This window comes from Ammospiza nelsoni, chromosome 18, assembly GCF_027579445.1.
Source record: "Ammospiza nelsoni isolate bAmmNel1 chromosome 18, bAmmNel1.pri, whole genome shotgun sequence".
Taxonomy (NCBI): domain Eukaryota; kingdom Metazoa; phylum Chordata; class Aves; order Passeriformes; family Passerellidae; genus Ammospiza; species Ammospiza nelsoni.
The window spans coordinates 11,163,851-11,446,526 of NC_080650.1; the positions used below are offsets into that span (position 1 = coordinate 11,163,851).

Below are 282,676 nucleotides of genomic sequence, written 5' to 3' on the forward strand. Positions count from 1 at the left end.
ATTTATAGAGTTATTTATTAAACATATAGATTTTATAATGATTTAGCTCATAATCTGTTTTCCATATAGGTCAGCCAAAGCCTGTTATGTGTTAAAAGCTGAGGAAACAAGTGCAGGAAAAGCAGTTAAAGCCAGGAAACAAAACCAAGAGGGATGAACTATGCAAAAGTGAATATATGAGTAGCCATTTGTGATATAGCTGAAAGTAGCCCAAAATATTTTCATTGGCATATAAAAAAGCATGGAGAGGAAAAGTGTTTAATGGATTTTGAAACAGCACATATCTCAAAGGTAAGAGAGCTATTCCTGTGGACTTGTACTTTTCATTCCTATGGGATTTTATTAGTTCCTATTAGAGCTATATCCCACTCTTTTTTCTAGCAACATGTACCAGAAAAATATGCTTCACCACAAACATGAAAGAAACAGTTTTATGGGGGATATGAGGGGTACATGTTGTCTTTGCTGGTCCTCCAAACAGGAAAGATGGAGCTTTGGTTCCTTTTTACCCTTTTTTCAGAGGCTGAATTAGTACCTGAAAAGGACACATGCTGTAAGCAAGGTAAAGAAAGAAGTGTGATGGTGTGATTTCAGAAGGAAAATAATACCCAGCAGCCAGAATTCTCTTTAAATCATTTGCCACCCTTCACCCGGAGGTGAAATGTGGGACTGAGTTACTGGGGCTAAATAATATACAGGACAAAAGTGAGAGTAATGCCCAAACAAAGCAGCCTTTATTGTCAGTATTGGAGTTATTTTGGAGTAGCAGTTGCCCACCTCAGAAATCCAGCTTATAATTCATTAGCAAGGAAGGTGGGATTGAGGGACTGACAAGCCTGCTACTACCCAGCACTTCCATGAGTGGGGGAAAACGTGACCTTTGAAGGTGAGCTGCATCAATGCCTGGGGGGAGAGCCTTGCTATGAACACAAGAGAGAGGACGGGGACGTGCTGCTGTTTATACATAATATACGAGGGCATGGCTGTATGGACGGGAATGGATACCTGCCTATGCACACAGGGCCGTGTGCTTGGCATGTTCCTAACTAGTCTTAGCTATGCTCATGTCTGTACGGTGTGAGGATGCCCAGGCTGCAAGGGCGAGCGGCCGGCACCGCTCAGGACTTTGCCTTTGTCTCAGGGGCAGCCGTGAGGAAGGCGCTGCGGCCCCCCCCACCCCCGCGGCTCCCCCGGCCCCGCTGCCCCTTTAAGAGGCCCCAGCGCCGTGTCAGTGCCTGCGCCGGGTCCTTCCCTCCCCTCCCCTTCCGCAGCGCCGCCGGAGCCGGGCCGCGATGGGCCGCCCTGGGCAGCGGGGGCTGCGCCGCTGGGGGGGCTCCCGCGGGGCCGCGGCGCGCTCGGGCACCGCCGGGTAGCGGCGGAGCTCGGCCGGGACGCGCCGCCCGCATCGCGCGGGGACCGAGTGCGCCCCGAGCGCAGCACAATAGCCGGGAGGAGGAGACAGGGAAAGGGGCAGGGGGAGAGGAGGAGAGAGAAAGAGAAAGCACAACACGGGGGCTGCCGAGGCAGCGCGGAGCGGAGGGCTCCGGAGCGTGGCCGCGCTGAGGACCGTGCCCAGGACGGCGGCGACAGGAGGTGGGTGGGGGGCGATATTTACCTTCCCTCCCCCGCCCCGAGCCCGCTCCTTTGTCCACGCGCTTTGAAGTGCTCGGGGATCGCCGGGGTGGGAGCATTGTTGTTCGCCAGCGAACGATCGGTCATGCCGGGGAGAGGGTAGCGAGTGTACGCGGGGCTGGGGCCGGCAGAAGCAGGAGACGGGGAGGAGAGACGATTGCGAGAGAGGATCGCTGCCTGCCTCCCGCTGCCCTGCATGGACCGCGAAAGAGACGCGCTGAGTTGACCCTGCCCGAGCTGTTTCTGCTTCTACATGTGAGATCCGGTTGGTTTTTTCTTTCCACCTCTTTCTCTCCAGCCTCCTTCTCGTATTCTCCACTTACTCCCGTATGCAAAATGGTGGACCCTGTGGGGTTTGTAGAGGCTTGGAAAGCACAATTTGCAGACTCTGAGCCTCCTAAAATGGAGCTGAAATCTGTGGGAGACATTGAACAGGAACTGGAGATGTGCAAAGCATCTATCCGGAGACTGGAGATGGAGGTTAATAAGGAGAGGTTCCGCATGATTTACCTGCAGACTCTTCTGGCAAAGGAGAAAAAAAGCTACGATAGACAGAGATGGGGTTTTAAACGTGTTTCTCAGTTGCCTGAAGGGGGTGCAGAGCAGCAGATCCAGGACCTGCATCATCACCAGTCTGCTGACCAGGACGAATATGAAAAAAGCAAGTCACATCACGGGGAGGAAAAGTTCAAACCCAGGATACCCTCTATGAGGAAGCTGTCTACCCAGAGCGATGGGTCAGACCTGTCACCTTTGGACAGCCCCCACCACGGGGAAGGAGAGCAGGACAGGTGTAAGTACTATGGTGAAGAGAAACTGAAGAGAGTGGTAGAAGACATGGAGAATCGCTGTGATACAGATGGATCTCCTTCAAAACACAGATCGGCTTCCACTCGCAGGCTGGTGGGATCTGCTGAGAAGGAGGGATCATTTGAACCTAAGGAGAGAGGGAACAGCACCAGCGTGGCAGCCCTAAGGTCCAATTTTGAGAGAATGAAAAAGGTTAATTCTCACTCTTCTGGCGATAACAAGGATGTTGTTGAAAAGCCCTTTTATGTGAACATGGAGTATCATCATGAGAAGGGTCTAGTAAAGGTCAACGATAAAGATGTTTCTGATAAAATAAGCTCCCTTGGTAGCCAAGCCATGCAAATGGAACGCAAAAAGTCTTTGCACTCCCTCCCTTCTAACATGGTACCCAGCTTCAGCGAGTTCCAGAGGCCTGCCTACAGGGGAAGGTCCTCAGAGAGCAGCTTTGGCTATGATGGAGAATATGAGGATGCTGAACTGAACCCCAAGTTTCTTAAAGATAACCTGATTAATGCTAATGGCAGCAACCGCTCACCTTGGCAGCCCATGGACTTTCAGCCCTATCAGAGTATCTACGTTGGTGGCATGATGGGGGAAGAAGGAAAAGGACCTATTCTGCGAAACCAGGGCCCACCCGACCAGGAAAAACATCTCACGTGGCCCAGGAGATCTTATTCCCCCAGGAGTTTTGAAGATATTGGAGGAGGATACACTCCTGATTGTAGCTCTAATGAGAACCTTACCTCCAGTGAGGAAGACTTCTCCTCAGGACAGTCCAGCCATGTCTCGCCCAGCCCCACCACGTACCGCATGTATCGGGATAAAAGCCGCTCCCCCTCGCAGAACTCCCAGCAGTCCTTTGACAGCAGCAGCCCACCGACCCCCCAGTCCCAGAAACGGCACCGGCAGCAGCAGGTCATCGTGTCTGAGGCCACCATTGTGGGGGTACGGAAAACAGGACAGATCTGGCCTAGTGATGGAGATTTGCCCTCTGCGAGGTGTCACCAGGACAGCTGTTTCCACGGGGACACAGGTGTGTACCAGCTTTTTGCTTAGTCTTTTGCATGTATCCAGTAGGGAATGGCGTCCTGGAAATGGATGGGAGAACCTCTGTGAATCACTGTGAGGGGAACACTGTTTCATGTGAGGATTCTGTGTTTAATTTGTAGTTTTGCTGTTTTAGGGAGATCCTACAGAGGTATATGTGACACTGCATTTTAGGAATTCAGTCTGGATTCCCAGAAGGGTTGATTCAGACTTCTTTTGAGAGGATCAATGGAGTCCTATATTAATAATTTCTTCAAGTTTCAGTCTGAATACTGAGCTAAAAGGGGCCAGAAGTTCACCAGGTATTCACCATTTGTGGTGAATTCACCACCAGTTTATTCCCTCCCTCATATTTGTGCCCTATGGAGTAGTTAAACTCTACCTCACAGGTGGTAGTGTGCCAACAAGCCACAACCTGAGGGTTTTGCCAGAGCTTTACTGATAATGATGCTGCTCCCACAGTCTTGTTTTTTCCTGTCTGTATTAATTGCAGCGGTAGTTTCTCGTCTGCCTCGTGTCAGCCTTCAATTAAAGCTGATTGGAGGTGATGATTGTGCAGCTCTGTTCTTGGAGCTTTCTGCTATCGCTGAGTGAAGAAAGAACTTGGAATATCAGGAAGCCCTGAGGGAGAAATGTTAACTACATTTCAGCAGAATAAAACTTTTCATTTGGGGAAGGATGGGCAATGCTTGAATCCGTTTTTGTGTAACTCATTCAGGCATGCAGGTGTGTCTGTGGAACACAGTAAGTTTATAGGTGGAAGAGGCATACAAGAATTGTATTAATTCAGATGCAGTTTTTGAATGTCTGTGTATGCCTGAACCTATTTGGCAAGGCATGTAATCTAAATAGTATCTTGTGCTAACACCTATAGTCTCCTATGCAGTAAATGAAAATCAAATCCAGGAATGAAGAAAATAGGAATGTTTGTTTTGACAGATTTCTTTAATTATAAATCTGTGAGTTCTCTCATGGGTTTTTCTTTGTCTCTTTGAATCTCTCAGTTTAATAAGGGATTAACATGTTATTTGTCAATGGGACCAAATTCCTGTAGTATTGGGTGATTTCAGAGGCCTGTCAGAGATGTCCTTTTCTCAGGTTGTGAGAATTTTCTCTGTTACTTCTCAGAAGAGAAACTGCTTGAAGGAGATGCCTGGCTTTACTTTCCCTGCTGATTGTTTTTGTCAGGAATACTTTTGGGAGCCACAATGGAGAGAGAACTCTTCTGTGCTCTGCTGCCATCCTCTTGCCCTGTTGTGTTATTGAAAGGCTGGACAGTTGTAGTGGATGTTCAATGTCCATGGATGCTCTGCACCTCCTCACGGTGACTTCTCCCTTATCAGATTGGGTGGACATCCCTGTTTTCTCTCTGGGACTGCTGCATTCTTGCTGGCTTTTAGGGGAGAGGCTGAGTCTTGTGCTCATTTGAACTGAGCTCAGCCATCTGTCTCTGCTCTTGTTTACTGATGCTCTTTAGATGACTGGGGAGCCTCCTGGCAATTTCAGCTTTTGCAGAAGGAAACAAAGGGGTAAAAATAACAAAGGTTGATAAAGCTTGAGGATAAATTCAGCTTTTAAAAAGGCAGTAGGTAATTTTTATTTTAAATAATTTAGCTGGGATAAAAAAAAATAAGGCAGCTGAAAAGTCAGAACACTTACAATTCCTGGATGCACTGGAAAGCTTTGTGTCTTGTTCCTAAGGATGACCACACATTGCAGGCAAGGACAGAATGTAACTGATCCACCTTCTGCTTTCCTCAGCACAGGGGGTGACATGGCAAGCTTAGCAGGAACTTTCACCAGATGGCTAATCAGCACTGTCTTGCACATTAGCTGGTGGCAACTTTTTACTTAACCAAAAAGGCTCATGCCTTCAGGAGGGCTGTGCTTCTGATTAATTTCTACTGAGCATCATTTTTATAGGAGTTTTCTTTCCTTCCCAACTGGGATGAATTTTGATCTGGAACCAGTTGGCATCACCGCCTTTTCCTAAAACAAACAAAAGGCCTGAGAGAGCAGTGTGTGATGATCTGGCTGGCTCCCATTCCCAGCTACCCTGCTCTGATCCGGGCTGTTCTCCATGCCCACGTGGTACCAAAGCCATTCACACATCCAGACACATTTTCCAGCACCTGTGGTTCACTCACTGCTTCTGCCAGGCTTCCCTAAAGTTTTGCTTGAGCAGAGTGCAAGTTTCAATCACAGTAGGTTCTGGCCAGCCTTCATGTTAATTAGCATCAAGTGGGGTTTATTCAACAGTACTTGACTTCCCTGTGTATTCAGATTGTTTTTTGTTTTCTGGCTTTGCCTTTGATCACTCTTCCCGTAGTAAAGCTGAGTGTGCTGGGGACAGGTGCAGTGTGAAATTTCCATCTGGATCTGTCCCAGTGCACCTTGAGCTTGGCCAGCAGACGCATGCTGTTCTGGCCAAATTATTTCATGACTTCACAGTTAAGTGTTTTCCTGATTTTGTATTACAAAAAAAGGATGTAACTCTCAAGTGGATGGGGTCTGTGCCAAAATTTGAATCTGGGTTTTTGGAAGTGGATTATCAAAAATATTAAAGCAGACCAAGGTATAGTAGGCTCTCAGTTTTTTCCAAGGAGCAGCATGAGAGCTTTAGGGTTGAGATTTGGTAATAGCTGTACTTTCTATTAAAAGTACTTAATGAAGCCTGGGCAAAGATATTGATATTAGGATTAATTATGTATCACTAATTTCCTGTAGTGGGAATAGAAAAAAAAATCACATCTTAACTTTGCATTAAGCTTGAATATCTTTACTATGATTGTGAAGAAAGAACAAGATTTTTAAAATTCTGCCTTCTGTTAAACGTTAGTTGCAGAAGTAGATGTGAGAAAAGGCACCCATTGTACATTTCTGCTTATGGTCAAGGGGAAAGTTGCACAGTTCTGTTATGGAGCAGTGAGATCCAGCAATGGCCTCAGCTGGGACAGTTTCTAACAGCACTTTGTTAATGAAGAGCACACTGGAACTGTTGCTTGGCTTTGGAGCTTGCTGCATAAAATCAGTGTTGTCACTCTGTGTGAAATGTGTGAAATGATTTTATCTGTCTGCATAATAACATGGAAACTTTCTGGAGTCCACGTAAATAACATTTACCTGCACAGCTGCCTGCCTCAAGGTGCCCCAGCACTAACTCTGTTCACGTGAGAGGACCTGGTGGTGCTCTGAGAGAGCCGTGCCGGGCTCTGTCTCCAGACAGACACCAACCACCACAGGGCTCAATATGAGGTCACTTTGGGCATATGTGTCCTTTAATTCCATTGGAGTGAGCTTTTACTTATTTTAGCCTCTACTAAATGTAGGAGTTCTGAATGTCCCTTTCTGGAGAGCATGGAACGTTCCCTGTTTTTAGTGAGTTTATTGTAGGGAAGGGAAAGAGCAGTGGAATTTATGCGTGTGAACTGCAAACCTCACAGATCCTGTTATGTCAACAGAAGGCCATTTTAAAACTCCTGCTTACCTAGAGCTGAAGGTTCTTCAGTTTTTGTGTGCCTTGAATGCCTGACCAGATAGGCAGGCATCTGAAATTCCTGCTTTTAAGGCAAACTTGACACTACTTACTTGTTAAGCCCCAAGAAATCATGTGGTGTCTCATCATGGGAGGACCTTAGTCTGTACCAGTGTCTGCAGGGGTTTGCTTAGGGTTTGCTTCCTGAGTTATTTGCATCTTCTGAGATTGTAGACAAGTTTCTTAACTCTGCACTTCTTCCACCCAGTATTGCATTCTGTGAATTTTAGTTTTGAGATGGAGTTTGAAAAGTTCTTTGTGGGATTTTGCGGACTCCTGAGGCAACATGTCAGTGATGTCGCTGTCGTTCAGAAGCACAACTTCCCTTTGAGCAGCTGAGGCAGAACTTCAGCCCATTCTGTAGAGATTCTTCCTTCTGCGGAGCTGAAATGTAGGAACTTCTACAATGTGCAGATTGCTTGTTAATTTTAAGGCCTGCTGGCCATAGGTCCTGCTTTCCATCTGTGACTTACACTGGATCAATAATGCAATTTAAATTTTCCTGACGCTTGTTTAGTTCATTTTGCTGTTACTTCTTAAACGTGTTTTAATTCTTTCCTGTGATGATCAGTGATTTTCTTGATGGCAAGATGCTGTTTAAATGCAAGCCCCCACCCTGCCTTGCTTTTCAGCATTTCAGTGGCTTTTGAGATTTCAGAGATTATCAGGATGCTTGCACTACCACTCCCCTCTTCTTAGTCTGGGGGAGTGAAGAGCTCCCTCTCTTTCTCCTCCAGATTTCCTTTCCCTACAGCAGAGTTTAATGGAATCCACAGAGGTGCTTTATGTCCCCAGTGACTGTAGTGGACTCTGAAGTGTTTGTTTTGTTCCTTCTTCCCCAGAGAGTTGCTGATGTTTACCTCAGGCCTACCAGAAGTAATAGCATGTAGACAGATTTTATTTTTTTCTTTCTTATGTTCACCCTAGATCAGGTATTTTTGCAGTCACAAAGCACCTGCCTTTGAAGTGGGATTGTAAACCAATCCACAAAGGAGTTGTCTGGTACTGGGGAGCCCTGGAGACTGCTGGTGTCCCCTCATCTGGACAGACTTCCAGGGTGCAAAACTGGAACTCTATATTCTTAATTCTTATAGTTATGCTATCTTGTGCTGATGCTGAAAGGAAGAAGGCTAAGAGCTTGCTATTTTGTGGAACTAATTGCTCTACCATTTTTCTTAAATGTTTCCATTTGTGTAAGATCTCTGGTTTGGATATTTGGATAAAATGCTAAGTACTCTGTTCAGTCACTCCTTCATAGACAGCTTGCTTTTCACTGCCACCAGAAAGTTTCACTGAGACCTGAGCAAAAGTAATAAAATGAGTTCACTGGAATGGCAAGGAAGCATTCTGAGTAAGAGATTTGGGATGAAACAAAAATAAGGTTTAATTAGAAAATTTGCTTTTGCTAAATCTTCAAGTGTGGATTAGGACATGCTTATTTTTGACTGCTGGGCAGCATACTAGAGTTATATACTGACTCTTCAAAGAAGTGTTGGGGGTGGGGAGTGTGATTTGTAATCCAGATTTGGCTTTGAAGGGTACCTCAAAGAAGGGCCAACAAAGGAGGCCTAAGCCTGTGAAGGTTTGAGCCCCAATAACAGGCTGGAAGCAATTCTTCTTCCAGTTCTAGCATGTTTAGCAGTTTGCTCTCTAATGCCCTTCCCTGTGCCCCAACCTCTTAGGGGTAAGCAGCCATCATGCAGAGGCAAGGGGGACCTGCATTTCAGCTTCAAGGAATTTTGGAGGTCAGTCCATAAAGGTTAATGAGGTGAGACTTGGCAAGCTGTTTGAGAATTGCTCCATTTCAATTACCACGGGGAAGCATATTGCTGCTCATGGAAATCAGAGTGTTGATTGGAGGCACAGCTTATCTGGAGCTTGCTTTTCCCCAGAGAAACCAAGACCAGCAGTTCGGGGTTTTTTTTTACTGTCTCCTCTTTGATTTGTTCTGCTCAGTCAGATAAGCATGGAAAGAATAATAAGGGTCTGATCTTGTTCTTCCCCTGGTGAAATATAAGTAATCTTTTGCTGGCACATGTAGGAAAAGCAATGGTGTTCCAGTCCAGGTTGAATGGCACATGGATGGAGGGGCAGGCTGCAAGTGACTGAGAAACGCTGGCATGGGTTAGTTTGGGTGAGAGCATATGAATGAAGGACTTCCAAAACACCGATTTGAGTGTCTTGGGTTACAAAGCAGGTTTTGGCCAGCTCACTGATGACAAAGTGATTGCTTTCCTGATCATATCTTTAAATTACAAGTGATATGAAAGTAACCATAAGCTGTAAGTAAATACTTGAATGTTGATCTGTCCTTCTACTGAGACATTTTTACAGATCCATAACTTCTCTATTTCGTTTTTTTCAAATTGTACTGTATGTGCTTTAAACAGTCAAAGTGTCCTGTGTAGGACAGCGTTGTATTTCAGTCACAAAATCTGGCTCAATTTGCAGATTGGTCAGTTACTAAAACAACAAAGCATGTCTCCCTCTCCCTGCCTTCTTCCTAAGTGCCAAAATGGTATCTCTTAGACCTTTCTTAACCAGGTAATGGCTCATGTAGTAATCAGATTATTGCAAATGTAATTGGAGGCTCTGCCCAAATGTGGCAGCTGGAGTCAAGTTAGTTGCTCATGGCTACACAGATGCTGGAGGAGTATTTGTGTGAGGAGTGCCCTGTAGGAAGTGTGAATTGCTGACGTTCAGTGTGTTAGTTTGTACTACTGAATTGTGCCTGTTGGTATTACAGGCCTTTTGCATAGTTGTTAACTTTTGTTATTTTGTTATTTTCAGTCATTTCAGCAATCTCTGTTACTACTGGGTGGGGTGGTATTTTTAAAAAAAACATTATTTATTTTATCTTGTGGAGGAGAAACATTATTTTTAGAAGAAAGAAGGTTGTGGTGGATCTACTCTTCTGGAAAATAATTATTTTTTTAAACCCTCAAAACCACCCCATCTTCTTCAGGAGCTTCTGCACAACTTCTGAAGTATCTAAAATCCACAAATTACTTGCAGATTGGTCTATGACAACAGCACAGTAGCAGCTATGGCAGGCTGCTGTGGATTGCATGGTTTATCTGAAATCTAAGCAGGCAGCCCTGGTAGGAGTTAAATAGTGAGTAACTTGTGTGCTTGGACTCCTCTCCTTGAGGTGTGGAGAAGTGCACCTTGGCTCATTGTGTGTGTTTACTTCTTAAGAACTCCAGAACATTCTAGACTCCACACTGCAATGCAGCTCCTTCTCTGCTGGGGTATTTATCAGCTCTTCTGTTATCAGCAATTACATGCTCCCTTGGCTGCAGAGCTAAGGAAGCAGTGCCCATTTTGAACCCACAAGATGGGTGAGGCTGGAGCAGGCTGTTGTTAGATCAGTTTTAAGAAACCCAACACACAAAAAGCCACCAAAAAGCAACAAATCCCTCAGTTGCCTACAGCCACATCTGTGTGTTCCTTTGAAATGGGCCAGCAGCTTCCTCAGGTAATCTGTTCTGAAGGAAAATACCTTGTTCCCTGGAGCATCAGGCTCCAAATGCGTTTGAGCTGCTAAAAAGGGATTGTAATTGGTGTGTTGTCAGCAGGGAGGTGTCACACACAAGCACAGCACTGATTTGCTGCAGTGCAGTTCCATGGCAGGGTAGGACTGCCCAGCAAGCAGCCCCTGCCTGGGCTCAGGGTGTCCCAGAGGAGTCAGATTCTGGTGCTTGCAGTGAGCCAGGGCACACAACACTTGTTTCTGTGCCTGCTGGTCCAGGTGCCTCAGCTCATAATTCACTGCCTCAGTTTCAGTTCTGCTTCCTGCTAACCCAGAGCTGCTCCGGAAATTTTTGTATAGTGGCCTGAAGTGACATTATGACATGAAGTTCTAGAAAATACTAATCTCAGAACAGTAGATCACTGTTGGAAGACTTGGATGCCTTGGATTCCCTGTCTTTGCCTGTCACTTCTATAAACTGTCCCCTTTGTTTGAATCCTTTTAGGTAGAACAAATATGGAAGTCCCTTCCCTGGGTAGGACAATTTTGCTTTACACTCTCCTGAGGTGGTTATTGGACCTTGTCAGTCTGACAGGGATGAAACCACTGACGTTGTTCTGAGAAAACACAATAATGCCTCAACTGGCTTTGAGGAAATCATGGTATTTGGATGAATAAATCTGTCTTTGCCAGCTGTATCAATAACTTATTTGGATTTCTAGATTAGTCAGCAGAGAATACCCAGTTGCAAAATTGTCTTGCAGTTCTCCCACCTAAGCCTAAGTGTGGTGGATACCAAAGCCAGTGCTTAGGTGGGATTGAAGGTGTCTTGTACAGGTGATGGGCATCCTACCCCACGTCAGTGGCTGCAGTGAGGAGAGCACATCTCACAGTCCATTCCTTGTTTTTCTTTTCTTGGTTTTCTTAGAAAGCTGATGAGTGAAATCTGAATTGCAAGGAGGAAGAAGAATCTGACAAGCTGTCAGATGAAAATAGTCGCTTTAGCCTGGGGACATAAACCACTTCTCTAGTCCTAGTATTGATCATCTGTGGCTCCTGGTCTGGGGTAAATGGGCATCAGGAGGAGAATGTTTTAGTCAGATCCAGAGTATTGTCTCAAGGGCTCCCTAAGCTGGAACAAGCACCTCTCAGCTCACAAAAGCAAGATCCTCAGGGGTCCTCAAGAGCTGCTTCTGACTCTGACAGAAAGCTGGTGCACTTAATGTGAGCAATTCATTGGGCTTAAAAGTCACCTGAATAATTGTTTGGGTGAATCTTTTGTTCAGCCTTTTCTCCATTGGCATCTTTCCCGAGGAACTTACTCAGGGGAATGAAGAATACTGAATAACTCATTTGTGTTGCCCATTGTCTGCTCTTGCCCTCTTTCCCTTGGAACCTGTGACTGTAATGGGCCCAGAGGCAGATGCTGCTCTAACAGAACTCATGATAAGCATGTGTGTGATCAGGTGAGGGGCTGGTGTGTGACAAGCAGGATTGTGTTTAGTCCTTGAGTATATCCAGAAGAGCCAGTGTGTGCTCAGCTCTACAGGGAACCCAGAAACCATTTGCTGTCTCACACTTATTCAACAGTTCAGTTTTTTGCTGGCAGAAGGGCCATTGGCAGACCTGGCTGATGGTCCCCATCCTCTTTTCAGAGGATAGGGACCAAGGAAGTTCCCTGGTTTTCCTTTGGTGTTTCAGGGGGTGTACTGAGCTACAGGCCTGACTGCCTTCTTGAATTGATCTGTACTGCCTGACAGGGATGAGAGACTGATTGCAATTTTGAGATGGTTTGCATGGTCTGGTGCTCTTGCCATTCAGATGAGGGCTGGGTTCTGCTTCATGTGAAAGCAGAAGGTCTCTCATATCTTATGAATTTATATGAGGCCACAGTGCAGACAATTATTTTTCACTTCCCTGTATTCTTGAGTGATGTTTTCACTCACAATGCAGAGAATGCAGACCTGTCACTGCACCCGTTCAGGCTTTGGAGGGGCACTTGCTCTGTTTGACTTGCTGAATTTCTTGAAGTTCCTCCTGAGCACAGCTGAGCAGTCCCACAAACCCATAAACCTTTTCTTTTGCATTGCTGAGAAGCCACACTGCTTTATATAGAAATATTTACATAGGATTTAAACATCACTTTGACCCTTCCTAATCCAAATTGATTTTGCATCTTCTGTATGCACTGAGTGAAATGTGCAGTCACAGAGCTGAAGTCAGCCTGCTATTACCAGTTTCTCTGTATTGCTAAAAGTCTCAGTGTTCTCAGGAGGAAAAAATATTAGGAAAGAAGGTATGCATTTGGAATAAATAACAAGGAAGCAGCAAGAGAGCTTAACAAATTTTGTTTTGTTTTGTTTTTTTTTTTTTCCTTGGATTATTGCTTTTGGTTTATTTAATAGTTGAAAACACCAGTGGCTGCTCTTGAGACTTCTAACAGATTTTTGGGAAAGCCTTGATTGAGGTCTTGCTGATGCCAGGAGAATTCTGGTGATAGTTTTGCTGTGAGTGAAGCTCCACAGCAGTAGCTGTTTGTTTCTATGTAACTACCTGAACCAGAATTTCCAAGATACTTTGATTTTGAAGTTTGAACTTGAGCTCTGACTTCAAAAGCACTGATAGTGTCTTCACAGGCTTAGATTATAAATGTTTTAGAACTGACATGCGTGCAGGTTGTGCTGTTTCAGTAGCAGTACTGATGTGGCTGAGCTGTGCTGGGCAGGCAGTTCAAAACTGTAATTTTGTTTTGAAATTTCTTGTACCTCTTGGAGAGCTGTGTAAGCTGGCCATATGTATGTATCTGCCATGCCTCCTGGTTAGGTGCTATGGAAACACTAATGTAATTTGGACAGCATTTTTATTTTATTTAATAATTCTTTTAGCCATCCTGCATCTGCCATCCTAAAGGGGAAAGTGGCCTGACAGAGTGAGAAAATGGTATTTACATCAAAATAAAAAATATGTTCTTTCCAGTTTGCCCAATCCTCTGAGCTAGGACTCTCAGAGTGAGTTTTGGTTAGGTAGGGCTTTTTCAGTGTTCATGGAGAGAAAAATGTGTGTGTAGAGTATGTGAGACACCAGAAGGTGCATTGCCCTCCACTGGGCCATTGTCTGCAGGGGCTGGGGCTGTGTCACACCCACCCTGCTGGGATGGGGCTGTTCAGTGGCACTGACCTGTCCTGTGTGCTCAGCAAACCTGCCCTAGGCCTGACCTTGGCTACCCCAAATTCACTCAGCCTCGAGCACTGACCTAGACATAATTTGTTGTGGTCTCTGCTCAGACTGACACAGGGACTAATGTGATCTAAGCTCTGCTTTGTTCTGTGCTGATAGGTAAACATAATAAAATTTCTGCTGCAGATAAAGGGTTACACATCTTCCTGCAGTTAGTGTCCTCCATTCCTGAGCATGTTAGAAGTCTCAGCATCTCCACTTAAAGCAAAGAAGGAGACCTGATTATCTGTTACATAAATGTGTTCTGAATATTTATGTGCACAAGAAGAATCTGAAGAGGAAGAATTTTTAACTTGAATATTTTATTCTCTGTATAGGTGTTTCAGACTGGTTTCAATGTATATGCAAATATACACTGATGCAAAGATACAAGCAAATTTACAGAGTTCTACCTAAACTTTATAAGGAGCTTTTTCTTGTAATTAGACTAACATCTGGTTAAGGAAGTATTCTGATGCTAAAACTGCTTTTCCCATTAATAGACACTTGCCATGTAGGGCTGATGCACATTGAAACAGGCTTGTTTAATAGTCCTTAATAATTGGTTGCTTTGTGGTTGTGTTTTTTAGCTTGTAAGGAAACGAGTCATTTGCAAGTTTTTTTCCAAACACATTTAAAGAATGAAAAGGGAACTTAAGAAGAAAAACAGCCTTAGGTTTATAGCAAGCTTTTATCTTAATATAGTGATTTGCATAAATAAATTTCCAAGTGTGTTAATGAGGAAATATGCAGCTCAGTCTTTTGAGTTGTTGAAACTCAGGGTTTTAGCTGAATTTGGTGAGCTCTAGTGTACTGGAATCAAATTTGGTGCATTTCTCCTGGATCATGCTTTAGTTAGTAAATTGATTAACTTCCTCTCTAGGTATGTGTTTAGAAATTGTTTTGTATCCATGTTTAACTTTTAAAGGAAAATACTGTCAAAGAAAAAAAAAAACCAAAAAAAAACCAAAATGCAGTGGAAAAAACCAAAAAAAACCTGAGTTCTGTTGCTGGAGGGCTTGCCCTTTTACTGATTTCTACAATTCATATGCTTGCTTCCACTATTTCTTTTTTTTTCTACTTAATTCTGTGTTTCCTTTCCAAGTAAATAAGCTCAGAATCTGGGGGTTTTGCCTCTGGCTGTGGTTGCTCCTTATGTGTTAATTCTCTGGGTTTTCTACTTCTTCCTTCTTTTGGTTTATTTGCTTAAAATTTGAAGCACGAGCTGCCTTGTTTTACAACATGTATCTGTGTATGTCTTCCAGTATTTTCTTATTATGCCCCTTGAGGCTAAATCTTGATTTAAATTGTCTCTGGTGCTAAAGCCTCATGCTGTGACCTGCTGCCCTGTCAGCCGTGCCAACAACTGCTCATTTCTGGCTGCACGCTGGGAGCTGGATCAGGGAATTTATCTGAGGCATTTTGGGGGGTTTTGTTTGGTTTTTTTCTGAGCCAAAATCAATCAAACAAAAATCACAAAACTCACCCAAGCAAAGCACAAACCCCCTCTAAGCATGGATCATAATCTGTGCTCCTGCAGATGTTGCTGGAGGAGCAGTAACTGATGGGGTGGTGGTGGGGCAGAGTGTGATGCCATGAAAGACAATTTCCACTTAAAGCCCCAGTCCCCTGTGGCTGTTAATTCAAATAACAATGGGACATTAATGCTGAGAAGTCTTGTTTAACTTCAGCAGTTTCACTTATGACTCTCCAGCTGCTTTGGGGTCTCACAAAGAGGTTTGGGGTGTCCTTTGAGCAGAGTACCTCTTCCCCAGGAAGATGCCTTGTTTCTGCTGCTGGCAGAGTGTGAATGAGTAAAAGCTGCTTGAGAGCTTGCAGATATTTCAAATTGCTTTGTAGAATAAATCCAAGTGGAATGCTGGGACTGAAAATGGGAGTATTTGCAGTAAGACAGACCTGATGACATCCTGGTGACATGGTGCCTGAAATTGTAGCTCTGTGACTGCATATGCCTATGACATCCATTTTCTGTATGAGTGACTCCCCTTCCAGCTGCCTACATAAGTACTTTGTGGTTTCAATTATTACATCAGCAAATACTTTGACTGGTTATGACCAGGAGAAAATGGAAGAAAAGATACAATTACTCGTTTTTACTAAGACTTAAAAAGGTGACCAGCTTCTGTCAAAATGATGTTTAGGTCATGCATCATCTGAAAGGAGCACAGGAGGGGTGCCAGGTCAGCACAGCTTTTAGAGGTGAGTGGATCTCCTTCAGCAACTTGTGTTTGCTTTCTCTGTGTGTGTGAGTGTTCATGGGCTAAGATTTAAAGTAATTTTTTAGGATGTAATTACTGTGATGAGACATCTGTAGAATTACATCTTACAGCTATGTGAATATTTTCCCTTGGTGAGTGTTTTTGAGAAAGTGGAGTTTTAGAGGTCATTCGTAGGCCTTTTTACATTGGTTTGCTTTGAAATATAAAATGTCATGTCCTGGCCTAATAGTGGAACTAAGATTTCTGTCAGATGGTGTGATTTGCTTAAAAAGCTCAGTGTTGAACAAGGAGAGGCCAAGAGTCACCACCAGGAGAAAATACATGTAGCTTCCAACATTGAAACATCTTTACAGTTTCTCTGTTCAGTTTAATTTTGAATTCTTACGTGACTCCCAGATAAGACTTCTATTTTTACCTGTGACTGCTGGCTCTGCAGAGATTTGTGAACTCTTCTGCCTTAACTCTGCTGAATTCCTGCCTGTGCACCAGCCAGGTGCTACATTTCTGGCCTCCAGCTTCTTTTGCTTTTTCTGTTCCTGTTCAGTCCACAAACATGGGAAAAAACTGCCCCACCCTGCTGACTCACTGAGCCCAGAGCAGTCCCTGTATTCCCGAAATAGGATTACTATCTGAGGCACTTTGAGCAACTCAGCAGAGCTGGGTCTGCTTCTCTTCTCTAGAACCTTTTAAAATAGCTGATTTCTTGTTCTTGGCTGCTGCTCTGCCTCAGCCCCAAGGTGGTTTCCTCAGCTCGTATTCATTTAAAGGGCTTTTACAACAAATGCAACTGTTGTAGAAATCAACTCTTATGTAGAATAATCCTTTTAACAGGTTTATTCTGATACTGTGTTGGGTGTTTAAGTGGATTTGACTGCATTGTTTTAGTATGTCCTTGAAGATGGCTCCAAAGGAAACCTGTCAGAGTGTGTCCTGTCTGTGTGTGCATTCCAAGTGTGCCTGGGAGATGTCAGCCAGTGCCGTAGGCAGTGGGGAGGAGTTGCTATTTGTAGGGGAAAACTGGGGGTAGCAAACCATTGCTGCTTTTAACACTGTGCTGTCTACAGCTCAGTCTCTCAGGCAGTGCTGAGAAAGTCTCCTTGCTCTGCCAGGGCTCAGCACCTTGTTACAAGGGCAAACTCATGTTATTTTACCTGTTCTTCTCTTCTCCTCCTTGCACAGCCTGCAGGTGTCCAGTGGCTCACCCCAGGGGCTGCTGTACCGCTGAATGTATCCCTTTAGCTTCATTTGCTTTGGGAGCAAAGGACTGTGTGAAGGCAAATATCAATTATTAATTCTTGGTTTTAAAAATACACAAAGTGACACACTTTTTGTCTTTGAGGTAAACAGCAGTCTACTTTCTGTCAGCAATGCTGTGCAACCCTGTTGAAATAGCTCAAGTTTTGAATTCTTGCAGAAAAGTACATCCTGGAAAGGGCTGTGTTTGGCAGTGAAACAGTCAGCAAAATGCCTGGAAAAGAACATTACAACCTTGAGCACAGCCCTTTGGAATGTAGCAGGTTCCTGATAAGGCAAAAATTGGGTGGGTGAATGTTTTTCAGAGAAGCAGGCCTGGAGAAAGGAGGAGTGTTAAGGATGGTAGAAGTCCTGTGCCTAGGGAGTCCTGGGGTTTGTTCTAAGTATATTGAAATACAGTTTTAATAGTATGAAAGTCTGTGTGAGACTTGTGATTAGGGTCAATTATTTCCTTTTAAAAGGATAATTTGTCATTTTATGTTGCAACGTGCGGAATTGGAGATTGGCTTAAAAAATGCACAAAGGGATCCTGTACCTGACATGGGAATGGGAAACGGAAAACTCAGTCTGAAATTTTCTGCATGAAAGAGGAAGGATGCACACTGTTAAAACTGGGGATTTCTTTCCATCTATTCTCTTGCACTGCTGTAATGATATGGGTTTGTTCTTGGGATCTGCAGGTGTTTCAGAAATGTGGGTACATCCCTGTCCATCCAGGGAAGCTGAGGGGTTTGTTTGTCCTGGATCATCTGCAGATGATAGTCTGGGATCCTACCCTGGACTTCAGTTTTGGTTCTAGAGCTTACTGCCTACATCCCATCCATGATGTGAGGTGGTATCATCAATGCTGAATTACCTTTGGCCCCTCTCCTTTTGCCTGTGGTGCTTAGATCAGTGTGTTTTCACCTTTCTGTTCACTGTTCCTGGTAGAGCACTGCAGTGGATGTGCCCTATTTACTGTGCTCTGCTGCCTTTTTGTTGGCCTTTGCTGCAGTATTTGGGTGATAAAGAACCACACTGGTGACCACATCATCTTCTATGTAACCAACCAAATATTTTTTAATTACTAATGCACGTAAATGAACTGAAGCTATAAAGTAGTTTGTGTCTCATTACCAGGCTCCTTACTGGGAAACTCTTCTGTCTTTCTTTTTTTCTCCCAACATTTCTGTGGTTCTTGACATGGTGGAATCCAGGAGTCTGACTTTTGTTTTCCTACTACAGTGCAAGAGACACTTCTTTTGACCATCACTTGTTAATTGAATGGTACTTGGCAATACAGAAATTTTGTGGCAGGAGAATATTTCAGGGAAGTCCAGTCTGTTCTCCCACTGAGTTTGCTTAAGAAATCAACCAAGCCTTTAGCTGGCAACAATAAAGGAGTCAGGAATTGAAAAAATTCCATTTTTCCTGTGCTACAGGATTGACTGCTAGACTAACCGGCTTTTCTTATTTGCAGTTCTCCAAAGGCAGATCTGGATGTTGGGGTTTTTTGGGTTGATGTTTGGTTTGGGGTTTTTGTTTGTTTGCTTTGGACTTTTTGTTTGGTTTTTTGTTTGTGTTTTAATTGCTTAGAAAGGTGCATTTACAGTAGAGGTAATTTGTGTTTCAGAATGACTTACTAACCAGTAAGTCCCTGCCAGAACAGTACTCTCCTAAATTTTAAAGCCTTCCAGGTAGGTCTCATTAACATTCTCTTGCAAGATCAGTGAGAGAAGCTGGCGTTCTCAGCCAGGAATGCAACTGTCTTGTGATCTGTGGTGTATTACCAAGCCCAGAAACTTTCAGTATCTTCCTTGTAGCAGCTTTGCCCAGGTTTTCACTGTGTGGTTGCTTATTTGTACTCTTTGTACCTATTATTTTTTTCAATCCTCCATTATTGTGTGCTCTGCTTGTTCTGCCTCTTAGGGAGAGCTTTAAAATCTGAAGTTGCTGATGCTCTGAATCAGCAGCTCCCTAAACCAGTTCCTGTGGTAAGCCTGTTTACAGTAGCATCAAGAAATAAGGTGGCACTGTTCAAAGGAAAGAGGAATACCCAGCCCTCAGGGAGTGAGTGGTTTGAGAGGAGCAGTACCCACACAGCTCTCCTGACTCTGCTGGGAGCAGCCCTGCTGAGCTGAGCCCTCCTGATGTGTTGGCTCCCCAGCATGGCCCTTCAGCAGCTCAGTGTACACTGTGCTGGACAGGATTACACCCTTCTGTAGCTGGTGTTGGGAGAGTCTCTGCCTTTCCTAATGCAGTGAAAGGGACAGCTTGATTTACACATTGGGAAATTGCTTTTGTCTTAAGTGTTATTGTTCCTTCTGCCCAGCTGTGTGGTCTGAGCTGTCAGATACTGAGCTTAGGATCTCCTGATGCTTTGCCATGATTTTAGTTGGGTTTTTCTTCTCCGCTGAAGTATGTTCATTTTGCAGTCCCATGAAGTGAAGATTGCTTCTGCCTGGGAGCAGAAATGTATCTCCTCCAGAAGTGGCTGTGGCCATCTCAGGTGCTGATTTCTCTCCTTGTTGACAATTTTTGGTTGTGGTGTTTTTCTTCTGTCTCAATAGTCTTTCCTATTCTGGTATCCCTGGTGTCTGTGTGCCATGCATGATTCAGTTTCATATGTAATTAGTTTCCTCTTTGGTGTTGATTTGTCTATCCTGAGCCTAATTAAACCTTAATTGCTCTCTGATACCTGTGTAAGGATTCTTTCTGTGTATGATTTGCTGCTGCACAAACCCACACTCCCTCATTAGTCTAGCTCAGCCATACCCTGAGCTGGCTTAAAACCAACTTTTATTTCAGAGTCTTTGTGTTCCTGTCTCAGCACTTTGCTTTTTATCTTTCATTTCCTTCATCCTTCGGCCATCATCTGCTTCTACTGCAATGCACTGTCACCTTTGGGGCAGCCCTGCAGTGTGACTGGGAGAGAGGAGGGTGGGAAGGTTGCAATTACAGCAGCAGCCTTGAGGAACCCTAGAATCATATGAACAGGAGCATGTGAATCCTTGGAGGGGGCTAATGGACTTGGCAGAGATGCTTCTGACTCTGCTTCTGCTAGAGCAGTTATTCCTTATCCTCCATAGAGAGCATGTGTGTTTGAGTATCAGGTGGTGGATGAGAGTCAGGCTGTAGTAAAGAATGTATAAACAGACAGCAAAGAGCTTTGAGATATCTGAAAAGGTGTTAAAACACTAAAACTGCCCTTTATCTACTCAAAGCCTGTTGTTCTGTTACCCTTAACCTTTGGTAGCTTTGTATTTATTGTCCTCAGGGGTCACCATACACCTCCAAGTTGCAGAAGAGCTGTGCTGAGGAGCAGTGGAGTTACAGGAATACCCTGCACCTGAGTTACTCAGCACAACCTTCATCAAGAGGGTTTGTGAGACTGCTGCCAGCACATTTGTAAGCAAAGGCTTAAGGAAAGGGCAGTAGTTCTGTGGATTGCATCCTTCCAAGTTGTTGCCAGACCCTTTGGATTTTCTTAGTTTTGTTTTTTCTCTCACTACCATTTCCCTGGAAATCACACATCCATACTGAGGTGGTAGGGAGGCAATGTCTGCAAATCAACAGCATAACAAGAAAGAGTATCTGAGTTCTGTTGTTCTGCTTTTGTCTCTAAAAAATACTGTGGCACCACTTCCAGCCCCAGCCTACAGGGAGGGGTTTTCCAGAACAAGCTGTTGGTGATCCAGAATGGAGCAGCCAGAGTAAGTAGCTGTCACAAACCAGGATGAATGAATTGCTGATCTGATCCATCCTGAAATGTTCAAGCTGTCACAGGTGTCAGAATCTGGGTATATTCTGGGGGATAAGCTATTTATGTAATGTTTTGGAGGGTGTGCAAGAGAGAGGTGAGGCTGAGGGAGGAAGAGGTGACATTGGTGACATTTAATCCCTTGCTTGCTGAACCCTAAAGGTTTGCTTTGTGTTGGTCTCTCCCCTGCACTTCCCTCCTACTTTAATGGCAGTGTTGAATGACAAATGGAGGCAAAGCAGTGAAAACAGGAAACATAATCCCTTAAAAATAACTGGTGGGAAAGGAGGAAAGAAACTGTAAATAAAGGAACCCCTGCTTTCATGGGGCAGCTCCACTGTATATGGAGACTATAGAACAGCTATAACAACAGCTACTTGCATGCCAACAAGAAGGAGCTGATATACTCTCTGAGGTCACCAGAGAGTCCTTTTTATCTCCTGGAAGGGTGAGGAAGGCCTAAAAGCAGGGGAGCTGTGGTCTGCTCTCTGTTGTTTTTGTTATTTGTTTTGATTTTTAAACAGATTTGTTTGGTTATTTGTTTTAGTTTCTTTTTTAAAAGAAGGTGTAGAACCACTTGTCTTGACTAGTGTGAGGTTTGGCTGGGATGTGATTTATATTCTCACATTGTTGCAGGCTGCTGAGGCCCTCAGATTTCTATGGCTGTGAGAGGCCAGCCTTGCTTCTGTATTGTCCTGTGGTCACTGGGAGCAGGGGGATGGAGGAGAGCTGGATGTGCACAGGGAGGGAGCACTCAGAGCAGTGGGGAGCTGCTCAGAGGGGTGGGAGTGTCACAGCTTTATTGCACACCCAGCAGAGTCACTGTTTAGGGGTGGACAGAAAGAGTTCTGGTGGGCACAAGAAAAATCTCTGTCAATGGAGCATTTTAGGAGGCACCATGTTATCTCCTTGGCAAGGTTGGAGGCTTAAGATTTCCACAAAACTTGATTAAAGATGGCAGATGGAGACATCCTACCTATCATGTGGTTTATCTTAGAGGACTTTTGATGCCATAGCTTTGGGGGTGTTGGATGGAGTGCCTTCAGTGGGAAATTACTGAGGTTGAATAAAAGTGAAGAAAGCAGAAAGGGGAATCTCTAGTCCAGTCTTACACCCTCTGTGAACAGCAGGTGCTGAGTAACTTGTGGAGAAGCTCCTGACCTAAACTGGTGAACAAGGGTTCTGCTGGAGCCCAACCTTCCCAGCTCCTGTATCCTGACACCTGACTGGGGATGGTAAAAGGCACTTTGCCTTCTGACTGTGCTGATTCCTGTTCAGGAAAGGAAAGAAAGCCTGAAGGGAGCCAGAATCCCTTTGGTGTGGCACAGGACAGCAAAAGAAAGTGGGACTGTGGAGGGGGATGGACTTTACCTCTGCATCTCTATCATCTTTTTGTGGAACATGAAGATTTTCTTTGTAAATTGTAAATTTCTTTGCTTTGAATGTCACTTAACTGCAAAAGGAGACCAAATCCATGGCAGAACTGCCTGTGGATGTGTCTGCAATGCACCCTTGCAAGGCAAGTCCCTTCATTAGGAACAGCCCATGGCACTGCCAGGCTTTGGCTGTGTTCAATGTTCCAGTTAACTTTGCTTTGGACACCTTTCCTGAGGGAAGCTGGGCACAGCTTTCCTTTTTTCCCCCTAAATCTGTGAGCGTGAGGGGGCTTGAGCAGCTCTGTAATATCTGATCTGAAATAGCTAGAGCAAGAAAATGAGGACATGGATCAGTACCTGAGTACATCAGTACTTTGAGCCTTTTCTTTCCAGGTGGAGCCCATGTTAATGGAAAAATGGTTCCAAAGCTGTGCCAGGTGAGGACTGGCAGCCACAGCTGCCTGGAATGTGGCAGCAGCTTGGATGCTGCAGTCTGGGCTCAATAAAAGGATACCAGAAAGGCAGGTGGAAAAGTTGGATGATTCATCTGTTTATTTCTTGTTTTCTTAGGACTTCTGTTAGTGGGGTGTGGATCTATAGTAGTGTTAATTTAGCTGTAATTAAGTCAGTGTTAGAGAAATTTGCCTGTGCATATTTTGAGGTAGTTTCAGCCACTGCTTGTATGTTTGTATGTGTTTAAAGAGTTTGAGAAATCCTGTTTGTGTGGCTCTTGCACTCCAGCCTCTCTGCAGCCATGATTCCATTCTGGACTTCTCAGAGTGCTGCTGCTTATGCATTTGCCTCATCTAACCCCTGTTAATCCAAGAATTTCGTGCTCAAACTTCTGCTGCCTGGCCTGCCCCTTAAGTTTGCAAGAGTACATGTAGAAAACAGCTGGTGCATTGAAAACCAGAAGGTGCTGTCAGAGCTGAGCTGATGTTTGTTACCTGAGCTGTGCTGAGTGAAACTCCTGCTTAGCTTGGAAATTGCAGGATAGGCCTGAGGGGAATGTGATCAGTATCTACATTTGAGTATCACTGCTTACCTGAGTTTAGAGGAGTAGCAATTCTTCATCTGAGGGAACACTGAGGACCAGAGGAAGGCACAGAAGAATTTTTGAAAGGGAACACACATTTCATGTGGTAAATGTTACCCAGGCATGTTGCATTGGTTCTCCATTGTCCCTCCTATGGTTACTCTGCCAATTTTGCTTTTTTATCTGATGTTTTATGGCCTGAACTTGGAGGACTTGGCACCAGGGAAAGCTGCAGCTTTTCCTGCTCCTTAGATTCCCTTTCTGTGACCACCACCCTCCAAACTCACTGCCCTGGGTTCCAGCTGGGCTCTGCTGAGAGCTGTCACCTGTTCAGCTGCTGCTTCCCTGCTGTGGCTTTGTCACTTGCCACTTGTTGTGAGCCAGCTGCTGCCTGTGGAATGGGAGCTGTCACACACCCTGGGGTGGCATCTGCTGCTGGCTCTGGGCAGGACTGGGGCCCTGCAGCCACATGCCAGTGCTCAGGGCTCTTGGAAGGTTGCAGTTTATTGCAGCCCTGAGACACGTGAACAGTCTCTGTTTTGGCTCACACGTTCAAAAGGAGTTGGAGCTCTTCAGTTCTTGGTCTCAGAGTTGTTTATTGTTTCTTATCTATAAAGATTTTTCTCCTGCCCTGCCGAGGTCCGTCCAGCAGGACAGTTCCAGGCACTCTGCCTGCCCCCAGGGCAGTGTTATGTCTTTATACTAAAAACTACATGTACAATGTTTGCAATAACTTCCCAATACCCATCACCCATGTTAGACAGTGAGCTTCTACTCTAAACCAGTCTGTGAGTGCCAACATCACAGCAGAAGATGGAGGTAGAGAAGAAGAAGAAGAAGAAGAAGAAAGGCTGGACACACACAAGTCCCTCCAGCTTGTCCCCAAAACCCCCATTCTAAAAACCCCAAAATCTACTTTTTCACCTAGTGATAATTTTATTATTGCACTGCTTAAACTTCTGTGGCTTTCAGGTCTTCATACAAAGCTGGTAATTTGCACCACGGGTCATAATCAAACCCACAGCTGTTCTGGGCTGTGTGCCAGGGTCTCTGAGGAGCAATTCTGGACACCCAGAGGAATGTTCTGAGTTCCAACACAGGGCCACTTGGGCTTGTTCTGGTCCTTTGTCCCCTGCATGTCCCTGGAGCCTGGCTGGTGGGAGCTCTGGGTGAGTAAGGTGCTGTGGCAGACAGCCTTCCCTGCATTCCTTTTCCCAGAAAGGCTGCAGGCAGGTGAGATTGTACTGTGATTCACATTGTCTTTATAAATTCTCCAGCCTTAGGTGGACTTGGGATTTCCCCAGCATTAAACATTAGCCCTCAGAATAAATCACTGCAAGCTGGAAGGAAGGGGAGGGTGCCAACACCTGGCATCTGTGTGCTTGCTCTGTTTCCCCATTTTCCTTTTTTGTCCTTTGCTGATGCTGTCCCCTGGGTGGGCTGGGGAGAGCTCCCAGCCCCCAGGGCTCTCCCTGCAGCTGCCAGGGGGGAGGCACAAAAGCTGCCAGTGCTGCTTTGGGAGACAGCTGCTGGCTCAGCCCTGCTGCAGGAACTTCTGCTGGGCCCAGGGGCTGGGCAGGGACCAGCCCTGCTGCTGTTTGCTGCGGGAATGGTGGGAATTCCGGAATTCTTATCTGCTGCAGTGGGGAGTGACACAAAGGGATCCTCCACACCCTCTGAAGGATCTCCAGCCTTTTCCTGCCCAGTGCAGCAAGATGGGATTTCCTCTGCCAATACACAGATTAGTTTGTTAAAGAGCTGTGGATTGGTTTGGGAGCACAAGTGCCTTTGTCAAGGTTGTTGTGCAGGTCTGGAACAAGGGTTATTTCTCTCTTAAGGGGAGGAATTTGCAGCCAAAATTTGCATTTTGAAAGTTCTCTGCATTGTCTCAGTGTATCCTGTCACTTGTAAATATTCATCACCTTCAAAGAGATGAGTGAGGGTAGTTCTGAGCCTTTCCTGAGACACCTATCCTAAAAATGTATGTATTTGTTCAGCTCTGATGAGCAGCCATTTGGATCAGTGTGGAATCTGTTGTAAATTAAAGTGTACAGGCAGAACTTGTCCTTCCATATTTGTTTCTGTGGGGAAGGTGGAGGATGTGAGAAGTGGAGAGGAGTATGGAAGACAATACTATTTTTGATTGGGATAGCGATGCAAAGAATTCCATTGTGTAAAGTTGAGGTGAAGGAGTTATCTTTGATAATAAATAAATAAAGGACTAAATAGCCCTTTTCTCTGCAGACTTTGTGTTTAGGTGCTGCTGACAGTGTGCCATCTCCAGATACAAAGGAGTGACTTCAGGACAGTGTAAAGTGTGACAGAGAATTTGCTGCATGTGTTTTAAATAGAAAACTATCACCTTATTACAGGAATATAGTTGGATTTAAAAAGCTTGAGAAAATTACTGCTTGGATAGACAGTCACCAAAAGTTGTGAAGATGAAACACAACTGAAATTGTGTTTTCTTATGTTTGTTTTCACTGATCTTCTGGCAAGAAATTAATGCTCAACAGGAACAGAATGTCTGGCTCTCCTGAGGTGCAGTCACTCCTGTGACTTTTGCACTGCTGAGGCAGTGACACTCAAAATGACACTTAGTATCTGTCACCACAGTTTCTGGTTCAATTTAGCCTTGTTTCTATTTCCCTGGCAAAGCAGGAGCTGGTTCTTGCATCGGCTTGTTTCTTTCTTTCAACTCGGTGGTAACCACACCCAGAGTTCAAGTCCCAGCACACTTCACATTCCTGATTCTTTAACTGCTGAAATACTGCTCAGAAAGTGCCAATAAATTTGTTTGGGGACGTATTCATTGCTGCCTGAGTCTGGAGTATCTGGGAATGTCCTGTAACCTTAAAGATGTAAATGTGTCACGTACACCTGTGAAATCCTGATAAACAAAGTTCCTCAAAGCTCTGCCTGGCACATTTGAAGCATTATCTGAGTGAAACTGTGATTTAGGAAGGCCTTGGAGTAGCAGCTCTGAAATTCTGTTCACTGTCTCATGTTGATTTGTCCATGTGAGCATCTCAGAAACTTTTCTTGCTCAAAATACATTGGTCTACAGAGTATGACATCATATATTGAAGTCTGATTCCAGAATGTCTTAATGCTAAATGGTTACAGCTGAATCAGTATGTTCCCTTTGGATGACATTTAATTAGGGATGCACTGTGCTTGGGAGACTTTTAGCTGCAAAGCTGGACTTTAGAATGAAAATTAAAGGACCAGCTGAAAGGAAAATCTGTATCTTTTGGTTTACTTTTTTGTATAATTTCTTTGCCAGTTTGTCTTTGTCAAGGTCAGATTTTATACTGAAGCAAAAAACTGGTGTGAGAGAAGGGTAATTTCTTAAATTATTGTTACTGAGGCTTTCAAAGCAATGATTTCTCTCTGAGCAGGAGGCCAGGCTCCTGGTGCTGGTACAGCAGTGATGTTCCCACAGTGCTGTCCAGCTGGACTGGCAAGCTGTGTCCTGTGTCCCCTTCTGCCAGGAGATGCTCCTTCCTCCCTTTTGGTCTCCCCTCCTCTCTGGGGATGCAGTTTTGCTGTGATCAGAGCTGAGGTTGCAGAAATACAGAATTTCTTAATTCCCCATGTCAGAGCAGCAGCATATGAAGTTGCCTCTTTTTTCCTGTAGTGACGTTGAATTTGTGCCTGTGCATGGGCCTGGCATCCCTTCTCTTTGGTCTGTGATGCCTCTGGGGTAGCTGTTTCCAGAACCTTCTCTGCACTCCTGCTCTATTAACCAGACTCTGCCGGCTTAACCAGACTCATGGCTTGTTCATTGTCCCTTCCTTTGATGTCCTTGCTGTCACTGTAAGGTGATACAGAGGGAAAGAGGTTTTTATCCCTGCAGTAATCCTCAGACAGCTGGTTCTGCTGGTGCTGAAAAACTACTTCATACTCTCCAGGAGGCTAATGTCTGCAGAGTTTGTTGAATAACTGTGTTATGACTGCAGGCATAATGAGCTATAATTGCAGATAAATGCATGTACAGGTTGGTGAGTGACACCATTTCTGTGCATGCATAATGTCCTTATCTGTGTTCTTTTGGATGGCTGCTGCAGTCTGGTCTCACTTGCCCCACTGTGGCAAAGTGGAGAGGCTTCTTCCCTAGGAAATCTGGTTTTACAGTGTTCTGATAACAAGACAGACAGACTCCCTCACATGTGCTATCAAAGATGTGCTTCTCATGTTATGGCTTGCTGTGCACACACTATCAAATGTTCTAAAAGTCCTGTGGAGAGTGTTGATGGTTTTGTGGGGTTTTGTGGAATTGCAATGTGCAGAATATTTAATGGTTCAGCAGTAAGGCCTTTTCACATTTGTGTGGTGCATAAAATGTGAGTTCATTTGAAACTCTTGTGTCAGAAAATACACAATCTCATTCGCTGGCATACGAGGTTTGGACATCCAGTATTGTCTGTGTGCATAATGTAAATTTGTTTGTGTAGTCAGCATAAGAGCTCTGACCCTGCAAGGCTTTGGCACTATTGAACTTTTTCCTGCTTGCTGAATGTACAAGCCTTGGTTGGAGTGGTTTGGTCACCTGGAGCATCACAGCTGTGCCACAGCTGCCCATGCAAGGTGAGGGCTGTCCTTTCTCAGGGCAGTCTGTGCAGAGCTTCTCTTGCAGAGGCAGGGTAAGGAGGCAGTGGCTGCTGCAGAGCTCTGTGCAGGCCCTCATTTCCCTAAATATTTAATTGCAGGGTGTGGGTTCCCCATGGCTGTGTGTTAGTGTGGCCTCTGCTGTCGGTGTGTGCTGCACAGTGAGCTCCTCATGCAGCCCCTGAGCTCTCTGTGTGCCCTGGCAAATCCCAGCCCCTGTTCAATGCCTTGCCCCAATCATTGCCCCAGGGTTGCTCCTTTTCCTCACTGAAGGGCATAATAAAAACAAACTTTGCTGTTTGTTTTAATTATGAGTGTTTCTTCTTTCTATTTCAAATAAAATGCTGGGGTTTTTTTCCTAAATTGAGAGGCAGTCTCATAGTATACTGTTAGGAGCCATTGATTAAACAAAATATTTGGATTTGCTTATCTAACTGTTTTTTACATAAACATTTTAAAGAATTGCAGTAGGTCAAAGGATCTGCAGATCTTAGCTGTGCCTGCTTGTACTGAGAGCATCTTGCTTTGCGTTTGTGTTTCTGGTGGAGTGGTTTTGTTGTTCTAATTTGGATTATTCTGCAAATTACTTTCTTGTCCCAAGTAATATGTGTTTCAAAGCACTGGAATATTTGACTTTTTAGTGTTTCTTCTGGCCAAGTGTTCTGAGATACAGTCCCACTCAATGAAATGAATTATAAGAATCTTTTTCTGGTAACAATTTCTTTCCTGTTTCTTGGTTCTGGCCCAGAGGTATCTCAGACTCTTCAGTCTCTGAGAGCCCAGACATGTACATTTTTAATATTTACAGTAATAAATATTTCAGTGCATCATGTGTAGGGATCACTCAGGAGTTCAGTTCAGAAGTGTCTCTGAAGTGTAGACCATCTGCTGAAGATCAGGGCTGACAAGCATCCACACAGGACTTGAGTTAACAGAAGAAACCAGCCTGGAAGTGGAAGCATTGAGAAAATCTACTTAAAGTGCTGGGCAGCATTTTGATGAACACAGCACATTATTGGAGTGCAGAAACATTGTCTCAGCTGTTTGACTGAGAGTTTCCAAATGTTCGGTGGTACGGACTTGTTTTCTGCATCTCATTTCTGTGACCTTATTTCATGTTAAGTCTAAAGATGGAACTGCAGATTTGTAATGGCAATTGCCATGCTGATAGCTGTCTTCAGGAATGTGGCAACAGCTAAAAACCACTGCAGAATGCAGCACATGAGCATAAATGAGAGGCACAGTTGTTGAAATGGGTTTAGGAATTTGCTTAATCTGCTTCTGTATTTCTCCAAATGCTGTCTTCTTTTATTCCAGGGGACAAACGTTTTCTGTAAGGATGGGCAGGGTGACAGGGGCATTAAAAGTGCATCTGTTCTGTTATAGCTGGAGGTGGTGAGAAGTCCAGGCTTTACAGACCCATCATGTTTGGAGCACATTTTCTTTGCCTGTGGGCAGCAGCAAGCACAGTTAAAGGGGCACCAAATAAGTTTTCACACACCCTTCTTAAATCATACTATTGTATTTTGGGACAAAATAAAAGGCAGGACTTTGGCACTTCCTGACATTTGTTGAAGTCCTGTAACTACAGCATATTTTAAATGCCCCCCACCTCTTTTTTGCTCAGTCATCTCTTTGATGCTCTTTAAGTGCTGCTGCTACCTGGGCCTCCCTGCAAAGGATGAGATGGCCAAGCTTCCTCATCTCTTAGACTGTGATCTTCAAATTCTTTTGTGTTAAAGGGAGTTAATGTGGCAAAAGGCTGGTTAGAAAAGCTTTGCCAGTAAGTGTTGCTCTCCAAAGCATGGCTGTGCACATCAGCTATTCACCCTCACTTTTCCTAGGGAGAGAACTAATTTTCTTTCCTGCAGAGTTGTAAGACTTGGGTACTTCCTGAGTCTAGAATAATGTGTCCTGTTGCTTAAACCTTGTTAGCAAGCTCAGACTTGCTGGAGAAGCATTTGCTTTTTCTGCTCCTCAACCTGTCAGGTTTTCAGATTATCCTTGCTTGTGTCCTGCCTGTAGAGCCAGGTGGGAAATAATGAACCCCCTCTGCTTATCTGTGGTCAGCACTGGCTGAAAGGGAGAGCTTATCTCTCCTCCCCATGTGTCCTAGAGGAAGCCAGGCTGAAGCAATGAATCCCATTCCTAGCAACAGGAAAACCCAGAATTTGACTTAAAGGGGATGATTGATTGGAGAAAACAAAGAAACAGAAAAAAACCAAGTACCTGGGCTTGGTGCCAAGGGGCTGAAGCTCCTTTTGTAGCCTGCTCAGGTGTGGCAGTGCCCACTGCAAGCACAGAGCCCCCAGAGCAGCACCAGCAGTCTGGTTATGTGTGCTGGAGGTCAGGGCAGCATCCACAGATTCATTGTTATTTGTTTTTTGAAGTTTCATTCTGGAGAAGCATGTGCAGCAGCTTTCAGCTCAAGGAAGGGCAGAGCCTGCAGGTGTGAGCAGAGGGTGGTGCAGGATTTGTGCAGGAGCTGCCTCAGTCTGTGTCAGCCTTGCTCACATGTCAGAGCTGTGACAGCAGATGTGATGTTGGATTCCAGGGCATGATTTCAGGAGAGCTGCAGTTGTGTGGGAGGCATGCCCTTAGACAACGACCTTCCTACCTGTAAGCTCTCAAAATAATAATGCAGAAGTGTTCAAGAAGATGTCAAGTCAATTACTGTGTAAGCTTGTCTGAGGACCAGCTGCTGGGACTGGCATCCATCAGGGGTTGTGGAGGGGTAAAAACTGGAAACATCATGAATTTGAGACTGAGGAAGGTTTTTCTCCATGCCCTTGTAGAAGCTTTGACTAAAGAATTGGTAGTAGAGAGGTAAAAGAGGGGTAAAGTGCTGCATCCAGAAGAGCTTGACTGCAGAATAATGCCTTGAAGGGGAAAATATGCAAGATTTTGGGGGTCCTGGATTGATGTAATTCTGAAATTCTTCTGCTGGTAATGACAGTGTGTGTTGCTCGTTCCTATAGTAACTTAAAGCTGTCTAATTCCCCTTGCCTCAAAAAGCTGCTCCTGAGTGATGCTTTGGAATTTCTCTTCTTTGCAATGGAATAATTCAGAGACATTTCTGAACTGAACTTCTGAGGTGATCCCTACACATAATGCACTGTATAGGTTATCCTGATTCACTTACAAACCCTCCCTGCTATGAAAAGTGCAAGTGAGAAGCCTAAGAAGAATTAGTTTCCTGTAGGAAATTACTTTTGCCCAAAGAACTGCAAATAGCTATTTTTCTAGCTTTTACTTTACAGTTCTGAGTATAGGTAGCTATGATCTCAGTTTAAAAATGGAGAAAGTCAAGGCATTGCTGGATTCTAATCTGGCTCTTTAGGAAGAGTCCAACTCTTCACCTGCAGAACAAAAGATCTCAGCTGTTGTCTTTCTGTAACATGTCCTTAAAGCAATGAATAAAATAGTATATTCAGCACATCTATACATGTTAGGAAGTTAAAAACAATGGAAGAACTTGGGGTGTTGTTTAAAAAACAACATTTCTAAAATATCATGGCTTTTCCCTATTATGTGAAAGGAATTGCTGTCCCAGATGGTTGGACCCAAAGGGATTTGATATGGAGCAGGATTTTGTGCCAGGTATTGTCTTGGTAACCATGGTGCCACACTGTCAAACCTTGCAGAAGAGTTTCCTAGACACCTTTCCAGTGATTGCTGTGAATCACTCACTCTGGTTTTTTTTCAGTCAGCTTTGTACATCTACTAGATGCAGAGAAGTACAAGTTCATGGTGCCAGTCTCATGAAAAATGAGCTGCCCAGGTGATGCTGGAAGTAGGGATGTTTTCTGCCAGTTTCCAGAGCAGTCTAATTGCACTCAGAGAGCTGTGATGTTATAAGCAATTGAATTTAAGCTACTGGAATACTTCTAATTTCCAGCAGTCCTGGAGGCGTGGAAAGTGTCTGCCTTGGGTTTGCTGCGTGCCAGAGCTTCTCTTCTCCAGCTGTCATTCTCAGAGAATCCACCTTCTCTGTGCCATCCGGTCCTTCTGGATTGAATTCTCTGTTTGTCACAGCTCTCCTAGCCTTCCCTGTCTCCTCAGCTGAGATGTTTGTTCCTAGCCTTGCAGACAGAAGTGTACCTAAATTAGGCTTCAGTCCTCCTGATTTGCAGCTCTAGCTCAGCATAAAGCTCTTCCCCTGTAAATGAGTTTTATCCTTTGTGGTGGAATTTTGCTGTAATTCTGATGCTACCAGGATCATTTATTAACCACTGCCAGGAGAGGCATTAACTTATATGCATGTATCATCTCTTACAAAGGTGACATTGAATGTGTTCCCAGGTAAGGGAGAAAAAGGTTTCAATTTCTTTAATGGGGTAGAAATCTCTGTAGCCAGGAATTCCTGACCCTTTGAATGGAATACTGAGGAAACATTCAGAAATTACTGGGATTTGTTTCCTTGTGCAGAAGGAAGTTGTTTGATGTGTTTCCATTTGAAGCAACTGGCTTTGAATTTCTTATTTCATACTTCTTCTTCAGTCTTTCCTTCCATTTCTTCTGGACAGTACTGCAGGATGTCTGTGCTCCATTTCTTGCAGGGAATGACATCCCCAGAAATGCCACTTCTTTTTCTGTGTGTGAGCTCTTTTCACCCCTGACAGGGAGCCTTGCTGTGTAGGAGCAGGCTCCTGGGTCTGCTGGTTAGGAATGGAAGGGTTTTGGCTTTGGTTGCCATTGGTAGAATGCTCCTTGTACCTGGCATGAGAACACAGGGAGGGACTGGGAACAGAGAAACAGCTTTGACCAGACCTGTTGTTGCCATTTAAAGAAACCTGCAGAAGGGGCTTGTCCAAAGTGGTTTCCTCCTTCCCTTTTACCAAACTCAATAACCATGGACAGTGGAGAGATTTAAATTACCCAACAAATAGATAGGGAGTAACTCCTGACATCAAAGCTTCTATTCATGTCTTCTCCTCCTTGCTTCCCTTAAATAATATATATTTTATACACAGCTTTTGGGCCTATTAATTGAGCTGCTTTTGGTAGGTTCAAAATGGGAATGTGGTGTTTTGAGGCTGGGCACTGAACCACAGAGCTGAGCTCACTGAGTGGTGCCTGGAGTTTCATGGCCTTGGCCTCCCTTTGCTTGCAGGCCTCCAGATGTGGAGCACAACCCACACTGGCATTCTTAGGATTTCTGTCATGTATGGACAGCATTCAGTAGGAAAAGCAGATTATTAATAGAATTTGGAGGAGGTGGGATCTTCACTGAAATTCTCCCCTTCCAAGTTTCTTACCAAGCTGCCCAGGGGGCAACCTGCTGTGCTGGGAGCCAGCAGGCTGGGATCTGTGCAGCCACGGGGTGGAACATTCTTCCCAGCATTTTCATAAAACAAGGATAGAGAAAGAGGAATATTCACAGCCAAAAACTTTTCCGGCCTTTTCCAACCTTGTGGGCTAAGCAAGAGGAGTCCCAGCTTTTTGGAAGGCAAGAAAAAGTTTTACATTCTGTTCAGAGAGAAGCAGGTGAGGAGAGGCAAACTTGTCATCTCTAGAGGACAGATTAGAGAGAAAATATTGCTACTGGGAGAGAGGGACAGTTTAATCCTGGACTGTTCATGTGCCTGAAAGGTGAGTTTGGGTTTGAATAAGAAGTTGTACATCCAGAGGGAAGCTCATTTTGCAGTATGGTCATTCCAAGTTCTAGCTGAGGAGTGGATTTTTAAAGACTGTCTTTTGAAGGCAAAGCCTGCCTAGTGCCAGCTGGTGCCCATCTCTCCACATTCCCAGTTACAGGATGGAATTCCCTGTGCCTCCACGTGCCAGTGGTGTCTCTGCTGCTTGGTTACCACACCTGCTGAGCAGCAGCATTGATCCCTCATGCCCTGTGACACTGTGCTCGGGATGCCAAGACCTGCTGGTCTCCAGTGAGCTTGGGTTCCACCTGTGCCCTTTGCCTGCCCTGGAGTGTGGAGTGGGGCCTGAGCTCCTGTTTTAAGGGCTGCTCTGGCGGTCAGCCCCATCAGGTGCACTGTTGGTAGCTGTGGAGTTAATTCTGTCATTTGGCACTTCTGTCATTTGTCCTGCTGCAGTGACTGCCCTGCCCTCCATCCCTAGTGAGCTGGGCTGCTGTGGCTGTGTTAGCTCCTGTCTGTGCCATCCCCCCTGCCAGGACCATGGCCAGCCTCGTGTAAAGAGCCCCTCTGAGAGTGGCTGGCAGCCAGCAATCCCTTCAGAAAAGTCTGTGTGCTGTGAGTGTTGTGCTGCAGATCCCACTGTTACTAAATTTTACATTTCACCCCTGGCTTTTTGCCAGCTCCCATGGGGATGTTGGTTTCCAAGAAGCAGTTACAGAAAAGGAGTAGTGGCTGCTCTTTGCTAGGGATCTATCAGGCAGTGCTCATCCTTCCCCGGGAGGAGAGGGAGGCAGCCCTGACAGGAGGGATCACAAATCCTCCTGGCCAAGACTCCAGGGCAGCAGGGATACTTTGTGGCACTGGATTAATTCAAATAGTCCCTTGTGTGAGCACTGCGGGTCCTGAGGCTCTCACTGCCTTTGCTCCCATGACCTTTTGTTCCTCTCTGAGGCAGAGCAGTGTGTGAATGACTTCAAGGCAACTTCAGGTTTAGTCCCAGACTGAATCTCCAGGCTTGGGAAGAGGGAGCTGGCAGTGGAAGATGCTGCCATGACTAGTAGAGGACAGGGACACTGACTGGGGAGCCAAGGCCTCTGCTTGTCCAGGCCATTCAGGGCCACCCTTTGATAAGGCTCAGCTGTGCTTTTTGGTTTTGCTCTTCTTGTTCCCCTCCCATTTGTCAGCACCAGGTGCTGCTCACAGGTGCGGGAGAAGGGCCTTGAGGCAGAGTTGAGCAGAGGGTGGGTCCTTGTGCTCCTGCTGGAGAGGGATGTGGTAACCAAAGGCAAGAGGCCCCTCTGCTTGGCATCAACTGAGCATGGAGTGCTTTAGCCTTTGAGATGGAGAGCCTGGGCACGAGGGTAAGCTGGCTTTACCTGGGAAATCCTTACCTTGCTCACTGAGTTTGGCCTTCAGCTTCATGGAAACTTGTGTTTAGATTCATTAATATGCATGGATCAGCAGTGCAGGTGATTATGAAACTTTACATTTTTTTCTGAGCTGTTACGTTCAGGAGTAATATGCAAATGGAGTGAGTTATGCTTGTTTTGTTTCTCTTCTCCTCATTCCCATCTGTTAAAAACAAACCCTTAAACAAAAATGAAGTTATTCCATCGTCTTTCATCTCTACCAGGCTGCTGTTAGAAGGCAGCTTTTCCTTTATAAAGTGCTGAAGTCCAGCCCATTTTTATTTTAGGATAGAAGAGACAGAGGCTTGTTTCACTTCCTGCAGCTCCTGCTGTGTGTAGCCACTTGTGGTCCCCGAGCCCCGGGTTGCTGATGTGAAACTAACAACTTAAACGGTTGTGATTATTAACAGGAAGAAAGTGCCTGAGGATATTTGTCATCTCTCTTGTGTCAACTGTGTTTCTTCCATTACAACTTGATGTCATTCTCTGTGGCATCTTTAGCACCTGCTGCTTTTATAGTCTACACTTATTTGATTGAAAGATTCTTGGCCAAGGATCTAGGCTAAAATTTGCTCAAATAGCTTGAGCCTAAATCTTATTTTCATGAATTACTTGGGCTTGTGAGGTAGCAGTGTGGTCCCAGAAATTCCCCATTTTGACTTACATTCCCAAGATGTAATTTCTTCTTTTTATTTTTAATGTTTTTGGGTTTAGAAGGAGAAATTAATATTTGGGACAGAAAAGGAGTCCCTTGAAGGTGTTGATTATTGTTTTATGATAGTGATGTCCTGAACAGGGTTTCCATTGCCACACACAGCTTTTGTAATTAAATATGTGCCCACTGTGCTGGGTAAGTGCATTTTGTGAGCTGTATAAAATCTGGACTGGGGCATGCCCCCACTCTGAGGAAGTAAAAAAAATCCCCAGGTTAAGGTTTATTTTTGGGGACTGTCTGTCAAATCCTGTCCTTGGGGCAGGATCAAACTTTCCACTTTATGTGAGTGGATGCTGTGCTTGAAATAATTGGCTGGCTAGTCCCATATGGCAACTAAGAAGTAGTGTTTCTTCTTTCTGCTGTAGTAATATTGACAGGAATCTTGTCTAATCCTATTAATTCTTTGGTATTTCAATCCTACCAAAGTGTGTGAGTCTGTCAGACAGTGTAGTTGTTGTTTAAAATTGCTGCAGCAAATTAAAGGAAGCATTAATGCAGGAAACCTAGTGGTGTGCAGAGGTTTTGTGGCAAACAGTGGCTGTGCTGTTGAACAGTATCTGCTCTGTGCAGCTTGCAGTCTGAAACGTCACAACTTCTATTTCAGGGCTGTGGCAAATTGCTTGAAGCTTTTTAGGGCTGGACCAAGCATCAACACAACACGTCTTCCAAGTTTCTGTAACAGTCCCAGGAAAGCAGTATCTAAATATAGTGCTGATGTACAAGTGTTCCTTTCTTTTCCCCTGTTGTGTTTGACTTGCTGCTGCTTGTGCGTGTGTTCCATTTCAAGATGGTTAGGCTTTTTGCTGAAGTTTTCACTCAAAATATTTGACTGTGTGCAAACATGAGATGAAAGGCAAGAGATGAAAATAAATAAATACATTTCCTTTAAAAGGAATGAAGATTTGAGGCAGCTGTGCTGCATGGAGGAGTGCAGCCATCCTTCTGGGCGTGTGCTCCCCTACTGGCACAAGCATTAGCTGTACACTCAATTTACTCAGTTCAGAGCAAGTAGCTGGGCCTGGCTCATCTTTTTCCCTTTTAGAATGGTCCAGTCAAGGCAGAAACCATGGTCTGGATCCTCTCCCTGTGACAGGGGAGCATAACTGTGAGGATTTCTGCTGTTGACAAGTGATTGATCCCATCCCAGTAAGCAGTTTATCCCATCTAAGATTTTTGTTTGCTTCCGGCCGTGCCTCTGGACCATGTAAGGAGTTTAGGTTGACATAATTTCTAAATCAGTTCCTTGGGGGTAGGTGGGGTTAAAGTACCTTCCATGGCAGTCCAAGCTGCTGTGAATTTCTATATCCCCACCTCTGTTAATTTGAGTTGAATGAGGCCAAAGAGTCACTTAGGTCTGTATTCATTCTAAGGTGTCTGGTTAAGGTGCCAACACCATGTGTGTACCTGTAATGCATTTTAGCACCAAGTTCTCTTATCTCTTGCCTGACATAAAGGGCTTTTGGAAGCTCAGTGTCTTGAAGATTTTGGATAAAGGTTGCCCTCCATAGAGCTGCTCTTAGTGTTTCTGTGTTGGTAGAACTGTTCTCCTCTCAAAACACTGATTGCAGTGCCAGTTCATGCAGAACATGTCCCAGGCAGTGCTGTGGTGGCAGTGCCAGGCAGGCCAGCTCCCTGCAGCTCTCAGCCAAGCAAGGGCTCCCTGGCACAAGGGGAGCTGCTCCCCATCCCCAGCTGCCCTCTGGGAGCTGCCTGGGCAGGGATGGGAGTGCTCTGGGGCTTGGGAGCTCCTGACAACAGTCCCTGCTCCTGCTGCTCCCACAGACTTGCCTTTTTAATGCTCTGTTCTCTAGCAAAATGTTGCTTGTAGAGGGGGGAGGGAGGAGAGCCCAGGCTATTATCTGCTAAGTAGGTCGTAATTCTGGTAAATAATTGATTTTTTTTTTTTTTCAGACTTGAAATCAGAAGCAGGTCTTAAGTGCCAGTGTCAGACCACTGTGATTATCACTCCTTCTGGAATTTCAGTGCTTCAGCTTGAAGGATAGTAGTCTGGCTCTTTTGGGAGGGGTGTGTCACTGGAAATAAAAGGAGAAAGTCATTCCAAAGCCATACGGAGAAAGCATTTATGTTGATGTGTATTGGTTTTAAAGTTTTCTTACTTTAAACTATCTCCTGTGAAAATACTCTGCCTCTGGCTTCTGTAATGCTCTGGAATAGCTGCTTGGACTCCTCACCTGTTTGTTTATATTAAGCAGTGGAATTTGGAAATGAAAGTGTTAACAGCAGCAAGCAGCATCATTGGCTGTGTGTGCTCTGTATGGGACTGTCCATGCTGTACTGCTTAATCTTTTAAAATCTTACCCTGCTGTGCAGGCTGCTCACTAGGAGTCTGCTGTGCAGTGCTTGGGCTCAGCCTGGGTGTTGGCAGACCAAATCCTGCTCCCAGATAGCTGGGCCAGGATCATTCTTCTCCTGTGGGGTGTAAATGTAAATGTGTGTGTGTGTTTGTGTACAGACCCTCGGTGTGTGTTCTGTGGTTTTTAGCTCTGGACACAGAGCGTTTCCTTAACAAGCTTTTTCCACCTCAAGGGAAAGAGCTCTTGTGTGTGGGGTGTGAGACACACTCCCCTGAACTCTGTTTTATTTTGTGCCTTGCCTGGGGGTGAGGCTCCCTGTGGGCATCCTTGGCTCATCACCTGCACCACAGCAACAGTGCAGAGGCTGCTCTGGGGCCTGCAGTGGACAGAGCTGGTTCCACAGGTAAGTGCCTCTCCTGCTTTGCCCTCTCCTGCACCAGCCGAGCTGAATTGAAGCTTCTGGGTGCCCTTGAAGAATGTGTGTGTGTGAGGCTGTCCCAGCTGTCCAGGCAGCCAGGCTCTGATCCTGCCTGGCTCTGTGTATCCCTGCACATCCACAGCTCCCCTCCAAGTGCTGGGGAGCTGCAGGAGCTCAGTTTTTGGCCTTGGTGCAGAGTTACTGAGTGAGAGTGCTTTGGGACTGGCTGGGCATGAGAACACTCAGCCTGCTTTGGGAGCTGCTGTCTGAGCAGAGCTCTGCTTGGTGGGTACGGTCTGGGTACAGAACAGAGCTCTTGGGGGACACCATCCTCTGCACAGGTTTTGTCCTGGTTGGGACTGATGTGGCCCTGTTTTCCTTTGGCTGGAATTCGTTGGCATTTTAGTGCTTCCCCTTGGCATGTCTTCAAAATCCCTTGTTGGCTCGTTCGTGCTGTGGGATGGAAGGGCTTAATGAAGTGGTGGTGTAACACATCTGTGTTACCAAAATAAGCTCCCTCTTATCCCTTGGTTTAATAAAATCTGAACAGCAATGAATCAGGCAATGATGCTGAAGTGTAAACCAGCATTGTTGGTGTCTGATGAAGTGCACCACAAGCTCAGACTGAGAGGTCTTTCCCCTCATCTGCTTTTCAGCTTCCCAGAGAACTCTGGCACCACTGTGCTGCTTGTTCTTGAATTGTGTTTTTCTAAATTTATTCTTCATAATAATTGGAGGAGGACTTCACTTCTAAAAGCAGGTTCCACACAGAAGCACACAGTTTGTGAGAAAGGTGCTGTGGTATGTCAGCTGAGAACTCCCTAACCCAGAGCAGACCTTGACCTTCCTCCTAACCCAGTGGCTTCAAGGGGAAAGGGATGGGGAGAAGATTTTGTTTATTAATGCTGCTAGGAAGCTGTGTTCCACCTTCAGCATCTTTAATTAAAAGAAGTTCCTGTAACTACCTTGCCATGATTATGAACGACACAAAAGTGTTTTTTTCCCAGCCAGATGACAGGAAGGCACTGAGCTTGGGCAGCAGCTGTGTTCAGAAGGGTTGTCAGTGGTGTAGGCAGAACCATCTGCCTAGCAAGGCATTTAGCTTGGGCTGCTTTTCTAGGCCAAGATAGTAAATCAATAGCTTATTTTTCATAGTGTTACAAGTAAGATGTCAATGGGGAGATTTACAGTATAAACAGGAAGAGGGAGCTACCTTGATTGGCTTCTTGGTGTCCCAGATGCATCAGTGAGAAAACAAAACAATATTGCACAAAAATAATGCCAAAGCAGCTCACCCTGAAAGGAGTTGAAGATCTAGAAACACAACAGTGCTCTTATCAGACATTTTACTGTTTCTTTTAAATAGACTTTAATGTCCCCCACTGCCTAGGGCTGACCCTCCCTTCCCTTGTCACAGAACTGTCAGCTCAGTTAAACTCTTGTTTGAACAGGCCCTTTCCTCTCCATATGCCAGGACTGATGGTCTGCTCTAGTTAAATACAGGAAAAGGTGGATATAGAATTGGGGAGGGGTTTTAGGAGATTGTGGGGTGGGAATTGCTCTATTTTGTTTCAAATAATTTTATAATCTACTTCTCCAGAGATTCCTGTTGCCAAATGTTTGAAGTGATTGCAAAACTCTGAGACAATTGTCAAGAGCAAAACAGTAAATCTTATGCTGGTCATGGTTGGAATTTTTTTCCATTCACCTGGCAGGTGATAGAGCCCCCTGGGTATGAGAGCAGCAGCCCTCCCAGTGCAGTCAGTACATGCAGTTTCCACTTGGCCTTTGTCACTGAGGGTTTTTCTAGAGCTGAAATGGAGGCTGTAGTGTGAGCACAGCAGTCGTGCTGACCTGAGCAGTCAGGTTTGCTGCACCCCACCTCTGTTCTGAGGCTGCTGCATTGTGTGCAGAGGAGCAGTGGAATGGAATAGGAACTGCTCTGCCTTATCAAATAACACTCTTTGCAGTTATTTTTACCTCAGCCAGCTCCTGCTGTGGTCTGCCATGGTCCCTGCAAATGTGATTTAGGGGACAGTGGGTGGTCATGGACAGGAACCTACACAGGAGAACTGCTTGAATCCTAAAACTTTACCCCTCATAATGAAAACCCTGCTTTTGTTGGGAAATACTTTTGACTTCCAGGTTCTTCTCCTTACAGCTGTGCATGGTTCATGGTTGTTTACTTGTTTGATTTTGCTCTTGGGGGTTTTTACCTTATTTTTCATGGAGACTTTTTCTCTCTTTCAGTCAGTTTGCACCTCTGACCTAGTCAATGCTAAAGCTCCTGGTGCCTTTGGCACAAAGCCACAGGTTCCTCTGAATGTAGCTGCCTGTCCATGTATCTCTGTGCTGAAAAGTCTCTACATATGAACAACCAGGACTGAAATTTATTTCTGCCTGTTAGACTTGCAGTAAATGAGGACAGCTAAACTTGGTGCACAATCCTGAGCAAGGAATGGAAAACTGCAGAGGTGTTCCAGGGTGCTTTGGGGTTTCTTTTGCCAAGGACATCCAGTGGCCTGACTGCCAACCTGAACTGAACATGGAAACCTTTCCAGCTTGCCTGAGAAAACAGAACAGGAGAGCAATCTAAAGGCATAGAAGCTGTAAGGACAGAGATTCATTTTCTGCTCTCTCTAAGGCAAAACTTGAGGTTTAATCAGTGTTATGGGGTGTGATGTTGTGCCATTATCACTCAGTGTTAAGCAGGAGGAACAGTGAAAAAAGAGAAGAGACAACAGGAGTTTCACTGCCTTGGGCCCTGCACTGTGGTGTTCAGGCTCTCTCCTTGGCTGGGTGGTACCTGTGTAATGCAGCCTTGACCAAATCTCTGTCTTTACCTGTTGGCAAGATATTTGCAGCCAGTCATGCTGGGCACATCCCCTGTTCAGGTATGTGTGTATTTGCTGTTTGGGGCTCCAAATGGGGACATTAAACCTTGTAAGTGCCTCTAAGGACGTGCAGCAGCTCCTGGGACATCCATGGGACATACAGACACTGTCAGCTGGCAGAGACAGGCTCAATCACTGCTTTCTGCAGTGGCAGTGGGTGTAACTTTGTCTCCTAATGTCAGTCACACCCCACTGCTTGTAGTATATCCTCGAATTTACAAATGCCTGTGGAGACACCCTGTATTTGAAAGGCCACATCCAAACGTGTAACCTGTTCTCCTCCTAATCACAGCTGTGGTTATCAGTGGGACTCCCCTGGCTGGTTTGTGGTGCGCTGCTTGTGCTCCCTCCCAGTATTTCAGCTGGACTGGAGCTGCTCTGAGTGTCAGATGTCTTGGAGAGATGGGAATTCTCAGCTCTGCTGCTCCTGGCCTGCTGTGCCCTAGTGCAGGCCTGGCTGGGTGTGAGCTGAGGGCGATTCCTCAGCCTGCAGCACTCCAGGGCTGCTGACTGCATTGTCAGGAGTGAAGATGAGCAGCAGGGAAGTTGTGCTGGCACCAGGGAGATCCTTGGAATTTGCATGCTGCAGAGCTGTCGTGTCTGGACCCTGCTGGATAATCAGGTTAGCTTCCTGGATTTCTCTAATGACTCTCAGGAGCTGTAGTGAGCAGCTGCCTCTGTCCTGTGGGAGGGAGGATGCCTTGGGTTTCCCTGAGGTGCAGAATGGCCTCAGTAGTCCCAGCTTTCACATAATGGGTGGATCATGGAACCTCTCTGCATGGGCATTAGATCTGCATGGATGTTTAATCTGTCCCCACAAATACACCAGTGAGAGCAAATGCAACGTGTTTTACTAACAGACTGCTGCAAACAGATCAGACCTGTCCTCTAGTCTCTGCATGAACTAACTCTTCATGGAATATATGGGCAGATTAAAGAACTCTGATCATCTTTTTTAGATGTTTAATGATCTGGGTTTGACACACCTAAAAGATTAAAAGTGGACTGCAGTTAATTCATCTCCTAAAGACTTAAAGGCGCTGTCTGCTATGGGGATAAAGCTCATCTGTGGTAGAGACAGAAGTTTCTTGGAGGCTGGTTAACATCCATGGCCTGGGATCCCCCCGGGGGAGGGAGGGAGGAGAGAACCACCAGCTGTCCTGCTGCTTCCATGTGCCAGGTACATTGCTTTCTCCTCCTTCCATCTCAGAAATGAGATGCAGTTTGCAATCTGTACATGCACATACACACTTGACTCACATGTGAGTCTCACCCTTCCTTAGCAGGTATTGAAATACTGTGTAAAATTCACAAGTGACAGGTCTTGTTCCTGCAGCCTCTCCACATGGTTGAGAGATGACTTACTGGAATGAGAGAGCAGAGGATGCAAACCTGAAATGCATGTTGATGATTGCGGGAAAATTTTGGATTAACAAACTCCTTTTTTACATCCTGCATAAGCTGCAGTTGTCATTCTAGTGTGCAGCAATGCATTTAGAACCTCCCTTCCTGGGGTGCTGTTTCCCTTTTGTTGTGTTCTGGAGAGGCTTTCACATCTCCTGCAGAGGGGACAGTGCAGCCTGGGTGAAGCTGCCTGTTCAGCTATGGCTTTGAGCTCTGCCTGTTTCCTGGGTGAGCTGGGCTGTGTTTCACATGCTCAGCTTGTTCAGCAGTGTGAGGGATCATCCCCTGGCCGTTTTCAGTGAGGGAGTACCTGGTGAGAGTCTGTCAGCACTGATAGCTGCCTTCATTTCAGGTACCTAAAGGAGAACATGGTCTGAGGCCATAGGCAGGCTTGGAGCTGACTTGGGATGCTTTTGTCTTTGATTTTACCTCGTACTGAAGAATGAGTTTACAAATTAATGGGGACTTTATCTTGCTAAATGAATTGGTTTTGTACATGAGGGGGCTCCAGGGTTCACTGAACATCCTTTCATGTGGGTGTACTGTCTTTATGTAGAGAAGAGATGGAAAGGATGAAGAAAATGGTTTGTTTTGAATCTGTTTAGCATCCTAGCAGAGCCTTTTCTTCTTCCATACCAGAAAAAAAAAAAAAAAAAGTTGTAGGGATTTGACATGGCAAACATATCTGTTCTTTTTCTTTTGAATTTGATCTTTGTGTGGTTGGGGGACAGGCTCCTGGTATAGGTAAACACCATAATTATAATTTGTGGATCTCAGTTTTGTGTGAAATTGTACATATTGAGTGTGCTGTTTCCTGGGTTTGGAGATGATGATTCAGGATATGTCAAAGAAATAAGCAAGATGTTTAGCTTTCCCTAGCTTGGTTATTATATCTTTTAGAGAATGGTGCTGTATTCCCCAGGCAACTGCATTCCCAGCCATGCACACTGATGTGCTTGTACAGGCTCAGCACTGGGCCTCAGTCCCTGATCCTGCTCCAAGTGGCCTGGCCAGCACTGAGAAATAAAGTGACATGTTTCTGTATTGTTTATCACCAAGCAAACAGTGATATGCAAAAGCTGGAGCTAAGGTTGGAAGGCACATTAGTGACTTAAAGGTTACAAAGGAAAAATAGGGTGTTGCATTCTGGTAACTTATCCCTAAAGCAGCCACGTGTAAATCCCAGGAACTGACTGAGCTGCAGCCTGAAGGAAAATGAAGCAGTGTTCTGCTAATATGTTATTCAGTTGCAGGAGAAGCTTTTAAGTGTACCAAGCCCATATTTGCTGTGTGTGTATCCTTCCAGTTTGGATTTCTGAGCCATGAACTAGATCACAGAGCTGATCCAGCTTAGAAGGGAAGCGTCAAAGATATTTTTCTTTGAGCTGGCTGAGTTCTTTATCTGGACCACAGGCATCTGTGGGGTTGCAGAACTGAGGGGATAAGAGGGGAAAGGGCAGTGAAGTGGTTTATGGCTTGGTGGGGGAAACCTAAAACCCCATTGCTGCCAGGACAATGCATTGTCAAGCTATGGCCTCACACGTTACCTGGCACAGAAACACAGGGGTGCAAACTGCCTTAGCTCTGCTCTGCAGCTGTGGGATGTTTTTGGAGTGAGTGCAGACATTACAAACTTGTGCTAGCCGTGGTACCATTCACAAAGAAGCCACAGTGATGTGGGGCTTTGGCAGGATGTGCAGCTCCCTTCCCCCTCCAGGATTCTAGGTATTTACTTAGGCAGGTCTGAGCTGCTGTGGCTTCACTGCTCTTTTAGCAGGATTAGCTGGAGCACAGCTCGCTTGGAATCTTCTCTGCATGCTGCTTAAGCCTCTCAAGCAGCCATGGATGTTTGCTGCTGTGAAAGTATGACACGTGCATTTCAACCATTGTGTGCCTCTGGATTAGATGCAGATAATCTTTCTTTTTACTTCGAAGTTAATTTCTTTTACCCTTCCTGCTTCCACATTAGGTCTATGATTTCATATTTCCAAAGAATGAATGTGGCACCCAGCAGGAAGGGTGTGGGCAACAGGGCAAGGGAGAGGTGTTGCGGTGCTCTCTCTGAGTGCCAGTGGATTTGTAACTGTAAATTTGTTAGATTCTTCCTTACTCCCAGCCAGGTGAAATTTGAAGCAGTGAGGGAGGGAAGCAGTTTAGAAGAGGGGACGCACAAGGTCACAGAGGAAAGGAATATTATATTTGAGTAAAACAAAAGAAAAAATGGGACAGATATAAAAACAAGATGAGAGGATGGAAGCAGTAACTGAGGAGGGAAATTCTAGAAGAGGTTCATATAAGCTGAACAAGGCCAGGCTGTTGCTGTCAGAAGCAAAGGTGGAAGTAGATGCTCAAGTGGGTTTTTGCAGAATGGGTGAATTAATGATGGGCCTGTGTAGCCCCAGGTGGTTCTCAGCCCGTTGTGCTGGAGCTGTGAGAGAATGTCAGAGGGCCAGGGGTACACACAGCTCCTGTTGTGTGCTGAGGGCTCAGTGCTGTAAGTCACAGCTGCTGCTCTTCTCTGTGGGACGAGATCTCTTTCAGGTTGGCCAGAGGAGGAGGAAGGGCTGTGCCTGGTGCTGAGGTGAGGAGCAGAGCACACGTGGAGCTGTGTCCTCAGCGGCTTTCAGGTGCTCTCTCAGCACTCTGTGTTGGAGCCCATCACCCTTGTTTGCCTGCCCTTTTTCTTGTCAGCAGTTATCTGTTGTTGCTGTGGTTCATCTTCCTCTGGCCTTGATGGCAAAGTTGTTGATAGTAACTCTGGGCCTGGCTGGCCCTAAAATGAGAATAGGAACCGTCTTAATGCTCACCTTGACAGAGACACTGGCTGAGAAACCAAGTGCTCTTGGTCCTGTGTGCTGCCTCCACTTGGCCCCAGAGCAGCTGAAGTGTCAGAGCAGGTGAGCTCCTGGCTCTGCTCTGGCCCTTTGCTCCCAGGTGGGGGCTGAGCAGGCTGAGCTTTGTGCTGGGCTGGGGAGATGTGAATAACCCAGTTTCCCTGGCAACAGCGGCTCTTTGATCACAGAGAGACAGGACTACCTCTGTTCCTGGGGCTCAGGCCTGTGTACTGTGTCTGGCTATGGCAGCACTTGGCTTTTCTGGGAAAAATGGCAAATAAAAGCAAGAAGGTCTTGCTGCCTTTGAGATAATTAAAATCTCCATAGGTAGGTTTCAATGCTGCATCCAGCAATAATAGAAAGAAGAAGGATTATAACTACTTCTAAGCTTTTTAATGTGTGAAGAATCCCTGGAGGATAGAGAAATAAAGTTTTAAATTCTGTGTGGGGCTTTGTGAGCAGATCTCATAGGAGTCTGACACAGATAGATTTGTGAGATGACTTATTTTCTTTTTTATGGCTAGGGAGACAAAGTGATTCAAAGTAGACTGAATCTTGTTGCAAAACTAGGAATAAATATCCCTCTGAGCTGATCCTCCACCTGGCATTTCCTCCAATTTCAGGTAAAGGTTTTCCTGTGCAGCAGGAGACAGAACACATTATGGGAGGTAGAAGCGTGGAGCTGGTTTTTAGCTGGAGAAAAGGAGTTAAGTGGAAATACTGTTATTCACTGCAAGCCTTTCTGCTAATGTATTTCAGTCTGCATTTACTCCCCCACTAACAAAAGTGGAGCAAACTATTCATTTTGAGAGTGAGCACTGGGAGTGAAAAAAATATTCCTGCCTTAATTTCCACAGAGTGACTTGGTCTTGTTACTGCAGGAGTGCAGGGAAATGGGTTTGGATACGAAGAGTTTGAAGAAACTTCTGCAGGAAATAGGAACTCTGCCTTGAGTGGGCTGGAGGCCAGCAGGAGTGCCCAGTACTGATGTTCCTCCTTGGATAACACCCAGTTGTCAGTGGTGTATCACAGATTTCTTGGGTTACAAAGTTCCTGGTTTAAGCAACTCCCATTCAAGCTGCTGCTTAGCAAATCAACTTGTGTGGTGTTTTCTGGATGGTTGTGGGCTCTGCAAACCTCTAACATCTAGACTAAAGTTCCTTCCAGAGAGCAGATACCCCTTCCCTCTTGTTGCTGTGATTGTGCACAGTTTGACAAGTTTTTTGAGGAGCTCTGAGAGCTTGAGCACAAGGTAATAACTCGAGCAGGTGGGTGACATAAAACTGACTGAGTTTGTTAAAATAACATTGCCACAGTCCTTCAGCAGCCTCAAGGCCTTGTACCAGGCTGTTACTTAGCTGGGTGGCATTTGGTACAAGCTGAGACAGAGGCTCACATCCACAGTGAGTTTATTGTTGGGTTTTCAGTATATTGTTTGTGTAAATTCCCAGACCAGCTCTCCCCCCTGAAAAAGCCACATAGATCAAGTTTTATTCTGTTCCCCATAAAGTTCACATCTTTTACTGAAATGAGTCATGCTTTAACTGAGTTTACTGTGAGGGAGGAAAGTGGGCTTTAAAATGTTACTCCTCCACCCTGCCTTAGTGATGTATAACAGGATTATTAGTATGCTTGGCAGCAGCTGCTTATTATTTTAGCAGAACCTGGATATTTGTGAAAACAAGAAATCGCTTCTACTTGTGTTCAAGTGTAACTGTTTTTCCTTTTTTGATGGCTTTGTTTTCCATAAGGCTCACTGGCTTCTGTAAAGGCAGATCTAGCTTATCTCCTTGGGGTTGTTTTTCAGTTTGGGGAGAAGGGTGGCATTCTGTGAAGAAGAGGAGGAGCACCTCTGGCATTTTGTGGGCAGTGGCCTGTGCATGGCTGTCACTGTCACACACAGGACACTGCTGGGCATTGACAGGTGAAAGTGCTTCAAATGCCCATGGAGGTCATGGTGTGGTGTCACTGTGTAGACACCAAATTTGGCTCCTCTGTGAATATTTCTTTGTGCAGAGAGATGAAAAGCTTTTTAACTTATGGCAGAAGAGCTGCTGTGTGTCCTTGTTACGGATTTTTGCAGGAGCAGTGTCTGTACACAGCAACTAAAGATACCATAAGCAGTTGTGCTACTCATTTTTCCTGCAGTTCATTGCAGTCTCATGCAGTCATGGTTAGCTTGACTCCTCATACCACCATCCTTTTCTGCTTGTGTTTTGGATGGGTTGTTTTAGGGCTTTTTGGGAGCCCTAAAAAAAAAGGGGAGATGGGATCTATAGAAGGGAACAGTGTGGTGGTTTGTTAGTTGAAGGGGTTAAGCTCAAAATAGAAGGAGGGGCAGCCAACAGAAGAGGATCTTTTAGGATCTTATTTTTGTCAGTAGGTTGGTTCACTTGACATATAGGACCTTTCTTTCTGACTCTTGTTGTTGGTGAGAGGTACGGAGAGAGTTACAGTTACAGTTCTCCCCTGAGTTAGGTATTACCTATTTTACCTAAACTGGCAGGGGCATCATCTGCTCTTGATTGGCAGAAAACCCAGAGTCTGTTACCCAGGAGCTTCCTAAACCCAGACTGGTGACTTTTATGGAGCCGGCAAAATCATTTATTTTGACGTCAATGCTTTTGAAGGAAGATGGGAGGGAATGAGCTGTAATTAAATGACAACTAATGCAAGAAAGAACTTTGCTTTTTAGGACGTAGAAAAGTGAAATGAACTTTTGGTGACAACGTGAATTCAATGATATTTGCTCTTCTCCTTGATGAGTGTTTGGTTTCGCGATGAGCGATCCCAGGGTCTGTGGGGCCGTGCCCTGGCCGTGCAGGCTGAGCAGAGCCCCGTTGTGTTTGTGTTTTGCAGATGCCCCGTTCGGGGGGACCCCGCCGGGCTACGCCTTTGACGCGGAGCGCGCGGAGGAGCAGCGGCGGCACCATGACATGATGCCCTTCATCGACGACTCGCCCTCCTCCTCGCCGCACCTCAGCTCCAAGAGCCGCGGCAGCCGTGACACGCTGTCCTCGGGCTCCCTGGAATCCACCAAATCTGTGAGTCCTTCCTGCCTCCCTGCACCATTGCTGGGGTGCTTGGGCTTAGTGGGGACAGACAGGGACTGCCAGTGCTGTGGGACATTGTCGCCTGTTGTCACCTTACTGCAAAGTTCCATGCTGTTGTCTCCTATCACAAAAGTGTCACACCTTGGTGTTTCTCATGGACATCTCCTCAGAGCACTGACTCTTCTTTACAAAGTAACCAACTGACTCCAGTTCCTTTCTTACCCAGCCACCCCACTCTGTTATAGCATCTTCTTCTCATTGCTTACAGCTGTGGCCTGGTAAAGTCAGGCTGTTCCTAATCTTTGGTAATTGGCCCAGCTGCAACTCTTTAGGGGTAAGATTACTTTCTACACTATCTTTATTTTCTTATATTATATCCCCCTACAGTCACCATGATATTTTCTGAAAATTCCTCTTTGCCCAGGATTTTCTCCTGGCAAGCTGAGAAGCCTCAGAGAGGACTGAAAACAATAATTATCTGATTGCTGCTCCTGTGTTTGCTGCTTTGGAATGTGGCTTGGACATTGATTACCAACAGGTGAATGTTTGATTGGTTCCATGTGAATTGGTTTAACTTAATGGCCAATCACAGCCAGCTGTGTCAGACTCTGAGTCAGTCATGGGTTTTTATTATTCATTCTTGTTAAGCCTTCTGATGTATCCTTTCTCTTTCTTTAGTGTAGTTTTAGTATAGCATAATATAATATAGTATAGTATAATATCATAATATATCAGCCTTCTGAGAACTTGGAGTCAGATTCTCATCTCTCACCTCATCCTGGGACCCTCACAAACACCACAGGACATCACCCAACACGATACAGCACTGCCTGGTGTTGGACATTGTACATTTTAGCTGATCTTAGGCCTAACTTCAGGGCTCAATGTTGTGTGTGGCATTTGCATTCTCTGAAAAAATCCCTTTGCCCAGGATTTTTCTCCTGGGAAGCGGAGAGGCCTCAGAGAAAAGGAAAACAATTCTTATCTCATTTGCTTCTCCTCTGTTTTGCTCGTGTGGAATGTGTTTGGAGATTGTTTACCCACAGGTGATTGTTCCATTGGATTCTGCTGTGAGTTGTTTTGTCTCTTTGGCCAATCAGGGCCAAGCTGTGTCGGGACTCTGGAAAGAGTCAGGAGTCTTCATTATTAGCTTTTTAGCATTCAGTAAGTATCCTTTCTGTATTCTTAGTATAGTATAGTATTCTTTAATATAATTTAGTATAATAAAGTAATAAATTGGCCTTCTGAGAACATGGAGTCAGATGCATCATTCCTGCCTTTGTCAGGGCTTCCCTGCAAATACAGTAGTTGTGTATATGATTTTTGAGCCCTTTGTGCATTTTAGTGGAGAGAATTGGTGACTAATTGCAGTTGAGAGGGTCTCCACATTGCAGATATTTTGGAAAGGAGGCTGTGGAATGAAGCACATTCATACACCTCTGCATGTGAGTTGTCATTGCCTTTCACGAGGAAAATAAAAGTTATTTTCAGGTAGGTTAAGGGTTTTGATCAAGCATCTGGAAGATCTATTTCCTTCACCCTGTGGAAATGGAATAAAAAGAATTAAAAGTGCCAGCTCTGAAATGGTGACTTGGTTGGGAGATGGCCACTGCTTGTACTGGTTTGATATTCACTAAATAGCTGTCTATAACATCAATTATCATTGATTAAAAATACAGCAGGGACTGCCTTGCCTGACCTGTGGCTTAGCATGGCCCTTCAGCCTACCTTGCTTTGGTTTTGTTTCAGGTTCAGTAGCATGGCTATAGCTTGGAACTTCAGCAAAATTTCTATTTTTGGTTTTACAATATTCTTGGGAGTGGGCCATCTGCATGCCTTGGTAAAGAACTCTTGGCTCTGCTGTCTTCCCAGTCCAAAATGTTTTAGTTTCAGCTTGGATTTGTCTCTTTGCCTTTCAACCTTTTGTTTCTTTTTATCCTTTTGCAATAGATTGCAGAACACTTGAGTCCAAAGTTACTTTTTTCCTGAATATTTTTGTCATTTTCAAACTTTTGGGTTCCCCAAATCATTCATAAAGATGTTCAATAGCACAAAGACAAGTCACTTCCTTCCTACAGTACTTCAAAGAAAATGTGCCAAACAATCTTGAATTCCGACATTGTAAATGACACTTTGAAATCTCTCATCCAAGTGTTTTAACTTATGTGTTGCCTTTATATTGTTCCTTCCTGTTAATTAAGATATCATGGAAGATAATTATGGCTATTTTAGAAATATCAGTGTATGTGTAAATCAACACCATCACCATTATCAGGCAGTTTTATTTATCTTGCATCAAAAGGAGAGTCTGAGAAGTGCCACCAGCCATCATTATACACATCCTCCTGCTCTCTGTTGGTTACTGTCACAGTTCTTCTTCCAGCATGAATTCTGGGCTAAGAATCCTTCCTGATACAGTGTCCTTGTTCTTATTTATAAAATTCATTGTAAGGATCTCTTAAAGCCTTATTAAGTAGATATATTGTTGGTGTTTGCTTAATTTTGACTGTAAAGTGTAGAATCTAGTTAGCTGCTTTAGTGTATTCATTTTGAGATGCTTTCTTATCTTTGAAAATGAGAATTCATGTGATATGTAAGAGACTTTTGAGTGAAGAAATTATCATTAGTAAATTCAAAAAGCTCCAAAACCATTTTAATATTGGCTTGATATTTTCAGGTTATGTTTCTCATGATGAAGGAAAAATCACTGTGTGACTACACATGGCTGAGAGTTATCTTCAAAGAACCAGTTATGACAGTGCCTGTGACTGGAGGCCTGGAGGAGACACTGCCTAAGAGTTAATCTTTTTCTTTATTTGCTTGAATATTGCCTCATAAGCATTTAACAGCAGTTAATTTAAAAATTACTTTAGTAATGCTTGAAGGCTGCTTCTTGAAAAATAATTTTTAACGTAAATTGCTGCGTTATTTTCTCTGACTATAAAAAGATGTTCCATGGCTTCCAAAAGATAGAGGTGTCCTGATACAGATTGGACTTCTAATCATGAACCTCAGCTGCTTCACTTGATCCTGTCTGTAATCAATCCACAAGTGACAGTCCCTGGGCAGTCCATGACAAGCAGAAAGAGATAAATTTATACCCAGGTATTTCCCAAGCAAGTTAAGCTTTCAGCCATCATGAGCTGTGAGATGGCTTTTGCTGAGCTGTTTTCAGCTATAGTGGAAAAGACATCAGGAACAAAGTTAAGTGTCAAACACACTGCTGAGCCCAGCACATAACATGTGTTGGACCAGGAATACCAGGACATGTCGCTTCCATTTTCTTTTGTACTAAACTTGATTAGCAGAAAACATGTTCTGTTTAGATGTGTTTGCTTTTAAAGTTGTCTTCTTGCCCTTTTACTTTTAACTGAGGTGCCTGCAGTTACTTCTGAAAATTTCAGATTATTTTTATGACCAGAGTCTGGAAGCGAAGTCCACAATGCATGCACTGCATACACCATGGCAAAACATTAAGGGTGTAAAGTTAAGAACTCTTGAATCATTATGATAACTTTGAATTACTCAATTGTCCCATCTCTCCTGTGGGCTCCTGCACTGTGCAGTGGATACAGTGAATGGCACGCACTGGATTCAATATTTCATCTCCAGAGCTGCACCTTACAGGACTGGGTACAACAGTGCTGGTTTCCATTAAGTCCAGATACAGCTGGAATGCCACCCAGGTCTTAATTGTCCTGGGAGATAAGAGGGTGGTATGTTCACTAACCACAGGGAATCAGGGCAGACAGGTTATGGGAGAAGCATCTGCTAATTTTGGGTGCTTAATGTGAGATGTGTAATGTTGTGCAAAACAGGCTTCTGACTTTTAACACAGCTTTATTCTCATTAAAGTAAAATTCCTTTCATTTCACTTTGCAACCAAGAGTTAATTGCACTTCAGTCAGACACCCAGAAAATGGAAAACGTAGCAAACTGATGTTTTAAATTTAATTTTTATAAATATAAATCTAAGTAGTTCACTTATCATCACCCAGGCATTGCAGCATTCTGCTGTGATGTTTATCTGCCTCATCCATGAGGCCTCTTGGGGACTGCCTTTTTGCTAACTGAATATTGAGGGCATTTTGCTTTGACTTATTTCATGGGCTTGCTCTGGGCTTTGTGCTTTTCTGCCAGGAGTTTGTCTGAGTTCTTGCACCTCCCTAGAGCAGCTTGGCCCATGCCTGGGTAGCACATCAGGGCTCACCTGCTCTGTCCAGCCCCCATGGGGAAAGTGCAGGGTGCCAGCAGCAGGGTCTCTTGCTGGAAGGGAATGAAGAGAAACCTCCTGGGCTGCTTGGGAGGGAGCTCCCTGCTCTTCCCTCAGTGTGTGGGGCAGCACACTCCCAGCACATTCTATTCCAAGAACTGAGGGTTGCAGCTGACTTCCAGAGCTTTGTGGTGTTTACTTTGCACCCGGGCAGGGTTTTCTACTCCCTCCTACCACCTCTGTCTCCTGAGGAGATGCTGCCTGCTCTGCCTGCAAACTGTGCCACTCCAGCCACAGCTGGGGTACCCCCATTCCCCCTGTTCCCTGGGGTACCCCCATTCCCCCTGTTCCCTGGGGTATTCCATTCCCACTCCCCCTGTTCCCTGCCCACTGCACAAACTGTTGCTGCCCAAGGCTGCTCTGGCTTTGGTTTTGTCTGTACCCAGAGAGGGACAGGCACCAGAGCTGTTTGTGGTGTGGGTCTCAGCAGCCCTTGACTTGTCATTTGTGTGGAAAGGAGGCCTTAACAAATGTTTGTAGGGTCTGACCCAACTTGCTCCATTTCTTCTGGAATCTCAGGCTGGGCTGCTGATGCATGTCCTGCCATAAAACCAGTGCTTTTGCCAAACTTTGCTCTCAAGCAAGCCAACAGGGACAATGGAAAAAGGAGAAATAGGTTCCACTAATGCTTAAGATGTTTGTTTATTTAACTTGAGATTTAATTTTCCCAAACCTTCCTTTCTGTAGCAGCTGAACTGTTATGATTGAACTTTACAGAAATTCTGGGAACCTCTCTTGGAAAATGTCAGCCCAAATGTTTGCCAAACAAGACAGTGCTGGTAGCTTCAGAAGGTGTCAGACTGTTGGTAAAAAATGGTGATAATTCACTCCCAGAAAGAGAGAATGTGTCTGTCTTTCCCATACAGTGAGGGTGAAGAGCAGAGAAAATACCTGGATAAAGTTAGAGGAGGACAGAGAGAGAGCTTAGTACAGTGTGAGGCCACAGGAAGGTGTAGGCACAGCTGGAAAATCAGTGACTGACACCCTTCAGAGGGGAAGAGTCACTGCCAGGAGCTCTGGAGGGGCAGCTGGCAGCCTGGAGGCCAGAGAAGGCTGGGAGAGGGAGAATCCTCACTCACTGTCACTGTCACCCTGGTGCTGCCCCTCACTCAGTGTCACCCTGGTGCTGCCCCTCACTCAGTGTCACCCTGGTGCTGCCCCTCACTCAGTGTCACCCTGGTGCTCCTCATGAGCAGCCTGGGAAGGACAGGAATAGGAAAGGCTTTGAGGACGCTCCCCAGCAGAGGCAGCCTCAGGGATGTGCACAGGGCTCTGTGGAGGTGGGGCAGGGCAGGCAGTGGGAAAGCAAAGCTCATTCCACTGCCCCAGGAAATGAGGAGAGTCCCTTCTCAGGAGTTTAGAAGATGAGTTTTTGACAAAACAGAGCTTTCCAATTCTTGCATATATCAAAGCAAGGGAGGCAGGAGTGCTAAAGTCCTGCCACTACTTCCTACTGTCTGTTCTGTTTGGAGGAGAAATTGCTGGTACTCACAGGCTTTCAGGTAGAATTTCTCTTTCCTTTTTGCTGTGTGTCCATGGTTGGTGCAGCGTTGGCAGCCACTGCCTGTCCTCAGATCAGATCCCTTTGTTCCTGCTGTCTGCCAGCTCAGCAAGAGCAGGGCTGTGGCGGAGCAGGTTGTGGATTTTGCTCCTAGCTTGGTCCCAGGGGGATGCAGGAAGCTGACCTCTGAAGCCACACAGTAAATGGGATTGCTGCTCCTCTTGCTGCTGCTCCTGCTAGCTTGTCCTTCCCCCTCCAACACTTCCTAATCATTCTTTCTTCCTCTCAGTATTTGAATTGGTTTGTTTGTTTTGTTTTACTGTCACTTTCCCCTCACCACCCCCAACAGATGAAGCTTTTCCTCTTTATTCTCCAATTCTTTGCTCCTTAAGGCTCTGCCTGGATGTCAGCCCTTCCTGAGGAGAGCTGGCACACCAGTACTGATGTTATAAATAATGTTGGCTACTCTCCCTGCTGCTCCCCCTCCCCACATGGAGCATGACTGGCTTGATTACAGAATTTGCCCCATTTAATATCACCAGGACAATGAGACACCTCCAGCAGAAGCTTTCAAACATATTTACACTTGAAAAATTGAACAGAATGTTTTTCTCCTTGGTAAGCTGGCAGCTCCTGTATGAGATTGTGAGCTGTCCTTATGGGAAACCTTCCTTTGAACACATTCATTGCATGGTGCATGAACAGCCTGTACCAAAGGAAGAGTTAAAGTGCCTTTTAAACACCCACTTTGAATCCCTGATTCTCTTTAAAGAGCTGTGTCAGCAGCAACCTTTTTGCAAAACCTTAGATATTGTGGTTTCTGGATTCTTAATCTGTGCTCTGCTAACATGTGCAAGAAAACAATTATTGCTGTTAATTTAAACAAGGACCAGGAAGCCCTGAGCTCTTTAACCAGAGTCAGGAAGAGCTGAATCTGTCTAAAGCTCGGAGCTGGTGAATGTCAGCCTCACAGTAATTGAACAGAGCACAGGATGCCAACCTGGTTAGTAAACTAAAGCACTTAGGCTGACAGGCTGTAAACACATCCAGCCCAGCCATGGCTTGGGGCCAGGGTGTGCTCTCTGATATCTCCACATATCAGATTTGTGCTCTCTGATATCTCCAGAGCTTCCAGCCCCTCTCCCTGGCCCTGGTTCAGGTTGCAAGATTGCACTGTGACTCAGTCTTTTGGTTTTTAAGCCTTTGGCATAGCAAAAAGCATCACCCAATTGAGAAGAGAGGAGAACAGCAGGATCTTATGGGCATAAGATACCTGTGTAATTTCCTGTAGCCTGCTTTCCACCTTCCTTATTGTTTTGGTGTTTTTTTTAATGTAGTTCATGAGGAGTGGAAGCAAAGCACTGATGGGATGGCTGTTTGTTCAGGTCTGGCTGGGTGCTTGGTCCTCACAGCTCCCACAGCAGGGAGACAGGAATGCTCTGAGTGCTGCCCTGGTCCAGTTCTGTGAGCTTTATTCTGACACATGTGGGTAGGGAGGTGGCCAAAGGATGGGAGGGCTGTGGGGAAAGGCTAGACATGGATGCTGGCATCAAAGAGGCGGGGACAGTCAGAGCATGAAATACCAGTCAGACTTGTACCAGTGGAAAACAGGCTAGCCAGGCTGGGGAGGAAGCATGGGATGGATGGACTGCTGACCACCTGGCACTCCCTGCTGAGTGGTTGGAGTTTGCCAATTCAGGCTGCTCCCACTTCCTGCTGGGAACATCCCATCTGCACTTTGGTTATAGGTGTATTTTCCCCATTTTCCTCTGTGGTCTGGTGGCTGTGGCACCAGCTCCTCCACTTGCCACAAGCAGCTCAAAGATTTCAGACTGCTGCCTTCTTGCCAGGGCAGGGGAAAGGAGTCCTCAGCCTTGGCAGGTCTCCCTGTACTGGTGGAAAGCTTGACAGCAATGCCCAGGATGTTCCCTCTCAGCTGTCCTGGCTGGAGAGCAGGAACAGAGGGGCAGTGAGGCTGTTGGAATCAGGGCTGCTCTTTGTTTCCCTTCTGTGCCAGACACAGGCAAAGCAGAAATGCCCTTGGCCCAGAGTGCAGCACAGCCTGGCTGCTGTGGGCAGGACAGTGCCCAGTCTGTGCCTGCTCACTGCTCTCCTGCTCTGGGTGAGCAGGTGAGCTGCTCCCAGCTCTGTAAGTGAGGAATGTTGCAATACCAAATCATAAACTTACTCTTCTTCCTCCTGATTTTGGCACCAAGTGAATTTCTGCATCTTGGAGTACATTTCATAACATGTGTGACTTTAAAGTACCCTGAGGGTGGAGCAGCACAGGGGCTGTTTTCCAGATGTTCCTGGTGCTCCATCAGCCCCAGCTGACACTGTGAGCAAAGGCCTCCCCCAGCAGGAGCTCTTGTCAGGACACAGCTCCCGGAGGGAGCAGGAGCAGCAGCACAATGCACAGAGCAGCTCCCTGGTGCTGCATTGATCCCTGACACAGCAGGAGCAGGGGATCATCTTTTCACTCTGGAGGAAGCTGTATGTAAATTCGAGGTACTGCACTGGAGATCTTGTAATGTGCCCTGTGATTGTTGGAACAACTCCCCTGAGGTTTCTTGAGCAATTGCTGTGCAGAGCATAAAGCAGCCAGTGCCTGCCCTGTGTCCTGTGCCTGCACTCCTGCAAGCATCACACTTGGACAAATGCCCCTGTTAACAAAGGCTTAGGACAAATCCGTGGACTTTGCACAGTGCCCTTGTGGTAATGGGCAGGAAGGAAGGCCTGCAGTGTGTCCTGGGAGATGTTTGTCTCTCTGAAAGTGCATCTCTTGAAGGAGGAAATTAACATTCTGTCAGAAAATGCCTCTCTGTCAGCTGACAGTGCCCAGCAAGGGCTGGCCTGTAAATTAAAGCTTTTTCTTGTGAAGAGAAAACTGTTCTCAGTGCTCAAAGGAAAACTGGTGTGCCACTGTGGTGATGGGGAAGTTTAAGTCATTTCAATAACTTGTCATTGTGTGCTGCTCTTTACAGATGTTACAAACATACCCAGCTGGTTTTTAAGTCCTCACCTCCTCCAAGAGAACCTGGTAAAGATAATTATAGGGCTGTGTCAATATTGACCACTTACCTCATCCTCAGCACTGCAGACTTTGGAGCACTGTTAGTTTTCCTCAATGCTTCTTTGTGTAGCTGTACTTTTTCTTTTGTGAATGTTGTACGAAATCTTTGGAAACCACGAGCAATTGTGTTTTTCTTGCACCAGGGCTGCCACATCCCTTCCTCTTTGGATGAAGGCAATCTTTGTTAACCATCTTGGGGCTGCCTGTCTTGATTATGTGTGTGTACCATGCCTTACAGAGTGGTCCATGAGCTGGGCATCCAGGCACTCCTGGCACAGAGACCCTAAGGAATGGTCACAGCCCTGTTGAACGTTTCCATGCCAGTCACAGGGCTGTCCATGGATGCAGAGTCTGGTGCAGTGTTCATTTTACCATGGAGTTTGTCACTTGTGTTCTTCTGAACTCTTTTGAACACTGACTGGTGAATTATAAATTTCTGCCTTCTTTGAGGTGCCCTTTCAAGATTTTAAAGGGCTCTGTGGTTCTTACTGAATGTCACTGAAGGGTGGGCTGCAAAGAGAAGTTCTTCTTTCCATGTAGTACCTAATGTGTGTGTAAATCTTACTCATTTCCTTAGAACAGCTTCTGTCTGACACTTTTATTTAAGAGGTGGTGGTGGCATTTGACACCTTGCAAAATTTTTATGAAGTAGTTGCTGCAAGTCTTTTAGGCTAGAATACAGCTTGTGAAATTTAATGAAACTGTTTGAAAATCAGGATAGTTATTGATGAGACAGAATCCAGAAATATCTGGGAGCGTGAGGATCTGTTTCTTTCTTTGTGTTGTGCGTGGGCTCAAAGTCACAGGATGTGATAGTTCCTCAAACTGAACCTCCTGCCCAGGTACCTCATCTGTACATCTGCAGAGGACCCTAAGTGCAGCTTTTTGGGGGGCAGCTGTAAATTCAGTGACTAGAGTGGAGTGTACTGCTCTGCTTCCTGATCCTCCCACTGTGAAATCAAAAGCTTCAGATTCCTCTGGATATTAAGAGTAGGATGGAGCCCCAAAAAACCTACCCAAATCCCTTGAAAGGCATGTACCCTTTCAGAGCCAACTTCTGACTCTATTCTTAGAGACATTTAACAACATAAAAAGGCTGCAAGAGTTTTAAAATGCTATTTCTGTGAATGACAGAAATAAAAAGAACTGGGAATAGGACTCTGTAAAAGGGGGATGTTTCTCATTATTTATAACCTTCATTGCTCGACCAATTTTTTCTGGAGTTTTTGGAAAGACTCACTTTCACTTTATCAGGTTTAACACTTTTTCAGGTAACAGTTTTGAGAGGAAGGATAATTGAAATTCAGCAGAAGGGATTTACTGCTTCTTTTAGCACTTCATGCTAGTCTTCCCCATTAGCCCTTGAATGCAGTTATGTGGGGCCTTTTCCCCCTCTCTTTCTTCAGTTGTTCTGGTTAAGAACTCCTTCATGGGATCCCAATAAGAAAATCAGCATGGGCATTCCAAGCCATGCTGATTATTCCATCCTCTCACTAGTAACAGGCACTGTGCTAGGTGGCACTGAAAAATAATTCAGGGAATAGAGGGAAGTGGGAGGAAGAGCAGCCCTGTAGAGCCAGGTCAGGCTGTGCACACCTGGGGAGGGGCACAGGAGTGATCCTGTCTGCTCACAAACACGGAGTGATCCTGTCTGCCCACAAACACAGAGTGATCCTGTCTGCCCACAAACACAGAGTGATCCTGTCTGCTCACAAACACAGAGTGATCCTGTCTGCTCACAAACACAGAGTGATCCTGTCTGCCCACAAACACGGAGTGATCCTGTCTGCCCACAAACACAGAGTGATCCTGTCTGCTCACAAACACAGAGTGATCCTGTCTGCCCACAAACACAGAGTGATCCTGTCTGCCCACAAACACAGAGTGATCCTGTCAGCTCACAAACACAGAGGAGTGATCCTGTCTGCCCACAAACACAGAGTGATCCTGTCTGCCCACAAACACAGAGGAGTGATCCTGTCTGCTCACAAACACAGAGTGATCCTGTCTGCCCACAAACACAGAGGAGTGATCCTGTCTGCCCACAAACACAGAGGAGTGATCCTGTCTGCTCACAAACACGGAGTGATCCTGTCAGCTCACAAACACAGAGGAGTGATCCTGTCTGCTCACAAACACAGAGTGATCCTGTCTGCCCACAAACACAGAGGAGTGATCCTGTCTGCTCACAAACACAGAGTGATCCTGTCTGCCCACAAACACAGAGGAGTGATCCTGTCTGCCCACAAACACAGAGGAGTGATTCTGTCTGCTCACAAACACAGAGGAGTGATCCTGTCTGCTCACAAACACAGCTTTGGAGAGCTCCCATGGAAGGAGGGAGGGCATTGCACAGAACAAGGGCCCTAACATTTGTTTAGGAGGATGAATTCTGAATTTTTAAGTTCCATGTTTTGAATTTTGTGAAGAGGTCTGGGCACCTAGTTGAGACACCACAGTTGGATGACTACAGCTGAAAACTGTAAATAATCTAAGTGGTATCAGTTGCTGGTAAATAAAAATTTCTTTAATGTTTTATGATTGCATATTTCTAGAAACAAGATGCTCATCACAAGTGGATGTTTTGGTTTTTAGTCTGAAAGTAAATTGAACAAACAAGTGTGCTCTGGTCAACTGAATGGTCTTTTACTCTTCATCCTCATTCTTGGGGTTTTTTCTTACTCTCTCTGCAACCTGCTCTTTATTTTTTTATTTTTTTTTTTTTTCTCCTAAACAACTTCTTTGTAGAGTGAGCCAGACCTGGAGAAGGGCCTGGAGATGAGAAAATGGGTCCTGTCAGGAATCCTGGCCAGTGAGGAAACCTACCTGAGCCACCTGGAGGCCCTGCTGCTGGTAAGGCTGGGGCCAGGTGCCAGTGCAAACACTGGGGCTTGAATTTTCACTGCTGCTTCTGTCCAGAGTTTCCCTGAGCTCCACATCCCATGGGTTACAAGTTGCTGGGTGCAGAAGGTACCCGCTACACCCCCAGTAGAGAGGGAGGGTTACAGCAAGGAGTGGATGTAGCAGAGTTTGGGGGTTGTTAATGTGGCAGTATCCAGGAGCTCTCTTAAGTATCTGTGCTAATTATTAAATGTTGCTGTACAGTTGGACAGAGATTAGGGAAATGGAGTGCAAAGGGGTTTTAACTGCAGCATTAATAACCAGGGAATATCCACCTACCAGGGGTGGCTGATCCTCATGAGAGACCTTGTTCATGTCTAGCTTTTAGGAGTTGTGTGAATACAGACCTCACTTTTCATTAGGATGAAGAATAACTCTATGGAGGGATGTGTTGCAGTGTGGCAAAGGTGAATCTTCATCGTTTGCATGACAATTATTTATTTCTTTCCTCATTTCAGCCTATGAAGCCTTTGAAAGCTGCTGCCACCACGTCGCAGCCCGTGCTGACCAGTCAGCAGATTGAGACAATATTCTTCAAAGTGCCTGAGCTCTATGAGATCCACAAGGAGTTCTATGATGGGCTCTTTCCCCGAGTGCAGCAGTGGAGTCACCAGCAGCGTGTTGGGGACCTCTTCCAAAAGCTGGTGAGTCAGCTGCCATCCCCAGAGGTGCTGGGACCCCTCACTCATCTCCCAGGAGCTGGGGGTTCCCTCTGGTGCCTGCAGAGACCAAAGGGATCTGTGGCTGGAGTAGATGAGAGGTTTCTCACCTCCTCACTTTGCCACTGCAGTGGAGGCCCTACAGCAAAAGTGGCTCTTTCGTTGTCTTTAATTAAAGAATGCAGCAAGCTGTGGTGGTAAAATAATTACAATTTCACATAAATGTTGAATCTACAGGGTTTCTGCAGAGTCCAAAAAGCATTTCCTTTAGCTGGAGATGGGACAGTGGCAGTATTACCAAGTGAACTTCTCAACACCAGTAGTAAAGCATTCCTCATTGCTGTGGAACTCCCCCAGTCATCCTTCCCTCCCTCTCTGGTGCTTTGCTCTGCCTGGTGCTGATTTATGGCCATCACCATTGGCTTTGCTTCTCTGCCACTGTCCTGGCCTTTCTGCTCCCCTTGCTGTTGTGCTGATGCAGTGAACCTGCAGCTGAGAATCCTCCAAGCAACCTCAACAAAATTCTATGAGTGCAGAAAAGGACAAAGACATATACAGCATATTCCTGAGGCTGAATTAAAATTGCTGAGTTTCTGAGCCAGATGACAAATTGTTTGCATTCTAGGAGGTTTTTTCAGCCCCTTTAGCCTCTCCCCTAGCATGTGCAGAGAGCAAAGGATTAAAGGAGCTGTTTTTTCCTTTTTAGAAAAGAAAAGAAGCTCTGCATTCCTGAGGTGCCTCTGGTTCTCCGGGTAGGAGTGACATTCCAGTGAGGGGTTTATTGGCTGGGGAGTGTGCTTTGCCAGGGTCCATCAATTGTTAGCAGCTGTGTAGCCCAGCATCAGCCCCATCCCCTGTGGAGCAGGGGGAGCTGGCCTGGAGGATGATGCTTCCTGTACATGCCAGCAGCTCAAGATGAAAATGCAGGAATCTGCTTTTCACTGCCAGCGTGTTTTAGCCAGGAGGGGTCAAGTTGGTGCCTTGGTGAATAGTTCATGGTATGCAATTTGAGCAGCTGGTTTGAGAGGACAAACCCAGCTGCTGCTGGGTGCTGAAGCAGACACAGAAAGCTGCTGGAAGTGGCAGCCTCACAAGCTGCCCTGGAATTGTGGTGCAGCAATGGGAACAGCACTAACTGGAGAAGACCTGAACATATTCCTTGCCAGGGCTGTCCAGCAGCCCTCTACTCACTGCACACCTACTCAGACTTTTGTTTCAGGCCATTTCGTGTTGCTGGCTGGTCTTGGGTGCAGGAGTTCAACCCTTCCTCTGCTTTTATGTTCCCCTGATTTTTCTGCATTTGTGACAGAATTAGATGATTTTGTTGGATTAGCATTGGAAACAAAGGAACAAATTGCCCTAGTGCAGGAGGCTTGGAGCTGGCATGGCAGTGTTAGTTTCGGGTGGTTTGGTACAGCAGTGGTGGGAATTGCTGGATGAGATAAAGCTAATAATTCTTGGCAGGCACTGGGAAGCAACGAGATGAGAGAGACAGCAAGAACATCAGGCTTTATAAGGCATCTCCACTGGATGTACATCAAATCTTGTGCAGCAGACTGTTTACTTGTGGTCATGTCATGCAGGCTGATGATAAATACTGAAATATCCAGATGTCCCTGGGGACATGAATTTTCTGTACTCACGCAAAAAACAGCACAGTAGATTGGAGTTACAGATAGTGGATGCAAAGAGTTTCAGAATTCTGTGTGTTCTGGCACAAAGCATGATCTATTTGCAACATCAAATTGACTGTTATTACACCTTTTCCTGTTGAGAAAAAGAAAAGATGCCAGGCGTGTGGGAGTGAAATACGCTCCTCATTTTTGGAGAATAAATTGTGCATATTTTTTTATAGCGAGAAAGGAAATGCTTTAGAGCTCTTTTTAGAAATGAAGACATATTTAGCAAACATCCTCACTGATAAGCCTCAAAAACAAAAAATGTCCAAAAGCCAATCATTTCTACCAACTCTTGTTTCATTTTCAGTGAGTTCTTTTTAATTGAAAAAAAATTAATCAGCATGAAAACGGTGTATGAGCATTATTGCTTTCATTGGAAGTTCAGTTTTTAATGAAAAAGTTGTCTTTGTGATGACACATTCAGAGGAGGAAAATGAAAGCTTAAAAAGACTGTTCAGGAGTAGCAGGAAATGAAAGAGCTGCATGGGAATGGAGAAACTTCAAAGCTCTGCCATGTTAGCTGGCATAATCCAAATCTGAATGGCATAAGCCCTCAAAATGGTCAGTAATTCTGACAGCAGCTTCTTCACAGGATGGAGCCTCAGTGGCAAAACCAGATTTCATTCTCTCCATGCTGCTGGGGTTATCCCTGGTATAAGTGAGCACAGTTTTCTTCAGCTTCAGTCATAAGTGTGTAATTTTGTGTAAGGGTTGAGATTGGTTTCTAGTCTTTCAGTAAAATGTTACCTAGGAAATAACTCACTTTTCCTCAGCCCTGTTAACTGAGTTTGTGCAGGGAATGTTGTCCTGGGAGTGGCTTTTTCTCTTCCATCACGTCTGGCACAAAGCTCCACAGAGTGGGCAGCACAGTGGTTATGGGAGAGGGAAGGAGCAGTGGGGAGGTTCCTGCTCTGCCTCTTGCACGTGTGCTGCAGCAGTGCTGGGGTGAGTGCAGCCCTGGCAGTGTCCCCTTGCTGCACCCTTGGCTGCTGCCCTCAGGCTGCCGAGGTGTGCCCAGCCCAGCCTGGCAGCTCTGCAGCACAAAGCCAGCTCTGCTCTCCAGACAAGCTTGGAGCCTGCCCAGGGATTCCCCAGGCTGGATCTTGTGTTCTCTGGCATGAATATGGCTGAAGTTCCTAAGTCAGCAAACGGGATCAGTGCTAAGACTCTGTGATAATAATGACTTATTACTGCACTCTGGGGCCTGTTCCATCCTCTTCTGGACCAATTCCATATTCCTTCTGCTGGAAAAAGTGCCATTTTCTGTAACCTAGTGCCCCAGTCACTGCCATCCAAACAGATTGTGCTCTCTTCTGCATTTCCAGCACTCTGCTGCCCTTATAATAATGCTCACTAAGGCAGATATGGGTGCTATCTGGGTTTGATTTAGTATATCCACCATGCAAAGGCCAACAAGTAGCTTACTGGGGTCACATTTGTGCTGTTGGGCTGAATCATTCCTCCCTGATTCATATGCTGTGGCAAAAAGCCAGCAGCTCCAGTTACATCAATGAGCTGCAATATTAATAGATACTAATCTGGCAGTTGAGAAGGGAAAAATAGATGTCAGAAATAAGGATGTGTCACTCTCATAGGCTTTCACATCCTTCACAAGTAAACTTGTTCAGCAGAGGGTGGAACTGGGTGCAGTGCTGGTTGGACAAAGTTGAGAGGTCAGAGATGTCCTTCTGGGCCTGCTCAGCATTCCCTGCAGTTGTTTGGTGTGAAAAAGACATGACCTGGTCACTGGATACCAACACTGACCATCCCAAACTGCCTTTTTCCCCAGCATTTATTACATTTTGTTTTGCTTCCTGCAGGCCAGCCAGCTGGGAGTGTACCGGGCCTTTGTGGATAACTATGAGGTTGCCATGGAGACAGCAGAGAAATGCTGCCAAGCCAATGCTCAGTTTGCTGAAATCTCTGAGGTAATGTCACGGTGCTCAGACACACGAGCTGTCTGCCTCTGACTAATACCCTGCCATGTCACTCCTGTCTATTCTCCAAGTACCTCTGCAGCCATGGCTTTGGAGGAGTTGTGAGCTCCCACAGACTCAGCTCGGGTCCTTACACTGAATTGTGCCCTGGGCTGGTCACAGACATAGACACAGCCTTTGTGTGCTGTCCCACCCAGGGAATCTGCTAGAAACTGGCTTTGCCTTGAACTTCTCCAGCTCTGTGCCCCCTTCATGCATTTCCAGAAGGGAAAGCTCCCTGTGAGTTTCTTAGATGTTTCTCTGCTAATGAGGATTCTGGCTGTGGTATAAAAGCCATCCTCAATGGCTTGCACAGTGGCTGTCAGTGGGATTGCAGGCTTCACTGGCATGAAGAGGAGAGGGTAATTCTCTCATGAAAAAGGCAAGTGTGTCAACCATAAATCTATAATACTATTCTTTGGCCTGCTCTGATTTCCTCCCTGACAGAGAAGTACCTGTCTCAAAGCATTTTGAATAATTTTTAGGCTTCCCAGACCATCAGCTTTCCCTGCAGTGCATGGTCTCAGTGACTCTTTATATTGCAGTGATTATTTCTTGAAGAATTCAGTTGCCAAGAAATCATGAATTTCATATAAAAACAATCAGATAAATCATCAGAGCTGAGCAGTACCAGGGGTGTTTAGTGCTCTGAGAAAACTCTTGAGTACATTCTATATCACATGTCCCTTGAGACTTGAGAAAGAGGTAAAATATGATCTCTCAGTTTTGCTGTTTCTGACAAACAATTCTGAATCATATCAGTATCTACTGTGTTTGGAGTGATGGTACTTCTGCATTTGTGTCCTGGTGAGGATTTTGGAGCTGACACATTCATGCATGGCATGGCCCATGGCAAAGAGCAGAGTCACAGACAGTGTTCCTGTGCTGCTGTGGAAGATCTGATGTGTCAAGGTCACCCAGCTGTGAGTACAGGAGTCAGAAGTGTAACCTGAGGCTATTGAATGCCAGTGCTGTACTTTATTTATTGGTGCTGGACAGTGGCTGTGTGCTTATGGATGTCTTTTTTTCTACAGGTGATTTAAAAACTCCCCCATCCCCATTGCTGTAGGTGGTTCCCTGCTTTGCTGCATGTCTATTGACAGGTGCTCCTAAGAACATTGCTTCATGTTTGAGATGTGTGGGTGCCTGTGACATGACACTGGTGGATTTACCTGGAAGGAAAGTGCATTTTTCCATCACTGACTTGAACTGTGATAGGGCTCTCCTCCTTCCACACCTAGGCCTTCCCCTGGAGGAGCAGATAGGCTGGTGTGTTCCCATGTGATATTTCAAGGTGATTGACCATCTGCTACATGGGTTTTCTTGTTCTTTCAGAATCTAAAGGCCAGAAGCACAAAGGAATCTAAAGATCAGACGACGAAAAATTCCTTGGAAAGTGAGTGATCCATGGAGAGGAGACTGGTCTGTCAGCACTGTGTGGAGGCTGTTGCCAAAACCTCCACCCTCCCTTTTTCTTTTCTAATGCTGGAGGGTTATGGGGTCTGCCAGCTCTGCCTGAGAAGTCAGTTCCCTTTTGCTAAGTAGGCTGCCTGCATGGGGAGGTGCCTCCTGGCTTCAAACCTCCTCAGTGCCTTTGTGCAAAGCCAGCCCAGCCACTGGGCTGTTGGGATTTTAAGAGAACATCTGCACAAATGCAACCCCAGCAGTGATGGGTTTATGGGGGCATTTAGAGAGCCTTGTCAAGGTCAGGTTCCACAGTGCTTGTGTTTGTGCACATGAGTAGGAGACACCCCATGCTAGAAGGAGCTTCCACACTCACTGTTCCTGACATTCCTGCTGCATTGTTTCCACAGCTCTGCTGTACAAGCCAGTGGATCGGGTGACCCGCAGCACTCTTGTCCTGCATGTAAGTATCTGAAGGGGAGTTTTCAAACTTCAGACCCCTGTCCTATTTTATTTGACCTTCACATTTTCCATGGAGCTGAAGGACTGCAAAAATAAACCTGTTGAGCTGCATAAGAGCCTTTTCCCTTTACACCAAGGAAATGGAGTCTATGGGTAGGATGCTGCTATCTTTGCAGTGATGTCACCAAGAAGTGCAGGGTGTTTTTATCTTTATCTAGAGATAAAGCCATGCTCTCATCTGCATGAAGAAGCTGGAGCATCTTGTCCTACAGCTCTGATTAGGGGTGCTCAGGCTCTCCTGCCCTCCAGTGCTGCCTGTGACTGTGTTCTGTTTGTGTTCTGTCAGGATTTGCTCAAGCACACCCCTGTGAGCCACCCTGACCATCCCCTGCTGCAGGATGCTCTGAGGATCTCACAGAACTTCCTCTCCAGCATCAACGAGGAGATCACTCCTCGCAGGCAATCCATGACTGTAAAGAAAGGGGAGGTGAGTCTTCCTGTCTTGTTATTTTCTCAGTTTCTAAATACTGGTTATGTCTTTTCTGTAGAGCCGACTAGGAAGTTATGCTCTTAAGCTGTTTGTTGCTAAGATACAGTTTATCCAATGTCCTTGTTCTCTAAAGGATGTGGTACAGCTCCCTCTGTTTTCTGTTCAGAAAACAGTTTGGAAACCAAGAGGAGAAGTGTGATCAGAGTTTTGTCCTTAGCATTGTTATAATCATTTGTTATACGTAATTCCTGTGATGCACATTGCCATGCACTAAATGGATTTGTGTTTTACCTGCAGACTGAAACCAAATGGGAAGCCTAGAAGGAGAAAAAGATGAGGGAACATCAGAAGTCATGAAAGATTAGGAAAAGCTGTTTTCCAGCATCTTAATTTTCACCATAAAATTAATTTTCTGCATCTTTATTCTAAAGGAGAGTGTTGTAAATATGAGTGGAAAGCAAAACAAATGGAATGGGTTGGGAATGCCAGAGAGATGATTGACTCCTGGGAGTGTAATATAACCCTTTTGAGCTCTGTAAGGAGCTGCACTGCACCCAGAAGGGTCTGAGATGTGCAGATCCTTCACCTGCATGCAGTGTTGTGCAGGGAGACCATGGAGCTTCTCTGTGGTGGAGTCTGCATTCCTCAGTGATTGACTCAGCTGCCTTGTAAGTCCATTAAAATGGGGTTCAGCCCCTCCTTGTAAAGAAAGGCCAGGACTGGCAGAAGGGTTGAGAGAGGGAAGGATGTAGGAGATTGGACACAGAGAGGAGCAGCTCAGATAGTAAAGGTGCAAGAAGAGCTGTGGCAGCATTCCAGACATGGGCTGATCAGCAGTGACCCAAATTACCCTGTACAAAAACATCTCTTACAAAGCCCAGGAGATTGTTAAGATACCATGAACCTTCATGATTTATTCCCAAATCCTGACATTTAAACATGCTTGCTTTTAGCTGTTAAACTGATTTTCAGCTGACAAAAGGTTTGCTGTAAGCTGCAGTTCTGGGAATTCGGTGCACTTTGTCCTGCAAGTCTTGCTCATTGTCTCATTTTGTCAACTGAGGACACTTCCAGCTGAGAGAAGAAGAGGAGGGGCTGAGCAATTGGAGGCTGAGGCAGAAGCTGAGCCATCAGTCACCAGTGCCTCAGTGAGAGGGGATGGCCTCGTTAAAGTGGCTGCTGATTGAGTCATAGCAGAAAGCACAGGCTGCAGTGCCCCTCGCAGGGGAGGGAGCAGTTTGTGTTCTCTGGTGTCTGTCAGCATCTCCGTGAGGGACGCAGCCTTTGAAAGGTGTCATGCAGAATCCTAATGAGGAGCCAGAGCCAGGCAGAGGAGGGGGCTCAGGAGGATGATCCTGCTGATGCCCTTTTGGAGCAGTATTTGTCAGATCTCAGAAAGCAGGAGGGGAGGCACGGGCTCAGCAGGCCTGGTCACACTCGCACTGTTCCCGCAGTGACTCCAGGTGTCATGTGGGGAGGGAGGGAGAGGACATACCAGAGGAGAGGGCTAAGGGAATGGGAAGCCTTTGTGCCCTTCCTTGCTGCACAAAGCTTTTCCTGAGCCCAGGGAAGAAAAGGACTTGCCTTCCACTCTGGGAATCTGACCATGAATATTTTCTTTATTCAATATCCCACTTCTATCAAAGCAGTAGTGCCCCAGCTGAACCCTTTGTGTCCTGAGAGTAGGTATGCTCACTCTCCATGTAGTAATGCAGAAACACAAATCTGCTCCCAGCTACTCTGTGTGGGTTAGTGATGGCTGTTCCTTCCTACAAGCTGCTCAGCTTGGGGTCATAACTGGGTTTTGTTTATGCCTGTAAATCTTTCCTTTTCTACTTATCCTTTCCTCCCACTCGCCTTGCTGGTGCTTCCCCCGGGGTGACAGGACAGTGTGTGGATTGCATCTTCTAATTGACTGCTCTCAATGCATAATGCATTTTTTATTTTAATGAATCACCAGCTTGCTTTGATGGCTTTTTTCATTATTTGTCTTCCTCCCATTGAAGTTTCCTTGGTGGAAAGGAAGGAGGGTAAAATAGCCTTTTCCTCTCATGTATTGCTTAGGTGCTGATCTCAGTTATCTTTTTTCACAGTCCTTGCCTTTTATGTGGAATATTTTTTCCTTTTGAGTGTATTGTGGGGAGGAATCAAATCTCCTTTGCCAGCCTCTTGCTCCAGCTCTTTTTTTCAGGATTGCTTTGAACTGGGGGAAAGCAGCCAGTTGTTAATCTCCCTAGTGACAGGCTGCTAAGGAGGGGAGTGCAGGTCAGGAGAGAGGACAGGCTCATCAGCACAGTGTTGTTGTGTTTTGCAGAGGTGATTCCCTGCTTTGGGAGCACTGACTCAGCCTGCCCTGCCTGCTGGGCTCCCTGTGTGCTGCCAGGTGTCCATCCTGCACTCCAGCCCCCCAGTTCTGCTGGGCTCCAGAGGCTTTGTTCTGATCTAGACTTATGCATAGGAACTGGGAGGTTTCTGTCCTGTGGTTTGATTTGCGGGGCTGGATGAGTGTTTCAGGTAGTGCAAAGAGATGGGAACAAAGGGAGTAAAATCCCTCCCCAGAGGGCCAGAAAGAGCTGCAGCAGGGGAGGCAAGATTGGTGCAGGGAGCCTGTGAACAGACAGTTTGGTCCTTGCTGAGTATGGCATATTTGCTGAGGGCCAGAGTACAGAGGAGCCAGCAGAGCCTCAGCCCCAGCCTGGCAACACAGGGGAGCCAGGGGGCATCTCTGGCCTTTGGGGTCTGTTTCCATTCAGCTTGATCCACCACATTCTCCCGCTCCCTTATTTTCATCCATCTTTCTACTTTCATTGTTTTACCTTTTTTAGAAGTTTTTTATGAATTATCTACAGATATCCACTTTGCTAACCCTCCAAATAACCAAGCAAATGCATGGAGGGGGAGGGAATCTAAGTGGCCCTGTGCTTTGTGCCTTGTGAGTGGTGGAGTCACCCAGCCCTCGGGGGCATGGAAGAGGCATCTTCTTGTCACTGCTGATCCTTCTGCACCACTGTTGTCTTGGTTTAAACAAGGAATGAGGTTAAGGTTCTGCTGGGGATGGTGCCTTGGGGGAGAAGGAAAGCAAATGCATTGGGATGAAGGAAGTGCCACTGTTACATGCAGAAGGAGGGCAATAATAACCTTCTCTAGTCTTATTAACAGAGCAGCTCTAGGTATTGCATGTTGGTTTTTTTCAGCTAAGCCCAGATGCAAATGACTGTAGTGCTTGTAGTGCCTGCCAGAGGTCAAGGCTGGTGTTTCCAGCTAATTCATTTGTGCAAAGCAGGAATTAATGAAACAGCAAAAAATTGCAGAGTTCGCTTGAGAGGTGGTGGTCCCTTCCCTGACTGCTGCTCCTCTCGTGCTCTTTGCAGGGTGTTGTTCCAGGGCAGTTCAGACCAGCCTGAGTATGGTGGCTGCCACTCTGCCTTGGCCATGCTCTCCCACCCTCTCTGAAGTGTTCACACTGATGTTTGTGTGATCCCACAGCAGCACAGAGGAAAGGGGCCTGGAGTTTTGGGTCACTGCTGGCTGAGTGGCTTCATGTCTGCTCTCATCAGCACTGGTCCAGACCCAGGGGAGCTGACAGCTTTTTTTGGGAACAAGCCCAGTAGATCACATCACAGATCTGCTTGTGCTACTGTACACCTTTGTCCTTGCCCTGGAGAGGAGAGGCTGCTTGGCAAGCTGCTTTGCTGTTTCTAAATCTGGTTTTAAACTGCATTTGGGGGACTGGCTAGCATTGCTGTAGGCTTCTGCTTGACTTTGAGAGGACCAAGTGTGCCAGAGAAGGGAAAGCACAAAGGACATGTGCAAGGGAGCAGAAGTGCAAACTGAAGCCCTTGAAAAGCTGGAAGTGAAGCTGAGACACAGCCATGCACAGCGTGGGGCTGGTGCCCACTGCTCCTGGGGGCCTTGGGCAGATGTTGGCAGTAAAGCACTCAGAAATTATCTTGGCAGCTTCACACTCTGTCTTACAGCTGGAGCCAGAGAGCTCCTGGTGACAGGAGCTTTGGGAAGAAGAAAGAGGCCATTAAAATGCTCAAAGAGCAGCCAGTTTTAACTCCCTAGGCAGAGCATCCCTTTTATTTTTGCAGTGCTGGTCTTGCAACACACTTAGACACACGAGGAATCATTTTCTTCCTACGCTCTGCAGAAAGCCAAACCACCTCTTCCTCACTGACATGTGCCAATACCCATCTCCTGGTTTTCCCCTCCTCCCTGTGCCTCACACACGTCCCAGCCCTTCCTGGGGCTCTCACCCACGCACGCTGCAGGCCTCTGCTGTCAGCACATGGGATGAGCTCCTTCCTCAGCACACAAGTGGGGAGATGGCCTTTTGTGCAGCTGTGGGGCTGCTTGAGTAGGTTTTTTAATTCCACTTTTTGTCATGTGCCTCAGACAAGCTGGCCACACTTCCTGGAGTTAATCAGTGTGTGACAGCAGCAGGATTTATCATATGCAAACAGCACAAAAACACTGTAGGATGAATAGATGAGCACACAGGTAGTCGTGAGCTTGCTGGCAGAGGAGGGGAAGATGCTCAGTGACAGAGGTAAGAGGAGGAGGAGGACAGCAAAAGCAATCCAAAGAGGATAACCAAGCTCTGGGAAAGGTACAGGGAGAGCTCTTTTGTTCAGAGCACTGAGGTGGGTGGGAGAAGAAGCAGATGAAAACATGCAAAGAAAAGCAGGGCCCGGAAAAGAGATGTGGAACTTGTATTGCACCAGTACAGGAGCTTTGCAAGAGCCACTGAAGTTAACAGCACAGACCTGGTGTGAGAGATTGAAGATGATCCTAATTCACTCTGTTATCAAGACTTTTCTCCCTCACTTCCTGGAACATCTTTCTGAAGCTGAGCTGAGCTCCTGTGCTGGACACCTGCCAGACCAGACCTGGGGGCTGTCTGTGGAAGAGAGGGGGTTACTTGCCACTTTCCTGCCACTGTCACCCTATCACCCTAATCTTATGTTCTCTTGGATTTTTATTTGGTGTTTCTGTAGTCAGTGCTATTTCAGAGTATTTCAGGAAATCTTTAGCACCTTTGGTTACTTTAACAGAGTAACTCTGGGTAGAGTGATGGTTTCCTACATGAGCTATTATATATCAGTACAGCAGGCTCACCATCCAAAACCCCTTGTGTCTCAGGAGACCCCATTTAACAGGAGCCACCAAAGGAATAGCTGGGTGGGAGGAGTTGACCAAAGTCTTGGTTCCAAACTGCAGAGCTGAAGTGGCACAGGCCTCTGAGTGGCACAAGGCCTGTCTGAGGGGGCTGCTGGCTCCCCCAGGCTGGGAGAGGATGGGCTGACTCATGTCAGGAGGGCCAGGAAGGTGCCCTTTGCTCCCACACTGTGGGGTTTGGATCTGGGAAGCCATTGGGAAATCCTTTTATTGTTTCCCTCTGACCTGCTGAACCTCCCACAAGATGACTCATGTGCAGCAAAGGATGTGCCCCTTTGCTGGAAGTGCCCCTCCTCAGCTCCATGGATGCTGAGCAGCCTGGGGCATGCCTGTTTTACCCAGCCCTAATGAAAGTCCTCTTTTCCAAGAAGAGCTGGTAGTGAGGAGACATTTCCTGACTTGATCCACAAATGTTTTCTCCTGTACTCTCCTCTCCAGATGCTTGGTTGCTCTTCTGGCAGTTCACCCCTGCTGCTTGCAGGAGGGACCTTCCCAACTAGCTGCCATGAGCAAGGAGATCAGAAGAATGAAGGGTTCTGGGAAGCTCCATGTTTCTCTCTGACTGACTGGAATAAATCTCTTTCACCTCTTTCCTTCTGTTCCAGCCAAGCTTAGGAAGTACAGGCTTGTCCTCTTTCACCCAGCTCTCCTTGTGGGACTTTTTGCTGCCTCAGGGTTGCACTGTGTCTATGTCAGTGATAGGATTTGGTTGCCAGGAGTGCTAACCCAAATAAACCCAGTGCCACCTCAGCCCCAGATGGCAATGAGAAGGTTGTTGGGTCATTTGGCATGGGCTGGCTGAGCTCTCTGCTGGGGTTTTGGGGAGATGTGCTCTCAGCAGGGTGCTGGGCTGGGCCCTGGCTCATCTCACACACTGCCAGTGCCTGGCAGGGGCAGCCAGAGGGTCAGGCCAGGACTGTGCCCTGTCAGTGCCAGGCAGGGAAAGGACAGTGCCACCTCCTGCTGGGGAGCAGAGATGAGTAAGCTGTGAGAACATCTTTACACCTACGAACAATGAGCAGAGGTTGAGCTGGCAGCAAGCAGCTATTCTCATTGCTCCAGAGGAGCTGAGCTGATTTGCAGTGTAATTAATATGCATCAGATCTAGAAACCTGAGATCAGGGGTTTGGCTTGCTCAGAAAATCTTTCCCTGCTTATTATTATTGCCCCCAAATGAAATTCTTTGCAGGAGTGGAGAGTGTTCTTGTGCTACTGACAACATACCTCCTCCTGTTTGTTTATTTATTTTCAAATCTCAGTGTTTCTAGTTTCCTGTCTGGTGCTTGCTCTCCCAGGCAGGAGGGGAAGGCGTGCTCAAGTGCCCATCAGCAGCAAAGGCAGGAGTGCAGGCAGGAGTTCTCTCAAAAACAGTGAGAAGAAGCCAGGATGATCACACCCACCTAAAAACAAACACTAACATATGTACAGGCCTTTGTGAGCTGAATCACTGCTGGATGCCAGATCTCCCCAGAGTCCTGCCCAGGGATGGTGCAGCAGTCTGCCAGGGAGCAGCCTTGCTTCCTGCAGCTCTGGGAGAGGTGCAGCTTTTGCTGCTGTGCTCACAGATCCCCTGGATCTTTGTTAATGGAAGGCAGCACCAAGATGAGCTGCAGACACTGCTCCATGTGCTTTTGCAGGTAGCTGTGGTGCTCTTGTAGCTGCAGACAGGAAAATGCAGCTCCTAGTCCCTATCAGGAAGTGTAGGGTGCTGTGGGACAGACTGTGCAAAAAAAAATTATGTCTGCAAGGGCATTTCTTTGTCTTGTGTTCCTTGCCATGATGCCTGCTAGGCTCAGGACTGATGTGGTTTGTTTTAATTTTGGAGAGCCAAGAGGGGAAGAATGGTAGGCAGGAGGAGAGGCAGTGTGGGGATTTGCACTCCCACACCCCTGGCAGGGAACACGTTCAGGGTTTGTTAAATCATGTAACAAACAGAGCCCAGGGGCAGCACCTGAGAAATGGAGGCACCACTTGTGGTCAGGGTGTGCTGACCTTGCCCAGGGGAGCTGCTCTCGTGGTGCCGCCCCTGGAGACCCTTCTGTGGGGGTCCTGAGCCTGGGGCTGGGCAAGACTGGCAGTGAGACAGCTGGGGAGGTGCTGGTGAGCCCTGGACAGGGTTGGCAGAACTCTCCTGTCTCCAGCCACAGCGCTGGCTAGGCAGATGTGGGATGTCTGATATGTCAGGGATGGCAGAGGAGCATCCTCTTGGCTGGAACAGCAAAGGAAGTACAGGTCAGGGCAGAGTTCCTTAGCATACCTTAGCACGTGTGGGGAAGCTGATGGTTCCTGCTTGTACTGGCTGTGAAGTGAGGCAGCACTGACAGTTATACATATTGGTGGAAACAAAACCTGCCCAGAGCTGAATGCCCTGACTTCTGCTTGAAAATCAGTGGTAGGTATCTGTTCCAGGTGTTCACTGAGTCCTGCTGATCCTGACAGCACATGGGAGGACCTGAGCACAGAGCAGGGCATGAAACTCCTGTGGTGGTCACTGGAAGGAGCACACAGCCACCTGTCTGCATGCCAGCATTCCAGCCTTTTGGGCTTTTTCCTATGGAGTCATCTGTCCCACCCCTCCCCCATAAGGGAGTTGGGAAAGCAATGTTCTGCCTACCAATGTGTGCCCCTTCTTTGGGAGGCTGTTAAACTCTGTGGAACTAGAAGCAGGATTAAAGGCATCAGAGTTGTGCAGCTTCTTTGCATCTTCTAGGTTTGGGGAAACTTTATATGATATATAAAGGAGATTCCAATAGGCATGTGGTGAGGGTACATCCAGATGGTCCTTTTAAAGCACAGGCTGATAGGGGACTCCTGAGAAGTTTGCCAGATACACGTGTCCAGGAATTATCCCTTAACAGCCCTTGTAATGAAGAAGCAGCCATGGCGTTCAGCTGTTAATGTTGACAAAGTCGATCTGTGAATGGGGGAGAAGGGACCGAGGGGAGCTTTGCTGTCCCTGCTGGGGTGGCTGAAGCTGCTGCAGAGGCTGGGAGGTGACTGAGGGAGGTGGCTGTGGGAGAAGCGGTGTGTGCTGCTCTCTGCTGGCTCGGGAGGGGACCATCCCCTGGCAGCCATTCGGGGCCTCTGGGGCTGGGCAGTGACCCACAGCAAACTGCACTTGGGCTCAGGAGCGGGTGATGGAGAGAAGCCCGAGGTCTGATCCAGCACCAGGCTGGGGGGAAGATGCATGGCTCCTTCTGCCTTTGGAGAGAGGGCTGCAGCAGGGGGCAGAGTCAACAGCAAGGAGTATTTCAGAGGCTTTTTCATTTTTCTGAATTAGACAAATGTACTGAATTTGCTCTGGTAGGAGTGGAGTTTAAGGGCTGTGTTGCCCCAGTGCCAGTTTGGAGCTGCTATTACACTGGAACATTATTTGGAGCTGGTATTGCACTGGAACATTATTTGGAGCTGGTATTGCACTGGAACATTATTTGGAGCTGGTATTGCACTGGAACATTATTTGGGGCTGGTATTGCACTGGAACATTATTTGGAGCTGGTATTGCACTGGAACATTATTTGGGGCTGGTATTGCACTGGAACATTTCTCCTGTTTTTCCCCAGCACCGGCAGCTGCTGAAGGACAGTTTCATGGTGGAGCTGGTGGAAGGGGCTCGCAAGCTACGCCATGTCTTTCTTTTCACTGACCTCTTCCTGTGTGCCAAGCTCAAGAAGCAGATTGGAGGGTGAGAGTTTCCTTTTGGACTTCATGCTTTGCACCTCGGCTGCAGCAGAGCCCTGGGCTTAGCCTGTAGTGTTAGTTGTGTATGGATACCCCAGGCCTGGGTAACCATCATGCACAAGAAGCAGTTAGATAAAAAATGATCAGCAAGATAGGAATGTTTACTGTATGAGATCCTAAGTCCTGACCCCTCAGGAAAGGTAATTCCTCCCATCCCTGCCCTGAGCCTGCCAAGGAGAGCAGGAGATGTTGCAGCTGCTGGTATTCTGGACAAATGTAAATAATTTTTCTGCTTGGCCTTTCTTTTAATAGGTGACATTCTTCACTTTTTTTTTTTTATGACTAGGGTTGTTAATTTTGGCTTTGCAGCTACAGCCTGTTAACAGTTTTACAGAAAAATGGCAAAGGTGCAGTAAGCAGACTATGTGCAAAGCCCAAAGTGCAGTTATTAAAGCAGTTTTGCTGACAATTTTCACATGTGAGGGGAGAGGAACCATTACCAATGCACTTGCCTCAAACAGGGCTTCTCTTCATTTGGTAAATGTTCTTGGGGAGATGTCTCTTATCTTCTTGCCCTCCTCAAGCAAAAAATTATGCCTGCCCTTTTCAAAGCATGTGCTTGTGAGGAATGAACCTTCAAAGGAGTGGGACATTCCCAAGAGTGGATATTCCTGACAGCACAGGTGAAGAGGGAATAAATGGCATGAAACACTTAAAAAGTGCTGCTTATCCTGGTGAAATCCCTGGAGAATGGCAGCTGTGAGCTGTAGCTTCTCTCCCCTGGTGGATTACACAGAGGTTTATATGCATTGGCTCATCTGCCCCAGCCAGGTCATGAGAGACTCAGGTTCAGATCCCAGGGGGCCACCAGGTCACAGGTGTGGCACAGCTTTAGAACTTTGCCACACCAGAGGCTTCAAAGAGAGAGCACGCAGGACCAAAATTGTCTGCAGGAGATGGATGTGGTCCTTAGGATGAAAAGAGCTAGATAACAAAATGAGTTGCCTTTTTAAAAATGTTCTGTAGCAGCTACTGGCCCTGCTAGGCTGTCTTGCTGAAGAGCAGCCTGTTGCCAGACTTTTTCCATATGGGAATCACAGTGAAGTTGGGCCAGTATCTGCATCTTCTGCACTATAGCAGGGGAGAGCTTGTGGGAAGGACTGGGTGTTGCCAAACACCAGTAGCAGTAAAAGGTTTGGACCTCCTGCCTTTCAGAAAAAGCCAACAGTATGACTGCAAGTGGTACATCCCTCTCACTGACCTCAGTTTCCAAATGGTGGATGAGTCTGAGGCAGTGCCCAACATCCCACTGGTACCTGATGAGGAGCTGGATGCCATGAAGATCAAGATATCCCAGATCAAGAATGACATCCAGCGGGAAAAGGTAAAGGAGTTGAGCACTCCAGGGCAATCAGACACAGGTCTGTGCTCAGAGGAGGTGCTGGGGCAGCTCTCTCAGGGCTACACAGGGTGGGGAGCCAGCCCTGTTCAGCAGGGGCTTTGCTCATCCCAGTGCACAGCCTGGGTGGTGCTGCCCTGTGAGGAGGCAGAGACAAAAGACCCTGTGGTTGTACCAGCAGCTCCTGTATTCCTGTGAGCATCCATGTGGAGGGCAGGGATCTTATGCTGCAGACATGAAAAGGACTGGGAGTGTTATTTGCCAGTTTCTGGCTGTTAAATTATGATCCTGCCAGTGAGTTTGGTCAGAAGCCATATACTCTTTAATTTCAGCAGGCTCAGTTATGCCTTTGAAGCTTTTTCCTACTTCCCTGATGTCAAAGCAGCAGCAAATGCATAGAAAACAGCAATTATGCTGACAGTCAGACATGGACATGGTGTCTCTGGCCCAGGCTTCTCTTTGCTTGCAAGAAATATTTTCTGAGAGCTGTTAGACCCCAAACCTTCCTGGAGCCTAAAGGAGAACTAAGAGTTTGAACACTGTTGGTATGTAAGGCAGGATGTGAATAACACTGATCATGCTGTGGGAAGGTTATTCCCCACATTTCCAAAGAACATGCTTCTGCCTCACAGCCCTGGCTGGCTTTCAAAGAGGGCTTCCTGGAAAAAATAATGTATTAGGAAGAATTGTGGAAGCTGTTTACTCAAGCTGCAGGTGTCTAAGGTTCGTGCTTTGGTGCATCAGTGCTAAACAACACACATGGCTGGTTTGGTAATGGATTTTATCCAGGAAAAACCATATTTTTAGCAGACTTCTGATGAAAATGGATCAGTGGGTGGTGAGTGGGAACGTTCTGGATGGCTTCTACAGAAGTTCCTTAGAGTCTCCTTAGTTAAGGACACTTGGAGGACCTGGCAGTGCTATGGCTGCCCAGTGACATGATGCTACTGCAGCCTCTGGAACAGAAATACCAGGTACAGCTGGGACAGTGGCCACACACCTCTGCTCTTCAGCTGGGACAGCTGGAATCAGGGAACAGTGCCCCATCCATGTGTAGAGATTGTGCAAATTACACCTTTCTGAGCAGCTGGGAGTCCTGTGGATCCTGTTGACAGCATTTCTTCTGCTCTGGGGCCATTTACCTACTCACAGGGTAGAGACTGTGGATTTCAAAATAGCAGTTTGTGTGAATGAGGGCAGATTTGAAGAATAACACATGTCCTGTGCTCCCTCTCTCCCACACCCTTCAGAGAGCCAATAAAGGCAGCAAGGTCATTGAGAGGTTGAAAAAGAAGCTGTCGGAGCAGGAATCCCTCCTCCTGCTGATGTCTCCCAACATGGCCTTCCGCGTGCACAATCGCAACGGCAAGGTGAGAGCAGCATCCCCCTCAGGGCCTGAGATCCTGGGGGCCTGTGTCTGTGACTGCCAATGCTCCTGCACATGAGGGCTCTGTGGCCTCTGCTGTGTGTCCTCAATGCAGCAGCCACCTCACCCTTGCTGTGCCAAAGGTTATGATGGCATCCTGTAAGGCTGTGATTCATTTGCATTCAAGACTGGCATTTAAGAAATAACCATAGAAATGAATCCCCTGGTGCAGCATTTCACTGCTTCATCAGTGTCTAGGCCTGTGCTGGAGGCTTTTGGCATTCCTGGTGCAGCTGAATTCCTATTGGGCCACAGCTGCCCTTGGCAGGGTGGGGCTTTGTGATCAATGACTGTCCATGTTGGTACCATGGGCACGGTGCCAGAGCCCAGCCTGTCTTGACAGAGATGTGGTGCAGGGTAAGTGGCAGCAGTGCCAGCAGAACAGTCTGTCCAGCAGTTTGCAGTGGGGGAGGGTGGAGCAGGCAGGCCCTGCCTTCAGTGGTGCATCACACTAATGCATGCCCTGTTGTCTCCTGTGTTCCTGGGCAGAGTTACACATTCCTCATTTCATCAGACTATGAAAGGGCTGAGTGGAGGGAGAATATCCGGGAACAGCAGAAGAAATGTGAGTATCCCTCAGCTGTCATTGGTACAAATACTGTGATCTTAAGAGAGCAGGGCTCCAGAGGATGAGGTGTGGGACAGGCTTCCCTGCCAAAACAGAGATCGGCATTGAAATCCACAGCACAATATGGATGTCTCCTGTCTGAGGCTGATTGGGGAATTTCTGCTGCAGCAACATGTAAGGAATGTGTAGAGAGAGCAGTTAGTAAGAAAATGTATGTAGAGATTCTCCCATTTACCCTAGAGACCAGAGCTCAATGCAATTCCAGGTAGGGGGAAGAGCTGAACCCTTTTCCCTGGCTCCATTCAAAAGAAACTAAGTTACTTTTATGGCATGGTGTTTTTGGCTTTGTAAGGAACTAAGAACCCCTCTATTTCCTGTGAACCATCCTGAGACTTGGAAGAGTAATTAAATATGCCCCAGCAGAGCTGCCTGCAGCAGCAGCAGTACTGCCCTGAGCACCTCAGTGCTGCTGCTGAGCAGTGCCCAGGGAGCTCCGTCCCTGTGTGCCTAGGATAAGGGGTCATGCATCCAGCCTCTCCTTGGAATTTTTACTTCTCCCTCTTTCAATCTTCTTGGCAGGCTTTAAAAGCTTCTCACTCACATCAGTGGAGCTCCAGATGCTGACAAACTCCTGTGTGAAGCTTCAGACAGTGCACAACATTCCCCTCACTATCAATAAGGAAGGTAAGACCTTTGGGGTTTGCTTTCACATGGTGCAGCTGCAGTGGAACTCTCCCCCTGCCTGATTTTGTGCTTTCCCCTAGAGCTGCTCTTACTGTTCCCTTTTGCTACACTTTGCAGGCATCCTCCAGTATACATTAATAACTATTAAATGGTCCTTGCATGCAGCTGTTGTGCAAGGTATTGGAGTGCCTGGTGGAATCCTAGTCTGGGACAGCTTTGAGCTGTGTCTGAGAATCCTTTGGAATAACACTAGTTGGCCAAAATTGTGTCAGGGGCCATCCTAAATTACTGCTTAATCTGCTAATGTAGACTTAGCCACTATAATTTACTTTTTCTCCTTTGAATTTCTTCCATGCTGTCTTGCTGATCCTAGAACTGTCACTGTAAAAGCCCCCCAGTGCCAGAAGGAATCACAGGTGCCAACTGTGGAACAGTCTCCTGTCTTGCTGAAGTGGTTGTTACTTGGGGACAGTTCACTCTCTGCTCATTAACCTGTGTAGTATCAGTCTCATCACTCTCACTCTTGGCTCTGTTGTGAATGTAACAAAATCCCTTGGGTCTTTTGTACAGATGATGAATCCCCAGGCCTCTATGGATTCTTGAACGTCATTGTCCACTCTGCCACGGGGTTCAAGCAAAGCTCAAGTGAGTTGCAGTTCTGGGACACACAGGAGGTACTGATAGGGGGTAGATAAACTGTGTACTGGGACAGCTGGGCATGGATTCTGTGGTGGTGGTGAGGAGGAGAGGTGTTTTGGGGAACTGGAAATTCTACTCTTAACTCCCAAAAAGATCAGCATCAAGGATCGAGCTCACAGCATTTATTGTTAGGCCTCGTCTGAGCAGTGTTTGCTGATTACCCAGCTGTTCTAGAAACAAGTCAGCCCTTATTCTCAATTCTTTCAGCTATATTTTGTTTTACAAGGAAAGAATGAAAGGTGTTCTCTGGCATCCAGAATTTTTGTTGGGAAGAAAGTGGTGTTAAAATTCAGGGGAATGACTTCACAGAAGGATCAAAAAAGATGACAGAGCTTCTAAAGGACAGCTGGGCTGATCAAGGTGGTGAGATTTGTATGGGATGGTGTTACTGGTACTAATACAGAGATGATGGAAATGAAGGCACTTTGTGCAGCTGATTAATGGAAGTTAGGAGATTCTAGATATATTTTTAAAGTTTTTGTCTCCCCTGTCTCCCCTCCTCAGATTTATACTGCACGTTAGAGGTGGATTCTTTTGGGTATTTTGTGAACAAGGCCAAGACCAGAGTTTACAGAGACACCACAGAGCCCAACTGGAACGAGGTAAGTTTGATTTTTCTTGATGTGACTCATTCCATGTGCCAAACATCAACAAATGATGGGTAGCAGACCTGCCAGTGAAGGAGGGTGCTGCATGCTCAGCACTTGTGCTGCACATGCTGCTTCTCACAAAATGCTTTTCTGCCAGGTTCATTTGGCTGTCAGGGCTTGCAGAAGATTTCCTCTTGGATTAGTGGTAATTAAACAAACAGTTTGATACAAATGTGTCTTGTCCAGTATTTCATCTTTTAAACACATTAATGCTTGACAATTTTTTTAAAGATGTAAAAATATGTTGAAGGAGATGGTTTTGTTTATTTGTTGAGAGGGGGAAGAATTAGCTGTAGACATTTTGCCTGTTTAAAGCCAACTCAGACCTGCTAGTGAGCAAAATTTCTTACATGGAAGAGCAAATTTGTGTCTTTGAATAATGCTTTGCTGAGACCTGTGAAACCTGACTAAGGAGTGAACCATCTTAGTCTCCAATTTGACCATCTTATAGAAACAAAATACAATTTCTGCTTATTTCCAGACCATTTTCAGTAGGGAGGAGGTTTTGGCCAGTCTTGAAGTGTTCTTCTGATGAGTATTAAAGAGTCTGTATTGATTATTCTGAGACTGGTGTCCTGTTGTGATGCAGCCATTGCTCTTTCCTTTCCTGGTGCCCTGCAGGAGTTTGAGATTGAGCTGGAGGGCTCCCAGACACTGCGGATTCTGTGCTATGAAAAGTGCTACAACAAAACCAAGCTCACCAAAGAGGATGGAGAGAGCACAGATCGCATCATGGGGAAAGGACAGATCCAGGTAAGACTGTGCCCATCTCATTCCTGATACCCTTACTGCAAAACATCACAGGACTTTGAATCCTGCTGCTCACCACAGAGGTTTTTTCTGCCTTCTGGTTGTCTCAGCATTGAAGGTTTTTCCCTCAGATAGTGAGGGACACAGTGTGATTCACAGGCAGGAAATCAGCAGCTTTGTCCCTCTAGCTTTGTGCCCTTTGCCTGTTCCATGGAATAGCTGCTTGTTCTCACCTCTCCTTTCCCCATTAACTTCAAAATTTCCACACCACTGTATAGGAAGTACCCTGGGCACTGGTGAGGATGCTTCATTTGTGACAGGGGGATGCAAGAATATTCTCTCTACTCTGGAAATCCTGTGCACAGAGGCTGCCAGCTGTGTGTGCTGGAAGTTGATGGATGTGTTGGCCAGGCCCTGGGACAGCCTGCCTGTCCTAGTGAGTGCCATGCCCAGAGTGTGGTGTCCATGACAGCATCTGAGGAACATTTCCACTGCTGGGAACTGGCCTGGGACACTTTGTGTGGCAGATGTGCAATACAGTGGGGGAGGTGATGATTGCAAAGGGCTGCTGCTCTTGGGGAGCTGCTGTGTGACACAGCACTAAAGCTGGATGTAGGAGAAACCAGGCCTTGTGTGGAGGAAAACATGGGGAACACATGTCCTCCATCCTGTTCCATTTTGTTGCACTGTCTGTCCACATCTTTAGGAGGTGTTTAAATGCCTGCTCTGAGGACACATTCTCTGTGTTGGAGTGGCTGTTGAACAGAACAATGACCCTGCCCAGACACCTTTTCCTTTCTGGCATGTTTAAAGATCTCACCAGCTCCCCTCCATTTGGGTCTGGCTGTTCCTATCCCTGTGGGTGTTGCTTTCCCTGGCCAGCACTGCAGTGATGGCCATGCAGGCCAAGGCCATTTGTGGGATTGCAGAAGCAGCTCAGGGTGAGGGTGGCCTGTGGGATCACATCCCACCTTTGCTCTGGCAGGGTTCATTGCCTAAGTGACTGATCAGCCTCTTCCTCCCCTCTCTCCTGGTTTCAGAGAGAGCTTTTGTCTCAGATGCATGGTGGGATGTGAAGGGAGCTGGTGTGAGATCAATAAATGCCAGCACAGGCTGCTGTGTGAGCGTCTCAGCTGACCAGAAATCCCTGTGTCCCTTCAGCTAACAAAGGCTGTTTTCCACAGAGCTGAGCAACTACAAAAGAGCAAGCCTTCAGCCCTGAAATGCCCTGGAGATTTGTGTGCTCATAACAGAGAACCCTGAAATCACTGACCTGATAAATTCTACAAATATGTTACATAGAAAGATTATAAAAAACCAAATAAAATCTTTCAAAATTTGGCCTTTTTTTCCTTCTCACAGCCATGGGCATTTTTATGCAGAGCAATTGTATATTCTGTAAATATATTTTATACTTTAGTAAATAAAAATACTCTTTGATAGCAATTAAATATTTATTGCATCCTGATTCTTTTAGAGAAACCTAGACAGTGGGAAGGTTAAAAAATCAATTAAAATGTTTGTAATCAATGTACAAATGTTGCATTCTGTTGCATCATAAAAGGCACATGGAAAAGCTCTCTTGGTTTCTGTAAATCCCCTTTGCACTTTATAAAGAAACTTGATGAATTGCCAGAATAATCCCTTAATTTTCAGTGATTTCTGTCCCATCATGGATTTCAAACACTATTGAATCAAATAGAAGTCATATGACAGTCTGGTAAAATTTTGGATTGATAAAAATTATTAAAGGTTTTGATTTTGGTTTAGTTCCATTTTTGAAGTAAACACCATTTCTCTATTAAGAAACCATAATAATACAACAACAAAATCTGATTACAGCCTGAAGGTTGGCTGTTCTCCCAGGTGCTTTTATATCAAATTTTGTTTGCCATAGAGTTTTTAGTTTATCCTGGGTTTCTGATTTGTTATTGCACTGTCATTATTCCGCCCAAGTCTGTCTGTCTAAAGGCATGGTCTGTGAGATTGGGTGAGGATTTTTGTTTCATAAATTCCTTTTAGGTAAAAACTCTGGGAACATGAAGAGACGTGTCTGCATCCTCCTTTGATAAAAGCAGAGAAGTTTTTCTGTTGGCCAAATTGCAGTGTATTGTTAAGCCATGAATTATTGTAAATATGCAACTTCCCACTACTGGGAATTGTGACTCACCAAATACTGAGCCTCAGTGATGAAGACAATCAAGGAGACTGGGACTGTTTTGGCTGTAAAAATGTTTATTAAATCTCTGCGTTACATTATGGTAGTGAAGGAAGGAAGGCTGGAAATGGGTCCATGTCACCAGTTTCCAGGAATGGGCTGCAATTTTAATAGCTCCCATTGCTCATACTTTCTTTTCCTATGGAATATTTTATTTGTCTGTCTGTACAGCCAGATGCAAGAGCTGCTTCTTTCCTGCCAGTCTGCAGGGGTTTTATCTCTGAAGCATAAACCCATGAGGTTTTAGTGTACAGAACCTCCTGTAAATGTAGGGGTGAAGTCCTCACCAGAGCTGGGCACAGCAGTGCTGGGTGTGCCCTGCTGAACTGACTGGCACACGTGGCTGGGGGCTTCTGTGCACCTCAGGCATGAGGATTACTATTCCTGAGCACACTGTGAAACTGGAATTACTGGGGAGCTGGAGGAGGACAGAATGGACATCACATGATGGGAGGAAATGTGAGGCTTAGCTCAGCTGGGGGCATGAGCCCCTCTCATTGTGAGCACGCTGGCTTTTCTTTTTGTTGTTACCTTGCAGTCCATCTCTGGCACTTGGCTGGCCCTTTGGTCCTTGAATTGTGCACTTCCTGTGGCAGACACATCCCCACGTTTAGAGTGCAGCAGCCTTTGTTTGGTGTTGAGACTGCACCACTGGGCACATTTGTCAGCAGGACCAGCCTGGCTGTGGGAGCTGTGAGTGAGTGAGGTGATTCCTCACCCTGTGATCCAGCTCCTCCCACCGGTGCCTCCCAGAAATGCCACTTCCTTGGCTGTTTTCTTTTTCTGCATGATCAGCTCAAGCTAAATATTTCCTTCTCCCTCACAGCAGTGCTGGAAAATCAGGGAGGATGTGACCTTAGATCACTCATTCTGTGGAGCAGCACCATTCCCTGCTGCCTTGCAGAACAATCACTCTTATCTTAATTATCTGGGATGTCTCATAGCAGTGCCCATGGCTATTTCAGGCATTAAGTTGTTTTCCATGTAAACCAGATTGTCCCAAGTTGTACCTCCCCAGTGTTAACTTGGAAACCTTTTACTCACTCAGGCTTGTTTAAACAGTTTGCTGAAGCAGAACATTGTCCCAGCAATGAAAACAGGGGAGAAATGAAGAAGGCAATGGGTCATGCCTAAAGGGTGATGGTGGGAAAGATTAAGCTGTCAGTGGGGAGCTGTGAGAAGAATGGGGTTATGGCAGGACTGGGAGTTCCCAGCAGCAGTGAGGCTCTGACAACATCTATGTCACATTAGTTACAGTTCAAAATTGATGGGGTGTAAAGTTGCCTGGGAAGTTTAATAAAGGGAACAAGTAGTGTGAATGTACTGTATATATAAAACACACTAACCTTAATGTTCCACAGTCCCTGCTCTTTCATTTCCACTGAGGCTTCTTTGTTTTTCCCTCCCTCTGCATGTTTTCTTTTCTCTCTGGGGAAAAAGAAATCATGATCAGACTCTCTGTGGTGGTTTCCTAGGGCAGAGCATAGACGCCCTTCCTTAGTGCCTGGCTTGCATTTGCCAGAGCAGCATTCCCAGTTTCCCTTTTTCCAGTTCTCAGCACTCTGCTGTTCACTCTCAGCCTTTCCAGACTGCTGTGCCCTGTCTCAATTCAGTGCTGAGCTGCTACAAGGGCCAGAGCCCTGCACTCAGAAACCCCTGTGGTGCTGAGCTGCTTTGTTCTCTTGTGTTTTGGGCAGGATCCAGAGAGGTATTGGCTTGATTCATTAGTGACTTTGGGGCTGTAGCTTGCCACTGCAAATACCAAAGGCCACAAGGGGACTGGAGGGAGCAGCAAACAGACAGAGTGGCTGGTTTGTATTTTCCTGTTTGGCATGAGCTTTTGGTGGGGGCTGTGCAGAGAAGCCCCAGCAATGGAGTCTGTGAGGGTTTGAGCAGGTCTGTCCTTTTTGCACAGAGCATGGAAACAACCCAGTGGCTCTGCTTCAGTGGGGATGGGGCAGGTCACTCAAACCAAGCAACTGGAGGAACAGTGTAGAGGAGCAGTAAATTCCACTGTCAATGCAGAGGCAGCAGCTGCACAGTGCCTCCCCTGCCTGAGCTGGCACAGCTTGCTCAGAGCTGCCTCCCTTTGCCATGCTGGCCGTGGATTGCATTCTTCTACCCAGTGTTCCTTCTTTCAGGTCACTGATCTCCAAATCAGGCCAGAAGACAGCATGGCCCCATTTGTCCTCTGTGCTGGAGCATCACTCTTGCTAGCTCATGTCCTCACTGTGCTCTCTCCCTGCCTGCTCCAGCTGCCCTTTCCCTCTGTGTCTCTTGCTGGCCTCAGAAGGTCAGTCATCACTTGGGACCACGACTGAAGCTTGATTGAAGTCCCAGTGACAGTTCTTGGTTTCCTGTTGACTCTGTGATGTCCTGCTGTGACTTATCAGACTGTTAGACCTGATCTTCCTGTCTCACTCAGTGTTGCTGAGAGTTTATTCAAGCTTTGCTCTTTTAATAGCTTCCATCATTTTGCTTTGTTATTTAAAAAGCACCTTGGAGGAGTTTGGGTTTTTCCCCCTTAATTACTGTTGTTATTGCCAGTGATTTATGCAGGGTTGGCAGGGTCAGCCAGCCCTGGTGCCTGCTGTCCCTGGCTGTCCCCATTCTGTACAAGGCATTTTCCAGCAGGAGTCAAACAGTAGGAGGGAGTGCAGGGGTCCTGCCAGCTCTGCAGGAGGGTTCAGAAACAAGGGAGCAAGAGGCAGCAGCAGGTACATGGAGCTTTACTTGTAGCCCTGGCTCAGCCCCAGCAGTTATCCAGCGAAGAAAAGTCTCTGTGAGCTCTCAGCTCCAGCAAGGAAAAGTCTTTGCAAGTTCTCAGCTCCAGCATTCTGCTTCTCCTTGTTCTTTGCAGCAGTGTCAAAGTTGATCTTGAGAGAAAGGAGGATGGTTTTATTTTTTAACAGCTATTTACTTGATTTTGGTTTGTGCTGTGACGGGAATTCCCTGGTCATTACTGAGACATACCCAGTAATACCTGTTAGCCTAAATAAACCATAACTGGATTCTGCTGGACTCTTCCTTTGAAGTTTTTGGTAAATATTCAAACCCTCTTTCCCCTTCAGTCTTAAACTATAAATAATATAACTCCCTGCTATAAATAATACACTCAGTAAACTCCATTCTAAAAGCATATGGAAAACTGGTTCCCAGCAAGAGGATTGGCTGTGACTGTGTTCATCAGCAGGGCCATTTTGGCAGCTTAACAAGATGACTCCTCAGAGCTGGAAATCAAGCTTTCAGGAATAGTTAGCATGGTTGCTCCTCATAGGAAACCCGACACTTCAGAAATGGTTTCCTCTTGATTCTGGGAAAGAATTCAGTTGTTGAAAGAAATCAAGCTTCCAGCACGGAAGTTGAGGGTAGAACAGCCCAGAAGCTGGCCAGCTCGTAGGGCCCTTGGCCAGCCCCACAGGCGGGGCGGATCTGCTGTGCCGGAGTTAAAAGCGATCCCCCTTGGCCAGCAGTGCTGTGTGTGGGGTCACTGAGGCACTGAAGCCAAGCACTGCTGCCCATCCTTTGCACAATCCCAAAATGTGGGAGCTGCTGGTTGCTGACAATTCCTTACAAGGGCTCTTCAGGAATTTCTGCCAGCGTTGCACCTACAGGAGCCGGTCCAGTTCGCCGTGGAAGCACGTGTGTGCTGGCAGCATCCCGCTGTGGGCTCACGGCCGTAACAGAGCGCGCAGGGATAAGGTTGGCCTCGCTGCTTCTGTGCTGCTGGGGGTCCCTGCAGAGGGAGGAACTTTGCTCTCTGCTGCTTGCCTTTCTTTGGGGAGTGGGGAAGGTTTAGGTGGGGGCTTGTGTCTGTAGCTGTCAGCAGCACTGGGCTGTTCTGTTGATGATCCGAGTGTGACCGTGTCTAAGCTCTCCCAGAAGTTCCTGCAGCTGCCATTGTTCCCTGCCAGAGCTCTCTGGCTCTGCATGGGGCTCTGTGAGAGGGGGGAGCTGTGCTGCGAAGCAGCTCTGGTTATGACAGCCTGTTTGCTGACAGCAGTAAACTCAAAACAGAGTTTGCTGCAGTTGCCTCCTCCTGCTCTTACTGTGCCTCCGTGTTCAAGAGCCAAGTGTTACAAAGCTTTCTCAGGAGACACTGAATTCTTGCTTTGGCTGGTTACAATGCCTGACCAAGCCCCCAAACAGACAACTCCTCTCTCTTGCAGTCCCCCTGGAGCTGAGTGCCACTGCTCAGGCCTTCAGATGTGTTGGGGCTCTCCAAGGCAGTAGTGGAATCGCTGGGTGACATTCTAGCACTTGAGTCAGCTGCTCCCCAGCCTCACAACTGTCCACTCAATAGATCAAGCAAAGCTGAAAATGAGAGATTGGAACTCGTGTCTGTTTAATGAGTGCTTGCAATAGCAGGTCTGGTGTTCTTCCTGCCTCTATGCTCAAATAGAAATGAAAAGGAATAGGCTGTTTGAAGGACAACTTTCCATGATTTCTCAGCAGATTCAAATATTGGTTGTGCTCCCTGAGGTTGCCTTTATTGTTGAGCAGACACTGCTCTTATGTTGCTGGGTTTTCCATGGGTATGAACCCTCATCAGCCCTCTTTAGAGAACTGCACAATATCCAAAACCTGCTTTCCCTGAAACCAGGGAAACTTTGGAGTGTTCCATAGATATTCCTATGGAAAAGAAATAAGAAGGTAAAAGTAATTGTGCTCTGCTCACTTGCAGAAGCCTCCCAAGCTAGCTGGTTTCTCTGAAATCTGTTCCTAGCTCATGGGTAACTTCTGTTTTCCAGCTGGACCCACAGGCACTGCAGGACAAAGATTGGCAGCGCACAGTCATCTCAATGAATGGGGTAAGTGTGCAAACAGAAATTAGCTCTGCTTCTGTACCTCCTGTGGGCTTTATTTCTCTGCTCTTCATTGCAGCATGAAAAAGAAAAGAAAATGTTTAAAAAGTGACAGCTGTTCTGTTTGGTTCAGGTGGAAGTGAAGCTGTCAGTGAAGTTCACCAGCCGGGAGTTCAGCCTGAAGAGGATGCCGTCCCGCAAGCAGACAGGAGTGTTTGGGGTCAAGATTGCCATTGTCACCAAGTGAGCTGATGGGTCACGTTTCTCCCCGCTGTGTTTCAGGAAGACAACTGGCCAGTGGGGGGTATTTGCCTGTGTCCCCTTGAGGGGTTTGGCAGTCCAGCCTGCTCCACTAGTGTAGGAGTGTAGATGTGGCTGCAGACTGGAGATGCTGTACAATCTCTGAGCTTCATTTTTTGCAGAGATAAAAACCAGTGTGCACACAGGCTGTTTACTGACAGCCTATCACTCCTCTGAATTCCGGAAATCCCCCTTACACTTGCCTTCTCTGTAGTTAGCTGACATGTCACAAATTTCCAGAGCCACTGAACAGTGATGTTTCCTTTCCATAATCAAAAATGTTCAAGGTCTTTGGATCCCATTGTATTATTTTAACCCCTGATCTTTTGTCATGAATCATTTGCCAGCAGAAACCTGTTTGTTCTGTTGTATGGTTTGGGAAGTGTGGTATTTCCTCCCCATGGAATTGCATCAGTTTGAAATCAACAGAGTTGCTATGTATCCAAGGGCTGTTTGGGAATCCTCTCATTACCTGGGCAGGCTCTGGGGGCACTGGGACTTGGCCAAGAGCTCAAGTGCTCGAAGCTGCAGAACAGCCAGAGCAGGGCTGACACAGAGTTTTAAAAGGAGTTTTTCAGCTCAGTCCTGACTGCCTGCTCAGACTTCCTACCACCCCATTTGCCCAGGGAAGTGTTGGGGTGCTTGGAGCCATCCTGGCTGGCTGGGGAACAGGCACAGAGGATCTGGGCTGAACTGAGCCCTTCTGTCTGGAGAACTGAACAGTGAACTGAGCCCCTCTGTGTGTCTCCCGTCAGGAGAGAGAGGTCCAAGGTGCCGTACATCGTGCGGCAGTGCGTGGAGGAGATCGAGCGGCGCGGGATGGAGGAGGTGGGGATCTACCGCGTCTCCGGAGTCGCAACCGACATCCAGGCTCTGAAAGCTGCCTTTGATGTCAGTAAGTATTTGGGTCTGATTTTTCCCTTTGCTCTCTCAGAACCTGCCTCAGCTCCCTGTCAGGTGGCTGTGCTATTTTTAATCTTATGTTGCCCAAGAAGCATTAAGAAGTAGAGCTTCTCACTCAAGGAAAATAATTTTAACCATGACTGCATATTTTATTTACTGATATAACCCAGGACATAAAACAGGATGATCCTTGTACCAAACCATGTTTTTTTTATTCTTCCCAGCAGAGATGAAATGATGGCTTTACCTGCCTTGCCAAATCTTTGTAAATGGCAGACACCTCTCTGGGGGAAAACATCAGCAATCAGCAGTCATAATTTCTTCACTGTTGTGAGGTGTCTAAATTAATAGAAGTCTTTAAAATAAAGAATGTTTTGTGAAAGCCAATGTTCCTTAGAACTAGGAGGGGTATTTATGTAACTGGGGTTGGGTGGTCAGGGCTTCTCTCCCTAACTCCATCTGGACTGATGTGCACAGGCCTAGAAAATTAGATCACTTTGAGCAACCTTTACAAAGCTCACTTTGATCTTGAGCAGAAAAAGGCTCCTTACTGGTGCTACATTTAAGAGTGGCCTGTATGTCCCAAAAGGCACCTGAGATCAGGCAGGTGAAATGCTTCTGAATTGCTGAGGTACAAAAAGTGAAATTTTTCCCCACTTCCAGCTTCTATGTGATGGTCCAAGAACTGTTCAAGCCACACTCCAACAGTCACAAGATCTGTGCCAGACACTTAAATTCACCCTCCCTGCACTTTTCCTTCAGTTTCTGGTGAAATTTCCTTCTCGTGTTTTCTTTTCAATGACCCTAAGATATTTAAAACCACTGATGAATCACTGCTAGTGCAAGTGAGGGTCTTTCACAGTTTGAAAAACAACTTTTTTCATTTCTGTGAAATGCTGGCTTACACTGCTTTATGAAACCAATGCTGATTGGTGTTTAGTTCAGGGAGAGGGGCTGGTTTTATTGTTCTTAATAGTAACAAAATGGAAATATAAGGCCTGAATTGCCTTGGCTACACTCAATAGGGAGTTAGAGAATCTCAGAATCTCTTAGTCTAAGCTGTTAGAGGCAAGGAATTGGAATAACAACTGCTGTCAGTAATAAAAGTTGAAATGCATATAAATACAGTCAAGTAGGGCTTGTTCAGATCAGGCCAGGTTTGCTGGCACAGCACAGCTAGCCCTGGGAGGGTGAGGTTCCCTGGCTTGCTGTAAAGCAATGAAGTGTTTGCAATCATTTTTACAGTGCTTCTCAGCTGGAAGGTTGCTCATTTAATCTGGAGAAATGTAAACAGGAAAACTCCCAGCTATGTGGGCAGAGACAAAAGATAAACAGAGCCAAAGGGAGGAAAAGGAGGAATGCAAGGCCAGCAGTCCCTTTACCCTTGCTGTACTGTCCCTGTTTCAGATAACAAGGATGTGTCGGTGATGATGAGCGAGATGGACGTGAACGCCATCGCGGGCACCCTCAAGCTGTACTTCCGGGAGCTGCCGGAGCCCCTGTTCACAGACGAGCTGTACCCCAACTTTGCCGAGGGCATCGGTAGGTGCAGCACGAGGAGCCCTGGGCAATGGAGGCTCTTCCATGGGAGGCTGCTCTTAAAGCATCATAGAACCCGGATTTAGAGTGTTGGGCACAAGCTGGAACAGGCTGTGAGGGGAGGGGGATGGAGCTCACAGTGACATTGCCTTCCCAGTGGTGCGGTATGGGTGCCTGCCACGCTGTGCTGCAAGCTGCAAGGCCCAGGTTTCTGAAGGACAGGGTCAGGACAGACTGCCAGCCTGCCTGCTGGGGCCCTGCACACCCACTGCCCAGGCAGCCTTCAGGGAAGACCCCTTTGGAGGGGAGGGGGATATGTACCTCATCTTATCTTGATGCAAAGAAAAACGTCAATGATTGAAAGCCTCAAAGCACTTGAACTGCTTTGAAAAAGAGACAAAAGGATTCTTAATGCGTTTGTGAAATAAAGGAATGAGATGCTGTGGGGTATTGGTGTGCAACTCTGACCTTCCAGCCTATGATGATGTGGTCACAATCCTTTTGGGACCATCCATATTGGCTGTTCTGGGACTTGGCTCAGTCAGTCAGACTTGCACTCGCTGCCTGTGGTGATGTCTTGTTCTCTGTCTTGCAGCACTTTCAGATCCTGTTGCAAAGGAGAGCTGTATGTTGAATCTGTTGCTATCACTTCCAGAACCCAACCTTGTGACATTCCTTTTCCTTCTGGACCATTTAAAAAGGTAACTGTGGTTCCTTCAGAAATGCATTTAATGTGTAAAGCATCAGCTATTTTGAAATGTGGAGCCTTTTCTTTAAATACCTGCTGAATCACAGAAATGAGGAATTATTTGCTGATCTGCTGGGATTGTTCATCAGATAACTATTGTCTCATGCTCCCTTAGTGAGGTAGTAAATCCTGAATTCCATTTCCACTCATACTGAAAAAGGATTAGGACTGGAGGAAAGGAGTAACAAAAGAGTCAGGGCTTATCTATTGCATATGCAAATTTCTGCTGCAATGTCACTGAGACTGCACCTGCACCTGGATACACAGACCAGGAAAGGTTTTTGTACAAACCATGAAGATTTACCTGTATTTAAGATCTAGGGAACCTTGTCTCAGAAAGTGTCTGAATTCCAATACGCTCTATTTTTTAAATTCCAGCACTTTACCTAACTGCATTGTCAGTTCCTTTTGTAGTCAAGTCTTTCTGATTTTGTATATGTCTTTGTAATATGGTTGTACCTGTAAAAAAGTATTGCCATGCATTTGACATTAATGCAATAAGCTGGCTTAATGCTTGTCCAGTGTGTTGATTTGCATAAGTATGTTGTACATATCAGAGACTGTCCCTGGAGACATGAAAGATCATTTTGTGATTAAGAGTCTGGATTAAAATCCAGGAAATCTGGGCTTTAGCTATGTTTCAGCTGCAGACTTTTCTGCCCTTGGGCAAATTTTTTAAACTTTGTGCCTTGGTTTCTCATTTAGAAACTCAGATATTTATGAAGGTCTGCCTTGTGCATTGTTCCTTCTCCCAGGGTTGCTGAGAGGGAAAGCGTCAACAAGATGTCCCTGCATAATCTTGCCACTGTCTTTGGACCAACACTGCTCAGACCTTCAGAGAAGGACAGCAAAATCCCTGCTAACCCAACCCAGCCCATCACCATGACTGACAGCTGGTCACTAGAAGTCATGTCCCAGGTAAAATCCTGAATGTGCCATTCCCTCATGTGAAGACACTTTCTGGGAAAGCACAGTCCAGTGGCAGGCCTGGCTCAGTGACCCCACTGGGTTTTCATGGTCATTTCTTTGGTAAACAAAACAACTTTTGCCCTCACAGAGACATTTTAGCTTGTCTATAGAACAGTGTTCCTTCAGGCAGGTCAATTTGCATCTGTACAAATATGGTTTTTCATGAAGGGATGTCTGTGTGTGTGCATCCTGTGTGTGTGCTCCTGCATGGGAAGAGTTTCTGGGGAGCTGTGTCCCAGCACCTTGCTGCTGGCCTGGGATAAAAGAATTGGCAGTGTTTCCACAATGCTCCTCAGCACTTAAACCACCTTCACTGATGCACAACAAAATTCTTTGGCCACTGCTGCCTTTGAAGGCAGAGGATTGGAGCACAGAGCCTGTGTTACTGAGTCACACTGGTTTGTATTTCTCTGTTGAATAATGGCAAATTCTAGATTGAATTTTTTCAGTGCTGGAACTTCCAGCATGATTTTTCCACCTGGAATCTAAAAAGAGTATCTCTGAAGCACATCAAGTTCTACTTTTTCTGCTGCTGTTATACAGCATATTAAATACACAGCTGCTAGATGTCCCAGAGAGAGCTGTGTCACTTGCTCTCATATAACCAGGATGAGGTGAATTTTTACAGGGCTTTAGTATTACTTTGTCATTTCTCTTTCCAGGTTCAAGTTCTTCTGTACTTCCTGCAGCTAGAGACTATCCCTACCCCAGACAGCAAGAGGCAAAGCATTCTCTTTTCTACAGAGGTGTAGGTGCCTGCGGTACCAACAGGACACAAACTGCTTTTGGCAAACTCTGTCACCCTGGGAAAAAGATGACTGGTATTTCCTCAGACTGTTCCTGGGCTGGGGAATTCTGGCCCTCAGTGCTTCTGCAGTTTGGTACCCAGAGACAAGCTGGAGAGAATGGAGAAAAACCTCCTTGTGCTGGTAGAACCAGAACTGAGCGGAGATGGAGCTGTGCGGAATCTCCACTAGAAGGAGCAATAGACACTTGGACAAATGCACCACAGAATGTGGTGGATATTCTTGTTAGGAATGTGACAGAAGGTATTCCTCATTTTATGGATTTAATTTATCATAAAGAAATGTCAAGATTTCTACTGGACCACTTGATAGGACACCCCTTTTTGGGAGAGGGGACGTTAAAGGATATATCACAACTGTGTCTTTAATAACTGCTGTTTTTCAAGTACTGTTTGAGGCCACAAAAAATATCATTGCTTCGCAAGAGGAAGGAGAAGAGAAGGGTCTGGGATCTAAAATTCTCTCCACAGAAATTCAAGTCTTGATTTGAATATGGTTCTAAAGAAATCAAAGAGTGTAATGTACAGCTAGAACTGTTGGCTGGTTGGGGGCTGGGTTTTTTATTTTGTTTGTATGATTTTTTGGCTCACCCAGCCCTTCCCATAGAAATGTTTGTACCCCCCAGGGAAAGAGATGCCCTGCTCTTGCCTATGTTGCACTTCTGATGGGTTTTGTTGGGTTGAGACAGACTCAACAAAATTAAATAAATAAATACAGTAAATGAAAGGCAGGGAGAATAACAGTTAGTGATTCTGTTGTTCATTTGCTTATAAAAGCAGGGGCCCTGTTATCCAGGAAGGATTGCTAAATTCCTTAGACCCCACCAAACTTAATGAAAATTAATTGGGAAGACTTAATACCCAACACTCCAAAGAAAACATATTATCTCTGCAAAAGTAATTGAAGAATTTGTGGATTAAAAACAAAATTAATAGCTCTCTGTTTGGCTGGCTACTTACTCCAGACATTTATCAGAACTTTTTTTTTTTGATACTTGAATTTTTGGAGGCTTTGTACATTGTTTCTACAAGAGTCTTTTTCTGATAGATACAAACACTCTGAAAAAATGCCAGAATGTACTTCATGGACAATCTAGCAAGTAGCATGCATTGTGAATTCTCCAGAAATTCCAACTCTGTTTTAATTAAGAGCAGTGGAGAAATTTCTGTGGAACTCCATCTAGCAGTACAAAAGATCTGGCCAAACACCAATTTTTTATTTCCCTCCCTAAATCAGTTGAAGCTACAGGGGTGGAAAAGGCAGCAGGATTTGTGCAGGGAATTGAAAGTGCAGGATTGAATAGCTGGTATCCAGAGGCAGCACTCTGGCTCTGAAGCAGTTGTGCCAAACATCCTGGGGGTGGGAGCAATGCCATTGTCCTAAACTATTCCAGCCCCAACTCCTACCCAGCTATGCAGCATCCATTTAGTGGCATCTGTCCATCATCATCCTGGCTGGAAGTACAGCTGGAACACAAGGGAAGGGATTGGCACAACAAGGGGAGGGAGGGACAGATGTTGAAAGATTGGTAGGGTCAGGTTGTCAACATCATTTACAGGGAAAAATGACACAGAAAGCAACTCCTCTTGTGCTGAATTGCACATTTTCTGATGGGTGATCTGCAAACTCTCAAAAAAAAAAAAATAGCAAAGGAGTGTTTCAAGCAAATAGAAAAAAAATTAAAGGGATTTTGTAGTCACTGTAATTCTGACTGCTGCAGAATATTAGAAATTATTGTACTGTGAAGTTGCAAAATCAGAGAGGAACAAATATAAATTTCAATTTTGTGAGTATATCAATATTTTGCATGCTTTGTAAGGATTCTTATAGGAATTTAATATTGCTTAGTATCCCTCCCTCCTTAGGTCTGGGAGCAAACCTCTTTGTAATGTAATGTACAACTAGAAATTCCTTCTCTCTTGTATGTATTTCCACAACATTCCAACTTCTGAACCCGCAAAAAAAAGAAAAAACTGTCTGTAGTAGGAAGTGCTTTTTGGGGGAGGGAGGGAATGAAGGCAAGGAAATTTGAAGGCTTAAGATTTTGATTTTTTAAATTTTTATATTCATTTTTTGCCTGTTTGAAGGTAAAAATTGGTCACAATCCTGCAAAACCATTGACTTGAGCCATGTTGTGCAGAGCAGTAAAGCATTCTCTGTGTTTGTTTCTCTGTATTTGTTCTCCCTTTTCCCCAGCAGCCCCACAGCAATCCCTGCACTCCTGCCTGCTCCCACCTGGGGGATGGACCTGAGGCAGGAGCACTGCTGGTGACTTCATGGAAAAGGGAGAAAAGCCAAGCTACACCTGGTGCTGGGTGCTAGCCTTTTCCTTTGGTGTTTGCAATCTGTGGCTGCTCCTTGCAGTGTTGAAACTGGAAAGTAATACCATAATGACTGTGCCAATTTACTTTTGCCCAACTTTTTAATTTTTTATTTATATAGGAAGTTAATTTTAATATTAGATTACTGATCTATAGTATGTAACCATGAGAAAATTGCTTTTGCTTTGGTTACTGTGACAGGTTGTTGCTGTCAGTCTCTCATTACAATGCTCAGTTCTAATGTAATGTTATCTAACATGCAGGCATGTGGATCAGGGAAAAAAGTTAATTTAACTTAACCCATTAATTATTTCTGTTAAGTATGAATATGTTTTCCCCAAAGCTGGTAATTTTGGGCTGGAAAAGATAGTGGATCGTATTGCTGATGATGAAATAATGGACTGATTTGAAATATGAGAATTGATTTCTTGAATTTCCTTTAATTTTGCAATTAATTTTTTTTCCAATAGTCTTATGTTTTCAGAAATTAAGTATTTCCAAAAGGCTTTTATGTTTCTTTCCCAGGGATGTTGGCTGATGTTGGCTGATGTTGGCTGGGTTTTTTTGTTTGTTTGGAGGGGTTTTTTTTGTGTTTTGGCTTTTTTTTTTTTTTTTAAATAAGCCTTATCATACTTAAACAAAAAGGGAAATGCAAAACTTGGCTTCAGAAAAGGCCTTCTGATTTTTCCTCTTATACATTCCCTTGTGAGTTGTGTCAGAAAATTGAATTCTTTAATTTTCTGTGTTAAAAGGTACAATATAAACAACACAAGAGCAAGAAGTTACCCTTTATGTGTGCACTGGGAGATTTTGCTCCTTCAGTTTCTAACGTATTGGAGAGAATTTTTTACAAATGTCCCTTTCAGGAACAGGAATCTGAAATGTTTAAATTTTCAGCTAAGGAAATTCAGGTGATTATGATAGTTTGTGTCTCTCCAGGTTAAGGAGAGGAATAAGCATCAGTTTCTTGGCATTTAGAAATTACCTTAAAATTTCTTGTGGGTTTTTTTAACACTGAATAGGTTTTTAAGTAAAATTTTAAAAAGTTAAGTAAATGAAGGGAAAAGTTGTCAAAGATGGACAAGAAATAACAGTTACTAGCTCAGAGTCAGCTTTGTGTTTGTGTATGCTTTGTACAGGAGGGAAGTGTCAAAAACCAAATTGAAATACATCCATTCAAATGCTGCTGGTGTTCATTATTCTTGCACATTTTTAACAAGTTGAGGTAGTAGCTAAGCTATTTCAGGCTGTATTTTAATGCTGCTATTTTTCAGTGTATAGCTAAGGGCAGGATGCAGCAGTGGGGTGCCCGTCCTTGCCAGTGCCCACTGCCCACCCCGGCTCCGGCCGTGGTCGCGGAATCGTCCGGCACCACGCGGCCCTCGTGGTGTGGCCATGAGCTGGTGCAACCACAGCTGGTGGATATTTATGGCAGGTGCAGGATTTTTACAGTTTATTAGTTTTACCTGTTTAAAACTGTTTTATGGTTGTTCCTGTTAGTTTTCTATGAGTTTATTTAAAGTAACGGACTGTTCCCTAAGGCAGACCTGGATCTCCAGATTAGTTTGTCACCTGTGTAACACTGGAAGACATCACAATGTGTCAATTTACCTTAATGTGCCATTCTTTCAAGTGTGTATCAAATGTAAACTGACCAATGTGGTTTTGGAAATGTTTCAAGTCTGATGGCAAACCCCCAACCTTCTCCCATTCCTCACTAGGTAATCCTTTTGTTTCAGTGCTGGTCACCTACTGGGATAATTTTACCGGATGTGGCATTCTTCTTATGTAAATTTTAGTATAAAATGGGAAATGTTTTAAGAAAAAAACTTCCCCTTTCTCTTTTTACTTAAATTCAAGATGACAGGGATTTGTAATAAGAGGAGACCAATACATTTGTGCAGGGACTTGGGGGGATTTGCTTCTGTTCCTTGAAGAAGAAAAATCTGAAAGGGCAATTCCCAGATACAATCAAATTCTCATATGATATATAAAGTCACTTGTTTATGCCCTCTTAAATTTCTGCTCCAGGGATGTTTTTCTTTGTACATTTGCTAACACTGTCCTACTGCTATTAGTGAAAAATAAACATGGTACCATTCCCTTCCTTTAACACAGGGCCTGTACAACCTGAGATACTGGAGCCTTGGACTGGTATTAGCAATGCTCCATTCTGAACTAGGATGAAATAAATGTTCATGTGTGTTCTGTGAACTTTCTAATTGAATAGAATTAAATCCATGGATTGCCCTTAAAATCAACAGAAGCTATAAAGGAAGCACTTATAGTTAATAGACTGTTCCTTAACAGTCATTAGGGAATGAAACCATCACAAATGGAAAAGGGAAGCAAAATTAGGAATTGCTCAAGGTGATGTTGCTTGGGACTAGAATGAGGCTCTCATTTTGAGTTCCAGAAGGTGGCTCATGCCCTAGATCACTGAGCAAAGGCTCTCTTGCCAGGAAATGAACATGAACATGGGAATGGCAGGAATTTAGCTACAGCAGCCTCACAGTTCTGATGTGCTGCAAGCCCTCTTTCTTGCTAGTGAGCATTCACAGTTCAGGGCTAAGAAAGCAAAGCTTATCACTTGCTCTCTACATTTCTCCCTGAGGCAGCAGCTATAGCAGCTGTTTGTCAAAGTAGGTGAAACCACCACAAGGAAGAAAAAAGCTCCTAAACTCCTAGAACCACAAAGTTGGATTATTGTTTAAGCTAGAAGTCTGGTTGTGGGCTGCAAGGATCAAATGCCACAACAGCTGTAAGGACAGAAGGGTTGGGGCAGTAGGACCAAAGCAACCCTGAGTTTGTGTTGCCTTGAGTCTCCCTTCCCTGATCATATCATTAGATTTATCTCACTTGGGTCAAGGAAATTCATAAATCCTCTTGTCCAGAATTAGAAAATGACTAAATTACCTAGTTTGCCTCCACTGTTGATTCTCTTGTGCTACCATCTTACAGTGACATTGCTGGAGACCACTGCAGAACGTGCAGCAGTTTTTACATCATTTATTTCCTGCTGCCATGTTTCCCCTCACAGTAAGACAGACCCATCCTTTCCCAACAGAACCACTTCACATCTTTCTGCTCTGTAGAAATACCACACTGAGAGGTTCAGTTTGTAGCAGAGCCCTGGAGATAATTAAAATACTTCCAGTCTTCTTTTGCAGAGTGGACCAGGTAGTGCTAAAGTTCTGGGCTCACACAGGGATGTGTTGTGAGCTAAGTAAAATTTTATCACTTACAGCTGTTCAAGCATATTTGGGAATTAATATAGTTACAGAGTGCCCAAACCTAGATGAAGTGTTTGCTCTACTGCTTTGCCTTAATCACAATCATGTTCAAATCCTCTTGTCAAAAATGGTTCACCAGAAGAGAGAAAGTTTTGTTTTGTGCTAGAGCTTTTGCTTGTGTAACTGCTGTGGTTTTTCCCCTGTGGTGGGATGTTCTGAGGAGACATTCTACAGATGAGCTGTTTCTCTAATCTGCAGGATGATTTATACCACACAGCATTTTATATGCCTGTGGATGTACAAAAGGGCAGGCTTGTGTACAAAACAGCTTCCTGCCTGCAAGGAGGCTCCAGCAGCTTCCTGGAGTGACCCCAGGCAGGGTCACAGAGCTCCAGCCCAGCAGGGCAGGGCCTGGCTGGGTGCTCCCATCTCCCCTGGGCCAGTTTGATCAGGCTCAGAAGGAAGCTGTGAGTTCCCTCTCACTGCACCCAACCAAGTGATCAGCTGCTGATCTAGAGTAGCTCAAAATTCTTCTATTTCAGTCCCATTTTGGGAGAAACAGGGGCAGTGCTAATTTGGGAATATACAAATAGCTGAAAATCAATCTGTATCTAAAACCTATTTCATATCTAGTAGATGGTAATATAGAAGCTGCTATAGCAAAAGGTCATTTCTCCACAAGAGCCTTTTCTACTCCCTGCCTTCTTTACTGCTTCTTACAGCCTAAAAGAAGTCTTGTCTTGGGTTTCACAGTCACATCCAAAACTTGCAGAACCCTGGATAAAACTTAGCTATGCAGGGACCAATGTTTCAGGAGTACTAAGAGTGATTACCAAGGTAGCAAAAAGAGGGTAAGGAATTGTTGTGTTGGGATAATGAAAAGCATCACATTGAAATGGTGAGTTTAAAATGATCTCACAGCAGGACACTGAAATGTTGTCCTTTCTGTGTCTGTCCAGCAAAAAAACCAAAACAAAACAACTCAACCTTCTCTTGCCTATGTAAGTTGTGTAGTTTGTTCTTATCTCTAGTATTATAAGTGTTTATAATCCATGAAGAATTCCAAGGAAAGGAGTTAAGACTATTTATTTAAATATAAATACAATTAAATTATATAATTAGTCCTAAATTATCAGATGTAGAAGACAAACAACTTGTTATTGTTTGGACAATTTTGGGTTTCATCAGAGCTAATACTGTTGGCATTATTTTAAACACTACCGTGTTAGGGAGTCAGTTTTTGACATTTGATCCTGCTGTTGGTAGTGCTTCAGTATCTCATAGTGCTCAGTTTGGGGGAAAGAAAACCTAATCCTAATAGTTTAATATGGAAAGGTGTTGAAACCATACTGCTAAACATCTCTCAGTTTAGGCCCAAAGAGAAGGGGACAGGGAAAAATTGTCGTTTTGGATTTTTTTTTTAACTTTCTGAGAAATGTGGTATGAAAAAGGGATCCAAGAACTGTATTTGGGGGAAAAACGTCTTAAGGCATTTGTAGCCTTTCTTTGTACACAATGTTAAATAAAATCTCCTGTATCTATGTTGTCAGGTTCTTTTGGTCTTATTTAGCTAAAAGTGGGTCTATATTACACTGAATGTGTGAATTGCACTCAGCTGAGTTTGCTGGGGGCATGGAATTCAACACTGCTGTTTCAAAATAAGGGCTGTATCTTGTTTTACAAGGTAAAAGCTATATCACCTAAAATGTAGAGGTCAGTACAGAGAACTAAACTGGAACAACTTGAATGTGTGGAAATAGTTTACATGGAAGGTAGAGAAACAGCTGAGCAACCCAGTCCCTGTTCAGATCTGTATGAATCCTTTTGTAGGAGTTCTGTTTCAAAACCTGGCCTGTCTCAGACTTTGTCAACTTTCCCCTTGTGTGCAGAGCACTTGAACTGTAGTCAGTGTTTACTGAGAAATCAGCTCTGGCCTCCAGTTCTTCAAACGCTGCATGAAATTAGTGGGATCTTGTAGGAATCAGTGTGGAAACTGAATCAGTTATTTAAATCAAGTTAACTTGGTGCTTTATTTAAACATTGTTTAAATTATTAATGTAATTAAAGTACATTTATGTTTGAATATAGTCCAAATTTAATATAATATATAAACCTTTCTACAATAAAAAGATACCTGCTTGAAAGCTCTCTAGCCCATTTCATTAAGTGTGGACCACAAAGATGACAGGGCTCCACTGCAACATTGGAAATAGATAAAATGTAATGTAATGATTGACTGCATTGTTTAAAACTACACTGAGAGTCATGCTTACCTTGAACTGGGCAAAGGAGGGGAAACTCAATGACTATTGCTAATACTTCTGACTAATACATCAGTGGTGTGATGATATAATGTAAAAATGTGGAATTCTTCTGCCAAATGGTTCTCCCTGTCCCAGAAAATGAACCCTTGAGGTGCAGCCACATGGAACAGCAGCCTCTGGATGAGCCTGGCAGGGATCATGTCCTGCACCGGGCACTCTGCACCCACAGCCAGCTCCTACCGTGTCCAGCTCTGCACTGCCAGCCTGGAGCATCCCAGCCACTCCTCCTGGATGTTCTTCCCCTGCTGAAGGCCCGGGTGAGGCTGGTGCAGCCTGAGCAACGCACCCAACACACCTTCAGCACCTGGAATGAGAGGGAGTGAACAGAACCTAAGGCTGGAGCAGGATGAGAAAGAACATGAGTATAACAAGCACGGATGTTCCGTGCAAACTGCTGCACCTGAGCAGGTGTCTCTCCATTTTCCAGACTGCCCTGGGGCAGCAGCTCCCCCGAGGCCGGCGGGATCCAGCTGTCCCTGCCCGACTCCAGGGACATTTGTCTGCTCTTTGTTAGAAGCCTGCAGTTATGGAGATTCTGTAATCCTCAGGGGCAGGCGAGCCCAGAACTAACCACCAAGAGAAAGCGTTCCTAGCAGACAGCTGAACGGCTCTCACACGCGTTACCGCACACAATGCTGCCATTTAACACGGCTTTTTCAGCGACCTTTCAAGTTCCAGAACCAAGATCCAAGGCATATGCACCGTCAGCTAGCAGCTCCTTCATTAATTCACCGAGCTGAGCGGTTGCTTCCTGCTGCAAAGCAGAAAGCTGAGCCCTTTGTGGGCTGTCGTGAGAAATACATTGTTCAGAACAAATGCAGCCACTTTCCACATCCTTCATACAGAATTATTGCCATTGAAATGCCATTTTTTAGCTGATAACTTCAAAATCAACCCGAAGGTGGAAACACGACAACATTTTGCTGAAGGTATCATGAAGCAGAAATTATAGCAGAATAACATTGGTCATAGGGTAGGAAAATAAACATCATTATTATTTAAGCATAAAGAGCATTTCACTGTCAAACGAGTGCACCTTGTCTGTGCAGGGGAATCCCCACCAGGTAGGAGCAGGCAGAGTGACAAAGAAATGGCCAAGGAAGGGCATCTCATGAAATTGACTTTGTAAGACGCACACACAGAAAAATTTTCCCACCATGTAAATCAAATGATGTTGCAATATCTGGCAGCACACATCCTGCTGGTTTTAAAGGGAATTCTGATGTAATAGAGATATCATTTACTTTGATTTATAATATTGAAAATTTAACTTCACCAAAGATAGGGGACTGTAAATCATACTTGACCTACCAGTCTGCAACGTACAAATTCTGTATTCCTGTGAATTCTAGGAAGGAATGTACCTCAAGGGAGAACACGCAACTCAGTCTTACACTGAAATGTTTCTTTTGCTAAAACAGCTGAGTTGGGAAAGCTTTAGCCTAAACAGAGGGAAACTTTTACAGGGATGTGTCAAATCAGCACATTGTCTTCATTACTGTGTTCATAGCATTTCCCAGGCAGTGTCTGTAAACACAAACTCTGCTCTACCTCCCACCAAAGAACCCACGCTGCAATTTGGGGTTATTAACTTCAGTTGCTGGCTGTTCGTGACAAGTCAAACATCCTGCACATGATAGGCGACACAGCTGAGCTCAGTTTAGTGCGTTTGAAGGGAGCTCAGACTCTAAAAGCTTGTGTGCAGGAGTTCTTGTCACCTAAGAAGGGAGAGCTATTTCCTACCACAATGTGCTGGTTTTGGCTGGGGTAGAGTTAATTTTCTTCAAGGTGGCTAGTACGGGCTATATTTTGGGTTTGTGCTGAACAGTGAAGAAAACTCTAGCCCATTTAAGGCACGACACACATTTGAACATCTACTTCTCACTCGAATGAAAAGCTACAATTACAGATCTGGACAGTAAGGTTTACAAGACCCATAGCTCCCTCACTCACACGTTTCCTGCACCGTGCACACTTGGTGCTGGAGCTTAAATATGCATGCTTATTCCCTCGCCCCAAAAAAACCCACAAAATAATTTATTTTTTCACCAGTCCCAGATGTGGGTACTGGGCTGGGGCCATTGCTGCCCTCCCACCCCTCAGCAACGGAGCTGGGGAAGGGTGTGGAGCACAAGTGTGATGAGGGAGCTGGGGGGGCTCAACCTGAAGAAAAGGAAGCTCAGGGGGGACCCTCTGTCCCTCACAGCTCCCTGACAGGAGATGAGGCCGTGAGGTGTCGGGATCTGCTCCCGGCAACGAGGGACAGGATGAGAGGAACCGGCCTCAGGCTGCGCCAGGGGAGGTTCAGGTTGGAAGCGAGGAGTAATTTCTCCACAGAAGGGTTAATCACACATCGGAACGGGCTGCTCTGGGGGGTGATGGAGTCACCGTGCCGGGAGGTGTTTGAGGACGGACTGAACGTGGCGCTCACTTCACGGCCACGTTCTAGATGACCCGATGTGTTGGGACACAGGCTGGGCTCTGCCACCTGAGAGCTTTTCCTCCCTACCTGAAGCCGCTACCCCGCGGTTCCGAGGCTCAGGTGCGGAGCGGGGCCGCCCTGAGGGCGGGGCGCGCTCACGGGCGGCGCGTGCGCGGGGCGGCCCCGCCCTTTCCCCTCACGGCCCCCGGGCTGGCGGGGGGCGCGTGCGCGGTGCCGCCAGGGGGCGGGGCGGAGGCGGGCGGAGGGGTCCCTGCCGTGCGCGCGCCCCTCCGCGCCCCCCCCCCGCTCCCGCCGGCCCGGCCCGCGCGGCGCCCCCGGAGCCGGGGCTGCGGAACAGCGGGAAGGAGGCGGCGGCTGCCCCGGTAAGCGCCGAGCGCCGGCGGGCACAGCCCGGCCCCGACCCCCGCCCGCCCGCCCGCCGGGGGGTCGCCCGCGGCCGCGCAGGCTCCGGCAGGGCCTGTGTCCCGCGCCCCGGCCGCAGCGCCTCGCGGCCGCGGGAAGCCCCGGGCGCGGCCCCTCCTCACCGCCTCCCCCGAGGGGCCGCGCTGTCACCCGCGGCGGTGACACCGCCCCGCGCCCGCTCGGGTCCCCCGCGCCCCAGGGGCCGCCCGCGGCACCCTCCGGCCGGCCTGGCGCTGTCAGCCGCGGTGCGGGGACCCGCGGGGCTGGCGGGGAGCGGCGGAGCGGCCGCCGGTGCCGGCTGGCGGGGAGGCGCAGCCTGGCCCGCGTCCGCATCCCTGGGGGAATCGTTCGCTTCACGCTGCGGGCTGGGAGAGGGATGGTGGGTGCGTGTGCAGCTCCCTGAGGAGGAACGCGGAGTGCCCGCGTTCAGCAGCGTTCCGGCTGGGTTTGGTGTGTTCGGGAGCATCTTTGTCTGTTTTCTGGTGTCATGCTTCTCTGGAGCGCGGCTTTTCTGCCTTTTTAGGGCTGAAGGAGCCTCTAAGTTCCAGTTTTGTGCCTGCTGTCTGCCATCCTGTGCCTCACTTCCAAGTCTGTCATGACCTGGTATAACTCGGGATGTAGGTAGGCAGGTTCCTATAGCAGGGCCAAATCCGGTCACCAGCCTGCTCTGAGGGTTCTGTACGCTGTGTCTTTAGAGAGAAAAACAATGCAGTGCTGTGCTGATGCTCTGCAAACTGCACCCTCCTCTCCACAACACCATCTGTGATCTGTCTGTCTGTGCTGGGATCTGAAGAACAGAGTTCTTTTGTAGCAGAAAATGTGTCATGTAAGTGGCTCTGCTGGGTGAAAAAAGCTCCAAGGAGCCGTGGGCTCTGTTGAAGGGCATAGTCTGTGCAAGCTCTGCTCACCCCAAGAGCAAACATAAACCTTCTGGAGCTGCTTCCTGCTTCATTAATGGTGTGGACTTTGGCTGCTGAAAGATAGGCAAACTAAAGCCCCTGGCTGCTTTTAACACTGGATCACAATGTAGGGCTGTAGTAGCTCAGAAGAAGAGAAGCAGTTTCTTCTCTGTCTCCAGCCTGGTTGAGTGTTGTTAGGTAGTTGCTAACAAAATGAAAAGAGAAGGTCATTGTAAATAGTCTGAGATTAAAACTGGGAAACTGAGACGGGAGTAGTCTCATGTTTCTTGTAACACTGCCACTTCACTTTCAGCTAATGGAAAAACCAGATTCCAGGCTGGTAAACTACATGAAGTAAGGAAAAAACCCCCTTGATTTCTCAGATGTTTTTGTATGGCTGAAGATACATCTCTTTTTTTTTTTATTTTTTGAATATGATACATAATTGGGAATAAAACCTCTCAGATATTTTTAACATATTTTCCTATTCCTGTCAAATAAAGGGCCATCTAATTAGATAATGCAGCCCACATTTTCCCAGTTACTTTATCTGCTCAAGCTAATTGCTGACATGTGTTTTAGTGTGATCATCAGTAAAGATCTGTCTTCTCTCTCTGATTGTTTGAGGGTTTGTTGTATTAAAGTCTGATGATGGTGGAACATCACAGTGGGAAAACCTCAGTGCGGGGATTTCCAGGTGTCATGGACTGTTACCTTCTATTGTGATTTGCAGCTCTGTGGTATTTTTCATTTCTCTTTGTGCTTTAGGCTGGTGTGATCTCTGTGGCCTTCCAGGTGTCTCCCAAAGGTATTTTCTGCATCAGGATGAACCCAGAGCTAAGATTTTCATCAATGCAGAATGTGTATGGACACAGCAAATCAAACTTGGGCATTAGGCTGAGGTCTGGTAGGTGTTTGGCCACGTCATTGTCAGCATGGGCACTGGCATGGCTTGCTTGGGCCAGCTGGAATTTTCCTGAGCTATACCTGGACATCATTTAAAGGTGGCAATTGCCAGGGCTAAAACTTCCTGAGCTTTAGAAGTTTCTGCCTTTAGCACACGTTGGGATGGATATTTTTATGTTGGGATGGATATTTTTATGCTGCAAAGATTTACTTGTACAAAATAAATCTGATATGCAATCAACATTTTATGTATTGATAGCTATGTACTTAAAAGTAACATTTTGCAGTCAGATTTGTGCCATTTTTGCTTTACTGTTGGTATGAAGGAGGAAAATAGATTCTCAGTAGGTGGAGGCTATGGAAACTCCTGAGGAGATTTTTCACTAATGTTAATTCAGAAGCTCCTTTTGGACCTTGTGGTGTTGGAGCCTGTGTTGCCAACAAGGATCCAGTCCTAGCAGTGTGTAATGCTATTAATGGGACTGAATCAGTATTGCTCATTGGGAAAACAGCATAAGAAATGTGAGGCTTGTACTTCCTGCCTTAAAAATCACCCCATTTAGTCTTATTTTTGGTCTTTCTACTGAAAAAGGGAGAAAGAGCAGTGTTGGAAGCTGATTTATGCACACAATGGTAGCCTTACATGACTAGCTACAAGGAGCCCATTACTTGTTTCTTTTGAGCTTATTCCAGCTGAAATGATCAGAGAAGGCACCATTTGGAGCACTTAGCACTAGTGCAGCCTGGAAATAATCACAGGATTCTATCTTTAAACATAAATAATTCATTAGTAGAGTTTTCACACATATGTGCATGATTTTCTTTGGGAAAGAAGACTTTACTGTCCTACACCTACAAGGCACTACAACTTTTGATCTTCATCAAACATACAGACTTTTGATCTTCATCTTCTCAGGGTGCTTCAGTTTTGCAAAGAACTGATACTGTGTTGTAAATCAGTGGCAAAGCTAGTAGCTTCCCAAATTGCAGGGAAGAATAATACAGGGATAAATTCTGAAGTTAGGTGAAAGGAGACTTTATGGAGGGTGTCAATCCACAAGGTTTCAATACAAAAAAAAATATTTAGAACAAGTTGCTTAATGCATATTAAATGTTTATAAAGCCACTAAAGCAAAATTTCAGAAGAGTAAATAACAAGTTTTTACTTGCTTCAAAACTTAGTTTGACATTTTTGAGAGCTAAATCTTGCATGAATTTTATTTTCCATCACTGTGTGCCAGAACGGAGCCAAGGTAATGACTGTCTGCAACTAACTGTTAGATATGCAGTTTTATTCAGGAAAATGAACTGAGCACCTAACATGTAGTATTTAAATAATAGTAAAAAAGAGTTAAGGTAGAGTTGAAGTACTGAGTGATGCATTTGATGACATCAGCCTGGAAGTATTTGTGTATTTTGGATGCTGAAAGCATTTCCTTGGCTTTGGTCATTTGGCCAGTGTGGGGCTCATGCTCTGCACAGGCACCTGCAGTGAGTAAAGGCTTTCTGTGGGATCTGCCTTTGGGGAGGTGGGTGGGAGGCATGGCCAGGGTGCTGCCATTCTTACTGCTCCCTGAAACTTTGTGTGTTCTTCTCAGTGCATTTCTGTGGATGTTCTCAATTAAAAGCACACAGTGGTTTTGGCAGATGGAGCCTTCGTGAAGCTTCGGCTGCAGAATTTCTTTGCTGTGGGAGGGTTGGTGCTGGAGAGTGTTCCAGCATTGAAATAATTCAATGTATTTCTCTGCTAGAATATTGGTTTTGTATGGACAAGTCTTAAGTGACGTGGGCAAGTTTATAAAAATGGTCTGCTAAAGTTTGACTTTCTCTGTTTAACTGTAGGATTTTTAATTTTTTTTCTCTTTTTCCTGAGTCGCTGGATTATACTGAGCTAAATTTTTCTTTTATTTAGCAAAACAAAAAATTTCTTTTATTGAGGGTTGATAATGGGTGTGCATTTAAAGTAGCATCTGCCGTGCAGTGTCTTTTCAGACAATGGTCTTGCATGTTTCAATTTGCTCTTCCCTAACAAGTGACCAGCACTTTAAATGGTTAATGGCAAATATTTCCTTCAAGTCCCTGAAGGAATATAGGCTATTCTGGAAGAGAAAAGGAAAACCAAAGCTACTTTTATAGGCATGATTCCTTCCACAAATCTGAGTAACTGTGTACACTTGAAGTTTTAGTTTTGTTTTTATTTCTTTCTGTGACAAAAAAACCAGAACCTTTCCTTTCAGTGACAGAATCATGCAAAGCTACTTTGTATCTGCACCTGCTTACATGAGATGGACAATTAATGTCTCTTTTGGAAATGATGAACTTCTTAAACACACACAGTTGTTTTGTCATCAAATTATTCTTGATTTAGGATTTGTAAATATGAGATGTGTCCTTGAATGTGGCAATATCATTGGATTGAACTATGCTGAGGTCATAAAGAAATGTCATGTTAATATGAAAATTTTGTGACATAAACTTTTCCCCCATTACTGTTGCTCTTCTTTCTAGTTTTATACAAAACTACAGGAGAAAGTTTCCTCAGCCTGCAGCATGGGTGTGCCTGGGACTTTGGAAAAGTTTAAAGGTGCCATCATGCTGTTCTCCAAAGGTTTTGATAGTTTGCTGGGATAGATATTGCTGTAAACAATGCAAATTCTGTTTGTGAAAACTCAGGAAAAATAGTAAAGACATTTTAAAGGGTATAGATTCAAGTGTGCAGATGAAATTTCAGTCCACTTTGTTTCATATTCAGAACTACATTTACTGTGTTAAAAATGTAAAATCATACAAATTCTTATTAGAAAAACTTATTGACAGTTTTCTCAAAATCTTTCTGATGTACACACCTGTAAGAAATAAGTAGTGTCTATCTACAGAAGAAAATTAAGTCTATCAGTTATGGACATTAGCGTTGTAATATAGAGGATATTTAAAGGAAAATATTTCAGTATAGCCTTTTTTAATAGGAAGACTGCATTTTGCTGGAGGAAAAATTATTCTGAGGTCTTCGGTCATGCATCAAAGGTTTGCCAGGAAACCTGGAGATCCAGGAGCTTTTCAAAGAAATACCTTAAAAGTGTTTCAGAGTGGAAAGTGCACTTTGCATTCCATGAGGATATCAGCAGCTACATCAGCTAGGGATGCTGTACTGGGATTTTGGTGCTTTCCCAGGCTTTGTCCCATGTAGAATCCTGCATTGCTCCTGCATTGAACCAAACTGTCCCAGGGAACGGCAGCTCCATAAACTGCCTTGGTGATTCCCCCTTTTCCAGAAGGCTCGGAATAAAATTTGGAAGAGAATTAGTCTTACCCTTTTTCCCTGGGGAAATAAAAAATTACCAGTAGATGGGAACCTCTCCATGCTGTCACAAGGACTTTTCTTCCATATGACTCAAATTTGTGTCCTTGAGCTTCCCTTAGTGACACCAGAGTGTTTAGGAAGGATTTGCATGTGGCTCTGTCTGCCAAGCCTGAAGCCTTTAAACTGTGTAATGAGTGTGCTGTTGACAGGTCTTGGAGGTGAGGAAAGATGTGGGCCACTGCACAGGATTGAAATCTGTAGCCAGCCAGGCTTCAGACCCCTCAGTGCCTGTTTAGTGACGTGGTGATAGCATAAAAATAACACAGTTCATCTGTGCCCTGGCTTGGAAAGTGTTGGTGGCTTGGTAGGGGACAGTAGGAGGTTCATTTAAAGCAGGGCTGTTGCTGAGAGGCCAATAGCCTGAAACTGAATTAAAACAAATTTGGGGCTACACCATCTCTGAAAGGATGAGACTTCCTTCTTGTTCCCAGTCCCGCTGCTTCCTTTGCATAGTATCTACCAATTACAAGGTGAGTCACATCAGTCCTGATCTGTCTGAAAGACCAACTCATCAAAAATGAGCTGTGATCTCTAGAGTGGAGAGAAGGGAGAGGACTGAGCAAGGGGTGGGACTGCCTCTTTAGGTGGCAAGGTACAATTAAGTTATTTTCATGACTAACTTAAGCAATCCTCAGCAGGCACTTCCCTCCCCCAGCCTTAGCAAGATTGACTTGTGCAGGAGCCATTCCCATTCAGGCCATTTGCTTTGTGCATCTGAGACCAGGATGGTCCTCCTGGGCTTGGGAATCCCAGAGCTGTGAGCACCTGGGGCCTGGGAAGCTCCTCAGGTCATGCATCTCTTTATTGCTTCTCTGTCCTCTGGGATTTTCTTGTTGCAATGCCTTCAAGAATGTTGTCAGACCAGGTTGGGGGTGAAGTGGACATGGTGAGCACTCAGTCACCTCCCAGCTCCAGATGTCCAGGCAATAGAAAGTCCTCAAGCTGAGAATTAATCAACTGCTGGTAAGAACAGATCTGTCACCATAACCATCCTGCTGTCAGGACTGGGAGTGTTTGGATTTTGCATGAACTGAAGATCTGGTGGAGTGTTCTGGATGAGCATGAGACCCAGTCAAAGTTATCACTTCTCTTACAGGTTTTACCTGTCACACAGTGTGCTGGGAGCCACTGGTCTGCCTCTGAAATGGCATTTTTCATGTCCCTTCTCTGTCCCCCTCCTGTGCTGGGCACAGCCTGCTGCCTGCCTTGCTCCTCCCTGGGAACTTGGTGCAGCAGAAACCTTTGCTGCAGCTGCTGCTATCTGAGTTCAGCTGACAACATTTACAGTGCACCAAAGGGAGGGAGGAGGTCACCACTGGTCCCCTGCTCAGGGCAGAGACAGAGAGAAGATGGCAGTGAAATGTTGTGTGCTGAGCCAGTGAGTTTGAAAGGGAAGGAAGCTGTAGTGTTGGTCCTGCACCTTTTGTTGTGCTGTTCTACCAACTCCCCCGGTTTTAAAATTGCCAGGGCTGGTTTTGAAAGTGCTGCCAGGCAGTGCCAGGGGAATTTCCATGTATGAGTTTGTCAGTAGGACTCATGGCTGGAGGAATCACAGCAATTAACACTGCAAGCATTCTACCAGTGGACTTTGGTTGTTGTGTGAGCAATACAGTATATGCTTAAGGTTATAGGACACTAAATACACCTTTGGAACTGGAAGGTTGTTGATTTTTGGAGTAACACTTGCTTTAGACCCTGCTTGGAATAACAGGTAAGAGCACTTCCAATTAATGGAGTTAACTGATCAAGTATCACTTTTTAGATTACTGGGGTTTATGCTTAAAGCTGGCCAGTCCTCTGGCTGGGAAAATTTGTGTGTTAATTTTTTTATTTTCCTGGAAAGCAAGTGTCACTGTAGGAGTTAGCTCTGTTTTATCAGAAAACTAACCCAAGGGTTTTACAGGGAAGGTTGACATGTCTGCTGCTTGCTCAAGCACGTAAAATCTGACATAGAAGTGCAATTACTACCCAGGAAATAGGTATGTGCTGCCTCTCTTAGTCTTTGGCTTAACATTGGGATGAAACTGTGAAATTTACCAAAAGGAGTGAAAAATGGCAGTGTAACTAAATTACCTGTATTTTCAACACCAGGGAAACAAACCCTGCTTTATAGAGATGTGGCTGGTGTTTTGATCTGCACTGTGAGCAGCTGTAGTTAATGGGCTGACATAGAATGTCTTGTAATCATTTTAATGATGGATACCAGTTAGATATGGATTTACCTGGTCTGTTATTCTGTTTCTCAAAGTTTTTTAATTAAAAAAGTCTTCTGAAGCTGCCATCAGTGTAGAATCTCTTGCTGATACCAAGTCGTGGGCAGTGTTGCCCTTCCCTGTAGAACAGTTTCTCCATGCTAGCTGATGAACAGTTGTTTTTTCTTCCCTTGGCAGTGGTTGGAAATAGCAGTTGTTTGAAATAGGAGCTTGAAAACAAGGCTACATAATTTAATTTTGTTATGAAAAGGCCTTTAGAGCACAGTTTGTGAGTTCAGGAGTTCTGTAAATGTTCCTGTCACTTGTCTGGAATGTTAAGTATTGCAACGGTTCCACATTGCTTGCAGCAGCTACAGCTCTGAAGTTTTCTCCAAAGAAGGAGTAGAGAAATTGAGGTGTGCAACAGCCAATTCTTGCCCAAAGCTCTTGTCCTTCCTCCCTTCTGTTTGAAAGAGAAGTAGCAATAGCAAACGCAGCTTAAAAACAGTGGATGGATAGCATAACTTAAATGCAGAATTCCTATTTTTTTAATTCCACAACTTGTAATGGAAAACTGGTAAAGGGTGTTCAGAATTTTTAAGACAGAAAGTAGTAGAAAAGTCTTTTCTCTCTAAAAGACTCCCTGCAGCCCTGCGTGCTCCATCTGTATTGCAGTGCAGTGCACAGTTGTGCGTTTTCCACCCAGTTGTGCGTTTTCCTCCCTGTTGTGTTTTCCCCACAGTTGTGAATTTTTCCCCACAGTTGTGCGTTTTCCTCCCCGTTGTGTATTTTCCTCCCCGTTGTGTATTTTCCTCCCAGTTGTGCGTTTTCCCCTCAGCACAGGAAGGGAGCAGGCCCTGCCCACGCTGGCACAGGGATCAGCCCACCTGGAGCTCCAGCCCACCTGCAGCTGGGGGCAGATGCCTCAGGAAAAAACCCAAACCCAAAATCTTCCCTCCTACCCTGACTGCTCTCCCAGCTTGTAATTAGTTTTGGCTCAGAGGGGTTTCTGAGCCCTTTGTGCTCAGATGTTGAACAGCCATTAGGAAATTTCTGTGCCTTGTGCATGGCTAGTCTCCCCATCTCCTCACACAACGTACATTAAACATACAGCTCACTTTTTTTTTTTTAATGTATAATCTGGCTCTAAATTAATTTGCTGGTTAGTAGTTATAGTTTTTTACTGGAAGAGATGTTTAACAGCCACTCCCAGTCCGCCTTCTTGATGCCATTCCAGATTTGATAGGCTTTTGTCGTGATCCCTGTGAGATATCTCATGGGAGCTATTATATACCTTTGATCTTATTTTTGCCTCTTGCTTGATCATTTTAAGATCTGTAAGAATTTTTTTTTTGAGGTTGAGAGAAGAACTGCACATAGCAATAAAGGGTGGGTAGATGGGCGAAAAATTGATTTGTTGAGTGTGATATTTGTGTTTTATGGTCCATTCTCTATTCCTTTCTTTAATAATTTTTGGAACTGCTTTGCTTTTTTCCTTTTCCTATTTCACACACTGCACTGATGGTTTAATGAAGCTGTGAATCAGAATGCTGGAGTTTTGCTGAGCAGTAATGATACACTGAGAGCACATTTATATTTGAAGCTGAGGTTGCTTTCCTCTGAGAGATAGATGTGTTTGTGTTTACCTCTATTTAATTTTGTTTGCTGTTTTTATTGTCCACTTAGTCTCATAAGGGTTTTTGTGATTCCATGGACTCTCTGTTATCCTTGGTATCTTAAATTACCCACTAGCATCAGCAAACTTGCAAGTCACTAAAACTGATGTCTTGATCTTAAGCAATGAAAGAAATGCACTATTTGCTCTGGGCTGCTGGAATCCAGTGGCTTATATATCATGTTTTTGGAATTATTGAGCAGGAGACATTGTTGTAGAGTGCTTGTACAGCTTGCAGACTGAAATTATAGATATGGAGACCTATGTCTCTTTCTAGATAACTTATTTCATATTCCAGATATGAAATGGTGTCTGTGCTGTCTTGTCTGCAGAGACTTGGGAAAGTTCTATGTCTGTGTTTTACAGGGGGTTGATGAGGTTGTATTTTATAATCTCTTTGCTTTTCTGCCTTTTGGGACTGTATAAGTGACCTGAAAACGTCATTCCCTAATTATTTGGGCAAAGTTGTCAGCCTGAATATATCAAAACCAAAGAATTTGCACAAATACAGAATGAAAGTGTACTGACTCTGTTGCTCTTAGATGTGAGCAATTTCTTCTGTAACTTGGGTATTTGATTTTCCAAAAGTGCTCAGTAGCCTCACATTTGAGGGATTGCTTTCTTCTTTTATTTTCTCTTAAAAGATAATTCTAAGATAATTTATAATTTTCTTAATAATTCACTATTTTTAGTAGGTAGTGTTGCTTGATGCCTCTCAAAAATACTTTTGTTGCTCAACCCTCTATTGTCTTCCAGGCACAGGAAACTATATTCTGTACTCCTGTAACTACTACTCTTTACTTTTGTGACAACAATATTAGCATAAACAAGCAGATTAAATAAAGGATGAGATTAAAATAATCACAGTGAGGAATCATCCCCTCCCTGCCCTGCTCAGGGCTGTGAAGTGTAATGCTGAGAGCATTGCATGTTGGCTGCCTGCGTGCATCATATCAGCTTACAGTCAGCAGCAGAGCCATGCTATTGGGCAGAGCAGTTGGGAATTATTATTTATGCAGTTGTGTGTGCAGCTGCTATAAAGGCCAGGCTGGTTTCACAGCAGCAGGGAGAGCCCTCCTGAGTTTGCTGTGTGCTGGACTATGTGTGCTGTGGAGAGAGAGACGCCTGGGAAGGGATACAGGTTAGAGGGAGCACTTACAGTGCACTTCAGGAATGCAGTCCTTCTATCTGATACTTTGGTTGTTTTGGCTTTTTTCCATTTTGATTAATTGATACTGTTTGTGGTATCATTAATCAAATGTTTTCCACTAACGTCTTCTGCCTGTTGATGACTATTTTCTTTAGCAGTGCCCTTTTTTCCTTTTTTTTTTGAGGAGGAAGTGTGTATAAAGGGAAAGGAAGTCTTCAGTAATTCTTTCTTTCTCCCTAGGGCAAAAGATAAAATACAGTTTTATATGCAATATTTTCTTTTTAAAACAATAGTGAAATAATATTTTTGTTCTCGTCTGAATTGTTAATGCTGTACATTACTCTTCAGAAAGCTTCCTTTGGTTGGAGAGTGTTTTATTTCTTATTTTAAAATTTATTGTTAAATTTTCTTGTTGGGCAGAGACAAGATTATTGCTGATTCTTAATACTCTTTCTTCCTAAGGAATGTGGTTGTGTTCTTCAGAAACAACTACTACAAAAGTAGTTTTATCTGCCATATCTGCCTTTTGAGGAACTGGGTGAAGCAGGGCCTTTTCTGCTTCCAGTCACACAATATTGATGTCTCCTGTATTCAGTGCTGAAACCCCATCTTCTTTTTCCTTCCTGGAGAAGGCAGGAGGGGAGAAATTGGCACAGAGAGGCCATAAATTCACTTTAGGGCTCTTAGTAAGCAGCTGCTTTTAGAACCTGTAATGCAAATTGATGTCTTGTTCTTGTTTTGTGTCACCCATTTGTATATTTTTCTCAGTTTTTAAACTCTGATGGTGTAAACTTCTTTCATTAGGAAATTAACTACTAAGGCTTTGTTTCTGTGGAGTTAAAACAGGAACAGTGGTCTCTAAGCCTTCTTGTCCTCTGTGTATCTTTAAATCTTTTATTTCTGGAAATGTGGTTCTAACTTTGAGTTTCAGTGAATCAAAAATACTGGTCTTGAGTGTCAAATTTCTGGATATTTTAAAGTAATGCTGTGATGAAACATGAGGATTTATACTTATCTGACATTGTTGAGTTTTGCTTTCTTCCATCACTGCTTTGCAGTCGCTGTTCCTGAAGCAAACACTGTGGCATGTTTTCAGGAACACTTCTCATGGATAAAAAATGCTACTTTGATTTTTTAAGATTTTTAAGCCTTCTGATGTTTGCATTTTTGCAGTAAACTTTTTCACACACACTTTCTGTAAATAATTTAGTGTTTTACATTCTTTATAGAAGAAATTTGGTAGACTCTTAAGTTGTCCAGTGTCATTGGAGAGGTGGCACTGTCACCCTCCAATCCACTGTCTCTTTTAGAAAACTCTAAATGTTAGAATCAGAAAATAAACTTCCCTTTTCTTCACCTTGAGAGCAGTGGTGTGTGTGCTCATGTTGTGTCCTATAGTGACAGTGAAACATTTGAGTTCGCAGAGTCTTGTCACTGCTGCCCCCTGAGATATCTTGATTCCAGTAGAAATGGTTTGTTCTGTAAAAGGCAATGTTAGCCTGCATCTCTTTGAGGCCGTCCACCCAGTGGGTTATGTTATTCTTCCTTGCTGTGATAAACAGATCCAACTGTGTTTACTGTGCATGCAAACTCGTGTGTGCTGTGTGTGGCTGTGCAAGGTGTGGCAGGGCTGATGACTGTGCTCTGCAGACGTGGAAATGTGCATTGCAAGCAGTGCTGGCTGTCTCCATGCCAGCCAGGGCCCCTGCTTCATCTGCATTGCCAGGCAAGGGTGGCAGGCTTTGCCCAAATGTGTCGCAGTCATGTCATTGCCAGGGACCCAACCCTCCTGGGAGCTCTGACCATCAAAAAGGGATGGTTCTGACTGACTGATTTATCACAGCTGTGTAGTTTTTCTTTGGGATAATTTTTAAAATGCAGTCAGCTTCACTAGAAACCGTGAAAATTCATTTGGTTATTCCTCAAGTGTGCAATTTATTTATGTCTGTAAAACATCAGAAATAACCACTCAATGGTAAAGATGCCAGTTCTACTAAAGAACTCTATCCTCTTTAGTATTTTTCAGTTTTAGTTTTCAGTTGAATAAGATCAAAAGCACAAGTAAGTGACTCATAAACATGAAAAAAGGCAAGAAATAGAAGTGTGGTGACTTAGATGGTAGCCAGTGTTACCATCTGCTTCTGGAATCTAGTAGGCAGTTGTGCCACTTAATATTAGTTGTGTATAACAAACATATTGCCTTCATGGGGCTTTTCTGGTTTGGGTTCTGGTTTTCTAAGGAGCCTCTCATTTCAAATTATCTCTCAGTTATTTAGTCTTCTGTGAAAGCGTTCTGATTACTTGTGGCTATATGGCAGGACTGGTGCATTTTTGACATTGCGATGATGAAACTGCAACAGCAAACAAAGTTCTCTGTGTCTGTTCATGGCAGCTTTCAGAACTAAAGGAATCTGGAGGCTATAAACAAATTTTCTCAGTGTTTTAAGATGGAGCTTCCTGTTGCTTCTGTTAACAGTGCTTAGGGATCTGAGGAGGCAAAACTCCTGCAGTTTTACTGACTTTGATCAAAGTCAGAATTGAAATGTACTTGTGTGCAGCTGAGGTGGTGCTCAGAGGAAGGAGTGTGTGTAAAGGTACAGTGTTAATTTTGTTAGCTGAAATTATTTAGTACTTCTGACCACTGTGTTATGTCAAATGTCTCATGCACACAGCCATCTGTCTGCTTTTTGTGCCTTTGAAATGCTTCAGTTTTTAAGAGAGGGAAATGACTGGACATATTTCCAATCAGCTGTGAGATACTGGGCTGACATAAACCTGATCACTCACTTCCACCTGGAATCCCTCAGACTGAAAGTGGAGTGGGGATGTTGTCCTTTTAATCTTCCATCCCATGACATCTGACTCAGGGTGATGAGGAAAACAGCTGCCAGCTCTCCCTCTTGCAGGAGGAGAAGATCCTGCTGTGTCTGGTCTTTCTGGTAGCCCCTGCTTCAGGTTCTTCCTGTGGCTGTTCTCCTGTCAGTCTGTGCTTCCTTGGAATCAGCTGCTGTTGCTGTAATACCTGCAGTTTTCTGCTGTGGCTGCTCCTGGTTTGGATAAAGCCAGCTTTGTTTTCTGGGTGTTCATCAGTGCCTGTGGGTGGAATGGCAGTGCTGGCAGTTCAGAGACAGCAGGGCCAGGCTGCAGGAGTGTCCCCACTGCAGGCCATGGAGCCCAGGGAGCTGCTTCTGGCTCCTTCCTGCAGGTAATCCTCAGAATCACACCACTCATGTTAAATTTGTAAAGTTCCATGTGTTTATTATTGTGATTTTTAATAACTGGCTGGAGGGAATCTGAATTTTTCAACTTGTTTGGATTTTTTGTACAGTAATTTTTTCTCCACGACTGCTGTTTCACTGAACTGGTAATCTTCTCTCAGATCCAGTGTTGTTGGTAGTTAAGCTGTTGCCTGAGTACTCCCACAGTGTTTTCCTTCCCACAGTCAGGAATAAAGGACATTGCTCCCTACTAAGCCTTTCTTTTGCTGGCTAACGAGTGAGCTCAGCTACATGGGTCACTTAGAAAATATCCTCAGTTCAATGCCATTTGTGGAACAAGAACTTAAAAAAAAGAAATTATTATAATTTGGAGTGGAGCTTAGTCCTTAGCCAAAATCCCCTTTAAAAAAAGGCAAAAACCATTGGTCAGTCACATGCTTTTTTTTTTGGCTCTAATTTGTGGTCTTTGCTGCTCTTCTGGATGTCTGGTCTTAAATAGAACATTATAAAAAAAGACATTGCTTTTCATCTGTATTTTATGTTTAAAGTCTCTTTCTTTCTGCTTGTAGATTTGTTTGTAAATGCATCATAAACAGACAGCCCAGAATGAAGAAAGCAAGCAGGAGTGTTGGCTCAGTGCCCAAAGTGCCTGGAGTAAATAAAGCTCAAACAAGTGAAAAAGCCAAACCAGAAAACGGCTCCTCAGTGTCTGCAGTAACAAAACTCTCCAAAACTGGGACATCAGCATCTCTTTTGAAGGTAATAACCAGTAGAACATTCTGATTATTTGTATTTTTTTAAAAATAAAGCTTTAGAAAGGGTAGAATTTCCAGGCTTGTCTTTAATGCAGCTTAGACTGGAGGTTTGCATGGGTAGCTGGAGGGAATGTGGGTGTTCCAGAGGGCTGGGCAGGGTGACAGGATCTGGTGTGTCATTCATGCTGAACTTTCATTCTGCAGCAGGAGATGGAGAGCAGAGTGCTGTGCAGCCCTTGGCTGCTGTGCAGGAGGAGCAGAGGGGAAGTTGTGCTCTGACCAATGTTATTTGTTTGCTGTTGTGCTTGGATGGTGTCAGTGACTAATAGGATTTGATAGGAGTTATTTACCAATTCTGAAAAAAGAACTAATGAAGTATCTAACATGAGAACTTCTTTATATATCAGTGATCTGAGTTGGGTCAGTGCAGCTGAGTTCTTCTGGCTGTTTTGGCCTTTGCTTTGTGTTCAAGTACTGCTTGAGCTGAATTTTCACAAGTTGATTCTTGCTCCCAGAACAAGTTCAAAGGTGGAGGTTTTCTCTTACAGTAGGAAAACAGGGCAGTGTATGGAGGAGCAAATGGCTTCCAACAAACAGTCAGACACACTGAGGAGTTTTCACCTGGGAACAGCCACATCTGGGCTGGATGGATGGAATGAGCCTGCCTGCTCCTGCTCTGCTCCTTTTCCTGGCATGGAGACGTGGCTGGATGCAGCTCCTGCTGCTCTCTGCACCCAGGGTGCAGTGCTGGAACAGAGGAACAGGGCAAGGAGCAGGGGCCTGAACCACTGTCACTGACCCACAGGGAGCCACAAAGGCCATTGGAGTAACTGGCAAATAAAGATCCAGAGTTAAAGAAGTGTAGGAATTGAGGTCTCTCTGTCAGAGCCCTGCAGGATTACAGAAGTCAGAAGCTGTGTTCCATTTCTCTTCTTCCTTTTCCTCTATGGAAGAATGGTTAATACTTTCGCTGATGAACTTGCAAGCCAAGTTTCAGGGAGGTTTTCTCCCAGTGCCCCTCCTTTCTTCCATCACCCAATGCATCTTGCAGTTTTCTTAGCTTTAAATAATCTTTTGATGCTTGTTGACACTACATACTTTGTATTTCTAGAAACCTCTCAAAGCAACTAAAGCCCTTTGTAGTTTACTTATCAAGTTTCTGATGTCATTCCTCTCAGGGAGATAAAGGAGGAGGATGATGTGACACTGAACAGATTTGACCCAGTATGCTTTCACAGTTTTACTTATATTAGTAACACTTCTGGCTATGTTTTGGTGTGGGATTGGAATTCATGACAATTTATGAGTTTAGGCACAATGAAAATTTTCTTTTGATTACTGAGGCTTATCTCAGGTTTATGTTCAACCAGGCTTACTCACACACTTGGATGTCTTTTACTTGTTATGGTGCTGTTGTGCCAGCTGTGTGACTTAATGATAGTGATGAATCTTCTTTGAGTGTTCTGTACTTATATAACAAAGTTGTTTGTGGGGCTTTTTATTTACTGGTACTGACAAATCACATAATTTCTGGCTTGAAAGAAGTATCAATAGAAGTTGCATTTTTAAAAATACGTTTTTAAATATGATTTTGTATTTGATATTGTTGATGAAACATTTGGCATATTGTTTTCCTCATAGAGGCTGTAGGATATTCTCTTAGAGTTGATGAATTGGTGTGTGTTATTAAATTAAAATTTCATATTCTTTGACAAAAATAAAAGCTGGCATTAAATAACTTTATTGCAGTGCTTACTAATTTATTCAGTCCTTTGAGGTGGATATTGAGTGAAAGGCTCCTATTAAAGATTAGAAATACAGTACTACAGCAGTCTTGGTTCAGTCAGTAATAATGTTGCAAAACAGAACATTATTTTTTAATTATAGCATCCCCTTTATGATACAACCACAGGCCAACATTCAGCTTTGGGTGGGCTTCTTTTAACTGCATTGTTCCATACATTTGTTCTTTCTTGTGGAGTTTTCAAATGTATGGACAATGAGCACAGGAAGAAACTTGGGCCCACCCTTGAGCAGAGCTGAGCCTGTCCCAGGGTCTGGTTCCCAATGCCCTTGGTCGGTTCCTTCTCTGCAGTTTTTGTCTCCCACTTTGCCCAGCACTTGGGTAAATGTTCAGCACCCCACACACTTTATTGGTACAGAAATTTAACTGCCAGCCACTTTTAATCTGTAAAAAAAAAAAAAAAAAAACTCTACAAATAATATATTCTTATTTTTAAGATCATTATTTTTTGACTTCTTCAGCTAATGAGCTTGCTACCATTCCCAGCTGTAATTAGACAGCAGCTGTACTTCAGACAAATTGCAAAATCCACTGTCCCTGAAAAGCCAGGACGTGGAGACCAATATTTGAATATTAAAAATTAGAGTGTGTTTTCAGTATTCATGTGTCTAGGCTTCTATTCTATTTGCAAAATGCAGTCACTTAATTACAGATTGTTGTGAAGTTTGATGTTTGAAAAACTCAAATGCAGCAACAACAACCATCAAAGAAAATCTTAGGCAGGAATAATTATAGATATATATAAAGGGATTTGAATGAGATGCAGTAAATGGGATATACCTGTTGAGAAACTGAGATGAAATGAATTGTATAGGTCATTATTCAAGTTTCGTTGCACTGAAAGAAAGTGGTGAGAGGAAAACAGAATATGAATTGTATAATTATAAAGTGGTTTTTTAATACAGAAAAGCAAAATAGGTCTGGATGAGCATTTCTAATTATGAGATTTTCTAATTTTTCATATTTTAATGTAGGAGTTTTTATGCTAAGCAGGATGGCACAGTTCTTAGTAAATGGGAAAAGTTGTTTAATAAATATGCAGCATTGCTTTTACTTCAATTAAAAAGATATGCTACAAAAATACTTTGATTTTAAAGGTTCTGAATGGTTGCCATTGTGGAACATTAAGGAGAGAGCTGCTGGTTTGTAATTTTTCCAAAGCTTTGCTAAATAGTTTTCTTTGCCAAGAGTATAATGTTACAGCTTTGAGAAGCTGTTTACTAATTGGCTGCAGAGGAGGCAGTGCCTTCCAACCTAGACCAGAAATAGTTTATGGGTAAGTCAGAAGAAGAATGGCTGTCTTAAATTCCTTTGTTCAGCACGGACTGCAGATGAGTAATGTCTGAACCTGTGTGTTTCACTTTGAGTTTTTTCTTCAAGCTGAGTCACATCTTGACCTATTTGGCTTTTACTTGTACTGTAAGTGTCTGAAAGTTTAATCTCATTTCCCCAGTCTTTCAGCAGGGTAAAGATGCTGACAGCTCATAGTCTGTTTGAACCATCACGTTTGCAGGAGGGTGGGCAGATCCAGCAGCAAAGCAGAAAATCAGTTCTGTGCCTTTTTGTGCTACCTGAGTTTAGGCAATAGTTGCACTGGGTTGGTTCCCTCCCCCTGTGCCACCATGCCCACAAAATGAGCTTCAATTAGATACAAAATCTAATCACAGGCAAACCAGGATTGTTGTTCATCAGTAGTTTGTGCTCAGCCCATCCTCACCCATGAGCTGGGTGGGCTTTATGGCTTTTGTAGCCCTCTGATATTTTTGCTTTCCTATTTATATTTCCATTGCCTGTGCCTGTTTGCATGGCTGTGTGACATGGCAGACCAGGGAGCTGCTCTGACTCCTGGGAGGAAGGAGCCCTTGGAAGAGCTTTGTTTGCACAGCAAACAGCAATGGCATTTCCATAGCAGAAAAGCCAGCTTTAGATGCACATCAGACTGGATCCTTTGAGTGATGTGTTTTCTTCCAGCCTTCTATAAACCTTCTCAGAAGGCTGCACCATTTCTGACATGATTTCAATAAAAACATCCTTGTCCTAGAGGATTTTACCCTTACAAATAGTTTTTCCTCTCTGTAAATTTTCTATATTTCTATCAATTCATGCAGAGTAAATATGTTCCCCTCCCAAAGCTCCCTTTTGTTTTGTAGCTGCTGTCTGTAAATGGCTCAGATCCCATCCATTTCCACAGTGCTGTGCTCAGTGTTCCTAGCTGTTCTGGAATTGGCATTTGCAAAAATAGACTCTAGAGAAGAGAGTGACATGCAACTATTTTTTAAATTAAGCAAATGTACCTTTATTCTAAATATATAGAATTTTAATGTGTGCAATATGGTTTTTAACATGGATGTGTGTGGGAGCTGGAAGTTACAAACTTGCAGACATGATGGAAAACAACTGGTTAACCCCTCAGCAGTACCTTTAGCTGGGATGTTGGAGGAGAGTTCAAATGTGTTATCCAGCTGAATAATACAGTTGCTCAAGAATGCTGCTAGCACAGCTGTTTCCTTTTAATTTTTTTTTATACTCATATAATGGGGAAAATGTTGAGCACATTTTGATTTTCACCGTTTGAAAAATTGTATTTTAAAGAGTATAAAGCCTGCCAATTAATGCTTAAGAGTTTGGTATTTCTAGACTTTGCTTTATTCTGAAAGATGTATTCTCTGTTTGGGAGGCTGGTTGATGGGAATCCTGTGCTTGCTGCCTAGTCACATTCCAGGCAGCTTTGTGGCTAACAGTAGTTTCAGGAACAATCATATGAGGTTAGACAAAAAGTCCATCAAACAGATACCCCATCTCTTAAAATTCCCTAGAAAAGAGCTTGAAAGCAAGGCAAGGATATGTGGTGAGAGTGGCTTTTCCCCTGCCTCTGTCCTAGTTTCTAGTGGTCTGTAGCTCAGTATTTCTAGCTAGAAACTGTATTTTGCTAAGGTTGGATTGATTTTTGTTCTCCTTTGATTTGAGCTTTTTGTTGTGAATTTGTCCACCAGAAAATATTTGATCATACTCAATTGAAAGATATTGTACTAACTTCCTGGTATTTGGTGGTTTCATTATCTAAGAATTGCCTTCATTCTTATGCATAAGCAATGTTCTAGACAAAATTGAGAAGTTTTACACTATGATGTTTTACTCTGCTTTAATTGCTTTTTTTTTTTTAAATTTTTCTCCTTGTTACTGAAAGATTAAGAATTTCTGGGGGAAAAGAGAAGACTCAGTTTCAATATTCACTCATATGTGAGGAGTTAAAGTTCCATTTCAGTTTACTGACTCTGCACAGTGCAGCACACTTACACTTTTCAGCATTCTTGCATAGACACATGACCTGTCAAATATGTACTTTTTTAGCTGAAGGAATCTTTAGCAGTAGAAATGTTGGCTGTGCAGAGTTCTGGGCCAGCTGTTATAAAGCTGCTTCTTCCCTTTTTTTCAGACTAAGAGTAACGATGACCTCTTAGCAGGGATGGCTGGTGGCGGTGGAGTGACCATGACCAACGGTGTCAAGGCCAAGAAGAACTCTTGTGTATCATCAACAGCACCTTCAGCTCCAGGGACAACCATGAACACTCTAGAAAACAAACCCAAAACTATTGCAGGTAAATGGATATATTGATTCTTAAAGGTGGAAGTTGGGGGCTTTTTATTTTCATTTAATGTATTGAGGATCCAGGCTGCTTACTGAAATGCTCAGTAATACCATGATCAAATAACACCTTCTAAACTATTTTCCTGTTTTTAATAATGTAATTGCTTTTTTGGAGGGTGTTCCTTTTAGTTTTTTTCAGTACTGACTATGCAACTATTATATAAGATGAAATAATATAATTAATTTAGAGAATCATAGATTTTTTCTAAAATTGTCTGTGTAAAAAATCCATGACAGAAGCACTAAATCTCTAAGATGAGTTGTTACAATGAACATTTTGGATGTTTTGTATTGCTTTACAGAAATTAAGTAGAAGAGCTTTCAGAAACTGTTGAGAAAAATGAAATCATTTAGTGTGTTATTGATATGGATTGAAATAGGTCTTGCCTTCCATTGCTGTGTTTTGGATTCAGTAATGCTTGCAAAGCTGTAAACCATCTGGAAATAAAGGAGTAATGATTTATCTTTATTTTTATGCAATAAGATGAAAATAGAGAAAACAGAAAGCGCTGAATGTTGGGTTAATGCTTACTTCCAATATTTTCTATGGAATGTATTTAACTTGTGTGCTCATAATAAATGTGTGTTTCAGAACGTCAGCCACTGTGTTGCTGATACAAAGCACACAGCCTGCTGTGACAGATACAATATTTTAAATTAATCTCCTAACTTTCAACCAACACACAGGTACAAGTTCCACAGCTAAACGTAGCGCTTCCTCTGGAAACAAAGAGTCCAGCTCCTCCAGGGAGAGGATCCGGGAGCGTTCCCGGCTGAGCCAGAGCAAGAAGCTGCCCCTGGCAGGGCAGGGCCCCGGCGACGCGGGGCTGGCCAAGCGCTCCCGCAGCCGCGCCAACCCCGACTGCGACGTCCGCATGAGCAAGTCCAAGTCAGACAATCAGATCAGCGACAGAGCTGCGCTGGAAGCAAAGGTGAACGATCTCCTGACGTTAGCAAAAACTAAAGATGTGGAGATCTTGCATCTGAGAAATGAATTGAGGGACATGCGTGCTCAGCTGGGACTCAACGAAGATCATCTTGAGGGGGATGAGAAATCCGAAGAGAAAGAAGCCATTGTTGTCCATCAGCCAACTGATGTAGAGTCTACACTGCTCCAGTTGCAGGAACAAAACACTGCCATCAGAGAAGAGCTCAACCAGCTGAAGAATGAGAATCGAATGCTAAAAGACAGACTAAATGCTTTGGGCTTTTCTTTGGAACAAAGGCTGGACAACTCTGAAAAGCTCTTTGGCTATCAGTCTTTGAGTCCAGAGATTACAGCTGGCAACCACAGCGATGGTGGGGGCACTCTGACATCTTCAGTGGAAGGGTCTGCTCCTGGATCGATGGAAGATTTGTTAAGTCAGGATGAAAACACTCTCATGGATAACCAACACAGTAATTCCATGGATAATTTAGACAGTGAGTGCAGTGAAGTTTATCAGCCACTGACATCAAGCGATGATGCCTTAGATGCTCCATCATCCTCAGAATCTGAAGGAGTACCAAGCATAGAAAGGTCTAGGAAGGGAAGCAGTGGCAATGCAAGTGAGGTGTCCGTAGCCTGTCTGACAGAACGGATACATCAGATGGAAGAGAACCAACACAGTACAGCTGAGGAGCTCCAAGCCACGCTTCAAGAGCTTGCAGATCTGCAACAAATAACACAAGAGCTGAACAGCGAGAATGAAAGACTTGGAGAGGAGAAGGTAATCCTGATGGAGTCCTTGTGCCAGCAGAGCGACAAGCTGGAGCACTTCAGCCGTCAGATCGAGTATTTCCGCTCCCTCCTGGACGAGCACCACATCTCCTACGTGATTGATGAGGACATGAAGAGCGGGCGCTACATGGAGCTGGAGCAGCGCTACATGGAGCTGGCGGAGAACGCGCGCTTCGAGCGGGAGCAGCTGCTGGGCGTTCAGCAGCACCTGAGCAACACGCTGAAGATGGCAGAGCAAGACAACAAGGAGGCCCAAGAGATGATAGGGGCGTTAAAAGAGAGGAATCACCACATGGAACGGATCATTGAGTCAGAGCAGAAAAGCAAAACGGCTCTGGCATCCACCTTGGAGGAGTACAAAGCCACAGTAGCCAGTGACCAGATTGAGATGAACAGGCTGAAAGCTCAGCTGGAGCACGAAAAGCAGAGGGTGGCCGAGCTGTATTCCATACACAACTCTGGAGATAAATCAGATATACAAGACCTGCTGGAGAGTGTCAGGCTGGATAAGGAGAAAGCAGAGAGCTTGGCCAGTGGCCTGCAGGAGGAGCTGGCACACACCCGCAACGATGCCAATCGACTGCAAGATGCCCTTGCTAAGGTAGTGCCTAAAATGCCATTGCATCCTAACATCCCATCACACAACGGCCTGTTGGCCTCTGTAGTTCTTTCAGAAGTAAAAGATTAATTATGAGCTTAATTGGATTGCAGTAGTGTTAGGACTGAGTACTTTCTCTTGACTTCTGTTATGAAAATGATGTCAGCATTTGAGAAAATTATATAGATACACTGAGCTACAGGGTGACTCTAGTGTTACTTTTTAAACTCCGCAACTTACTTCAGTGTCCAAATTTAAACAGTATTTAAGATACTCTACTAATTTAGTGCTTAAATTGCACACCTGCAAGACTTCATGTGCTGACTAGGTTTTGGATCAAAATATTTATTCCCAGTTCTGTTTTGACCCAAATATTTCTAATTTATGCAGTAGCTATGTCTAGTAAAAGTATTTACCATAATTTAATGTAAAAGCAAGAATCACACAATTATTAAATAACTTTACGTATGCATTTAAAGGTATATCTTCCTGAAGAGACAATTTATACCAAATTTAATGTATGAACTATCTATTAGCTGCAAAACAACATGTTAGTCATGCTCACAAGCCTGTTTGAATCAACCTTAATTTGAGGTGAAAAACATACTAAGATGATTTTAATAATTAAAGTTGGAGGGTGCTATTAAAATAAAAACCACTGAAGCAGATGACTTAAGGGCAGGGTATTTTGTCTGTTAAACTTGGTGCCTGCCAGCATTGCTCACCCTAAACCACAACCTATTTTCTCTTTTCTCTTGTTTTTCTGACACCCTATACATACATACATATATATATAAAGTTATATATATTTATATTTTAACCCTGTTGGGTTAATGTTCCTGTGCCACTGATCCCAGCCTGTTACTTATGTTACATTTTTGTGAGGCAGGATAAAAAAGCCTCTTCCCCTGCTCCCGAATGAGAGAAGTCAACCACTTCTTCCCTTCCCTGTTTTGGTTTTTTTTCCAATTAATTGTTTGCCAGACTCCTCTGAGAACTGCTTCAGCTCACTAAAACACCTCACACACAAATGTCACACTTGCTTAAGGACATCACTCATCACACAGGTCCAGCAAGCACTAAAACTGATGCACAAGAGACTAGGCTTTTTCTCTCTTGGCAAGAGAAAGGAAAAGTAAAGAGTTTTAACATTTCCCTTCCACCATGTCCATTTTCCATGGCAGGTGGATGTAAAATTGGATCAGCTGCTCATGAAACCTCAGCCTTGGTACAATGGTGGTCTTGCTTCACTTGCATGCAGGGCACTGCTCTGAGAGTAGCTGGGAATGCTCATTTATCCAGCCTGGGAATATAAAAAAGTTTAACTTTGGCCCAGAAAAGAGTTGCACTAGAACAATGTATAGGCAAAGGCCTAAATTTCTCCTGTATTTTTCTCTTTGCAGAAATAGATTGTAAGTGTGGTAGTTACAAAACAAAAAGTATGTTTAATATGCAACTGAGATTTATTCTTCTTTAGGTTGAAGATGAATACAGAGTGTTCCAAGAAGAAGCCAAGAAACAAATTGAGGATCTCAATGTGACTCTAGAAAAGGTTCGGACAGAGCTGGATGAAAAGGAGACTGAGAGGAGTGACATGAAAGAAACCATCTTTGAGCTGGAGGATGAAGTGGAGCAGCACCGTGCTGTGAAGCTTCATGACAATCTCATCATATCTGATTTGGAGAGTAAGTATTATGCATTTCTCTTGAGAGAAAGGATAATTTAAGGAAAGCTCAAGTAGAACACTGGAATATTGAAAATATTTTCACTTGTCTTTTGTACGTCTGAATTCAAGTCAGACTGGGTTTTGCAGAATCCTTACACACTAGGGGAAGAAAAAAATCAAGTTGGCTTAGCTTTTCCAGACCCACTTAGTATTTGGTGTGGGAATAAAACCTATGAATAGAGAACAAATGGGAAATCTACTAATACTGTTTTCAAGGTGTTCTTCAAAGTAGAAAACATGTGGTAGAAAACATGTTTACTGTGTACCTGTCTAGCTCTCTGTGCCTTATTCCCTCTCTGATCTTGGAGACCTGCTCAGACATTCCTACCACGGGCTGGAATTCTGCAATTAGTCACCATCTAATTAAGAACACGGGCAACTCTACCCTGGCAAGCTGCATTTGCACAGTGCTGCTTAGAGGATTTAAATATCTGTTAGTCTTCCATGTCATTCAAAGATGAAACAAGATAGCAAAAAAAACCAAAGCATGATTCCTTCTAACAACAAGGGAAATATTCATAGAAAGGGTTTTTAATTGCTCTGCTATCAAGAAAAGTTGGTGTCTTAAGCAAACTAAATTGTTTATTCAAGCTCAGTATCTTCAGACATGGCTGTGAGAGTTGTTTCCCTAAGCAATCCTTTTTTATCTTGAAAGGCAATCGCTCCTTCTCTTTACAAAATAGTTGTAAGTTTTTATTCTGAATTTTTTTCCCTTTCTGTGCAAAAAGATGGTCATTTTTGAGCAAAAACTCAAAAAGTTTGAACAGTTTTCTACTTGTTTTGTTTTGTCCATTGACTGAAATACACTCATGCAGGGAGCAGCACTGTAGTCAAGTAGATATTTGGGAATCTGCCTAGCAATACCTCATTACAAGGCAGCTCTGATTTTTAGATGCTTCTGCTTTGTGAGTACAAACCAGCTGTCAGATATTTAATTTCGACTGGTGAAAATTCAGGCAGGCAAACCTCTGCCAGGGGAAAAATTCTCAACAAAAATTGCAAAAATCTTTGTTATTCATTGGTCTTGGAAAATTCATGTGGACCAGCCAATGTCCTGACGTGATCCTTAGGATGAAGCAAGCTGTTGTTTTAGTTCTGTGCTGGAAGGAGAGTGGCATCTAGTGGCAGTAAGAGAGGATGGCACACGAGGAATTCTATAAACTTTAAAAAGTGCTTTTTTTCTGACTACTTGAAAACTCTGTTGATTTTGGGTGCATAGTTCAACCTCTTAGAGGAGTTTTTTCGTGAAAGTCTCTAAGTACTGACAGCAGAAAATTTCATGAAAAATCTGGGACTTAGCGGTAGTGCATGCAACATTTAAAAGATAGAATTCTAAATACAAAATGGAAAATTATAACTTAAAAATTTTGCTAAAGACGGACTTAACGCTTAGCAGAAAGGTGCCTCATAGATGAAGGAGTGAGCGTTCATTCCATTTAATGATTAATCAACACAAATAGTAATGTAGAAATGGGAAACACTCCAAGCACTTAGTGCATGCTTCACTGTGGGCTTTTCAAACACCAAGAAGAGCCACAAGGAACCTCCAATGGAACATTTTTCACATTAATCTGGGTATTGAACTGTCACATTGGAGCTGTTAATATGTCTGCCTGCAGAAAAAAGGATCTCTCTGATGTGTGCTGCAGGATGCAAGTTGCATTGATGAAAAGCACACAGGATGCTCCTGCCATGCATCCAGATGTGCTGAGAGCTGCAGTCACTGCAGCTGAGCTCTTACTGCTGGGATGAGGAGTTTTAAGCACAGTGCTTAAAGGGCCTGGAGGGGAAGCCTAGGGAGGAGCAGCTGAGGGCACCTGGTTTGTTCAGCCTGGAGGAGACTGCAGGGACACCTCACTGTGGTCTTCAGTCCCTGCTCTGTGACTGGTGACAGGACTTGAGGAAAGGGCTGCAGCTAAATCGGGGGAGGTTTGGGTAGGATAGCAGAAAGTTCTTCACCCTGAGGGTGGTTGGGCACTGGAACAGGATCCCCAGGATGACCCCAGGGCTGGCAGAGCTCAAGGAGTGTTTGGACAATGCTCTCAGGCACAGGGTGGGATTGTTGGGGTGACCTGTGCAGAGCCAGGATTGTGATTGACTCGATGATCCTGATAGAGGATATTCAAACTGAGGCTATTCTATGATTCTCTTGTATGTAAAAAATCTTAGAAATACTAAAATATTCAGTGTTTAATATCCTCCATGCTGTGCTGAGCTGAAACATCAGTGGGGAAGGCAGGAAGGACAGTGGGGAAGGCTGACACTGCACTAGATGGCGTGTTCCCTCTGGGTTTCACTCCTGACTCCCAAAAACTTGCAGCAGTCAGGTAGCCCAGCTGTCACATGAGTCATCTGCAGTAACTAAGTGGGAAACAGAAACCTGTTATTTTCCCAAGCAGTTAATAAGAGTTTTTGGGGAATTTTTTTACAGAAGAGTTTGACTCCTGATGTGCAGAAAATGTATATTTGTAGGTTAGCTTACCACTTCTCAAAGGTTTCTTCTGAAGCACAAAAATAATCATTGCTTGTTCTCTTAGCACAGGTGCACATAGGTTCTCCTAGTCTGTAACTAAAAGTCAGTAAATTTTTAGGACAAGTGTAGGTGAGCTAGAAGGTGGATATTTTTAATGTTCAATGAATAGTTCTTTTATGGAGCTGACAGTGTTAGTTTTAATTCTGCTATATTTCATTTGAAAAGGATCTTGACAGCAGTTATGAAATGAAATGTTTGCTTTACCATATTTAGGCCTTTTCTAACAAAGTGCTGGAAAAGTCAATAGGATGTTCATTTTTTGTGCCTTTTTTAACATTTTTAGTTTTGTGACTAATGGCAGACCCTTAAAAAGTCACCTTTCTTGCTGTACAGATGTATTGTCTGACATGTTGAGCTCAAAAGCAAGATTGGTCTACAAACTGCCTGAGCTTTGGTATTTGTGCCCAGTGCCTGTTCCTCACAGAAGGAAACTGTAGTTCTTACACTACTCTGTGTATTTGTGGTTGTGTTGGGATAGCCATTTCTGTGCTAAAGAACCAAAATGCTGTCCCAGTGTAAGGCATGCCTGTGAAGCCAGTACAAAAACTGTGAGAGTGTCCATTGTGGAACTGCCTGTGTCAGAATTACTTAATTTAGTGTCCCTTCCCAGGAGTTGTCATGTCATTTTTCCTGAAACTACTGCACATGAATATTGTTAATATTTTTTCCCCAGAAACGATTGAAATTATACAATTGAATGTTAGTACTCATTTTTATTTCATCGTGATAATATAACTGGCAGTTAGAATTTATAATTAGTAAAAATTGGAGATACAGAACATTGTGATACCTTTTCTCTGGTAGCCTTACAAAACTCTTCTTCCCACCCCCAGCTGTTAAGGTTTTCTTTACCATTTGTATCTGCATGTCCCATAATCTTTTTTTTTTCTGCCTCTTAGGCAGAGGCAAGGCCTTGTCAAACTGTGGCTTAAATCAATATAATTTTCTGAAATGTAGATGTAATTGGATCCTCCAGTCAAACACAAGCTTGCTGATTTGCCATTTTTAATTATCCTGTTCATTCATCAGAAGAGTCTCCTTGTTCTTCATTTACCCTAACATGTAGTTACTTTTTCTTTTATCTCAATCTTCTTTGTTGTCTGTGATCATTGAAGAATGAGACTGGATAAAGGTGGAAGTACCTGTCCTACCATACTGAAAATCCAGGCAGTGGAGGTGGAAAGGGTTTGTGTGTGTTAGAGAAGAATGTGGAGTTTGCAGGGATGCAGAAAGGAAAGGTGCCATATGGCAGCCTCTACCTGTTTTGACTACTTGAATTTTCAGGCTATTGTTGGTGGAAGAGGTGAAATCGCTTTCATTAGTCAGAATTTCTCACTGCATTTCAAATTCAGTTGCAGTTTGGTGGGGGGTATTTTTAGTCTCCTTGGTTGACTGGGGAGGAGGGAGAGGACTGTTTCCAACAACTGCTCTAAACTGCTCTGTATTATTTATGTACCTGCAGAATATCCAGACCATTGTGCTTTACTTCAAAGCATAAATACACTAAAATTTAATGGTGCGTTTCATAACTCACAGGAGCTCAGAACAATGGCACTACACAAGCTTTAACTGGGTGCATTTGTGGTTTCTGGTTTGTGGTTATTTTTAGATAGCTTGCTTTTAGTAGTACTGCAAATTTTGTTTTTAAAAACATATTTTTCTTTGAAGTGTTTTAAAAATTAAAACGAACGTCAACTTGATTTGTTCCAAAATGTATTTAAAGGAAAAGGTGGGGGGAGCAAGTTTTATAATTTGGCCTAAAGCTGGCCTCCTAGTTCTGAATTTAGCTCAAACAAGTTGTGTATCAAGAGACAAGCTAAAAATTGGAGGGCTTTGCTTAAGTATCATGGTAGCATGAGATTTGAGTGGCCCACCCTGTGTAGGCTTATCTTCAAAGCTTAAAGATCAGCTGGGTGCAGCTTAAAATGGGCAGTTTTACAAGGAGGCAATAAATACAGAAGTATCTGTCTATTTTTTATGTTCCAACTTTTCCAAGTTTGAAAGGTTATTGTGGTTTCATTTTTACAATTCTTGTAAAGAAATTAACTGTGACTTTAAAAGTCCCTGTACCTGGGGCTGTTGAGGAAGGTTTTGTGTATTGAACAGCCTAAATGTATTAGGCACCTTCAGTCATGTTGTGGAAACAGCATTGCTAATATACAGGAAAAATACTTGTTGGGATAATGAACCTGAACAAAAAAATGTATTTAGTCAGTTTCTCCATCATTTTAACAGTTTTTACAGTCACACAATGCTACAGAAATAAAACATCCTAGAATGCAAGGATCAGTGAAGTGACACACTGATTAGAAATTTATGCTGCTTCATTAGTTGTTTGGTTTTAAGAATGGAGTAATCAATCACATGGTGCTTGTGTATTGAATAAAGTCACAAATGAAGAATAATTGCAGTAGCCAGTCTGTCAGACGCCGCACTCTGCTGCTGGGCACCCTGCTGGGTGGCTGCTGACAGATTTAGGGACCCTCTCTCTCATAACACAACCTCACAGACTGTTTGGCTTTTTTGCTGTAAATATAGTTTGCTTTGACCTCAAATAGTAGCTTGATAGACAAGAATGTCAGATTCTTGGGGACACGGGCTCAGTTTTATCCCGGTGGAAGGCAGGGCTGTGAGTGTTGTGTCAGCTGCTTGGTGGCAGGAATTAAACTGTGAATCAAAAGGCTTCCTGTGGCTGCAGCTGATGTTTGAGGAGGGGAAACCCCCAGACATGCATGTTTTTAGGATCCTTTCATGTTAAATTGCCTACCTTGTTTACTTGCTCTTTGCTATTGCTTTGTCATTTTAGTATTGTGATTTGGGATTTGTATAAGAAGTGAGTTTGCTTATGCTGCTGCCCTTACCAGTCACAGAGGAGTGTGTACCTATTAACACCCTCTGGCAAATTATTCCCTCTCATACTATGTTTCTTCAGATGTCTTTGGTTATAAACATGTCTGAGTAAGTCTTCAAAAACATTTGCAGGTCTTTTCAGTTATTCATTTTCAAGTAAATAAATCCCTGACTAAGGTCTTACAGGGAATTTAACTTTTTTTCCAGATACAGTTAAAAAACTTCAGGATCAAAAGCATGACATGGAAAGAGAGATCAAGAATCTTCACAGGAGACTCCGGGTAGGTAAAAACCAAAAAAGTCAATAAATTGTCAGCTTAGAATATCTTCAGACCAGCTTATGAAATTGTGAAAAGATAATATCATTAGATACAATGCCAATAGAATAATTATTTCTGAAAGACAGGCATCACGGGAATATATTTACTAACCTACAAACACTAAATAATGTTAAAAATTTCTCAGTGTCACAAAGATATGATGTTGGGCTTAGGAGAAAATGCTCCTATGTATTTTGATGTGGAGTGTAGTATTAAATATTTTTCTCCTCCACTTTGAACATTTTGTCTCCAGAAAAGAAATTCCTGACTTCCAAAGTCTAGTTATTTCCAGCAAAACCTCTTCAATCTATCTTATGAGTTAGGTTGTGCCTGACACCGAACAAGTGCCTGTGTCGTTCCTGTAAATAATTTCCTTTAACAGCATAGGAAGACTATGAATAATAAGGATAACTTTTATTTTTAACTTCCACATTGGTGTTTGCAGGAGGAGTCGGCAGAATGGCGCCAGTTCCAGGCAGACCTGCAGACTGCAGTGGTCATTGCCAACGACATCAAGTCCGAGGCGCAGGAGGAGATCGGGGACCTGAAGCGCCGATTGCACGAGGCGCAGGAGAAGAACGAGAAACTCACCAAGGAGCTGGAGGAGATCAAGTCTCGCAAGTATGCAAATTACAACAGGGATAGGTGCTCTCTTCTGCAGGGAAAGGGCAGTTTGGAATCCAGTTTCTTATTTATTGAGGCTCCAGAAGTTTGTAAATCCTCTCACTGAGGATCTGTATTTCCGCTGCTTTATGCTGCTTTCGGTTATCATTGTATCACAGGGGTTCCACACTGTTGTCTCCTTATCACAAAAGTTTTACACCTTCTTGGTGTTTCTCGTGGGCAGCTCCTCAGAGCACAGACACTTTCTTCTTCACAAAGCAGCCAACTGACTCCAGTTCCCTTCTCACCCAGCCACCTCACTCTGTTATAGCACTCTTCTTCTCATTGCTTACAGACCTGTTAAAGTCTTTTCCTAATCTTTGATAATTGACCCAGCTGCAACTCCTTACTTTCTACACTGTCTTTATTATCTTCTATCCCCCTACAGCTTTCAGCATTTTACAACAGCAATATTTGTTTCTTTATACTGTATACTTAAGCCACCCAGGGTTTTACAAAACCAAGTTGGAGTGGAGGATTTTTCCAGTTTAACAGTTTAAAATTATTTGGCTTCCTGCAGTGTGAAAAACAAGCAGTGTTAGCTTTCCTGTACCATCATTAATATTTCTTTATTAGCAGTCAAGGCTTTTGGTGTGGTTAAAAACACAGCTGGGTTTTACCTGAGAAGAAACCTTCATCTAGTTCTGCATGTTACTTATTCTGTTTTCTTTCCACTGATAATTAGAGGTGCTTTCTATATAAAAACAAAAATAGTCCAAATTGTGGCTTGAATTAAGTGCTCCAGGTATTTAGAAGCTGAGTTATATGTCTTTCAGAAGTAATAAAGTCCTCAAATAGGAACATCTTGGACAGCACCATTTGAATCCTGACTACGTTGTCTCTAGGGGTCAGATCTGTATATGGTTTACAGTAATGATGCTTGTGATGTGGATATATAAAACAATTTTTTTCTGCATGGATGGGAATTTGGTGAGATTCACATTACATTTAGCCCAGCATCTAGGAGGATAGGAGATCCTTTCACAGGCTGTGAAACTTGGAGAAAAGCTAATGCTACCTAAAAATGTACACCAGGAACATATTCTTACCTCATTAGTATTAAATTGTATTCCGTTTATTCAGGTGGAAAAAAATTCTCCCCTCTGAGATGATTATTTTCATTTAGAATGATGAAATCCTTAAGTCTCATTTTTTTCCATCCATGTGTGTGAGTAGGAGTAGGAATTAAGCTTTATATCAAATATTGATTTGATAGACTTTTTTTTACCAGATGCTGAGCTCTGTTGCTGACAAGTAGTAAGAAATTACAGTGAAAATTTGAGTTGATAACCCATTTCTGAATTACAGTGGAAAGAAAGGCTAATGTAATGACCCATTTGGACCATAGATTTTCATTCAGCTTCAATTTGTGTCGATTTTTTTTAAGCCTTTGCATGTTAAAATGTGTTTTGAATGCCCTAAACGAGCAGCACGTTGACTCCAGGCAGGAGGAAGAGCGTGGCCGAGTGTACAATTACATGAACGCTGTAGAGAGGGATCTGGCCGCTCTGAGACAAGGCATGGGCCTGAGCCGCCGATCCTCCACCTCCTCGGAGCCCACCCCCACTGTGAAAACGCTCATCAAGTCCTTCGACAGTGCCTCCTCCCAAGGTGGGTCCCGCAGTGCCCCAGGCTGCCTCTGCTCCTCTCCTGGCTCACAGGCAACCTGCTTCACCCTGTCCTGGCTGAACCAAACCCACCCAAACTGGACTGCAGCACAGACAGTTCACTGCACTTCAGTGCAAGCATCCTTTTTTGTCTTGGCTTTATTTTTCTCTTTGCTGTCGCATTGCCAGTGACTCATATGCTGGATGCTTTGATTCAGTGCTCCTGTATATTAGAAATACATAAACACATATGACACACATAATTATAGCTGGGAGCACAGCTGATTTCAGCCTGATTATTAAAATGTGAACTTAATGTTCCAAATTAAGCATTTTAAAAGCCATGTAATAGCTAGAGCTGAGTTTATTTCTTTTAATAACTTATGTCTTATACTCAGAGCTCTGATGACAGTTAAAAGTAAGATCCAGCCAATATCACCTATTGAAAGATATAGGAGATATTTTCTAAAATGAAAGGAGTCTCACTCTTGAGGCAATGGACTTTACTATTATTCTGTTTGTGGCAGCAAGTGGTGCTCTTCTCCATAGGTGATCAGAATAAGGAGTCCAAGTAATTATTCTGAAATGAGAAACACTTGGGTTTCACCTTTAGCTGCATATGAAACCTTGTGATGATTAAAGTATTTCCCTTGCCGGGTCTTTGGGATTTGACTTTCATGTCCAACAAAGTCACCATAAGTTTAATGTAAAAATGCTTGGTCTGAAGCAGACTAAGTTAGCAGAGCCAGTCCAGTACTGTGCAAAGCAAAGCTGCTTTCCACTGCCTAGAACCAGGAAGTTTCAGATACAAAACCATCTCTGTTATTTAATAATTCTCTAAAGGCTTCCGTTTCCATGCTTGCTTGATTTCTTCACAGGTATTTACAGTTTTTTACTTTTCTACTGTTAATTTAGAGAGTTTTTTTTAATGTATTACTGGAGGAAGGTGCTTTCTTGCCCAAGTTAGTTTAGTTAAATGACAAATTCCCTGTCCCTTCTTTGGAATCTTTTATTTCAAGCTAATATCTGCCTTCTTCCTCAGCATTCCTGTCTGATCATGTTGTTAAATCATCAGATCACTGATTCACCAATTTAGAATTTTTTTGTTTTCATACATTTCTAAAAATGTTACTTGTTTAATCCCAAAATTTAAAGTATATCATAATCTAGTGCTCGTGGACTTTGATTAGAAGCTAGAAAGGAGAAGCAGGTGATAGAGTTTATCTTTCTTGTATTACCAGCAGAGGCAGGAACTGCTGCTATCTCTTTAATTGTCTGAAGATCAGAGAGCTAGTAATGCCATGATTTATATCTGCCAAGGTAATAGTATCCTGCACCTTAGCCTTGTCCACCCCCAGCCAGCTCAGGCTTTTACCAAGGATGATAGAAAGACAGCAAATGAAGGTAATTGCAGGGGAGTAAATGTGTAGGCATACTTTCAAATGACTTTTCAGTCAGTTGCTAATTGAAATTCTGAGAGTGTGATCTGGTAGAACTGGTAATGTGAAGTACAAGGTGAGGGTTGGCTTTAGCAGTCTCGTGTTGCACTGCAGAACAGTGTTGTGCTCACCATGGCTTCTTTTCCATGTTCCTCCTAGTTCCAAGCCCTGCTGCTGCCACAATTCCTCGCACTCCCCTGAGCCCAAGCCCCATGAAAACTCCCCCAGCTGCTGCTGTATCCCCCATGCAGGTGGGTGTTTCATGACTGCACTTAATCCTTCTCTGTGAAGAAGATTGTGTGAAACTACAGGTGGTGACATACAAATATTGGCTGATTTGCTGGGGAAATAAAGATAAAATGTTGCCTTAAGTAATTACCAAACTGTTCAGTCTAACAAGTGTTTCACTGAGAACCACGTTGGGAACTTGGAAGTTCTTGTTAAATATTTGCAACCATTGCTATTCCTGTGCTGTTAAAAAGCGTGAGAGGAAGACTTTATTTGCATTCCTTAGTTTTAGAGTTCAGTTTGTCAGTTCTTAGTCCTGTGCCTGGCAGGGAAACAGCAGTGATCCCTTTGGCATTGGACTGAGGACTGTGCAAAATCTGTCAGCAATCATCAGTGTAAATGTATCTTTCAATGCAGGCCTTACAGGTAGGATGGAAATAATTGCAGATTTCTGCTCTTTGTTCATTTTGCACTGGCAGAGTTTGGCCAGTGGGTGATGGTGCTGTGTGTTTTGTGCTGTCCCCTCTGAAGCTTTGTGCTTTTGCTCAGCTCTGCAGCAGCCTGGGTGCACTGAGATGGCATTGGCAGGACTCTGATGTTCAGCTTTGTAGATCTTTGCTGGCTTTATTACCTCACTTGCTGTGTGAAGTGAGATTTTGGCAGAAGCCAACAAGTTTAAGGACCAAGCAGATGGGACCAGGTTCATAAAGAAAAGTCAAAGAATGCATGTTGTTTTACTCCTTTAATATCCATAATTCTCCTGTTGCCATCAAGATATTGCTATCCCAGAGTTCCAAAACTTGATTTTCACTGTAGGTCAGTGTAATGATTTGGTAATACGTTCTCTCTGCCTGAATTGAGGACTCTGTGGCCATATCAGCTTTTAGTCCTCAAGGAACAATACCTGGAACAGACTGACTGTTCTCCTGTTCTCAGACTAGTGTAGCTTTTATTCACTTAAGAGTGAATTTCATGAAACAAATAGATAGCCTTAAAGCAAAGAGAAAGAATTAAATGGTTTCTTGGGAGAGCTTCTGCTTCTTCTTGTGGTTCAGTCACTCTTGACAGCAGTTCTCTAAATTAGTTAAATGTGATGAGTTTGCTGACAGATGTTTTGTTCCTATTGATCTGGCTTTATATTTCTGTTTATTTCTGCACTCTTGGAGAAGGAGGAAGACTTAATCTTGTGTTCCAAAGGGCTGAACCAGACCTTTGGCAGACAGAAGACTTTTTGGTGAAGCCTAAGGCTTATCTCAGTTTATTTACCTGTAAATTAACCATGAACCAAAGTAATCTCTTAGAATACTGCAAAGCTGCTCAGGTTTACAGCTCTTGTTTGATGTTCTTGATGTGCCAGAATTACTTGAATTTTGAATTCAACTTCTGGTACAGACCCAAGTCATTAACAGCTGGATGCTCATTAGTGGGAAACATTGCCTGAAAAACAAAGGGAAGGGTGTGTAAATAAAAACAGCTTCTATTGTCTTTCTGAAGATAGGTGGTTTCTTCAAGTGCTTGTAATTATCCAGAAGGCAGTTGGGTTTCATGACCTCAGTTATGTGAATATTTTCTGCTCAAGAGAGAAGGGGGTTGAGCTTTCTTTATTGTCAATTGCTGCCTCATTTTCTACTGTTGCATTCTATGTAATTTTTTTTAAACATTTTTTGTTTGTTCTCTTACAATTGAAAAGCAAGGTTTTAATAAGTAATCACTATGTGAGCTGAACTATTGGCTCCCAACTTATAGAAGTCATCTATGGTTTAAGGTCTTTGAGGAAAGGTGGATCTTTGAATGGGTGTTGCAGTGTTTATTATCATTAATTTCAGTTCCTCTTAAATGCTGTCCCAGTGGAAATATTTACATGGGCACCTGCTGAGAAACTGGCACAGTGTTGATACTTCCACAAGATGGATTGGTTGTAAAAAACATTATCCAAGTACAGAGGCATCAACTATGTGCTTTGTCTTTGGACTGTGAAATGAATTTCCTCAGTCTTGAAGAGTTTTTGTTTGCTTGGTTTGTTTTTCTTTACAGCTGTGTGTATATATAATGAGATAGATTCTTGAATATATTTTGCAACTCAAAACAAACAAACAAAACCCTTTGTGGCTTCAGGTCCAAGCCTGCAGTGGAACATAGCTGTGTTTTACTATGGCTCTTAGCAGCACTGTAAAGCAATTTAGGAAGGGAGGTATGAAGAGAATGCTCTTCAGAATGTGAAAACAGCCCTGCTGGGTTAGCCCAGAGCTTAGCTGGTCTGGAATGCCACTGGGAGTGACCAAAGCACATGCCTAGGGAGGAATATGAGGACAAGGGAGCATGTCTGCTGCTTCCCCTGGGTACTTCCATTTTCTGTTTTGTAGCTGGAGGACTCTCTGAAGCAGATGTGGTTCAGATTTACAGGTTACCATTGAATGCCCTGAAACACACATGGATTCAGATTTACAGGTTACCATTGAATGCCCTGCTTTGATTTGAGCATATGAACTTCCAGGGTCCAACCAGTTTAGTGTCAAAGCCTTCCTATATCTGAACTGGTCAATATGTGAAGAGCTGTTTGTTCTGCAATGGCCACATGCAGGTGCACTGGCATGAAGTGCAAAGTGATCAGGAGGAGGTACCTGGATAGTGGTGATGGTTGTGTTTCCTTCCATAGCTGACAACAGACACAAGGATGAGAAGTCAGAAGCCAAATATTTGAAGTGATTAGTTCATCCTGCCATAGTTCTGTTTCAAATTTAAAGCATCTCCCAGACACCTGTATACTGCTACATGGATGAAGACAGGTGAAGATAGATAAACATCACTTGGTCCATGTTCCTCTGGTTTGCAGTGCATCAGTCCCTGTGTTAGTGCTGGTAGCTGTGAGATTTGGAATTAGGAACTAAACAGTGCAAGGGAGCCCTGTCTGCTGTGCCAACAGGAACAGAGACCACCACTTTGTTTTATTGCAAAGAGACAAGAGCAATGTACAGCAAGTTGTCAGCTGAGTGATACAGCCACTTTCTGACAATTTCCATAAAGGATGTTTGGTTTTAAGGGATAAATGTATATGGTTATCCAGCTCTGTACATACCTCTGTGTCTTGGCTGAAGCTCTGCACTCCCCTGTCTCTGTAGTGCCAGTCCCAAAGCTAACCAAAATGAAATATTTTTATTTTAGCCTCATATTTCAGCTGTTTCCTGGGGTGGGGAATGCATTGAAATGGTTCACTTTGGTACAGTTCATATCCTTTAGTAAGGAAATGTTCGGAGTTTTTTTAAGTAGGTGATGCAAATGTGAAATGGCAGCTCTGAGGGGAAGCTGTTGTGGGCATTTCTGTGCAAGGCTCACAGTCACACACGTGCACATTTAAAGGTACAATCTTTGTGTGTGTGTGTGTGTGCAGGACATTGGATGTATGAAGTGATGAAATTCTTCATGCTGTATTTTGGCAGTTGTTCTCTCCATTTGGTTTCTAGCACAAAAGCAAAACTCCAGTTTGACTCTAAGTGATGAATAAGTAGCCCTGTAAAGTATATACTGTTAACTCATTTTAATCACAATTCTGCATTTGTCTGTCTTGCTTGCATAATTTGGTGTGAGAAACATCTGACCTTTAGTATTTTGTGAAGATAAGACTCATTTAACCTTGGGCCAGATGGAGACGTGAAAGAGTTTTCAGGATAAACACATTAGTGGACTGATTATGATTAAATATTGGAATCTAATAGAAAGGACAGGGTGAATAAAGAATGAACTGTAATTTGCAATAGGCTCTTTGAAATGATTAATTTGAAAGAATTGTGGGCGATCCTCCATGAGTCTTCAGCAACTGAATCTGTTTCAGTAACTCTGAGGGTAATTATTGCTTTGTACAATTCACTGTGTGAGACTAAAATGCTTATTTTAGTCCTTTTCAGTGCTTACTGAATTGTGAGTACAAGCCTGAACACAGCTGTGATCTTGTGCTTGCTAAAAGCCATATATTGCTAAATATTTATATAAAACTTGAAAACTAAATGCTCAATTCATAGCTCTTTAGAGGAGAACAAAAATTGAAGTGACTTGAGAAGGCAAAAAAATGTTGTGTATTATTACATCTTTGACAAATAATAAAATGGATTTCTCCATTTGTTCCCAGAGCATCTCAGTTAAATATGTGGGAACAAAAGCTCTTGACATTCTGAATAAACCCCATTTTTTCAGTAGTGTTTTTCTTATCAAAGAGTGCTTTGGGTCACTGTACCCACTGCACCATTCTCCCAGATTTCCAAGAAGAGGCACAAAGCTGTGAAGGCTTATGTTAATAACACAGATCATGCACTGAAACCTTGGCTTTGTATAGGGGGTTCTGTGGGTTTAAATAAACACATCACATTTAACCAGAACAGGTTTGTTCAAACAAAATAGAAATGAAGGTGAAAATTAATACACCAACTGCAGGAGCATTCACAGCCTTAATTTTTAACATTGGTCTGAGGAACAGGACTCAGCTTAAAGTAAATGTTACAGGTTCAAGGCATAGTCAGTTTGGCAAAAGTAAAGGTTTTTTAAGTAAAGAAGGAAAAAATTTCAAAGATTCCTTTATTGTTGTAGTTCTTTAAAATTAGTAATAATGTCATATCTGAATTAAAAAAGCTAATTCTGCAAATCCATATTTGTTTTTTTTTTTTACCTTCTAGTTATGTCTGACAGAAGTATTTTTCCATTTCAGAGGCATTCCATAAGTGGGCCAATCTCAGCTTCAAAACCCCTTGCTACACTGACAGACAAAAGACCAAGCTATGCAGAAATTCCTGTTCAAGGTACTGATTCAAGTTCATTTAATTTTTGGTTTTAGCATTGCTATTGATAGTTTTTTAAAAAATTTAGTATCCAAAGCATTATCATGTTAGATACTTTTTATTATCAAAATATCTTAATAGAATCATAGTCTATCTCATGTTTAAGTTCTTTGTACTTGTGCTTCATCACATGTGTGGTGAGTAACAAAGATGCTTTTTTGAATTTCCAGCAGAACCACAATTGCATGTTGATAACTTGGTACCATTCTGACAAGTTTTAGTGTGTGCATAAACTAAGATCACTTGTAAAATCAAGATAAGATAATTTCAGAGACATATCTTGCAGCTGTCCCAGTTAGTAAAAAACCCAACCTCTGGAGTTAAAGGTTTTTTAACCCCCCAAAATGCAACAAAAATGATGGTTGGCATTGTATGGCATGTGAATAATAAAATAAACTAATTAAGCATTGAACCTTCAGCAGCCAGATGAAAAATTGAATGGAATTGAGTGTTGATTTATCTATTTCCCAATATTCCCCTGTTCTGTTAACTTTGTTTTGTCTCTCAAAACACTGTTCACAATGTGCTCTTCCTGTGAGAATGAATGGCTATCATGTGTTGGGTGTAGTTCTCTGATTTATGCCTGCTTTAGGGGCTTTTTGTGTGTAGATGTTTCTCAAGATAATCCCCATATGACTCCAGGCTGAATATTTCCTCTCAATTTGGTATTCCTGAGGTCTGATGTTTTCTAAAGGGTTGGGTTTTTTTGTTTTTTTTTTTTTGTGTAGCACTTCATAAGAGTCTGTATGTGCCAGATTTCCTTCTTGCTTTTGTTGAATCCATATTGAGGCTGTTTGTACAATGCAGCTGCAGTTTTAATTTTAGAAACTTTGATATTTTTAGGAATATTGAAATGCCTTTCCAAGAAGATAATACAGGATTCTTTAATTGTTACAGAGTTCAGGGTAAGACATAAGGGTTAGACATAAGCTTAAACACAAAATGAATGGTATGTTTTACATGGCTTTTGTGGTTTTTTTCAAATCAGTGAATGCAGGAGCAGGACTGTGTTCCAGGAGTGAGGGTGCCAGACAGAATTCTTGTTTGCAGCCATACAGATACATTAAAAATATATCTTTCCAGCAATGTATGAAAATGTCACATTTTCAATTAATAAATGGGGTTCTTAATCCTTGTTTCCATGAGGTTTTATATTCAAATTACTGTCATCTAAGTGTTTCTATGTAGGAGTATGTAAACCTTTTGTTTGCAGTTTTTACTTGAAGGAATATTTCAAATAGCTTTGATTTGTTGCTATAGAAAATTAATTTTATTGTAGTTTTTTTTTTTTACTCATTGGTGTTAGTCAGAACTGATCTTGCAATATGCAAAGGCACATTTTAGACCCTACTGCATGGAGGAAGAAAGGAAAAAATGTGTAATTTTATTTAATAATAAAATGAAAAAAACCCCAAAGCCCAAAAAACGTCAATCCAACAAACCAGAGAGGAGGAAAAAATAAATCACCTAAGGGATAAAGCAAAATCTGCTTAACCATTGAACATTATGAAGGACATATTGAATATTTTTGGCCATGTGCTGAATGGGGGTTCCTTTCCCAGCCCTTTGGTGTAAGAATTGTTTGTGATCAGGGCAAGTGGATTAGCAAGAGGCTTTAGGGCAGAAGGATTCAAGTGTTCATGGTGCATTCCTGGTGCACTTCATTGGCAATGGGCAATTTCAGGGCTTTTCTGTCTCCCAGATAGAATCACCTGCCCTCCCTAAAACAGCCAGACTCAGGCACTGGTGGGCAATATTGGTGACTCAGACCTGAATGTTACATTTGGAACCTGTAGCAAGGATGACTCCCTCCTTTTCCTTTCTCCTTGTGCAGCGCATTTGCTGAGAGCATCCTCCACCATTTGCTGAGAACATCTCCTTTTTGCTTTAGGGCAGAAGGATTCAGGTGTTCATGGTGCATTCCTGGTGCACCTCATTGGCAATGGGCAACTTTAGGGCTCTTCCATCTCCCACCTGCCCTCCCTAAAACAGCCAAACTCGGGCCCTGGTGGGCAATATTGGTGACTCAGACCTGAATGTTACATTTGGAACCTTTAGTAAGGATGACTCCCTCCTTTCTCCTTGTGCAGCACATTTGCTGAGAACATCCTCCACCATTTGCTGAGAACATCTCCTTTTTGCTTTAGGGCAGAAGGATTCAGGGACTCATGGTGCATTCCTGGTGCACCTCACTGGCAATGGGCAACTTTAGGGCTCTTCCATCTCCCACCTGCCCTCCCTAAAACAGCCAAACTCGGGCACTGGTGGGCAATATTGGTGACTCAGACCTGAATGTTACATTTGGAAGCTGTAGTAAGGATGACTCCCTCCTTTCCCTTTCTCCTTGTGCAGAGCATTTGCTGAGAACATCCTCCACCAGCCGCCCGGCGTCTCTGCCCAGGGTCCCTGCCATGGAAAGTGCCAAATCCATTTCAGGTAACACCACAGCTTTCAGGTGTTCAGGAAAATGGGGAACTCTCATTTCAGTCATGTACTTACAGGTCTGCTTTGTGACTGCCATAACCCACAAATATTCTTCAGCACTGCTGGACATTTGATGTTAAGGTTGGATTTTAAAAAAGCCAGACTTGCTATAAATACAAATTTATGCAGAGTGTTAGTTTACTATCAAGCTGTAATACTGATGTCTCAGTATCAGCAGGGGCTTCTAAAACCAAATCTTTATGAATTATAGCACAAATAGTGTAATACTGTGAAAAGGATGCTCTGTAAAATCCCAGCAGAATTGATTTTAAATCAATATTTTTTAAGACCTCTATATTTGAGTAAGTGCTTACAAGTTTTAGATAGTTTTTGTTTGTATAAGAACCCAAACTTCTTGTGTCTGGTATTTATAAATTAATATACTTGCCCCCAGGTCATTAGAAAATAAGTCCCTGTTTTATGTAGAGAGTTGAATCTTTGATTTGCACAAACATGAACAATGGTGATTATTTAAGTATAAAGACAAGCCTCATACTTTTAACTGGAAACTCTTCCATGTATAGAACATGTAACAATTCCAAATTTAGTTTTACAGAGTACAATGCTTGTGCTTTCATTTGAAACAAAAAACTATTTCCTTTGATAAAATGAAGCAAGCTCTGTGGAATGTGGCTGACTGATCTCAGGTCAACACTTGATATTCTTGTTGATGATATTTAATTAATGTCCAGAGCATCACATACATGCCAATTCTTCATTAAAATTAAATGGAAATAAAACAGCTGTCATCTCTAAACTGATTTGGTTTTCTTTTTCCTTAACTACTTGAAGCTTCACAGTGTAATTATATGGACTAGAGGAAAATAAATGTTTTGATGTTAAAATTCCTTCTTATTCATTAAATCCTTCAAATGGGAGTAGTCATATTCCATTAAGATACATCCATCAAACTTTCTTTGCTTCAAAATAAAGGCTTGATCATAAATGTTTCTAGTGCAGTCTAAATCCTTCATATTCCCAGAGTGGAAAGCATCAAGAAGAATATTGACACCTACTATTAGATACAGGTTTCTGTGCTTGGTTTCTGAACAAATGCTTGTCTGAGAGCAAGTTGGGAAGTTTTTGTGTTTCCAAATGATAAATGCCTGGGCAATTCTCCCCTCAGTGTCTCGAAGAAGCAGTGAGGAAATCAAGAGGGACATCAGTGCACCTGATGGAGCATCCCCAGCATCTCTCATGGCAATGGGCACCACCTCCCCACAGCTGTCCCTCTCATCTTCTCCTACAGCATCAGTCACCCCTACAACCAGAAGCAGAATAAGGTAATTAATTAATTAACCCCTTTATTGGGTGTAATTTCACAGCTGTCTGCCTGCATACCTCTAGTATATGATATTGGTACTGAGACTGCAGACCCCACACAACAATGATCTTCAGTAATCTGTAAGAGCTTCAGAAAGGTTTTTCTACAGCTCAGTATTTGTTTTAAAAGTGAGACTAAAAGTTAAGCTTTTTAAAGCTTACAAGTTAATAGCAGACTGTATACTCTACTAGAAAAGCAAGCTAAGTCATGTCACTAAATAATAATAGCAGTTCAAAATAGCACAGAGCCAAATTCAGGAAGGGAGCTTGCAGCACATGGAGCAGATCATGCAGACTGCCTTGGACCCAGGGAGACCATGATAAACCTTAACTTCTGTAATCCCAGCTGAAGACAAAAAGCAGCATGCCCAGATCTTAATCCCAGACACTGACAGGTCTTTTTAATGACCATGAGTGAGTGGGCCTGGGTTTTTTGGTCTCACAGATGGAGTCATAGTGCAAGTCTGAGCAACAAATGGCCAGACAACCTCCTTTGATTAGTAAGAGAAAAGATAAGTCTGTGGTAAATTTAAAACTTTTCCTCTCTGGTGTGTTATCAGTCAGAGGACTTCAAAGTATTTAATCCTCACGTTATCCAAGTGAAGTATGTCCTCAGCTCTGCTTCATAGATTGGGAAATTTGCAGACAAAGGTTAAATAACTCTGTCAAGACCATTTCTCACAGAGCTTCCTGACAAAGCTTTTGTACAGCAGAAGTATTAAACTCTTAATGTTCAGAGACACTTGTAATATATATAAAATTCTAAGATATTTACAGCTGTGGGTGCTTTTGAAAGTGATTTTTCTGAAATCAACTGAGACAGGCCTCAGTGCCACCTTCCTTTTATTGTGCACAAATTAAACTGAGTTTAATTGTGGGAACTTTACTACTAGCAATTAATGTGTATGTTAGCACCTAAATTTAAACTGAGTACATCCAGTAATAAGTTTGAAACACCTGTGTATGAACTTTCAACTGGTTACATTGAGTTGTGTTGGTGTCAGTCTGCAGACTGGAGCAAGCAGTGTGGCATTCCAGGGTGAAACTGGACAGTTGTAATTATGAAATCATTACTGTGCTCCCAACCATTGCCTGCAGTGCTACAAGAGACTTAATGGGCTGTGAGCAGTGGGTGTGTGGTGATGAGTGTGGCCTTGTGGTTTGTCACATGAGCAGATTTCTCTGTTTTCCCCTACCTTTTTCTTAAAGTTATTGGAAGATAAACAGTTATTGGTGTAATTCACTAGAACAAATACCTGCAGTTCCCTGTTCTGGGTGAAACTTCATTGGCTCTTTGATTTGAAATGCAGTTGACCTAATATGTGAACATGTAAGATTTGTATGTCAAACCATTTCTCATTGTCTCCATACAACTTAATGCTAATTTATTTTCTTCAGCAGTGTTTTCATAGCTGTGAGAACCTGATATAAACCATGTGCTCTTGCTGGAATTTGAGAACAGGCTGTACAGCTCCCTCTTGGCTAAACAGTATGTTTAGCATAAAGAGAGAAGGATATTTTTATTTGAGTTCTATTGTTGCCCCAGATCTCTGTTCTTCAGTTCTCAAAGTGTTGCATAACCCTCATTATAGATTGAATATGCAATCCCATTGTTACTTGTTTCAATCACCAAAGGAAAAAATCACCAGTGTAAGTTGTTGATATTTGTACTGATTTAAGTACAGAATTTCTTGAAGCATCGTTCTGGCTGTGTGGTGCCTATGAAGTTTAAGTACAGTGACCTGTTCAGATAATTTATTTCACATTTTAAATATGCAATTATTGACTTCCTTTTCGTGTTAAATCAAGATGAGCAGTTAGGTTTGAAGGCTCAGCATCAAAGATAGCAGTTACTGTTTTGTGTTTACTGTCCTGTTGGGCATAAATTTTCATGGATATTTCAGCTGTTATCTCTAAGTAACTTGGAGATCCTGCCCATCCATATGTCAGTGAAGACTGGCCAAGAAATCTGCAATACATGTATTTGAGATTAGTGCCTTAAAACATTTCCTTGTCTGTTGGGCCATGTTCTCTTTTGTGCATTGACCAAGAGATGTTGGTGCATGGAATAGTCTCTGGTGTTCTGTTTATAGCAGGCACACAGGAAGATATTCACATTCCATGGATGCTTTCTTTCCCTTAGCAGGAGCTGGAGAGTTGCTACCTGAAATCTGCAGCAGAGAATCCACTGGTGCTATTATTTACTTCCACATTCCACCCCTCTCTCCAGTCACCATATGGGCTGTAAAGACCAAAGAGTTGAAGATTTGAGAGTGAATGTATACAATCCCTGTGTCTTTTGGGAAATATTCAGAAAGAGTAGCTTAGGGTATAATTTCTGTCTATTTTGTGAAAACTTTGCTTATTCAAATCTGAGCACCTATTGGTTTGACCACAGCATCCCAAAAAACTTAATTCCTTTTCAAACCAGGACACTCAGATAAAACTCTTTAAAAATGGCAGATAGGGAAGTCTTTGCAGTTCACTGACATCTATCTTATTTTAATTTTCCAAATGGAGATTATTAAAAACAAGAACAATTGCTGTAACACTTCCTGTGTGGTAACTAATATCCACAATGGTGTTGTACTTGCTCTTTTTGTCAAAGACTGTTCATTATAATATGTATAGAAATACTGAGTCATGTAGCCAGGCCACTAAAGTATTAGCCTTTATAATATATACTTTTTTAATCTAAGAATTATTTTCTGAATCCTGGTAAAGAGATGCTTGTAATGTAAGGCTCATGAAAAAGTGGCCAACTTAGTTAGGTTGTTCTTTTCTTCCTCAAACTTTTCTTAAGGAAAAAATTACTTAAGATAGCTTGACAAACTGGAATTGAAATTAATTGACTGCTTTTATTGTGCTAATACATCAAATGGCAGATCAGCCTACACAGATCTCCCCCTTCTTTTTTGAGAACTCCAGGTCTCAGGCAAGTATTCTGTTAATAACACCGTGCTGCTCAAATGCAAACTTGTTGTTTCAAGGTGACATTTGTAATCAGCCATGAGATGCAAAAGAGATAGCATCAGTTTATATCCTTTCTAAATAAGAAATAAAGTCACTTGAGTTAGCTTAATGGTTCAGGCTGCAACTTAATATGTTGTGAGTTTAATTTTTCAAGCTCTTAGAAAGAAATATCATTGAGGTGGAAAGATCTAATAAAAAAAGCTTAAAGGAAAAAGAAGGATGATTTGCTAATTAAAGAATTACTCCTAACTAACTCAAAAGTCTTTTGCAGGTATTCTTGTGTGTTCTGTTTTTCAGTCATAAGTGCTGTATCCTGCTTCTTCCAGTGTGCCAAGAATTTGTCCTTCTATTTGAGCCTTTGTAAATACCTATTTCTGTTGTGTTACAAGCTCTTCTGGCCTTGTTCCTAGGGAAGAGAGGAAAGATCCCTTGTCTGCCCTGGCAAGAGAATATGGAGGCTCCAAGAGGAATGCCCTGCTGAAGTGGTGCCAGAAGAAAACAGAGGGCTACCAGGTACCTGCAGAGCTGGGTGTTCAGTGGCTGCAGGCAGTGGAGCCTGCCCGTGGCACAAACCAGGCTGCTCCACACCTGACTGCATGGGCTGAGTGCCCTGGCATGTCCTGTACCCTCCCCTGGGAACGGGGGCTCCAGCAGCAGCAGCTCCTCAGTCACTGCTCCACAGCTTGGTCTGAAGGGACAGCTGCCCTCCCTCTGAGGCACTTGAAATCAGCCTTGCACTTGTGAAACTGGAGCTGAAACTTTATCAACTGAATGTTTAAGTGACTGTTTCCCAAATGCAGCTAGAGTACCATTTCTCAGATTTCAGATATTTACTTTTTATAGGTAATTATCATAGGGTTTTCTTTGGATCTTTGACTCCCATTTGGCCTCTTAGGGAGTTTGTTTTGTGAAGGTGCCATTGTCTTGCATTTTGAACTTGGCTTTCCACTGTGGTTGCAGATTTCTTTTTTTTTTCACTTGGTCCAAATGTTATCAGAAGCCAAAAGAACTAACAAGATAACTGTCCAGAGTTCTCCTGATTACATTATTTTTTCAAAAGAATAGTGGCTTCAGCAAACTAAACCAGGATGTTAATAGTCTGACCGTGATGTATTTGTTTGGTTAACTTGTATTGAAAGTGTTTGGAGTTCCCAACACAATCCTCAGTTTAAGAACTTTACTCTTTCCATGACTTGAGGCTCACAATGCAGGAGGAAGTTGAGAGCCACATAACAGGATGGTGGCCCATCCATAGGAAAAGTGCTCCTCCAGCACAATGGGCAGGCTGGGATATAACCCTCCCCCTCTTCCTGTGCACGTCTGATACTCAGCTGTGCTATTTCTGAGGAGAAGCAGCTTTGTGGAAAGAGCCTTTCTCCTTCCCCACATTTTAAAAAAGGCAGGATGTTACATTGCTTTATAAATCCTCAAACTAAGTGCAAAAATATTTTCCCATATTGTCTTGAAATGAAAGATGAATGTGACAGCTTCGTTAATCTGGTTAGGAAAAGTGATAGAAATTATTCCAAACTTTTCACTCTCTAGTTGTGTGCACATTGAAGAATACACTTCTGATTCTACAGATTGCTGCTTCTAATTCCTGGAGTTTCATAAACACTGCTCAAAGGATAACTTTTGATACTTTCTGTACTTGCTTCAGAACCTGCAGCATGGTGCTGAGAAAGCACAGGGCATCTGCAGAGCCACTGCAATGCCTTCATTGAAATTGTGAGATAGTATCAGGAGGTTATATTAAGTAGTTCTGGGACAAGAATGGCTTTTGCTTTAGGCACACTCATTTTTCATTTCTTTGTTGTACAGAGTTTGATTATTTTCAGCATCCCCTGAAATTCAGTTCTGCTTGAACACTGTGTTGGTGGTATTCTAATGTTTTAAACATACCCAGCAGTGTATTCATTGTGAACAGTGCTTATCCAGATTTCTGGCATCTCAATGTTATCAATAATAGATAAGGATCTTTTTCTTTTTTTATTTTCAATGAATCTCTGCTTCATTTAATTTTATTTTAAAACTATATGTGTTCAAAACTGCCAAACAGGAGACAAGCATCAGGGTAATGAATATCTCCCTTCCTCATTCAGTCCTGCTGAAGGTACTCAGCTCTTCTTCCTTCCCTGTCCTGCAAGCATGGACATCCTCTTTCCCTCCAGCTCTTCCTGGTATCTCACACTCTGCCACAGCTCCCTTTTCTCCCCAGCATTTCCTATCATCAGAACTTCTACTTTTCCTCTGTCCCACTGTTGTTTTATTGCTTTAGCACCTGGGTGAGGGCCAGCATGAGCTTTCTGAGCTGCAGGGACATGCTCCTCTGTCTCTGAGCTGCTGCAGGAGCCTCACAGAACACAAGTCCCAAATATCCCAGCCTTCTCCTCTAGGAAGAGCAGTAGATCCCTTCTATCCAGTCACCAATTTCTATCCAATATTAGCTGTAAATGTGGCAGGCTAAAGGAAGGATACTCCTAGATGGAGTCTGTAACCAGTTCTAAAATGACCTGGGAGATTGTAACCATCATTGGAAACAAGCAAAAGAAAAGAAAGGATTAGAAACCTTTTGTTTCAGAATAATTCTTTTCTTACTTTTGTCCTATTCGTATTAAACTACCAATCCTTAGGTAAAGCCCTGTTAGCCAGTATTTTTCAAGATGTGTTTAAATCACAACTGATCCATGCACTGCCAACAATAATCACTTTTTTGGTCTTGTTTCCTCCCTCTCACCTGGAGGTGTAGGTCTTTATGCATTAATGTATGTAAGGTATTTATAGAAAATTATTTCAGCTGTTGATGTTTCACAGGGAAGATGGAGCCATGCACCTTGAGTTAAAGCTCCTTTTCTAACAGACATGTTTGCTTCTGGCATTGTTTTGCTTTTTATCTCTGGTGTTATATTTCACACTGGATAGTAGAAAGTAGATAATGAATACTAAAAAATAGTAATCACACAAGTAACCAGATAGATCTTAATTTCTAGATTTTTTTTGAAGGTGTTCAGAGTTCTAGGTGAGCTGCCAGTGGTTTAGCCTGTTAAACACCAGGTGTGGTGGAGTTGATTAATCCTTATCAGCAGGGGAAACTACTGCTGATATTTATATTATTTAATAAAATTAATTTCTCTTCTTTAAAGAGAAAAAACAAAAAAAAAAAAAAACCCACACCAAATTCTGTCCTGTTTCAAAGACAGAAGGTTTCCTTTACTCACAAGATACTTGGGGAGAATACAGCCCTACAGAATTGTCTGGTACAACTGGTATGGGTTTTTTGCCAGCTTAAGTAAAATGGAAGAGCAATAACTCCTGCTTTCCAATCCCTTCTAGAAAATTGCTTTCAAGCTTTTGATTAAAAGTTTTAAGTCCTTATTTCTGCTTTAGAAACTTGAAACTTTGTGAATGCTAAATAATTCAAATATGATAGTGTGGTGAAGCTCTTAATTTCAGTCCATTATAGTGGAATAAACCCTGTTAAAAAACCTTGTAAATTACTTCATAGTACACTTTTCTTGGTTTATTCAAGCAAATTTGGAGGGGAATAAATGAATAGTCACCTTTAAATGTAGTTGTTAATATTTAACTGTGTTCCAAATGTTTTTTCAAAACCTCAGTAAAAAAAAATCAGGTTGATACAGCCAAAGAAAATAAGAGAATTTACTGGTGTAAAAACCTGAATGAGTACATCTCTTACAATATTGTAGCTTTTGCCATGCTGCCTGAATGCTGTTTGCAGGCAGGATTTCTCCTTGGAGCTCAGTTTGGAGGATGGTGACCTGCAGAAGGTCAGTGCAGGACTAGCAGAGGCAGGTTCTGAATTAATTCCACCCTGAGCCTGTTCAGTCCTGGCACAATTGCACACCCAGATTACTGAGCTGCATTGTGCTCTGGCCTGAGCAGATCTCTGAGCCTTCAGAGAGGAGAGCTGCTCTCAAGATAAGCTTTTGAATAAAAGAGGAGCAAATCACCTTTAGTTTTCAGATCCACAGGCACAAAATAGTTGAAATTTTATTGTGTGTTAGCTGTGCTCAGGATCTGACACTGCTGCACAGCACAGAGCCAAGTGCTGCATTTTTCAGAGGAAAGAATCCTCCTGGCTCCTCTGAAATATGTGCACTGTCATAAAACTGTCATAAATTCCAGATATCTTCAAAGCATAAAGTAATCCCATCCAGCTGTTAGGGAGCATTTACCCTGGCTGGAGCACAGCTACTTTCATTTTGAGTGCACAGCTAATAAAAGTCCCCAAAAGGATGTGAGCATGCATGTTTCATGTTAAAAGAGGACTAACAAACAGGATACACACACACATCCTTACCCATTCTTATCTCCACCAGTATTTCCATTTATTTTCCATTTTTGTCAGCGTTCTGAAAGATAATTCACTTCCAGAAGTCTGGCACCAAAAAAAGCAATTAACAAAATTGCTATAAGAATAGACTAATTTTTTTTAAAAAAAACTTTCTTTAAGATTTACACACTTTCTAGGTACAGATACACTTAGTGTAGCCATGTAGTACTTGTCCTCTATTTCATGCAGTGTTGATTTCTGGAAAGACTTTTGCTGCAAGGACCTAATTTTTACCTCCTGTACAGATCAAAGCTACATGTCTTACAAGGAATTGAATGCTGTGCTCAATGCACCTTGGAATCAAGCAATGCTTTTTTTTTTGTGCTTGGGCCATAAGTGTAGAATAACAAAATTGGAAGTAAAAAATGGTTCAGATTCCTTTTTTTTTAAACTTATCAACACTGAGCTAGGCCATATTCTATTCAAAGTGCTATATTGATTTTAAAAATGCACAAGAAAAGGACATGAGTGTGCTTATGTAAGCCTGTGTTCAAATACTGACTCCAGGGTGTGCATTCTGTGCTGTCTGGTTGATTCATCAGAGCAGTCAGGATGCCAAAACACTTCTCTCCTTGGTTTAAGCTGATGCTTTAGCCAAAAATCATTGAGTTATGGAAAGACATGCTTCCTTTTTTTGTTTGGATTGGATTGTGATACAAGGGAAATGTCAACTTGTTAGACTTAATTATGACAACATTTAGAATAAATTATGAAGCTGTCTGTACCTCTAAGTATTTCAGACATTAATGTCTGAAGCTATTACTGGATTTTGTGAGAATGACTGTTTCTTTTATGGTTCTTCTTTATGCCCAAAGTGAAAAATAACATGTGTTTGGTATGGAAAGAAACATTACCAGTCAGTGTTTAAGGGTTTTGATGGTCTATATTTGCCATTTACTGCCTTTCCAGAAGCTGGCATTGAAGAGGCAGTAGCTGGGACTGCTGCTAAGTCTATTCCAGAAATATTTTCATGTTCTCACCCACTGCCAGGAGCAGATAGGCACAGCTTTATTCCATGATTTGAGAGTCAGTGAATCCTGATTCAATGGAGTTGTAGTTAACCTTTGTAATCTTCTGTAATGGATACTATTTTCTTTTGTGGATATATCTTTAAAAGCTTTTAAAAGCATTTTACTAGTAATTTTCTGCCATGGGAAGAAGTCTGCCAAGCTCTGCACACTTAAACTTCAAATCTTGTTTTAAGGCTTTAATATATTATAGCACAGAATCATATTAATGGCTTTGTTTTCTCAACCCACTTATTTAATTACTAATGCAACAGAGACATAGACACATGCTTTTATTTTCTTCATGTCCTGACTCTTTTGAGAGCCAAACCAAATTTGCATAGGGGAATCTCTTCTCCTTGTGCACAACAAGGGTGGAGAAATGGCTGCTGTGCAGGATGCTGCTCTGCTGGAGTTCTGATGTCCACAGTTCAAGGAGATTGAAGCTGGGGATATGTCTGAAAAAGTGATCAAAATTGCTTTGTTCTTAATTTGTAGCTGCAAGTTAGAAACCATGCTTTCTGTAGTTGGGTTTCTTGATGTTTGTGGGGTTTTTAGCTGTGGAAGTTTTCTGGGAGGATAAAAAAATTAAAGAGTTACTGGGTTATAATAGTTAACATCTGTTTCTTGGTTTTTTAAGAAAAAGTATTTTCACTGACTTTAGATCCTCTATTAATTTAGAATTATTGCAAAAATCAATAGGAGAAAATTTTAAAATTAGCAGTATGATGGGTAAAACCACTTGAAAATGGTGAGTTTTAGAAAAGCCATAGGTTTGCAGAGATTGATGTTCTACAAAGTTCAGTCTGTTAAGCAGTATAGAAAGTTTCATGGGGAATACTGTTTTTAGTCTTTTCTATGTGAGCTCAAGGGAATCCTCATTTTGTGGTGGCTGCTCCTGCTCTGCAGTTTCCAGTTCAGGAGTCCTGCTTGAAATGCTGCTTGGTTGTGGATCTACCAGGTTGTTCTAGTACCATCTATTTTTCACTTGATATTTTTATGTTCTGTCTCCAGAAAGTCTTACAAATTTGTAACTCTGTTGTTTACTCCTGGTTGGAAAGTGTCTTCCACAGATCTTTTTATGACAATGGTCTGCTGCTTAACTTTTGTAAAAATCACCTATTTAAAAACCATCTGCCCCAAACACAGAGGTGGCTTCGCTGCCATCCTACCCATTAATCATTAATAGACAAAGAATGATAAATGCCCTTCTAGTTCATTTATCTCCAGAAAAGCTTTTTCCTCATTTGACAATTTATCTGAAAGTATGTCCTTGAGTTGCTTTAATACTTTGTGGTCTGAAATGTCTTGAAGAATAATTCTAGATTAGATTCCAGCAGAATTCTCTTAATAGAGCCAATTACTTAATAAAAGCAGTAACAAAGAAGAAATTATGGCAGAGATTTTAGATTGATGTTCTGTTTACCATCAATTCTTTGAGAAATAAGGGCTTAATGCAAGATTGATTTCATTATACTGACCAAGCTTTTTCAAAAAAACCACAAGTAGTTAAAAGCATTTAGGAAATAAAATTTGCCGTATTTAAATGTGCCAGTTATGTGCTCAAAGCCCTACATGAAAAATTAAATTTTCAGTTTAAATGACAATCTGTCCCCTTTCTAGATTTGTTTTTACTGTCTGGCCAATATTATACTTCTTTTAGTCTGAGAGGTAATAATAATTCATAATGCTTAGAGCAATTGGAAACAGAAACCAGTCCCTTTTAATTGTTTCCTTCCGTTGTATTTAATTCAGCTTCTCTGGATACATTAAAATTCTTGGATGATAGGCTTGCTTTCTGCTTGTTGTCTTAATAATAAAAGCTGGACCCTACAAGATGATTTAGAAAAATGGGGTATTTTGAGTTTGGTTTTGTTTGAGAACCAACCAAATGTGTAGGTGTACTTTGAGTGGCCTTTTTCATCCCAGTGTTTATATTAAAAAATCAGCATTCTATGGATACTTACTAATATTAAAGTGAAGTTTTTAGTTTGTACAATTGTAATGTTGAAGAGAAGACTTTCGCTTGTTGTAATTTCATTGTGGCAATGCCAGTGTACATCTTTCTCCTCCCCTTCCCACATCACTTGCTCATCTCAGGGAAAGAGGGAGAACATTTCAGCCAAGAGGGGAAAACCAGGTTTGAGTTTTTCTCCCTCAGTGGATTGTAGAGCAAAGCACACAGGATCATTCACACCTGATTTTTACAGCTAGCTTGCCACACAAGTCTGTGACAGAAAAAGCCCCTCTCCTGCCTTTATCTTACTGACACAGATGTGAGCCTGAGGCCTTATTGGGTACAGGGTAGGAGAAGAGAGCTTCCCAAATAGTGACTTCTGTAAATTGACACATGTAGAAATTTATTTGCTTTAACAATCTGACATTTTCCCCTTTTTTTTCCTTAAAACCTCATCCTATGTGTTGCATATGCTTCCTTAATTTAAGTAACATTTAGAAAGCTTTAACCATGCATTAATTTAAATCCAATTTCCTGTCTCTCTTGAGGAAAAAAAAGAGAGTGCTTTTTTTTTTTTCCTCCCTTTATTTTTTCCCTTTTGGTGTTGAGTTTTCCCAGCCTGTGGCTGGAGGAAGCTGTGAGCAGAGCAGTTCCCACAGCCCGGGGGGCTCCGCTGTGAGCCCCAGCACGTACACTGAGCCCCAGCCCGGGGCCACTGCACAGCACAGGGGCTGGAGCTGGGCAGGAAACCCAGATTTCCCTCACATTCTTCTAGAAATTGCCCAGACTTTTGTTTTTTTCCTCTGTCAGAGGAGGTTGTGGCTGTTGTTCATTTGAAGTCCAAGTGGCCTGGGCTGCCTGGCACAGAGCGCTGGCTCGGGGTGGAGTTCCCTGCCTTAGCAATAACCACTTTCAGTGTCCTGTCCAAAACAGCTGATGATGATGATGATAACTAAATTACTGTCAGGTGAAAGGCTGGCTCAGGTGATTGTGATCCTGCACTTCTGTCACTGGAGGTTTTAGTTTCTGCTGTTAAAACTTTGAAAACTAAGTAAAGTTCTGTGTAGCATTTACGTTTTTGAAAAAATTCTTTCACTTAGGATTTTTTTCCTGGGAAACTGAGAAGCCTCAGAGAAAAGGAAAACAATTCTTATATCGTTTGCTTCTCTTGTATTTTGCTCGTTTGGAATGTGTTTAGAGATTTTTTACCCAAAGGTGATTGTTTCATTAAATTCTGGTGTGAGTTGCTTTGACTGATTGGCCAGCCTGTTTTGAGACTCTAAAAAGAGTTACAAGTTCTTATTATTATCTTTTTAACATTGAGTAAATATCTTTTCTGTATTCTTTAGCATAGTTTAGTATAGTATTCTTTAATATAATATAGTATCATAAAGTAATAAATTAGCCTTCTGTGAACATGGAGTCAGATGCATCATTCCTGCCTTCATTGGGGCATTTCCCTGCAAATACAATACTTCTGCTTGAGCTCAGTTAAGTGGGTTAGATATTAAAGCATATTTATATTTCTCTATGAGAGTGTAAAAGAGATATGATATATTGTTGTTACTGGTTGTTTCCTAATTAAAGTTTAAACTGACTGCTATCCACTTAGCCTCTCTAACATTGTTTGACTGCCAACAGCCAAATATACACTCATTTAAAAGGTCACTGAGGCATCTTGTTCATAACTCTTTTGGACTGGGCTGACTCTCCAATAATTTATACAGTCTCAGGAGATGCATTTACCAGTGCCACTGAGTTTCCTACGGGAACTAAAAGATCAAGAGTGCAAGACAGCAGTTTTCAATTTCAGTTTCAATCCCAAAGATTCTCTGCTACTGTCAGCACTAAATCTGCTGGAACATCTTTATTTCCAAATGAAAGTTAACTTTTGCTTGTCTTCTTGTTCTCATCAGTTTCTATAGAGAAATGGTTTGTTTAAAAGAGAAAATACTTTCCCTCATCAATTAGAAATTTTGTCTGGATATGAATGTCGTAGAAGGAGAAAATAGAATGAACATGAGCAGAGATAGGAGCACATTGTCTGATCAGGGATTTGGGGTACAAGTCTTTGACTCATTTGCTTTTCTGTCTTGGGGATGTGCTGTAACATCAGGGTGGGCAGCAGGATGGAGCTGTGGGACACCTGGTGCAGGTACAGCTGTTCATCCTCTGGATCCTGGGGATGGAAACACTTCCATGGGTGTTACACTAGGTTTGGGTTTCAGTTGGTTTTGTTTAATCCAGTTTGATTTGGCTGTTTGTTTCAATAGAAACACCAATTTAGTATTTAGTGAATCTCTGGCCCTCACAAAAATGTCTTATTCCCATGCCTTTGAAGTACTGAGTGAAACTTCCACTTTTAAATTTGTGTTTGTGGTACAGTTGTACCAAATCCATTACTTTCTGTAGCACAACATTTTACAGCTTTTAACACACACTCAAGCACACATTTTGCACTTTTTTTGAAGGAGGACTTAAGATTAGCAGAAATTAATATATAAAATAACTGACTTTCTTACCACTACATTATTTTGTTTTCCTCTGGTAGTAGTGCAGTTCTTACCACAAAACTTTGATACTGGGCTGTCCACTTTCTCTGCCAATTTCTTTGAAGGTATTAAAAAGAAGTATTGATCAATTGGTAGCATGTAATAATTGTTAGATTACAATTGTAATATTGCTTCTATTTTTGTTTTCCTTCAAGAATATTGACATCACAAACTTCAGCAGCAGCTGGAATGATGGCCTGGCTTTCTGTGCAGTCCTCCACACTTACCTCCCAGCCCATATTCCCTATCAAGAGCTGAACAGCCAGGACAAGGTAAGACATTAAAAATCCCATTCCCAGGACTGCACTGCTTTGGTTGACATGAGTTAATAAAGACCAGTGAACTAATCTGAGTTCTAAAATCCCCAGTGTTACTAGGATTTCCATAAATCTCTTTGTATTCTGGTCTGCCACGGTTCCTACCTGCTGATTAGCCCAGGGTGTACAATCAATGATAATAGATCCTAAAAACAAAATATTATTTCATTAATGCATGAAGAGATTTTTTTTATTTATTCTTTTCAGAGAATAAATAATCTCTTCGTTAGCATTTTATAACTCAGCTGTTCTTCACTGACAATGATATTCAGCATTATCTTCTGAACAGGCAATTGATAATTTTTTTTATAAATTTTTGGATGATATTAAAACGCATTCATTCCTATGGCTCTTTAAAATTACTGTAGTCTAATTATATACTCCATTTGAAGTTTAAGTAGTAGCATTATTATGAACATTAAGACCATTTTGTTGTGTTTGAAATAGTGTTTCCTTGTTTTCTAACATGTTTTTATATCTCATGCAGAGAAGAAATTTCACTTTGGCTTTTCAGGCAGCTGAAAGTGTTGGCATCAAATCTACTCTGGTAAGATTTAAATGTATATTGAATTAATTATGACCCACTTATAAAATCCAAATAACTCCATTTTGTAGTTTCAAAAGATCTGGATGTTTATACTTAAAAATAGCAGCAGGTGAGCTCAGCTAGAGGTTATTGCACTAAATAATGACTGAACTGCAGACTGGTTAAGCTTTAAAAGGAAGGTTCACCAACACTTATCTCCCAATATGAAAATAAATATTAATGACAGCAGTGGATTTTTTTGAGAATAATTTGAGAATAAGATTTCAATAATCCATTAAATCTGTCCTGTCTCTGACCTACTTCTAAATTATTCAGGATTTTTGAACTCTGGAGCTACAAATCAAGCAATGTAATTTGTTCCTTTTTCTCAGTGTAGTGTGAGTTGAGATTTGCCTCTTAAGGTTAGACTTTTGTCATCATTGCAAATAGTTGTAAGGTTTTTTCAGTGATGGTTTAAAAGTTGTCTTACACAAATGTCACAATAAAAGAATTAGTTTTCAGCAGTAGAGTGTTTACTAGAACGGGAGTACTTCTGAAGGTGTGGAGTTGGGAGTATCCAAACCCTTGTGAGTGATCACAAAAACTCAGCTGAAATGGCCACTATCAGAAATGAGATTTAAGTGATACTTCTGCAACCTAAGTTCTAACAAAGCTGCCATAGTTAGCAACTAACAGTACAACAGAGTTTTTAAAAATAACACTTTCCTTGATCCTTATCAGTGCTTTTACCCCCCAGCATTGTGTTTGCTGACAATGGCAGTGCAGCTCCTGGGCTTTCCTACTTTGACTTTGGCACTGACTTGAGATGTGGAAGTTTTTTACCAAGTGCTGATGTAAGAATGAGATAGTGGAAAATAACTACAGAAATTCTTGCATAACTCAGCCTTAGTCCAAATGGTTGCTGTCTGCCCTTCCTTTTTGTGATGTACTTCATTAGAGAGACTCCAAACAGGCAAATTGAATGGAATTCAGTCTAGTGCAAATTGCATCCATCTGAAGAAGTTAGTAGCTATTTGCATACTTGCACTTTGTGTGATGTGGAGGTTTGTGCATTTTTTCTCATCCATATTACATGAGTGAGGGGCTAAGAAGGGTGTGAAACCTGCTGTATGTAAACAGGAGGAATGCAAGTAGAAGTTACTCATTCCCTGAAGATGTTCAGCTAAAAGAACTCACAACTTCTTTTTTGAGTTCTGGAGATTCCTGCATCCAAAGCTTTCAGACAGAGTAAACAGAAATTACTAGGAACTGCATCACTCTGCTTTGCTTTGTGCCATGTGCTGAAGAGGGTAGATGAGAGTCAGTTATTTATTGGTGCTTAACCTGATGGCAATTTTGAACTTTAATTAATATCTGGGCCTTGATTCCGTGGCTCACAGCTCCTGGGTGGGTTGTGTTGATTTGCAAGGCTGGTGCAGGGTTCTGTGAACACTAAAGTCTGACTGCTGTACCAGCTGTGCTCAGTGGGGCACAGCTTGAGCATGCACAGCATCAGGCATTTCAATCTTAAGTCAACAAAAGAGCTGTCTTACAGATATGCTATTCATTACAGTTTGTAAGTAATACCAAGATATATGGAAGAAAACAGAGCTTTCTTCATCAGTGCTTTAAACTGTGGAAACTTGACAGATTTCCCATTGCCAGGAATGTGTGAAAGCACTGCCACATTGCTCTCAGGGTTTCCATTGCTGCTTTTGACCGATGTGTTTTCTGTGACAGGACATCAATGAAATGGTGCGAACGGAGCGTCCGGACTGGCAGAATGTCATGCTGTATGTTACAGCAATTTACAAGTACTTTGAAACCTGAACCCCAATCGTTCAGCACATCCATGGGATACAACCAACGTGAGCTACCAGATGGAAATCTTACTGAAATGCTAATCCCCATTTCACTCAAAACTGGCAACATTGAGTCCCCTCAGACTTCAGTGACACTATCATGGATTGCTTCAGCTACTAAGCATGGGAACAACTGTTTAAAAGTAAGAACTTGTTGCCACAGTGCGTGGAATAACCCAAGTTATTAAGCTATTCAGATTAATTATGTAGCCTAAAGAGCCTGAACTACTTCTGTGCTGCCTTTCCAGTCAGACTTCCTGAAACTTTCTTTGCTGGGAGAGAGATGAATGCTTCCTCTGGCATATAGGAGACTGAATGTACAGATAAAGCTTTGAGAAGGAAAAGGATAACATGGCATCATATCACTGAACTTTCTGTAGCATCCTGATTTCACAGACTGAATATTCTGCCCACAGCATATGGCAGCCCTATACAGTAGAGTTCTTAATGGTAACTTAGTTACTGCCTATACAGCTATTTTCCATCCTTTAGAATGTGCACAATATTCTAGGAAAACAAGCTTTGATTCCATAATGACAAATTGAGGGGGAAAGTGCTCTTGATACCTCGAAAAATCTGGCACAGAAGAAGTCTTCGTCCTAAAGCTTCATTATAAGCCTACCTCTGTCACAGTGATGTGGCTTTCATCTTTATCTTATGGATTGTAAAGACTAGCACATGCAGCTCCTGGCTTTCAGGGTACACTACACTTCAAGGAATCTGTGCAAAGTCCCTGTGCTTCCACTCTAACAGCAATGAATCAATGATCACCCCTTGTCTGGCTTGTTCCTTGCTCTCTCCCTGCTCTGCCTGTGCTGCTTTCCCCTGCAGCAATACGAGCACAGATCATGGATGGCTGTGCTGGAACTGTGCAACTGGGACAGCATTTCCTCTGCAGAGAAGATACTCTCCCATAAGATGTAATAATGAAGTAGTTTGTCTCAAAATCCAACTTTGCCATGTTTTCTGTGTGTTTTTCCTTGGTCTTGCACATGCTCATCTGAGTGACAGGAGGTGAGATGTTCTCTGGGAAGGACTGTGGAGGAACTGATGTAATGTGTGTCCACCCAGCCGTCTCAAATACTGCGTGGAAATGACTCACTGTCACAAGGAAGGAATTGAGAAACTTTAGTCTGCTCAACTTCTTTTTCTTTCTGAAAATGTACCTGAATTCATTTAGCAGCTCTCGGGCAAAAGAGTTTAAGTGCCTTAGCTATCATTGAGTTGATAGGTGCTGGCACTTCAGAGCCTGCTGTGGAATGTTAATGGCTCCCGATGGCTTCGTGGCTCCCTTTGTCACGAGCTGTTTGTTGCAATCTTGTTTGTCAAATCCTGGGGAGACTTCACTCTGTCATTGCTTCTGCCTCTTGCTTTTCTGAGCACTTACCAGCAGTTCAGCCATGGAACATCTCATTAATATTAAGCAGAAGTCAACTTGAGCAGTGAGTTCTGTAACAGCTGCTATTTATAAGCACAGGCTCTTTCAGCAGTAACCCCATTGTAAAGAAAATAAATCTGTTCTATGGTGCTCTTACGACTGTTAAGGACAGTTTGAATGTCATAGATGTTAACCCAGTGAATGCAACTGTGCTTGGCATCTGTGAAACTTCTTCATGGTAAAAAAGCACAGATTTAACTCAAAAGTATTGCCAAATCCAAAACCCCATCATCTGAAGAACATAGCCCATATGAAGAGTAATAATTCAGCATGTCTCTAGCGTTGCATAACAGTACACACTTACACTGATATGTGCCTGTGAGAATTATGGAACTTTGCAAAATAACTATTTAACCTGTGCTGAGGGCCTTTGGAGAAGTTTGCAGAGCAGTGGTGTCTCAAACATTCTTGCAGCTCTTTAGAACTAGAAGTAGAGACCCTCAGATTATTAACTGGTGCATTTGAAGAGCCAGCATAATCTAAAGACAGTTGTTACAAGCGAGGTTTCAAGTGAAAGATCTTCATTAATACATTTTAATAAAAGTCTGAAATGCATTTTCCTCTCCTCTATATTTCTTCAATTTTTTTTTTACTTCATTAGTTTTAATAAGAATAGTCTTAGTGGAAATACACATTAGTTCTGTCTTGCTTTCTATCTCCTATTATTAAATTCCACATTTTGCCAATCAGTGTTTAAAAACCCTTCTGTTTATCCTCTGAACTGATATCCTTATCTATGATTGTCTTATTCATTGCCTTAGAGTTAAAAAATAATATTTTTCTAATGAAAACGATAGCATTTCTTGATCTAAATTCACTCATCACCTGTTTTGGTGAGGTAATTCAAGCTTCGAGCTGATTTTTTTTCTGTCCAATGGTCACCTTCATTTACCTGGAGTGTTGTCAGAGTCCTTAACTGCAATAACCCTGAGAGTGTCACCACTTGTGAAAGGAGAAATCATGTTTGCCAGATCCCTTCTGTGGAAACATGAACTGCTGGTCTCCAGAAAGGAAGAGAGAGAAAAGCTAGCAGTAATAGTAATAGGGATCTTGTAATGAACTTCAGAGCTCTGTGAACTACTTCTTGCTGCGATCTGTGTGATAAAACTCTGTGAATCCAGCCCAGGAGCCCTGGGCTTCAGGAAGAGGTTTCTGTGTCCTGATGTGTCTGAGCCTTTGTGTCAGGTGCTGCCCATGGAAGGAATGAAGCAATGGGAGAGCAAAGCAAACACAAAGCCCTGCTGCACTCCACAGTGTGGCTCTTCCTGAAGGTTCAAACCACATTCAGTTGCTCAAGAGGAAAAATAGCAGTAGCCCTTCTGGATGTGGAATAAATACACTGTTGTGTTTTGTTTCTGTTCATAGTTAATCCTGAAACAGCCTGGTTTTCTGTTCATGTCAAGTGCAAGTTTATGCTGACTTATTTCCCTTTTAACCCAGAAGGTATTGCTGAATGTACTGAAAATATGTTGTCATCCATTTATATTTTCTATGTGCCTTGCAAAAGCCTGTGCTGTGGAAAATCAGGGTTACTCCTGGCCAGGGTGGGCAGCAGGATGGAGCTGTGGGACACCCTGGTGCAGGTACAGCTGTGTCATCCTCTGGATCCTGGGGATGGGAACACTTCCATGGGTGTTACACTGGGTTTGGGTTTCAGTTGGTTTTGTTTAATCCAGTTTGATTTTGGCTGTTTGTTTCAATAGAAACACTATTTAGTATCTCCAGTGTGAATCTCTGGCCCTTATTCCTATGCCTCTGAAAAACTGAAAAAATGAAATTTCCACTTCTAAATTTGTGTTTGTGGATAGTTTCTCCAGAATATAGTATATAATTGTGACATGTTCCAATTTAAAGGTAGGTTTTTGTCTATTTTGCATAGAATATATTCTTTGAGTTCCATGTAGTGTTTCTGATAATTTTTGCCTCCAATTTTATGAAATATTTCCACTGTTTGAGTTTTTCTCTAATGTTCATCATTGTGTCTTAGAAGGCCCTTTATTTGCCAGAGCTAAATGAACTCTGCTTTAATTTATTGGTGGAGACTCCTGTTCATGTCCTGGCAGAGGGGATGCTCTGGTTTTTGGTGCATGAGGAGAAATGAGCAGGAGCCCTCCTGCCATGGTGCAGTGCTGTGAGCTGAGGCTCTGCCCTGGGAATGGTGGAGCTGTGACATTGGGGGTCTCATTTCTCTTCCTGATTTCACTGTTAAATTTTAGCTTTTTTCAGTCTGAACACTCCAGACATTTGGGTTCTTTTTCATCACCAGATTACTTTCACTCAGTTGTGTTTCTGTACAGATTTGGCCCAGGGCACAGTTTTTATTCCAGCCTAGTTTTAACCCAGATTATTTGGGAAGCTGTGTTTTTCTTCCTGCCTGTGCCTGCTCTGGGGATACTGCCTGGGGTTCAGGTGGTGTGTGACAGTTCAGTTCCTTCCACAGGCTGAAGTGAAAGTTGCACCCTTAAACGGTGACTCCTGTGGGGACTTCACTTCTTGTTTGCCTCTTGCCACTAACACAGCCCCAAGCAGGAGCTCCTAAGGGGCAAAACTCTTCTGGAAGGAATCCATCTTCATGCTGCTTTCTGCCTACTGTGAGTTATGCTGGGGTGGTGTAGAAAGAGAACCTTAAAATAGCCATGTTCATGGATGGACTGAGTTAACTGTATGGTTTGTTTGTGGTCCTTCCCTAGACTTGGTAAATATTTATTTCTGTTTGCTTTTTATGTTCTATGAGCTCTATTTCTGCAACTCCTTCCTTTAAGCTGCCATTAGTGTATCCCTTTCTTTAGGCTGATATTAACCAGTTTGAGGCATTATTTGGTGAGAAGGGCTATTTAATTTCTTTGTCAGCCAGGAGTGCTGGACATGGCACTGTGCTTTCCCAAGGTAGTGTGTGTGGACTGGCAAAACACAGACAGCCCTTAATACATTCAATTGTCCCTATTTAGAAAGGTATTTTTAATAGTGTTCCTGCTTTCACAGGAGAGTGGCTGGATGGGTTTTAAATTACTGTGTGGCTTGCTGTGTCCCTCCTTCATCTAAGGTTCTTCTGTTGTGTTCCCTGATTTCACAATCAGCCTTTTAGTAAGCTCTATAATTATCTAACCCAAGATGTTCAGCCTCTGGAATATGTAGCAAGTATGCTGTGGGTGATTAATGCTAAATAACTTTAAAGGTTGAGGTTTGTACAGATCTGATTTCTGTTAATTGATACAAATGTTTTTTCTTTGTGTTTTTGCTACACTTGCCTAAAGTTGTTTGGATGCAACACCCTTGAGCTTGGTTTGACAAAGCCACTGTCCTGATCTGAGCTAATTCATTCTGGGATATTAGAATTATTTCCTCCCAATGAAGCTTTAGTAAAACCTATGGATCCCAGATGACTTCCTTCCAAGTGACATTAGCTTTTGCTTGGAGTATTCCTTACCCCAAGGCCACTGCCTGCCCCAGAGCTGCATGTGAGCTTCCCATCAGTCCCAGCAGGACCTGGGGATGCAGAGCAGCAGGGTAAACTTTGGCAGAATATCACAGCAGCCTGATGCAATTAAGCTGGTTTCATTTTAATCCCCTATTTTCAGGGGTTTTCAGTTTAGACAAAATCATTTACTGAAAGCTGAAATGTGGCCTGTTAGTTCTCCACTGGGAAGTATGCTTCTGTTTAATAATATTTTTATGAGATTGTATTTATGGAAATGGAAAGAAAAATGTCATAAAGCTAGTTCTGTTGCACTTTTCTAAGGCTTTTGTATTTTGCATAGTTCTAGAAGATGAGGAAGTTGCTTGGGGAAGTCAAGGCTTGGAACCTGCTCTGCCCCAGCACAGGAATGTGTGATGTGCATTTTCACCTAGTGATCCATGTATGATTTTAATTGCATGTAGCTGATGTATTTATGTGGCAGTGAGGGAGCCCAGCAGACATTTCCTGATGCACAGGAGCCATTGGCAGTCCCAGTTACACAGTTCATCAGCTGACCTGTTCTGTGGACTGCACTTGCAATAATGGAATTGTCCATTTTTGATTCTGAGCTCTTTCAACAAATGAGGAAAAAGGGGCTCCTTTTTTTCTTTTTTTTTTTTTTTTTTTTTATTTTTATTCCATTGTTGAAATTTCTCTGGAGGCTTTTAATGGTTTCCAATTATTATATTTGTTCATTTTAGGATGATTACTTGGAAATCAGTTCATCCAGGAGGGCACAAATACAAGTAACATTCTCAAGTAATTAATCCTTGTAACTTACAACATTTCAGTTTGATAGAAACTTTTGGTTTTATGTGTATTGTAAGGTTAATTTTTCTGTCTATAAGTAGCACTTTTATATGTATCTGAAGGGTTTTTTTGAACAGAAATGTGGGGTTTTTTTATATTATCTAATGGGAAGAAAGTATAACACTGCTAAACAAGGCATAGAGTAGTTTGCCTCCAGACTGTAAGTTCACTTTAGGTCAGTAATGATCAGGAGTTGTTCAGAGTATCTGAAATAAATCAGTGATCCCATTTACTGCTGGACAACTCCCCTGATCAAACCCAGAAGGGCATTAATTGGTACCCTCCTCCTCTTGGAGGGTGCTTCCAGTTCAGGTGTGAGGCAGAACTGACACAAGTGTGAGGAATTTTGGACTTGGTGGAAGAACAGAATTTAGTGATGCCTCAGTCTGACTTCACAGCACTATACTGCATAAGGACTAACCTTGTTTGAGATGACACTGCAGCCAGTAATGATATCTCCTAAATAGCTAATTTAAAGCTCACTTTCCATGGCCTTTAAAGATGACCTAAAACCCAGTGATTCTAAAACCTCTTCTCATCCTTCCAGCTTTTCTGATTTGTATTGGTTTTACTCTTCCCTGGAACACAGCTGCTGTGTGTCAGTCTGTGGATGGGTTTAGAAATTCCTCCAGACAAGTGCAAGTACTTTGCTTTTTTTTCCAGAACCCTTTTGAATAGTTTACACATATCTTACATAGAGAGAGGCTTTGCATCAATGTACAGATGTACCCACATGTGTAAATGTGTGTGCAGATAGGTGCTCCTGCAGGTTCTGATAACACGGAACGTGTTTCAACCAGTGCTTATGTCTTGAATACTTAGGCTGGTGTATCAGTGTAGATATTTAAATGGCAAGGAGGAAAAAACATGTTGTTTGCTTCTGGTTAGAGCTGAGAAATGCAGCTCTGAGGAAAATCTGAGTGTTCCAATTGTATTTGTGGTTTGAAAGACACAAGTTGGCCATGATTGGAACATGAGAAGTCAGCAAGCCTGTGTTAAGCTAAACCTTTTGGAGGACCCAATATGCTTTCAGTTTGCAAGGACCACTAGAGACCTGGGCATTTTACTTTCTCCATGATGTATTCTGTATGAGTATTTAGTATGTATGCCTTCAATTTGCCAATGTTGCCATGTTTTCTTCTTAATTATTCATGAAATAAAGGTTGCAAATAGGAGAATGTGTGTTTGTTTTCTTGGGGCTGTTCTCAGGCTGCCTCTGCACTGTTTGCTCAGGAGTGTTGCAGGAAGCAGGGCTGGAGGTGAGCAGTGTGTGCACACAACCTCAGGGTATTTTTGGAAATCATATCTCTCTTGAGATGATACCAGCAGCTTCTACCCCCAAAGAGTTTTAAGTGATAAGACAGTGAATGCCCCAGATAAGAGAGACATGTTAAAGGCATCTGCTTAGCCTGTATTGTTCCAGAGAAGGAAATTGCAGAGAATATGTTCAGTTTGGGCAACTTCTGTAATACATTGCACGTTTAGAATTACTTAAATGTTACTTAGCCCAACCCAAGTAAGGCAATTGTGTGCTCACCCCCTCTCTGTGTCCAAAGGAGTTGGGGGCTTAATCTCTAGAACAATTCAGACTATTTAAAGCAGAAGCCTAAACACAATTTTTTCCAGGTGAAAATAAAGCTTGGAACACCTTAAACCTGGTTTGGTCTCAAATTGTCCTGGATGGTAACTGTTAACAACTGCTGGTTTAGTTTCAAGTGTTCTGGAACAAATTGGATCCAGAGGTTTGGATTGAGCTCCTAATTATTGTAAATATTGTTCTGAAAGGCACTGGCTAGTGTAGGTATTATAATTTTACTTTTTTTTTTTTTTTTTGAGACTTTGTATGGTGTTTTCTGACTGTTAAGCAATCCAGAAAAGTCTTTGTCTCAGTGATGTTATTCTGCAAGAAAGTGCCTTGTTTCTCCTTTCTTGAGGTGAAATTCTCCCTGAGAACTCCTTGCAGTCCTGCCTGCAGTGCCTGCAGCTGCTGGAGGGGTGTGGTTTAAGAACATGCTTGATTTAAGAAAAGGTTCTTAAAATGGATTTATATCCTGTTTTTAATACTTTTCTTGCAAATAAATATCTCAGAAGTGCATTGCAGTGCAATGTCAGAAAATAGATGTTGTTCTTTTCTGTAGCAAGCACACAGCAGCTCCGTGGGAGGGAGTGGTCCATGTGCAGTGGGCATCTGGGGGGCAGGACTGGGCCAGGCCTGAGGGATGCTGAAACTGCAGGGTCTGCACAGTCTGTAGGGCTGCAACTTTCCTTTCCAATATCGACTGAAATAATATTCCCTCACCAAAGTATTTTCATGGATTGCCTTCCAAGCTGTCACTAAAAAATTGTGTTAAAAATATGAAACCAGCTCCATAAGTGTGTCTAAGTTGAATATAGTAAAATTGATTCATTAATTTTTAAGATCTTAACTGTAATGAAAAGCTGCAACTATATGGAATAGTGAAATAAATACATCAGAAGCAATATAATATTCCATTGTGTTAAATCACAGAATCTGGTATTGGAGTCATGGTTTTTCTGTAGTTAAATTCTGTGGAGGAACTAGGTTAGCAATAGAGACTTTCTGCTGAAATTGTTAAATTCTGTGGATAGAAATACAGATCTTCTACTGGGATTGTGCTAAAGGGTTTCACAATTGCTTTGATAGAGGAGACTTGGATTAAATCATGTCTGTTAGAAAGTTCTACAAAGGGCAGAGATCAGAGCAGCTCACAAGATGTGCATTGTTACCACAAAATTATTTTAGAGGAGACCCTTATCATTGAAAGTTAACTCCTTTCTAAACTTTTAGGAAGCAATTTACAGCCAGTAGCTCCTGGAAGAACTTAAAACCCAAGAAAAAGGGAGCTGGATTCTGTGCCCTCTCAGCTCCCCCCCTCAGTGCTTTGTCTGTGGTGTTTGTTCAGCACTGGCTTTCATGGTGAGATGTTGTCCTATCTCAAGCTGGTTTTCTTATTCGTCCTCACTACTAAAGGTTGAGTGAATTCTTGAATTTGCTCAGGAAGTTGTGTTGGCATTGAGGAAGCCCCAGTGCCTTCCCTGGGAATTCCTGCTTGGTGCTGCAGCCCAGCCCCTTCAATGGGCAGGTTGGATAATTAGTGTCTCTGGTCCTGGCAGCTCAAGATCAAAACAGCATTTATGTCTAATTAAATATTTTTATTAGTTTCATTTCTATTAGAAGAGTTGAGTTGAAACTTCTTCCATGCAAGTCTTTGTTCAGAAAAAGACATTGTCTATGAATTTTTAAAGAAACAGATGAGGGAGTGGTGCCACCAATTCTAATCCAGGTTAAGGCTTTTATTAGCCTTTGTCTGCAATTTCCTCTGTGTCCCCATTGTTTAGTCCTTTTTGTAGGACTGGATTTCTGTATATTTAATGCCCTATTTGAAAAATATGATGTCGATTTTCCTTAAATGGTCCTTGTCCTTCAGGATTTTCAATTCTTTGGAACCTTCTTAATCTCATTGTGAGAATGGGGTTGGGCACAGTAGTGTCTCACCACAGTATTTTTGCTCTTGGACATCTGCATTGATTCTATAGTGTGGGACACTATTTGTGCTGCTCTCCAGTGCTGTGCATAGCTCACTCCCTTGTTTATGTCCTTTTCTTAAACCATTTTAGGCTCTTCCCTCACGCCAGAAGCCTAAAAGTTAAGCTCTTAAAAATGAAAGAAACTTGAGAAGGAGACATAACAGTCTGGAGACAACTTCACTGAGCTGTTGACAATATCATATTTTTCAAAAATAAATATCGCACAGAGCACCAAAATGCCACTGTGTTGAGTTAAGGCTGAGTCTCCGTGGGGCCACACTCGGAGTGCATGGGCTGCACCAGGGCACGGCCTGCACTGGGCATGGCTGGGGCTGGCTCTGCCAAATCCCAGCTTTGCATTGTCAGCTTTGCAGCTCAGGAGCTGCAAAAAAATCCCCCCAAAACGGCTGCTCTGGGAAATTAATGCAGCTGGACTTTGGTCTGGGCAGGGACAAAACGTCAAAGGAGGTTTGGTGCCCTTCTGCTCCTGGCCAGAGGTACAGCTGGTGTTGGAATGGGAGCTAAAACATGAGCCCAGCTCTATAAACCTCTGAGGTTGTGTCGTTTTGCACCAACATCTCCAGCACACGCTCATCCCTGGCAGGGAGTGGTGGGGAGCAGGGTCAGCAGCCACTTTTTGTGTCCAGTTTGTGTTGTGACAAAAGGGGGTTGTACACAATGTGTGTTTTGTGGAGTTGAGTAAGGGCTGCCCTCTCATTGCTCCTCAGAATAAAATGAGAACAGTTCAAGTGAAGAAGAATCAAGTGACTTCTGCTGGGCCTTTCAATTCAACAGTTCATTTATTGTGTAAAGGTAAGTTATATTTTAGCTGTTGCTCTGCAGCTCCCACATGATGATTCATGCTACCAGTTTTTCTTCTATTAATAGTTTACAGAGTGTGCTTAAATTTAGATTGAATTCCATCTCATAGTCTGTCATGCTGGATAGCATTGAGAGGAATAAAGCCACAGTCTGTTTGGGCAGTGTCTTTTATGGAGAGTAGTCAACTCCTGACATGAAATTACTGAAAATCCTTCCTTTGTTCCTGACCCAGACTGGACTCAGACTGTGTTGGGGACATGGTGAAGGCAGACCTTACCTTGACTTCAGCTTCTTTTCCTTCAGCCTTTGGTAAAAGCTGAACTGGAATTGAGCAGTTGGTGCAAAAGGCTTCAGTCTCTGACATGGGAGCGTCCTTCACTATGATTTTAGCTGTGGGCATTGCCAGCACAGCTCTGCGTGTGTAACTTTGTTAAAGGAGGCACTCTTCAGAAAAATTGAGCTTTTCCCAATGTTGATTTTTAAGATGCTATCAAATATTTAATGTTGAATGGTGTGTGTGAAATAATCACATATATACAAACATACATACAGGTTTGTATTTATATATGTATGTATCTGTCTTTAATGTTGAAGGATTTGCTGTTGTATCCAAAGGACCTCAAGTAACTGTGCCCTCATCCCTTCCTTTAGACTAACACAGGTGTCTCTCATTGCTTTTGAGGAGATTCAGGCAGTATTTGTGGGAGTGGGATATGTACAAGTAAGAACACACAATTCTAAATGTCCTGTTTAACAACATTGAACACGTGTGCTAATGCAACACTCAGTTTGATGTTCTTGGCAAAATATACATCCCTTAAATGTAATTTTGCACATATTAAATCATTCAGTCTGGTTAGAAAGAAAAATTTCATGATAGAGCCTCAAAACTGATAAATCATTAATCTCTTTGTAAAGACAGAAATCATTTTTCTGTTCGAAATAAGATTGATTCTTCCAGATTCTGTCCTAGGCAAACTGATCATTTTCAGTCCTCCACATGGAAGCCTCAGTACCTGGGTACAATTTTCTGCCTCCCAGGGTGGCAGGCTGTGTTTGGTTGTGAGTCTGTTTTGTGTTCCAGGGGATCCCTGATGTGCCCAAGGTGTCACTCAGGCAGTGCCAGCACAGAAGGGTGAGTTTCTCAATAGGCATGAGGGTTTTATTTACTTTGCTCTCACCTTTTTGGAGTGAGCATTTCAAGGTTTGTTCTACACAGGTTTCTAGAGTTTACTGCTTGAGCTGAGTTGCTAAATCTGAGGAGTGCAAACATTCTTATCACCACTTTTCAGCTGCCCAGAGCTCAGGAGTTTGGCTTGTTCAGTGAGACAGTGAACAGGATGTCACTGATCTCTGCTTTCCAGGAATGAGAGAGCCTATCTTGCCTGCACACGGGAGAATCAGAAAATGTAATTCCTGTCCTTGCAGTCCTGGACTCCTTTGAGCTCAGAGCTGGCTCCGCACGTGTGGCAGCCCCACCACGGCTGTGGGGCTGTTTGCACTCTGGGAAGTTGCACTCTGTGGTGCTGCCACCCCTGCATTTATTATAAAAAACAAAGAAAAGATAAAAAAAGCTGTTTGTATTCCTTACTGTCAATTTACTGTCACTGGCCACTGGTAAGGGAGGGCATAAGTGGGATTACCCAGAGGTAAGGGCAGTGCACATGGAATATGCACAAGAATTATGGTCTGATACCTGACAGGAACAATGGCATAGAACCACTAGAAAACCAATTCATTTTTTATTTCAAATGAAAGGTAACATAACAGATCTATTCAGATCTTATTATAGTAATGGAAGTTATCCTATCCAACTGCTGAATAGGACATAAAACAGCAGCTGCTCATTATAAACACAGTTACTTGTGCAGAAGTGAGAAATGAGCATGCAGAAGCCATAGGGGTCTGGCCCCGTTGCCCTGGGAGGTGTTAATATCAATTTTAACATCTTGGATCCCTGCAGAGTTCCCAGCTGCACAGATAAAATCAATAGGTGACAATGGGGATCTGATATACCATCCAAACTGGAATGGCCAGTGAGGGAAGGAACCAGTGCTTCTGGAATCAGAACACTTTTATAGAAGGAAAGTAATTCCTAAGAAGCTCTAGAAGCTGGTCAGGGAGCCATTATCAGCCAGTCCTGGGAAAGTTCTTGGACATTTGTTTTGGATCTTCTGACTTGCTAATTTAAAAGAAAATCTATGTAGTCTGCATCAAATACTCTTAAAATTGGTTAGCTGCAAAAAGTCAAAGACTTGCAGCTGGGAAAAGAAGCACCCAATGATGCCTTTCTGGGGTCCCTCAAAGGAATGGTGATCAATGTTTGTGACTTGGGCAACTTGTAAGGTGATATATTGAGGATGGGGTGGTTGGAATAAACCAGTCTGGCAGCTCAGTGAAGAGGGTTGACTGCAACAGCTATGTTTAATGTATTCTGGAACAAAATCATATTTAGAAACTGCATCCCTGCTCCATAAAAGTATTTTGATTTCCAGCTTTCATTGATTTCAGTGGGAGAGAGTAATTTGGATGGCTTTGAGGATCTGGGCCAAAGAGTGAGGCAACCTCTGCAACACAGCAAACACAAACACAGCAAACACTGCCCTGGAAAGGAGCAACACGGAGCAGATGCAGCAGAGCATGGCAGGCAGCTGATTCTGACTCGCTCCTCTAGTTCAAAGACAATTGCACTGCATAAGATTTCATGGAATATCAGCTAGGAGTGGGAAAATGCCACCTCTTGTACAGGGCAGATGTGAGGCCCTTACATGAATAGTATTCCATTCCTAGTGTCAGCATTTTTTAAAAAGCTCTGGTAAACATCATGTAGGCAGGTGGCATTTCTAAATCTATCATCTATGCAGCATGTTTTGATGAGGCTCCTAATTTTCTCATCTCCCACTTTTGTTTTTCCTCTTGACTTGGCTAGTCAGTGTATGTGTTCCTTAAAATCACTTCATGTTGCTGTGTGGTAAATTACTCCAGCTTTTTCTGTAACTTCCTGGGAAAAAATACTTTTTTTTTTTCTTTCTCCCCAAAGGATTCCCATTGTGTTTGGAGCAGCCCTCACTATGCTCTGTATTTCTCAGCTGCCTGGCTGAGCCAGCCCGTGAACCAGCCTGCCTTCCTGACTGGGGTAAGAGTGGAGGGGAGGGCAGCTCAGCTGCTGGCTGCTGCTGCCAATGCTGGATATTTAGTGTTTAGATGCTCATGGATTTTGAGGTTGGCACTGGAGAGGCTGGTGCCAGTTCTGCTCCTTTTTTCCTACACCAAGGAGATGCAAAGCATCCCTGCTGCCAGGGAAGGCAGGGTGGGCAGTGCTGGGTGTCAGTGATGTGGGAATGCTTTTGGAGTTGGGAATCCTGGAATAAAACCTCACTGCATGACTCAAGCAGTCCCTGCAAGAGGGCCCTGGCCTGCTGTCACCGAGGTGGATCAGTCTGTCACAGCCTGGGACCTGCCATGGAGCTGGTGGGAAGTGTGGAGTCACGCTGGTGGTTTTTCCTATTTGCAATGTCCACCCAATAGGAACACATAGATTACTTATTTGCTAAGAGGTAAACTTGAAAAATAGAACTTAAAAAACTTAGAAGATACCCACAAAGACCAGTGGGATCAAGTTCTGGAGAGGTTCTCCCCCTGTTTCGAAATTGCTGCGAGATGAGTCACGGCTGTCCCCAGTGCTGCGGAGGAGCTGCCTGGGGACAGGCGCGGCCCCAGGGGCACGGCGGGCGGGAAATGTGGGGTGTGCTGGGGCATCCACAGCCGCCTGCCCGCTGGGAACGTGGAACTGCTGTCGGAGAGTCAGCATCGCTGCAGAGAGCTCCTAAACATTCAGAGTGGCAATGCACGGGGCTCCTTTCCGTGGGTAGAGGTGGCAGCCGGGCAGAGAGGAGTGAAGCTGCTCCGTGCGTGCAGCCTGGCCCGGTGTCCCCTCAGCCCTGGGTGCTGCAGCTGCAGCTTCACTCGCTGGGTGTGTTTTCCAGCCTGGAAATAAGTAGATGCTTAAAATAATGTAGTGAGAAATCCCTCCTCTCCTCCCCTCCCCTCTGCCCTTTCCCCTCTCCTTCTCCCTTCCCTTTTCCCTCTCCTCTCCTTTCTTTCCTCCTTCATTGTATGCAGATCGAGGCCGGTCAAAGCGCGCCGCTGTCACTCGCGGCTCCCTCACGGCGAGCCAGGACTCCCAGGTAAGTTCCGTCCCTCCCGCAGCCCGGGATGCTCTGCGGGCTCTCCGTGTGGGTGCCGGGCAAAGCCGCGGCGCTGCCGGGGCCCATCCCGCGGTGCCGGTGCCGCTGTCGGTGCCGGTGCCGGGCCCGCCCCGCGCCGCCCTGCAGGGGGAGCCGCGGCCGCCGCGTCCTGCGCGGAGGCGGGAGCGGAGCGGGGCAGCGCCGGCAGCAACGCGCGGCTCCGGGCGCGGCCGGAGCGGAGCCCCCAGCCCAGGTGGGTGAGGCCGGCGGGGCCGCGGGGAGGGGCGGCGGGGCCCGGGGAGCAGCGCCCGGGGCGGAGCGGGGCGGGCTGCGGGGCTCGTCCCGCCGGAGCATCCCGAGCGCGGCTCGGTGCCGGCCCCGCAGCCGGGGCTCGGGTTCCCTCACGGCAGCCGCGGTTCCTCTCCTGCCCGTCCCGCGAATTTGAAAAGTGGCCGCCCGCTGCCCTCTCGGTGCAGCCGAGCCCCCAGCCGCAGGACGGGGCGATTTTGCCCGGCTATCGCCTTCTGCTGCCCCGGCTCGGACGGTGTTTCCCCGTGGAGCCGGTGCGTTTCACCCCGCGCTGGTTCCCGACTGTCAGTCCCTCGACACACCCCCGCGCTCCAAGGTGTTTGCTCCGCGGATCTTCCCTCAAACATCAGGCGCCGGACTTTGCTTCCCTGCACCCACCCCTCCTCGGCCTTCCGCAGATATTTGTGCTTAATGACAAAATAGCGATTCCGGGGGAGCACCCTTCATCCTGCAAACTTCTCTGTAGCGCTTTCAAGGAGATTTCTATCCGCTTCATAGTGTTAAAGGGAAAAGGGCAGGGACTGAATAGATGGCTCCAAACCTGTGCGGTCTTGTCCCAAAGGCTCCATCTCTGCCTTATCCCTGCCCAGCAGCTGAAAGTTCCTCAGCAGAGCCCCTTCGCCCTGGAGCGCTCAGCCTCGGCACCCGCGATGGAGCCGGCCCTGCCCGAGGGCCCTGCGCCCTGTAGCCGGTGCCCTGTGCGGGGAGAGGCGGCTGCAGGACGGGCAGACGGGCTGCGGGCTGCGGGGCAGGGATCTGCCCTGCCTGCCCTGCCCTGCCCTGCCCTGCCCTGCCCTGCCCTGCCCTGCCCGCCCGCAGTGCCCCAGGCGCGCTCCCGACCCCATCGGGGCTGCTACGCGGTGCCCTGTTCGGGGATGCTCCGGGAGCAGATTTCTGCATGGACCGACAGTCACGGCTGCTTTATTGCTCTTTAGTTGCTTTATTGCTCTTTTGTGCCCTGGACATTGTGAGTTTGGGGGTCTCGAGTGCGGGTTTTGCCATGGCCTGAAAGGAGGGAAGGTGGTTGAGCACCTTCTTCAAAACTGCCTGGGGCACTGAGCCCACAGAGAGACAGGAAGGGTTAACTTAAAGAGAACAACATGACTCACTTGGTAAATAGTTAATAGAATTGCTGTAACTACTTAAAATGATTTTCCTAAGCAGATGGCCAACTATTAGATAACTCTGTCTTTGGATGTATTTGTTTTCAGGTTTCTTATCAGGCTTGCAAGTCTCAGGCACATGTAACTCAAGAACTGGAGTAATTGATAAATTCATTCTTCTGCATGAGGGAAACTAGCAGAGAGAGAAAGCATGGTCAGCCCCTGCAGTTAGAGACACCCCTGGAGCATATTGCCCAAGTGAGGTAGAAAAACATTAGATAAAGTGACCAGCAAGGATGTGAGAGATATTTCAATTGGATTAGGTCTGTTGAGGAAATGCCTTATTCTGAATCTCAATAAAAAAGTCAATATAAACGTAATCATGTACCACAAAAACCTATGGAAACAAAATCCTGTCTAATGTGGCAAACGGATTAAATTCTGAATTAACCAGGAAAGCTGTGAACCTCTGAATTTGTAGAGAAAACATGTGGGTACAAACTGCAAACATGTATGTGTGTACCTAAAATAAAAATGACCTATTGCAGGGTGTGAAAAAAAAAAACCAACAAAGGCAAGCAGGTCTCCTTTTTAATGGTGGCCATGTGGTACACCTGCAATTTTCATGTGTATATAATCTGTGTCTTTCTGTATGTATTTTATACATAAAAAAGAGAATCAGCATGACCCTGTACCAGGTCAGGGGATGTTGGCCCAGTGATGATGTTTTTAGCCTCTGTCCTTCTATCAGTGGGTGCAAAAGGCACTAAAGGTCTGAGCTGCAAAGCCTCTGCAGGTCTCCCATATTTGCATTTCTGGTTTTGCTGATTTTTTAATAGGGTGTTTCCATAAGGGCTGCTGCTGCTATTGCATTTGAATAGAATCAACTTTTGAAAGCTCTTCATCTTTTTTGTTTAATCTTCAATGACGGATTTCATGTAGATCTGTGTGCTTAAGTTCTGCTGAGAACCACTGGGGAAAGCTCAGCCCTGCAGAAGGTTTGGGGGAATCTTTACTCTTCCTTTCAGTGCTGTCTCTCAGAAGGGTCTGGTCCCCCCTTGTTTTTGAACCTGGCTGCTTTTCCATGTTGTGCTGAGGGAAAGGCTCTCCCTTCACCACTTCCTTTCTGCCTGGCTGACTGATGGCTGCATGACTTCTTGATGTCTGCACAGGATGTTTAAGGTTTCACAGATTTCTCACCATTTTCACTGTGCTTCAGCTCTTCGCTGGGCTTCGACATTTCTGCCCACACCAGGTGGGACAAGGCACAGAGTGGGGAAAGTCTCTGAGCTCTGCACAGCTGGCAGTGAGCTGTTCTCCATCCAAAGGCTGGTGCCAGCATCTCTCTTGGTGTCCTGCAAAGTTTGTCCTTGTCTTCAGCTCAAACAGATTCTGCCTCTGCTTGTTCATCTTCTCATTTGATCTGGATGGTGATTCAATCTCGAGGTTGTTCTTTATTGTGTGATTTCCATCTGTAAATGGAGATGGGCTATTAAACATTTTTTTGTTTGGACTCTAAATAAGAACCAGGAAAGAGATCTTGAGCTGTGTGTCAAGGAATCAGAGAAGATCCTCACAAGTCAGTGAAGGGTTGTTCCCTTTTATCAGGATATCTGGTATTTAGGACCAGAAGGTTTGGTTGCTTCATGGGCCATCTTCAGGTTTTGCACAGTGCACCTGAACAGCCTTGGTAAAGCTACTTGAGCAAAGCAGCACCAGTTCCTTGCCTCTCTGCTCATTTCAAAAATGCTGAGGAAGCTGCCCCATTAATGAGATGCTTTTGTAGCTGAATATTGAGGGTTGGGCTGTTAGGGGTGAAGAACTGGCAGCATTCTCTCTTGGGAGGGCAGGAGGGTCTGGCAGATGCACAGAAGGTGATTTAACCTCTGGAGGCTTCAGTTCCTTCTGCAGTCAGAAGATGCCTCTCCCTTCACAAAGGTTGCATCTCTATCAGGGATAATTATTGGTTGTATTGCACTTTTTTTTGCTGCAGTAGATCAGAATGGACAGATGGCACATACAATTCTCAATTATGGAAAATATCCTTAGGAGGCTCTTGGAGGTCATCTACTCCAGTCCTCTGTCCAAAGGCAGGATCAGCTGTGGATCTGCCATTCCTGACATCTTTCTCCATCCTGCTCCTAAAGAGCAGCAGTGGAGACTCCTCACTTTCCCTGTGTGCAGGAAATACCCTGATTCCAGCTTAAACCTCCTTTGCTCCAACTCATTCTTCATCCTGATCACAGTGGGCAACCCACAGGCAATCAGCAAAGAGTATTTGAAAGCACTTCACCAAATGCAGGAATTTGGCAAATGTGAGTGGGTAAAGGTGTGATCTCTCTCATTCCTCAACCCGGGTCCTGGGGCTCTTGCTGATGGGGATTTTTACATTTTTATTTCTTTAAAAGTTACACATTTCAAGCCCAAATAAAGTAACTTTATTACCACTACAAAGGCAGCTGTGGAAGAAGGGTTTGAAGAGAAATGACAGCTACAAGACAAATTGTATTTATCTTAGATTGTAAGGCAGGGGTTGCCTGCAGTGGGTTTATCACTATCTGACAGGTGACAAGATAAAGTCCAGGTGTTACACAGGGATGTGGAAAGACTTGAAAGACTTGAAACAGGAATAAAGGATACTTTACAAAGCATTTTTAGGGAACATTTGCAAACAACGCATCTGAGACAATGGAGGAGTTAGCAGGGAGGGAAAGAAACTTCTTGCAGGGCTGACTTGAGCCAGGGGGAGGGAGACAAAGGCCGAGGGAATCTTCCTGTGCCGCCGTGACACAGGGAGAGGAAAGGGGGGTTTTCCTGGAGCTTTGGAGACGTGACGGGCGACATGCCGGGCTCCTGTCGCTGTGCCGATTAGCATGTGTGATCGCTCCCAGCTCCGGGGCAAGGCAGCGGCACGCTGTCCCCGCAGCCTGGGGCTGGTCCATCTGCGGCTGGCATTCCCCGTGTCCCTGCTGGTGTCCCGATCCGTCTGTGTCTGGCGGAGCCTCTGGAAGCGGAGCCCAGTGCAAGCTTCCAGTGCATCCTTCGGGAATGGTGAGCTTTGCAATTCTCCCCGTCAGAAGTTTCCTCATTTAGTGTTCAGACCTCAGAGTCTCCTCTGTTTTTCTCCCGGCTTTGCTTTGTTGGAAATGTTTTGGTTTGGGGTTGCACTGTTGTGTTCTCATCTTGCTCCTTGTCTCCCCTTTCTCCCTCCCCACCCTCTCATTTTTTCTAACCAGGACAGCAAAAATGTTTCTGCTCTCTCTGCTGTTCTCTAATACTGGCCTCTTATGCAAATTCCCCTTCTTGTTCTGGGAAAGTCCTCCACAAACAGCCCTATCGTTTTGATTATTGAGTTTTCCCCAACAGAACAGCATTGTCAGATCCTGGTATGAATCAGCTGTTGAGCTTAAGGACTTAAGGGAAGTAGGTGGTTAAATGTCATATTCTCTGATAGTAACAACTTTGGTTTCAGTATAAGATCCAAATACTTGGGCACAGGCTGGGATTTTCCATAGGAAACATTCCCCTGGATAAAAGCTGGCTAAGAGGTGGGCAGCTTTTTACTAAAATCTTCAGAAGAGAGGCACGTGATTGAAATAGATTTGAGTAATTGCAGTTTCCACATACGTCCAATCCACAGATCAGTGCCCAGGTTCAATGGGATGGTGGAAAATCACATCAGACTGACCTGGGCTGGCACCAGCACCATCACAGCTCCTGCAGCATGTGTGAGGAAGCACATTGACATTTAAAAAGTTTGTAGAATGTTCTGCAGCCCGGATTTTGGCAAAAAAAAAAAAAAAAAAGACTCTTGCTGATGGCTGCCTAGGGATATCCAGAGATGATCTGGGACTGTTCCTGATAATCCCAAAATGCAGGCCTTTTAGCAGATCTTTTAAAACTGCGGCACCTAACTCTGTCAAACACCTGAAAAACATTAAGGCTTTGTTTTATGTCATCCTGTGTCTTACAAAATGTTGATGCAAACTTTGCTTGACCATTATGATTCATTTAGGGTTCTTGTTAACTTTCCTAACCCATTCCTAAAGGGAAACCTTCCTTTTCCTCCCTGTGGCCACCCTATTGCCCAGCAGGATGATTACAGCAGCAAGAGATGGACACAGTGCACCTGGGAGAAACCATCCTGAAGGCTTGGGGAGTCTGTTCTGAGAGCTCCCCGGGATCCACCTCTGTCTGATCAACATCTTCTGTGTTTGGAGTCAAATGTCACAGTCCCTAAGGAATTTGCCTTGGGGGTCTTTTTTGGTTTATCCTTGTTTGGCAAGGTGTGAGCATCATGGTTGTCATGCATTTGAGAAACGATGGATCGCAGGTTTCTTTACAGATGGACCTTTTGATATCTAAATATCTAAATTATCTGAAGTTTTCACAGGACAGAAGGGCCACTTTCCAAGGCTGGTGGAGGGATCTCTGCTGTAGTGGGGTCCTGACAGCTCCTCTCCTCTCCTCTCCTCTCCTCTCCTCTCCTCTCCTCTCCTCTCCTCTCCTCTCCTCTCCTCTCCTCTCCTCTCCTCTCCTCTCCTCTCCTCTCCTCTCCTCTCCTCTCCTCTCCTCTCCTCTCCTCTCCTCTCCTCTCCTCTCCTCTCCTCTCCTCTCCTCTCCTCTCCTCTCCTCTCCTCTCCTCTCCTCTCCTCTCCTCTCCTCTCCTCTCCTCTCCAACAGCCAGCAAATGCAGGAAAAGGTTTTCTGCAGTGATTTCGGAGCCGCTGCAGCTCTCCCGGGTGAGGAGCGGTGCAGAAGGGCAGCCCTGGGCGGCGGGCAGGGCCATTTCCCCGCTCTGCACCCCGGCGCAGGGAGCGGGAGCGGTGCGGGGCGGGCGCGCCCTGACCGCAGCGCGGGGCTGGGAAATGTTCTATTGCACTAAACCTGCGGGGAAACGGCAGCAGGGCTTGAGAGTGCTCTCAGCACCACACTGGCACTCTGCAGCAGCAGCGGGAACGCTGGAAAGTTCTTAATTATCGGATTATTATCAAGGATTTGGGGAAAACCCAGTCCCTGTGAGTGCGTGCAGTGTCGGTGTGGCTGGGACAGTGGAAATGCAAGTCACTCACAGGGTGACAGCAGCGTGGTGCAAGTCACAGCAAAGGCGAGGGAGTGACAAAGTGAGGCCATGCGGCCTCCAGGCATCATCAGAGCATCCACTCCTTATCCACAGAGGGTGGCAGAGTCCTGGAAATGTCCTCAATAGCTCTGAGGCTGTGACCGAAGCACTGAGAGGATGGTGAGGCTGACCCTGAGCAAATCAGCGTTAGCAGTAAGAGTACCTTACAAAATGGATGAAGGAAAGTTGCTGGAAACAAACTCAGGGCACAGAAAATTTGCTCCTGTGGCTCTTGCCTGCTTTTGGGATGAGCAGGACAATGCTTTCATCAGGACAGGGATGGACAGCTGGGGAATCATTTAAAGTTCCATGGAGAGAGACAGTAAGAGTTACATTCTCCCTGCTGCGGAAGGATGCCCCAGCAGCTCCCCCTGCTCTGGGGTGAGGTTTTGTTTCACCATCGGGGTTTAAGCAAGCACTCCTGGCAGCCTGCAGGACCGTGCTGGAGGGAGCAGGGATCACCTGGGGCAGAGAGAACCTGCGCTTAGAGAAGGCAAACAGGGGTTGGGAATAACTGCGTAAAAATGCAAGAAATCTAACAGATGTACCCAATTCTCAACTGCCTGTCTGCAAACTTCATACAGAAATGAGAGGCAAAGTCACATCTGCTCCATTATTTTAAAATAGACAAGAATGGATGTATTAGCAATATGATAAATATCTTTAGAGTAAATTCTTCCCTTGCCTGTATCCCTCCGTGGGTGACCTCTTCTTTATATTCTGTTTCCTCATTTCTCTTATTTTGTCCTTGAAGGAAATGCTCCTCATGTGTGAACACAGCTGGCTTTAGTAGGGCTGTGAGGAGGCAGGGTTTGCCTTTGAGTTCTTCCCTCACACAGGAAAGGAAAACTGGCTCCTCAGAGACATTGTGGATGCTATTGGCAGTAGTAACTTGTTTCTGGCCATGGTACATGGTTTTAATTATGCTTTTTTACTTGTCTGCCTTATGAAAGCCTATCCAAATGCTTTATGGTTTTTTTTTTTTTTAGAAACACCACATAGATAAATGAACATCAGCTGTTCTGAGTACAAAATTTTGCTAAAAAATCCAATGTTTTGGTGTCTTTTGGCAATACCTCATGATGCCTGCTGCCCAGCGAGACTTTGGTGAGCACGGGGGAGCTGTTTTCCCTTCTCTTTGTTTGGTCTGGCTTATTTAACTGCTGGTCATTCATCCTTACTTAGTTTTGCCCTCCTTGGCTTTTTGTGACCATTAGAATTGGGATAATTACTGTGAGGTTTTTTTCCTTGCTTTTTAAACATTTATAACATCCACTTAGGAAAAAAAATATGGTCAAATGTGTTTTGTTCTAATCTTCCGCTGCCACAATAAAGATTAATCCGCTTGTAGCACTTGGAGGGCAGGAGGCAAAGCTGCAATGTTGGTTTGGGATTTGCCATTCCTGTCAGCCAGCCCATCTTGCTTGTTGTCCAGTGGGATTTCACTTTTGGGGCAGTTTTGGTTTTTAGGGTTTTTGCTAATGGGCGTAAACAGGAGGAGAGGAGAGGCTCAGGACAGGCTGGCAGGGGGTGGGTTTGTCACAGTTTTGGCTGCTGTCACTGGTGCAGCAGTCTGGGTATCTCTGGTAAATCAGCCAAGGTTTTACACCCAGGTTCACCGTGCTGGAGCACAGCCTCCTTTCTTGGCCTGGACTGCAGCAGGGATGGAAATGTACAACAGCATTGCTGCCCCTCTTTGCCATGTTTAAACTGATAGACAAAGTTCAGGCACAGTACAGGTCTCTGAAGAGCCATCTCTTCTGCCTTTCACCAGTATGTGAAGGGAAGGTTTTAAGTCTTGAAGGGCTGTTGCTTTCCTGTAAAAGGGGATTACACCAAATTTAGCAAAGCTGAAGCTCTCATTTTACTTAGTATTTCAGGAGAACTTACAAAGCCTATCCAGAAAGCTCATTACCCCTCTGTAGGTTTATATTACAGCAGACTGCACTTCCCAAGAGGAGACAAAGCCTGTGCTTCCAAAAATCCCTGGCCTTGCATTTTTGCAGTCAGAGCATCAGTGGCTCAGATGATATTTTGGATAAAATCTGAAACAGTGCCTGGGGGGGTCACACTGGCACGTGGAGCCCCTTGATAGAACAAAAATTTCCACACCTGCCCATGTCCTGCTCTTTCAATGGTGTCCATGCAGGCAGGCATGCAAGTGCTCCAGGTACCTCAAAACCAAGACCATGGTGTGCTGATAATTTTGCCTGCTTTGTTTCACTTGCATCCTTTGTTAACAAAGAGCAGTCTAGAGGGAAATAGTCTATTATTAATATTTAATTTCCTCCTATTACTGTAAGCAGATGACCTAAAAGATCATTTAGGCAGCAGCCAATAATAAAGCAAAGAGAGGAATCAGAAAATGTGTGTCTTGGTTAGGTGGGTGATGCCTCCTTCCTCCTCTTTCCTGCCCCACCCAGCCACAGCTCCTCATCCTCCACGGGAGGCAGGGCTGGGGATGCTCCCCACAGCTCTGTGTGAGCACTCAGGGACCTGGGAAGCTGCTCTGTGTGAAGCACTCATAAAATACTGAACTACAGAAAGGAAACCCCTGGGCAGCACAGAGAAGGGCTCCTGCTCCTTCCCTGTCATGCTCCCCCAAGGACACCTGTTTTCAGCATGTTTTACAGAAAGAAAACCCTTGAGCAGCACAGAGAAATTCTCCTGCTCCTTCCCTGTCATGCTCCCCCAAGGACACCTGTTTTCAGCATGTTTTACAGAAAGAAAACCCTTGAGCAGCACAGAGAAATTCTCCTGCTCCTTCCCTGTCATGCTCCCCCAAGGACACCTGTTTTCAGCATGTTTTACAGCCCCGGTTGTTTTGCAAATTTGAGTTCTGCCTGTGAGCACATTGGCTGGTTTATTGACTTGATCCTCTGAAGTGGTGGGGAGAGACAGATTTCTTGGAGTCTTTGATTTAAAAGATAGGGAGATTCTCTTTGAGCCGAAGGGATTTCAAAGAGAGGATAAAAACTGACAAGCATCTCCCCCTCCAGGCTTCGGAAAGTAGGAAACAAATGATTTAGCAGCACCAATTTTTCTGCTTAGGGCCATGTGTGAATCCAAGGATTCCCCCAGGGGAATTAGGTAATCTGCACGTGGCTGGTACCTGGGAAGGGTCATGTAGAAGGAGATGCAAGATTTGATCTGTGGAATGAACACCCCCCTGGCCCCCTTGAGCTGCCTGCTGATCTCCTGCCCCATCCCAGCGCAGGCACAGACCCCCTTGGGGCCAGGGGAGGCTGCACTCTGTCACCACAGACTGTCCTGGTGCCCCGAGGGCCGCTGAGCATCTGCAGCTTTGCTGATGGGTGAGAGGAGCTGTCAGGCTGAGGTGTCCCAGGCACTGAGGTGCATCTGCTCTGCAGCAGTGGCAGAGCCTGGGCTGCCCAAACCCCCGGAGCAGCGTGGGCCCAGCACAGGAGCTGCTCTGAGCTGGGTGGTTTGAGCCAAGCCCTGGCCAAGGGCTCAGCTCAGCGTTTTGGCACTCAGAGCAGGGGCAGCGCCTTGGTCCAAAGTCAACTGGAGATGCCAAACTAAAGCTTGCCTGGGCTCTGCTGGTGAATTGCTTCATGGGAACGTGCTGTGCAGATGCTTTATTGAATTTTCAAGGAGGAGTTTCGCATTGGGACTGAAATATGAGAGAGAACAGAGTGTTCCAAGTCACTACAAACGAACAGAGCGGCAGGTTTACAGGTTTGTGAATGAGAAAAAAAGGTTTATTTAATAATGGGGGAAAGGCCGGAACATAGCCCGGGGTATCAAGAAGGAATTAACAAAATAAAACAAGGGCTGATGAAGAAATACTAATTGTAGCTGTCCAGCCTGTTGAGTGATACAGGTTATTTTTCTTAAGTTTCAAGAAGCTTGCCATGCTGATCCCTCAAGGGCTTGAGATGTTAAATATACACTTCCCCAGTGAGTAAAACAGATTGTTAATTAATTTTTTCTTATTAGACCTGATTGCTGAGCCTTTGGGTCTTGCATGAAGTAGACAATTCTACAATAAATTTAATTTTGCCTCTGGATCTACGTCATGATCTCTGGGTGGTCTCTATTTAATTTTGTCCCTATGCAGTGAATTTCTAGCTGTATAAGCAGAAAGGCTGAGCCTGTTCTTGTTGTAAAGCAAGTTGCACCTACTCCTGAAATGGATATTTGTTGTGCCAGGTGAGCAGCTCAGCAGCTGGCACTGTGAGAGAGGAAGGAGCAGGGGTGGGTGAGCTCAGCTTGAACGCGAACCCTCCTGCACATTCTGTCAGCAGCAGGTGAGGCTGGTGTGGTCAGTAATTGTAATTGGCTTTTCTGATGTCAGGGGCTGCTCAGCAGCACTGAAGCAGAGACAGAATGTTGTTTTGTGGTGGCTGGGACACCTGCTCAGCTGCAGCCGTGTCTCCCCTGAGATGTGCTGGCTCTGCAGAACTCCGAGTGTTTTCTGGCCCATCTGAGAGCAGAGGGTGGAAGGACATGCTGTCCTTTTCTGGACATAACATTCCAATTGCTTCAGAATAAATGGCTGGGGCTTGGGACGAGGAATCAGGCCACTCACTGTTTGTGTAGAGAGATGGAAGCAAGACACAAACAAACTCAGAGATAAAAAATTCAAATTCAACACGAGGCCACGAAAGAGTCAAAGTGGAAGGTTAAAAGCTCTGTTGTGTCAGAGGACAGTGTGTGTGCAGCCACTGAACTGCAGGTTCCTGTTCTTTTTCAGGTTCAGGCAGAGGTGTAGGGAATTTCAGCTCTGTGCTGAGCCATTGGTATGTGCAGGAGCTCCACAGTGACGTTTGGAACTTTCCTCCACGTCCTGCTGGAGTCTGAGATGAGCCAGAGTCAGGATAAACAAAAATGCATCTAGGATTAGTATGGATTTGTGATCCTACTGAAGGGAGCTCTCAATGGGGAAGAATATGCAGTAATTTTGCTTTGATCCTCTTCACTGAGGTGTTTGAGCTGTGAACTCGATGGGCAAGAGCAGCAGCAGGGCTGTAGGAAAATGAAGGTGCCCAGTTCTCAGGGCTTCCCTCAGTTCTGACTCTATCTCAGAGGAGCTTGTGGGGGAATCACAGTGGCTCTAGCAGCGCTTTGGGCCCGAGTATGTCAGAGTAATTTGTTAAATGTTTCTAATCTTGGGCTGGCACTGGAGTTTGCTGTGCTCTTGTCCTGCATGGCGAGGGGTGAGGCTGTGGGAGGTGTGTGCTCCCACTCTGTCCTGCTGAGGAGCCAGGGGCTCACACCCACCTCAGTCTCAGTCTCAGCCATGTCCTGCACCCCCTTCCTCTGAGGAGCCTGTTTTGCCCACTGCTTCCTTTGTTAGGTTGTTTTTTTCCTCCTACCAGCTTTTTCCTGTCTTTTTTTCCTCCCTTCTTGCTCACACACATGCACAAAGCCTTGTTTATTTCTCATCCTGCCCCTTCTGTTCTCTCTGCCTCCAGATCTTCTTTATTTCTGTCTTATATTCATTCTAATCCTCTTCCCCAGAAGCTGGGCTGGAGGGTGAGGTTTCAGTGTTGCTGCTTTGGAACAAACCTGTTGGGATTTGTAATGGACAGGCAGATCCTTGCAGGGGCACATCACTGACATCCCTGAAATCCTAGAAGGTAAAAGCCATCCTTAGGAAGCCACTGAAAAACCGAAGGTTTTGCTGTAGGAGCACAGACAATATATAGAGACTTCTTGGGGTTTTTCTTCTTTAAAAAAGATTAAATGGATGATCTTTATCTTCCTCCTAATGGCTAGATCACACACTGATCTCTTCTGTTGATCTCTTCTGCTAAAACCAAACAAAACACAGAAACAAGATAGCTGAAGGTAGAGAAAAGCAAGGGGTTTGAAGCATGTCCAAACCACCAAGAATCATTCACTTTCCTTTCAAATGCAGCATTAGCAATAGAGCTCTAAATCAATGAAAGGTCTAAAATTAGATTATATTCCTGAGATCAGATGTGAATCACAAGTTAATCATATTTTCTTTTATTATCACTGTCTTTACCCTTTTATTTTATCCTGAGAAATTAGGTTTCTGACTTGAAAACAGAGTGAACTGTGAAGGCATCAAACCCTGATGGGTGAGACCACGCCAGATCACCTGTGGATGGAGCTCAAAAATCTTGTGTTTTGGAGGTCCTTGTTGCATCCAAAACTGAGCTCAGTGATTTATCAGTTAGTGCTGTGATTCTCTCTCTCCTAACCCTCTGATGTATCAAGCTGTTTCTTAAATTAATGAGAAAATATTATTGCTAAAGCTTGCTAAATAAGGTTTGCAACCCACTCTGGAAGTGACAGGCGAGGACAGCAAGCAATTATCTCTTGACTGTGGCACAAAGCTCAGGGAATTGTGTTCTCCCTTCTGCATTTTTAGCTGAAACTGTGGTGAAATGCCCCCATATCTGAACAGAGGTACGAGGTGACCTGCAGGGCCGTGCAGGTGATGTATATTTCATATGAAATGCAGCTGCAGGGTTGTTTCCTCACAAGCAGCAGCAGCTTTAGCCCAGAGCTGTGTGCAGGAACTGCAGGAGCTGGAGTGCAGCCCTGAGCATGGCCCTGTGCCTGGGTGTGTATTGTGGGAGAGGTGAGTTTGGGTGGGCCTGGTTCTGGCTGGCTCTAGGAGAAGGATGATGCTGTCCTGGATGCCACCAACACTATGGACAGTGCAGGTATCATGAACTAATGGTTTGCTTATAGGATAGAAATTTACATGAACAAAAGTAACGGAGTTGCAGGAGGGGGGCCTGCAGAGAGTGAGCATGGTCAGCAGGAGTGCCCTAAAGATGTCCCTGTCTGAGCTCCTTGGACACTTCTCCCTGCCCTGGATCTTGCACCATGGATCCATGGAGGCCACATGGGGGTGACCACACAGGTGCCAGCAGTGTCCTGTGGCAGAGGGCTCCTGTCCCTGCAGAGCAGGGCCCTGGTGCAGCAGTTGTGTGGCCAAGCACGTGAGGGTGGGCAGCGCGTGATGGCTCCAGCGCGGTGTTTGCCCTCAGAGGGAGACATGTGTGTGGGAAAGGCTCCTGCACCTTTCCTCTGTGCAGCCTCAGCACTTGCCAGCACATAATTAGTGGGGCTCTCGTGTTTCAGGGCGGGCTGTGGAGCAGCTGCTCAAGTGCCAGCTCAGTCGGTAGCCTCGAACACAAAACGTCCCTTGTTTCCCATCACCGCTGTGAAACGCTGCCTTCCTGAACTTGGGTTTGGCCCTGCAGCTTTCAGGATAGACAAAATGTGAGAATTTTGCCAATAATGTATTCTTCTAGGTCTGTGTAATATCCGTTATCAATTTAATGTGCCACTTTAATGAGATTTTGCTTTTTCCATCTCCTCCGTAGAGCTGATTACTTAGTCTATGTGGTTGGTGCTTTCTTTTTTTTCAGAGGAAGCTGCAAGTGAAGAAGTTTAATGTTTGCTTCAGCTGAAGAGAATATTTCCCAAGTCCTGGTGGGAAAAGGTGAAAAAGAGGACCAGAGGATGTTGCTATGGCATGGAGATGACAGGAAGCCATGACTAGAAGGAGGATTGTCAACAGGAAACAAAGCACCGCAGCCAATGTGGCTCTGCTGTTCAGTACAGCTGCTGTGCTGCGCTGCCTGCTGGACCCTGAGGCCTGGCCAGCACTGCCTGTCCCCAAGAGAGATTCTCCTGTCCGTTTGTCTGCTGGAGCCTGAATTGTTCTGCACCTGGTTAATCCACTGTGCCGGAGCTGGCAGACCCTGGGCTTCTTTTCTTGACACCATCCACTGTAAAGTCCTTGAGCAGCCATGGGGAGGAAGACGTGTGTGTGAGCAGCTTTCCTGGGCTGGCTGAGCCCTGCAGGGAGCCCAGGCAGCTTGAGGGGTGCTGGCTGTTCAGGGCTCTGCAGATATGAACGCTGAGCTCTGGGGCTGGTTGTTCTCACCATGCTAGTACATGAGAAGGACAACTTCCTCTCAGACATAGCCTACATCATCCTGGAGCTGATCATCGCTGTGCTGGCCATCCTGGGCAACATCCTCGTCTGCTGGGCCGTCTATCTCAACAGCAACTTGCAGAACGTCACCAACTACTTTGTGGTGTCCCTGGCTGCTGCTGACATTGCTGTGGGGGTGCTGGCAATCCCCTTTGCCATCACCATCAGCACTGGCTTCTGTGCCTTCTTCTATGGCTGCCTTTTCATTGCCTGCTTTGTCCTGGTCTTGACCCAGAGCTCCATCTTCAGCCTCCTGGCCATCGCCATCGACAGGATCATTGCCATCCGAATTCCCCTCAGGTGAGCAGGGGCTGGGCTGGGGTGGTGGGGGCTCAACATCCCTAAAAACACAGGTCTGGAGATGAATCAAGGAGGGAATAGCTAAATGAAGATTGGTGCTTTTTCTCCTGTACTTTGAAAGCAACTTTTCCAGGTCCTGAAGTCTGCCTTGACTGGTGAATTTTCTGGTTCCTACTTTTTCCTGCTCTTCCCTGCTCTCCTGTGGTGGGTGTCCATGGCATCTCAGAGGTGCTGCCTGGGAGCTGCCACTCCATACCCAGGCAAGCTGTGCCCCGAGCTGCAGCCAGTGGCACCAGAGAGATGGTGAGAAAGGGGGTGAGGTCACCTTGTCCATCCCCATGAGGAGCAGGGGGTTTCTGCCTGAAGCTGGAGCAGCAGGGCTGGGGCAGGGAGCTGGGGTTTCTCTCAGGGCTCTGGTAAATGTGGAGGGAGAGGAAGCAGCAGGCTACCAAGGAATGGGCCTCAGGAAGGTTTGGAGAGGCTCGGGCACTGCCTCTGGAAGCACAGCACAGGCTGGCTCAAGGTGGAGGCTTGTCCCAGCCCAACCTGCAGGTGGGGATTTTGTGGTGTCTGCAGCTGAAGGAAAGGAAAGGACATTTTAATGACTGAGACTGGCTGCTATGTGGTGTGTGACCAGGGAGGCTGGCATGGGACAAGGGCAGGTTTATCACACACGCAGGGGCTGCTGCTCATGGCAGGAGCACATTCAGTTGCTGCAATGGGGTCTGTGTGCCCGTGGGTGCGAGGCAGCTGTGACTGCTCTGAGGCACTCACTGAGCTCCAGAGATGGAGAGGAAGCTCTGGAGAGGCTGCAGAAGGACTGTAGGAGTCTCCTTCCTTCCTGTCTTGTCCTTGGGAGGATGCAGCACGCTCTCAGGAAAGGAGAGACCGCCCTCGTCTCCTGAACAACCAACGTGGCTGCAAAAATGGAAACCAATTCCTGGTTTTTATGCTCTTGAGTTTGAGTTTTTGGACATCCTCACTCTTCTTGAGCTTAAATCACTTCTGCTGATCTGTACAATTTAGTTCTGTCTCTTCTGAATACTTTGGTCATGCAGCACTTATGTCAATTAACACAAACCTCCTGTTCCAAACCAGAATGGGAGCCCTGGAGAGCGGAAATTGCCTTTCCATGTGGAAGGACCAGTGCAGCCAAGTCCTTCTGAAGCCTCACCTCAGCAACTTTGTGCTGCTCTAACACTGACTCCAAACCCTATTGGTCATACCTGTCACAGCCTCTAGTTTTGATGTAGGTGTAAGGAATTCCATTCCATTGCAGAGAAAAATCTGTTGATAATGGTTACCTATAAACTGGACTGTCTACGCTTTTCTAACAGTTCTGCTATAGATGATTTCAGTTTATAAACCAAAATAATGATAATTGGCACAAGGAAATACGTTGAGTAGCCCCTGGGAGCTGGTTTTGAGAAGGGCTGATGTCTTGATTTCATCTCTCACAAGGTAACTCTGAGGATGTCTGCTGACTGTTTAAGCTCTCTTATTGCTAGAGCATGACTTGCTAGGAAAGGGATTTTTAAAATCTGGATTTCTGCCCACATTTTGGGCCATCACTGTAACTATATTGTCTTGAAAATGTAATTTCCTGGAACAGCCAAGGTAAAGAGTCTTTTCAAAAAAACCAGAGTACATCAGTGCTGGGCAGGACACCGGTTTCACTATCTTGTTTTGGAAAAAACAGAGCACACCCTCTTCCTCCCCAGGAACAGAGGGACTGATTGGATGCAGAAACCCACAGGTAAATCCATGGGTTCCTCTCCTCTCTGTCCTCTGCTGTTTGTCCTTTCACAGCAGGAGTGATGTACTTGTCAGTTGTGTTTTGCCTTTAGAATTTATGGATGAATAAGCATTTATAGCCTCAGACATGGTGAGAAAGTGAAAGCTGATTATCTGAAGAGGGAAATGTGGTATAATTTAGATTGCCCACATCCTCATGTTTTTTCTTTTCTCTAATAGCTGTTTGTCTCAAAAAGGGGTCAAACAATTTGATGAAAAGTTCTGCCACTAACAGGGTGTTGTTTTCACCTCATCCTTTAATACCTAGGAAGGCCCCTTCTCCTTCTCACAGGACATGAAAGGTACCAGCAGGCATTCCTAATATTCATTAGCTGAATAATTAATAAGCCAGACTTCCTTCACTCCAGGGAAACCAAAAAGGGCCAAACCTGTGCTTTATTTTTCTGTTTCTCTTTAAATATTTTATGTCTGATCTGTCCTAATGAAGATAACTCCATATGTGGATGTGTATTCCCACAGAAATAAACTGTCAGTATTAAGAAGGCAGAAGAATGGGTTTTCTGATACTGCTTGGTTTTGAACCCCTCAGTACATTATTAGTTACCTTTGAAATTATTTTTTTGTGGAGAAGATACCCTCCTCCGAAAAACTGCAATGAAAAAAAAAATATAGGTGAAATTTTAAAATAGACAAATACCAATTTGTGAATATCTTATGTGTTCTGCCTTTCAAACAATGAAAACGTTTTGTAGAATTTGGTCTATTTTCCACAAGTTCTCAAGCACTTTGCTGAATTCTGCCAGGTTTTATACAAATGTACCACAGTAAGGCACTGCCAGGGAAGGGAGCCCGAGCCATTGTTCACTCTAGGACAATGAGAGGTCTCTCACAGGGCAGGTACCTGAAAGCCTGCACTAATATCCAACCCCCAGGAGCTGTGCACAAACCTGGCTGTGAGTGTGGGCCAGGAGCAATTGCTGCTTTCCAGGCTCTGTGGTGCCAGCGTGGGCAGCGTGCCCAGCCGTGTGATCCTGGGCAGGGATCTGTGGAAGGATATTCATTCCCAGGAAGGACAGGTACCTCCAACTCACAGCACACAGAGGGGAGATTTTCCTTCCTGCAGCCAAACAGAGAAGTTTGCTGAGGCTGCTGCTTGCTGTCTGTGCTGAAACACGTGGGTCACACAGTGCCACTGCAGCCTTTGCCTCTGGTGAAAGCTGCTTCTGCTGCTGCCAGGCTTCTCTGGGGAAACATTAGTAACGTGCAGCTCCCTGATGTTTGGAGCTTTGGGACTGATTTATCCCATGTGGTGGTGATTTAAACTGCAGTTCTGAGGTGGCATGGGGATGTTTTTGTGCCAGAGGACATGAAGAATCAAGGAAGGAAAAGCTAAATGAGGATTTGTGCTCTGGCTTCCCAAAACCTAGGAAACATAGGAGAAATGAGCACCAACCCTGAATAAAGTATAGGATGTGCAAGGGACCTTTCTGCTGGGAACAGTCTGTTTCAGTAGTTGCTTTAATTCCCTAGATTTCCTTTCTTTAATGCTCATATGTGAGCATCTAAACCAGTGAATCAGGGTTTTAATGTTTTATTGCCACTTTGAGCCATATGTGGATTAATTTCTTTCCCTGCTCACCATAAACCTTTTGACTTTATGGCAGGCATTTCCTACGTATGTTCATCTGTTAAATAGATTTAGGGCAGGTTCAGCCTATTGTGAGAACAGAGTAATCCTCCTCCTTCTTTTGAATGAGCACAGCTTTGAGAGCAGTGCCCTCATGGCCTGCACAGAACTTGCTGTTACCAAGGTTTTGCTCAGGAAGCTGATCACATCACAAGCAGAACGTGTCTGCCCATCATGCCTGCTCCTGCTGATCAAAGAGATAATGCTGGGCACCTGTGCCCACCTGTGGGACCCCACCTGCCCCTCTCCATAGCAATGGATAAACACCAGGATCTGTTGGTACCTGGCAATAGAGGAGGAGGGTTCCAGATGGGTGGTTTGGGAAAGGTTGTCTAATGGGTACATGTGAAGGTCTCAGTTTGATTTCTTGCCCTGTGACAGATTTCCTGGATGATCTGGGATTGCCAGGGTCTCTCATTTCCACCTACATGTAATAGGGACTGAATCTCCTGCTTGGTCCTGTCCCTGATGCTGCAGCCCTCTGAGGTGTGGCTGGTGGGTGTTTGGTGAGCAGTGTTTCTTAGCGATTTGTTAAACACCTTTGAGCAGTGCTGAATTCAGATCAAAGCCCTCAGCTGGGCATTCTGGGTGATGCAGTGTCTGAAAAATGCTCCACACCTGCCAGAGGATGTGCAGTGCTGTCCACAAAGGAGGGCTTGGAAGACAAGCAGCAGGATGGCTGGACATGTGAGGGTGAGTTAGGCCAGCTACACATCACTCAATGTAGTGAAAGAGTTTAATTTCTCCCTGAAGACACTCTGGGCAGACTACCAGCTCTGTCCTCCACCCAATCTCAGAGGATTCTTTGTCTTCATGGCACAGAACTCAGTCCAAGGGCCCAGAAGTGGCATATCCACAGCTGGATTACTCTAGGCAGCCCAGAGAAGCTGTACATTCACCAAGGGTACCTGTTCTCCTGCTCCACTTTGCCAGCTGGATATTTGGGAGAGCAGCAGAGCAGGTTGAAACTATTTTGGGGAAAACTTTCACACTTCCATGTGTTTGCAAAAGCTGGGTTTGCTTTTTAGAGGAGACGTGACTCTATCCCCACCATGAGCATCCCTATGCTCACATCCTTTGTGTCTGGAATTTCACAAGCAGAAGTGGTTGGTTGTGTAGCAAGTGTGTTATTTCCAGGAAGCAGAACTGCTGCTGCTGCACAGACAATCCAGGGCAGCCTGGACACATCGGGCACGCTGCAAAGTCACCTGCCAGCTCTGCAGAGCAGGGGCTGCAGGTGTGAGCAGCTCCTTCCAGCAAGCTGTGTCTCCTGCGTGGTGCCAGCAGCCCCCAGGGCAGGGGATGTGTCTGGGGAGCCCTGAAGTCACCCTGTGGAATGGAATGGCTTTGGCCTGGCTGCTGTGAGCCTGGAAAGATACTGAGACAAAGCGCACAAAGATGTACACAAAGTCTTCGATGATATCTCCAAGTGGATGAGAGGAAAGAGTCCAGGAAAGCCCATCTGGACTGTAACGCTGCCTCAGCCAAGTCAGTCAGAGGTGCCTCATGTGGATCCCAGAAATTAAGCTCTCCTAAACAAATCCACACTTCTCAGTGGGTACCTGGCCAGCACAAGGCCGTTGGCTTTGTCACCAGATGCTGTGAGCCCTCTGTCCTGACCCTGGCAGATCCTGAGCAAGGCATTATGGACATGCAGGACAGTGCTCTGCAGCTGGGCAGCTGCTGGGGCTCGGTGCTGCTCTGAAGCCTTGCACAGCTCCTTGCACGGGAATCCCCAGAGGACAGGAGGGAGGGGGAGATGCGGCGGGGTGTTTGTCTGGAGCAGCGGTGAATGTATTTTTAGTGGAAGGAAGGGACATCTCTAGTCGTGGGATAACAGCTGCACAGTTTCAAAATTCCTCTGACAAGATGTAGCTAATTCCAGGGCTGCAGGGTTTTGGTGGTTGTGGGATGTTTTTGGGATTTTTTTTTTGGTTGTTGTTGGGTTGTTTTGTCTTTTGTTTGTTTGTCTTTGTTTGTTTTCTTTTGTTTGTTTTGTTTTGTTGTTTTTTCAAGCTTCAAGGGCCCCCAGCCACTCTCTTGCTCCCTGAGTGTACATTTCAAAGCACAGATGCTGTTTTGATGTGTTGATGAGGTCTGAATGGAGCAGCTCTCCACTACCATTCATGCTGCGCCCTTTGCATCCTTTAAGCACTGAGCAGGATCTGCTAATTGCTGGAAAAAACCTTTTTCTCCCTCAGAATCAGCTGAAGTCTTTCCTCATTTCTGGAAGGGCAATTTAGGTGTGTTTTGCGTGCTGGGAATTGTGTGCGTGGCTCCCTTACCCACTTACTCTTTTCTGGTTTTGAAATGCAACTGAGAAAGGGAAATTGAAGCCTGATGGGTCTTGTTTTTTTCCAAGGCCCATGGTCAGGGATTTAAAGCATGTGCAGGATCTCCATTCTGTACTGTGCAAAAGCAGCCACTCTTCTCCCCTGTCTTGAACTCGTGCTGGGATAGGAGCATGAACCTGTGGGAGCACTTATTTCACTGGAAGATGGAAAGATTTCTGTGGTTTGTTGTATTATTTCTTCTAATGTTTGTTTTTGGAAAGAATTCTGGGGACAGAGGCAGAAGGGTAAACACTGGGAGCTACTGTTGGGTCAAACACAGTGTGGGACCCACGCTGCCATGTGGGAACCCAGCCATCTACTTTCCATGCTGAGCATTACCCAGGGAAGCAAATTGCACTGAAACGTTAAACTGCTGCCCTAATTTACATTTTCAGAGGGGAGAACTGGTGGAGTCAGCTCAGGATTCGCAGTAACCTGTGAGGCCCTGGAAACTGGCTGATAACAAACAAACCAAGGTCTCTGCTGCACTGACAGATCCTTACCATGTTGCTTATTGTTTCTTGCAACAGATTTTGGAAAGTTTACTTTTAAGAGCACTGGCTTCAGCCAGGCATCAATACCTCCACCACTGAGGTCCCTTTGGTGTGTGCAGTGCAGGCCATGGCACACCTGCAGTCAGAGAATTGTCCCCAGCTTAATTCCTCTTTTCTGAGAAAGACATGGGGTCGACTTAGCTGGGCTGGTGAGGAAAACTTGCCTCAGTTATTTCAACAAGGTTGGTGGTGCTGCTTTTCCTGAAAGTGCCACTGAGGAGCAGAGTGAGGTGCCATGCAGGCAATGCCAGCCTGGCTGCTGCAACAGAGCCAGCAGGATCTCCCTGGAGCACACCAGAACGTGGATGCAGGGCTGGTGGCACTGTGCCTCCAGGCTCTTTTGTGCTGTTTGGTTTACAGATCTACTGCAAGACAGACTGAACAATTCCATGCTAAAAGGCTGCTCCTTTGCCAGGAAGGAGACGCTGCCTTAGGCTTTGGCAAGAGACCCACAGTGGTCTTCATCTCTTCATCACAAGGGTCAGAGCAGCGCTCTTGGTTATCCAGGCTGCAAGATCTATGTGCACACCCAAGTGGACTGGTGCAGTGAAGGAGCACAGATGAAAACTGAATTATTTCCCTGCTTTTCTGTCAACTATTCACTGCTTAAAGGAAAGGGGAGGGAAGTAGGTGGCAGACAGTGTCAGCATGTCCTTGGTGTGCTGCATGGGTTCTGCACATCAGTGCAAAGGCCCCTCTGATGAAGGAGGTGCCTTTATCAGTGTCTTCTGGGCCATGGGGCCACTGTGAGGTTGTGTGGGTGCCAGCAGCTTGTTGAATGACACTGACACAGCTCCCATCTCCTCTGCTTTACAGGTACAATGGCTTGGTGACCGGCTCTCGAGCCAAAGGCGTCATTGCCATCTGCTGGGTGTTGTCCTTCATCATTGGCCTGACCCCAATGCTGGGCTGGCACAACGGAGCCCAGATCCAAGAGCCCCATTCCAACTGGTCCTCTCCCATCAACTGCAGCAACAGCATGGTGGCGTGTCTCTTCGAGGCTGTGGTCACCATGGAGTACATGGTCTACTACAACTTCTTTGCCTGTGTGCTCCTGCCCCTCCTTCTCATGTTTGGTATCTACTTGAAAATCTTCATGGCAGCGCGGCGCCAGCTCAAGCAGATGGAGAACAAGATGGTACACGGGGAACGTTCCCGCTCCACGCTGCAGAAGGAGGTCCATGCAGCCAAGTCCTTGGCCATCATCGTCGGGCTGTTTGCAGTCTGCTGGCTCCCGCTGCACATCATTAACTGCTTCACCCTTTTCTGCCCGGACTGTGCCCACGCTCCCCTGTGGCTGATGTACCTGGCCATTATCCTGTCTCACGCTAACTCGGTGGTGAACCCCCTAATTTATGCCTACCGCATCAGGGAGTTCCGCCACACCTTCCGCAAGATCATCAGCCAGCACATCCTGGGCCGCAAGGAGCCGTTCAAGGCGGGAGCCGCCAGCTCCAGGACTTCCACGCACGGCGGGGACGCGGAGAACACCAGCATACGGATCGGTGAGTATGCGCTGGAGCTGTACGGCAACGGAGACATCCACAGGGACCCCGAGAAGCAGGACTTGAACAAATGCAAAGCTGCCTTGGAATGGCACCAGAACGGAAACGCTCTGGACTTGGAGACAAACGGACATCTCCCGCATTCCTGTAAAAATGGGATTCTCTCAGACGCATGCCTGAACAGGGAGCTTCACAGTGAAGAGCTAATTGATGCCCAGGTGTCTTACGCAGACCTGGAAAGAGCAGCCTTTGCTGCAGCTGATGTTTCCTGATGAGACTTTCGAAGTTTTCCTGGTAGAATTATTTTTTTTTCCATTGGTGACCTCTGCCATGGCAGAAAGGGAGGCTGGGGGGCGGGGGGAGAGCAGTGTATTCAGATCACTGTGGAGAAAGGGGTCCATATCCAGGACTGTTGGATGATCCTAAATACCAGGCTGGAGAAGAGCCAAGAGACCACTGTAGTGGACTAAGGAAGGAGGACACGTTACCCATCAGTGACCTGTCACCAAGGGCAGTGCCAAGGTCCAGGATGGCATTCCAAGTTGAGCACTGGGAGACTGCTGATGCAGGGATTTTGGGACACTTTGCTGTACTGTGCCTGTGTTTGAGAGTTGGTTTCACTGTCTTTACCAATGGAATGGCTGGAAGTATTCCCTGAATAACAAAGAGCAACTGGGAAGGAAGGGCCTCTGAGTTCTGTGGCCCTGCAACAAGCAGAAGGGGGATAGCAAAATCTGTTGTCAGGAAGGATGCCAGGAACTGCTTGAGAGGGAAGGAATTTACCTGATTGGAACTCTGGATATTTTCAACCATGGCACTTTGTCTTTCAGTTTGTGTTCTTGAAGCTTTTACTGCAACAGGTTGCTCAAATGGGTTTTTTCCACATAATGATAAGTTTACTTTATGTTAACTTATAAAAGATGGGCAAGAGCTCATGTCTGTTCCCCGAGTGCTCAGTGTTGCAGATGCACATGGCAAATATAACCTCTTAGCGCTCCCTTTTGTCCAACAAATCACCAAAGCTGAGCCTTGCCGAGGATTTCCCTTGGCAAAAGGGCTGTGGTGCTGTGGGCTGTGTCCTCAGGGCAGGGCTGTCAAGGGCTGTGGGTGTGGGAGCTCTTTGTAGGGCTCTCCCCCTGCCTCTGTGCTTCTCCTCCTGAGCTCCTAGGATGCAAATTCTTTCCATGGCCCCAGATGTGTGTGAGGGGAGGTAATATTCCATATTTCAGTCATCTTCATCCTCACTCAACAGGCTGAGGGACTTTTTTTTTACTTCTTTCTTGGGATAGAGAACAACCCATACACATACCTTGACCTAATTTTGGAATTCCAATGAGCTCTATTTAAAAAACCTTTTCTCCTGTATTTCAGTTTTTTTCCTGTGAAGCCTGATGTGTCCCTGTGGTGCAGAGGCCAACAGAGGAAGCTCTGGGCTCTGTCTGGTTAGAAGATGCTCCTGCTCTGAGAAGCTGAAAGGTGTCAGTGGTATTGGAACTCAGCTTAGAAACTGCAGTTTCTACTTTCTGTAGAAGGGAACAGGCAAATTTGTGCTGCAGCAAGTGTACACGTTGCTGTGGTTTGTTGCAGAGGTGTTTCACTGCAGTTTGGTAATTTTCTGGAAGGAAAATTAAGGAAGTCTGGCAGCTCAAGAACAGCAGAAAACCACATCAGCTTGAATTCTACCTGAAGATTGTCTGGGTTGTGTTTTTCAGACAAATAATCCATGTCCAGTACTACCAGCCTTCTGGAGACACAGGCAGTAGTCCCAGGTCCTGCTGGGAAGTGAAAAGTCTGGTAATTCCAGGGATCTGAAGCTCATTCCCTAGCTGAAAACATCAGAAATATCCTCCCTCAATCTGGTTCCTCCTCGTGTCTGTCCACGAACATTTCAGAAGCCAAGGGGGATTTTCATACTTGAGGAAGAGAAGGTTAGGTCTGTGTGTTCTTATTCCATGTTTATTTTATATATTGTGAACTATTAAAATGAAAAATCAGTTTTATTTTGAGGAGAATTTTCTTTTTACCAGTTTCCCTACACGCATGTGGGGAGAAGTTTGTGATGCTGAATGTGTTTGAGCATGTAGCTGCTGTGGGCTAGCACAAAGCTTGCTGTGAGATGGATAAAATGATGTGGATGCCACCACAGTCCTTAGCAGAAAGACAGGCCAGTTGTAGAACAATAGACTTGGTGGTGTAATTGAACTGCTGCTTTCTTGGCAGGGCTCTTGCCCGTGGTCTGATGTCAGAGGAGAGGATTATCCCTGAAGGAGCTCTGAGCCATTCCCTGTCACTGATGTCACAGGCAGCTCCTGCGAAGGGGGACTCGGGATCTCATCACTCCTGATCCTCCTGGATGGAATATTTCTGTGGGTTATTTGTGTGCTGCCTTCTCTGACCTCCTGTAACAGCAGCAGAGAACTCAGGAAAATGGGGGGCTGTTCTCTTCAGGCCTCAGCTGGAGCTGAAATGTTTCTAAGAATAACACAAGATTACATCCGGCACTCGCCTCAATAACAATTAGGTCCACAAAGAGCCAGAGCAGGGGAGGAAGTGTGGGAAAATACCAGCATTGCTCATGTGCTGGAGCACACACCAGTGCAGAAGTGTTGCCTGCTGAGCTTTAGCTGCCACTGGCAAAGGGATGGTTTGCACAGTTGTTGTCGATTGGTTGCTTTCTATATTTCCTGAGCATCTCCACACCTACTTGTGGCTGTTTCTTGCTTGGTTTCCCCAAGAATCAAGCTGATCTATGTTGATGGACAAGCTTAGGATTGCTTTGCTTTCCAGATTGCTCTGGAAAACTTTCCTGCCCAACTAGATCACCACCTGAGCTTAGTGACTTTCCACATGTCTTGAACTGAACTTTTGTGGTGCTGCTTGAGCTGCCCCCAAGAGTGTCCAGTCCCTTTCAATATCAGTGATCAAACTTGAAGTGAAAAGGGTGTGTGAAGGGAAGGGCAGGGAATGGACAGGGTGCTTTGTGGAGTTCTCTGCAGCCACAGGAAGGAAGGGATGGCAGCTGCACCACAGCCTGGGCCTTCTGGCAAGCACATGGCTGAGATGGACCCTCAGAGGATGTTTCTGAAGCAGTTGTTGGGGAGAGCAGGAGCCTTTTGAACAGAATTTTGGCCTTTATATTTCTTGTTTCCTAGGGATCATAATTTCAGGGCTTTCTGCTTTTTGGTTTGTTTTCCATTAAAAAAAAAAAAAAAGAATAGGTCCCACCAATGAAGTGTGCTCTTTCCTTCTCTGGCAGCTCTCCACTCCTGAGAGAAGTACCTGCTTTCCAAACTTCCTAGGACCACTCAAATCTCCATTTTTCTTCCAGCTGGAGAATGTTTAGCTGATCCAGCTGTTCTGGATAAACAAAGATGATGCCAAGACAAAGGGAAGAATGAGGTGACTCTCAGGAGAGGCTGGAGAAGACCTTCCTGGGAATCCCAGGTGCAGTGGGTGCAGAGAGTAGGAGCTGGGGTCAGCAGAGAGTAATTTAATTGAATCAGAACTTCTTGCTAAAAAAGTCTGAAGATGCATAGAGAGATGTGGTGCCTCATTTGGTGTGAGGGCATTCCATGAATTTCACCATTCCCTGAAGACTCTTAGGCTCCAGAGTTTATTTGCTTTATGAGAGTTTTGGAGAAAGCAACGTTTGATCAGTCGCCAGGAGTAATTTTACCAAGAGTTCTTGGTGCTCTCTCCTCAACAGGGCACTGCTTTTTGTGTGTGCAAATAAATGCACTCACAGCTGTATCCTGCAGAGTCCCTTTGGATCAGTGATATTTCAAAGCTCTGTGCAAGTTTGAGCTGCAGCTTTTGAACCAAGAAGCAATGTGGCATGGTGGGACACAAAGGGTTTCTCACTGGTCCCAGTTGGTGCAGGTGGACTTGGAGTGACATAGAATACCTTTGGTCATTTTTTGATGATGCCTCAAGGGATGCTGGTGGAAATAGAGAAGTCTCTAAGGTGTGGGAGACTGGAGGGTCAGGATGGACAGAGCAGGTGTTTGGGAGGATTTCAGGGGAGCAGGAATGTGCTGGGAGGTGCTGAGGGGTGCAGAGGTGATGCTGGCTTGAGACCAAGGTGGGACTTGCTGAGGAAGGACTCTGGAAGGGATGTACAGCCTTATCCTGAGCTCTCCTGGGTCACTGCAAGGATCAGCCCTTCCTGGGGCATGCACAGGGTTGACTTTGTAGGGTCTGTATTGACAGGGATGGTTGTTATGGATTATGTTCTTTTCAGATACATTGTCCCATTTCACGAGCACCTCCAGGTATAACAAATCCCCTTCTGCTTCATGAGCATGGGCCCTACCTAAACCAAATCCTTCCAGCCAATTCTGTGGAAGGACAAACAGGCTGCAGTGGTGCCACAATGCATCAAACCTGCATGCAATACTCTCTGGTGGTGTTTGCTAAGTTCAGCTGCCTAAAAATCACTTCTCTCCCAAGTTGTTTTGGGCATCAAATTGCACTGAGTCATTTCAGCGTTTTTTTTTTTTTCTTTCCAGCCCTCAGCTTCTGGCTGTCTTTATGGCAAAACACATAAAGAGTAACAAAAATCACAGTTCCTCATTAGCATGAGAGGTGACTAACCCTGATAGATGAGAATCCCCAGACTGGGGCAGTGCTGTGTGTAACTCCCCCCCTGACTTGCCTGCTGGGGCTGTTCACACAGGGATGTGTTGAAATCAAGACTGGAACCTGTTGATCTGAGAACATCCATCCCTCCCCTCACTGTCTCAGGAGCTGGAGTTCCTGCCCTGTCCTGTGGAGAGGTTCTCTGTGGTCTGCAAACCAAGACACTATGAACACCCTGCTGCACATGCTGTCAGTATGAAACAATTACTCTTTTAATTTAAATGTTTTATGATATAGGTGTTGTTTTCCCTTTGTCAGTTACCATTGGGGGGGTGGGGGGGTGGGAAGGGGGTGGGAGAATCTGTGCATGCAAATGTATTTAAAGTGCATTGACCAAAGGTTTTTTTGAATCTGTGAAGTTTTCTTATCTGTGAAGTCATCAGACTGCTGGGCAGTGAGGAGCCGCCGGTGCTGCGGAGTCTGTCTTGGTTACATTTCTTAATAAGCATTAAAATAATAAAATATATTTGTAAAAGAGAGTGTGAGTGCCTTTGTCTCAGGAAGATCCGGCTGGCTGGATCTTGTGTGCAAGTATTTTTTAATTATGTTTTTACCTTTCTCCATTGATTGATCCTTCTGGAGAGCTCTCTTCCTGGTGATGCTTTCACAGCAGAGATTAGCATGGACTAAAGTGACAGACTCAAATGGACTGGGAGACTTCTCCCATCGTGGCAGTAGAGATCCCTCACAGCTGTGTATGGAACACAAATAGAGCTGTTTTCACCCAAACCACTGCCCTGGCAGGAAGGGGGTGTTCCACAGCAGGACCTGAGTGTCCATACCTGCACCACGCAACAGCTTTGCCAGCTGTGACTGGGCCATCCCACCCTGCTGGCTCTCCTTCCATGTGGCCCTGCTGGTGCACCTCACACCATCACCCTTTCAGACTTCTGCCCAGTTCTTGCCAGCCAAATTAGTCTGGAAGTGGAGGCAGGAAATCGAGATGCTGCTGTGGTGTTTCTCCTGTCAAATCTGAGCAATGCTGAAGCAGAAGTAATTTCCAGCTTTTTCCACCTGGCAGCTACTAAATGTGTGTCTAAGGAGGTTAGAAGTCTGTTCAGTCCAGGAGCACTTGGAATTGGGAGATTCTGAACTGAAAGTTCACCAGATATCCATCAACCACTGGTCATTCCCTCTTCTGGGTCACTTTGCTCAAGGTCTCCTCATAGGAGGCCCCAGTTTGTGGCACCCTGGTGCTCTGCAGCCCTGGTGTTCTGCCGCCTGAGCTGTTCAACCAAGTGTGGAACTGAGCAGTTTTTGATTTTCCCTCCTTTCACAAACACTGAGCGTTTTGCTCCGAAGCATCAAAGGCCTTCAGAACAATGGGCGCCTGCAGGAGCCCAGGGAACAATGCTGTGCCTAAGAAAGAGAACTTGGAAGAACAGAGAGAGCTCCCAGCTCAACAGCACAATTGGCCCGATCAGAAATCTCTGCTCAGAGATCCACACCTTGGCTCAGTCCCCCTGGGCAATCAGACTCTGCAGGGCTTTTGATGCAGACATGAGCTGGCTGCAGCACTGGGGAACTGCTGACATTTCTGAGTGATGAAGTAGGATGGGACTGTGGAGGATTAGTAGGTTTTTCTACAAATGGAAAATAATGATTTTGGCTCTAAAGAGCTTTTCACAGTATTTAAAGCAGCAGAATGTTCCTTGTCACTTTTGCCCCCAAATAGGAGGACTTTGCTGCTAAGCATAATGCACACAAGTGTCTGCATGTGTTTCAAGTAGTTAAAAAGCTCTTAGCACCTCCTCTGAGGCCCTGTGGACTTCACAGTTTACTTTCACAGGAAAGATTCCTCCAGTCTTACATTTGACTGTGACTGCGGAGAAAATAGATTCTCTGTGTGTTCATTCGTGGGAAGGAGACAGACTTTTGCCAGCTCTGAGTGACCCTGAGAAGAATCCACTCCTCTGATCCCACAGATGAGCACCTCAGGTGAGATGATGGGACTCACATCCAGTTGGAGTCTCCCTGAGTAGGAAGTGGACCTGTGCTCCTCCATGACTTCCCAATCTCCTCTTCAGTGCTGTTCAGACAACAGAGAGGGGCATCTCTGGATATTGGAGATGTTTCCTCAGAAATGACCCAGTGGGTGGAGTTGTTGGAGGAGTTTTGGCTGTCAGATGCAGTAATTTCTCTGCTTTGGGACTGCAGCAGTCACTGCTAAGATCCTGCAGTGTCAGGAAAGTGCTGTCTAGATCTCAGAAAATCAGAATTTCATTTCAAGAATTAGAGTCCTTGCAACACATCAAAGAAGGTAATGTAAACCAAGTTTGGATCTGAGAGCAGCGTGGTGATTTCTCAGCAGGTGAAAGGCAAGGAGTGGGAAAAGAACTTTCCATCTGCAAGTTCAGAGTGAGCTGTACAAAGATGAGGTTATGTGGAGTGCAGACCCATAATGTGTGGTCCAAGACTGTTACCCTGAACTCCAAAGCAAAGACTGTGGTTTCTGGGAGTGTTCTGCAATCCAGAGAGATGACTGCAACTTCTACAGATCCCAGGGAAGCCTTTAAACCTGCTAGCTTGGACACTGACAGCAGTGGAGCTGCAATTGAATGGGTTTAGCCAAGGATTTACCCAGAACCTGAGGCAGCTCCCATCTTTTGTCTCTCCTAGGTAACAGCTCATGATGACAAAGAAGAAATCTATGTGTGGGGGGTATCTTGCTGCCTCAGCTGTTGATGAGATCATGGGGATGTTTTTGGGCTGGTATTGGTCCAGGATATTTCTTCTAACTGGGAGTTAAGCATATCTTGGGTACTTCATGTTGCTGGAGAACTCACAGCTGCATCATTTGGGTTTTTGGCATCATCTGGGCTGTGAAAGCTTGTGCCTGTTCTTTGGGATTTCTATGGATGCAGGGCTCTTGGGCAGTGTGGTGATTGCATCCAGGAAAAAACCCACCTCCTAATAAAGAGAATGGAGCAGCCTGGATCAGTTCTATGAAGAATGCAAAACAAGGCTGGGCCATCTCAGGGTAAGCTGCACTCACGGTGCCTCCTGAACCCATGTCCTGTTATTGTTGGTGTGGAACGTCAGGGTCTGGGCCAATGAAAATAAGGAAGGTGACTTGACAGACACAGATTTTATCTTTTGAGATTCGTCATGACCTTTCTTGTGTATAATAAATAAAGTTGACTCAGGAATTGGCAAGTGCCCTATAACACGCAGTCCTGGTGCTGGGACTCGGCAGAACGTTCTGCTTAGCAATGCACTCCGTTGGCTCCGTTTGCCAAGTTCCTGTTTTGGAGGTGCTGAAGGGCTGAGCAGGGGCAGATGCTGAAGCCTCCTGTGGACAGGTGTGCAGGGCCCAGCTGGGCTGGGTGAAGGCCGTTTTCACTCCGTGCTCATACAGCTTTTACCACTGAGCTGTAGAAAACACAGTCCTGCCAAGCAGAAATGCTGCTTGCAGGGCTGTGAGTCCTGGGCCCAGGCAGGCTCCCATCCTTCCACATCACTGAATAACCTGCCAGGCAGTTAAGTCAACATTGAACAATATTGCTTCCTGTGTTAATGTCTTGAGCAGCCCTGCCACACACACTGGATCCTGTGATATTAAACCATTCCATCATGCAGAGAATCTGACTGGTTTCACAGGTGACAGCAATGGTAGCTCTGAGACTTGCTGAGTGACTCCCTGACATCCTGTCTTGTCTGTTAATGTGATTGTGAGCAATCACAGGTTTCCTGATCCAGCCCTGAGATACACAAGGCTCCTTGCTGGCAACTGAACATTGTGCTGCTGACTTGAAGCTGTTCTGTGCTGGTGACACAACCAATTGTGAAGTTATTCTGCAGATCCAAAAGACTTTGGGGAGAAGAGGGCTAATGTTTGTATTCCCAGTCCCAGAGAGGCTACTGGGGGACAGCTGCAGTTAATTCACAAGGATTGTGGCTGATTGAAAGGCAGAGCCTCGAGAGGAGAGCACTCAGCCCCAGCACAGGGGTGCAGGGCTACGTGGCACCCAGCACCTTAAAGGACAGCTGACTGCCTCGGTTCTGAGGTGCCTGCCATTTGGGAGCAGTCCAGTATTCCAAGTGTTTCCTGCCTTTCTTTATATCCATGCCAAAAGCACTAACAGAATAGGGTGGAGACAAAAAAAAAAAAAATCTCAGACCCTCCTCAAGATCCTCCTCTAATTCCAGAAGGATCAAAATGCTAAAGGTTGCATTGGAAAAACAGAAATAGTCTTTTCTCCCACCATCAGTAACTCAATGCCACGAGTTAAGCTGAGACTCAGCCGCTTGTTCTACAGCTGTGTCCTTTCTGAAGTCATGAGAAACAGCATTTTGGTTTCCTTCCAGAGGAAATACACAATAATATCCCTAACTTGCACTGAGGCCTTCCAGTCTGCTGAACTAACCCAGATAGCATTCATCTACACAAAATTAAACCCAAGATCCCCTTTCCTTATGGATTGAGCCAATGCATAGGAATCAAATCTTTTGATCAGAAACACTTCCAGCTTGCTTTCTCTGAGCATTTGCTCCCCAAGAAATTTCTCTCTCATCCTAAATTCTGTGTTTGCAGATAATCCCTCCTTTCCTGCCACACACCACACCTAATGCACAAGGAGTTTATCCAAGATGCAGGGGCCACCATGGTTCAGAACTACCTGCACTTTCAAGGTCTGCAGCATCTGTGTTCCTGTAGATTTTCCATGTGTGGCTGGAGGAGACATGCTCTCTATGCTAACAGAAGTCTGATTCCCTTGCAGGAGGATCTTTCCATCAGCATTTGATTTGGAAACACTGTGTGGGACATGCAGTCCTCCCTGGGAGGGTTTAATGCCTTCTTCCCGTCCAAAGCACGAGGCTGCGCCTGGGGTCGGGGTGTCAGTGACATGTGGCTGACACTGAGCACTGAAGCCTGAGTGTCAGTCAGGGCTTGGAAGAGCTGTGCTCTGTCTGCTGCACAGACACGTTCATGGTCTCCAAAGGGAGCTCCTTGAGGACAGAACCATGAATTCAGTGTGTTCCAGGTGGCTGTGCTCTCTGTGCCAGATGAATCCCAGCGCTGTGAAATGTGTCCCTGCTCTTCTTCCTAAAGAGATTCATCTGCTGATGTCAACTTCCAGGTAAGGACACAGGAACCTGCTCCCCCTCAGCATCTGTGGCCTTTGGCCTCTGCTGGTACTCAGGCATCCCAAGAAAACTACAAGTGACCTAAAACCCTTTTTTTTTTTGCTAACCCTTGGCCAGTGTTGCAGATAGAGAAGTAATGGCAGTTTTCCAGCAGGTGAGACCCTCCAGGCCAGCTAAGCAGACAAGAAAAATAAACACAGGAAATATCATCCATGCAATAAGATAACAGAGAAAGGAGAGGCTGGGAGAGCTTTGTGATGCTTGTGTGCTGAGGGGAAACCCAGAGCTTGGAGCTCTCTCCAGCAGGAGCAAGCAGATGTTGAACCTCAGCACAGAGGAAGGGGTTACTGCCTGGACAGAGGGGAGAGGAGAGAAAAGGAGTTTTCTGCTTTGCCCAGACAGAGCAGGGGTTGCTCTCTAGGGTATGGGGTCTGTGGAATGAAGATCTCGGGTCTAGATGTGGGGTGAGTTAGGGCTTTGCTCCAAGGCAGAGACTGATCAGCTCTGCTCTGTTTTTCTGTCTCAAAAGCAGTTCTCAGTCTCGGTGTTGATGGAAATTCTGCTCTGTCTCACCTGTGAAACCCATTCCCTGAACTCTTCCCTTTGTGTCCCATCCCCCCAGATCCAGTGGGCTTATCAGAGCCTTCTCACTGCTCAGATTATCCCTGGTGGAATGGCAGAGCAGTATTGTGGTGAGGCATCTGCTGCCTCCATCCCTGTGCTCAGCGAGATGGAGAAACCACCTGTGGTGCCCAAAATAGCCCAGGCCTGGGCAATCCAATCCAAATGGTGTTGATAGTGCTGGGGGATTCCCATGCCTCATAAAGAGCCTTTTGTTGGGAGGATCTAAACTGAGCTCCAGGCCTTGCCAGCTGTGGAGAGAAGCAGATGGATCTGCAGTACAAAAATAGATGGGAGCAGACTTGTTCTGCCTCTTTTCTTCACCAGCTCAAAGTACAGCCCCAGAGGTGCCTGGTCAGCAGAACCAGAGCAGGGAACTGGGTGCTTTGCAGCTGCCAGTCTGCCTGGAGCCCATTAGCTATTGTCAGAGACAGAAATTTATCTCTTCTCAGTCCCATTGCCTTACAGCTGCCATGTGGACAATCTTGTTTGCTCACAGCTGTTGGCAGCATGTTACATCCCATTTCCCTGGGGCAACAAAAGCAGGAGAATGGGGCATTTCTGTGAGACACCATGTCCCTGAAAGAGGTATTAGTCTGTGGCTATGTCCTCTGAGATCTCTGTTCAGCACTTTAGGAAATGTGCTGAAGACTTGCACCAGTGTCAGGGGCTGTTTCAATAGCTGACTGGTAGATTTTTGCAGCATCTGAGGCCTTTGTGTATTTCCCATGGAAATCTCACCTTTCCCCAGTCCCAGGGGGAACATTTTGGACTGGGATTGTCTTTGTTGTTGCTCCAAGTGACTTGGCTGCCTGTTTCAATGCCATAACTTCATATCAAAACTCTGAGGTTTAAACACCTTCCAAAGGCATCTGATGCTCATCAACCTTGGTCTCTTACGTAGATTAAAAGGGGATGTGCCCGGTGGGCACCTCCAGGCCCAGTTGTTCATCCCAGTACTTTCCATCGAAGATTGGAATTTTTTCAACTCTAAAATATGATGGTTCTTGTGCACTAAAGCAATTGAGAGGCTGCACAAATATTCAGTACAGGCAGAACATGTCCCTGTCAGTCCATCAGTCCTATGTTTGCATAAAATTCCTTTCTCAGCTGGGCACCCCCACTCCATCCCTCCCTACTAACTGAATAAGGGGCATGTAGATGTTTCCTGAAGGGGCTTTCTAAAGGCACTAATTTGATGCACATAGGGGCATCTTCCTGTAATGAATATTCCTGAGGTAAGTAATTAAAGCTGAGTCTGCATGGCTGGCAGAGATCATGGGATGAATAGCAAAAAATGTATTGTTCCAATGAATTCAAATGTGTTGTCTCTCTTTATGCTCCCCAACTTCTACCTGTGCTGTTTGTTTTGAAGGTGGTTGCACTCTTCCTCTCCTCCTCACTTTTTTCTTTTTCATTTAATCTTGTGAATCTGTTCTGCAGTTTTTTATTTTTAGCTTTGCTGGTTTCTTCTCCTCTGCCTCATGCTCTCCTGCTTCCTGAGAAGCTGTATGCTGTGGTGTGTGAGGCAGAGGCCCTGAGGCTGGCCATTCCTCTCCACACAGGCATCCAAGGATATACTGATATACTGATTCCCTGATATTTGTGTGTGCCAAATAGCAGCAAGAAGGGAAGAGGGAGCAAAGAACAGCATCACTGGGAGAAACCAGGTCAGAGGCTGAGGTGGGTGTACAAATAGGGCCCTTTTGATAAGAAATTTCCAAAAGGCTGCAGAGATTTTTCACATCAGGAATATTCTCCTGGATCACAGACCCCTGTGCTCTCATTTGGTGCTGGGAGTCAGGAAATAGTGGCAGCATTGAGCCTTTCCACTTATTTACAGCGTTTCCTTTTGCTTGCTGGGGGCAGAAGGGCTTGTCTGAATAAGTCTGATTTGTCAATTAGAGGCAATTGCTGTTTCTATACCTTGGGAAGCACATGGTGGGGGCAAGGTGATTTCTGGAGCCCAGGACTGGGGTTTTTCCTCACACATCTAGAAAGCCTGGACTGACAGAACTGCTGACAAGAACCCACCAGTAACATGCCAGTAAACAGAACTAGGAAGCACCTGCCCTGCATTTCAATGGTGTAAATCTGACATTTAACCCCCGACTGTTTCTTTTTTTAGCTGCTTCATGTTTGCCACTTACAGGAATGCTTCAGCCCCTAAATTGATGGGATTCAGCTCACAAGATGTTTCATCTCTAGTGACAGCCATGAGAGGTCTCCACACTTCACAGGGGAGCTCAGTGCTGCCTCCACTTTGGACAGTCAGAGGCTGGGATCTGGTGGGATGGAGCTTCACAGGAAATTCCAGGAGCACTGCAGGAGAGGTGGGATTAAACCTGGGGGCTCCAGCAGTCCAGTCCAGAGCACATTTCCGTCTCCACGTGTGCAGTGAAACCCTAGATACAAACCAGAATCAGGACTAAATGTGTGCTGTGATCACTGTGTGCTTGGTGCAGCACAGCAGGGGAAACATCCTCCAAAACACCGCCCTCCTTAAGCACCTGATTTGGGCAATAACTTGGTCTAATAATTCAGCAGCATTCGAACCACAAGTGCAGCATGTGTATATCGGCACCTCCATTTTCCCAGGTGGCCACCGGGGGTCATTTTTACTTTTGTTTTGCATTGTTGGACTCGGACAGGATGCTCGAGCTGGGGACCGGAGCAGTGAGTGCTCCCTCTGCTGTCTGTGCTCTTCCAGGTTCCTGGCTAAACTGCTCCCTGCTCAGATTAAATGATTTGCCGGGCTGGAGATGACACTGGAAGCTGTTTGGTCTGCAGATGGCTCTGTAAAGAACCCATCAAATACATTTATTGCTGTTTATGTGCAAGGCCCAGCGTGACTCACAGCCTGTGTGTGACTGTGACTTCAGCTTTGGACTCACAGCCTGTGTGTGACTGTGACTTCAGCTTTGGACTCACAGCCTGTGTGAGACTGTGACTTCAGCTTTGGACTCACAGCCTGTGTGTGACTGTGAATTCAGCTTTGGACTGAGTGTAATACCCCAATGAGAAGGGATGGATGTATCAGTTTTGTATTCAGCTGAGGATGGACTGGACTGAGGGACGCTCATGCAAGTGGTCTTTCCTGAGGAGGTGACACCTGCGATGGGCCATCCTGTGTCAGAGAAGTGGAAATAAAACCCAAAATTAAATTTGTAGGCACACAGTTTGTGGTAATCAGGAATGGGGTTGTGGCTGAGCCTCATCCCCAATGGGCACAGCTGTGAGCAGCAGGTGAACAGCACTGACAGCAACGAGCCATGGAGTGCCCAGTGCACTGAGCAACCACCACAGGGAACAGAGGGCACACAGGTGCAGTGCATGAATAATGAGGGGCAGAAAAGGCTGGGCTAAAGACCCAGATGGGCACATACCTGCAGCCTTCTGAAGTGATGTGGTGTTGCTCTGTATGGGTTGAAGCCTTCTGAAATTGTATGGTGATACTCTGTCTATTGTGGCTCTTACAACTGTGACACAATTTGGGGTACAAATCTCAGGTCTGTAAAGCAGCTTCTGCCATGGGCTTCTCTGAGGGTTTATTTCAGGCAGGTTTCTTTACTCTTAAAGGAGAGAAATGATGGAGGCTCAGACCAGGACACGTGACTTGACTCAGCATCAATGCTAAGGCCCTTAGGGAGGTGCCAAGAAATCAAGGGGGAATGGGGCAACCACAAAGGATTTTTAAAAGCAATTAAGCAATTTAAGAGCAAAAGCGCCTCTAAATTTCTCTGTTGTGATTATTAAGCTTATTAACCCTGGTCATTATTTGTTTGGGTGACGATAGAAAACATTCTGGCTGTTTGAACTGGGCAGTGCCTTGCCAGACAGCAGCAGCAAGTTGGCGGGAGCCCTTCCTTTTGCCTTGGACTTGTGTGGCTTCCCACTTCATGTTTATGAGGCCTCTTTTTGCTTTTGGAGGGTCTCCCCCTTTGTTTGCTTGTTTTGTGGGGTTTTTTGTCCCCTCAGGACTCTCTGTTTGCAGATCACATTCTGGAATTGTGCTCAGGAAGACATTCCTGTGTTTCTCAACTGTAACATAATTGATCCTTTGTTATGGTATTTCATTTAGTTCAGGTGCCCCTGAAGGATGAGCAACTGTGGTCAGAAGCAACAAGGTTTTCTGGCTGTGATTGCTCACTGGCCTGGCAACTAATAAAAGTGCTATTTTTCTTCACCTTGGTTAAACTGCAAACATGTCCCTACACGCACAAGATGTGGAGGTTCAATAAACCCAAAGGGCTCATTGTTAAGCAAGGTAAATCATCCTGAGAGGCTGGGCATTACATGGTTTTCTACATTTAAAAAAGGAAATTACCTTAAGTATCTTTCTTGTTGTTGTTAAGTTTGGCCCTTGCTTTGTTAGCAGCTGTACACATTAAACAAGCTAAAATAAAATATAGCATAAAAAAATGAGAAACAGAAATAAGACAAAGGAATAAGAGAAACAAGCAGCAATCTGATCATATATCTGAGCTCATCCAGATCATATGGAAGCTTTGAATTGTAAGCAGGCAGCTGAAAGACAAAACTGTAGTAATTTTAGAAGTTTTGTTTGAGTTTATGAAAGTAAGTGAGAACATACTTATAGGCCAAGTATGTGGATGAGGGAAGCTGAATCACTGGCAAATGAGAGGCAGGAAGAAAGAGGTGGATGCAGAGGTCAGGACTGGGAAGGGTTGTTGCCTGGGATATGAATATTTTGTCTAATGCATAAGGAGATGGAAAGGTGAAGAAAGGCCACAGGCACATTAGTTATTTGTAAATTGCACTATGCCTTCCCTCCCCCTGCCCATTTTCAGCCATTGTGTGGAGCAGGCAGCAATATGTGAGCATGCTGCATCCATCCATCTTCATAATAGCTGGCTTAAATTGCACAATCTTTAGGAATATCATTTGCAGGCAGCTCTTACTGCTGCTCCCAGCCTCTGTCCAGTAATCTGTGGCTCCAGGGGCTGGGCACATTTTGAAACTGTGGTGAGACAGAAAGTATTTGTATGCTGCTACTCCTCTCACCTTTATATTCTATTATTCTGCTAAATTGTTGCTTTGTAAGTAAGCATTCCTCTAGGACTGGTAATTCAAGATCTGGTGATTCAACATGACTAGAGCGTGATTGTTTGTACCTGTAGGAAGTGAGGAATCTTTCCACTCAGATGCTTCTATCCTTGGGGAAGGCTTCCACTGAAAACTGCAGCTTTGTACATACAGAGCTTCCCAGTGGTTTGGTTTCTGAAGAGATCTTGCTTGCAGTGGAAAATTACACAATTCTAGAAGGAAGCTTAGAAGACCTGTAATAGCTTGCATGAAATTAGACAAGTGAGGTGACCAGAGAAGCACGAACCAGCAGATGTGATAGTCAGTGTATCATTTTTTTTGTACACTGAATGCAAGGTCCAAGTGAATCTCTGAAGTGTTGCAATCCCTCAGGATCACAGCCTAACTGGATGTTGTTTTGCAATGCTGAGCAGCCCTTCAGTGTAATTGCCTCTTCCCTCCCAGAGCCTGAACATCTGGATTTATGGTGACAAAAGCAATCCAGCAAGAAAGAGCATGAGAAGTGGTACCCCTGTGGATTAGAAGAGATACCAGATATGATCTGAGTTACAGCACATGTAAGACTCTCTGGCATTCCCCAGTTGTCCCATCCCTCAGTAACAGTTCCACTGCTGCTCCCCTCTGTTGGGAACTGCTGCTCACAGGGATGGCTCCTCAGCCAAAACATCTCAGAGCTTTCTGCCATCACCTAAATGGTGCCACATCAGCCCATTTCCGTAGGATCTACTGATAACAACCTCCACCATTTTGCCCTAATATCAATTTATTAATTACCATTCTGTGTTTTAGGTGCATGTTGGTTAATTTTCACCTGCTCACCTCTCTGGGGAGAACATACAACCTGTGAGTTACAAGATCATAAAAACTCTATAGCTGAAGGGGATGCAGCAGTAATTGAGGTGACCACTGTCTCCTCCTGGGACAATTAGGAATTCTGGTGCCTCTTGAAGGAGCTGTATGGACCCTACTCGCACATCTTCACCTCTGCCTGAAGTTCCTGCTGATGCTCTGTGCAGTCAGGGTGGGGAGTGTGGATGTGCAGATAGGCAGATACATGTTCTTCACTGCTCCTTCTGGTTAACACAGGAGGAGGCTGTGCTGAAGGGGCTTCCCAGGGCACAGCTTTGATGGAGGCTTTTAAAAAATATCTAATTTTGTTCAGTTCCTGGAACTGAGCTGATGCTGGTGACTGTCATTATGCCAGGCCAGGAGGAACTGAACTGTGTCAATGTATTTGTGAGTGACATGCTTGTGACTGCTTCCCATCATGGAACAGAGGATGTAAAGGGTGAGTGAACAGATAGCAAAAATCTCCAGGCATGCAAATAAAGGGGGGGTATGCATTTTTTCCAAAACCATTTATTTTTGGTATGTAAAAAGAAGGGTCCTTTGTTCAGGGTATTTCTCACCCAGACTTGCATCTTGGAGAAAAGCAAGCGCTGGTGCTCATGTTGTTGTTAGTGATTAAGAATTCCCACAGGACCACAGTGTATCTTTGACGTAGGCTCGTTCCTTTGTGTGCTGGCTGCCTCCATCCCCACCAGTGAGCCTTTCTCTGCCTCTCTCTCTCTTCTCCCATTGCCTTCTGCCCCTACCAACTTGAAACAGCATCTTTTGAATAATCTTTGTTGACAGAAGCTGTCTTAGTTGTAGATGCTGCAGGGGTTGGGAAGGCTCCTCAAGCAAAGTTCAGTCCTTGGGGTCGTGGAAACCAGCCAGGAATTTCTGCTCTCCCATTCCCAGGGGCATGAGGAGCCCACAGAGGAAAACCAAAGGTGACCATTTCCTCAGTTTAAATGTCATTGACCTGAATTGCAGATGTTTTCCAAGGCTTTTTAAGATCAAGAGACTAGTTTTGGAAATATAACTGGTATCTTGATGGAGGATCATTTCAAATTATAGAGTCCTATAAAACAATATAGGAAATTTTTATTTGAAAATAAGAAAGCATTATTACTGTCTTTTTCAAGTCTTCAGAGCTTTTTTTGTCACACTGGAGACATGTGTGCAGCTTGTTCATTGAGGGAGCTGGATATTAAATGGCCAGATATTATTTCTTGAAAGTCAAGATGGTCTAAAATGTTAGCTATGTGCTATAGGATCACTGAGGATTGTATGTTACAAGGAGAAAGGAGGTGACAGTGGGACTAAAGCTGCCTCTTTTCTGTAAGGGTGATATCTTAACAGCTCTCATGGGAGGAAGGACATGTTCAACCTAATAGGATAATGGAATAATATGTTGAACATATCAGCTTTGACACAGACCATCTGGTGGCTGTAGACACAAATAACCTAAGGAAAACAAATTTGAAATGTTTCAGGAAATGGCTATATGCATGCAGCACAGTGGGGGGGCAGGAGGGTGCCTGTGTGTAGAAGGAAAGAGATAAAAGCCCCTCTCTCTGGCTGTGGGAAGAGTGTCTCACTCGTTCCTGGAAAGGACTACATTCCATCCTTAATGATATCTGGGCTATAAATTTAGCGCTGACATCTCCTCAGGACCCACAGAACTCTGCACTGTGGGGTTGGACCAAAGGTCTCATATGGACTCTAGCTGGTAAACAGAAAAATCCCCAAAGCCAAACAAAGAATCTTCCTACAGTTACTGTTGGAAATTTGCTCAGAAATTGTTGGTATGGTAACTATTGCTCAGCAGGGAAATTATCTCCACCAGTAGGTCATCTACAATCTCTTCCCTTCCCTCTTTCTACTGCCTTTGTGTTTCTAGCACATCCTGTCTCCTTATCTCTGTCCAACCAGTTTAAATTCCAGTGATCTGCGTGTTGCTCATGTCAAGTGATGTGTTGTGTCTCGAGGCAGATGTGAGCCTGCTCTGTGTGCACAGCCCAGCCCCACACTGCAGCTGCTGTGTGACCCCAGAGACATCACCCCCATCACTCTGGGCTCCCTCTGCTGTGCCTGGGCGTAGGGGGATAGAACATAAGTAAATAAAGGGAGTGTAGAAAATAATCTCACCCCCTAAAGCATTACAGCTGAGCCAATTATTAAGGATTAGGAGCAGGCCTGATGTTAACAGGCCACAGCTGTAGCCAACAGAAGAGTGTTATAAAGGAGTGGATTGGTTGGTTGAGGGGAACTGGAGTCAGTTGGTTGCTGTGAGGATGAGGAAGAGTCAGAGGAGCTGCCTACAAGAAACATCAAGGAGGTATGAAACTCTAGCAATATGGAACCCTTGTAATGTAATGATAATAGAATTCTTGCACTATAATGACAGCACCTGGGAATGTGTTACCAATGACACTGTCAGTGACATAAACTGCTAACAAGCATTTAAAAGATGCTGAAAATACCCAAAATCTCACAGAGGCAAATCAATCCTTGCAGAAGTCCTCTTCCCTTGGTGTCTCTCATTTGGAAGTTTTTGGTTTGTGCCATTACAAGTCCACAGACATTTGTGTGGGCTCAGGAAGGACAGCAGAATGTGTTACACTCTTCCTAAATGCACCTTCCTCCTTCCTCATGTGCCAGCAGCACGTCAGCAGCAAGTATAACTTTCCTGTGCAGGAATGGCTTTGATAAAAGGTACACTAATAAGATATAGTCCATTGAGGAGTTATTTCTGGCACAGACAGAACTGGAAGGAAGTCAGCATTACACACAGACACTCTTTGGCCTGGGAAGGTCTGAGAACCCTTTAAACACTTGGCTCAGAAATGGCTCTTTTCCTTTTATCTAGGAGATTTTTCCTTTCCTGTTAAGTTAATTAAACTTCTGTTTTGTCTTTGTCATGCCCTTTTGCCAGCATCTAGGCTGTTCATGAAGACACCAGTTCAATAACCATAATTTAGAGTGTCAAGCTTATGTTCCTGCTGTTGGTTTGCCAAGTGCAGCTGCAGCCGTCTGCCCAATTTCACATGTTCCTGTGAGCCAGAGTTATTGGCCTTCACTACACAAATATGCCACTGAGGCCTCCCAACATCCCTTCCATGAGTTGTCCTTAAAAGATGGCAAGTTTTGTTGTCCTCCCACTTCTCTGAAAAAAGGGCTTGTTTACACTGAACAACTGATTTGGGTTGCAGTGAAATATGCAGTCCAAATGAGATATTACTTCTGGTTTGTGCCCTGTATTCTCAGTAATATCATAGGTATTCTCACTGTGGAATAAAGTATGTTACTCAGAAATAAATCCTACAGCAGATCAGGTTATTCTCAAGCAGGCAGGGTGTCAGTCCCTGTGTATAAAACCCCTGAAATCCTGAGAGAATGTGTCAGGGTATGGATCAGCTCATTGGGTAAATTCAGTTGAAGGGTTGCAGCCCCTTTGCCACTCCTTAGCACAAACTGTGCTCCCACATCAGGGTGCAGCAGATAGATCCCACAGATGCTCCTGTTTTTCTTGCCCTTCCTGCCACTGAAATCACTCTACAGGTCTAGTTCCTTCTGGTCAGTGGGAGCTGTGAGTTCAATGGCTTTGGTGAGAGACTAATGAGGAAGTATTTAATATGGAGAATGTTCTGTCTTTGGGCCAGCCTGTGCAACCTGCACTGGAGGGCCTTTTATGAAGAGCATAAAGATCTCTCTGTATGAGAGATCTAACACGTTTTCCCTAATAATTCTAGTGGTGGGAAGGGTCTCATCCTCTATGAGACAGAGCCTTACTGCAATTTCCTCAGTCTCAGCATGAGATTTTCCCAGAAAAGCAAGGTGTTGACTGGTAGTGGATGTTGCTGTTCCTTTTGTGCTGTCAAGTGTGAAACTAAAGATTAATAGTAGTCAATAGAGCAGCACTCTATTGACTTCTGTGTGCAGGTTTTGACCTGCCTGAAAAATATTCAGTGCCTATCCTAAAAGTTACCCATTTGGTGTCCAGCTCAGTGGGCAAGCTCTGGAAACAAACCTCTTCAAGGTCCTTGTTGAGTTGCTTTGAATACCACCAAACCCCAAACTGTACAATTGAGAGCCAGGGCAGTGCATGGAATCATTTAATAACACTTTGCCACTGGCCAAGCTATTAACCAAAGCTCTCACCTTGAAGATAATGGGTCTTGGGGCCATCTAACAGGCTCACCCAGAACAACTTGCAGGTTTTTGCATTAAATAATTTTTCAATTACTTTTTTGCTCTTAAGGGCAATGTAAGGCTCCCTTAATCTGCTTTTGGTTTTAACTTGGGTAGCTCTGAGGTAGCTGTTTGGGATTGCATTACAATCAGATCCTTTATGCAAGGTTAAATGACTGAAAATTGTCCTTTTCAGAATTTCAAACAAACTGCCATTCCTTTCAGTATGATCTCTCTATCAAAACCTTTTCCAAAGTTCATACAATTCACACAGAGCTTCCACTCAGAGGGGAACTCCTTGAGGATTCTGAAGTTAGGCCTGTGCTAAATTCAAGCCCATTTTTCTCAAAAGCAGATCACTCAATTCCAAATTAGATGTTTGCTAATTCCATTATCTAACAATATTCTTGACAGGAATTGGGCAGTATACAAATGTCACGTTCCAGACCCTTCCTCATCTCTCCAGCTCTTACATTTTGAAATTCCTAATTTCTGCAAAGATTGAAACAAAAGATCTTTCTCCTCCTGTGAGGGGAGGGACATCTTCCTCTTCCCAGATTATACCTAGAATTCATTCATTTTGGTATAGACTACTACTCACTTTGATGAAGGATTAAAACACTATTTATAGTAGGTGCTTAAAACCGAGCTTCCTGAATCCGTGGAAAACAAATGCGCCAGATTTTATTCTTTTGTTCTTTTAATAAACTGTCCGTGAGATTCTTCCCCTCCCCTCCTTTCCTGCTGGTTTACTTGCATTCTTATATGTTCAGTGTTTTGCTCTTCTGTCTTTGTTCCAGTTTATCAGCAATTTACACACAGTTGTTTCCTAGACTCCATGATGTGGACAGCAAAAATAACACTGACCTTTTGAGCCCATGAGCAATCGTGTTGGTGGTAATTTAGCAGAAAGTTACAGTAATGAACAAGAACTCTGCTCTTAAATGTTAGATCACTAAATGTGTTTTATGAGTCTTTATTACTTCTTTAATGCACTTCCTGTGCACCAGGGAGACAGCCATGTTCCGGGGGAAGATGAAGTTTTTAATTGGTAAAGTAGCCAATTTGCAAATCTCCTCTGCTTTAAGGATACATTTTCAGGTGTGATTCAGTCAAAGCAATCAAGGAAAATGTTTCTAGCTAGAAAGATGACAACAGAAGGGATCTTCCAAAGATACATTAACTCTGAAAACTGTGAGCTGGGCTTTTCCTGTGGGAGGGAGGGGAGAGTGCTAAAAACTTAGATTTCACTGCCCGGATTTGGGGCTGCCTGGGGACTGCTTTGGTCCCAGGCATGCCTGAGAGCAGACAAAATGTATTGTCAACAATAAACTTCCTCAGTTTTCAGCCACTTCCCCTCACCCAGCCTTCAGAACAGCAGGAAGCCAAAGCAGAGGACACAAAGCCAACTGGATGAGGTTTGTAATTTGGCTCTGCTGCTCTCTAGGTGATTGTACCTATGGCTGTTGCAGAGTTCACAGTTAAGACAGGTAATCTAAATGTAGGCTGGAATTCTCCATCCATATCAAAATCCTCAAATTCACTTTGGCTTAAGTTCACATACAGACCCATTTCTAAAACTGATAACAGTGCTTGTAAGGATTTAAGTAGAATTAGGAAGAGAGCTTTGTCTGTAAAAACCCAAACCCCAAAAGCCCCACCAGAGTTAAGTGTTATTAGCAAGAGGTCATGGTACAAAGGAGTGACTTTAAAATGGAGAATTTTGGTTTTCCTTCACCACGGCACCCTTAAACCAAAGCAGAGAGACAGGAAGGTTACCAACTCCCTTCTTTTAGCTGTGTATTAAGGAGCCTGAAGCTTGTGTTTTATCTTCCCTCTATATTTTAGAACTTCTCCTCTCCTACACTTCTATTATGCTAATTCCCCTTCACTGCCTGTCTCTTAAACTTGAAATGTTTTGAATCAGGTGTGTTTCGAGATAATTGTGTTATATTTCCACATGAAGCAAGGGAATTTGTATTGGAGGTGAAGCAATGTAAAGACCTGATTGCAGTGGAATTCAGTACTTTATTTTGTGGCCACTGGAAGAGGACATTGCAGAAGATAATTTTAAAGGGTATTGCAGCATTAGAAAAGCAAGCTTAGCCAGAGCACCAACTTCATGTGCCCTTGCAGGACACATCTGTGTCCACCCAAATCCCTTGATAGGGGTCAGTGACCAGCAGCACGACACTGGGGGTATCTGAGGCAGGTACTGGATTAGGGACATGAGTTATTAATTGATTTAGCTGCTCTGGGGAACTCTGTGTGACCCATTTCAAGGACTGACATACAAAGAAAGTGTCAGAAATGTGATTTGCATGATGATAGTAGCAGGGTTTGTAAGAAGCTGGGTGTTTAAGAGGGAGCACATATACTGCTACTGCCTCAGGAAGGACAGACAGAAATTCTGTCTCTAATCCTCCCTATGAGCACTGGTTTGTGATGCTGTTCAGCCTTTCCTCCTATCTTGGGCTACAGCAGAAAGACTTTGTTTGTTTGTTTAAATCTTTTCTTGGGTCTTTCCCAATTTTAGCCTGAACTCCAGATATTTGGCTCTTAAATGAATTCTCCAGGGTGCTTCTGACTAATGCCAGGGTGCTATTGTGGGCTTTTACAGGAACTCTTGGGAACAGTTGCAGCACAGAGTTGTGGACCAGCACTGCCATAGCCCAGGTTTAGCTCTGTGATGGTGTCTGTGCAATGCAGGGTTTCAGCACAGAAACACACGAAAACTCTTTCTGTACAGACTGCACTGTGTGGTCTTGACTTCTCGACTTTATGGACCACCCTGCCTGAGGGCAATGGAGATGAAAAGCATGTGCACTTCAGAACTGTTTTGCAGGAATTTCCCCTCGTTTTGAAGTGCTTTTGTTCCATAAAATACTTATTTTCCTCTAAATCAGTTATTACAGTTTGGGTTCATACCAAAAGCTTCAGCTGTTTCCCAAAACAATTACTTGGTCCAGGTAATGCAGAACTGAGAAGAAGTTTAAATACAGAGGTTTGAAGAAGTCAGAATCAGCACTGGGATCTGGATTCGAGCATCCTACTTAACAGATAATTGCAATGACTGAGGTAGAACATTCAGACTTAAATCCAAGCCCTCTAATATGCTTTGTCTGGGATGTGGAAGGCATCTTCCTTTATTAGGTTACCTTCCTGCTCAACATTAACATTTCATGCTTTGAAGGTTTATTGTGTTGGCTGGAGTTATACCTTTATATACACACAGTCCCTATGGAATAGCCTGGTCTCCTTTCATCATTATTAGTAATTCTAGGCTTGTCATTTCCTATCCATGCAGTCTGGACCTCACCACGTTGTTGCAGGATGGTTGATACGGTGCACAGGAAATGTTCTGTTTTTTCAGGTCTCCACTGTTCCTAAGTATTCTTTTCAGGGGCTTCAGTTTTATTGCCATGAAGTCCATTTCCTACATGTAGTACAATTTACTAAATTACAAATAAACAAGGCACCAATAGAGAAGTCAGTGAAAGTTCACACTAAGAATAGAACTTAAAGAGAAAAGTTCAGTTATGTGACCTTCTTCAGGAGCTGGATACAAAATAGACCTGCTGTTTTTCCCTTTAATTTCCAGTCCAGGCAGAAAAGAACTTGAACAGTTCCCAGAGAAACCCAGGCCCTTCTGTTTGTTTCTATGAATCCTCCAGAAATGCTTTATCTGTTGACATCCTGGCTATGCTGATACGGAAATGAACTTACTTGGCCTCCTCATTTCACCCCTACATTGTCAGCTGACTTTGTCATTGATCTCCCTCCCTGCAATGTTTAAAGATTTGCCAGCCATGGACAGAACACAATGTTACAGATAGGTACCTTTAAAATTGCCTTTTAAAGAAAATTAGGATAATCAGATGAAAAATCTAATGTACGTATCAGTCACTGCTTATTATTGTCATTCAGAAACATGTTTGGGAAAGAAAAATAATTTCACTGAAAGCTTTTTTGGTTAAAAAGGGTGAATTAGAGAGAAAGAATCACATGTCTCCAAACGCCTTGATGAAACCATACTACCTCTGGACACTTTTGCCTAAAGTTAAATATTAGACACTCCCTCCCTGACATTCTTTTTTTTAATTTAGTCTAAAAGGCTTAATATTTAACTCAAAATACCTAACAACTGCAAATGCTAAGTGCTGAAAGTTGTTACATCCTCCAGCAGATACATAAAGCAGTGCTTAAACTCAGTGGGATATATTTAGAGAAGTGAAGCCATCCCTGGACTTCGTGTTCCACTCGAATGAGAAATCTGGTTGCTATGTTGTGAACTTGTGTGTGTTTTGAAGCAGAAGGCATGGCCAGTGCTTCAGTCAGAAAATCTGCTTTCAACAGGGTGTCTACCTTGGAGCTGCAGAAGGAAATGGCCTTTATTTGGTGCATTTTTATTTTGTCCCAGATCAAGGTCTTAATTGGTTCAATCCTTTATCTGACATTAAGTCTGGTTTTGGGATGGATTTCCAATTATAATGGGCCGCAAAATCCATGTTAAACTTCAAGTTAATTATTACTGGCTCCTGTTCAGAGTTTTACTGCAACTTCAGTGGACACACACCCTGAGAACCACTACTTTTTAATGACTTATTTCTAGGCCTTTTTGTTGGACAGGTATCACCAGAAAAAGCTCCTAAAGATGTTCTACTTTTAGATGTCTGAAGCACAAGAGTTGCTCCAGAAGTGGCAAGAAGCCAGGAACGGCCTCATCCCCTCAACATCCCATCGGCTGGACCGATGGAACCAGGGCTGGTGATCTTTTCCTTTCATTCTTTTTCTTTCTTTCCTTTTCTCCTTCTCTCTTTTTCCCCCTTTTTCTGCTCTGTGTTCATAGAGTAGGTCAGGAACCAACATTAAGGATTTCCAAGTGACTTTTTGTGGGCTCTCCGACTTTGTGGCTCTTTTCCACTACGAACATTTACAAGTCCTGCGCTCTCCCTCTTCCCTCCCCCCACCCCGTCCCTGAGGGACCGTCCCGCCAAAACCCGTGAGGGGAGCGAGGCGTGGCCGACGGGGCCGCCCGGGGCAAAGTGCAGGGGCCACCGAACGCCGGCGGGGCTGTGCGCGCTCGGGCTCCGCCATGGCGGCAGAGCTGGAGTCGCTGGAGCTGTGCCTGGAGCGGCACATCCCGCCCGGGGAACTCGCCGAGGTGAAGCGGATCCTTTATGGGGGCGAGCCCAGGTGCGCCACCAGGACGGGCTCGCCCCTCGCTCTGCGGGTTTCCGTCCGCCCCTCCTCTCGGCGGCCTCCGCGGGGATGCCCAGCCCCGGTGTGAGGGGAAGGAGGCAGTTATGAGGGGGGGTGTGCGAGACACAGGGCTGGGCTGAGGGGAAAAAGGAAAAGTAGGGCTGGTGGTGCTGCAGTGAGGTGACTGGGGGATTTTGGAGGTGATCCAGGTGCGGGGAGCAGGGCAGTGTGAGAAGATGTCGGACAGGGATGGAAGACATGACGGGAATCGTGATACCGGGGCGATGGAGCGTGAAGAGTAGGGATTAAATTTGAGGGAAGGACATGGGAGGGAAAGTGTTTTAATCCAGGTATGGCAGGTGGAAGTTTGTGTGTGTGCTCCTTGATTGCTGCAGCAAGGAGTCAATGTCTGGGGGACACTGAGTGACGACAGGAGGACAAGGAGGACATGAGGGGTGAAGTAGAGCTGAACAAGAGGGAATCAGCACAGGAGCTGGGCTCTGCCTGTGCCCCGGCTGTCATGGTGACAAGGGGCATGGGAGCTTGGGTGTCTCTGCAGGGTAAGGCAGAATTGTCATTCCCTTGGTCCACTGCATTCTCAACAGAAAAAGAGAGCATCTCATCTTGAAATGTCTTTGTTTCCTGTTCAATCCAGAAAACTTGATTTGCCAACTGCTGCACTGTCAGCAGCTCAGGAAAAAGATTTTGAACTACAGGGCTATGGATTTGAAGCTGCTCTGGAGCAATTGAGAAGGCCACGAATTGTTCGAGTGGGACTGATACAGAATAAACTTCCTCTTCCCACAGACACAGCAGTGGCAGTCCAGGTACACAGACTGGGACTGTTTTTATCTCCTCTTCTGCTGGATGGAAACATAACACAGTTCAATTGTTGATTTTAGGAACTTAGCATGAAATGTCTTAATGATTGTCTGGCAGTACAGGACCCATCACTACTGCAATAGAGCATTCTGTAAGAAATTTGAGTGACACGTTTAGTTTTGTTTCTCAGAAACACCTCTTGTATTTACCTAGCACACCCAACCTGCTTGCAGTTTTTCCAAAGCTAAATATTAGTAGCTCATTTTACACATGGAAGTCCTTTGCCTCTAAGATGAAACACAAAATCATTTACACGAAATCAGAAGGGATGGCAACCAGTGGAAACCACAGGTGCAGTTCTTGTTTTAATTGAGAAATGCTCCATTACAGGAAAATCCATTAGAGGAAACAGATTAATAAAGCTGTGTTCATTATTCTTTGTACAGCAGTGAAATCTTATTACAAGATAACATGGTTTAGTGGTGACTTGGCAGTGCTGGGTTAATGGCTGGACTTGGTTGATGATCTTAAAGGTCTATTCCAACATTAATTATTCTGAAACCATCATCTCTTAATATCTTGGACACAGCAGCACTGAAGTGACAAATCTGTATAGAAATAGTCTCCTGAGAGTAGCTTTAAAAAAAGGAAAGAAAATAATGCATTTATAAAACCTCCTGGAGTAGTTTTGTACAGGGACAGGACAGAACACTTCTGAAGTAGTTTGTTTTGGAAAGATTACCCATCACATATGCAAGTCATTAATTCAGTGAACAGATCAAGTTGGGGATTCTTTGTAACAGCTGTTGAATAAAGTACCAGCTGTATTAATGATTTTACTTTATGAATAACTAGTTAACTGTTTCTGTAAATCAATGTACAGTTTTTGATGTCATAGGTCACTGTAGTTTAGTTTTTAGTAATTTTTTTTGAAACCTGAAAGTAGCAATGCAAAGTACTACACCTGTGCTTATCTTTACATAGAATATTCTAGAAAACTAATTCATAAATACTTTGATGATTTTTCTTGGTAATAATTATTTTGCTCTTAGGACAGAGGGCTTAACATCATCCTGTAGATTGTTTACAATGAGCAGCAAAATTATAGTTTTTATTAATTCTGTTTAGATTTTCAGCTTTTTGTGAGTCAGGCAGCACTGAATTTCCAGCTATATAAATGTTGCAACCATGGAATTAGAATCCCATGGGAATGCTTTCTCTATTCTCAGCATCTAAATGCTTTTAAAAATCTAAGTCTGGCTGTATTATCAGTGTTCAGGGATGACAGCTGAGTTACTCCCCCTGAAAGCAATGGCTCTAAGTACAGAACAGGTGAAGTCGGTGTGAGCACGGGGTGTAAAGCAGGCAGTTGGCACGGAGGTGAGTTAAGCACGTGGCATTTTAACGGTGTGACAATTTAACGGTGTGACATTTGTCACCGCCAGGTGGCTGCTCTGCACAGACGCATCGAGGAGATGGTGGGAGTGGCTGCCATGTGTGGGGTCAACATCGTGTGCTTCCAGGAGGCTTGGAGTGAGTATTCCCTGTGCTGCCCTCTGGGCTCTCAGATGTTGCAGTGCCCTCTATTTTAGCAGCTGTGCTGTAAATGAACACTAGAAATCTCCCAAGGTACAACAATTGACTGCAGTGATTTGCTTCCTAAAGGAAACACCAAAGAGTCTGAGGTAGCAGAACTGTATGGAAGATATATGAGGGGTCTGTTGTATTGAAGACTGCCATGTGGTATTTGGAGCTCCTTCATGGCATCCTTTATGATGCCTTCCTCATTATTTTTCTCCTAAAACTTTGGGGTTTTTTTCTAGACATGTATTCAAATTTAAAAATAGTTTTTAATTTACATGTGGCGTCTGAGGCTTAATTGAGGCAAACCCCTTCACTTTCATGGCAAGTGAAGGCCATGAAATGTTTGTGAAGGCAGGTTGTTCACAGTGTACACCAATGACTGGGATATTTTGTCTTTTTACCCCTCTTAGGCTTCACTAAATGCATCCATTCTCTTCTGGTTTGCCCTGTGTGAGCTCAAAGCTCCTTGCCCTGGCTAAAAATATTTTTAATAGCTTTTGCCATTAAAGAAGGAAAACAGTTGAATCATTCTTAATTAATTTTTTTATCTGTATTCATGCAAATATCATGTATTTCTTGAGTGACATGAACATTTTTGTACATTTACCTTGCTTTGGTGTTTTCCAGCCATGCCCTTTGCTTTTTGTACAAGAGAGAAACTTCCTTGGACTGAATTTGCTGAGTCAGCAGAGGATGGGCCAACAACCAAGTTCTGTCAAGAGGTAAAAAACCAAGCAAGCAAACAAAAAAAAAAAAAGACCAACTGACATAATTTGAAGGAAAAGACAATATATCAGTGAACTGGCAGGCAGAATTTGCTGTATTTCTGACTTGTACATGTGTTATTTAACATTTCTTTTAATTAGCTGTTTTCAGCTGGCTGTGGTGTCTGTCATTCTGGGGTGCTGCAGGTTGGTGTCTGATAGAGGAATTGTGTTTATTTGTGCAGCTTGCAAAGAAGTACAACATGGTTGTGGTGTCTCCAATCCTGGAGCGAGATGAACTGCACGGTGGAGTTCTCTGGAATACTGCAGTGGTCATTTCTAATTCTGGAGCACTCCTTGGCAAAAGCAGGAAAAATCACATTCCAAGGGTTGGAGATTTCAATGAGGTAAGGTGCAGTGTTGTGACAATCAGGTCAGTCTTACCTTGCAGCTCTGTTTGTGCCAGCATGTGTTGTGTCAGAGTCACAGTGACAGGAAATGCAATGTGTTTCTAGAAAATGTGGTCACTTGCTGTCAAATCAGTTTTTCTGAGGTGAACTGGTAGTTAATTTATCAAGAAGGATTAATTTTTGTGAGAGTGATGAGTCTTAAAGGAAGAATAACATTAAATCTTGTTAGGTACTCTTCCTTGGCCCAGTGAAACTTCAGAAGTATCACTATCCTTTAATAAAAGGATTGTTTAAGTTACAGCTGTGTTATGTTTGTTGTGCACGATTGGCTTGGGTACTTTTGTCGTGTGTGCACATTGAACTTACTTTAATTTGCAGGGCAATTGTTTCATGGTTCAAGCATGAACATTACTTGCAGCCTTTCTGTTTCTCTGGGAGGTTGTCTTGGCAATGACAGTTCTTTTGCTTGTGCTTATTCGAGCAGAATCCCTTAATTCATTGTGCCTCTGACTGAGTGGCTGCTTTATGGCATCTCCTGTTTACTAATGGCATTATTGCAGCTGAAGCCCCCAGCAGGTTTTGGGCCATCCTCCAGGATCACAAACTGAACTGGCACTAAAGACAGTGACTGGTACATCTGAAATGTGTTTATTCATCCAAACAATTATCACATGCAGAAAGATCAGGATTAAAAATTAACTGAAGTCTAAAAATACATTGTCTTACCTAACTAAATATCTCCTTGTCAGCTAAAGTGAGTAATTAACAGAGGCATTTCTGCTAAGCACTGGAGGCTGCTGTATACCTGCAGTAGCTTTTGTTCCCTGTCTGACTGCTTCAGTCATCAAACTGAGGCTTCAGAACTTTTTTATTAATGTAAAAAGTTCTTTTGGGTGTCAAAACTTTGTGTTCAAAGACCTCTGGAAGCTTTGACCTTGCTCCCAGACCCGATCAGGCTGGTTTGAGTTTCTCCAGAGGAGGTTGTTAATAGAGTTCTACACAATGAATTTCTGGCACAGCCTGTCAGTCACCAGCCTTCCCTTGTATTTTTAACACTTACTCCGATATTTAATATTATTTTATCAGGTCTGTCCTTTAGCTAGCAAAAGTAGTAACTAACAAATCCATTGGTTACTTTCCATATTTTTTTATTTGTTCTTTATGTAATCTAACAAAAAATAAATTCCTGTTGCTTGTGCTAAGATATGATGTCTTTCAGTTTTCCTGACAGTGTTTAATGGAAAATCAACAGATTCCAAGAAACTCACTGTTTCCACCTATGAAACTGTAATGAGAGACACCTAAAAAAAGAAAGACTTTTTACTTTCTCATGTGAAGTATAAATAGAATTTCACTAAGAGTTTTGCATAGTTGCTAAAAGAAGTTGTTCTTAGAATCCTAAATGCCAGAATTACTACAAAACTATCTGTTTATAGCTTCCAGATATACTAGAATGATCTGGCACTTCTTGTGTCTACTTGTTACAGAATCAAGTAGTGCTTACCCAAGACAGCACTGTCTTCAGCTGGCTTTGGTAGCAAAGCATTAAGTCCACTCTTCTGAACTGAACAATTCTGATAAAGCAACTTCAGAAACCACCCAGGCTACAGGAAGGGATTATATTCATCTGTGTTACTTTAATGTTGTTTTCTTTATCAACAAAGTTAAACCTCAAGGAAGTATCGAATTTGAAATTGTTTCTTGTGGGCTGTCTCTGTAGGGCAGATGGGAAAGGAGCCTTGTTAAAATTGTGCCCAGTGAATCAGTAAGAACTAAATGGAAAGGGCAGAGAGGTTGGTCTGTGGCCTATTCAGCCATGTGTGGGAGGCCTTACAAACAAAAATCAATCCTTCTTGAGACATCACAGTTTATTGCTGTGGAGAGGATTGTGACCTCTGGTGTGAAATAAAGAAATAGGAACTGATGAATTCCCTGAAGCAACAGCATTCTTGTTTTTCTTCTGCTGTTGTAAGAAATGAAACTGAGAATAGAATAAAAAATGGAAATATATTCAAACAGCAGAATTGTTTTGAAAAAGACTTGTGTGAGCACCCACCATGTGGTCTGCTGTCTACAGACATGAAAGGAGATCAAATCACTGCCCAAGGGACTGAGAACTGATAATAAACAAGAAACATGAGATGAATATTTCACTGGACATACTGAACCTGTAGCCCTGGTTTCAGAGGGTGACCTCCCTGTATCTCTCATGCCACTGGCCCACACTTACAGGGGCCCAGGTTTGCTCCCCAGCTGGACCTGCTTGCTTGGACCAGCCCTCAGGTGTTTCCACTTCCTCCAGGACCAATGGCAGTGGTGGTTACAAGAACAGATAATTTCAATAAAGAGGGGTCTGCTTTACAGCACACCTTCCTTCTGGGATGAGAGACGTGTCCTGTTGGGTCAGGGTGCTGGATTGTGTCCCTTGCACCAGAGGATACTGTCAGGCATCAGCCTGGCCACTGCAGCCTCTGTGCTCCCTTGGGATCCTCAGCATTGTATAAGGAATGTTGGGTGGCATGTCTTGTCTCCTTGTCTGTGGGTCTTTACCACTGTCTTTGTCCCTGTCTGAACCTGGTGATGGTACCTTCAGCACATTTTGGAGGTGCATATGCCTGCTACATAAAAGTTCCTTTGTTTGAAAGGAGGTGTAAGAGTGTAATTTCAGTGACTACACACTCCTGCTGCTGCCTTGGCATTTCGGTATCCATCTTTGCCACTGCCTAAGTGATTTTGTAAATCTCATCACATTATCCTCAGCCTTCCATCTACAAATTAAAAAGCTTTTTTAGTTGGAGGTAATTCTTTGCACGTTTTTAAGAAGTCTTCCTTTGTGGGTTTTGTTGTTTGATTGGATTTTTTCCTTTTTTTTTTTTTTTTTTTTTTTTGTTGTTTGTTTGTAGTCCACTTACTATATGGAAGGAAATACAGGACACGCAGTGTTTCAGACCCAGTTTGGGACAATTGCTGTGAACATCTGCTATGGGCGCCACCACCCTCTGAACTGGCTCATGTATAGCATGAATGGAGCAGAGATCATCTTTAACCCTTCAGCCACTATAGGCTCACTCAGGTAAAACACAAACTGGGCTGTGCCATTGCTCCCTTTCTGGCTTAGCTGAACCTCTGAGCCCCTCACTGGGGCCTAAAGGCACCTTGCTGAGGTCTTGGAATGTACTCTCCTTGTTTTGCCTTCAAAAAGGAGCCTGCATTCTCCTCAGTGATAGGAGCCTCCTTGAGCCAGGTCTCATAAGCTCTTGGAGGTCTGTTTCTTACCCAAGAGAGAAATACCTATATATATATATATATATATATATATATATATATATATATATATATGCCTACCTTTGGAGGCATAAAATCAGCAGGATGGCTTCAGTTCCTCCACCAGCAATTTTGGGCTTTCGGTCTCCTCCCAGTAACTGATTCTCTTTGAGAACTTTATTGTACATCAGCAGCTCTCCTGTCTTTGAGACAGCTGGTGCTCTGAAAACTGAGAGTTTATTTAGATTTTTTATGTAATATTTTTGCTATACAATAGGTAGTGGTCATTTTCAGGCTTATTATACCAGCTTGCATTGTCCACCTAAGGGGTGTGGTATGAAATTTCAGTTTTCAGAACCAAGCTGAGATACCCTTTTCTCAGAATTTTTTTTAAACTGTTGGCAGTTTCATGATTATCAGGCCTCTTGAACCAGACTGGACCAGTGTAAATGTCCCTTGAGATTAATCTTCTGCACATTAACATTAATTGCACCCGACTGACTTGATTTCCTAGAAGCTAACTGTGGCTGCTTGGACAGAAAATGTGCAGTGTGAGGCAGAGTGTAGATGCAGCCCTGGAGTGTCAGTTAATGAACAGTTTTCTCTGTGTGTGCAGTGCATTAACACCTCTGTGTGTGTGTGTGTGTGTTGCAGCGAGGCGCTGTGGCCGATCGAAGCCAGGAACGCTGCCATAGCCAACCACTGCTTCACGTGCCCCATCAACAGAGTTGGAACGGTTTGTATCCTCCTTGCCTCATTCATTCCATCATTCAGGCCTTGAGCAGGGGTTTGTTCAAGGCAGCATGGGTTCCCCTGCTGGGTAACCACTGTTCTGGGGTTTATGGTGTGATTTGAAGATGGACAGTGATGAGGAGATTGAGAGCTGCCTCTGTTGCTGCAGCCTACTTTTTGGTTGCAGCTGTTTCCTGTTCTTGAATTGAATCTTTGTAATAGGCACCCACCCTTTTGCTAACTCTCCCAGTTTCTCTGTGAAATCAGTATTCTTTTAGCCAAAATGACTGAAACATTAATATATCCTTAAGTCAACAGTACACAACTTGGGGCTGTTGTACAGCTGCTATCTCTAGACTGTAAAATTCTATAATGAAATTAATTAGTGCATGCAGTAAGTCATTCTTACCTTCAGACTAGCCCAATTACACAGTATGTATATTTTTAAAATCAGATTCCCTGCAAAAATCTAGAATTGTCCTTGCTGCTATGTGAATATGTTTGCCTTTTTTGTGATCTGAAAAGATATGTTTGGTTAAATATCTCCTCTTTTGCCTCTTTAAACTTGTGAAATGGATACGAGGCATGTTCCTGAAGTGTATGAACAACAGGCAGTGATACAGAAAGACCTTGTGTTCTGTGCTATCCATCACAGAAACTAGGCCCCTCTGATGACTCCCTTTAGACAGTGCTGATTGTGTGCCAGAAAAAAATATTTGTAGATTTATATAAACTCCCAAAATATGATAGACTAGCAAGGATTTCTTGAATGAAACGGAATTATACTGCCACCTATGGATTCCTCTTATTTCACAGGAATACTACAAGAATGCCTTTACTTCTGGAGATGGTGGAAAAGGTATGTTCAGAAATCACATTCACTACCAGTTCCCAGATTTGCTGGAAGTTAAAGAGAATTATCAATGAGGAATATGAGATTTTCTTGTATGTACTTATATGTTGAAACACAGTAATTTATGCTGTGAAAACTGTGGCTGCTTGTGGCTCCATCCAGAGTGTGCCTGAGCCTTTTTTAGCCAGTTCTGGAGCAAAGTGTTTTTAGCAGCTGCATGAGAAAGGTCAGTGGAATCCATGGCTTAGTAGTACAAAAAATGGGGTTGATTTTTGGCACAACTCAAGAGTTGTGCAATATGAAATAACATCTTTTCTGTGCCTCAAATCCCAGTGTTTTCACCTCTGACCTTTTATTGAAAATAGAATGGGTGTATCTCTGTCAGCTGGTTTGAAAATGTATAATTCGACAATTAGAATTCATTTAAAAGCAAAGTGAAAAGCAATGATGGGAATAAATAATGGGATAGCATAATGGTGCATTATTTTGAAAGGCAGTGCAGGGTGATTTTCCTGATAACTTCACGGTGTAGTCTGCATGAAAATTATAACTGGCCAAAACTGCAGTTATTTTAGGATCAAGCTGTGACTCTTCAAGATGATTATCTTGCCTAAAGGACAGTGAGTCCCCAAGAAATGGAGTCAGGTTTTAGGGGACACTGCATGTTAAGGTACAAACCTGTTTGCAATTGATGCTTTTTAACAATCTCTCTAAGCCCACCACGAGCTGGGCCATTTCTATGGCTCGAGTTACGTGGCTGCGCCGGACGGCAGCAGGACCCCGGGGCTGTCTCGCACTCAGGATGGGCTGCTGGTGGTAGAGATGGACTTGAACCTCTGCAGGCAAGTCAGTGACAAGTGGAACTTCAAGGTAAGCCTGACTATGAAGGAAATAAAATATTAGAACAAACAAGCTTTGGTAATGGTTCTCTGTGGTTGTTGTTTCCCTGGGTCTGGATTGAAGGCACTTGAGACAGTAGTTCATGTTGGGACTCAGGTGTTTATTATTTCTTATCAGTAAAACAGTCTCACAACTGTGAGTTGGGCAGGTTTCATTAGAAGGCAAAAATGGCCAACAGTTTCTTGTTACAAGGTATTTTAAGACTGAACTCTCCAATTCAGAGCTGACACCTGGATTATTTTCCCTTTTAACCCAATAACTGATCCTAAAGAGCCCCCAATGCAGACTTTTCTGCCCAATTACAAACTGCCACCCAAACCCATGAAGAAGGAAGAAGAAACATGAAGAAACCCAGGCTGACACCCTGTGCTCTCCATCTTGCTTCCATCCACAACACACTAAAAACCCCAAAACCTCAATTTCTCACCAAGTGATACACCTACACTGCTCTCTAGAATCTCTGTCACACTTTTATGGATTCCAGTCTATCTTGACGTCTGGGAAACTTTCTCCATGGATGAGGGTCAAAGTCAGAGCTCCCCTGGGGGTCAGGGCACCCCAGAGCAGACACAGAAATATTCCCAGTGCCCTGGGTTTCCATAATTCTATGATGTTACAATAGTTAAAAGGCAGCCTTTCTTTTTAATTTTTTTTAGCAGTTCAGAGCTTAAATTGTTGAAGTAATTTACCAGGATGTTATGGAGGCCAAAAGCATAAATGGATTTGGAAAAGGAGTAGCTAAATTCAGGGAAGCTAGGTCAGTAGCTTTCAGATGAAAACTCTAGCCTGAGGACCTTAATGTGGACTGCCAGCAGCTCTGAGGATTGCTGGGGAAGAGTTTTGCTTTCCTTGTGCAGTGAATGCAGCCATTTGTGCTGAGCTGAGCCAGGCTCATTGGATCTATCTAACATGGTATATATTCTTAAAGGCCTTAATTGTCACTTCTGGTGAAATTTAGTGAAAACCCAAACCCACAAGCTTGAGAACTTTCTGAAGGCAAAATTCTTGCAACGTTAACTTCCTGAATTTGTGGATATGTTGAAACTACAGAGAAAGAGCTGTGTACTGTATATATTCAAGTCTGAAGCATCTTAACACATGTTTGAATTTATCTAAATCAGATTAAGATAGCTGCAAGCCACTCCACATGGCTTTAACAAACCTTATTTATTACTATTTTTTTGTATTCTGAGGTAAAGCTAATTTGGTTCATCTTTCCAGAGGGCATAATTGGATTTAATTTGTCCAGCAGCAGTGCTGGTTGAAGAAATGGCTGCTTCAGCACAGCAGCTTGCTAACCCTTCAGTTGTGCCACTACAAGCTGTGTGGGTGCTGTATTATATACTGATTTAGTGGAGTGAGCAGATTAATTATTTTACACAAAAGACACTCTAGTTCCTTTTTTATTCTGATCAAGTTTACAACAGGCCACACAAAGATCCTGTTGGAATAAAAAAAGAAAAAAAGTGGCAACTCTGGAAATAGGCTTTGTTGATGAAGAAAACATCTTGTTTGCTTCTGTGGAGCCAGATCTTTTGTTCCAGTTCTCAGTACTGCTAAAGACTAGAAGTTTTTCCTAGTCACTCTTAAGATCAGCATGATTTGAATCCTAAAAAAATAGACCAGAACTCCTGGCCAGCAGCTGTACAATACATGTAGGTTCTTCAGTGATCACCTAGTTTTTAAAATAAGTAATAATTTGCAAGGAGTGTCAGTTTTTGAACATCATGCTACTGCAAGCAGGCATTTATTTTATAGAGCTGCTTTATTTGTCTGTTGTTCATTACAGTGTGGTGCAATATTCAATGTGTTTTGATGTCAATTTGACATAAAAATGAAAAGTCCCTGGATTTGAAATGCTGAATAAGCTTTCTAATTAAAAAATAGTAATTTCTTATATATAGCACAATTTCTTTTTTAATATTGCTAATCCATACATAGGGACTAAAACCAAGAAGTAATTTCAGGTCATCTTCTGGGCCAGAATTGCATTTGTTGTTTTACAGATGCCTGTGGTAGGCATGTGGTTGTTGCCATAATGGAATTAAGTTGTGCTGAAAGATTTTTAGCTTTTCACATCAGGCACGCATTTCGTTTTGCTTTGCCACGAGTCTGAGGCCCTTCCTCAGTGCAGAGCAGAGGCTTGGTGTGTCAGGAAGCACATGGAGCATTGCCTCTGCCCCCTTAGCAGGGGTATCTGAACAAAGGCAATTGTAGTGATTGGGAAAAACAAACAGGAAAAGCAAAACACTGCCCTTAGGCTGATTTGTGTAGAATTGTGTATTTTTGTTGTCTTCAACTCCTGTGCTTTCAGCACCTTTATTTCATGTTGATGGTTTGGAGTGCTATTGTTGGGTTTTGGTACTTGAGGCACAGCTGTGGTTTTGTTTATGTGACAGGGGAGAGCTGTTTCCTTTTCCTCTCAGCTGTGGCCAGGCCAGAGGTGGTTCTTGCTTGGGGGGAATGAGGAACAGTGGTCACAGGTTTTCTCATCCGCTTTAACAGGAACTGAATTAACCTGCTGGTATCTGCAGTTTGCACCCAGTGATGCCTGAAAGGGACATTCAGTAGAATGTCTTTGCTAAACTTAGGGCAGCAAAGGGGTTAAATTAAATAAAGATGTGATTTGCCTCTCTCAGAGCCAATATTGTGGGTTGTGCACTCAAAAGAGGACGATGGCACTACCTCAGGTGCTGTATTGCAGCACTTCCAGCACTTGCTCTGTTGCCCAAACCATTGATATTTTGTGTTATTAATGGGTGAAATAAGAGAAACCCAGGGTTCTTTAGTTGTCAAGGTCATGACATGGAGCCCTAATTACAGAGACACTCCTCTGCCTTCACTGACATAACTTAAAATTGTTGATGCGTAAGAAAGCAAGTCCACCTTTCACATTCAACTTTCAGCTGTCCAGAACAGCTTTAATAAGTAGCAAGTCAGTGGACATGACTGTCACTGAAGGAGAGCTGCAAAATAGGAAGGTGTTAATTTAAAACTTGGACTTTTCAGGGTGGAACTATGCTTCTTTTTTGGGTAGACATACAGTCCTAGGCAACATATGAGTTCTTTCATTTTAAAAAAGTTTTTGTAAAAAAAAAGTTCTTTTATATAAAAAAAGTTTGTGCTAAGGCACTGGAGATCTTGATTTTGAGGAAATTATAGTTTTGATGTTTGGGACAATGAAATCATATATTGTCATAGGAAAAACCAACCAGTAGATAGAAATATTTTCTACTGAAGTACTTCTGTAGCTTACTTGAAAGAACTGAAGCTTTGATTTTTCTTTTCCAGATGACTGGTAGATATGAAATGTATGCAGAAAAGCTTGCTGAAGCAATCCAGCCTTTCTTTATACCCAATATCATCAAAGAGTAAGAGAGAGCATCTCATTACACTCAAATGTTACAAGACAAATTCAAAGTTACTGTTGGATTATAGCGTTACAGTGTTGCTGTTTTAATGTTCAGTTTAATTTCATGTAACCAATTTTAAATAATAGGAGTCAGAACTGTGTCAGGTTAGATAATTGAAAATGGCTTCTTAAGTGTGTGTCATTTACACTAATGAGTCTAAAGTTGTTCCTTGCTAGAGATACATGCAGTGTTTTCTAGAGACAGACATACAGTGTACTGTGGTAGAGTTGATGGGATGAGTTCAGAGGACATGAACATTTTTACATTTTTAAGCTTTGCATTGTGCATCTGTTTCTGCTTTCTGGTTTTTACCCTCTGCCCAGATGCATAATTTAGGGAGAAATGAGGCAGAAATTGTTTTCATCTGGGTTTTGTTTGCTTTTTCTGCTTACAAACTACTTGATGCAATTCAGTTACAGCTGAGTAATGTACCAAACATCCCAGTTGTGTCAAGATCAGATGTGGGTGCTGTAAAGCAGGACTGCTTTGGTTCTGTTGCCTTTACACAACCACAGCTGGAGCTGTCTTTGCAGGGCCCCTTCTAGGTGCAGAAGTCTTGTTCAGGGAGATGCTTTGGTATCTTCTGAAGCTCAGTGCCCTGAAGGGGAGCAGAAATAGAGACCCTGGCCAGTGCACAGGCAAGGCTGGGGCACTTGCCTGCTTTCACTGTGAACAGAAAGCTCAGGATGGGTAAGGAAGACTCCTTCCCTGGGGCTGCATTCCAGTAGGATATGTGGTGGCTGCAGAGTACACAAACCAGCTCTGGAATAAAGGTAGTAATGATACATTTGCTGTTCTTAGGTAGTACTGAAATGTTAGTAGCATATTTAGTGTTCTTAGGTGGTATTCTGAAATTCTGCTCTGTATGATTTGGGTGATGGCAATGAGTGTTCAGGCAATGCAGACTGAATACAATTTACAGCCCTGCAACTATGAATTTGTAGCTAGTAATAGTAATAAATGTTTGAACTTTTGTTTTTCTAAATTACAATTTCAGAGTTTCAAAACCATTATTTCTAATAAACTTGTTAATAAATGCACTTGCTACGTTATGTTACCAGGTTATTTGTGAGCTTAACCTTTATTGAGAATGGCTTAATTACAAATAAAAATATATTTATGTATAAAATCCCTGCATGTAAAATCCCCTTCCTTTGCTATTGACATCCTGACAGAAACAAAGCAACAGAACATTTTCCGAGTGTTTTGATAGACAATCTTGTAATAGTAAACAAAGTTTCAGAAAATGCAGGTGGTTCTGGGTGCTTGTGCAGTGAGCTGCTTTTTCAGTTGAATTTGTGTCACATACTCAGTCTTTTCAGTGGGCTTTTGCTTCTCCCTTGTGTTTTCATCTCTCACAGCCATCTTCCATTTGGCAGCTGTATGAGGTCCTGTTGTAGGGGACCTCTCCTTTTGTCTGCTTTGTTTATCTTTCACTTTTGTTGAAGCATTTAAACCCTGGGTACCCAACACTTACCTGTCAATATTGTTACACCTGTGTGTGCACTTCAGACCACTGAGCCTGCCCTTAAGTTCATGTTTTCTGTACACCCAGGATTCACTTTTGGTAATGGCAACAGTGAGATGCTGAATGCCAATTAGAAGCTTTTGTAAGAATTAGTTTTATTCAACTAATCAAGCCTGCTCTAAGACAAATCCTGTGGCAGTTTAATGGGATTGAATGAACTACCTACCTGAAAATGCATGGGTTAAGGGGGTACTCTAACAGCCTGTAGCTTCCATACCTGTTAATTATTAACTGAGCTAATACACTCTCTCAAAATCAAACATCATGATTTTGGCCCTGGACATTAAAATTCCCAGATCAGGAGTTTTCTGTTTATTTACTTTGGAGGAGTTGAAAGGCATTACCTACAACAAACAAAGCTTTTGTGCCTTTCTTCTGGAAGGATTCTGCTGGTGGCACTGAGGGGCCAGTTCTCCACAAATCACATCCTACCTGTTGCTCATCACTGCCAGAATGTATTTAAACGTCACCAGTGATAATCTAAATTTGACACACAAAACTTCCTGTCATGCACTTTTGTTTGGATTTTTTAAGGGTTACTGCATTTTAGATGTCTGTTACTATTTTTGCCTTTGTACAAAGGAGCACTCTTGATTCTACTAAGTACTTAGTCAACACTGTGTACTTTTCAGTTAGTCAACAACTGATAAAATGTTTATCCTGGTAAAAAAACTTTCTATGCTGAAAGTAGATTCCTATTTATTATATCCACAGAGTTTCAGAACTTGAACAGTTCTTTTCCTAAAACCATGCCAGAGATGTGGGACCTCTGCCTTAAGTGCAAATTTTCCTAATTTTATGTCAGTGCTGATTTTCCTACTCACTTTCATATAGGCAGGACTGAAGATTGAGACTGGTAAGAAATAAGGATGGATGAAGCTGAAATAAGTGGTTTTTTCTTACACTTCAGAGTGCTCCTCAGGTAACAGAAGAAAGAGCTATGAATGGGTATTACCAATTTCACTTAATGTCTCAATATAGCAACAACTTAATCCACATACAGCTGCAGTATAAGAGCTAGAACAATCTAAGTTCCTGCCTTCTTACTTGTAGAAGGTATGTTTGTATTTCCTCTTTCCTTAATTGATTTTAGCTCTTCTGAGAATGTCACTGAACTAATACTAACAGCAAAATTTGGCTCAAATTATGATTTAGCATTTTAGATACAATGCAGTAGATGCTGCCAGATATTTACACTTTACACAAAAATATATACCATTAGTGTGGATGATAATTTTCTGCATTTGTTTAATAAGTTCAAATATTTAAAATGTTCATATTTAGAATGGATTCTGCAGAAACTGGCACATGTGGGTAGTATAACATTCAGAGCTTTTTGCAAAGAGCAGTAAAGACTTCCCAGTGCAAATAAAATCTTTCCATTTATAAGTTTTGGAGCAATGTGGAGTTCTGAGCAGTCATCCAAGAGGATTTAGCCAAAAGAGATTGAGTTTGTAGTGCAAGGGAGTAATTCCAGTATTGCAGTTGCATAAATGCTAAATCTCTGTGAATTTGGTAGGTGGGAAGTTTCCTGCATTGCAGACAATACTGATGAACCAGCAAGGCATTTTTTGTTATTTAAAGATGGTTTAAATTAATAAATTTTTCCTTTTACAATATTCTGCTGAACTTCAAATCCATAGGTTTTGTATGAAGACCAGCCCTTCATGCTTTGACAGAGAGAGAAACAGGTATTTTCTATTTTTTCCTTTGTTTACCTAAACCTATGCAAATATTACCAAGTGTTGAAATTCATAAATTTGGTGCTTTTTCGTATGTGTTTAATTTGAAAATAAGCTGAAAGTGAACAGGCTCTGGGCCTGTATTTTAGAACTGCTGTCAAATGTGCAATTTTGAAAATTAGGGGGAGAAAAAAAACCAAGACAGATATTGCAAAATCAAAAAAAAAAAAAAAAAAAGAGAAAAAGGTAAAGACAGCATTGCAATATAGTCCTGTCAATGTCTGTAAAGCCTCCCTTGGTGAGGGTCCCACTGCAGTCCAGGAGTGAGGTGTGTGCAGGGGAGTCCTGAGACGAGCAGCCAGCTGCCCTGCAGGCTGTGCAGGAAGGAGCAGGAGTGTCTGGTGGGTGTCAGCTGTCTGTGTAGATGAACAGAATATCTTCATCCGTGCCATAACTTGTCCTGGCTTCTTCAAAGTTACTGATGCTGGTGCAGCATGTTCCTGGCAAGGAGGAGCCAAATGTTACAAAAAATTCAGAAGGATTTGCCAGTGAAAGGTTCTTACATGATGTAACAGAATCCACAAACCAAACTAGTGTAGAGACTACACCCAGCAGCTTAGGTTACAGCTTTACTCAGGTGGGTTTTTCACCTTAGAGAGCTCACTGAAGCAGTGCTGCAGATAGGTACCAAAGTGGCCCTTCTGCTATATTCTGCACATGGACATTTCAGCACCTCTCACTAACCCATCTGAAAGCCAAACAAGCCAATTGCTAGAATGCCTATCTGAATTCTTCAACTAAATCATACCACAAAATGCATTAATGTGGCAAAACCCCTTCTGACAAATTGGGTAGTGATGCTTAAAATGTCTGAGCACTGTGAGGAGAGGTCCAGCTGTGGCTGTGTCAGACTCATTAATAATGCATTGGCTGAATCCATCCAAAAGGGACAGGCTACTCACGGTCAGCATAGGCAGGGTTGTTGTAGTAAATGCTCCCTGAGGCTTTGTTGTAGCCACATAACACAATGAAGTGGCCCTGGTAGTCAGGGCTCCTGCAGAAGCACTTCTGTCCAATGGGAAGGAAGCAGCAGTATTTGACAGGACTTGAGCAGAGATCACACAGCAGCAGGACTGCGTTCACAAGGACAATGGCTACGTGACCCTGGGACAGGTGGTTTTGGATGTCTTGAACAGTTACTGTGCTGCAAGGAAAAAACAGACACACTTATTGAAAGGAGCTGGTGTAAAGAAAGGGCCTGATGGTGAACAGTGCAGCTGGCACTTTATAGATACATCACAGATATACTTCTTTATCACAGGTACAGCTCTTTGCTGTTGAACCCTGCAGGCTTTGCTATGCACAAACCCTGACAGAACCTGTAGCATTCACAGCCTTTTCATTTCATTGCTGCTGCTGAAGTGCAGAGCAACAGGTCTGTATTTGCAGTAACACATTCTGAGATGACACATCAGATGCCCCACAGAAGAGAATTAAAGGAGCTGGCAACTCAGTAACTTGAGGGACTTCTGTTGTAGGAAAATTTTAAGCGAAGTGTTCTCTCTTGCTGTTAGAAAAGCTTATCTCTGAAACACCAAATCTTTATCCAGTGAGTGGTTAAATGTTGTGTAACCACTAACCAAATTAAGATGTACCCAGATATGCCTGTGTCACTCAGGACTGTGATTCTCCTAGCTGAAGTTTTGAATTGCCTCATATTTTAGGTTTTATTTCCACAGAGAGTAAGTATTCACCAAACACCACCTATAACCTCAGCTGTTAAATCTGTCCCTCCCTGAGGCAGATGGTGTGTTCCATATGCGTGAGAAACTCATCCCTTGGATCAGTTCCAGATGTCTGTGCTGTGTGCACCACCTGACTGAGCTCATGTGCTTTTTATTTAATCCTTCCCCACTCTGATGCCCCAGCCTCAGCACTGCACAGGTAAATGTGCCCTCTGTCCCTGCCTTGATCAAAAGCAACAGGGACTGTGTGTCCCTTCTGTCCTGTCACAGCTTATTCATTAAAGTGAAGGTGACTCCATGCATGTTAGCAAGGACACTTGATTCTGCTAAATATAAGTTATGCTCCAGCATTCAGATGTTATTGTGGCTGGCCCATGTCCTCTCTTCTTTCCTTACCCCTAATCATTTACCCCACTTTGAAAGCAGGGATCCAAGTCCAGTTTCCCTATAAAAAGGGATGCAGCTCAAGTTGGATGTTTGGTCATTCCCGAATCAAATTTCACTGCTGATTATCAAATTCTGCAGTTTTTCCATTTCCTCTGGGTTTGTAGTTCTTTCACGGAGTTCCTTATTTCATGGTCTCCTTGGCAAAAGCTGCTATGCTAATTTGTAATTTGCATGTTTGTCTGGGAACAGAGATCCATAATGTTTGCATAGCTCTGGGAACAATGAGTTCTGTACCCACACAGCATTCCCCTTAATTCCAGCAATGGCCAATTAGAGTGCTGTAGGCACTCCCTACTAAGTGTAATGGATAACCAAATTCAGAACACAGTCAGCTCCTATCAGCATTTTCTTATCACTTATTTTGCATCATGACTAATTTTTTTTCAAACTTCATTATTAGGTCTTGATGTGCATGAGGTTTTTTTGAGACATAGGAGAAAGACACTAACTGGTAAAAAAGGCTTAGGGCTTGATTTCAGTCTCTTTCAGTGATTTAGCTTGGTGCCTCCAAGAAAAGCAGGGGCCCACAGAATCTCCAAAGAGAAAGAAAACAGCTTACCATTTCTCCACCAGCACCTTGCAGTCTTTGGCTTGTGCAAAGAGCTGATTCACTCGATTCTCTTCTGTGTCAAAGTGCTTCCTGTAAAATGACTGTGGAAATAACAGAAGTTCTGAACTGGAATGGTGTTTACCTTGGGTAATCCACCACTTAGAGTCTGCTAGCAAGAGCCTGCATAAGTTGGAGCTCTGGTTATGGGATAAAAGATCTCTCCCTTAGTTTGCTGGAAACAAGACAAGGATTTCTGCTCTGAATTACAAATTAAATTTGCTCCTGGTCAGTTACTGTTGCACTTTCTGTCCAGTGGCTGTTCAGCTGCCTAGGTAAGAGAAGCCTGTCTGGTTTCCCAGGGGAAACTGGGCAGGAGCTTACAATAAAGTCACCACTGCTACAGGCCCTGGAGAGGCCAAGCTCTCCGTGGATGGGAGGCCAAGTTCCCCTCTCACCTCTAGAGGTGGATCTTCCAGGTCAAGGCTGAGGCACGGTGGTGGGGAAAGTGTGGAAGCTAAACACTGCTGCTGCCCAGGCTGTACCTGTTCTGTAGATAAATACAGGGCTTCAGTCTCCAAGGCTGTCAAATATGTAGGAACCTTTCATGAACACTACATGCAAACTTTTTAAAAATTCAAAAGATGGAATCAATATGGGATCATACTGCCTTTGGAACAGAGCTGTGCCGGTTTTGGCAGTAGGTCAAATTAAATATGGTTGACTGTCAGTAAGACACCAGAGCTTTTACAGCATGACACTCAAGGCTTTTAAAGCTGCCTGCTCTCCCCCTGTAGATGAGAACACTGACCTGATTTTTGTAGCCCTTGTCCACGCCGAGTGTCTGGGTGCAAAATTTATGCTTAACTCCGAAGTGCCGCATCAGGTAGGCCAGGTCAATAGTCCAGATACTCTTTGTTAACTGGAGATCCTGGATGGCTTTCTGAAACTCATCATTGTCCAAATGATTCAGGTACCTACAGTATCAACAAAGGCAGGGGAAGGGAAGCACAGATCTTAGGAGAAGCAAAATGTGTGCTGTAGTCCAAGCCTCTACATCACAGAACATAAAAACTGAAACAACAGGCTTGGCTAAGAAATAACCAAAAAAAAACCAAAACAAAACCAACCCACAAAGGAGACAGAAATTTAAGGGAAAGGAATAGGGAATATTTAACTGGATTTATTTCTGACTTTTTAAAATTGGAAATGTGTGGTGCCTTGACTGTTTTAGAGTGCTAGAAGTGTACAGGTGCTGTACCAGAGTCAAGCTGGTATAGAACTCTGTCCTGAAGGGTTTACAGTGTAATGTACAAGTGTATTAGAGCCAACACAGAAAGAAGAGTTAAAGACTAAAACTTCCTTCACACAATAGATGGATTTTAAAAGGAGGAGCCATAAAGGAATTCAGTAAATATTCAAAGGAAGCTTGTCTTAGGCACTGATGACACAAAAGGAAGAAAGTGGGAGATGGAAGTCAGGAGGAAGTTTGGGACAGGTTGCAAAGGGGCAGGGCAAGGTAGCTACAGGGAGTTCTGAAAGCAAGAAAACAAATGGAAGTAAATGATAAAAAAGAAAAAGCAACTGGAATTGAGGATGCAGGGCAAACAAGGTCAGATCAGCAGGGTAAGAAGATTAATCTTGGAAGCTGAGTTTTGGGCAGACTGGAGTGGCAAAGAGGTAAAGGGAGTAGAGGTTACAGTAGTCAAGATGGGAAATTACCAGCACACGGACTAACGTCTTGGCAGAAGGGATGGAGAGAAATGAAAATCTTCTGCTTCATATCTACTAAGTGGACATCTAAATAGGTATTTCTCCTGCACCTAAGCTCATGTTCCTCTGTGGAAGGAAAGAGGAGTTCAGCAGGACAGCTACTAGTTCAAAAAACCAAAAATAAACAAAAAAAACCCCAGAGGGCAACACAATTTTGAAGCTGAAACTACTCCTGGAACACAAACACTCATCCCACAGGTTGGGGCTCAGCAGGACAGAGGCAGTACAGGTACAGCACACACTCATAAACTGGGATGCACCTACCATCACTTGAAAACACAGAAAGGAATCAGATGAGTCACAGCTAACCTAACCTAAAAACTATCATTTCTTAATTGTACAACAGGAAAGAAGCAACACTTTCTATGAGCTTATGCATGCCAGCCTGCAAAGTTCAGAGCTGATTAGGTATTCTGCATCTGTGTAATTATTCAAAAGGGTCCGAAGTTCACTCCAGTTTATGTTTTCCCTTGCTCCTGCTGGAGAGCTGGGCCCAAGCAGCAGTCGCTGTCCAAGGGCACCTCAAAACCTGCTGTTCTCCTACGACTGAACTCAGGGCTGCTCCAACACACCTCCCCGGGATTTGCTTCCTGCTCCCCCTCCCCATGGAATGGCATTTCCCACTCAGAGAGCCACTTACTGAAGCACCATCCTGGAGCAGGCCAGCCCGCAGTCCCAGTGGTACAGCTGCTGAATCACGGGCACTTTCAGCTGGATGCAGTCAGCTGGGTGAGCAGGACACAAACAATGTCAATCCATACAGGAATGGTTTTCCATGCCACCAAAAGTCAGCCTGTCCTCAGCACTACAACCATGGAAACTTAGGAACGTGGTTTTGCCTGACTGGCAGGTAGATTTTTTTCTTTCTTAGGGGAACATACCTTTAGTATTTCTGTACAGGTAAGCATTTGGTTAATCTCATACTCCTTTACTGTTCCATACCTAGATCACTGGCTCTCCACCCCCTTTTCCCTTAGAAGTTTGTGGGGTTTTTTTTCGGTTGGTTTTTTTTTTTCCTGTGGGGTGATGTACCCACCACCCCTCAATTGATGCTGTGTCTCCTCCTGGATAACAACAGCTAAGACACAAGTATTCATCTTTTCTCTTGTGTCTGACTGTACTTCTGTGCCACAAGAGTTGTTCAACCAAACTGGGAGAAAACATACCAAGATCTCTGTGCATGAATCTCTTAGATGCCCCACAGATTTCTATAGATGCCTTTATCTCTCAAGAATGGTAATCTACAGACTTTAAACAAAACAAGTTAAAACTCGCAAGTTGCACCATTGTCCTTTTGTATTAATTCCATCAAAACCTCAATAGAGAGGGAAAATTAATAATCTCTCCCAGAAAGTCCCAAAGTACAAGCTCCATCCTCTGCCTCAGTTTTTTATTTTTACGGTGTTGGCAACTTGGTGGTTTCAGTTTCACCACGAGCAGGACTTGAAGGGTTGTGCCTGTCATTGCTACTTCAGCATTGACCAAAGTGAGTTAATCACAAAGTGCTTTTCTCAATAACCTTTGATCTCGAAACGGCCTTTGACAAGTTTTGTTAACAAGGTCCTCTACATTTTATGATGGGAATAAAAATGCATTTGACATCACGTGGACTTGTTTAGTTTTGGGGTAATATGATTTATAGAACTTTTTAGATAATGTTGTTATATTTTTCCTAGTTGTGCCCCTGTTTAATCATGACTTTAAAGAATGGCACACCAGTTGATATATTCAGTCTTTCAAATTCATCTACCAAGTCCCACATTAACCAAGGAGTATGTGTTTTCTACGTGAAAGCTTCAGAGAGCAATAACAAGTTTCTTGGCCGCCCAGCTTCCAGGCACCTGTTTCCCAACACACCGAGAGCTCTTCAGCGATGGCTGTGGCTGTCCCGAGAGAGACCAGCCCGTCCGTGCCGTGCCTGTAAATCACCCTGCGAACCCTTCTGTGCTTGGCCAGCTCCCGCCGCCCCGACCTTACCGAGCCAGTAATTCCCCGTCGCCGCTAAGGGCAAACCCGGCTCGGCAGCACCGAGAGGCCGCCGGGAGCCCTGGCAGGGCCCGCGCTCCCCGCCCGCTCCCCGCCGCCCGCCGGGCGCTCTGCCAGCCCGTTCCGCGGGGCGGACTCGGCCTCTCCGCCGCCCCCTGCCCGCAGAGGCCCCGCCGGCCCGAGCGGGGCTGGACGGGCCGCACTGACCTGGCGGCGGCTCGCCAGCCTCCCGGGGACTCTTCATGGCCCGTTCACTGCCGGCCCCGCCGAGCCGGCGGCGCGGCCCCGGGGCCCGGCGCTGGCTCCTCCCGGAGGCGGGGGCTGAGGGGGGCCGGGCCCCGGGGCGCTTGCCCCGCGCCGTGGCGGCGAGGAGAGCGGCGGGGTGTGAGGGCGGGCAGGGGCATGACACGGCGGGCGGGGGACGCGCAGCCCTGCCCCAGGGCCGGGGCACCGCGGGGCTGCCGGGCTGGCCCCGAGCGGGAGCGGACGGGACGAGGCTGCACCGCCCCCCGCGCTCGTTCCGGTTCCGGCGCGCGGAGCAGGGCGGGAGGCGGCGGAGGCCATTAGGGAGAGCGGCGCGGGCGGTGAGTGCGGCGCGGGGCTCTCGGCCCCCTGTGGAACGCCCTCGCTCCATCGGCGCTCTGGGGAGGTGCCCGGGCGGTGCCGCATCCCCTGAGGGGCCGGAGGGGGCCGGGTCGGAGCGGCGAGGTGCGGGAGGGCTGGGGTGGCCGCGGCTCCCTCACGAACGGGCCCGGGGCCCCCGAGCGGGGCCGAGCTGTCCGCGGGGCTCGCAGGGGCCGTAACGCTGTGGGATCCACCTGTGGCCCTTCCCTTGGAGGTACGAGTGGTTTGTTCTGTGGTCCTTAACAGTGAATTTCCCAGAAGAGACCTGGAAAAGACTGGCTGCTGATGTTTAGCGTCTACATGGGCACGTCTCTAGAGAAGTGTTATTGATGCATAGTCAAAACACATGTTGTATTAAAAATGTGAGAAAATTGGTTCTTCACTCTACTGGAAGAGATGATGGATTGTGTAATTGGAAGTTATTCTACATCTTTCTTTGTAATAAACGCTTTTGTTTTCCCGGTGCCCCAGGTGTAGAGCCCCAGCACTGCGGCCATGTCGATCGGAGTGCCAATCAAGGTCCTGCACGAGGCCGAGGGCCACATCGTGACCTGCGAGACCAACACTGGAGAAGTTTATCGAGGCAAACTTATCGAAGCTGAAGACAACATGAATTGTCAGGTATCTTTTGTTTCACAAGGATGGAGGGAAGGTTGGCTGATCTGGGCCTTGGAAGGCTGAAAACTTGATTAAAGACTGTTGCTTTTAGTTCTGGGATTAAAAAAAAACTGTACTGATGCTGTTTTTTACTGTGGTGAAGTGGATTCAGCGTTACAGAATGCTCCAAAGAGGCCAGAGCTTATTTCCAGTTTCAGAGTAGGATTGGGCATCCCTGTCAGTAGGATCAGAGATTTTTAAGTCTGTCCTGTGAACAGTGTTTTTCCAGGGTTCTTTGTTTAAAGCCACTGAGTGTAAGAATAAAAAAACCCTTGATTTAAGAAACGAAAGCTTATTTAATGTACATTACTGTAGTCATTCCAAGAGGGCCTAACTTTGACTTCAGGCAAGTGCTCGTGGAAATCAGAATGCTTTCCTAATAGTTAGTACTAAAATAGCTTTATCAAAACTATTTGCATGTAAGAAAACAAAAATAATGATGCTGATAAAGCTGATTTGTAAACTGGTGAGACAGCAAAAGTCCTTGGTGTGTTTGAATGGTCATGATGCTTTGTGTCACAGCTGAGGGCTGTCTGAGCACTGACTGATTTTCCCTTGCAGATGTCCAACATAACAGTGACATACAGAGATGGCCGGGTGGCACAGCTCGAGCAGGTGTACATCAGGGGGAGCAAGATACGGTTTCTCATCTTACCAGATATGTTGAAGAATGCTCCTATGCTAAAGAGCATGAAGAATAAAAACCAGGGTTCTGGAGCTGGCCGAGGGAAAGCAGCTATTCTCAAAGCTCAAGGTATGTACAGTTTGTTCCAGGTCCCTCCCCCTATTTTTCTGTAGAACTGGAAAACTTATCTCTGTCACTGGGGAGATTAAGCAGTAAGAAGTGGAAAGATTACTGGTTCATACAGTGTTTTTCTGTATGTTTTATCTTAAAGTGAGAGTCAAGACTCAAATTGTCCCAATTACCCAAATTGTCCCAATTGTCCCAATTGTTTAGTCTTGATGCTGCAGTAATTTAGAGGTAGTGAGTAGCCCTGTAAACAGAGCCTTTCTGTTAAACTAACAGAGTTCTGCTCTCTTGCAGTTGTGGCCACCAGCTGTTTGAAATGCTTGGGGAAGGATTCATGTGTTCTTGTTGAGCTGTTGTAGGAAAGCAGCTTTAGTTACGAAGTTACTGGGGAGCTGTAATTATTACCTTTTCTGTAGCTCACTCTCATTTGTGCCTTCCTCAGGGGATCAGTCTGGTTCTTAGGTAGCTCAGTAACAGTCGTGTGCCACAGAGTTACAGTGTGCAGTAACGTTTGTGTGGGGGAGTAACTTACTGAGTAGTGTTACAAAACCTTGCAAGAGCATGGGGTTCCAAGTGTCTTGGGTGGCACAGATTTGTGTGTCAGAAGGAACATGAGATGTGTGAGTATCTGCTGCAGTTGTTCTGAGGAGCTGTGGGACCATTAGGATCTGGCTCTTCTCATAGAACACTTTGTGCTCTCACCTCACTTTCTGAGCATTTCCTGCCTTCTGAGCAAGAGACCTTGAGTTTTGTTGATGTTTTGCTTGTCGGTTGTTGAGATAAATGTGCAGGCATGTCAAATTCATGTCATCCCTGATGTTTTCTTTCTTCAGTGGCTGCAAGAGGAAGAGGCCGTGGGATGGGCCGTGGCAACATCTTCCAGAAGAGAAGATAATTTTGGTCTTGGCTGAATTGCTTTTTTTATTAGGAGTGTTAACTTGACTTTGTGTGCATTGGTATCAGTTTTGTTTAATAAATGTTTCTGACAAAAACTCGTCTGCTCTTACCTGACAGGACAATTATTGGGCAAATATTTCAAACTCAAGCCAGCTTTTGAAAATAGTGGACTTTGTTATATCTAGTTTTGACCACTTTGTGTGATGCATTGGTTTTTGAAGATCATTATGTTTCCTTTTTCTTGTTAATCCTGCTGTCATTTATTCTCTAAAGAATTAGAAGGCATTCTTAATGAAGAATTTTAAGTCATACTATAAAGTCTTATTAGCAGCTGAATTTATGGAAAGTACAGCAAAACAGAGTTAGCTTCCTGAGAAGCAGAGCACTGTGTTCTTTAGCTTTTTACAATAGATAGAGGTCCACCTTCAGATCTCTATATTGTACTTGTATTCTTGCATTTCTTATCTTTCTCTTTGGATATGGGGAGAATTTTTCATTAGGAACACACAACTTTGATAGCTTGACTCTATATTTGCAGTGAAAAAATCTATTCTGACTTTCTTAGCAGTTTTTCCCTGTGTCTGAGAAAAGATGACAGAATATAAAATAGGCATTTTCCAGGATAAGTTTGAAATGCTTTGTAGATTTGAAAGGCAGTGCAGGTGTGTGAGAAATTTTATAAATAGTTATCCATTAAACACAGCTCAATCCAAATGCTGATTTTTGAACAAAACTCACTATCAACTTCAGCTTTTGATCTTATTATCTGTACGCAGTTGTGTGTAGATCAGCTGATCTGCAGGAAGCTAAATCTAGTTGTAACTTCATTAAAGTGTGGCCTGGGTGTTTTTACTGACTTAAATGGTTGAAATGTTTCAATGTAACCCTTGTGTACCTAATCTACTTGCATAAGGTCAATTACCAGTCTGTACACACACTGAAGAGCTGCTCTTGCTTTTCTGCCTGGATTGCTGTGAAGACTCTCCCTTGTGTGCAGACAGGAAAGTTGAACTAACGTATTAACTTGTTGAATTGTGTGTAAATAAAGCTGTATTTGGTCTCTAGGGAAAGCCCTGCTGCATGTTCTTCTGGGTGGTAGTGATCCTGAATATTTGCAATGGAAACCTCCTTAGAATGTGTGTAAGGGATGCTTGAGCCTAACTCTAAAAGCATTTTAGTGTCATTTTGTACCTCTCATGAGGAATGTGTCCAAAAGATGGCAGTCCTCACAAACAGGGACCATTTCCACTGGTGCTGACTGGCTCACCTCTTTTTGAAGTTCTGTTCTCCTTCTTGAGCAATGCCAAGCAAGCTGCTGTTCTCTCAGGAGCCGTGGATGTGGCATTCAGCAGCACTGAGGGTGGGGGACAAGCACGAATTTTGGAGAGAAACAGTAACTTTCCTCAGGAGGTTTGATGGAACAAACTGTATCTGCTTTAGGAAGTTTGGAGTAACTTCTCTAATGCGTATCAGCTCCGAAGAAGATACTGGATTTTGCAAAAACAAAAAGCTTTGCCCTGTGGCTTCAGGTTGAGGCTGAGTCTAGGATGAACTCTTCAGAAGGATACTGTGAGTTTGGTGTTAAAAATGTTGAAGTTTTTCACTGGTAGGAAAGTCTCAGCCAAGACAAACATCGCTTAGCAATTTCTGACTGGAGTAACTGGAATGCTGGTTTGTTACAGGCTGCTTTCCAGTGCCTTCCTGTACTGTGTGTATTATTACAGCATGATAAATAAAAATTTCCTCCTCACAGATGAGGTCTCACCCACTAGATGGCTCTGTTGGGAAGAGAATGAAGCTCAAGAAACCAGAACCCTCTGGAAAAGAAAAATGCGAGAAATGTGACTTCTGCTATAAAGTCCATAAACTCAAGGGCTCTTATAAACTAGCATGAAAACACTCACCTTATTTTCTTTCTTCTTCAGTGTTCCTGAGTGCTGACTTCCTGCATGGCTGGGTTATTCCAGCTGCTGATTGATGCTGTGTTTCCCTGGTACTTGGCTAATTGGCAAATGCACTTAAATCATGCAGATTCCTCAGTTCAGTAATTTAAGCAATCTGTTTCCCTGGGATGGCAGATACTAAGGAGAGATGCAGCTGTTTTTAACATCTGCATTTATTTGTAATTTTTTTTTAATCACAGATTGCAGCATTTCTTTTCATTGTTTGCCATCACACTGTGTGGGCTTATAAATCTCATGTTCTTCAGTGGGTTCAGGGCTCTCCATAATTTCCTGCTTTTGGCAGAGAGACACAAGCACGGGCCTAAAGCCTTGTTCCAAACTTGCCCCTTTGATAACACCAGTGCAGGTGCCTTTGAAGTACTGGTGGGACAGGGAATCTGTACTGTAGGTGTCCAAAATGGTGTGTGGAGAGGTGCAGGTGGGAATTCACCTGGTCTTCCAGGGTCAAAACCACACTTGTGCTCTTGTATGAAAACAAGGCGTAACATCAGAGAAAAGTTCAAGAAAGTATCACTTGAAAAAAAATTGCTTTGCATAGAACTGTAGGATCTTTCCTCACTGACCAGGTGCTTTCATCCCATACATGTGCAGCTCTTCTCTCCAGGTATGTCTAACTTGTATTTGATCCTAAAGTTGTACTTTTCTTTAGTTCATTTTTCAATGCTCTTCTAGAAGGGCAGAATGGAGTGGGAAATGTGAATTTCTGGTGCTGGTAGTCAGGATAACTGTCCAGTCTGTATCTGTTTGCTACTTGAGCTTTCCTGTAAAGTAGATGTGTCCTGTTTCTTTTGCCAGTAAAATGTGAGCAAGGGTGGAAGACTGATGTCCCAGTAGACCAATGGTTTGGTGAGGTAGCAATGGATGGAATTCTGAGGTCTACAAGAAAGTGTCAGTGATTCAGTTGTTTATTTCTCAGGCAAGGGCCAAAAGTGGGGAAAGAGTTCTCCCAGGGGTCTGTGTTGTTTCCATCCTGACAGAAGCAGACATTTAGATGTGGATTTGCACCTTATTGCAGCCAAACTAATTTCAGACAGATCTGATCTTCCTCCTCCAACTTTAGATAAAACTTTCCAGGACCCTCCTGCCTTCAGAGATTCTTTGGAAGGAAATACAGATATACCACTTTAAAAGCATGGTCATGGAACAGCCTTGAAGAGGTGCTGGTGGGTCAGTGAGTGCAGGTCACAAGTGAGAGGAGGCTTCACCTGCTCACACCTGCAGACAGGAGAGCTGCCAGGGGACTGCAGTGTGCTGAAGTAGGCTAAGCACTGCCTATCTGCAAATATTTTCCAGGTCAAGCTGTGTTTTGATGCCCAGGTGTTGTGTTGTTGCCTAGACCTGTAATGAGAGCTCTTGATAGAGTCAAGAGTATTTTGGAGGTGGTGAATAAGAACATGCCACCCTTCCCTGCTCATGGTCACTGTTCCTCACAGACCAGGGTGTGGGATTATTTCACTCCTCCTGGAGTTAGTGCTGACATTAGTGTGCAGTATGAGTAGTAGGTTTGGGGTGGGTTTATGCCACTTAATTCAGAGCTTTAATGAGAAAAGTATTTGGGTTAAAAAGTATTTGTGTGTGAGTTGCTTGTTCCTAGTAGCAGGCTATTATTCCTGGCACAGGACCAGTCATTGCATAAGCAAGTATTGTGCAGCCTTCTGCTGCTCAGCACAGACTATCGGAGCCTATGAAAAGTGGAGATTTTCCAGCATCGTTAATTCAAGGGAGAATGCTGAACCCTGGCAAGGAAACAGATTGTATCCAGAAGATGTGTAGTAATGCTGGGAGAAATGAAAAGAATTGCAGAAAAACACTATCATTGTTCTTTTGTTGGGTGAACTGCTTGCAGTGAGCATTTAATTTGTTCTTCATTTTCCCTTTCCTGGGGACTTCAAGTCTGTTGTGTGGTTGGGGGTTTGCCCTAATTCCAGCTCACTGGAGAGATGCTGGCACATCTAATCCTGAGCAAGCTACTGCTTGTGAGGCAAAACTTCTACATTTTGTCCCTTGGTGCCTAAAATGTTGCTAGAGAGTGGAGCCCAGAGCCTCAGAGAGGTTTTGGAGCACTGCAGCTGATGGCCCTCAGCAGACATGCGGTGAAGCTGATATTGTGACAATGCACAGACCCACGTGGTGGCATTTTAGAATGTTTATTGATATCTTTATACACTCCCCTAAAATCTCAAGTAAACTGTAGGGTGAATTGGGTTTTTCCCTGACACCATACCCAGCATGTGGAGATTTTCACTTTTCTCTAACAAAGAGGTGTTGCTGTTTGTTGCTTCATGATCAGATGAGCTCCTTTCTGTCTCATGTCTCTGAAACAGCTCCACAACAAGCCTGTTTTTGCAAAGCTCAGCCAAAAGTCAGTGTTGTTCCTCTTGAAGTGCACTATATCAAAGGGCACATCAGATGCATCCTCAGAACCAGACAGGAGTGTGTCATTTGCCTGCAGTCTTGCTCACCTCATGCTTTTGAGGGCAGCTTGGATGTAGCAGCAGGAGTGCTGTGGAAAGGAGTGGCTGCACTTAGAGGAAATGTTGCTTCTTCCTTTTCTCTTGGTACTTGTTAGCATTGGCTTTGTTTTGTCTTTTCACTGCAACCTTTCTTTTTTCTTTTCCAGTTAATGATCCAAATTTGACATGGAGAAAGTGGATGAAGCTCTAGGGAACTCATTAGAGGCTTTTCATGTCAGAATTGGACTCCAAATACATGAAGTCTAATCCTGAACCTAGGTAGAGATTTATACCATGGGACATGCTGGAGTTTCTGGATGGAGGGTTTCTTCTTGAGAGGGTCCATGTAGGAGATGTCACTTTATCTACAAGGCTTCATTTGAGCCTGGCTGAGCTGGATACCTTGGGAAGGAGCTCTGGGGGTGCATCCTGCCATCCTGCTTGTGAGAGCCAAGTGTTCACCAGCTCCAGAGCACCTGGCCTGGTGCTAGCAGGAGCTTTAGGGCTGCCAGTGACACTGTAAAACACTGGGATTCACACTTGAGCTGAGGGATGGGCCAGTCCAGGGCTGAGACCCAGGCAAGGGCACCTGCAGACACTCTGGGCTCCTGTCTCTGAGTATCTGGTTACACATCAGATCTGTTCCTTTGGCCTCCACTTGGCTCTCTTTCCATTGCAGTTTCTGAAAAACTAAAACCCCAAAGAGCTGTTGGTAAAGTGAGTGGATGGGTTGTGACTTGCTCAGTTTTTCAGTTGCAGCAGAGTTCAGACAAAGGTGCACACATCAAACTGTTGGCTCTGCAAACCAAAAGATTTCAGGGGATCAAGAACAAAGCTCTGCTCAGAAGTCTGACATTGAAACTCAAAGGCAGCTGCCTCTGCTCCTCTGGGAAAGAGCCTTTTTCCCATACTTTGTGCCATGTTTTTGCTGTTGAGACACCATGTATTTCAGGGGAATTACACAGGTTAAATAAGGCCCACATCATTTTTGATAGCTTTTCAAATGCTTCCCATCACTGTGTCCAATGTGGGGCAGACTGACACAGAAATGGACTGGGAGGAATAACCCCCCCAGAAGCTGAGTCAGAAAGCAGCAAAGTGCCTCTCTTCCACCTTTGTGACACACCCTGCATGCAAGCAGAATGAACCTGCTGCTCCTGTGGGAGGAAATGTCAGTGCCATTGTGGCTCACTTGATTTTGAGGATGCAGCAGGGGGAGTGCTGGCCTTTGGGAAAAGGAGTAAATGGAGTAAAAGCTGACTTTCCTCTGGTCTCTTCTGCTGAAGAGGAGTTCCTGTGTGGTTATTGAGTTTAGTGGCTGTTCTGGTTTTGAATCAGCATCACTGAAGTGGGATCCTGTCAGGTCTGAGAGGAGCAGCATAGGGTCACAGCCAAGTACTTGGTGTCTCAAGGTGGATCAAGAGGCAGTCGTGGCCTTCTGGAGCACTGGCCTCAGCCAGCAGTGTTCCTGTTTTGTTCTGTGAAGTGTCCCTTGGCGGCCTTAAACCTGCATCTATGCTGAGAGCACCTGCTTAAGGCCAATAAACTATAAAACAGGTTCTCTTATCTGTGGATAATGTCCCCAGCTGGGGTGGCTGGGCCTCCTGCCAGCTGCCCTTGGAGGCTTTTTCATGCAGGGACTGCATGTGAGTTTGTATTGAGGCACTTTGCCTCTTCCAAGCTTTGAGTCACATCCTCTGGTAAGGAGCAGAGCAATCTCTAAAGGCAATGTTTAATCTTGTTTATTTTCTTAAGATGAAACAATTTATATTTTTGACATCTTTGTCAGCAGTTGTCCACTAAGGAGCTTGTCAGCCTGCCTCAAACAGTGCAAACTCCTTTATCTTCCTAGTGCTTGTGATGAGAAATGAATTATAAGTTGAGAAAAGAGCCTTGGCAGTGCAAAAGAAAAGGGCCTTGACAGGTTTTGAAGTGTGTGAAATAAAAAATAGATTAGACAAGCCTGTGCTTCCAGCTGCTTTTTGCATCCTTACCTCAACAAAATAATTACCACTTATTTAGGCAGAGTCACTGTAGTGAGGGAAGCTTTTGCTGAGCTCAGTGCTCAGCACACTGCTGCCTGGAGCATGCCAAGATGCTTACCTGGGTTTTGTGGTCAGAAGCTGAGGTAAAATACAGGATGTGGTTGCAAGGAAGGTGTTGTCCTGCTAGGTCAGGAGAGAACAAATGCTTTTCTGTGGGAGTAACTGTTCCTTCTTCCCTCCCAGGCACCAATGGCCTCATTAGCTGTGGTGCTGCTCGTTATCTCCACATGTGGCTGGGCTTTGCTGCTGGAGCTCCCTGCTGCTGCCTGAGGCCCGTGGAGCCCCAGCTGATGCTCACCAGCATCTTCCAGGCGATGCTTTACACCTGGGGACCTCTCCTTCCAGCACACTGCTGCGGAACAGTGAGCACAAATGTCTCACAGAGCTGTGGTGAGACTGATGACCCGCAGGGAACGGGGAAGGGCTGTGGTTCCCTCTGTGCAGCTGCAGCTTCAGCTTGCAGGGCCCATCCCAGGCTGACCATCTGCAGCCTGCACACAGAGGGAGGCTGGCAAACTGAAAATGGTGGAGAGAGAGGCTGGTGTCTGAGTCTTGGTACTGAGTGCTGCTCTAAACACCTGAGATTACAGCAAGGGCCTCCTGAGGAGAGTGTTGAGTCTGCTGTGTCACCTGACAGGAGACAGGCTCACTGCAGGGCAGGTGTCCCCTGACTGAGCATCATAACTACGCTGGTCCCTCTGGCTGAATTAGCAGCTCATCCCTTTAATACCCTTTGAGAGCCCTGAGCCTTCTCATTCAGTGCAAGGAAAGGCTCATTTCAGTTGTGTCATCCTCTCTGGTTGGTGAACTCAGTTTTATGAAAACTGCAGATGTGGGGGCTCTAGGTCTGCTCCTTGAGCATGTACCTCATCTGTAGGGGGCCCAGGAGCACTTCCCAGCTTTGGGATGAGCTGGATGCACTGTGCTGCCCAGAGCCCCTCTCCTATCCATGGGACCAGGAGCTGGCAGGGAGCAGCTGGGTGTGCTGGGGTTGTTCCTGCTGAGTTCCCATCAGAGTTCATCCAAGAAGCAGTGGCAGCACTTTGTAATTTGCGTTTTCACACATTTATTCACAACCAGCTCTCCATGGGGAGCTTTCTGTGGCAAAGCAACCCAGTGCACATAGAGGAATAAACATGCATGCCACAGCTGCTCAGCTGAACCACTGTGTTTCCTGCTTTATCTCCACATCCTGGAGCTGCCAACTGGCAGGTGGCATGGCCAGAGATTGGCACAGAATTCCCCTGCAAGGGGCTGAATGTCTCATCCCTGTCCTGCTGGGTATCAGAGCTCAGACTGAAAGCACAGGGCTGGAAACAGGCTGGGGCTGAGCCAGGGGCTCTGCAGGGAGAGCTGTGTCAGGGGTGCACCACACACTGAGGGTCTCACCTCATTTTAGGGGGTGCTGCTGGCATGGAAAAGCTGTGAGGATGCCTTGATGCAGAGCCCTAGGGGGACAGTGCTCAGAGCCAGAGACCAAATGTTCAGCAGCACTGCTCCCTCTTTGGAGCTTTGCACTGGCTCACCAGGCAGCTCCAAGCCCTCATTGAAATGCTTTGTGCCCGAGTTTTCTTCCTGGCACACAGCAGAGTGCTGCTCTGCTTAGACTGTGAGAGTTTAAACAGATCTTGCTGACATCTGAAATACTTTTCATTTTTGCTGAAAGGTACTTTGGAAGGAAAAGAAAAAATTAAAACCATCTCTTCCACAGGAGGGAAGGAAAGGAAGGGCTGAGCCTGGAGATGGTGGTAAATGGAGCTGCAGCCACCTGGGGCTGCCACTGGTGGGCTTCCCCAGGGTTCAGTAGTGGGGCCAGTTCTGTTTAATGTCTTTATTGATCATCTGGATGAGGGGACCAAGGGCACCCTCAGCTGAATTCACAGACGACACCGAGTTGGGTGGAAATGTTGATCTGCTGGAGGGTAGGGAGGCTCTGCAGAAGGGTTTGGGCAGGCTGGATTTGATCGTCCAAGGACAATTGTTTGAAGTCCAAGTGCCAAGTTCTGCACTTGGGTCACAACAATCCCAAACATGACTCCAGGCTTGGGGAAGAGCAGCTGGAAAGCTGCTGAGTGGAAAAGGCCAGTGGCATCCTGGCTTGTATGTGTGTGGCCAGCAGGAGTGGGCTGTAGAGCACTGAACAGGTCACCCAGGGCAGTGGTTGAGTCACCATCCCTGGAATTATGGAAAAGAGGTGCAGCTGTGGCTCTCAGGGATGTGGTTTAGTGGTGGGCTTGGCAGTGCTGGGTTAATGTTTGGACTCAATGACTTCAAAGGTCCTTCCCAACTGAAACAATTTTAAGATTCTTTAAGATACTACACTGAGAAGGGAAAAATGAGTTGTGAGAAGAGAGCAGGTGGTGACTTTGTGCAGGTTAATGTGAAGGTTATGAAGTCCTGCACCTGTGCCTGGGGTGCAGATAGGACTGGGTCCAGCATTTGCAGTGTCAGATTGTAATGCTCAGCACAGTGTTTGATCCCACCTTTCTTCCTCAGGGAACTGGTTTTATTTGGGGCTTTTGGTGGTTGATCAGAGACACCAATACCTTCCAGTGTCCTCACACTCTTGGTCCAACTGGAAGAGATCACTTGAAAAAATCACCAATTTACTTATTGCAATGTCTTGTAAAATTAGTATAGAGCATGAAAGGTGCATCTATTCCATGTGAATTTGGGTTGTTTTCATATAGGAGCATTGCTTATGTGTGCTGCTCTGAGACTCACAGAGACAATCAGCAGAAGGCAAAGTTACCATTGTTAATTTAGAAGGGTGAGGATGTTTATGTTTTTAATATGTGTCATTTTTTAAACTTTTAACTCTCAAAAACTCATCCAAGTCCGAATTCCTGAGGGGACAGATAATTGAGAGGACTTGACTTATCAGCTAAATCTCATCAGTTTACTTCTACCAGCCCCTTGCAACACGAAGGATGGCAGCCTACCACAAATGAACACCCATGTTTCCCCTTCCTTAAGGCATGAACCACTGAACCACACTGCCCAATGTGAATGGCACCTGATCCTGTCCCTCAGGCACAGCTTGAGGGCTCTGATCCATATTCCAACACCTCCGAACCACCCAGGTACTCAGACTCTGAAGTGCTTCACGCTCATGTCCAAGAGAACTCTTTATTATGTTTACATAGAGCATGAGCAATGTGGAAAACACTGGAAATTCTGCATCAGTGGCTTGGTTTCTGGACAGCATTGGAAATGGAGATGCAGCTGCTCCCGTCGTGGCTGTATCAGGAGGTGAGTGTGCCACGAGGAGCCAACGCTCTGCGCCTCCGACTGGGAGCTCCCACCTCTGGCACGTTCCCTGCTCGCTCCTCTATGCCACAGTAAGGTGCTCAGCTGTCAGCTTTTCCTCAATTTCACTTGGAACTTGCAGTTGTAGTACCTTGGATCTTGTAATTTTAGTACAAAAGCACAGTTTTTGAAACCAATCCTACTAATCCACAAGACCGTTCCCATTCCCTGTCCTCCCCCCCTCCTCCCCATCCCATCCCATCCCAACTCATCCCATCCCCCATGCTCCCACCAACACATGCCTCCTTCCCCTCCCTCTCACCCCGGTCACACAGCAAATATCCTGATGCTGCAGTTCCAAGCCATGTGTCCGCCCCAGCCTATGTGATCCAATGGTCTCTGACCAGGTCCCTTTGTTCAGACGTTCATACAAAACACACAATAGGAAAAAAACAAAACAAAAGGAGCCAGACACAAGAGGGAGACACACTGCCGGGCTCCAGCTCTGGCCTCTGAGCCCTTCCACTAAGCTCCACAGCACTAGGCTCTTGGGGCACCTCCTTTCACACTCAAGGCTGCAGGTCCCAAGGTTTCCAAGGTGCATAGGAAAAGGAAGAAAGGAAGTAAACTACAAGCCTGTTTCTGTTTTAGGTTCCCCCCAACCCCTTTCCCTCAACCCAATGGCTGCTGGAGGATATTCTTGACTCCGACAGGTCTTTTCCCGTCTTCCAGTGAGACCCTGCCTGGGGACCAGGTTCACTGTAAGTCACCGGTTCCTCTCTGGAACGTGGGCAATGGGTTTGGCAGCGAGGGGAGGGAGCGGAACACGCCGTGGGGGGAACGACAGGCTTTTGTCTCACAGCAGGTTGGGGGGGAAGATGTCAGGGAAGGCGAGAGAAAAGAGCCAAGGGAAGCCGGTCAAGCTGGCCCTCCGCTTGATGTTTGTACTCAAAAACTTCTCCTTGGGGTTGCTTCAGCGTGCCGGCGCCAGCCCGCTGTTCAGTCACCTCTCGCAGCCCTGCTGAGAAAGAGCACGTGGCGGGGCGCTTCCGGCTGCTTCATCCTCTGGCTGGCTGCCCTCGTGCCCGCCGGCGATCTCAGAGTCGCAGTCAAGCGCCTCATAGATGGTCGGCAGCGTGGTCTGCTGGCTGAGGCGCTTGCGCAGGCCCACCAGCAGCGGCTGCGGCATGGAGGACACGTCCACGTTGTTGCCGAGGTCCACCCAGGCCAGGCAAGGGAACTTGTTCATGTCCTTCATGGTGTCAGTCAGCTCCTTCATGGTGGCCCGCGTGAGGCGGTTGCCATTGAGGGACAGGTGGGTGAGCTTGGGCAGCGCGCCGAGGAAGGGCAGCAGCAGGCGCACCATGTCGTCGTTGAGCTCCGTGAAGCTCAGGTCCACCGAGGTGAGGCGGTCGCCGTGGTTCTGCAGGTAGTAGGCCATGCGGTGCACGTCCCGCATGCTCAGGGGGATCCCTGACAAATCCATGGAGTCCTGGCTCACCTTCTTCTGCAGGCTGGTCTTCAGGCTGGTGGTGGGGAAGGGGAGATGTGGAGAGAGATCATTAAGGTTTAAGCGTCGTTAAGGGGAGAACTCTCGGCCAAGTGAGACAGCATTTGGGACTGGGAGAACTCATCAACAACATGGGCTAGAATGTTAAGGAAAGGGTTAACAGAGCTCACTGGGGAAACAAGCCTTTGCACCATACCTCAGGGCAGACTGTTCTGGGGATGGGGAGATGTTGGGGAAGGGGAGACATCAAGAGAGATCATTAAGGTTTAAGCAAAGCGCTCCCATCCATCCCAGCCAAGTGAGACAGCATTTGGGACAGGGAGAACTCATCAACAACACGGGCTAGAACGTTAAGGAAAGGGTTAACAGAGCTCACTGGGGAAACAAGCATTTGCACCATACCTCAGGGCAGACTGTTCTGGGGCTTTGCTGTGTATTTTCAGCACTTACACATAAACTTTGCCAGAACTGGCTCAACACAGGTTGCTGAAGTGTCTCCCACTAGCAGATGTCAAAGGGTTTGTCTGTATGTGCCCATACAGGCGCTCATACATAGAAAGCAAAAATAACCAAGGCAAGCAAACTTTCCAAAAGCACTGGTTTACTCTGTGTGGGCGCTGTTTGTGAGCCGCCTCTCCAGGTGAATGCCAAGGTCTGTGCTGCAGAGGAGAGCTGTGTTAAATATCTGAGAAATGGATGTTTCATCAGGAAAACAATAGATGGGCAAACTGCACTCCAGGAATGGATTTACTGCGTGTCCCTTTAAAAGCCTTCACAAGCAGCACTTAGTCAGTAAGCAGCACCAGTGGCTGCCTATCTGGGTCTCTGTGGTCAGCAGATCATCTGGGATCTGCTGCAGCTATGAAGAGGCAGGGAGGGCATAAGGGTGCTAAGAGATAACTTCAGCCATTTCTTTTATTGTCTGCCTGGCCAAGGGAGTGAGGAGGAGATAGGAAAGCTGTGTTGTGAGGCTGCTGGGGATGCAAAGGAAATGGGGTGTGGAGCTTAATGATGGACTCTGTGGGTTTTTCAAGAGTGCTGTGAGAAGTGGGAACTGTGGGGCTACAGGAGCTGCTGGGGGATGTGTTGCAAAATTGAGTAGAAATGTGTGTTATTATAACACAGGAGAACCTAATCCCTTCCCTAAATTGTGTTAATCTTGCTGCTCTTTCAGACACATCTTGCCTTAAGGACATAGTAGGAGCCCCTCAGTCATGTGCTCAGGGGGTCTTGTAAGTGCCTTATTGAGTTTGGGAGGATCAGGGTGGGTTAAGCATTAACCACCACTTCCAAGGTCCCCACTGTTCCTGTCTGGCTCTCTGTAGTGTCCTGCACACCTGTGGCACAGCCAGTCCCTGAAAGCAATGGGGACATGGGGACATGCAATTCCCTCGGAGGAGGCTGCAGCACCGCAGGAGCTCCCGTGGCAGGGAGCTCCAAGCCTCAGCATGGCCAGGCTCTGCTGGAGCTGTGCAGAGGACGTGGCACTGCCTCTGCAGCTTTGCTTCACATATGCAGCTCATGGCATCCTAGAAATTTCAGCCCTTAATAATCCCCTATAAGCATGTGTTGACAGAAGTCAGTAAATGGGCACCAGTGCAGGCCACAGCCCTTTGTGGACATGTTCAACACTGGCACAAACCTGCAGTTGCACCTTCTTGACGGAGCATGAGGCAGAAAGATCTCATGGCCTGTCCTGTCAATTCTTAAGCCCACAGATTCCTGCCCTGGGTTTAGCAGTACTTTGCTCAGGCTACTTCTATGTGTCCTTGTATTTCCCATGGGAATTCACTGTGTCCTTGTATTTCCCACGGGAATTCACTGTGCAAGGCTGAAACCATACCTGCAAGCATGCATTTGGACTAAGGAGCTCTCATGGCAGAGAGCTAATAATGGCAGGAATTAACTTTTATTCAGACCTGAAGTATTGTAAGTAAAATGTATTACTAAATATTTACACATCAGATGACCCACACCACACCTTAGTAGATCACAGGAGGGGCACGGGAAGCAGTGCTTGTCTGTCCCGTCAAATGGCAGGGACTGATGTGCTGGGGAATATAATTGGTCTGAGCACACAAGAGGGCCTTGAAGATGGTACTTGATATCCCTCCACTATCTGGGCCCAGAGATGGGACTGTGAAGAATTAATTAATCCAGCACATTGCTTGTAGCAGCAGTGCAGTTCTTTTGCCTGCTGCAGCAGCAGGTGTGAACTGTGCATGCTGTGGTCAGGGTGGCACTGAGCAAGTCTCCCTTTTTCTGCTAACCCAAGACATGCTTGAGATCAGCCCAGGCTTCTGGGAGCTGTATTTCTTCAACTCTCTTGAAAAACAACATGTCTGCTTTGGTATAGTTTGTCACCAATCACTGGCAGTGGTGTAGCACAGTCTACCACAAAAGAGGGTTCATCTTGTCTGAAATTTATCAGGGACCAGCCTCGAAGTTGGAAACATCTCAGGTTTCCCCCAGCACAACAAGAGTTATCCTTGTAGTCATGGCAGGTATTTTATCTGGGTGTTTGATCTGGAGTCCTTGTTCTAGCAGAACAGAGCATCCAATGCTCAGTGCAGGTGTGCATTCATGTGGATCAAGGGAAGCAGGGAGGAATGAGATGGAGTGTGAACCTGAGTGCACAGGGTACCTGTCCCCTGTATCCACAGGGGGCTGGTACAAGAGATACAGCAGCCTTCTCTGGCCTGTAGGGGCTTAGAATAAGGCTTTCTTGGGAGTGGGGAATAGAGCATAAACAAGCCCAGAAACAAGCCTGTAACTACTTCAGTGCCTGTGTTGTACAAACGCAGCCTGTGGCTCCTGGAAATTCTCTATCCCAGTCAAAGCACGGCAGATCTGGGTGGGGGACACAGAACGGAGACACGAGCACAGGGGCACATTCCCCAACCCTAACCCTTGTCTGCGTCTGCGCAAAGCCTCCTCAGACCTTCCTTCTGCGAAGCTGCGGGGCAGGAGCGTGGTTTGGCGAGGGGACGGGAGCCGGGCTGGAGCGGGGACCGCTGGAGGGCACGGCTGAGCCGGCGCCGCTCGCTGCGCCCTCGGCTCCCAGGTGCCGATCGTCCCGCCGCTCCTTAACAGGGCACGGGTCTGAGACCCTCTCGGGGTCCCCTCCGGAGCGACTTGGCTCCGAGTGCAGACAGGGATGACTGAAGGGAAATGTCTGGAAGACAAAGGCAATGTGCTCGTCTGTCTGCGCCCGCTGAGCCTCCCCTCCCTCCGCTCCTGTGGCTGCCGTGAGCAGACTGCAGTAATAAGTCACGGATCGTGCTCTCGGCACAACAGGTACCTTCTGCTGCTCTCCCAGCGCCGAGCCAATGCCCCAAGGAGGCTTTAATCAAGCAGACAAATTATCTTCCCATAATTGATTCTCCAGACCGGACTGCTCCTGGCTGAATGTGCTCAAACCCTCCTGTCCTGTGCCAGAGCCCGCCCTCCCTTCTTTGCTGGCTTGTTTTTCTTTCCTTTCCTGTGTTTTTTGCTGCTTCCTTTTGCCCTCATTGCTGTACCTGCCAGGGTGACTCTGGGCCTCCTGTCTCAGGACCGGGGGGCTCCCTCCTGTGTTTGAGCTGCTCTCTTGCCTATAAAAATGCCTCTTGTAGGGATGTGTTTGTAGGAGCCTCATCCTGGTGGACACAGCCCTGTGCTGCAGCCAGGCCCTCAGCTCTCTGGTAAGTGCTGAAGCATGAGATGCAACACCCCACGCATGCTGTGACCCCTGGCAGCCTCCTCCTCGCCTCCCTGGTGTTTGTGTGCTGCTCCAAGAGGCACAACTAAACCCCACCTCTAGGGCAAGGCACAGAACAGCTACCCAGTCTCTCTATTGCTTCAAAGGAAAATGGGTCTGCAGTCAGAAGTGGGTCAAGGAGATGTGGGTAGATGCTTTACTCTGAATTATCTGACACTTGGAGTTTTTTGGAGGTCTGTTAAGCTCCATTTCTTGGGGGGAGAGGGCCATGATACACAGGGCACCAAGCTCTCAGTCACTCGTGCAGCAGCTGAGAAAATACTAGGTTTATTTCCAGGGAAATGGGTCATGTATTATCCTCTAATTTCTGCACTTGAAACAGGCTTTAAGATTGCTTCAGCTGCAGAGGGCTTTTTTCCTTTTGTGTGAGATACAACAGCTACTTAGCAACGTGGCTCTGGATGCCTGTGGGACTCGTGGACAGAGGCTGCAGAGCACTGGGGGCTGGATTAACCCACTGCTGCTGCAACTGCTGCTCAGGGCACGTTTGTAATTGTGAGGATTTGCATCTGACAAGGATCTGGACCCTGCATGCAGGGCAGCAGACTGTGTTTGTATTATCTGCAGCAAGCCTGGAGAGGAAACAACCCCCCCACTCCCTCAAATGCTGGAGAAATGGCTTGCAAGTGAGAAATTCTTGGAAACTTTGAGCAAGAAACAAGGGCAATGAACTGCCCAGCCCTACTGCCTGCCTGGGGATGCAGCATCCAGTGGGGAATGGGGCTGGCCCAGAGTTCTTTTCATAAAGGATCAGCACCTGCTTGCAGCCCTTCTCCACCTGCTGAGGGATGGGAGCTCTTTGAGGTGCATGTCCTTGCTCCTCATGTGGAAGGTTTTGCTTTGCATTGTTCCCAACTCCCTTCCTGGGGTCTGGCCTTTCTCCCGTGGACAAGGAGGGAGTTTTCCTCCTCCCCTCAGTGCCACTTATCCCATCCCTGGGTGCCAACTCTACTCTTCAGCAGTAGTTAATATTCTCCTCATTACCAGCATTCCCTAGGCTGCACTTTGAGCCTGGCTATGGGAGATCCACCCTGGATCAGTCCACACAGAGCAGGGGGCTGAGAGACCTGTGGGTGTCTGGAAAAAAAAACCCCTCTCAGTGAGAAATGTGGGCTGGGAAAGAGGTGAAACCATCCTGTGCCTCCCCAGGCTTTATTTTGGGATAAAAATCTTCCTCTTTCCACTAACACCCAGCCAGTGTTCCAGCCTCCTGGAAACTCAGCTGGCATTAGCAAATACGGAGCTGTCTTGAAACGGGACAATTAGGGGACCTGAAATTAATTGCTGTCTGTTTGTCTCCAGGACCTGTCCCAAGAGAATTAACCCTCAGGCCATCTTCCAGGTCCTTCTTCATGTCCATGAAGCTGCAGGCTCAGCATGTTTGGTTTTTTTATTAGCACTGAATCCCATCAGTTTCTTGCTCATCAGCTAAATTCTTTGGTGGCAGCACCAAAGAGGTGCAGTGGCTCCTGAGTGATGCCCTGTTGGGACTTGTAGCAGTCACAGTGGTGTCTGGCCTCTTGTTAGCTCTGTGGGGTGTGGGGGAGCTTGTTCAGCCCAAGAATGTTGAATGTCCTGGAGTCTCAGCTCATTTCCTTGTCTCCATGCTATGGAGAAAGGCTGGGAAGGGACAGCAAGAGACAGAATTTTGCTAATGAGGGGTGCTCACCACTTCATGCCTATTTCTCTGGAGAATTACCAGCTTTCTACCACTCTGTCTTTTATTTTTACATTAAATTTGTCTCCAAATATAAAACTTTGCTGATGCCAGAAATTCCCATTAGTGGATATCCCCTCTGTCATTAACAGGCACTGCCAGCAGTGGCTAATTAGCCATGAGTCAGGTATCTCTCAGCTGCTCTTTCTTGCACAGAACCTCAGGCATGTCTGGATGGCATCCCTGCTTTGAGCAGTGATTTAGGGGATGGATTCTGAGCTTTTTAATTGCCTGCTTAGCATAATCTGCTTGCTTTGCTTCCCCAGTGGCACAGGGCGCTGCTGTGCAGGGCTGGCTTTAGCTGCCTCTGAAGGAACATGAAAAAGGAAAAGAGAAGCCTTAAAAGTACTGACCTAGACTAACCCAGCCCCAGCTGGTCCTGGCCCTGCTGGGAGGATGGAGGCAGTGCACAAATGGGTCACTCCCTTGGTCACATCTCCATCCTTGTGCCCAAGCTGTGGAGAGGAGGCAAAGGCAGCCTTTGTCCTGTCTCCCTCCCTCTGCAGCCGGGGTGGGACATGGAAATCTGGAAATCAGCAGTTGTTGATGCAGCTGAGTGCCTCTCTCCTCCTGCCTCTGCTGTCACTTTGTCCTTGAAGGTGTGTTCAAGAAACCTGTGAGCCCTTGGCCTTCCTCCTGCTGCTGCTTGATCTGTCCAAGGCCTCAGGTTGTTTCCCTTCGTTATTTAGGCCTCCCCTAGCAAAGCAGGGAATGCCTCCTTGCTGCAAATATCATCTATTGACCCATGTCCTTGTCAGACCTTCAACTGGGTACGAGTCACAGAGGCACAAGGTCTCTGCTGATTGTTTTTCACTGCTCCCTTCCACCCAGCCTCTGTTATTTCACTCACTTTCTGCCCACCACAGTGTCCTGCTTCTCTTGGCCTTTTTACTCTGGCAGGGCAGTGTCAAGCTGCTGGGTGACCCTTTCTGCACCTCCAACAGCTTTCCAAATATATAGGAACCCCCAAATGTATGCTGTATGCTCCTCAGGGCAGTGTTTGGGATGCTCTGCACTGTAAGGTGAGGGCACAATTCCTGCCATGTCTGTCCATCTGACATCTCTGTGAGCAGCAGCTCCTTGCAAACAGTGTGTGGGGCAGTTCCTGTGCTCCCATATGATGTTTTCCATGTGGCTTCAGTTAACTGACCTGGCTTCCTCTCACTGGAGCAGGAATGATGGTGCCTGTTTACCCTGTTGCATAAGGGTGACACGAAGCTGTAGTTAATATTCTCCTCATGCCATGTGAAGGCTGGGATCTCATCTGCCAGAACTGTCAGCCTCAGTGCTGAGTGATGTTTTCAAGGAAAAAAAAATATGTGAAGCCCTTTAGAGCTGTTTCCTTGAAGTGCTCCAGACACAAGTGCTTTCACTGCATTTTAAAAATGCACCTAATGCTGCAGTGTCTGGCCAATGCACATCAATAACAGAAAGGGAGCAATGAGCCCAGAAGGGATACTGGATTAGCCATGATGAAATTCATTCAGATGAGCAAAGTGAAGCTGTGGTGAGATTTGTGGAAAGGAAAGGCCATATACATGTGGTGTGGGAGTTAACTCCATGCACACAACTAACTGCATTTGCTCTTCCAGAACCAGCCACTGTATAAAGAATCTGGGGGTTTTTTGTCACAATTATAAAGCTGTGTCTGCTGCCTGCTTTGTGGAGTCAGGTTTGATCCTGTGCACTCAGGAAAGGAAGGGTTATACAGAAGGAGCCAGCTCTGGGGATGATGCAAGTGGAAGATACATTAAGGTTCCCTAACACAGCCTTGCCAAGACAGTTCAGTTGTCATCCAGGGCTTCCTAATCACAGTACCAGACTGTGATCCAGCTCTCCAGACAAAGGCAGTCTTCACCTGATACCCTTCTCCCTCTCTGCTCTGAACTGCAGCCCAAAAAGCAATACACCCTCTGGGTCCCACCCTGTTCTGGCAGCAGATGGTGACAGTTTGCTTGAATTCAGCATGGCAAGAGGCCCCAAGAATTCTGAAAACAAGAATTAATAACATCTGAAAGTTCTGCATCTGTCAAAAATCCACAGGAGTGGCACTGATAGCCCAAACGGTTTATGTCTGTATAAGGGAGCATTTCTTAATGCATTACTCTTTACACACTAAACATCAATTTAACGAGAAAGTGAAGCTGGAGTTATACAACACTCCAGGATGTATTCTGCTCATTAAGTGGGAGTGATCTATACAACTGTAAAATGGTGCTAAAACCAAATTCCCTCTAGGAGATAAAGGACTGAAAATTGTGTAGTAGTTATGCTAGTCCCTGCAAAAAAAAAAAAAAAATGCTGCAGAAATCTTATCCTTCACCTTTTGAGCTTTCAATTTTAATACCCCCAGAGTCAATCTGCATGAGCTTATCCTCCTGGTTTGGTTAGGCAGCCAACCCAAGCAGGGCAGAGCCAGTGGGGTGCAGGCTGCTGGCTGCAGACAGGATTTTGCAAAGGAGCCCCTTCTTTTCAGTGTGGCAATCTTAGTCTGAGTATCCCCCGGGCAGCTGAAATAGTTTTTTTTGGGTGACTGCACATCTGGGGACTGCAGTCCCCAGATTCACCCTGCCTTGTACAAGGCACACAGCCACTCCAGGGAGCACACAGGCATGGGTGCAGAGGGCAGGTTGCCTCCCAGCTTCACCTTCAGGAGTTTGGTCAGGCACAGGAACCAGAGAGAGCCTGGCCTGGATGCCTCCTGCTCCCTCCAGCTGCTGTTGGACCCACAGTGAGCTTTCTCCTTCCACATTTCTGTATGGGCTCTGCCTGTGCACTGAAACAGCAGTGCTTGAAGAAATGTCTCTTATCTTTCTGCTTCACCAGCTCATGGGTGGCTCAGGTGTGCACCTGCTGGATGTGGGTCCCACTGAGAGCAGCTGGGGATGCAACTGCTGTGAGTTTGCTTGTGACCCACTGGTTTGGCAGTGGGCACAAACACCTGGTGCATGATCTGACTCCAGTATTGCAGCACCACAGCTCCATAACAGCCCAAATGTAATTAAAACCTGGCAGATGCTCCAAGCTCTCTGTATGGCTGAGCTTGCTAATTATCTCCTGGACCCATCTAACATGCTGCAGAAAGTAGAAATTGCATTTCAGAGAGCAAGGGAGTCGGGCATCAGCTCTGTGAAAGCCAGATGCCAACGCCCAGGAGGCTGCAAAAGCAAGAGGAGAATTTGGTTTCTGAATGTGGTCTCCATGCACAGACCCTCCCTGCTGTCCTTAACCCCCACAAGATTTTAGAAATTCCTTCAAAGTATTTCTGCTACACCCATGCTCTTTGCAGGACCCAAAGAGCAGGAAGGGTGCAAGCCAAGGGCACAGGGTTTGAGACAGATCCTGTAGTAAAATACTCCCACTAGCAGACAGAGGGAAGTGCAGAATGTAAAAACAGCCTGCCTGAACAAACTTATGCCTTGGTATCTCCAAAAGAAGCAGCTATTTCTTGCTTGCCTGCTACTGGCAACACCCATTTTCTTGCAGCGGCCTCAGATGCCAACTCTGCAGGCGTCTTCTGCTGCAAACTGCAAAACATTTCATCTCCACACTTAAAAGAGAAAGCTGTGCTGTTAAATATTTCATCAAAATTAATTTGTGCCTTATGTAACACATTGTAACTGGGTGTGGTAGCCAGGCAGGGCAGCCCATTTCAGACCCATTGCACATTGCCTTGCTGCCCTCTCCCTGCTTGTGCTCACAGGTGTTCTGTACCTGGCCAATACCTGGGGCCTGACCCTCTATGTGGGGTGCTCATGGACCCAGAGCTCTTCCTCTGGCCACAAACCTCCTCTCTGTTGTTGCTAAGGATGGGTTTGCAGCACTTTGCACGCTGTGCAATCACAGGGAACACTTCCAGTTTGACCCTTCATCCTCAAGTCCAGCTGGAGAAGAGGTTTGCCTGCAAGGAGGAGTCTGGAGATCTGAACTTCTTCTCTTTAAACTTGGGATGAGGTCAGGACTGCCATCTATATCCTGCATCCCCAGTATTCTGCAGGATCCCACAGGGAAAATGTCATTGAGTGGGTCTGGAAAAGGGCTCACTCAGCTCTGAGAGCTCAGTCCTGTTCTGAGCTGTGCTTGGCACCTGCAAAGCAGCACAAACAGTCCAGCCCTGTGGGTGCTGGGGCTGAGAGCACTGGGAGTGCTCAGCTCCTGCCAAAGTGGGCCTGCAGGTGCAAGAGGAGGCAGATGGCCTGGAAATCATGGCATTGGGGATTTTATTCCTTAGGATGCACTGGGAACCTGCCTCTGAGTCAGAACGAAAGGTATGATGGAAATGTCAACTCTCATGGGGGATTTTAAGTTGCTGGCACACACATCAAAGACCAAAAGCATCAGAAAAGCCCAAGGCCATTCTCAGAGTGCTGCTGATTTTGCATTTCTTTTTATCCAATCCTGCATTTATTCCTGTGAATCTAATGGGGCTGACATGAGCTCTTTTCTCAGTCACTTCTCTGTCTTTTCTTCAGCAGTGGTGATCTGTGTCACAAGAACAGGGTTTGCTCCAGAAAATGACAAGAGGAGGGGTGGATTTAAAAGACATGGGGATTGCTCTTTATCTGGGCAGAAAAACCAGCAAGTGGCAAGGAGGGAACGAGTGTGGGTGTCCAAATACACTTCTAGTGGTGCAAAGCAGCTGCCATCCAGTAGCTGTCAGTGACCAGCGTGCTCTGAGCTGGGTTCTCTGTGCATCTGCACCATCCCAGGGTGTCAGAGCCCAGGACATCCCTCTGCTGTCCAGGACCCCTGCCAGGGGGCTCAGGGACCCTGGCACAGAGCCCAAACACCTGTGGGTTTGATTATGACCCGTGGAGCAAATTACCAACCTTGTATGAAGATCAGCAAGCCACAACACTTTAGGTAGAATATTAGTGAATTTATCACAGGGTGGAAAAGTAGATTTTGGGGTTTTTGGTATGGGGGTTCAGGAGGCAAGATGGAGGGAACTGGGCATGTCCAGCCTTTCTCCTTCTTCTTCTTGGCCTCCATCTTCTGCTGTGATGGTGGCACTTACAGATTGGTTTAGAGTAGAAGCTCACTGTCTAACAGAGGTGATAGGTGTTGGGAAGGAATTGTAAACATTGTACATGTAGTTTTTAGTATAAAGACATAACACAGCCTGGGGGCAGGCAGGGTGCCTGGAACTGTCCTGCTGGATGGACTTCGGCAGGGCAGGAGAAAATTTTCTATAGATAAGAAACAATGAACAACCTTGAGACTGAGAAATGAAGAGCTCTGACTCCTTCTTCAAGTGCCGGGCTGGGAAAAGAGACTTTGAACAACCTTGGGGTCACTCTGAGCAGCCAAAGATCCCAACACCAGGGCCCTCTGCAGGTGCTGGCAGAGAAGTGGGAGCTAAGAAGGATGGGCACCTCCCTGCCAGCCACCCCAGAGGGGGTCCTGCCGAATGGGGTGATCACTGGGGGCAGTGCCTCATATGGGACACTTTTCCCACCGTCAGGGATGCTTTGAACGAGGACAGGGTGTGATGCAGAGCTGGAAACAGCTCCCTTTGGCACATGGGGGGTTTTGCAGGCTGGCAGCCCTGGCCATGCTGCTGGGGCCAAACACCCTGCAGGCCCTGCAGGAGGGGTGTCTGTGCTGTGCACTCAGGGGGGATTGATTTCAGAGCACTTCGGAGAGGGTGAGGAGCTGTAATACCACACAGGAAGGAGCAAAACACGTCAAAGAGAGTCCTGCTGGGGCTGGGTTTTGGCAGAGGCTGCATGCAGCTGCTGTGTGCTGCTTTCAGTCCTGTCTCCATCTGAGGAGGGTGGGATGGGCTGCCCAGGCACATCCCCCTCCGTGCCCACCCACACCATCCCTGCCGGGCTCTTACCACACTTGGGACTTCCTGCGGGGCATCCCGTGCCGGTGCCACTTGGAGTGCGGGGTCAGGTGGTAAATCAGCTGCCTGCAGATCCTGTCCGAGGATTTCCAGGGGTCATACTCCTGAAAGCAAAGGGACAGCTCAGACTGCCTGCACCACAGCAGAGCATGGGAGAAGGAGGAAGGCAGAGGAAGATGGGAAAGGAATAAAGATGGCAGTGGAGAAGGGTCATGTATGTAAGGGAGCAGAGGAAGAGAAGAGGGAATGGAAGAGGAATGGTGAGAAGGCCTGAGATGCCTCTGCCATATGCCCACTCCTCCTGGGGTGGAGCAGGAGCAGGAGGAGTTCTGCACTGCCAGGAGGAACCCAGCCCAGCCCAGCATGTTCCTGCCCAGAGCAGGGCTACAGTTTCACAGCCCACCCAGGAACAAGTGAAACTCAGAAGAGAAGATCATTTTCTAGGGCTGAGGCAGGGGTGACTGACAATGCTCTGTTACAGGGACCCCTGTGCTGCCAACTCCTTGTGTTACAGGACAGTGCTGAATTTCTGTGAATTACCTTGCTGCTGTGCTTCCCCAAACTCTGTCTCTGGACTATCTGATACCCTGATGTGGGAAGGTCAGTCAGTGGCACCCTTGCCCCATCCCCAAGGTGCTTCTTGCTCCTCCTGCAGTAACACACTGACTCCACAGCCTCCTGTGCTCTAGCTGGGAGATGTCAGGACAGGAAACTTAGTCCACAGTCCATCTTACTTCCTTGCAGTCCACTCTGCTACAGGAGGTGTGAGTTTGGGAGCTTGCAATGCCAGCAGTTCCCTCCCGCCCCTGCACTAACTCGTCAGGAAAAGAAGGCACCCACATGTTTGCTCTGCCTTCCTGGGTTATTTTTGCACTTGTTCTTTAGTGCCATGTCTTGGAACAGAACCTCTTCCTCTGCTGAAGCAGAATGGCAAATGGCAGCTGCTGAAGGCTGGGAATTCTGCCTTCCCTGTTGTATTTTCCAATTGCTGACAGACACCTGCATTCCCTCCCCTCAGCCCTCCAGCCACGGGCCACATGTGCATTTAGGGATTTGATAGGTGAACACCCAGAAAAGCTGTCAGGGAATGCAGGGATTTATTCCTTACTGTGAGCAGTTAAAGCTCTGCTCTGGGGGCCAACAGCTGCTCTGTGGCTTTGCTCAGCAGTCCCTGAGGGATGCACTGCCAGCACGTGGCAGCTCCCCTGTGCCAAGGGGAGAGGGATCCCAGCCTTGTGCTCAGCTGAGCATCCCTGATCCCCATCCCAGCCTCCCTAGGAGCCCTACAGGGACTGGCCCATGTCTCTGGATTAGGTGCTTTGTTTTTGACTCCTGTGTGCTGGCAGGGCTGCAGCTGGCACTCTGCTGTCACCCACCACAGCAAACCTGTCCAAGTGGGTGCACGTGCACAGAGGCTCCAGAGCAGCAGCTGGCACAGAGCCCTGCGAGTGATTGTTGGCTCCCAGCTGAGAGTTACCCTCCTGTTCTTTCCTGTGTCCTCTCTGATTTAATTCCCACTGACAGGCTGGGAATTGCACTGTAATGCAGTTACACCCACCAGATGCTCAGCCAGGGTCGGAGAGGGGACGTGGGCTGGTGTTGTTCTGGGAAGGGTGTGCTGCTGTAGGTACTGAATTTCTAAAAGAACTTAATTAAATCATTAAACCTCTGCTGGCTTTGAAGGGCAACTCAGGTGCTCAACATCTTCCTTAGGAATGGGGAAAACAATTTTTTATGTAATGGTACGTGTGTCAGTGCATCCATAAGCCATGAAACTAGAGAGGGGGGATAAGCAGGTGTATAAAAATGGCAATGTGTTATCTGCCAAACACATGGGAACTGGATTAGAGCAAGGTCCCCTCCTGCTGCCTGCCCTGAGGGGCACTGCACAGCATGGCCTTGGAGAAGGTCTGGTAGAACAGCTGGAGATGAGGTCAGGCGAAGTGTGGGTAAAGACCACCCCAGCCCTTCCTGCAAATGCTTACATGAATTACACAGACATTACTCTTGGAAAGGGTTTTTTTTTTTTTTTTTCCCAGGCTTTGCTACAGCCTAATAATGATGATTAAACTTTGGCTAAATGTGGTTTGTCTATTGAGACATGACTGGTTAATTGTTATCAGTGAGCCTCACGAGATGGCAGAACAAGGTTAGCAATGCCACTAATCTACACCAGGCATTCAGTGTATTCCCTGGGGCACTGCTGCTTGCTCTGAGCTCTGTGTTCTTAATATCTCTCTTTGAATAAAGAAATTCACTCTATTCCTCTCCTTATAAAGCAAACATGACACTTGCCAAGCCCAATGAGCAAATGGGTACACTGCAAATCCAAGTGTCTGAGGTGGCAAAGGGTAACAGAAATTGATGCTGGTTGTGGCAGTGGGACTGGGACATCTGTGATGTCTGTCTGTTCTCAGCCCTGCCCTTCTGCTCTGCAGTCCTCATCCTCTGAAGGAAATGCTGGAGCATTCAGGGATACTGTGCACATAACACACCAGTGGCAATACATTCCTGCAGCACCATTCTCTGTGGGGAACTCTGAGACTTTATGGGGACAAATAATGCTGGGTTGAGGTAGTTACATATGGCAAAGGGCCCAGGAAGAGAGAGGTGATTTTCCTGCAGAGATCTCTGCTTTCCTCTGCAGGTCCATGAGCTCTAATTGCTTTGAACCCCTGTGATACCACTGATTATGTCTCTGCCCTGTCACTAAGTTTACTATGGGCACAAAAAGTAATTTCCTAATCTCTGTGCACATAGCCATCCTCTCCTCCAGCTGCATTCATGTTTTGAAGTATTTTTAACCGATTTCTACAGAAAAGTGCCCCACAATCCAGATGCTGCCACTCCCAGGGCACGCTCTGCCTGGCTCTGGAGGATTGATGCAGCACCAGCTGCCCCAGCAGGGCTCTCTGCATCAGTGCTGTGCCACAAAGCACTCACTGAGCTGGGGGAAAAGTCACCTTTTTGGGACACTGCAGGTCTCTGGCAAGGCTCATCAGCAGGTCATGGGAGATGGGATCCACCAAGTTGAGGAAAGTTGCATTTTTGTAGAGCACTTCATTGAGAAATGTTCCTTCCAGTCCTAGGTCCTACAACAAAAACAGACACAGTCAGGCACACAGATTTCCTCAGGGCTATAGCCATGGGATGTTCTGAAACCAGAAAGTAAATCTGCTGTGGTGCCAGCTGGATGCCCAGTACAGGAAATTATCCAGCAGAGTTGGATTATCCAGCCACGTCTGACCCAGCATTGCTGTGCAGCCAGAGAGCTGAATGAGATGCTGTGCTAATTTCAGCTAGTCCACCTTATTCCCACCTACCACAGGAAGGTGAGAATTCTATCATTTCCAGGCTGGCTGGAGCCTGGAGAGAATTCACTTCAGAGAAACACAGTTTTGTCAGCTCTATGTGTGAATCTGCTGAAGAAGCCAAGCAGGAAGACTGGTTTTAAAAGCTGCTTCTCCAATCTCAGCTTTTCTGGAAGAATCAGACCTCTCTCAGGTATTTAGATGCTGCCATATGCCCTGGTGGTGGCTGGCTGAGCAGAAGTCCTGCCCACCTGTGTGAGTTTAGCTGTGCTGTGAATTTCTCAGGATGGGGTGCAGTGTTAAATTTAGAGGTGGCTTCACACCACAGTCAGAGGAGCTCCTCTTCCATCTTCCACAGTGTGGGTTAGGGGAGCATCTGTGGTCCATGCAACTTATCTGTGTGCACCAGGGGATGGGGCATCTTTGAAAACCTCAGCATCTTTGGGAGCAAAAAGCCTTCCCAGGGCCAAATGGATAATACTGCAAAGAACTAAGGAGAAAGCAAAGAGCTAATATACTGACACAGTTATTACAATAAAAAGGTACCTCAGAGCTGTGAAAAACAAACAAAAAATTTTTTTTAAATGTAGGAAAGAGAGATCACATATTCACATATGAAAAAAATACCCTAGGAGTAGAGATGTAGAACAGAAAAACCCTCTAGTAGGGATAGTGCTGGGTTTGATTCAGTTGATAAGGGGGGCTCAGCTAAGGGAGGGAACAAGTCTTTTCCCCATTCTGTATGCAGCTGACAGGAGAAATGAATAAGCAAATGGGTGCCCCATATGTTCACACTGCTCTACTGAGTGTATGTTTCAGGCACCACCCAGTGACTGGGAGCTAAAAAAAAAATGGAGTGAGGGGGGGGGAAAAGCTGGATGTGTGCACATACATCACCAACAGGGCCAGAGCCATGGAGGGCAGGGGTTTGGGATCTTAACTCCAAGCACCAATCAAAGCCAGTGCCTCATCCTGCTCTGGATATGCTGGACTGAGCAGGAAGCACAATCCCAAAGAGACCCTGGCTAGAGACACAGGAAGGGAGAATAAATGAAATACTTTACCATCACTCTGTGTACACAAACGGCACCTGTAAGCAGGCAAGGGACCCAAGCAGTGGATCAGCCCTGAAGGACAGACAGCCACAGCTGGACATGGGCCAGGAGCCTGCCAAGGCATCATGCCAGTGTCTCCCTTAACCATAAGGCTTCAGGGAAATGGAGCCTCCCACAGCAAGTGTAATGTGCACAGATGAAGAAAGCTGCTGTGGGGATGGCATGGCTGGGCATGCAGCAGTGGATGTCAGAGCAGTAATTAAACTCCCCCAGTTGAAACTGTACCATTAAGATGAATCTGCATTCCCATTATAAATCCTGCCTGCAAGGGTTTTTTTTCAGTAATATAGCTGTAAATGTTCACTGCACATTGATATTCCATAAATTCTTAGCCCGGAGGCATTGCAGCTCATCTTACTTATTTCCCTCTCTCCCTCCCTCTCCCTCTCATTTCTTGGAAAATTTTGTACCAGCTAAAAGGTGGCTGCAGACAGCAGAATATTATAACTCTTGCCAGTTCAGTTGGCTTAGTGCTGTTGTCTTAAAAATGACACTTTGCCATCGTCTCAGCACAGGGAAAAGAGATTACAGCAGACTTTTTGCTGGTCTAAGTCTAATGTCTCCCTGGGCTTCAGCTGAGGGATCAGCCCACCTAGATCAGCAGGAAAACTGATCTGGCTCCTGCTGGTGGCATTTCTGGGGTGGATGGTGTGCAGTGGAGCTGACCAAGTGTTCGTGTACAAAGCACACCTGCACCTGCACCTGCTCTCCATGCACTCCTCTGAAATGCTGGGATCCCACACCTGTGTCAGTGGATTTGCTGCCTGCCTTGCTTGCTTTACATTACCACACCCTCTGAACATCCCAGGAACAGTCTGCAGCCCTCAGGGGAAAACCCCTGGCAGATCCATCAGCAGGGAGCACCTGCAGGGCTGGGCAAGCAGGAGGCACACAGGGGATCCCGTGTCCTCTGCTCTGGCTGAGCTCTCTGCTCCCCTGAGCAGGCTGCAATTCCAATCCCACCGTTTCTCTGCCTTCCCTGGGGCGTTTGCATCCTGGCCAAGGCATGGTGATGAGGTGTGGTGTTAAATACCCTCCCTGTCCACTGGAGTGAACAAGGAATCTCTCTTTTTCCAGGTAACAAACAGACCCTCACCTGGGACACACTAACCCGTGGCTCCCGAGAGCGTGACACTGCCAAGGTAAGGGGGGACAAATGGGGACCCAGCTAAAGGGTGGATGCAGCTGTGGAGTGAGGAAAATCTGTGAGTTAGAAAAAAAGGCTGATCTGAAGCTGGCATTGGACACATGAGGAGGACTGGTGGTGATTGCATGACCCCAGCCTGGGGTGTGGTACATGTTAGTGGTGCAAACCCTCCATCTCTGAAACCTCAGAGTGCTCAATGAACCAGAGGCTTTGGGGTGTTGCTGGATGGGTTCCCATCTTGCTTGGCAGAAGATGCTGTGATTACAGGATGCATGTGCCACTGTTCTGCTGTGAGCAGATGGGCAGGCAGTCACTGTTTCATCATGGCCAGGCAGAACTGGGGACCAGGAAGAACATGGGGAACTGGAAAGGCAGCAGGCAACACGTGAATGTTCATGGCATGGTAATTCTCGAGCGCAGATGTGGGGAGGCCAGGTGTTCAACTGATCCTGAAAGGAGCTTAGAAATGACCCTGCATTCCATATGGCCCCGTGCCTGAGCACTCAAACCCTGCCTGGTCACAGATGGACCTTCTGGAGACCTCCCGGGTCTGTGGAAGGTTTCAGTGCCTCAGTCTCCAGGAGAGGTGCTGAGCACTACAGAAAATGACATTCTGTAGCTCTGGCCTCTGGCATACCCTAGTAAAGTCTGTTCATGGTACATCACCATGTCCATGAAGTGAGTGCTTGCCTCTCTTTCTTCACAAGCTTCTTGCGATAATGCCTTCCCAAAACTGCCTTAAATCTTATTCAACCCTTGTCTGCCATACTGGTGCACACACAGAGGTTTGCTGTGAATTTATCTGTCTACATGTGTGACAAAAAGAGTGTGGTGCTGGTAACAATCTTCCAGTGAATGCTGAAGTAGTGAACAGGAGAAGCAGAGATGGAATTTTGGTCCTGTGGATTCTCACCTGTGAGTGTGTAACCTCCTGGCAGCCCAGGGCAGTGAGCACCACTGTCAGATGTGCTGTAAAACCCTGGACATGCAGGGCAGGCAGGGCTGTGCATGCAGCTCCCTGCAGCTGGTGGTGTGGGTGAACGAGCATCCAGTGAGCCAGACCCTGCTCCACTGCACTCACACCCAAAGGCCACTTGCTACTAAGGAAGAGATAATGCACATTGCCAAGATGAAGTTAGATGATCCTTATCTAATGAAGCAACGCGACAAGCCACAAACTGATGGTGTTTGATGTCCCCATCAGAGGTGGAATTTGTCCCCTGTGCCACCAGTCAGAGAGTTGCCTGCAGTTTGGGGCAGCTGAGTTTGCCTGGAAAGTGATGGAAGCAGTGAGTGATGGAGGAGATGGCTCGGTTCCAGCAGCAGGGCTCTGTCCTCAGCATCAGTTTGGCACCACACTGTCTGCACACTGCCTGTGCTGTTCCTGAATGGCGGCAGACTGAGACGTGCTCCCACTGATACACTGACCCCTTTACCTCTCCTCTCAGCCTCGCCTGTCCCAGAGGTGCCCTCCAAAGCCATTTTGGGGTTTCCCAGATATATCTCAGCCAGGCTGGCTGAGTGGCCATAACGGGATGTGGTGGCAGTGGGTGGCTTTTTTCTGGAGGGGCATCAATCTGAGCACACCCTCGGGCTGGCATGGAGGTGTGTGGATGGGCACAGCTCAACCCCGGACCCCCCTTCTCCTGCACAGCAGCTCCTCCAGCCCCTCTCTGTGCCCCGGCAGCCGGGCCAGCCGGGGTCGGGGAGGTGGATGGTGCCCCTGGCACGGAGGGCACGGAGCGGGGCACGGAGCGGAGAAAGGCAGCACAAAGAGCCCCCCAAGGGGGCTGCACACCCCGCGCCGGGCAGGGGGCTCCTGCACCGCGGCTCCCGCAGCCCCGCACGGCCCTTTGTCCCTGCCCCGCGCGCATCCCGCATCCCGCATCCCGCATCCCGCATCCCGCATCCCGCATCCCGCTGTACCTTCCTGAGCAGCCGGAGGATGTGCACGGCGTGCTCCCGCTTGTGCTCCCGGATGGTGGCCTGGATCTCCCGCAGCCACCCCACCCGCCGCACGTAGGGCGCGGGCGATGCTTTCCGCAGCACCCCGGGCAGCTTCTGCGGGTGCAGCAGCAGCGACGAGAGGTGGAAGTCGCCGCGGCCGCTCTCCAGCCTGCCCGGGCACGGCTCCTCGCCGCTCTCCTCCTCCAGGCTGCTCTGCCGGCTCAGCCGGGAGCCCATGGCCGCGCTCGGGCCGGGCGGGCTCGGGGCTCGGGGCTGCGGGCCGGGGGAGGCGCCGCGGAAGGCGGAGGGTGCGGGCTGCCCCGCCCGGCCGGCCCCGCCCCGGCTCCCCGAGCTGCCCGAGCTGCCCGAGCTCCGGTGCCCCGCTCTGCACCCGCTCCGCACCCGCCTCCAGCCCCAGGAGCCTCCTCCTCCTCCTCCTCCTGCCGGGCTGGCTCTGCCCGGAGATGCTCGCTGGGGAGGACAAAGAGAGAAGCGGGTGCTGCCGAGACTGCTCCTTCCGTCCAGCTGTTCTATTCCTGGACAAACTCTTTGAGCATCGCAAAAGGTTGTCTAGATTAATAGTAGTTCAAAGCACACCATCTGCAGGGAATGCTTCTGTGGGCTGTGTTTTCTATCAGTCTGCTGTTGGACCCAGAGGAGGTGTCTTACTAATCTAGAAAGTGGCAGGAATTTTGCCCACCACCCGTCATCTGCAACTGATAGTACGATGCTGGCACTGTTCCTCACCTGCTGTGGGTAGAACTGTTTTCCTTGTGCGCATCCTTCCCTCCTCCAGCAGTGCACAGCAAGTATAGCACATGCTCTTTCTCAGACAAAATCACTGCCATCCAACGGGATGGGAAAAAACAAAGCCTGGATCCCATCTCCAGCCACCGAGATCTTGTAGGCAGCTCAGTCATGCTCCCAGCACAACCAGCGGCTCAGCCTGCCCTGCTTTTGGGAATTGGAGCCATAAGCTGGCTTCTATCAGGACTGTCAGCACAGTGAGCCCAGCTGTGAGTGCTGCATGCAGAGCAGGGGGAGCTGAAATGTGAGGGCACACAGCTATGGGAACAACCTGGGGTTCCCACTGCCTTGTGCACCCAGGGACAAGCATCATCCAGTGCATCTGAGGAAGAATGTTGTGGCTACTGGGCTCTCACTCTGGGGGAATGGGGATGGCCATGGCTTTTTGTGATACAGAGCCTGCAAGGATCATTTTCCTTCTCAACCTTCCTCTGAGCCATGAATGGGGATGGAGGTGTGGGTGCTTTGCATCATGAGAGCCTCCTTCAGATACTCTGCTGGTGATCCCTGTCTGGCTTGCAGAGACAGAGACAAAAAGGGGCTGGACTCTAAAGCAGCCTGGCCAATGCATTAATTTTTGTCTGTGCCACCCTCTAACCATGGCAGGTCAGATTCTGAAGGCCCTTCTCAGAATTTTCCTCAGTTGACCAGACAAAAGCCCTGACTGTCCATCTGCCCATTTGTCCCCTCCCTGCTCTGAGCACCTGCATGAGGGAAATTAGCATCAACAGATCTTGAGATATGGCTGAGCCTGACTCAAACTAATCCCATTTGGAGGGAGTAGATGCTGAGTAAGGACTTGTGGATCTGATCAGAGAGCTTTGAGAGAGAAAATCACTCATATGGGGTGCAGTGCTACAGCTGCAGGATTGTCACTGGGAGCAAAGGGAAGGACAAAAAGTAAAGTGACAAAGGAGGGGTGCACGATGGCCTTTCCCTGCTGTTTGGCAGCTGGACAGGCTGCCATAAATCCATGCTTCTGTGTGCTGCTGAAAGGAGCAGCAGCAATAGAGGATGTGGAACCAGAGCATCAGTTCATGAGCAGAATGGCTTTGTGTGGCTCACTTGTCTCACCCCTTATCTCTGAGAGTCAGGAGGAAACACAATCTGCAGTTTACTCCTACTGGGGTGGAACCAGGTGGGCTGTTCTGAGGCAGTGGGAGAAGCAGGGCACACAAGTGGCTCAGAGGATGGCACTGTTACCAGGGTACCCCTCCTCTGCATGTGCCTTGGCAATATCCTGCCACGGAGCAAATCCTCTTAACAAACAAACAATTGCAGGGCAGCCCAGCTGTCTCCCGGCTGTGCTTTAGCACCGGGAGCACTACAACAGAACGGATAATGGGAGCTAATGGGAAACACACCCGTGCTCCACTTGGCTTCCCTGAAGGAGAATGCCTGGCCAGCAGCCCTCAGGAG

General features: G+C 44.9%; 7 protein-coding genes across 12 annotated transcripts; 5 read left to right on the top strand and 2 right to left on the bottom strand.

The window, feature by feature from the left end:
• Positions 1-1,480: 1,480 nt before the first annotated feature.
• On the top strand, positions 1,481-101,446 carry BCR (BCR activator of RhoGEF and GTPase). 2 transcript variants are annotated; one of them, XM_059484848.1, is made up of 23 exons: positions 1,481-3,475; positions 48,414-48,598; positions 60,203-60,307; positions 60,814-60,999; positions 64,514-64,621; positions 66,005-66,065; positions 66,484-66,536; positions 66,882-67,022; positions 75,770-75,891; positions 77,103-77,271; positions 78,537-78,656; positions 79,202-79,277; positions 79,860-79,964; positions 80,535-80,609; positions 81,168-81,265; positions 81,935-82,066; positions 89,033-89,092; positions 89,220-89,329; positions 90,142-90,281; positions 91,697-91,831; positions 92,424-92,529; positions 93,332-93,494; positions 94,208-101,446. In XM_059484848.1, exons 1-23 carry the CDS (start codon positions 1,969-1,971, stop codon positions 94,295-94,297), a joined length of 4,047 nt encoding a protein of 1,348 aa, XP_059340831.1. In that variant the 5' UTR covers positions 1,481-1,968; the 3' UTR covers positions 94,298-101,446. The 2 variants fall into 2 exon arrangements, with proteins under 2 accessions (XP_059340831.1, XP_059340832.1); XM_059484849.1 differs by lacking the exons at positions 89,033-89,092; positions 89,220-89,329; positions 90,142-90,281; ... (2 more) ...; positions 93,332-93,494; positions 94,208-101,446 and adding an exon at positions 83,248-83,381.
• Positions 101,447-104,900: 3,454 nt separating this feature from the next.
• On the top strand, positions 104,901-165,777 carry SPECC1L (sperm antigen with calponin homology and coiled-coil domains 1 like). 2 transcript variants are annotated; one of them, XM_059484987.1, is made up of 16 exons: positions 104,901-105,034; positions 119,045-119,234; positions 124,471-124,633; positions 125,371-127,004; positions 128,479-128,686; positions 134,318-134,391; positions 134,876-135,051; positions 136,538-136,704; positions 138,299-138,390; positions 143,064-143,154; positions 145,546-145,629; positions 146,804-146,960; positions 150,384-150,486; positions 159,999-160,115; positions 160,648-160,707; positions 162,427-165,777. In XM_059484987.1, exons 2-16 carry the CDS (start codon positions 119,082-119,084, stop codon positions 162,514-162,516), a joined length of 3,369 nt encoding a protein of 1,122 aa, XP_059340970.1. In that variant the 5' UTR covers positions 104,901-105,034; positions 119,045-119,081; the 3' UTR covers positions 162,517-165,777. The 2 variants fall into 2 exon arrangements, with proteins under 2 accessions (XP_059340970.1, XP_059340971.1); XM_059484988.1 differs by lacking the exons at positions 104,901-105,034; positions 119,045-119,234; positions 124,471-124,633; positions 125,371-127,004 and having other exon boundaries at positions 128,530-128,686; positions 136,524-136,704.
• A 10,743-nt stretch (positions 165,778-176,520) lies between these two features.
• Positions 176,521-202,642, top strand: ADORA2A (adenosine A2a receptor). 3 transcript variants are annotated; one of them, XM_059485281.1, is made up of 3 exons: positions 176,521-176,811; positions 190,722-191,593; positions 198,739-202,642. In XM_059485281.1, exons 2-3 carry the CDS (start codon positions 191,244-191,246, stop codon positions 199,697-199,699), a joined length of 1,311 nt encoding a protein of 436 aa, XP_059341264.1. In that variant the 5' UTR covers positions 176,521-176,811; positions 190,722-191,243; the 3' UTR covers positions 199,700-202,642. The 3 variants fall into 3 exon arrangements, with proteins under 3 accessions (XP_059341264.1, XP_059341265.1, XP_059341263.1); XM_059485282.1 differs by lacking the exon at positions 176,521-176,811 and adding an exon at positions 176,996-177,064; XM_059485280.1 differs by lacking the exon at positions 176,521-176,811 and adding an exon at positions 184,331-184,452.
• Positions 202,643-224,917: 22,275 nt separating this feature from the next.
• On the top strand, positions 224,918-238,784 carry UPB1 (beta-ureidopropionase 1). The gene is made up of 10 exons (XM_059484897.1): positions 224,918-225,056; positions 225,718-225,889; positions 227,330-227,417; positions 228,096-228,190; positions 228,418-228,579; positions 231,486-231,655; positions 232,501-232,582; positions 233,395-233,437; positions 234,147-234,301; positions 237,623-238,784. The coding sequence occupies exons 1-10, from the start codon at positions 224,956-224,958 to the stop codon at positions 237,704-237,706; spliced, it is 1,152 nt and encodes a 383-aa protein (XP_059340880.1). The 5' UTR covers positions 224,918-224,955; the 3' UTR covers positions 237,707-238,784.
• A 9-nt stretch (positions 238,785-238,793) lies between these two features.
• On the bottom strand, positions 238,794-247,891 carry GUCD1 (guanylyl cyclase domain containing 1). Its single transcript, XM_059484898.1, has 6 exons — positions 247,660-247,891; positions 246,107-246,191; positions 244,505-244,670; positions 243,706-243,797; positions 241,917-242,158; positions 238,794-241,454 (listed from the first exon to the last, which is right to left on the bottom strand). Exons 1-6 carry the CDS (start codon positions 247,694-247,696, stop codon positions 241,363-241,365), a joined length of 714 nt encoding a protein of 237 aa, XP_059340881.1. The 5' UTR covers positions 247,697-247,891; the 3' UTR covers positions 238,794-241,362.
• Positions 247,892-247,965: 74 nt separating this feature from the next.
• Positions 247,966-251,451, top strand: SNRPD3 (small nuclear ribonucleoprotein D3 polypeptide). 2 transcript variants are annotated; one of them, XM_059485395.1, is made up of 4 exons: positions 247,966-248,036; positions 248,548-248,697; positions 249,295-249,487; positions 250,318-251,451. In XM_059485395.1, the coding sequence occupies exons 2-4, from the start codon at positions 248,572-248,574 to the stop codon at positions 250,377-250,379; spliced, it is 381 nt and encodes a 126-aa protein (XP_059341378.1). In that variant the 5' UTR covers positions 247,966-248,036; positions 248,548-248,571; the 3' UTR covers positions 250,380-251,451. The 2 variants fall into 2 exon arrangements, with proteins under 2 accessions (XP_059341378.1, XP_059341379.1); XM_059485396.1 differs by lacking the exon at positions 247,966-248,036 and adding an exon at positions 248,138-248,290.
• An 8,969-nt stretch (positions 251,452-260,420) lies between these two features.
• LRRC75B (leucine rich repeat containing 75B) lies at positions 260,421-280,687 on the bottom strand. The gene is made up of 4 exons (XM_059485267.1): positions 280,430-280,687; positions 275,894-276,022; positions 272,922-273,034; positions 260,421-261,618 (listed from the first exon to the last, which is right to left on the bottom strand). The coding sequence occupies exons 1-4, from the start codon at positions 280,685-280,687 to the stop codon at positions 261,096-261,098; spliced, it is 1,023 nt and encodes a 340-aa protein (XP_059341250.1). The 3' UTR covers positions 260,421-261,095.
• Positions 280,688-282,676: the final 1,989 nt, after the last annotated feature.

What these genes read in the sequence shown, in the direction of transcription:
- BCR (XM_059484848.1), top strand. Translation starts at nt 1,969, where the DNA reads ATGGTGGACCCTGTGGGGTTTGTAGAGGCTTGGAAAGCACAATTTGCA. An exon ending in AGTTTGCTGAAATCTCTGAG is followed by an intron (nt 64,622 to 66,004) that starts GTAATGTCACGG and finishes TTGTTCTTTCAG; the next exon opens with AATCTAAAGGCCAGAAGCAC. An exon ending in ATGACATCCAGCGGGAAAAG is followed by an intron (nt 77,272 to 78,536) that starts GTAAAGGAGTTG and finishes CACACCCTTCAG; the next exon opens with AGAGCCAATAAAGGCAGCAA.
- SPECC1L (XM_059484987.1), top strand. Translation starts at nt 119,082, where the DNA reads ATGAAGAAAGCAAGCAGGAGTGTTGGCTCAGTGCCCAAAGTGCCTGGA. An exon ending in TGCAAGATGCCCTTGCTAAG is followed by an intron (nt 127,005 to 128,478) that starts GTAGTGCCTAAA and finishes ATTCTTCTTTAG; the next exon opens with GTTGAAGATGAATACAGAGT. An exon ending in GAGGAGATCAAGTCTCGCAA is followed by an intron (nt 135,052 to 136,537) that starts GTATGCAAATTA and finishes CGTTGACTCCAG; the next exon opens with GCAGGAGGAAGAGCGTGGCC.
- ADORA2A (XM_059485281.1), top strand. Translation starts at nt 191,244, where the DNA reads ATGCTAGTACATGAGAAGGACAACTTCCTCTCAGACATAGCCTACATC. An exon ending in GCCATCCGAATTCCCCTCAG is followed by an intron (nt 191,594 to 198,738) that starts GTGAGCAGGGGC and finishes TCTGCTTTACAG; the next exon opens with GTACAATGGCTTGGTGACCG.
- UPB1 (XM_059484897.1), top strand. Translation starts at nt 224,956, where the DNA reads ATGGCGGCAGAGCTGGAGTCGCTGGAGCTGTGCCTGGAGCGGCACATC. An exon ending in GCCACTATAGGCTCACTCAG is followed by an intron (nt 231,656 to 232,500) that starts GTAAAACACAAA and finishes TGTGTGTTGCAG; the next exon opens with CGAGGCGCTGTGGCCGATCG. An exon ending in TTCTGGAGATGGTGGAAAAG is followed by an intron (nt 233,438 to 234,146) that starts GTATGTTCAGAA and finishes AATCTCTCTAAG; the next exon opens with CCCACCACGAGCTGGGCCAT.
- GUCD1 (XM_059484898.1), bottom strand. Translation starts at nt 247,696, where the DNA reads ATGAAGAGTCCCCGGGAGGCTGGCGAGCCGCCGCCAG. An exon ending in AAGGTGCTGGTGGAGAAATG is followed by an intron (nt 242,159 to 243,705) that starts GTAAGCTGTTTT and finishes TTTTCCTTGCAG; the next exon opens with CACAGTAACTGTTCAAGACA. An exon ending in CAACCCTGCCTATGCTGACC is followed by an intron (nt 241,455 to 241,916) that starts GTGAGTAGCCTG and finishes CCTCCTTGCCAG; the next exon opens with GAACATGCTGCACCAGCATC.
- SNRPD3 (XM_059485395.1), top strand. Translation starts at nt 248,572, where the DNA reads ATGTCGATCGGAGTGCCAATCAAGGTCCTGCACGAGGCCGAGGGCCAC. An exon ending in AAGACAACATGAATTGTCAG is followed by an intron (nt 248,698 to 249,294) that starts GTATCTTTTGTT and finishes TTTCCCTTGCAG; the next exon opens with ATGTCCAACATAACAGTGAC. An exon ending in AGCTATTCTCAAAGCTCAAG is followed by an intron (nt 249,488 to 250,317) that starts GTATGTACAGTT and finishes TTCTTTCTTCAG; the next exon opens with TGGCTGCAAGAGGAAGAGGC.
- LRRC75B (XM_059485267.1), bottom strand. Translation starts at nt 280,687, where the DNA reads ATGGGCTCCCGGCTGAGCCGGCAGAGCAGCCTGGAGGAGGAGAGCGGC. An exon ending in ACCTGCAGTGTCCCAAAAAG is followed by an intron (nt 273,035 to 275,893) that starts GTGACTTTTCCC and finishes CTTTGCTTTCAG; the next exon opens with GAGTATGACCCCTGGAAATC. An exon ending in CGCAGGAAGTCCCAAGTGTG is followed by an intron (nt 261,619 to 272,921) that starts GTAAGAGCCCGG and finishes CCCCACCACCAG; the next exon opens with CCTGAAGACCAGCCTGCAGA.